At 39.5% G+C, this 288,358-nt stretch overlaps 5 protein-coding genes, 1 long non-coding RNA gene and 1 pseudogene across 14 annotated transcripts; 5 read left to right on the top strand and 2 right to left on the bottom strand.

Moving 5' to 3' along the window:
• Positions 1–3,933: 3,933 nt before the first annotated feature.
• LOC117419371 (transcription factor ETV6-like) lies at positions 3,934–46,522 on the top strand. Of its 3 annotated transcripts, XM_058986397.1 has the most exons (9): positions 3,934–4,330; positions 17,890–18,016; positions 32,522–32,686; positions 34,281–34,415; positions 36,342–36,809; positions 40,106–40,248; positions 40,633–40,733; positions 42,626–42,769; positions 45,849–46,522. In XM_058986397.1, the coding sequence occupies exons 1-8, from the start codon at positions 4,298–4,300 to the stop codon at positions 42,726–42,728; spliced, it is 1,275 nt and encodes a 424-aa protein (XP_058842380.1). In that variant the 5' UTR covers positions 3,934–4,297; the 3' UTR covers positions 42,729–42,769; positions 45,849–46,522. The 3 variants fall into 3 exon arrangements, with proteins under 3 accessions (XP_058842380.1, XP_033887961.1, XP_033887958.1); XM_034032070.3 differs by having other exon boundaries at positions 3,935–4,330; positions 17,893–18,016; positions 42,626–46,522; XM_034032067.3 differs by having other exon boundaries at positions 3,935–4,330; positions 42,626–46,522.
• A 24,069-nt stretch (positions 46,523–70,591) lies between these two features.
• LOC117419339 (apoptosis facilitator Bcl-2-like protein 14) lies at positions 70,592–79,673 on the top strand. Its single transcript, XM_034031995.3, has 6 exons — positions 70,592–70,761; positions 74,466–74,733; positions 75,844–75,960; positions 76,354–76,424; positions 76,869–77,123; positions 77,831–79,673. The coding sequence occupies exons 2-6, from the start codon at positions 74,466–74,468 to the stop codon at positions 77,870–77,872; spliced, it is 753 nt and encodes a 250-aa protein (XP_033887886.1). The 5' UTR covers positions 70,592–70,761; the 3' UTR covers positions 77,873–79,673.
• Positions 79,674–80,579: 906 nt separating this feature from the next.
• On the top strand, positions 80,580–161,862 carry LOC117419333 (ras association domain-containing protein 3-like). 4 transcript variants are annotated; one of them, XM_058986396.1, is made up of 6 exons: positions 80,580–81,119; positions 111,001–111,131; positions 151,696–151,803; positions 153,311–153,566; positions 156,907–157,022; positions 158,475–161,862. In XM_058986396.1, exons 1-6 carry the CDS (start codon positions 80,702–80,704, stop codon positions 158,622–158,624), a joined length of 1,179 nt encoding a protein of 392 aa, XP_058842379.1. In that variant the 5' UTR covers positions 80,580–80,701; the 3' UTR covers positions 158,625–161,862. The 4 variants fall into 4 exon arrangements, with proteins under 4 accessions (XP_058842379.1, XP_033887873.2, XP_033887874.3 ...); XM_034031982.3 differs by lacking the exon at positions 80,580–81,119 and adding an exon at positions 91,920–92,055; XM_034031983.3 differs by lacking the exon at positions 80,580–81,119 and adding an exon at positions 105,837–105,918.
• Positions 161,863–164,183: 2,321 nt separating this feature from the next.
• Positions 164,184–169,380, top strand: LOC117420040 (adipocyte plasma membrane-associated protein-like; annotated as a pseudogene).
• A 111-nt stretch (positions 169,381–169,491) lies between these two features.
• LOC117419996 (N-acetylglucosamine-6-sulfatase-like) lies at positions 169,492–190,897 on the bottom strand. Its single transcript, XM_034033479.3, has 14 exons — positions 190,574–190,897; positions 187,105–187,164; positions 184,714–184,920; positions 184,520–184,585; positions 183,702–183,800; positions 182,970–183,137; positions 182,283–182,365; positions 181,269–181,387; positions 179,418–179,521; positions 178,581–178,682; positions 176,725–176,835; positions 175,541–175,651; positions 173,877–174,037; positions 169,492–172,468 (listed from the first exon to the last, which is right to left on the bottom strand). The coding sequence occupies exons 1-14, from the start codon at positions 190,724–190,726 to the stop codon at positions 172,390–172,392; spliced, it is 1,623 nt and encodes a 540-aa protein (XP_033889370.2). The 5' UTR covers positions 190,727–190,897; the 3' UTR covers positions 169,492–172,389.
• A 1,676-nt stretch (positions 190,898–192,573) lies between these two features.
• Positions 192,574–235,524, top strand: LOC117420098 (TBC1 domain family member 30-like). Of its 4 annotated transcripts, XM_058986394.1 has the most exons (14): positions 192,574–193,233; positions 195,299–195,463; positions 203,894–203,955; positions 204,779–204,844; positions 208,467–208,592; positions 209,983–210,168; positions 210,486–210,654; positions 212,926–213,094; positions 217,548–217,653; positions 227,342–227,433; positions 228,305–228,444; positions 232,246–232,452; positions 233,370–233,438; positions 234,200–235,524. In XM_058986394.1, the coding sequence occupies exons 1-14, from the start codon at positions 192,696–192,698 to the stop codon at positions 234,982–234,984; spliced, it is 2,880 nt and encodes a 959-aa protein (XP_058842377.1). In that variant the 5' UTR covers positions 192,574–192,695; the 3' UTR covers positions 234,985–235,524. The 4 variants fall into 4 exon arrangements, with proteins under 4 accessions (XP_058842377.1, XP_058842378.1, XP_033889509.3 ...); XM_058986395.1 differs by lacking the exon at positions 233,370–233,438; XM_034033618.3 differs by lacking the exons at positions 192,574–193,233; positions 195,299–195,463 and adding an exon at positions 201,628–202,217.
• A 23,415-nt stretch (positions 235,525–258,939) lies between these two features.
• LOC117419747 (uncharacterized) lies at positions 258,940–263,621 on the bottom strand. Its single transcript, XR_004547293.3, has 3 exons — positions 263,519–263,621; positions 259,896–259,920; positions 258,940–259,521 (listed from the first exon to the last, which is right to left on the bottom strand). It is a non-coding gene; the product is annotated as an uncharacterized LOC117419747 (long non-coding RNA).
• Between the last annotated feature and the right edge of the window lie 24,737 nt (positions 263,622–288,358).

Here is a 288,358-nt window from a genome sequence, read left to right as displayed (position 1 = left end):
CAGTCTTTACTGTGAAAATATTGGAAGTGTTGCCTAAACCCCCAAAGTCAGAAAGAAACTGGTGGTGTTCCAGGCAAACAGATGGGAGTAGCTGAGGACTTTATATCTGCTTAATTTCTAAACATGTGCATTTGGAGGAAAACACCTTGTTCAGTGCTCTGAGGAAATGAGGGAAACACTATTATTTGAATTACAAACTCAGGATGTTATAGTGTCTGGTCCTGAAAAACTACAATCACGATTAGAAAGAACACATTAAAAAATGAATACTCATCCAAAATTTCTGTACCTCTTTCAGTGCATCCCTCTCTTTATAACTAAATCATTTTTAATACTCTTGACAGCATGATCTCCTCGTTTATTTGGAATGGGAAACTGCCTCATCTTAGAAAGACCTTCAAAGATCCAGACCACTGTGGGGGACTTGCCCTTCCTAACCTTCAACTATATTATTGGGCAGCTAATATTCTGACATCGTGGCTAAACTCACATTTCCAGCAGTCTGCCCCTGCGTGGCTGACAATTGAAACTGGTTCCTCATTTCCTCCTCTCTAGCCTCTCTTTGTGCTCTTCCCTTCCTCTGACTCGTTTCAGTGCAAATCCTATTGTGCAACACTCATTGAGAATGTGGGCACAGTGTAGATGTCACTTTGGCCTGCAATCTATGTCTTTGCTTGCCCCTTTACATTTAAATCATCTGTCGTCCCCCCCCCCCCCCCCCCCCCCCCCCCTTTACAATATTTGGCCTTTAAAACTTGGCATAGTTGCGGTATTAAAACCCTTAGAAACCTATATATTAATAACACTTTTGCCTCATTTGACCAGCTGTCTAATAAATCTGGCTTACCACACACTCATTTTTTTCATTATTTGCAGGTCAGGGATTTTGCACACATTACAGTTACAGTCTTCCCCTCTGCACCTCCTGAATCCATGATTGAATCCCAACTAAATAATCATCCTACAGATAGAGGTGTACTATCCAAACTTCATAATACTTTACCCCAAACAGCCCCTCCCTGGACCCGCTCAGACTTCGCTGGAGAGAGGATCTCAGAGTCGACCTCTCAGATAACAAGTGGGAATCTGCAATGGAATTCAAAACAAAATCTTGCATCGCATTCATCTTTCCAAACTCAAATTATCTAAAATATATTCAGTGGTGGATCCAGCCTTTGACAAGTGTAAAACCCCAGCGTCTCGTATCCATATGTACTGGACCTGTCCCGGGCTGGCTCCCTTCTGGACTTCTGTTTTTGAGTCCCTGTCTCAAACATTGCACATTCCTTTTGACCCACATCCACTCACTGCTCTGTTCGGTGTAATTCCTGCTGGTGTCTCCTTGTCTAGAGCTCAATCTGACACTGTGGCCTTTGCCACTTTTCTAGCCAGATGGCTAATTCTACTCAATTGGAAGCAATCTTCCCTCCCTCTCATCTCCACTGGCTCAGAGACTTAATGCAAAATCTTAGACTAGAAAAAATAAAGTATACATTACATGGGTCTACTGATGCATTCTACAAAAACTGGCAATCGTTTCTGAGCTATGTTGACAACCTCAAGCCCCCAGAGCCCCCATGATCACTTTGTGCCTTGTATCATGTTAGTATAACTACAGTACCCTTTTTTTAATTATTATTATTTAATTATTTTTTAATTATTTTTTTATTATTATTTGTGCCTTGTACCATGTTAGTATAACATGTACTCTTTTTTTATTAATTATTTATTTTTAATTTTTTTTATTTTTTCTTATGGCACTATTTCATGTTTTTTTGTGTCTTCTTTATATTTACTTGTCTCTAACTTTTTGTGTCTTGTTAATTTGATTTTCATGACATCTCACTTCATTTATGTATGTAATGAAAAACTCAATAAACAGAATTATCAAAAATAAAAAAAGAAACAACACATGAAATCATGTATCAAGTTTGCAGTCTGCGACTGAACATACTGGTTTGCATTCCATTTTAATATCTGACTCAGTGTACGTGTTTTTTAGGCCTTTTGCAATTCCAAGGCCTGCGACCAAGATGAAGACAGGAATGCCCTCTTCTAGATTGACCTTTGCACCAAGATGGTCTTGTATTCTCAGGTCTGGAATAACTCAAATTGTGTGTCATCTGCTTATATATAGTATTGTTTTAAAATGATTTCATTCTTGACGAGCATTCCCTGATATATTATTTTATTTAGTTATATAGGTAGAATGCCCTGGGAAAGGGACAGTTCCCAGTCGTGGGCTTCCGGAGATTTCCTCCTGCTAACAGGGTGTTTTGTCTCCCCCACAGCACTGTGGAACACATTTGTAGTGTTAAAGCAAATCTACATTTTTTATTTACAATTAAAAAATATTTTAAATGTTGATTCATTATGTAAAAATGTATGGTTTTAGCATTTCGCTAACAGTATAAAGGGTGGTGTATTTTCGACAGTGGCGTAACAGTGATACAACCCATATTATTTCCTAATCTGTTTGGGTCCGTTTTATTGAGTTACAATCCTTGGATTCTTCAGAAATGGGTAGTATCTATGCTCCATAGGCAAACGTTGCCTGTTTTGAGCTCCCCGCTCCATACTACATGAAAAAGATTATTTTCTATTCCCCCTATGTCTCTAGTTCCTATTTCACCCCCCTTTTATTGAGTTACAATCCTTACATTTTTCAGAAATGGGCAGTATGTATGCTTCATTAGTCTTTTGTATTTTAAACAGATTTTATTCAGGGAGTTATTTGTGATATATTTATTATTATTATTATTATTATTATTATTATTATTATTATTATTATTATTATTATTATTATTTATTTCTTAGCAGACACCCTTATCCAGGGCGACTTACAATTGTTACAACATATCACATTATACATTATTTCACATATATCACATTATTTTTACATACAATTACCCATTTATACAGTTGGGTTATTACTGGAGCAATCTAGGTAAAGTACCTTGCTCAAGGGTACAACAGCAGTGTCCCCCACTGGGGACTGAACCCACAACCCTCCGGTCAAGAGTCCTAACCACTACTCCACACTGCTGCAATTATTCTGATTATGTTTAAGCAGATGAGAAATTATTAATAAAAAATGTCCATATTATGTTCATATCTATGCTATTTGTATGTATTTTACTGTTTAATGTATGTACAATTGCTCTCCACAAGGGGCTTTTATTCTGAAGTTAATGTGCGCTGCTCCTACCGGAAGTTGCTTATTGTTGCCAGCAACTGTTGCTAGCTTCACACAGCCAGGGAAAGCATAGGAAGTCGCACAGCTAGGAAGCTACATGCATAAGTTCCTTTTTCTGAAACATGGAGATAGATGATGACAGCCTATAAATGTGGAACTATTACAGCACTGAATAGCTGCAGTATATTTAACATTTTAAATGGAGTGTAAATGAAAACAGCTGCTGTGAGACACTGTGTTATTATCCTGTCTTATTAAATACTTCATATGAGAAACAATTATGTTTATTTAGTCTTTGACCATATGTCTCAGAGTATGTGTGTGTGTGTGTGTGTGTGTGCGTGTGCGTGTGCGTGTGCGTGTGTGTGTGTGTGTGTATGTATATATATATATATATATATATATATATATATATATATATATATATATATATATATATATATACATATATATGGGGAAAACTGGGATGTACACAAAATGTTTAAATGATTAAAAATAATGTATTTTAGGAAGGTTGAAACTATTGTTTATTGTGACTTTGACCTCAGATGTCTCAGATCATGTTATGCCTTATATATATATATATATATATATATATATATATATATATATATATATATATATATATATATATATATATATATATATATATGAATAGGTTTAAAGCGCTCTTCAGTTCCCAATTTCCTCCTGCCTGTAACCCGAGAGGTCATTTCCTGGGTAGCCTTCCCCTTTAAGAGAGCGTGCACAGTGGTGGGAATACACGTCAACTCGGCACTTCTACCAGATCAATGAGCGAATCAGTTTGTGTGTCTTCCAGGAAGACGCTGCAAGCAACAACGCGACTGATCGCAAAATGTAACACAATTAGAAAGGGAAACAGCGTAGTCAGGATGGTGCTGCACATTAAAAAGAAACTAATGATCAAAACTTAGTCGTACACCCGTGTTTATATGTGAGCGCCCGTTCTGCAAGCAGTACTGCCACGAAAGACGGATGTAAAGGATTTTCTGGTACATTTCACGGGGGGAAAAAAGGGAAAGGAAGACGAAAGTAGGAGAAAAAAACCGGAGAACTTCCTGAAACTGTGCGTGACGAGACATGTCTAAAGATCCTCTCCAACTAACAATAAAGGTATTTACAGAGTTTTTAAACCTGATGCACCTTTTCTTTTGATTATATATTCTCTTCTTTGGATAAACACTTAGTTTGATTATTGCGCGCTGAAGTGATGATGTTATATTTGTTTTTAGTTTTCATCTGTTGCAGGTTTGGAGATTTAATAATGTACACAACGCTGGATAAGTAGCAAGTAGCATGGTTTTCAATCATGAGAACAAATACTGATCTATTTTTTTTACTTTGACTGAAGAAGTTGCGCACGATTTGTTTCGTTTTGTTTTTACATTACTGTTCTGTGTATTTAACAACAGCCGAGTTTGGTTTGAACTGCGGTAGCGTCACAGGCAGTGTATCATTATATTCTGTAAATGAAGACGAACGAGAAGTTATTTATTTATGTTCTTTAAAAAGAATCGTAATTGTGCATTTTTGTGCAACAACAGCAATTTATTTGGACAGAGTCCATTGTTAGACATTTTGTTATCGTTTTTGTAATTCATTGATTTTACTGACTACTTCTTGTTTCTATCGATAACAAAAACTGGACACTTGATTGAATAAGTACATTCTTTGAATAGGGAAATGCACCACCCTTAAAAAATGACCCGTCTATGCATGATTTCTTTAAACATGTCAAGTTACTAAACGCTTTTAAACGATATTCGATTAAGTAAAAACTGTATTGGATTGTGTAATGTTTTGGAACTCATCAACAGTACTTTAAATATAGAAAACTTCACCTAACAGATACAATTGTAATAAAATCACTTGAACAAACTTATTTGCGCAAGAAAAGCTGATGCCAGTTACAGCTGGTATGCCAAAATTAGGAAATAAACTAGAACTTAATGGGAATTATAAGTACTTCTCATTTTTAAACAAAACTGTACAATACATTCCCTTTGTCCGATTATATTTTCATTAATTCACGGTACAGTTCTAGTGCCTTCGTGTTTTTTAAGGACTGCTGTTATCATTGTGTAGTATAAGTTTTCATTTTAAACGCATTTCTTTGTTTTGAAGCTTAAAGGTACCATACTATACCTCAGCCCTCTGCTGCATGTTGGTCCACATCTATTAGGGTCCCTCGTGCTGTTTTGGCTGGAAACATGAGTTATTTTCCAAATAGAACTCCACTTAACATATGCTGTGCCAAGTTGCTTTTAGGATAATTCCATGTTGCAAAGCCCTTGAAACAAGATTTCAAATGTTACAAATGCTATTTATCTAGGACCCCACCCCACATGGAGAAAACATGTCAAGGTCATCAAAACTTTGACAACTTTGTAATAATTTATTCAAAACCTGGTCCTGAAAACGTTGTGCTCCCTCATGTTAAGCGCAAGTGCTTAATGAAGCATTGAAACGATACAGTTCCCTTGTAAGGATGGGGGGGTATGGGTTAAACAACCACTGTACTGTAATGAGCCTTGGTAGGTTTAGGGTCGTACGCATCATGTGTGTTGTATGAAACTGGAAAATATGCTGGGCTAGTTCATAAGCAGGTAAATAAATGTTACATGAGTGGTGCTGCCCTGCAATCCTGTTTGGAGCCTGTGTTTATACTGGGGATCACAGAGCAGTGAGGCCTGCCCTGCCCTGCAGCTCCTCCCACGGTAAAGACACCTTACACAAGTTTCAAAGGGAGGAGAAATCACTGCCACATACCCCTGGTGGGCTTTTCTCAAACCACCTCTAATGCAGCTTATAGAAGCAGTTTAGGAGGGAACATTGCTACTGGAATAGTTTGTAAATCTGGATTTACTGGGCCCTATAAGACAATGAAGCAGACCCACCCCTCCACTGCTGCAGCCCAACCTAAAGAAAACCCTTTGAAAATACATACATGACCAGCAAAATCTGAATCGGGCAAAAACAGTTGTTTTTTTAAATTTATTTTCCAACAAAACACTCTAACATTATTTGATGACTGTGAACAAGAGAGTAATCAATCAAGTAACAGTATATCCAAACATTGTAATAAATCAATTATGTAACAAGATTAATACATTTAATAACTTGATTTAGTTAATATTGAAACATGTTATAGTCAGCACTCGCATATCTGACCCTATAAAATGTTGACTTCAGTGACAGTTAAACACGTGTGACATAAAAGTATTTCATTTTGTGTCATTTTAATGTCGTCTCGTTCACTTTGTTTTTGCTGCATTTTTGTGACATGAAATTGGAAGAAGCGCTGTCTAAATTAGTCACAAAAACTTATTAATCATAGGCATCAGCTGGATTTTGAAATTAATGTTGTCAAGTACAAAAGTTAGTATGAAAACGTTTCTATAAAAAAACAAGTCTTCATCTCAAAACTCAGCCCATAGTACAGATTCAATCAACTCCTAAGCAAAAAAAATAAATCTATGAACACATTTAAATATCCCAAAAGCATGTAATTTTTGTAAATACAGTACAACGTCGCATATCAGACCCCCTGTGGACTGGGGCACAGGCGGATATGTGAAAAAGTTGGATTTGTGAACATCTATAGAAAAAGCATTTAAACATCCATAAATAGGTTAGTGAACAAAAACAACACGCAAACTGCTTCAAACATGGGGACGTTTTTTGCTTTAAAAGTAAACTAGATTAATTAGGCTATACAGTGTTGCTATGCGGTTTGCTATAAACAATCTCCAAGCAAAGTTTAAAAAAAAAACTAAAAAAAAAAACTGTAAATGTACGGTAACCTGCAACTGATGGCTTCTTTCTTAACTCTAGAAGTCCCTGTCTCCCTGGTTCTGTTTTATCTCTGCCACAGTACTTTGCGCTCTTTCTTGATATTGCCAACAGCCGATAAGCAGCTCGGTTTAAATGTTGCTTCGGCTATTTTAAACAAACGGCCGGTAAGCATTGCGTTTATGAAGCTTGCTTTGTTTAATTCAAATGCATTTAAAAGCTACAACAGCACGCTGTCAATATCTGCAAGTATGCGCTTCATCATATAAACACATTGCACAATAAAAAAGCTTTCTCGACTGGTGTATTGAAACGTCACTGCTACACGCAGCTGACTGACACACGCACACAGCCCGCCTCTCTTAAAGGGCAACGCACCAAAAGGCTGACTGCTGTAATGCTTTATTTCTGTTTCCATCGCAGAAGCTGCATTTGCTGCCAATGCCATTACTCTCGTAGCCTGATTTGCTGATTTGTGTTTTGATTGACAGTCCGCCAGTACTACCTTGCTACGGTTTATTTTTCTAATCCCAGTAGATGATATCTATTTTTTACGTTGAGTCGTTAAAGTGGGCTCAGAAAAAGAAAAAAAAACTCCACTTAACATTTGCTGTGCCAAGTTGCTTTTAGGATAATTCCATGCTGCAAAAGATATCTGAGAATGATAGAAGACACACTTAAAGGGACGTTAAACAGATGAGAAATGAAATGTTGTGAAGATGAAAACATACAGCAGATGCTATTAAGCAGTTCTTCCATGGAAACAAGGCTAACATCTGCAATATACTTAAGAGTAGGGTTGGAACAATAATCGATTATCGTGATATTATCGATAATGTTTTTGCATCGATAATTGTATTGCGTTGAAAAATAATTATCGATAATCATTTTATCGTCCGTTACCCACTATGATATGCTTGTGTGTAACAGTAACTCTGCATTGAAGCAGTAAGACAGGACTTAACTGTGCGTGAGGCGCAACACATGATCTGTGCGCGCTGCGTAGTGGGAAGTTGTAACATGTGACGTAAGATTCACTAAGTAAAGGCAAACGTGTGAGCTAATGGCGATGGCAACTGCAGAAACTACCAAGCCTTCCAAAAAGATTTTAGAAAAAAGAAACAGCATCAGTCCTGTATGGCAGTTTTTTGGAGTGACAGAAAGTGATCCGCAAGGTAATAAGCCCGTCTGTAGGCAGTGTGGAAAAGCTGATATTTTTTTAATCGCAATTTATAATTATTGTTATTATTTTTTTTTAAAACACTTTTTTTAATGAGTAGCCTATATTTCAAAAGTTGAAAAGCTACCAAACAAATATTTGGTTATATTATTTGTGCTTTTTTGTAACCAACCATTGTTTCATAACTTTTATTAAAGATGCTGGTCTTTTTGAAAATTGTCTAGTTTTATTTCTTCTAAACTCGTAGAGGCAGTTGTCATGTTGCTCAAGTATATATAGCTTTAAATTTGATAAATTCCAAGACATTTTACATATGTTATTTTTTCAGCCGATAATCATGATTATCGTGATAATTTACAGCCGATAATTGATAACTGAAAATGTCATTATCGTCCAACCCTACTTAAGAGCCTGTTTTACTGTTTTTAACTCTTATTGAGTGAGCTTTTTGGCTTGCTGCCTGGTTCCTTGTGAACCAAGAATAGGATGCTGGACCGTTCCCTGGGGGTCGCTGTGCAGTCAGCCCTACCCTTGCCCAGGAAAGACAACTTACTCATGATGTGTGATCAAAAATGAATAAATACAGTCAAATGCGGCAAAAAACATAAGGCTGCGATACGGTCACCACAGGACACTGCAGAGGTAGCGTAGTGTGTTTCTTATGAACTTTGCAGGATGTCCTGTTCTGTGACGCTTTCATTCAGTGGCAGAGGGCAAGATTATGCCAAATATCAGTGGAACATTGGTACACCAGAGTGTAATGCGCTGGAGGCGTGGCAGTACCCCACAACGACACACGCCTTTGTGCCACAGTATAGCTTGCTTAATTAACACACAGCTCTCCTCAAGCTGTCTGAAAAGATGATGGAAAGTGTTGCTGTACTTGTGTATTCGGGCTCCTCCCCTGCATCTCTAGATATGCGTCACCCGTAGGAGGCTGTACTACCTGCATGCGTGCTAAACATGCTTTCACTTCTCGGAATACACTTTCTAGTAGTTCTTCTGCTACAGACAACAACAGTACAACAACAAATGAAACCCGTCACTTTCGACAGAGTACTCTTTTAGAAATTTTAGAAAAGTGGATGGCTACCGACTGCAGACCCGTTATCATTGTAGCTTTTGTTTTATTTCAATAACCACATTTATTCTGAACGATATTATTTTGAAGGAAATAACCGTTACTCAGCGACTTTTGTTTTATTTAGGCAATTTCAAGTTATTAATGAAAGAGAATTTAAAATAATAATAATAATAATAATAAAAATAATAATTATTATTATTATTATTATTATTATTATTATTATTATTATTATTATTATTATTATTATTTAAACGGCAATGAAAAACATCAGTTTGAGTAAAGGAAACTGATCATTTTAAATGCAGTAAGGTGAGTAATGAACCGACTCCATTGTGGTTTTCAGCTGTCAGTGTTTGATCGGTTTGCCTGCCTTTGTCTTGTGTTTGCAAGATGCCTGGAAGTATGCGTTATTTGGAGAGTTAACTGCAAGATAACAAGGGCAACACCTTTTAGAAGTGTGATCATCTAATCAAGTCATTTCCTTATTGCACTGTTTCTGTGGTTTGATTTTTTTATTGTAGGTTTTATTTCCCACCACAGCAGGTGTTTATAAAATATATTTCTACCTTATTTTATTTTATTTTGTATTGTATTTTGTTTTGGGACTGTTGACATGGCAGTACGCTTTCCTCTCTCAGTCCTTTAATCCTGACCTGAATATATTCAGTCCTGGGCCTCTCAGTGGGATTGGTGGTCTTAGCCCCTGTAATAAAACCAAGCATTTTCTAGTTGCCATAGCCATGTTTGCAAGTAATTGGTTCGCCTCAGCAGTCTTCATGTTTTGTTGGTCAAGGCGCGCAACGCTCCAAGTTGCATCGGGTTGCCTAGCGACACAGCGTGCACCTCACTTTCTGGTGGCTGTGCGCTGGAAAACATAGGAAAGGCGTGCAACTGTATAATTGAATCCTCACTGACTGAGTGCAAAATCCTAATGGAAAACTAATGAAAAGTTTGTTGATTAATCAATTTTGAGGGCATTCCACAGTATCCCGAGCGTCACGGAGGGGACGTTCAGAGGCAGGTTTTTTTTAACCTAATTTTTTTAATTGTAATTTATTATTCATAATTGTAATAAACATCAGCTTTACTTGAGTATGTGAATAGTAAACAAAAACTCAATTATTATTATTTTTTAAACAAGCAAGTTTTTATTAGTGTCATGGAGGGGACATCAGAAAAAAAAAAGGCTTTTTAAAATTTCAAACTGCAGTTAAAGTCTGTGAACTTATAATAAACATAAAACTTATTTTATTAAGATAATGTATATACTTTTTAATATAATTCATGCAAGTAAATAAGTACAACTATTTAAATAAATCAAAGTATAAATAAGCTAATGCCGTTGTGGAGGGGATGTTGCGGAGGGGACAAACTCGTCCTATCCTGAGTGCTGGTGTTTTTTGTTAATTCTTTGTCCATTTTTTTTTTAAATGTTGTTATTAAGAATCATGGCAAATCAACATGGTAAAGCTTTTCTTCTTGAAGATGCTGGATAATTTCAGTGTTTCTGACTTCTGCTAGGTAACTTTTTTTCTGTCTTATTCACAACATATTTGACTGTGACGAAGTCTCCAGCCTTAATCACCAATGCGGGGGCCTGTTTATGATTTGCTGTTTTTTCTTCTCTCTCGGGCTCGCGTGGAGGCGCAGTTATGCCACTGGCATTAGCGTTACTCTGGAGCTCAAGGAGCTGGTGGTCAGTACAGATATCTTGCAACATAAAACATTAATTTCATGCTACTCGGGTAGTAGTGTTTGTTTTTTGAACAAAGTGCACAGAGTGAGCATGTGGGATGGCCTTTACTCTCTGCCATCTCATTTGCAGCATTTCCATTGTGCTTCTTATCTGAAGTCTGGAATAATAGAGGACATGGGTCTTCTTGCACTCGGCCTGTGCAACCTTTGCAAAATCCTCTGCGTTCTGGACAACCACACGGTTCCGCAAGATGGCTCTCCACACAGAATGCTTGACTTCTCCACCAACACCATCAACTTTCCCATGTGATGTTTTGAAGAAGCTCCATGTAGCTGATGATCCGAAATCTGATTCATGGTATAACATATTACTCCGATTTGTACCGATTTTTAAATTGGGAACCAACCCCCATCACTCCAGTAGTGCACTTTGTTCACAGTAGTTTCTTGCTGTATATTTCTAATAATTGCCTTATTAGACAATTCATCTGAAACAACTGCAAATGACTTGTGCAATAATTCACTATCATTGCTGTAGTAAATTACTGCAGTAAATATGGTTACAGATGCATTTGACCAATGTGCAGACATGATCTCTCGCGGATGTCTCGGTTGGAAGTTTTTATTATTTCTCACGGTTTCAGAACTTCATTTAGGTATCTTAGCTCCTTATGTTGTCTTCTAGCATTAAAAACATGTCGAGCAAAAGGCTCAAGCTGCCCTATGAGGTAATCTTTGGACTCTTCTGTAGTGACATCCACCAGTATCTTCTTTACCCTTCCATCCTCTACTGTCTGCCACTGGTAATAAGATACTGCCTTATCTTCACTCAAATTATATAGAAGATCCACTGCTGCGTCTGCTCCACAGTTTTGACAAGTTCTGTCAACACATGAAGCAGATTCCATGCTGCAGACAGAGAGACGTAGAATTTCTTTGGCTGATTTGCGCAGTGAAGTAATGACCTTTCCAACACCTTCAATGAGCACTCGTGCGTTTTCATGGTATTTGCACAGGCATACTTCATGATCTCTGCTTGTCATAGGTAACACATTAGGTGGCCTCAGTGCACAAAATTTCCATTTCCCAATTTTAATTTTGTCTTTGTATTCACTGAAAAGCTTGTACGCCTCAAGCCGTTTTTGACGATACTCTCATCCTCATTTGTTTAACAGAGATCACATCTTTCTGTCAAGTAAGCATTCTACTGATGTCATCTCTTAAGAAATTAAGCACCAAGTTGATGGCCAATTCACAGTGCACCATTCTACTGTTCACTCTCTAGATTGAGAAGATTTACTTTATTGGACTTTTTCTTTAACAAAACCAAGACCTTATTTTGTCTTTCTGGTGTCCAGTTTCCTACTAAAAATGACAAAACTTTAGCTGCTTTAGTGGGAGTTCTTGGAAGTGTCTTCTTCACCCTAGAAACAGTTTTACCAAGACTTTGAGGTGTAATATAAGGAGATGGCGGTTTAGATGTATGAGCCAGGTTTTCTGTCATGAGTAAGATTTTGCTCTTGTGCTTTTGTCGCTGCTTCCTCTCCTTCTCAGCTTCTTTGGCGCTTCATTTAGTTTTTTGCTCATTGGTTAATCCATCTTTCCTTTTGTCATTCTTTTTATTTCTCTCTTTCTCTTTATATTCTTCCCATTTAGTTGGCTTTTCCTTGAGCGTAGCGCTGTATTTTCTTGACCTTTCCATACGGTTTGACATCTGATAAAGGAGAACAGTAAATATGTGAGTGATAACATATACAAGTTATTTCTGGTTGTTTAATAAATAGGAAAACAGGCTTTAGAAGTTTGAATAGTTTTTCAAAAAATATTTAATTAAAATAAACTAACAGCCTAACTACAGGTGTAAATAATGAATGCTATTAGTTAGTGAGTGTATGACACCTAATTAAGGTATTTTTAATTGTATCTATTAATCAACAGGTCAAATGTCAGTAAAATCTAGCAACTGTTTATTTCATATTATACGTATCGGTTCATTATGGTTTGTGTCTGCTGAGGGATTGCAGTAAGGTACTGAATGTCTAAAAGATAATTGCTCTCATATTTATCACAGCAGAGATTTTCAAAAAATTGTTTAATAAAACCTGATACCTCACAGTCCACAAACACGCACATTCATCAAATATATATATACACTACCAGTCAAAAGTTTTAGAACACCCCCATTTTTCCAGTTTTTATTGAAATTTAAGCAGTTCAAAGTCCAGTGAATAACCTAAAATGGTACAAAGGTAAGCGGTAAACTGCCAGAGGTTAAAAAAAAAAGTTTAGGATACCAAAAACTGAAAAATAATGTACATTTCAGAGTTATACAAAAAGGCCTTTTTCAGGGAACAAGTAATGGGTTAACAACTTACAGCTGTTCTGCAGCAATGGAAGTAAATTAAGCCTTGAAAGTTGATGCTAACAATTCCTACAGGTGTCCCAACTTTTGTTGATTACTTACAAACCCTCTGTCTGTATAAAAGCAGTGTTGGAACAGACTGTGTTACTACACCCTCTTAAGCATTATTTGGACAGTATTGTACTGCAGGAAGTAGTATATTGCTCTCATAATGGCAAGGAAAAGGCAATTAACAAAGGAAGACAGACCATTATAACCCTTAAAAGTGTAGGTCTTTCCTTTAGAGAAATTGCAAAGAAAGCCAAGGTGTCAGTGAGTACAGTTCCCTACACCATCAAAAGGCACTTGGAAACTGGAGGAAACTCTGACAGGAAGAGGTCTGGCAGACCCAAAGCCACAACAGAATCAGAAGACAAGTTTCTGAGAGTCAACAGCTTGTGTGATAGGCGGCTCACAGGACAACAGCTTCAAGCACAGCTTAACACTGGTCGAAGTAAGCAAGTCTCAGTTTCAACTGTGAAGAGAAGACTTCGAGCTGCAGGTTTGACAGGTCGGGTGGCAGTAAGAAAGCCATTGCTAAGATGGCAAAATAAGAAAAAGAGGCTTGCCTGGGCCATGAAGCACCGCCAGTGGACTACTGAAGACTGGAAGAAGGTCTTATCTTATCTTCGGTTCATCACGCAGGGTTTTTGTACACCGTCGAGTAGGCGAAAGGATGGTTCCTCGGTGTGTGACACCAACTGTCAAACATGGAGGAGGAAGCGTGATGGTCTGGGGCTCTTTTGCTGGATCCAGAGTCGGCGACTTGCACAGAGTGAGTGGCACCCTGAACTAAAACTGCTACCACAGCATTTTGCAGCGCCATGCAATACCCTCTGGTATACGCCTAGTTGGTCAGGGGTTCATCCTACAGCAAGATAATGACCCAAAACATACCTCCAGGCTATGCCAGAACTACCTTAGAAGAAAAGAACAAGACGGTAGGCTTCAAGTCATGGAATGGTCAGCACAGTCTCCAGACTTAAACCCCATCGAGCTGGTTTGGGATGAACTGGACAGAAGGGTGAAAGCAAAGCAACCTACAAGTGCAACACATTTGTGGGAACTTCTGCAACAGTGTTGGGAAGAACTTTCCGAACAATATTTGATTTCCATTGTAGAAAGAATGCCACGAGTGTGTTCGGCTGTTATATCTGCAAAAGGTGGCTACTTTGAGTCAAAAATTTAGATTAAATTTTGTTAAACAAAACGATTCCATGATTTATTTTTTATCTCCAATTGTTTATTTGTTCTATGCTTTAATTTCAGAATGAATTGAGACATTAAACTGCGTAAATTTCAATAAAAACTGGAAAAATGGAGGTGTTCTAAAACTTTTGACCGGTAGTGTATATATACAGCTCTGGAAAAAATTAAGAGACCACTGCAAAATTATCAGTTTCTCTGGTTTTACTATTTATAGGTATGTTTGGGTAAAATGAACATTTTTGTTTTATTCTATAAACTACTGACAACATTTCTCCCAAATTCCAAATAAAAATATTGTCATTTAGAGCATTTATTTGCAGAAAATGACAACTGGTCAAAATAACAAAAAAGATGCAGTGTTGTCAGACCTCGAATAATGCAAAGAAAATAAGTTCATATTCATTTTTAAACAACACGATACTAATGTTTTAACTTAGGAAGAGTTCAGAAATCAATATTTGGTGGAATAACCCTGATTTTCCAGCACAGCTTTCATGCGTCTTGGCATGCTCTCCACCAGTCTTTCACATTGATGTTGGGTGACTTTATGCCACTCCTGGCTCAAAAATTCAAGCAGCTCGGCTTTGTTTGATGGCTTGTGACCATCCATCTTCCTCTTGATCACATTCCAGAGGTTTTCAATGGGGTTCAGGTCTGGAGATTGGGCTGGCCATGACAGGGTCTTGATCTGGTGGTCCTCCATCCACACCTTGATTGACCTGGCTGTGTGGCATGGAGCATTGTCCTGCTGGAAAAACCAATCCTCAGAGTTGGGGAACATTGTCAGAGCAGAAGGAAGCAAGTTTTCTTCCAGGACAACCTTCTACTTGGCTTGATTCATGCCAAAGCTGCCTGATTCCAGCCTTGCTGAAGCACCCCCAGATCATCACCGATCCTCCACCACATTTCACAGTGGGTGCAAGACACTGTGGCTTGTAGGCCTCTCCAGGTCTCCGTCTAACCATTAGATGACCAGGTGTTGGGCAAAGCTGAAAATTGGACTCATCTGGGGGTGCTTCAGCAAGACTGGAATCGGGCAGATTTGTCTTTGTGAAGGACGCATGAATCAAGCCAAGTACAAGGTTGTCCTGGAAGAAAACTTGCTTCCTTCTGCTCTGACAATGTTCCCCAACTCTGAGGATTGTTTTTTCCAGCAGGACAATGCTCCATGCCACACAGACAGGTCAATCAAGGTGTGGATGGAGGACCACCAGATCAAGACCCTGTCATGGCCAGCCCAATCTCCAGACCTGAACCCCATTGAAAACCTCTGGAATGTGATCAAGAGGAAGATGGATTGTCACAAGCCATCAAACAAAGCCGAGCTGCTTGAATTTTTGCTCCAGGAGTGGCATAAAGTCACCCAACATCAATTTGAAAGACTGGTGGAGAGCATGCCAAGACGCATGAAAGCTGTGCTGGAAAATCAGGGTTATTCCACCAAATACTGATTTCTGAACTCTTCCTAAGTTAAAACATTAGTATTGTGTTGTTTAAAAATGAATATGAACTTATTTTCTTTGCATTATTCGAGGTCTGACAACACTGCATCTTTTTTGTTATTTTGACCAGTTGTCATTTTCTGCAAATAAATGCTCTAAATGACAATATTTTTATTTGGAATTTGGGAGAAATGTTGTCAGTAGTTTATAGAATAAAACAAAAATGTTCATTTTACCCAAACACATACCTATAAATAGTAAAACCAGAGAAACTGATAATTTTGCAGTGGTCTCTTAATTTTTTCCAGAGCTGTATGTGTGTGTGTGTGTGTGTATATATATATATGTGTGTGTGTCATATATATATATATATATATATATATATGTAAACGTAAACACCTAATTGTTACAATCTTGTCTGAATTATGAATACATCAATGTTGTATTGATAATTCAGACAAGATGGTAACATTTTACAGAATTTAATATTTAATAGAAACAGATTTCAATCAATATAACAAATATTTTGATTCAAGGTAATGCATTTATAACTATTTAACACACACAAATTATCTATGGGACATATTAATTGCACTGCAGAGAAGCTGTGACAGACAGGAAGAGTGCTTGAAGAGTGCTTGAAGCAGGATGGATGCATGCCCTTGGGAGTGCTGTGCGTGCTTACTTTAAATGTGTTGAGGAACATTTTAAAATGAGATTAGTAGAAGAAAAAAGCGCTTTTTAGATTACGATAGAAAAGGTACTACGTCAAACTTTAGATATTAATGCATTGCACATACCGGTCTGTATGTAAAATATGTTACGCTACTCCAACGAAACATGTTTAAAATGTCTAAATTATTTTTGGATGGAAAGGCAGGGTATATTTGTGAACAATTTATTAAAAAAAAGAAAATGATCTTACCTTGTGAAATCGATCGTTGATCATAGACGTATACACTTGCTGCAGTCTGCGGTGTCCCCTCCGTCACAAATGTATTACAGTACATTTTATAAAACAGAGAAAGCCAATACATTTCTTAACAGCTAAACATCTATTATAGTACTGTAAGAGGAAACGGAACTTAATATTTCTATTACATCTGAAACTTTTGTTAAAGCAACATTTAATATGCTAAAATGATGTTTTTAATATGTATTGTATAGTTCATTTGATGGTTTATTTTAAAAGAGTGAAAGTATAATTAGATGTCCCCTCCGCGACACCTTATTACTGCAATAGTTACAGAAATTGCTTTGTTTATAATGTTTATTAACATTTTGTACGTGTATATTCTAAAACAATAAAGTCTTATCTGTACAAATATGTGTTGATTACGGACTTTAAACTGAAAAAATGCAAGAGACTTTGCAACATAAACAGAAATTCAAAAAAAAAAAACAGAAGGCCAAAACCAAAATTGCAACCAGTAAAAAGCAGGGAAAGAGTTGAAACGGTATTTCAGCAAAGCGGCGTACAGTTGTGAATGGATCTGTGGTCTTTAGTTTATTGAATCGCAATTAGTAGCCTATATAATCTGAAAGTTGTTGCATGCCTTGCTAATAAGTCACGGCAAGGCGCACGCCACTGTGGTGCCTTCTTTTTCAAAATCGAGTCCTGCAGTAAGTAGTCCCACTTGTGCAATGGTACTGCAGTTAAGGAGAAACAACGTTCATAGTAAATATTTAATTTTTGGGTGTCACTTGCAGGAATAATTCATCCATTTATAGACCCTTGTCCTTTTACAAGCTCCAAAAATTGAAAACTAAGAAATAATAGCCTATGTACTGTATACATAATAACCTGTGGTCATTTCTTTGCTGTGATTTGGGTATGCTGTTAAGGAGAGCTTGTCTGTTTCTCCACAGCAGGAAAGAAACTCGTACACACCTCCGAGCAGCCCTCTGCCAAGCTCCACTTCCTCTCCTGTACATGTTCCAACGCAGCGGGCCAGCAGGATGGAGGAAGAGCCTGTGAGACTGCCTGACCACCTGCGTGAGTAAAGCACACACACACACACACAGACAGACACAAGCACGCAGACACACACAGGGTCAAAGACACACATAGAGAAGCACAGCCACGCACACGCAGAGCCACACACACGCATGCAGAGACACCGCCATGCACACGCACGCACACAGATGGCTACACACACACACACGGCCACACACACACGCTGCCTCAGCGGGAGGGAAAGGAGGAAGTAGCCATGCAGGACCTGCTTGCCTGCTTTCAGTGAGGAGACAGAAGGTGATTTTAAAGTTATAGGGACACTTCCACACAAACTGCTGTTTGTTTGTTGTTTTTTTTGTTTTATTTATTTAATTTTAGTGTGAGACTCTGATGCACAGGGCCCCTGTTTGTAAAGCTTTTTTCTATATGAATAAACTTCAGTTCGATAGTCATGAAACCTGGTGTTCAGCAACCCGAATCAGACTCAGTGTCATGAAGGGGCTATATTTCATTCAAGAAAAAAAAAGTTAAAATAATTAATCCTTTGAACCTGTAGCTCAGAAAGCAAAACAGAAACATTTAGAGGACTGGTGTTTCAAGTTCTACTGAACAGTTTAGATTTATGATCCAAGTGTAAACACAGGTTAATTGAGCTTAACCACTTCTCATTTATGGAACAGTGTTTACTCACTCCTGTGATAAGCAAGTCCTGGCTATACCAAGGGTTAAAGCCAAGGCATATTCCAATGTATTCTGTAAAGCGACTCGGGCACATTTAGTGATGGGCAATATCTCTTCTGATTAACCTTTAACCAACAATTCTGCACGATCGCCACAACTGACAGGCGTGTAATCTAAAGGCATCTCTGCGCACCCTCAGGATAGTTTAGTTTACCACCACCTTTTTTTTTTTTTGCCACTACACCACTGGGTATACACAGCTTCACCTGGCCGATCTGTCTATTTACATATGGGAGAATATTTAAGCACTAACTTTCGTACTGGTTAAGTGAGCTCTGAAATGAACTGACTTCCGAGTGGATAAACAAGGATTCTGATTGGGTTAAATGGGATATAAAAGCCACACCCCCAGTCATCCGTCATTCTTTCAAAATCGTAATATTTTTGGGTACTACAGCGCTTGTGATGTGACTTGCTCGTTGGCATAATGTACTGCCGTGGTACTTACCAAGGTGAATAAGGGGGACACTTCTGTACAGTAGAATGGGCATTCTTTTTTTAGGGTTTATCTATTTATTTATTTTTATTTATTTATTTATTTGTGGGTCCTCTTCAAGGATGAGCATTTTATCTAAAAGTCTTTTTCAGTGTCTTCTAGTTGAAACGTTTGTCGTTGAATTATTAAGTTTCTTTTAGCATTTCTAAATTCAGCGCTACAGAGTGTGTAATAGTTATAACAGTGTTAGTTTAGATATTCTAATATTTGTCCCTGCACTAATAATTGTGATTCTGGGCAGCTTGGGCAGTTCCACCTTAAGTTTCAGCTGCCCAGTCCCCAGGTCTTCCTTTTGAAGAGTTTTCTCAGGAGTGTGAGAACCACTTAAAGGATGCAGGTGTACAGTCAGGGGTGATAGGGGCAGGACGGCCAGGCTCAATTGGAAATCACTTATGAAGCAAGCCTTGCAGCCAGGCTGTGTTACATTGGCACAGTATTGATTCATCTGAGAATATCTGCCACTCCAAGCACATACACACACGAACGCTACAGGGGGCTTACCTTAAATTGTGCGGTGTGTTGTGTTTTTTTTTTTGTTTTTTTTTTTAAAAGGAGTGCCCAAAAATACAGTAAAGAATCATGATTTCATACAGCACAGTTTACTTCTGCCCACTCTGTGCATTGCAGTGTTTTTTTTTTAAATGAAGACATTCTAGGAAAAAATATTTAATTTGAGAATTAGAGCAAACCTTTTTTTATGTACTGTATGTAAATCAAATACATTTTATATTAAATGAACTGTGTGCTGATGGTGGTCTAGTTATAAGGTATATTCACAGCCATGGCCCGGGGTGTATGTTGTTACAGGTCAGAGTTGGAGAAATAAAACCAAGTTTAAAATGCAGCCCGTTTTATTGAGTTGCTTTGCATGAAGTTTGCTTACAGTAGTTGAGATTTGTCATCCTAAATTCTTCAGGAAGTACAAGTGGCTCTCCCTGTATATTAGATAGGGAACACATAGGGACACAATTAAGTGGAGACTGGGCATACAGTAGGCACACGTTTCAATACATTGTTCTCTCCAAAAGTAACTTCATGACAGTTCACAGGCAAATGAATGTCTTTTTGTTTTGTCCCAAGGCTGGCTTGAAAGCGCTCACTATATTTATAATGCCCTTCATATAAAATACTAATTTGATGATTGAGTGCCTATTCTGCTGTAGGATTGTTCCACAGTTGTAATGTACTGAACAACTGGCCTTTTTAAAACTGGTTCTGTGGGAAAAACAGCAAAACCTCGAGCTCCGATTTTGAAGCTGTCCTAAATGGACAACACGGATACTGTTCCAAGTTCCAAGTCATCTCTGTTGTTCTGCATTATTCATTATCGTCATAGGCCTACCTGGTGTTGTACATTACCTTGAGTAGTAATAGCTGCAGATGGTCAAACAAAGTCTCCTCCCTCCATGAAGCTTTCTGCCTGGGTGTATGACTGCAGGGAGTATGACTGCCTCATGCACTGTGTTTTCAGCTTTAGCTTATGATTGCAAAACAGAAAATTGTAAACCGGAATATTTTCAAAATGGTGTAAAATCCTTTTTAAAAGATGTGCAACATTATATTAAAATCATGTCGCTGCACCTTTTAAATAAAGCCACACGCTTGTTTGATCAGTTAGGAGGATTTGTTGTGTGCTATGCAAAGTTGCAAACCGTAGCTCTGAACTGCACTGAGAAGCCCTGTCTGAGTTCAGAGGCTTAGATTCAGTAATGGGGATTACGGTTTGTTGTTATAAATGGACAGCCGTGTTTTTTGCTCGCCTTTGCCCCGTGTCGTGAGGTCTGGAGAGTGTTCAGTTTTCCAGAGACGCTGCTTTCTGCCGGTGGGAAGCTTCCCAGAAAGAATTTCCTGAGTGAGCAGATGGCAAACTTCCTGCTTGAAGATTTCCTGGAAAGGAAGCTGCTTGTAATCGACATCAATTATTCATGTTTGAGATCAGAGGAATGCTGTTTGGATTTAGCCCTCTGGTTAGCAGGGGCAAATCTTATATGTATAGAACTTTCCCCTGTAGGTTTTACTTGTATTATTATATAAAATAAACTTAACCCATCAAGGCTACTTTGTAATTTTTTGGAGCATTTTTACCTGTTTTAGTCTTACTCTAAACGCAAAAGTTATGTCTAAATATAACTGAATTCTGCAAATATAGCCTTTCAGGTGCTTTTGACGCCTTTATATTGAATAAGAAACTGAAGCCTAAAAATGACAGTTCTTGGGGTTTTTTTTCCACCCCACAGTGATGATAAAGCTCAATTTTCTATGTTGAACCAGCTTGCAGTTTCACTGATCTGATTACGGGCACATCTGACTTGACTGTCTTCAAAACAGGATGCAGCACTTTGTAGCCAAAACAAATTATTTTCAGTGAAGAAATATTTGTTTAGAATGTAGGCCTATCAAATTACATAAAGTAAAATTGAATTTGGTACTTAATGAGTTAAATCCAATGGCAAACATTTCTACTGGAAGTCTTTTTCAACACCTTCAAGTTATATATTTGTCATTGAGTTTATGAAGTTGCTTTTAGTATTTATAAGTTTAGCTCTGGATGTGTTTATTTTCCCCTCTTCTGTGTAGAAATGTTAATTGTTCACATGCTGTGTATTGTACAGTTTTGGGTAATAACTAATCCTTACACCAGAGCAAAGTTTCTTCTGACGTCAATTTTTTTTTTTTACTTTCACACTATACACATCCATTCACTATACAGGTCTCAAAAGAAAACCTGTGTTTTTAGCAAGCATATCATCTTTTTAAAGCCTGATATCTGGTACGACATTAGGTTATAGAAAGCATAAAGAAAGTCTCACATTTCCTTAGTAATTTCACCTGGAGAGTGAAATTGTCCCCGCCGATTTTGAGTGACCAACATGCTTTGCTGCCAATAAGATCCTGTTCTGTGTAAAGATGTGCTTCCAACTCTGTCCTAAGTTTGTCCTAATTGTGCCCTGTGGTCTTGGTTTCTGTGATGCGCTTAAAGTATTGTCAGGATGTGATACCAATAGCAGTGCTAAGAGATATTGACTTCAGTATGAGGTAAAACAGTAAGAAACTAAGCAGTGTTTGCATTGAAGGCACGAGCCAAAACTGTTGTCTTCATGGCTTAGTTTTACGTTAGAATTCTTTTTGAGTGTTTGAGTTGGCATACAACATACTTTTAAGAATATTTAAAACTTGTTTTTTAAGTGCTTAAAATCTGTAACCGATTTATTGCTTTTGCTGAAATTAATGGGTGAAGAATGTTTTTCCTTAATTTCATCATTGACTGGAAAGGGGGCATGAGTCAGGTTTTACTGGGGGACTATCGACCCTTTGTTCTTTGATGCTGTAGGCTAGTTGGAGAACTTTTCTTGCATGATTCTTTAATGTGGCATTTCACAATTCATCTAACTATGAGAGTGCGTGACACAACACTGGAAGTTGAAGGCTAAGAAATATGTGAACGTACAGACTGAGTTTTTAAAATAAATTAAAACCATGCACAGGCTCTTCACAATTAAAAACTTGACTTGCTTTGTCAGCTTGGCGCTTAGGCTAAATGTTTTCCATGTGACATGTGTCAAGTTCTGAGGGCTAACAAAATACTTCCAGTAAATCATTTCGTAAGTCACACGTTTTCTTGTATAAAGACGCATGCGTGATGGTAAACCTGTATTTGTTTTTGTTTAGTGGTGTGTTTTTTTTCCCTCAAAACTATTAACCTTTTCATGCATGGAATATTGAAAATAGCTGAAAGTCATTTTGGACACATAATAAATATTTTTTTCATATCTTTTGTATGGTGGCGGGGGGTGGCATCCTCCTATGAGGTCATCATCCATTTGTGTCTTCCATATAAAGATCAATAGTATTTATCCATCCCCATATGAGGTTGCTGTGCATAAGAGTTAGAACACAATATACTGATCGCTTCTTGAAGATATTGTATTGCCTCCACTGAAGTTGTCGCATTAAAGAATGCAGAGATGTTGCAAGTACGCAAGGGAAAAGCGGCAGTGTTTTAAATCCATTTTTCTCTAAACCTTTACCTGGCTTTGAACTTGCTTCGAGCTTCTCTGAAGAATCTTAAATGCCAGCACTTTGGGTTCTCCAGACAAGCTGGAAGCCAAGTCAAGGCAGATTTTTAATACTGGAGCAATAGAACCCAAAGTTCTTGCAAACTCCAGAATAGCAAAATGAATGTAAAAGGCAATTCAAGTGACTGCTGAGTGTTTCTGGCTGTAAAGGAATGAGTCATCTGTACTATAAAATGTTACTTTCATGAGTGCGTCTTTTCATAACTAGGAACCTTAGACAAGATTAGCAAATGGAATTGGGTTCTGCATTTAACTCTTTACTGTTTTTGTCCTTTTGTAGTTTTGAAATACCCAGTGTGCTGGTGCTATGGCTGGGATCAATTTATCGTGATGTTTCATTTAGTGTCTTTCATTTGTTTAGTCTTGATCAATTATTGTACTGAAACATTTTTACAGATAATTGTGTTAACAGCGTCACTGTTAGCCAGATTTTCTTTTGGATGGTGGTGGGGTTTAAGTGCCAACTAGCCTAATTAAACCGGGCATTGGAACATTAATTCAGTCACCCCTCTATTCTGGAAGACAACACGGGTATGGAATTATTTTGTAATAAGCCAAGAAGTGAAATAATAAAAACAATAATAAAAAAATGAAGTGATTTAAGATGATTTATAGTGGGAAGATTAGTGAGATACTTGAAAATGTTTCTTATTATTGGCGGATATTTTGTCAAGCAATGTTTGTTTGTCCCCACACTCCTTAAGAAATTCATTGAAATGCTGAAACTGTCAAACTGGGGCTGTGAAGTGAGAGTTTTCCCAATTAAGAAGCTTCGCCTGTGCTGTGCTGAGGGTATCGGTCTGGCCCAGTGATCCTGCTCAAAGGAATGTGTTGTGCTCCATGTTTCTGAGGGAAATTTCCTCACCCTGGAAGCTAGCTTTGCTAAAGGAATTTCCTGAGTGGGCAGATGGTGCTGTCTGAATGAACCATTTCTGAAAGGGAAGCTGTTTTCACCCACCACTCGGCAAACAATGTGAAAATTATTATTGCCCCCCCACCCCCCCCCCCCCCCCCCCCCCACATACTCGCTCCCTCTGCGGTTTGTTTATTAAAGAAAATGGAAACGGCATTATTGTGCTGCTGTTTCATGTAGATTGTGGAAGCACAAACTTATTGCTGAAATGGTTAGTTGTTTTCCATATCAAATTGTAAAACCAACTGGGGACCCTTCTGCGGCAATCGCGTCCTTCTGTCACACTCTACACGGTGAACACGATAACTGCCTTGATTTTGCTTCGATATTCACCAAACCTTTATCATACAGCCCTAGCCTCCTTTAGGTGTCCTGGGCTTAGCTTGGTTTTGGTTATAAGCTGATAATCTGTCAAGTTATTTTACAAATATATTCAGCTTCCAGGTACTTTGTGATTTTTACACGATTGAGGTGCCTATGTGCTTTTTATCTTAGTCTGATTTCTACACACTTCAATTACATTTGTCAAGGTTTAGCCCAATTTCATTACAAATCAAAGATTGGTTCTTATAAATTGACAGAACCAATTTTGTAATTCATTTTATTTTCAATATTTAAGTGAAGAAAAAAAAAAACTGCATTTACATTATTTACAAATAAACATTGATATAATCCTACTGTATATCTCAAGATTTTAACTTCCTAACGATATCAAAATGGGACCCAAAACATGGGCAGGTATTTGTTTTTTGTTCCACCATGGTGGTGGGGGGTGGTCTGTGGTCCTGGCTCCTCCTCATCCTCACCCCAGCAAGCTCTGATTTACAGCAGGGATCCAGGATGCAAATGAGCAGCAGGGCACGGTTAGAACTTGCTTACAGCCCACATAAAAGATTTGTTTACAGCCTTCATAAAGGACTCTTTAAGGCATTTGCTGTAGTTTAGTTCTGTCTGTGACTGTAGCATAAAAAACACACTTCAGAGAGTAGGTTATTGATTGATTTGAATGCCAGTTATTTTGCTGCGAGATTGAAATGTCACTAGAATAACAAATTCTTGTTGTTTAATCGCTTCCAATCCCATTGACTTAAAAGGGCCTCTCGAACATGTGTCCTCTCTAAGTTCATCTGGTACACCAGAGTGTAACCATTAACCTGCCCCTCTGTAACACTGCCCCCAGTGGATGTAAAGAAATTCCATATTTGTTCTGTGCTAATGAAACCCTGGACTGGATTAAACCGCTGTGCAGTTGGAGTCTTTGCTGGGTTATATTGTGATTATCTGTTTTTTGTTTTGTATTTTTGTTTAATTGAAAGAACCCATGTTTGGCTAGTATATAGTGATGGCATGGAGTTTAGTGATACTGTACAAGGCATTGTATGTGGCTGGGCTGCAGTAGAGAAATCTATTCCAGGGCAGAGCCAGTGGGGTAGCGAGAGGGACTCTCTGAAGTGCTCACTTTTTATTAATAGTGCTTGAATAATGACATTGAGACTCTCCCATAAATGTGTCGCCACAGTACTAGCTTAGCAATAGGCGTGTGTGGCATTTATTTTATACTTCAATATGATTCCTAGGTAGTGGATTTCCTGATTGTTACAAACTTTTTCAGAAACCATAACCTGTTGGCTGTCCGGTTTGTTTACATTCCCTCAAGTTCTGGCCTATGACGTTACCTGTTCTGTTATCTTATAGCACAGGAAAGCAAACAGAAATTCAATAAAAGTGTTTTTTGTTTGACTGATAACATTGTATGTAGAGGAAGCTTCTGAACGGATTATTTATACTATATAAATAAAAGTAGAACCTCTTTTTTTTTTTTTTTAAATATGTAAAAAAAAAAAAATTAAAACTACATGGGGGAACTTAACAGATTAAACCAGTATTCCAAGTAATGCTTCACTGAACGTCCGAGTTCGACAGTCTTTTGTTTTTTTAAACTTGGTTTATACACCAAGCGTAGATATACAGTATATTGATAGAGGCCAGTCCTCAGCTGTCATGCTTGCCTGTGTGCCTTCTGCTCATGCTCTCAAACGAATGCAGCTTGCTGCGGCAGGCTGATAAAGCAACACCAACGGTCTGTTTGGCTGCGGGAAATTCCATGCTAAGGAAGACTTTGTGGAACTTCCTGCTGAGCGGTGCATTGTGGGAAAGCTGGCTACTGTTCTTTCACACCAGCTGCTTGCCTCATAGAAATCTCACAGTTGGTTACAGCAGAAACCTGCTGGGCAGAGCGCATTATATGAAGTGCTTTCTGTCTGTAAAAAGAGGCAGCCGTTTTAAACTGTCACTGGATAAATACATAAGATGTTAACAAACAAAAAAAAAAAAACACAATCCCCTGGTGTGTTCAATATATCTGCAGAACTGGAAAGAAAGAGTTAATGAAAAGATTCTAAGTACAGAACTATGATTGAGATGCAACTGTGTTGCTGCTATGTGGGCAGTATGTGCTGCTATCTGGGAAAGAATGTTTTTTTATTGCCTGGGAAATGGCCAGTAAAACGGATAGAATTGACCTTATCGGACCTGGTGCAAGTAAGAGTTGTCTGGTAAAAATGTTGCTGACACAGAGATAAGCCAGCAGCAATGCGTTGCACGGAAAGGGGCGTAGAGACAGTATAAAACAGCAGGTACTTGGAGTTGCATTTTTTTGCTTTCAAATTTAGTTTGATTTTGGTTCTATATCAATCTGACGATGAAGCGTACAGTAACTGGAACATGCATTGTTATTGAAGACGGAGAGGGCGGAGGTTTTTTTTTAGTTCAGAGGGTAGAGCTTTGTTACAGTTCCCAGCACTTGTATGCATCAGGGGTTCCCCAAAACTAAACAAAGAGAGCTGTGTTTGCTTGTATTCTCGCAGCCAACCGTGTGTTACAGCATAGCTCACAACACCCATTTAATCCATTGTGAATTTGCAATAATGGGTAAAACAATGTTAATGAATTGACCTAATATTAGTGATTCTGAATGTGGGCTTCAGTTGCTAATATGAAAATGTAAGTTCATAAAAATACTGTATTCTATGGTTTCAAAAGGGTTAATGGAGGAATGCAGTGTCTGGTTCATTCTCCTCTACACTGACTGCCAGGTTCCTCAGCAACAGCTCCGCTCAGATGCTGGTTTGTTTTTGTCTCTTCTGAAGAGGAACTCTGATCACACATCTTGAGAGTGCTGTTCCCCACAGGAAATTTCCTGTGACGGACTTTCTGGGGAGACTTCCAGTCAGGCAGCCCCCTCTGTGGGGAAGATAACAGAAAGTGCAGCACTCTGGCGAGACCGCAGAGCCGAGCTGACTGTCACTGTGGTGTTGTTTACAAGCTACACTCTCCAATGAGCTGCGTGCCTGACTTGTAACTGAGTCAGTGCAGGAACATTGCTGCACGAGGGAGTGCTTTGTTCAGCTGACAAGTCATTCAGTGACATCGGCGCTCCTGTTCTAAAGATTTCTTTTCTGGCCCTCGATTTATCTGAGTGCAACAGGCAAAAATAGAGGGCCCCATCAGCCGAGCTGAGGACGGAAGAGGCAGACAGGCCTATTGATTTCTCTGGAAGTGGAAAAATAAATGCAATTTTGGTTTCTAAATAGATGAGGGTTTTTATTTTCTAAAAAATAAAATGTACAAAAGCTTAAAATAAAGTTAAATTAATGAATTTACTTTTACGTGCACCTTTTTTTTTTTTTGATGGTTCTGTTGGCAGTTTGCTTTTCCTTATACAAAATATTGCTGCAAACTGGGTGAAATGAACGAGAATAATATATTTTTCATTGTACAGGAATGGAAATCAGACACCTATTGTAGAACAGTTTCATCCATTCCAGGTTTTACTAGAAGCTTGATTTAACCCCAGTGTTATAGGTAACAAGCTCAGATGTGTCTTATCAAACTCCTAGTAAAACCAGGACTGGATCAAACTGCAGTGAGAGTCTGTGGCAAAGTGGGTGTACTGTGTACAGGTGCAGGAGTGGTGAAGTGCATAATGAACCAGACAGAGTTATTCCAAGGGGAAAAAACAGAGCTTTTATTTTTAAAGTCCAGGTCTGGTGACCAAAAGAAAAGTCCCTGGCAATACACAATAATGTGTAAAGCGCAGGGTAAATAACACGGGTTGCAGTCCCAAATAATAATAAAAGATATCTCTCCCACAATATACAATCACGGTCACCAGTCCTGGGTGCGCGTTGTAGTGCTCCAAGTGGGTGATACGATTTATCTGGTGACAATCCGTGCAGTGTTGTTCCGGATTTTTGCTGGCCCTCGGAGACAGCTCCGGAACTTAAGTGTCTACTGATAATAATAACTATAATTAGTACAAAAAACAAGTAAACAGTCACGAACAACAATCGCAGGCGTTTTCCGCCCTTCTCGGTTATTTATGTTTTTTAACCAAAGCGAAGGAACAGATTGCGATTCACCGTCCCCTTTTTATGCAGTCACACATAACCCCTTGGTAAACTGCCTCCATTGCGGCTTCCACATCGTTTACCTTTCGGGTCAATACGTTCTTGCAACGGAGTCTCGCCTTCACCCAGACTGGCTGACTTCCCGACCCTGGGGAAAAAACTGTCAGACCAGCCCGTCCAAAGAACTCTGTTCTCGCTGCTTAGCGCCCTCACCGGTCGAAAGGGAGATTTACAACCAAGAATCATCAGTCTTATTTCCATTCCTCTTCTATCCCGCTGGGGGTAAAATCCCCTGCGACTCGGATATAGCCATGACAATGGTGGATATATGTTATTATTTATTATTATTATTATTTATTTCTTAGCAGACGCCCTTATCCAGGGCGACTTACAATTGTTACAAGATATCACATTATACATTATTTCACATTATACAGATAGCACATTATTTTACATACAATTACCCATTTATACAGTTGGGTTTTTACTGGAGCAATCTAGGTAAAGTACCTTGCTCAAGGGTACAACAGCAGTGTTCCCCACTGGGGATTGAACCCACAACCCTCCGGTCAAGAGTCCAGAGCCTTAACCACTACTCCACACTGCTGCCCGTATGTTACCTGCTTGTGTTTCTACTGTAGGTATTAAACCTGTGTTCTGAAATTAGAATAAAGTTGTTCCAACATTAGGATCTGCTGTGCCAGTACCCTCGGTTTGTCTGAGTTTGCTCTTCTGCAGTCACTATAGTTTTTGTGTTTGTTTTCCTCTATTCTAAGCTGGCTGGAGTCGCTACAGTTAAAGGAACTGCTTCACACTCTCATTCAGGGCAGGGGATTCCCGTCCTAGAGTGTTGTTCTTGCAAAACGTTTGACAGAGTGCAGGGGTTGTAGCGCAGGGAAGGGAATAGAGAAGCTTCAGAACTGCCTGCTCTTGGCCAATCAAAATGGCAGAGCATTCCTGTCTCCAGTGTCATCTCGTGCACGATAAACTACCAGCTGAATACGTTCTAAAGACGTGGGTAACAGCATTCAGTTCTGCATTGTATTCTTTGACCACAGTTTTATAATATTGTGTCCAGTTGACCCTGTCTGTCTCCTTTCGCTCAGCCTTGCTTTACAGTCCTCCGTCATGAAGGCACTCTTATACCATAAGAGACTCAACTGAACATATTAACTTACAGTAAAGTTATAAAACACTGAATGCCAGTATTTTGACATTGCTCTTGATGGCATAAGGCATACAAGGCTTATTCTCTGTTCAAAGGTCAGCATGTTTGTGCTGGACACAGATGACATTGGTGTACTAACTTTTTTACAGATAGTTAAATCACATTCAATTTGAGGTGCAACGCTCCCCCTGGCTTTATCAAACATGTGTTGGGGGGAAAATGATAATAAAACAGGGACATATACTATGCAAATTCAGAGTATACAGAACCGATGGAAGACAGATAATGCAGTGATTTGTTATTGCAGCAGACTGAGTGACTGCTGTTTGCATTGTATTGCGGTTAATGGGGATTTTATCACGGCTATTGGCTTTCTAATAGAAGAACGATTCAAACAGAGTGATCTTTATCAGCAATGTTTGGGTTTCACTGCGATAGGACAACGTCTTCCTTGCAGTCTTACAGTACCAGTCAAAAGTTTGAGTACACTTGCTGGAAACTAGGTTTTTTTTCATAATTGACAATGTTTTACGTCGTATACGTTTCTGTAAATACTTGAAAATGAAAACACATGTTACAATGTACAAAACAAAACATAAGGAGTATCAAAGCAATGTTGAAGAAAATTGAAAATTGTCTTTTCCTCAAAATAGCCACCCTTTGCCTTAATAACAGCCTCACAAACACGAGGCATTCGATTAACAAGTTTCAGCAGGAAATCACCTGACATGTCTTCCCAGCTCTTCTGCAGCAATTCCCAGAGATGTAGGGCACTTGTGGGTAGCTTTGCTTTGACTCTTCTGTCCAGTTCGTCCCATACAGGTTCTATGGGATTGAGGTCTGGAGACTGGGCAGGCCAGGTCATTTAGATTGAGTTGTCCTTCACTTTCCTTCTTCGCCAGATAGTTCTTGCACAACTTTGAGGTGTGTTTCGGGTCATTATCTTGCTGAAGAATGAAGGACTGCCCAACTAGCCGTAATCCTGATGGAATGGCATGCCTCTGAAGTATGCTATGATAGCCATGCTGGTTGAGCTTGCCACGGACTTGGTAAAGATCACCAACTCTGTCACCAGCAAACCAACCCCAGACCACGACACTGCCTCCTCCATGCTTGACAGTGGGAACCACACATGCAGAACTCATGCTCTCACCCTCTCTGCGTCTTACAAATACTCAGCGGTTGGACCCAAATATTTCAAATTTTGACTCATCGGTCCATAAGACCGACTTCCACTCCTCAAACGTCCAGTTTCTGTGTTTTTTGATGGTTTTGGCCACAGCAGTTACAGACACTTGCAAAGTTCTTGCGATTTGTCTTAGATTGACCTTCATTTCTTAAAGTAATTACAGACTTTTACTTTGGACTCATGGTAGTCTTTTTCCTTTGCTTAACTGAGCATATTTTGCCATTTTCTGCTCCCTTACATTCAGGAATGACAAACTTGTGCCTATGCTACCTATATTTATAGTAATCATGGACCCTCACCTGTTAACAATAATTGGTGACAAAAGGTTAATTAGGTAACATGCTAGTTAACTCGGAGAACATCTAACAAAGACACTCTTATACTTAGGCCAGTGTTCTAACACCGTGTTATACACATTTCAGACTTTTAACTGACTTGGGCTTCAGACTGAAATCCCCTTGCTTTGGGTGACCATTTCATTGAAATTGACAAGATTTACATTTTCATTTAAAAATAAAATTTTTGAATGCATTTCACTTATGATTATCAGCTTATATAAGTACACGTATCATATAATGAAATATTAAGTGTTTATAGACAAGTTTATACAGTTAAAAGCATAGATAATCATGAACAACCTGGTTTCAAGCAGATGTACTCAAACTTTTGACTGGTACTGTATGCAATCCAGCCATTTCTTAAATATCTGTTCGCATCCAGCCTGTAGCAATACAGAGTCTCAGTCTGCAATGCCTCCTGCATCTACCCTCTGTACTGATAAACGAGGGGCTGAATCAGCAAGTGTGCTTTTAAAGGGATCGGTATGAGCTGAATCATAAACAGACCATTCATAATGCAGGTGGTGCCTCGCTCTGACCCAGTGGATTTAAGAAATGCCACATTTGTTCAATCATCTTCCCAATGTATTTTACATTAAGGGTTAAAACATCCCTATAGACCAAAGAGGGCTCGCAACTCAACTAGAAAGGGCTCTCAGAAATGTCTTCAGTCTGATTACAGCTGGTACACTACAGTGTAACAATTAACCTGTCCCCCTGCAACACAATTACATGAGTAAGAAAGAAGACTTAAAACAAATGTGGCATTTCTTACATCCAGTGGAGGTGTTGTAGGGGGGTGGGTTAATGGTTACACTCTGGTATGCCAGCTGAACTTTAGGTAAGTGTAGCAATGTTTTGAGAGCTCTATAGAGCGCACAGGGATGCTTTTAAAAATCAGCAGGATATAATGATTTGAAGAAAACGGTATACAAAGTTAAACAACACAAATCCATTCTCAACATTAGTGGAGTACTGCAGGTATTCCACTAGTGAAGACGGCCAAGCTGTTGAGAGCTATTCTGTTGAGTGAAATGACCACAGCTCTCTGAGGTGGAGTGTTCTGTTTCTACAGCAAGTACAAGGTATGGAAACAAGAGTATAACCTAGATTAAACAATGACTCCTGGTTGTCTGGGGATCCTCTCCTCGCCTCCTCCTCCTCCTCCTCCCTGGCTGGTGTGTTTGACTGTGGGCACCGTCTCTCCTCCGCAGGCTTGCAGCCGCTATACTGGAGTCGGGAGGATGTGGCGCAGTGGCTGCAATGGGCTGAGAAGGAATTCTCCCTGCACCCCATCGACAGCAACACCTTCGAAATGAACGGCAAGGCTCTCCTGCTCCTCACCAAGGAAGACTTCCGCTACCGGTGCCCTCATTCCGGTAAGTGCTGGCAGGACTACGGCACGATCAGCACACAGACATGACATTTAAACTCTGAATTAGAATATGAAATCCATACGAACTGAATATTCTGCATGTGATCGGCATTGTTCTGGATGCCAGTCGTATGCAGAGTACTACAAGTCCCTTTTGCAGTATGTGCAGTAGCATACTGGTGGAATTCTCTCATAAAAGACAGTGCCACAGACATGCACACTGAACTTCATTGCGCACTGATTACTGATGTCTCGCATTTTCTGTTTCATTCATCACATCCTGGTGACTAAATTTACCCCAGTGGCCTCAGTACAGCTCTGAAACATGTCTTCTCTTCAAGTGCAGCTGGTACACCAGAGTGTAACCATTAACCTGTCCCCCCGCCCCCCCCGCAACACAATTACCTCAGTAAAAAAGAACACTTAAAACAAAAGTATTTCTACACCCACTGGGGGCAGAGAGTTGCAGGGGGAGCAGGTTAATGGTTACACTCTGGTGTTTGAGGGCACGGGGGTAAACAGTCACCCGGATGTGAGGAATGAAACCGAACTGATCTACAGAGGGAATCTAAACAAGAAGAAGCTATTAAGTATAGTTTATGAAAATTCTTACTAAAAGAGGAGTTTGGTTTTGTGTCTTGGACACGGCACCACCTTTAGAATACAAAGGGTTAAATCCAACTTCAGTGTCCAGTCCTTAGAAAGAGGGCCAAAAATAACTTCTCATGTCGAAAGGGAAGTTGGTCTGGGTGTGTCCAGAATAATGGGATGCATTTTCAAGTTATCCTTTCACACAGCATGTGACAAGTGTTTGAGTTTTCACGGAGGAATAAGTGTCCTGCTCCTCAATGATATGCGCGCCTCTTAATCCACTGGGGGCTGGAAACATCTGCCAACTACCATGAGTCCAAAGTAAAAGTGAACAATAATAAAAGATGTGGGCTGGGCTGTGAACAAAGAACCTCAATGTTTTCCAGTCCACCCCACAACATAGTGGTTTGATCCATTCATGGTTTTACTATGAGTTTAAAAGGCACATTTGAGCTTGTTACCTACACACTTTGGCTGATCAAGCTCATGGTAAAACCTGGAATGGGTGAAACCACTGTGCACAGGAGTCTTATTTCCATCCCTGTTTTATATAATAAAAATCAATATTGATTGCATGCTGCGCAAATATTGTTGAAGCAAGTACATTTTTTTTAGCAATAGCTACCAGGCATATTGAGCGTACAGGGCGATGAAAGTCTTCAGAGTGGATTCAATCTGAATTTTTGTACTAGTGAGGAGACAGGAATCTCCAAGATGCATGGTACCTGTAACTGTTAAATGAAAAGTGTTCTGGTGTTTTTATTAAGATCCTGGATTTTAATAAAGACAACAGTCGTGTTTCCGTTCCGAATCGCACTTATAAATTTAGCTGTGCTGTGAAATAATGGCAGCCTTTGCGACCGGTTGTTTATGGAAACTCTACCATGTTTGTAGCAGGATCTGGAATCCCAATGATAGAGAGATTTCATATAATACAGAATAGATGCATGTGATTGTATAGATGCAGAGCGTTCTTACTTGTCGTGTCTTTCTCTGTCGTGATCCAGGGGATGTCCTCTATGAGCTTCTCCAGCACATCCTGAAGCAGAGGAACACAAACACCCTGCTCCCATCCTACTGCTTCCCAGGAAACTCCCTGCAGCCTCCACAAGAGGTAACTCTGCAGCACCACAAGCTGGAAGGTAAGAGCGACTAGCTCCCTCTACTGGTAGAGTCATTTTTCTGTAATGGGTGGAGCATCACCATTGCCCTGGAGAGAGAGCACACGGAGTCAAACTAATTCAAAACTTAACCTGGCACATAAAATATTCTTTAGTCTGCCATAACTTCACACTATTTTCATTTGCAGTACAGTAGCTCTGTTATACGAGTCGCATACATGCGTTGTTTATCTGGGCAGGTCCTGTCTCTATAGTAGGTAATGTAACGTGTACCCTGTAATCGTTTGTTATAATGTGGTTCAGTATCTGAACACTTGTCAAATGTTTTGACATGAGGACAAATGTTAGTTATGCAATGTCCTTTAGGACTTGTATCTAGCATTGATGTGTTCTGAATTCCAACTACTGAGTGGCAACAAATTCCTACATTTCTATTGGAGACTCCTCAGACAGGCAGGATTGTATACGCTTGCAAGATTTAAAATGAGATTGCAATCGGATACAGAGGGTTGTTCTTGCTCGCAGGATTTGAAGCTATATTACAGTTCGACAGGGAGGATTTACTAGCTTGTGGAATTTGAAACGGAATTACAAATCGTGGATGAAATTTTTAAAAATTCCTAGACACACCTAAACCCCCCCCAGAAGAATATGCCCGTGAACATAAGGATTTCGCTGTGGAAGACAGCAAATGAAAAGAAGGCTCTAGTGTGCAAGTACTGCCGAGTTGCTATTCATATTGGGGCCAGGAAAAAAAAAGCCCAAGAATTTTGAGAAGTAACCGAAAAACATGATCTCATACAGTATATGAAAAACGATTTCACGGTATCTACATAAAACTGGAAAATAGCAAAAAACTAAATGAAATTAATAATCACTGAAAAACTGAAGCCCTAGGTGTATTCTGCTATAGTGTTTGTGGGTGAGGAAGCACTATTGATAGGAAACTGGTTCCTCCATGTAAGAAGCCGCTGGTCCTGTTCAACAAGGAAGCATGTCTGCTTTAAAAATAACAATGTAATTTGAAACTCATTATGAGACATTTTGTTTTCTAAACCTTGTCTTATCTGCTGTGTTGTTGTTTTTAAGTACTTGTCATGGTTGTTTTGCAGTCTTTCTCTTTTTTTTGTTCTAGTTTTCTTTCTTTCTTTCTTTCTTTCTTTCTTTCTTTCTTTCTTTCTTTCTTTCTTTCTTTCTTTCTTTCTTTCTTTGTTGTCAATGCAGAAGTACTGCAGATCAGTGCACTTGCTTATTCTGGACGGAAGGCTCTGTAGACTAAACTGACTAGTTAATAATTTATCTAACAGTAAGGGGATTTGTCATATTTCCAAGAGGAAGTCTTGGATCTTTTCATGAAGTAGGTCCCTTAGTTGCTGCCAGCGCTGTGGCTAAAAAATAAACTTGGAAAGGTAGAGATAGATGTTGAAGGGCTTATAGCTAACAAAATCATTCCATTGATCTGCAGGGCACTTTCATTTGCTGTCTAAGTCTCAGATGTGCAGTTTATAGCTGATAGGTTTTACTACCCCAGGTTAAAGATATGTGTTTGCAAAGAAGCTGGGAAATTTCTACTAATTCAAACACTGAATCTGTGCCAGTTGTCACTTCCTTTAACCTTTTCTGAGCTATAAATGGAATGCTGTACATTTTGAAAGGGTTTGCTGTCCCCTTCGATCATGACCTGGGTCACAGAAATGTGATTTTCACCCGTTATTTAGAATAAATAGAGTAAACATGTTAATGTGGGTAGCGGTTTGTGTAACTTTCTTTTTTTAGTAGAATTGCAATTATAAGTGTAATTACTGCAGCGTAATTGTAATTGAACAAAACAGGATTGTAATTGCAGTTACAGTAAAGAATTCTGCTGTAATTGTAATTGCCCCCAGTATTGCCCAGTTCATGCATACAGAACTCAATCCTCATTTTATTTGCGTCTGCTCCTTGCAGAAACAGTCCGAAGAACCGCCAGAGCAGTTGAGAACCAGATCCATCACAACCCCCCCACCATCGAGCTTCGGCATCGCCCTCGCTCCCCCCGACTGAACAACCAGAACCCCTCTCCGGACCCCGAACTGCACAGGCAGCACCCCTCCCTCAACGGCGCCCCCCGCAGGCTTTCCCCGGAGGAGAGACTGCACCCCCGCGGCAACGCCCACCACCACCCTCCTCCAGTCTCCGAGGAGCCCTATCACCTCTCAGTCTCTCCGCCGGTCGAGAACAACCACCGCTGCCCCACGCCCTCTGAAGGCAGCCCCCGCGTCATCCAGCTTCTGCACCCGCTCCTCGTCAACGCCCCCCCACGGGAGGGCCGGCCCAGGAACCTGTCCCAGCGAGAGGAGCTGCTGTACAGGAACCACGGCATCCTACCCGTCTCCCCTCCAGAGGAGCATGGGATGCCCATCGGCAGGATAGCAGGTAGGAGAACCATTCCCATCAGCCCAGGCACCAGGATACGTGTCCTCAAGTAACTTAGGGTGCAAAATGTAAATTGGTTGTTAAGACCTCTGGTAGGTTCAGCTTTCGCTGTATGTATGCAAAGCATGACTGTCGTTGTGGGAAGCAGCTGGTTGGCGAATGACAGGAAAGAAGCAGTTCACCTCCAGGTGAGTTATTGGGGGTCATTTTAATAATGTAATAATAAAAAAAAAGTCTATCAGAAACCATAGTAGTAGTACAGCATTTCATGTTAGATTTCGAAATGTCAAATTTTTCAATTTGTCTGTTTTTTGTTCAGTGCAATTGCCACCTCTTAGAACGGGTGCGTTTGTGTTAACGTGATTCACCCGCAGTAAGCGATGGATGGTATAAACTCCCACACAATAACCTGACATTCAAAATGTCCCCCAATCACCAGTTCAGTAATTAAAACAAACAAGTGTGTATACGGTTAAAAATCTTTATTAAGACACTCATTACACTAATAAAAAAGATGTATTAAAACCTATGATGTAATAAAGTACAGTAATCTGTCGCGTATCCGACTGCGATGGGACCAGAGTAAGGGTGGATATGTAAAAAGGCGGATAAATTAATCCTGTTTTAAATACCATTATACACAGCTGTAACAATCACTGTACTATATTATTATTATTATTATTATTGTTTTGAGATTCATCTTTTGTTAAGGAGCTCCCCTAAACTCCTTGTTTAGAAAGATACAGGGTATTAATGCTTGTGACAGACTAGCTGTCTGCCGCGTGGATGCATGCATTCGCTGATAGGCAGGAGATCGAGATAGAGGTTGAAGTTGATAGCAGGCAAACAGGATTTATTTCCATACTGTAGTGCTGAGCTGCATGGTTTCCAGGATATAATGAGATGGACAACAGTTGCGGTTCAAAGCAGTAGGAAACCGCTGACTAATTTCTTTAGCTTTTAGTGAACAATGGCTCTCATTCCTCTCCTCTCACTCCAGAAACCTTAACCTGTCTTAACTCTCTCTGTTCTCCCGCCTGCCATTATTTGCTCACTGACAGAGTTCCAAGCATGCTTTAGCAAGCGCACAGCATCTAACAGAATTTTCATGATGATGCTCATCGCTTTTCTCTTTCCAGCCAGGCTTGCTTACTGTTGCAGTCGGTGCTGTTTTTTTCAGACTGTAAATAAACCCGACACTGTGTACAGGGATTAAATAGCCAAGCTACAGTACAGGGGTGCAAACAGCTGATTGATCGAGCTGTCAAGCTTTTTTACTACAGTAAAGTGCTGCCTTTTTTTATTTAAATCTTTGTGAATGGCAAGGTAACAAGGTGAAAACAGCTGATTTGTGGATTAGTAAAAGCGATTACTACAGTATAAGCAGTGCGTTTTGTTATTGAAATCTATGTGAATGGCACATAACGAAATCCAAACAGCTGAGTTCTCCCGAAATATACAGCGTGTTTAACAAGATATAAACGGTGCCTTTGTTATTGAAATCAATGGGAATGGCAAACGGCAAACGCTATTTGTCCGATATAAATGGCTGCCTGAAATAACCCTGTACGATGTAAGTGGTGGCGACTGTATATGAAAAACTGGAAGCTGGAATGGAATGTAATTGAACATTCTCAATCAGAAAGAAAAAAAAATGGAAGCTACTCTAAGATTCTTCTTGATTCTTTGTGGTGTTGGTCGTGATAGATCCATATTTTCACACATTCACATAATCCTACGTTGAAACAGTACAGTGAACCACAATATAGTATTTGTGAAACTTTTCTACGCTGTTTTATGAATGTCAGACGTTCTCAACGTGGATGTCGTCTGCACAGCAATGAAACCCCTACAGAAGCAGTTCCTGTTGGAAAGCTGCCTGTTAAGAGGCACGAAACTTCCTTGTTCTTCCACCTCATGCCTCCAGTGCGAGATCACCCAAGTAAGCTGACACAGTGACATTCTTCACAACTGCCCTTGGCAACAAAACTAATTGCAGCTTCCACTGCATTTGAAGTTCCTGACTTGGCAGCTCTTGTACACTACCAGGAAGGCAGAAGAAAAAGATAATTTCCACCCCCCCCCCCCTCTTTGCAAGTAGGCAGCGATTGGTTGAGACCCTCAGACTTACTGGAAATGACGCCAGCGATCGACTTGACGCAAATCCAATCTGGCTGGTGGAATGTAAAACAAAACCACAGGCAAGTTCAAAGCCAGACAAGCACTGCGGTAGAGAGTAGTGAATACGTTGCTGTGCAGTGACTCAGAGTAACCCAGCTCCCCAGGTGGTATACGGTGCTTGGGGATGGGACTCATGGTGCCCCTTCTACCTCCACTCACGCTGCTTGTGGACTGAATGTATTGGTTTCCTCCTGAAGGGAGATAACGATTGGTTCTTGACATGCATTCAAATGATTTTAATAAGCAAGACATCCCATGTGCGGTGGCACAATATTCTGCTTGTGTAAAAAGGTCTTTATCTAGAGAACCGCTTGTGCAATAGTGATGAAACTTGCCAAATGGCACAAATTATTGCATCATAATCTTTTGCTATATGGAGACTCTGTCTGTATTTCACACTTGTATTTTAGCATATATCTACGAAACGGTTTGGCCAGTTATGATGAAACTTAAAAGGGACAAGTGTATCAGAATCCAACGGTACATATGTTACACTTAAGTTTTTACATACATCTAGTGCTACACAGTAACTTGATTTGGACATACTTTAGCACAAGGTGTTGTGAGCCTCAGAATCTGGGGTTAAATATAGGCATCTGTGTGTGTCAAACTTACATTTTTTAATACAGCTGCTTGAGGGCATGGCAATCTACTTCATCTTACAGCTGTTTGTGAGTTTAAACTTGCAGCCGTGGCAATGTGGAATGAATGTCACCGACATGCTGATTACATTATGTATTTTTTTGGTACCCTGGTTCAAGCATAAATGAGTTCATGATTCCCTTACAAAGTCACTTGCAGTTGTGACATTAACTATGGGCAGCATGCTGCTGTGCAGTATGTCTTAAAAAAACAATGCAAAACAAGCATGGTTCTACACAGAAAACTGGGACTCTCATTGTTTTAAGGAGTTTTATAACTAAAAGTCCTTTTTACCCAGATGCTCTTACTGTACATCAAATTTTCACATGTGTAACTCTTAGCAACGATTCAAAGCCCAGTCTCCGTGCTTTATCATTTCAACCCTATTGCGTGGTTGTCACTCCTTTTAAGAGAGGAAGAGTAGAAGTATCTAATAAAAGTGCTGTTTTCAGGAGGATGTTTTCTCTTCTCAGACTGTCGGTTGCTGTGGGATTACGTGTATCAGCTCCTCTCTGACAGCCGGTACGACAACTACATCCGCTGGGAAGACACAGAGACCAAGGTGTTCCGGATAGTGGACCCCAACGGGCTGGCCCGGCTCTGGGGAAACCACAAGGTAAGCAATTCATTTAGAGAGGAGTACAATTTTATTTGAATAGTATAAAAACTACTTCTTACAACAAAATTATTATTTCTCACAAAGTATGATTTAACAAGGTGTGTCAAAATGAAAGCAGTTCAAGATCTGGCCTTGGTTCCTGTGCTTCACAAGGTCCATCTCAATCCACTGTCCTCAGCAGCAATGTGAACGTAGCTGCAACCCAGCACTGTGCATTGCACTCACTGCTCAATGTGTGCGTTCCACTCCAATCCAGCACTGCATTGTACTCACTTCTCAATGTGAGCGTTCCACTGGAATCCAGCACTGTGCATTGTATTCGCTGCTCAATGTGTGTGTTCCTGATCCATTTGTTTCCACGTTGTTTCTTTAAAACTACAGAACAGAACGAACATGACCTATGAGAAGATGTCCCGAGCACTGCGGCACTACTACAAGTTGAACATCATCAGGAAGGAGCCAGGACAGAGACTGCTGTTCAGGTAATGAGAGAGGAGCCAGAGACTGCTGTTCAGGTAATGAGAGAGGAGCCAGAGACTGCTGTTCAGGTAATGAGAGAGGAGCCAGAGACTGCTGTTCAGGTAATGAGAGAGGAGCCAGAGACTGCTGTTCAGGTAATGAGAGAGGAGCCAACACAGAGACTGCTGTTCAGGTAATGAGAGAGGAGATAGCACAGAGACTGCTGTTCAGGTAATGAGAGAGGAGTCAGAGACTGCTGTTCAGGTAATGAGAGAGGAGTCAGAGACTGCTGTTCAGGTAGTGAGAGAGGAGCCAGAGACTGCTGTTCAGGTAATGAGAGAGGAGCCAGAGACTGCTGTTCAGGTAATGAGAGGAGAGACAGCACAGAGACTGCTGTTCAGGTAATGAGAGAGGAGTCAGACTGCTGTTCAGGTAATGAGAGAGGAGTCAGAGACTGCTGATAAGGTACTGAGAGAGGAGACCGCACAGCCGCCTAGTGAGCTTGGACAGACACCTGCAGGGCTTGCCTTTGTCCTCCAGAGGCTGGTAGCTCACTGACATCCGTTCTTGAGTTTCTGAGTGATAGTGAAAGCTGGCATGGTCGTGGGATCGGAGGACACCCACTGAACCTTCGGTTCTCCTGAGCTTTGTGGGGAATTGCTGTGGTGAGGGGAAAAAATTGTTGGACACTCAAAACTGGGGAGAAAACCGGGGGTAAAGTAATTGGGCATGCTAAAAACAAAATGTGTCATTGTACATCGGTAACTTAAAAACATAAGTATAAAGCACCTCCTGTGCTTTTTTAAAAGGCTTCTCAGCTGTCACTCTAGGTTCAGCTGGTACACCAGAGTGTAAATGTTAACCTTATTGACAAGAAGAATACATTAGTTAAGAGAACTGTGATATTTCAGAGCCGTGGCAAACTGCTCATTAAGGCATCCTTTTTTTATTTATTTATTTTTTATTATTTTATTTATTTATTTATTTATTTATTTATTTATTTATTCATTCCTCAAAATTAAGAAAACCCTTGCATTTAGTATCCGGGCCACCAGTAGCAATCTAAACAGGGTTGAGGTCAATTCCTGTTTTTTTTTATTTTTTATTCCAATTATTTTTTTAAATCAATTCCCAAGTTAGTAGGCATGCTGTGCAGGGAATGTTAATGAAATTGAAATATAGCTGATACCGTTGCGGTCATCACAGCTAATTCCTCATAAAACATCCGAGATGCCAGCTTCATATTTTCAGTGTTACAGAAGCTCTTGGCTGGAAAATAGAACCATTCATCTGTGACCTGTAAGTTGAATGACATTTTTTCTTTTTGGTTAGACCTGTCAGCAGTGACAATCGTACTGTTCTTAAGAACCGCACATTCAAAATCATAACAAGTTTTTTTTTAAAGATTACTGTACTAGTGTTACAAGTTTACAATCACGTATTACACATCATATCCCAAGCAGCAGCAGAAAAAGAAATTCAAAGCAACCGCAGGACAAAAGAAAGACTTCACATTTATTTATTTATTGTAGCCTCCTGGATATATTCTCCAGCTACAGACCCGTACAGCCCTCTGCGCAGGCTTGCTCTGCATGATTGAAAATGCGAAATTCTCAAACAGCATGCATTTGTGAGGAAAACATTGTATAAGATTTTTAACTTTTATCCATTAAGCCCCGGCACAAATTAAGCACTGGATTTGAAATATTGATTTCGTATTCGGCACACTATTGTGGGTACAGTACAAGCAAACTTTTAGAGCCAGTAATTTAAAAAAGTTGCAGCTGACACAGTGTCAGAGCCTCATTCAATCCACGTTGTGTGTCGCAGTGTCAGAACCTCATTTCGAGCCACGTGCAGTGCTTCAGCAAGGTTAGGTATAGATTTCTAACATGCTCCTCTCTTGATTGGTCAGGTTTATGAAGACCCCTGATGAGATCATGAGCGGGCGGACTGACCGGCTGGAGCACCTAGAGTCTGAACTGGATGACCCGCTGTATGTAGAGGAGGACTGCTGAGGAGCAGGAGACCGGCAGCAATCTACAGAAAGCACAGAAAGGTGTGGCATGCATCCTTTAGCCATGCAGAACATTAAACAAGCAGGAAGAGGCTGAGGATTTACTGACTGCCTTGGGGAATGTCCGGGTTTTATACAGGATAGTGAAAATCAACTTTCAATTTCCGGATACAGTCTGTCCAAACTTTTAGGATCCTCTTTTTTTTTTTTTTAAATCTTTTTATCAATGTCGTTTTTTAAGGAATAATGTCATGATTCTGTGTTTTATTTCATTTTTTAAATTCCAGGAATTGTGATTGTTTTGAGGAGTTATATTCAGTTAAAAAAAAGAAAAGAACACTTGCTTTTGGGGAACTGGGAATTCTTGAAGATCCCTACATACTTCCACTGGGATTTGGAGGTGCTTATTGGTACACGTCTGCTACAGTCTCGACTACTGTTTCTGTGTCTGAGTAACTTTGGTCTCCTTGTGCCTTGGTCCAGCCTCATCTGTTCTTAGCTGGGCATTGGGTCCATACCCACTTCAAATGAGAATCTTTATTAAATCAGCTTTTTTGATTTTTTTAAATAGAAAATCAGAACAGGACAGCTTGCAATCGCGGTGCAACTACAAGGGAATGTTTAAAAAATAAAAAATATATATAGTATTTGTATCACTTCAAAAACCGTAATTCTAAAGCCTGAGGTAATTTCTCAAGAACTGTGGAGCACTCTTTGAGGTACTGTTGCTGTGAGACTGCTTGGAACAAATGTCAAGGGACTGCGTTTGATATGACACTGAAGAACAACGCTGTGTTTGTATACCTAAGACTTTCTTTTAGTAATACAGTAGCAGGGTCGGAAATAACACATCCTTTGCGTGACAGTTTGGCCCAGTCCAGGTTTGATTACAGTGTTAGATGAAATGGATACACTTTTGTACAGGACCACCACAGTTTATCAGCTGGTGAGCCTGATCTAAATGAATACCTCTTGTGTACACTAGTGTCTCTTTTCCCTCGTTTCCATGCACCACTCTACCCGGGTTCAAAACCCTGCTGATTCTGCGTTTCCATGGTAATTTAGCCGACCCGCATTGGCTGCCAATCCGAACTGCCCCTAATTTTTTTTTCTGACCCTTTCCCAAAGCGAAAGTACCTCACAACACTGACCAATCAAGTGACGAGTGGGCGTTAACCTTGAATCCACATCCGGGGTGAGCAGGCTTCTCCGTGCTTTAATATTCTCGGATCGTTTTTTTAGTAACAAAAAACTCTGAAGAATTGTTAGGATGGTCGGAAGCAAAGCAATAGAGTCCATGCTTTCGGTTTTGTAAACCAATGAAGGCAACCATAGCCGCAAGGCTTGCTGGGAAAGAACCGCCAACATCTGTGAAACTCACATTGCATGGAAAATGAGTCTTTCACTCACCGGGTAGACTAGCAATGGGGGTTCAGGAGGAATGTGGGAGAACCCGGATCGGCTTGGACTGACAGTCAGTCCCTGCTCATGGAGAAGAGGTATCATTGTGTGGGCAAGAGCACTGCAAAGCTGAGTGGTTCTTGCTCTGTGCAAAATGATTTGTTTAATAAGGGACACCTTTCACATGACATTATAAATCGCAACATTTGTACCCATGAACTGCTATTAACTTTCTGCTGTATGTTTTTGTGCATGGGATGGCATCTATAAGCAGGATAATTAGGGCTTCTGATTTTTGGTTTTAACCGATAAAACACCCCCGATTTACAAAAAAAATGAAATCGGTGTATAGCCAAAAAACACCTGAAAAACACTGAAAATGGTTACTCAATTCACGTGGACTTCACCCCTTTCCCATAAAAAAAAGACCTACTACAAAAAAAACTACCTCCTTCCTGACTTGTATCGATCATTGATTAGTTCTGAATACTTTAAATCCACCCCAACCACTGAGTGGCAGCAAATGCCTACATTTCTTGCGAAATTTCAAACAAAATTACAATTGGAAGGCTTGTTTGATGAATTTAAAGCTATTATTATTTGTTTATGTAGCAGACGCCTTTATCCAAGGCGACTTACAGAGACTAGGGTGTGTGAAGTATGTATCAGCTGCAGAGTCATTTACAATTACGTCTCACCCGAAAGACAGAGCACAAGGAGGTTAAGTGACTTGCTCAGGGTCACACAATGAGTCAGTGGCTGAGGTGGGATTTGAACCCGGGGACCTCCTGGTTACAAGCCCTTTTCTTTAACCACTGGACCACACAGCCTCTGTATTCATGGATCATCTGTGTGTCAGTCTGAGGGCTCTGTCCAAGTAATCTGATCAATCTGTAAATATGTTAGTTATAGGGAGAATTTAAAACAGAATTGTAAATTGTGGCGAAATGGAAAACAAAATGTCTAGACATGCAAAAAACCCACAAGAATGTGCCTGTGACCTTAAGGATTTCGTTGTGGAAGACAGCAAAGGAAAGACGGTACATTTTAAGTGTGCAAATACTGTCCAGTTACTATACATACTGATAGGAAAAAAACGCCCAAGCATTTTGGAAAGTAACTGAAAACAATCATTTCATACGGTATATAAAAAACAAAAGCCCCCAAAAAAACTATTTACATAAAACTCGAAATTAGCTAAAAATAAGCACTGAAAATTAACAAAAACTGAAAACAGAAGCCCTAAGGATAAGAGAAGATGTACTGGAATGAGGTGATATTAGGTTATTTCCTGTCCGAGATTTCTAATGTAGCGCATAGAAAACTTGGAATGGCTCAAACTGCAGTGAAACCACCCAATACTGAAGTAGGTGTAACTCAAATATCCACCAAACACAATTTCATTTTCAAACAAAACTACAACGATAGAAACTGACAGAGAGTAACAGGACCGAATTGGAGACTGACCCAGTGTGCTGTATGGCGCTTTGTGTCTGACAACCTCTGCTGAATTTCTGAAGGCTTTTACTAACAGAACTAAGATAAACTGCCAAATGAATGTATTTTGAATGCAAAAACTGGATTTATTTTTGGTGAAGGGCTTTTATTTCTGTTTAGCACACTTCAGCTTAAAGGGATGAGCATGCCAGCTACATACTTCATTTGGTACCTGTTTTCTGTAATGCGTGTTTTTTTATATAATTCTCTATTGCTGTTTCAGCTTGGATCATTATTTTGCAAGGCGCAGTAACTGAAGTTCAACCGCAAGGAGTTCCTTCTGAAGAGACTGAAATTCCAAAAGTGCACTTGTAATTTCTGCTGCTCTGTGAGTTAGACGAGGAGAAATCATAGTTGCACAGGGGACAGAAATTCCCCAGAAATTCACGGCCAGTTCAAAGACAGCTTTGGAAATGCAGCTGCTTTTGGAAGTCTTCAGAAGCAGCCCTCATGGTTGAAAAAGGACATATATTAGTAAGCCTGGTAAACGGTGATCTAAAGTAGAAACAGCAATAGAAAATTCTACAAAAATATAATGGTATGATATTAAATTGGCATGAATTCAAATATTCAGGAAGCCTAGACTGCATTCCTTTTCATTTCCAGTGAGAAGCAAACTTGATTGCAGACTATCCTGTACCGTGAAGATGGGAGCCGTCTGCTGTTCAGTATCGCGTTGTTTTTAAAAGCAATTTGTTGATTTTGTTATTTTTTTGGTATGAGCGCGTGTGTATGAATGTGTGAATGCGTGCAAGCATTCTGGTGATGGGAATGTTAATGTAACAAACAGCCTTTTCTAGGGGCTAAATCATTTGTAAAAAAAATTAAAATAATACAAAAATTGTAAAAATGTCATTGTCATCTCAGTAACAAAAAAATAAAAAAAGCTTAAATACCTCTTTTTTTTTTTCATTTATTTATTTAGACATGGCTTCTGTTTTAATATTTTTTTTGTTGGGGGGTGGGGTTAGAGTGCCTTATTACTTCACCCCCATTATCCCTCACCGCAGCAACCTCAGTGGGCCTCTGTTAATCCCTGAGCCAATTGCCTGGACATCCACAATGGATGTACTACTGCACCCTGCATTAGGGTGCCTAGCCAGCAGGGGTCACTGTAGAGGTGATGTGAGATCAACAGCCCAGCACAACCACCAGCAGAGGTATATGTGGGGTTTCTTTCCATCAGCTGATTCGTAGTACAATATGTGCGACAACTGATACAGCAAAAGTACAGTAAGTGTTGTAAAAATCTGCTGGAGGTTGCATTAGCTGAACCTTTTAACATGGTCTCCCAAAGCTTTAAATACAGTATAGCCTGTAAACTTGCTGTGAACACATGAAGGCACGTGTTAGACCTTGTTTCTTTGGCAAGCATAAGCAATCTGGCTCATGGTGTGTCTCAACAGAAATATGACTAAGCAGAGTAAACAGAAGTGTTCTTTGTGGAAGTGAAACCTTCACGCTGGCGTGGCTGTTTTGTTATTTTGTCAGCTTATAAACAGCCATCATGCATTTTGTATCGCTCCACCCGGGTCAAAGTATGTCAACCCACATCTTGAGGTGGGTTGGTGTCACCCCGGGTATGACCCAGGTACGTGGTCTCACACTACGCAGGGTTGTGACCTGGGTAGGACTACCAGTGTGAAAGGGGCTTATGAAATGCAATAATCATTTATCATACAGCAGGGAACACTTTACCTATAAGTGACCCAGGAGAGCTGCAGATTCCATCTTCCCTTGTTGAAGAAAGAAACATCGCACAAGCACGGCTTCCAGATAGACCACACAAGCAACAGTTATGAACTAATTTCTGGGCTGGAAGTATGGGACCTTTTTTTCATATTGGGGGGGGGGGGGAATAATGGTGGGCTTACATAGACCAATGTGTGTTATTAAAACATAATTGGGATACTGTGTCCAGTTCCGGTCACTACAAACAAAATGGACAGTCTAATCCTTGAACCAAATAGTAGTGGTCATTATCTGTAGTTGGGTGTTCCAAGTCTTTTTACGAAGGTCCGTTATCGCTAAAGACATTTTTTTTTTAAATGGGTTTTGAGGTTATATTTTGGACTGGGTCGCTTAGTCCCCGTGAAATTGATAACACAAAGAGACCACACCAAGTTGGATTACAACTGGATAACAAGTTCTAGCCTATACAATAATCCACAAGGCAAACATTACTCCCAGTAGGGTTTTTACTGGCACTAAAGCAGCTGATTCTACTGCTGCCAATAGCTGTACACAAAACAAATTTCTTAATATAACTACCCATTTCCTTTTCTCTTAAGGCCAATTAAATCTAAATATTTATCTTTGTGGCCCTGATATTACATTTACTGGCAGCAGTCTTTTTAGGGGCTTTTTTTCTGGCAAGCCTAGAATTTGTACTAGTAATAGGAAATCCCAAATAGGCAGCTGTCAGGAGATTTTGCACTAGCTCTAGTCATTCTTATCTCCTGTACACTGTCTTTGAGGTCTGTCACTCAGTGACTTTAACTCCTTAAGGTACACAAGGAGCTGAGCCCTTGTTCAAATGGTTTCTTCTTAAAATGCATTTGAGAATGACTTCAGTATCGCGAGGAGGAAGCTGATCATTGGATGACCAGATCCAGCTTGTCGGTAAATTTTAAACCCTGTTGTGAGCACCTTATTGCAAACCGTTAAGACACAAACCATGTCTGTAAATGATTATGAGACTTGGGTACTGGATTAGTATGTTTTAGGATTGTTTTTTTCTTTACGGAATTGGCCAATAGGATTAAGGACCTGTTTGCTTTTTTTTTTTTTTTTTCATTTCCTGCTGAACTGATCATGAAAATGGCAGCATGTAGGCTTTAAAAATACAACTTGGTGTAGAGAGAAGCTTACAAAATTTTTTAAAACTGGAAGTAATTGCACATTGAGTACAACAGTGCATCGCTATTGTAATTTGTGTTGTACCTATGGCTCAGTTTCTTTAAATACCTTTATAAATATTTACCACAGTAAAAGCATAGCAAAGTGTAATAAAGTATAGTGAAAGTATTGTAAAGTATAGGTAAGCATTGTAAAGAACAGCAAGGTATGATAAAGCATATTAATAAACATGGCAAACCAGGATAAACTATGGGAAATGCTTTGTAAAATAATGGGAAAAGTGCAAAAATACTATTAAAAAATACAGTGGTATTTTTTAATGTAATGTATGTATTGTAGGTATTCTTTAAATGTAATGTATGTATTGCAGAACTGTAAAGCATGTCATGTTACCTAAATGTCTTATAATATAAATGTCTTTAAAATCTTGCCTGAAGTATTTTTAAAACGTGGAAATAATTGGAAACAGATTTTGAGTGGGCAAGACGACCACAAAGTGTGTATGGAACAGCTTTGTAACCTGATGGTACTGGTATTCTACCAGAAGAGACAGGTTCAACTGTGCCAGATTCACAATGCTTAAACTTTATTTAAAAATGTCTCTCTTTTTTTTAAAGCCTATTTTGAGTATTGCATTGTTGTTGGTTTCTTTAATGCTGTCAAGCAGTTTTGAGAATGCCAAATGCCACAAGACCTGTATAAGCGGTTTGAGATTTGTGTGCAACTATTCAGCAACAATCATGGAAAAGGATTTCACAAGAGCCATAATGGAGAGTGCCAGTGCAACCAGCTCGTCCCTCAACACAGTGACTGCAGTGAGCAACCTGTCCATAAAGACAGTCTCCTTGGTGTTCCTGGAATGGCACAACCTTCCATGCATTTTTGGCAAGTTTTTTGTGTCAACCCTAATTTGCTCTACAGAAGGGGTGCACCCATTCTGGACCTCGAGGTGCAGAGCTGGTCAGAACTCATGGCCTGGAGTTCTGCTCTGCTGTGTGAGTCTCATGCTGTAAGTGAATAGAGTGAGGGGTGTTAGGCACGGTTCAGTCTGATTAAACTCGGCCAACATCGCATGATCCAGGTAACCCAGGGTGTGTTGTGAAGCAAAAGGGAGGGTGTGTGTATCCATTGTGATACACCATCGGGTAGTCCTGGGATAAAAGCGTCTCTTGTGTGTTTTGGTGCTGCACTTTATAGATGACATGAAACATTGAATTTGTTAGTCTCCAGTTTAATTGTTTATTTGAAAAAAAGTACAAAACAAAATGAGGTCATAGCATTTTTGTTTCTAGCCCTAACATACTGCCCTTGATTTAGTTTTTTTTTTTTGTTTGTTTCACCATTTACGTTGTAAAAACAAACAAACAAAAAAAACTAGTAATTTTCTTACTGCATCTTATGTTGGATCTTAAAATAGATTTTTACATTAGAATTTTTGCATTCAATTCATGGAACAGGGAAGTGTTTTTTTTTTTATTGTACAGGTTATGTTTTTTGATAATGTAGCAGCCTTGTTTATGTGTATGTAGGAGAGACAGTTACAACTGTATATAAAAGAAAACAGAATCACCTATCAAACATTAATGTAGATCATGTACAATACAGAAGAATAAAGGAAAACACAGATAAATACTGAGTATCACAATGCCTGAAGGTTTAAATAGAAAGGAATAGTAGATTGTTACAATGTGCAGTGAATGACATCACAAACACATTAATAGATTTAAATAGAAATAAGTACCTCCACTGTTTGTTTTCAAAAACACTTCCCCGTGACAATGGTATGCTAAACTAAAAGTAGGCTCTTTTTGAGTAAAAATACTGAGAGAGAACGAGAGAGAGATTTTGATTTTGATCATACAGCTTATCATTTGCAAACTGAATAATTCTCAAAAAGTTACCTGATCTGTGATCCAGTACAAATGAAACACAATGTAAACTATTCCAGGTTAATAATGCCCCCTCAGAATGTTACTGCCACATAGCGAGAGCATTATATCAATTATAACCAGGGTTCTGGATCGTGTGATACTTCCATGAACCAAGTGAAGAACATGCATACCAAAAGGAGAAGCTGAACAGCAGAGAAACAAGAGAAAGAGTCAAAATCCTTAGGAGAAAAAAAGTATTTTAAAACCTTGGGGACTACACATGTACCATTTATGATTTTAAACTTCAATCAAGTCTCCTCTTCCCTTTCTGTGTTCTAGGCTGAAGAGATTTCATTCTTTGTACCTCTCCTCGTAGTTCTTTAAATACACCCACCTTGTCTAATAATCTTGATCAAACTCATTAGATTTTTATGATCAAATAATGTTCAGCGAAAAACATGTAGCTGAAGGCCAGACCGTTGCCAAGAACAACACAGATTGCATAATTGCTTCCTTTGGCTGTTCAGACACCTTTAATTAACTCCAAGTTCCCAAGCTGCTTCCGCTGGGTGGAAATGACTGTACAGGATTTCACATTGCTCAATTAATAAATTGTTTTTTTGACGTGGGCCCCACAAGTATTTGTAGCTTAGCCAATAAAATATCACGACGGACAGATCTGGCTTTGTGTCTTTTAAAGAGAATTAAGGATAACGTCACTAACTGACAGTAGAGGCAACAAGAGGCACCCGCCATAACATTGTCAATAAGATGCAGTACCAGCTAAAGATGGCCAGGATTTGCCGTTATTAGACTACAAAGCTTTTAAGTTATTGAAGCTAACAACACAGTTCCATACATCATACCTGTTGCTTGTATAGGTAGCAAATTTGCAGTTTTGAAAGAACCACATGTTACAGTAAACGTATTGCTGTTTTAAAACCTAATATCTGGCACTGAATTAAAAAAACAAAAACTCTCAGATAGTGTTGCGCTTCTTGGTCATTTCACCTGCATGGTAAAACTGTCCCCACCCTTTCAACGATTTCTTTCCCTGTCATTGGACAATCAGGTGCCTCCCCTGTCAGCTGACACGCTCTCAACCACTAACACCATGTCCTGAGAACTTCCTTTAACTTCGTGGAGTACCAGATATTGTGTTTCAGAATGAAAAAACGTGTGCTATAAAACGTGTTTCTTTCAAAACTGCACATTTGAGAAATATGTAGCTAACGGAAATGCAAAACACTTTAAGAATGCTCTAGGTGTAAGCAGCACAGTTCAGGTTACTCCAGGTCATGTACAGTGTACACATTTACAAAATATTCAAGTGCTGTCTTAACTCTTTCATGCATTAAATTTGTTTTATTTTTTTAAATAGCTGAACAAAGTAGTTTGGGACAAATTATAAATATATTTTTCATTGAAATGTTATCATTTTTCCCCCATTGCTTTATATGGGGGGAAATGGCATCCTCATATGAGGCTATCATGCATGTATGTCTTCTGTATGTCCTCATATAAAGACTAGAAGAGGTTTTTTGTTTCCGTCACCATGTCGCCATGCATGAAAGAGTTAATGTTTTCCCGATATCTTTCTTCATTACTTTTTGGGCATAATTAGGAAACTGTATTTTTTGTGATTGTGTTCGTTTCAAATAGAATTCAATGTTGCTGCTGGTTTTCTGTTTCCTAAAAGGAGATTGCATGAAGTGCAGATATACCTGTGGTGCCATCTGCTGGCAAACACAGGTAGTGGTTTGAAACCCACGGAATATTCTTAAAGGGTAGGTGTGATTGTGATTTGCAAGATCAGGCAGCGCTCTGAAATTGTAATACAGGTACAGTCTTCTACATCGGACGATATTTTATAATAAATGAGTTTAGACTTCGAGGTAAGAAATAAATAAATAATAATAAAACTTTCAATCTGCAGGCCATTGATTTTTGTTTCGACTGTATATCATGTATGATGCAGTTCTCTGTATTTAAAGTATTATGGATGTTCTTGTTGTTACTGCATCTTGTAAAGCGCTTTGTGATGGTGGTCCACTCTGAAAGGCGCAATATAAAATAAAGATTGATTGATTGTTTTGGTATTGACAGTGTTTTGTTGTGTTCGTGTAGTAGTGGTTGTTTGTTTTTTAAAAAAATGTAGGTTAGCAGTTTTATTATCAACCTTATTGTGCACAGACAATCTTATTTTACACGGGTCTCGCACCACCACCGTGTGTAATAAGACCCGTGTAATATCATTCACCGTGAATAATAATAATAATAATAATAATAATAATAATAATAATAATAATAATGTCTTCGGTAACATACATTTCCTGCCACGACTGCAATGGTTAGACCCGTCATGATGAAAAACGTAACTTTACTTGAACAAAAGTTATTGTATTTCTTGCTCTTATTGTATTACTTGTATTGTAACGCTTGAAATGTTTTTGCTTACGATTGTAAGTCGCCCTGGATAAGGGCGTCTGCTAAGAAATAAATAATAATAATAATAATAATAATAATATTAAAGGAGGGGAGCTGACGACAGAGAGACAGACAGACACGCACCTATACCCGAGAATCTGATATTGTCCATAACTTAAATAATGTCCGTACTGAGTTTCATGACAATTATATAAGCAATTCTCCAGATATATGGAAAAAATGTGTCGTGGATAAACAAACAAACTGACCACGTACATCTCCAGAATGTGTTTTATGTGTAGAAATGGGAAGTGTGAGGTACACACAATGAATTCATGGAGAGGGATAACAACATGGCTGTAAATCGCAGTCTATCTTTTAACAAGCAACCAGTTAGACTATTTATAGATGAAACAACCATAAGTAAACACATACAAGCAAAACGTGCTATTGCAAAGTCGGTCTGCATAGTTTCATTCTTGAGCAGGAATGTGATGCTCTATCACAGGGCAGTATTAGACAGCAGTACAGTAGGGTTCAAGCTGTCTTCCCGAGTCAAGAAGGGGAATCAATTTAAATCAGCTTCAAATAAATAAATAAATCATTTATTATGAAAAGAAAAAAAGAAAAAAAAACATACTGTACTGGTTTCTTTCTGTTGGGGCTTTTAACAATGTTGCTATGACAATTATCTATTAGACAGGCTTTGTTATTACAGTGAAAACAGGTTACTGTTATTTAGAAAGGAAGATCACGAGTGTGTGTGACACCTTAACCGGTGCCGCACTGTGCAATACTCAGCGATCACGTGTTGTTTAGTGGAATTCCCACAGCCTCACAGCACCTGACAATAATAAGCAATTCCCATACAGCACCAGCTCCGCTGTGTGCCGCTTTCAAACAGTTGTAACAGTTAATATTCTGGTACCCGATTACTAGTTCAAAATATATGTTTAGTTGTAGCCGCTACGGCACTCCCAAGATGATAATAGGGAGAAGAGGAAGATCCTCGTTAAAGTTATTTTCTTAATTGAGCAAGGACTTGTCCAATTACCAGCACCACTCCCAAACACACAACCGAGACCTCTTAAAAGTTTACAACAGTTTATTAGCACAAAAAGCATTTGTTTAATTTCACAGCGATTGTTTCAATATAGCAGCAATTGTTTCAGTATAGCAACAACTGTTTCAATGTAGCAGCAGTTATTCCAATGTAACAACAATTGTTTCCATATTAGCAGCAATTAAGTTACAAGTAAAAAGGCTCAGCCCTTAGCAGCAGTGTGTACAGTAAAATAGAAGCAAACCAAAAGAAACATCTAATGTGAAACAAACACAAATCAAATAGTATAAGTGAATAAAGAAAAAATAAAAATATCACAAAGCAAAATATATATCAAGTGCACAAATGCTGAAAATTAAATCATTAACTACCACCAAGCAACTGGTACTTTACACTGGTCCAACGATCACATTAACCATCGTCTATATCAGAATTAATGCACAGTAGTAATGCAATCGCGGTAAAATAACGAGTTTAAAATAAGCAATTCATCGTGGTTGCAACAACCTTAAAATCATATAATACCTAAGCAGAAAACACACAAACAATGCACTAACACGGAGCGTGGAGGACAAGGTTGTTCAATAATACTTCCAAATTGGTACTTGATATAGACAAATCGGTTCTACACAGTCACACCTCTAAATTGAATTACTCCATGAAGAGCCCAATGAAGATGTAACTGATATCAATCAGTACAGTGCAGTAGACCCTCAGAGTTACGCACACCTTGGGAATGGAAGTCGCTCGTAAGTCTGACATGTCCAGATACATCACAGTAATGTAATACTCATATTGTTACGGTTCTAAAGTCTTCAAAACGGTACTATAAATGAAAAAAGGCTCAAGTTAAGTTGCCATTGAAATTGCAACTGTAGCAAAAACAAAGATTTAAACGTCCTGGAAAATGTAGTGCTTTTTTTTATTTTATTTTATTTTAAACAAAATGCATTCGTGCACCTTGCTCAGTCATTCAGCCTCTTTTGGCTTTGGGGGGGGGATAGGTCAATGCAGACCCAATCAGGGCGGGGCAGGATTGCCCATTTTATCCCAGTCAGCCCCTTGCTTACTGAATATCTTTAATGAGAAGTGTACCCCAGAACTTGTAGCAAACCCTGATATATACTGCTGCCCCCCCATCCCATTGTAGGAATCAGTGACCTCAATGATTTCTAGGAGCTCATAATGCTAATTGCTTTGTAACCCCCCTTATTAAAGTTTATCACATTTATCAAGTATGCTTTACCATACCTCTCTGGGCTTTACAATGCTCCCCTATGCTTTACCATACCTCTCTGTGCTTTACAATGCTTCCCTATGCTTTACCATACCTCTCTGGGCTTTACAATGCTCACATACGCTTTACCACACCTCTCTGTGCTTTACAATGCTCACATATGCTTTACCATACCTCTCTGTGCTTTACAATGTTTGCCTATGCTTTCACTTCGCTTTATTACACTTTGCTATGCTTTAACTGTTGGAAACTTTTATAAGAGATACCCTGAGATATGCTTTACCATACCTCTGTGCTTTTCAATGCTTGCCTATGCTTTATGATGGCTTCACTGTGCTTTATTACACTTTACTGTGCTTTTACTATGGGAAACTTTTATAAGAGCTAGTTTACCATAGTTTTTTTTTTTTAATATGCTTTACCATACCTCTGTGCTTTTTGGTGCTTCCCCATCCTTTATGATGGTGCTTTATTCCACTTTGCTGTGCTTTTACTATGGGAAACTTTTATAAGGGACTTGCCAGCTCCTGCATGGCACAGCTGTGATTGAAACAGGGAACTTGTTTTGTTACATTGTGGCAGGCTGTGCAGATCTACCAGTACCTTGCCTGCATGTAAACTAATACACTTCATAGATCTATTGCTGACTTTCCAGGAAAGGAAAACTAAATAAATTATTGTCTGCTTTGCTGGTGGTGGGAATGAATCAACAATCACGTGAGAGTAGACTAGATGGGGATTTCATACAAAAAACAAAATAACATGTGACCGCTATTGTGTTACAATTAACTTCCCCTGCAGTGTTCCCAGGTGCCTCCATAGTCCTGATCATCTCATACAGGATTTAGCATTGACATGTATTTATTTAACCAGGATAGAACCATTGAGATACACTGTCATTTTTCAAAGGGGTCCTGGCAGCTGCTATCTGTATCCTGGTCGATTCATGACAAAGGCTTAGATCAGCCAAGGTGTATCAAGTTATTGTATCAAGTTTCCTATTGTATTGCTGGGAATACACAGCTGAGCACTAGATGGCGCTGGCGCTTACTAATACATGTACTGTATATAGACACTTTGGCTGATCTGGCTTACTGGATATAACATGTCTATTGCAGGCAACTCAAAATCAAGGGCAGCTCCTGAACTCAGATAAAAGCCCCTTAACACAATAGTTAGAAAAATTAAACACTAGATCTGAGTAATTGCAATAAGAACCCATAAGAATAACTGCAAGGGGACAGTAAATCAAATAATGAAAATGTAGAAACTTTTAAGAACATGGATTTGGTTGGAAGCGGATGTACCCAAGCAGACCCTCAAATACCTTTTTTGTTCTCTTCCGGGTGTGTGAAATATATATACAGTAGTATCCACATTTATTAGAACACCTGTCTTAGAATATTCTTTATATACCTACTTGCAAAACCTATGGGTGTGATTTCTGTCAGTAATCAGTGATTATTATTATTATTGGTGTATTTAGCTGATGCCTTTATCCAAGGAGACTTACAGAGACTAGGGTGTGTGAACTATGCATCAGCTGCAGAGTCACTTACACAATGTCTCACCCGAAAGACGGAGCAGAAGGAAGTGAAGTGACTTGCTCAAGGTCACACAGTGAGTCAGTGCGTGAGCGGGAATTTGAACCAGGGACCTCCCCTGGTTCAAATTCCAATGCCTTTTCTTTAACCACTGGACCACTGCTTTAATTCAGCATCTTAAAAACAACTTCTAAAAAGTCTCATGCATTTTACCATGTGTGGCTCTGTGTTCCTTTTCTCTTACTATTTCAAATGAATTGCATGTGTGGTCAATTAAAGTCATCAATTAAATGAAACAATCGCTAATTTGCCAATTTTCGAAGATTTTCAGTTACAGTGGTTTGATTTCACAACAAATCAAAACTGCAGAAGCATTGGGATGTTCTAATAAATGTTCACACTGCTGTATATTGAAGTTTTCCAGTGAAACATTGTTAATGTACAAATGTAAAGTAACAGATTATGAATAATAATATAGCTATAGCTAAGTGTGACAATTGTATATTTCACCTTTTATTTAAATAATAAATTAACAGCTTTCCACTATCCTCTTGCAGATGATGTTTGCTTGTGTGAAATAAGGAGGGCAGGAGTTTAGTAGACCTTCAAACACAATTAGAGTTAATTGAACCTAAAGGAATACTTTATACCCACTGACTGCATAATATTTCATCTGTTTATTACCCTGTGATATGTGTTGTTTGTCATAATTGCTTACTTTGTTTCTGCACTCATAAACATAAATATGCACCCGAATATTTAATCTGTGAGCAAGACTGCGCAAGGTGGAATTTCATTAACCAGGCCAGTATAATAATTACTAGGGGTGTGTGTGCCAGTAAATTATTCCCCCCTCAAACACAACTTTTTCGGGGGGGAGGGGGGAGGAGAAATGACTGGTGCACGCCCCTAGTGGTCATGTTTTTACTGGCTTGCTCAGACCAATGGTAAAATGTGCTGGTGACTCATTAAACATGACAAATATCAACGAGCACAGAAACAGAACAAAATACGATGACTAAGAACAGAAATCATGGGATTATGAACACTTGAGTAAACTGAAATATCCTGCAGATTCAGAGTGCATGCCTTTCAGTGCAGAACCTGCCTTTCCTGTCAATGACAGCCAACATTAGAAACAGTATAGGTTTGCCAGTGCATTCAGAAACAAGTTTTTACATGGCGTGATACATGTTGTTGGGAACAGGACTTTGGACTTAGTCATAAAACGTGCTGTTCAGGTAAGAAAACCTGTATTGGAAATTCCCATCTGAGAAAACCCAGAATGAGTTTGAAGCAATTCCTGGAATTTCTTTATCTTCATTTTTGTATTAATTATATTTTTAAATTAACATACATGCAGTCTTATAATACAAAGCATATTCTCAAAGATATAAATCTAAACCCACAACCCATACCTTCAATGACAATTATTACATAACAGGAATAGTATGATTACAAATGTAATAAGACGCTTTAAAAGTTACTATAGTGAGCCGACAGTAATATATATCCTAGATCTATTTTTCGAATTCATTTATAAATGGTTGGATGTAACATCTTGTGGGAGGCCATTTAATACAAATAATGTTAATGTTGTCTTAAGCTATTGCTCTTTGATACTAAAATAAAGCAAATCCTTAAATACTGGAAAGGAGATAATTGTCTTTCAGAGAATGGACACTTTCACAGAATGGAAACATCTAATGCTGTATGTATTGCAACCGGAGAGGCTCTACCAGACTGATAAAGGAATCTTTTTTTTTTCCTCTCATGCAGGCTAAGCAATGTATACATTAATATTGGCCCTCGAGGTATTTGCCCCCATTTGAAATAAACTGGATTTGCTTCTGGCTGACATGACATTGTTAAATCTACTTTGAACGGATTGGATTGAGAGGGGGGGTCAGGGTATCCCCCGGCCTTGAGAATATTTCGGACACAGATTAATCTGACCAAAATGATTAAAATTACATTTTGAATCAATAAAAGAAAAAAGGAAACGACAACATTGATTCATTTCAAATTATATAATTTGCAGCTTGAATTAAGAACCCATCAATGCATGGAGTGTACATACATCCCTTGGTTTAAGGTTGATATCCCACATTTAGCAGGGTGTCAGGGTCCAACATTAACTCACTGACTGTTATCTCGCTGCATGATGTGAACACACTACCCCCAGACCAGAACTGCGCTACCGTCAAAGCATTCCCTCCGGGAAACAATATATCACAAACTCTTATTGATTTTCTTTGAAATATTGTACTTGGTTTCACTTTCAGTTGTTAACAATAAATGTTATTTAAACTTTGTAATTATAACTTCTACCCCTTGATTAACCATTTAAATATAACAGTGTTACATTAACCCCTCCCCTTTGAATAAGGAACGTCCTCATTCCACAATCAAGTGAAGACAAACACTTCTAACGTGAAGTACAGTTTTAACTTGTGACCTATTGATTCAATAAAGTCTCAGGTTTATTTCGATTATTAGTTAAAGTCCAAGTTCAAGTCCTTATTAATGCTTGACAAAGTCTCTGAAATAACTGGGGGCCTTAATCGGACAACCACACCGTGTTGCCTTCTCAGTTACATTAACATCATTATAATTATAATTTGTTTATTTCTTAGCAGACATCATGACAAGAATGCAGGAAGAGCGATTAAAATGTATTTCATTTTTTTAAATAACAAGTGCTCTGGCTTTTCTGTTCCACATCATGGATCGTTATTGCTGTGTTACCTGTTTGACAATGTGGGCATTAATCATTACACTATCAGTGCACTAGAGCAGACATTTTAGAAACAGCTTTGAAAAAAAGTAGTCAGGATCTTAACAATGAAAACAATAATTACAGGAGTGTTATTTAAATAGTTGTAGCAACACGTGGGGACGGGTAATGCTATATTTTTTGGAACTCCGCTACTTACTCTTTAATGAAATCAAGGCTATATTATCACATGCTCATTCGGTGCTCACATCTCCCTCACTTTGTGGAGTCCATGTATGCTGTAATTTTCATTCGCTTTTATTGTGCAGTTCAATCAACTTGCCATTGATAGCCGAGCCAATAACAGCCTGTTTTGCAAAGATGCTCCTTAAAAAGGAAACATATCAGAATTAAACCCATAACAGAAATACACCAAATGCTACATAAACATTTATAGAAATCAATGCTCCAGTTTTTTTTTTGTCCATGCCTTTGAAAAGACAACTTTGCAAAAAATATATTGTCAATGAATAGCAATGCCACTAGTACAACATTGCAACCCATATTAAAGAGAGGAAGAAACATGTTTGATGTATGCTTACTACCAGACTCTACAGTGTAATTTATCAATATTAAAATAAGATTAATTAACAAAATCTTACTGTAGACGGCATCAATCTCAAGTTACTTTTCAGCAAAATATTCATAGGGAATAGATTCACAAGAAGAGTGCGCACAGATGATGTTGTGTGTGTGAATTGTTGGCTAAAGCCCACACAAGTTTATAACAGAACACCCCACTACCTGGATCTATTTCTACCTGTAAAAAAAAGGTGTTTTATATAGTAAGGGAAGTTAGACTTAAAGCTAACATTGCATTTACATTTTCAAAATGTATTACTTTTTACTGTATCTAGTCAGAATCGTGTATAGAGGTTATGCAGTCATTGTTTATTGTGGTATTACTGGTTTATATTTCTACATAGACCAAAAAAAAGTTTACCAACCCAAATGTTTAAAGCTAGGACGCCTTATTCTTATTTAAAATCAAAGAAATATAAGCATTCTCAAGAAACTGGGTTGCTGCTCTGATCTTCAGTGACTTTCCAGATTGTGGTAGAGGTGCCACTTCTAGAAACATTAAAAAATATATATGCTATCTAGCTATCTACTGTCTATCTATCTAAATATGCCTTGGATGCAGTGAAGCTACATCCGTCTACAAAGGATTGAGTTCTCCCATCGGAGATCAGAAAAAATGAGAATTTAAGGCAATGTTTTAACACAGGGGACAAAAACACTTGCTCACATAAACCTCTTAAACTCATATTTGTGTTCAGTGGATGAAACAAAACATCTTTAAAAAGATAGACAACCCCCTTTCCAATGTAATCAAGCGAATCCTTTCTCATGCTGGAAAAAGATGTAAGTATGTTGCATATTTAAATCTAGAGATCATTATGTGAATATACAATTCATATATTAACTGTTTATGTATTCAAATATTGCAGTAAAACAATGTGTAAGGTTCAATTTCTTAAAAATAATAAGTCAGTCGTCTTCCATGAAGTTTTAATCAAAAGAGTTTTATTCAGGAACAAAGCAAATCAAATGTGATGATGTTCTGAGCTGGAATCAGTGTAGATGCAGTTTTCTTGTGCCATCAGAGATGTTCGTTTCTGAGCTCTCATGGTATCAGAAATGTTTGTTTCTGAGCAAAGAAATTACTTCGTACAGCACAGATATACAGCTAGCTTCCATAATTTTCTTGACCAAATTTGGTCTTATTTCCCTTGCGTGACGCATGGTGTGAGACAAAGCACATTAACAGTTTTCTTCTTCCTTCACCAAGGTCAGCAGAAACCCAGATAATAAGAAGTTACACTTAAGAACAACTTGATATGATATGAGATTTGCTCAATTCTCACAGACGGCAAAGTGCCATACTCACTCATCACAAGGTCGAACAACAAGGCTGGTGATTGCAAATGGCTGATGTAAACCAGCTATGTACAGCTTGATTTTAAGACTTCATTGTCCCTGTGTTGATTCAGAGCTTACATTAAACATAGGAAAATCATGTTCAGAGACAGACTTTCAATGATTTCTCACTTCCTTACCATTTAAAGGGGCACATAAAATTATTACAATGTATAGAAAACCTTACAATCCCCACTTTGAACCTTAAACAAACAAACAAACAAAGGTTCACACAATTTTAGAGTAGCAGCGTGTAGGATCTGTCAGATCTTTAAATATCTGATTCTACCCGTCATGGGATCTTTCATTACCTACATTCTGCTCAATCCCAATACTCCTTCCCTGAATACCTAATGCCAATAGAGGTGTTGACATTACCTATCTTGTCAGGTAGTTTTCAACTTCATGAATAATGACTTATTTTCTCATCTTGCCCATAAATGACCTGGAAATCAGTCCTAATACCAACTTCTATCTTAATTTGTTTCTTAATATCTTCAATCTCAGGTAGATGTGCCAGAATCATATTTAATACATAATAATCCTCCAATTATTTCTATTTTAAGTGGGATCCAAATAATTTGCTGATCATCCAGAAACATTGTGTGTTTTATCCCTGTGCAACAAAGAAAATAATTAAATATTATCTTATATTTAATCTTATCATTTGGAACCTATTTATTTAACTATGTTAATACAAAATATATTATAGCCCCATGTTAATTGCATTACCATTCATTTCCCTACATTCATTTCCGACATATTCAACACTACAGAAAATCATTTAAATTTCACATTGTTTACAAAAAATGTCCACAGTAGATGACAGTATTATCCCATTGGCAGGCATTGGTTCCTCAGCAGAACGTCAGTTTTCAGTGGCCCCATTGTCTGAGAGTGAAAAGTTCTGTATGGTCAGCTGACAGTTCCTCTTCAGTTCCATGGTTGTCTCTGCCCAGGTCCTGGTACTTGACTCGCCATCAGAATCAGCCTGCATGAAATCAAGTGCAGTATTCATTCATCTGATTTCACTCGGACCACAATGGGGTCCTTCTCCTTGACTTTTCTTTTCTCACTTGGGAATGCATACTTGTAACAGAAAAAGAACACTCACTGCTCAACTCAACGACCTGTTTCACCGTAAAGGCTATCCATTCACAAGATTGCTGTTGAAGAAGTGTATTATTATTATTATTATTATTATTATTATTATTATTATTATTATTATTTATTTCTTAGCAGACGCCCTTATCCAGGGCGACTTACAATCGTAAGCAAATACATTTCAAGTGTTACAGTACAAGTAATACAATAAGAGCAAGTGTAAGTTCTAATTTTTTCATAACCACAAACAGCTATCTCTGAGCACACCACCCAGACTCGAAAAATAAACTTGTTGCTAAAAGGCTTTTTTTTTTGTTCCTCCCAACAACCACGTTCCAAAAAACCATGTGACCCACTGTATAGACTCACTGAAACCAAGACAGACTCGCCAGACCTTGACGATTTAGTACAATGATAAATTTAAAATATAAAAAACCCCAAAAGACTAAACTCCTTATCTTTCCTTTTTTTTGGCAAGACATACAGAGCACATAAAAATGAAAGCCAAGAAAGTTTAAAAGAAAAAATATTAATTGTACTGTCCCCTCTTTTAATTAAAAAAAATGCAGGCACTGTATATCTATTCTCCAGCTGCTATCGTTGCTTGTCATCTTCTATGGTCGAGATTTTCTCATTTGCACTTAGAGCGCGGATGGACTCAGTGCATCATTCCTTTTACTTTTTCAGAGAAACATTTTCCCTTCTAACACTTCATTATTCCTTTCCAACAACTTCATATGAAACCCGCAAGAGGCTGTCTTTGTTGCATCTTTGTCCTGCCTTTCAACGTTCCTCCTCAATTCATCATATCTATCAGTCAAAACTTTAATTTCTGCGCAGTGCTTGTGCCACCTGTCCCCCAATCCTTCTCAGCACAAAAATGTGCTCTATAGGCACTTTCCTTCTTTCACATTCATTTTCCTTTCTTTAATTCTCTTTTCAACATACTCTTGACAATCAAACGCCTCAACAACAAATATGTTCTTTCCCTATTACAGCGTGGTACCTGGTATAATGGCAAAGTAACTGGTAAGTGTTTTGTTCATGTCAGCTTGTTTTGCTAATAAATCTGTCATGTAGAGAAATAAAAATAAAAGTAATGTTTCTCAGTAGCACACTGTGGCCCGGTAGCATGACAGCCCAGGTGGAATTGGTAGGGAGAGAGACTCAGACACCGAAATCTGCTACACACTGCAGCACAAGAGGTGTGCTGCCTGTAGCTCTTCAGCATCATCACCTGCGTGTACAGTGCTAATACAAAATGGCTACAATAAAGTGAAAGCGAGTTGTGCTTACAATAGAAAGATTTTTTTTTTTTTTTTTTTTTTGTAAGCCTCTGCATTTTGCTACTGTGTAAATGACCTCTAATGTAAATGTCTACAGCACTGTGGCAGGGCAGTGGCATGAAGAGGGTTTTTTTAATATATGTATATTGTAAATGGTGTGTATTTATTGTAATAAATGAATGAAATACCTGACGCTCCTGGGAGAGCCTGTCTGCTGTGTGTGATTACCAGGTGTGGAATCTAATCAGCAGGTAGGTGTGTTCCAGCGGGGCGCCAGTTATAAAATGGTTAAATTTAATAACCTCAGGCTGCAAAACCAAAGCTAACTGGGCTAAAGAAATTTGCCAACATGTTTGTGAGAGTGACTAAGTGAGTGAGTGAGAGAGAGAACCACAACCAGGGCTGGATTCCAAAGAGTGAGTAAGCAAGTGTGGCAAAGTGGTTTGTAGTGTGCAGGTGTAGAGGTGATGCAGTGCTCAAGACAAGGACAAACAAAGTACTGGTGAAATGGTGATTTATTTATAATCCAGTATTTATAAACAGTAAAGAAATGGAGGGCTGGCAATACACAACGATGTGTATTGCACAGTTCAATAAACACGGGGTTCAGTCCCGAAATAATAAACACGATTTTAAACACACACACAAAACACAGACACAGTCGCAAGTCCAGAGTGAGTGCTGTAGTGCTCATGGTGAAACACTATTTACTCATAGAGGAGAATTGTTGTCCGGTTTTGTGCTGTCCTGTAGCGACAGCTCTGGATCGTGTTAACCATCTAACAAATAACAAACAGTACAATTAGACGATACAAATAAACAAAACACTTGCAGTTATTTTACACACATCCTTCGGTTCTCTCTTAACCATTACAAAGTAACAGATCACCTAGCCACATCCCCTTTTGTATCGTCAGTCACGCCTGTGGCAAAGTGGTTAGTGGTAGGTGCAGGCGCATGGGGTAATGCAGTGCAGTAATGAAACACAGAGAGTTATAATCCAGTTTGAAACAGTTTTTAATTGTATCCAGTTCTGGTGACCAAATAATAATCCCTGGCAATACACAACAATGTGTAGAGCACAGAGTAAATAACAACAGGGTTACAGTCCCAAATAATAAACACGAATATCCGTCCCACAATATACTAACATAGTCACCAGTCCTGGGTGCGTGCAGTAGTGCTCGTGGTGGGTGATAACAATTTATACAGTGACTGTGGTGTAGTGTTGTTCCGGGTAGTGCTGGCCCAAGGCGACAGCTCCGGATACATGTTAGCTGTCTAGTGATTTACAAAACAAAAGACAATTACTACTAGCAACAAACAAACAAAACACTCACGAATCCTTTTATATTTTTGGGTTTCTCCCGGTCCTTCCAGTTTCACTCTTGCTCAAAACCAAGGAAAGGAGTAGATTGTGATTCTCCGTCCCCTTTATGCTATCGCATGACCCCTTGGTAATACAGTGCAGCTGTCTCTGCTATCTGGAGCTGCTACGTCGTTTTCCCTTCTGGGTCAATACGTTCCTCTGGAGCGATGACTTGGTGCACCATAGCTCCACTCCCTTTCTAGATGGCCGACTTCCACCTAACCATTCGAATGAACTGTCTGATCATCCAGTCCGGGGCACTCTGTTCCTTTTACGCGGCAACCTCACAGGTCGGGAGGGAGATTTATAACCAAGATTCATTCGTTCTCTGTAACAGCAAGTCAAATCCGCTGACAGTCAGGTGAGTAGCTTCAGCCTCCGTCTCGATCACCTGCCTGTCACTCAGCAGCGAATGCACGCACCCACATGGCAGATGGGCTACCCTGTCACAAGCATTAATACCCTGTATCTGTTTAAACAATTGATTTAGGAGCGCTCCATAATAAAAGCTGAATCTAAAAACAATAATTGTGTAAATATAGTAATTGTTACAGCTGTGTATAATGGTATTTAAAACAGGATTAACTTATAGTTTATAGCTTACTCTGGTCCCACCGCAGTCGTATATGCGACGGATTACTGTATAATTTCTTATTATAGTAAAATCCTAGCACCATCAACAACGGTCCAACAGACTTTAGGGTAATGAGGTGACTCCCACATTAATGCCAACCGTCATTCAGTGCTATTAATAGTATTCAAGACAGGCACATTTCTATCTGCCTGTGTGGTGCTATTGGGGTTACCTTCTCCCAAACCTGCACCTCGTTTTCAGGCTCACCCATGTCATCGCCAGCTGAAAGTTTGAAATTTTCTGCACCAGACCCAAGCAACTCGCAATGCTATAATGTATGCTAATGTCAGCTGTTTATTCTTCTTTAATACTATTGTCCTGATTGAATTCCTGTTTCAACCTAACCCGACATTCCACCAGTGTAGTCCTAATTGAAGACGCTGGAACGCCATGAAAATCTAGATTTTCTTAAACAATAATTATACGATTTCCCATTTTATTTGTGTACTGAACTTCTTGTATCACATATAATAGGTAATGCATTTATCTAATTTCTACAATTATTTCCACAAAGGGTCTTTTTCCATCTTGTCAGAATGCTTTACTTTATTTACGTGTCTGTGTGTCCGTGGCTTTGTGTTTGTAGCCACAGTCGTAGTCAATGCACTGTCTGTTGCTGTGGTCTTCATCAACATTTTTAGCCTTCTTAAAGAAGTAGTTAGTAGAAGTTCCTAATGCTTTTGTCATTGTACCAAGAGGACTACTCACTGAATCAGACAGTTGTGCTGGAGATGTGGGTCATGTGATTAGCTTGCCTATTAGGCTAGTTCTGGCTCAACTACAGCACTGCTGCCAATAGATCCCGGTGTTGTGCCAAAATTCAGTATTATCGGAAGAAGTGTCGCAATTGCAGTCAGCACACATGCAAATTCATTTGCGCATGCCTAGTTTATTTTTTCTGCCATCTTTCAATTGTGTCTCCCAAAAAGTGTTGCATTTCAATGGTTTTACTCCTACTGTGTAGTGTAGAGTGCATCTTTAATTCTTGGATAAGAACCTGTTGCTGAGTATCTCAGCCTTCACATTTATTAACTTTAGGTCTATTATACAAAATATAAATATAGCTTTTTTTTTTTTTTAACTGTTTTTGCATCCTCAGCACATGATTCCACACATTAAAAGGTGAACAGAGACAGCTACAGTAATAAATACATTGTACAATGTTTCCTGATCTTCAAGAACAAAGAATGTAACACAATTAAAATATCAAATCAATACAATTATACAATATGTTGCACATTATTACTTTATTATTACAATTGTGCTGGAGACAGTATTTGGCAAGAGTGCTAAATACTGCTAGAAGATACTATTTGGCACAACACCACAACTCAGATGTTTTACTTGTACATTTTTACATTGAAAAGTTACAGGGAATGAACTCCCCTTTCTTTCCAATAACATGACCACACCCTGTATTCACAACTGAAGAAACACAGGTACGACATTTAAAAAGTGGCCAATCTAAAATACATGTTGCTTTTTTGCATTAAAATATGTAGCTGTGACTATGCAAGGCTAGACCAAAGGAGTCCGGTAGTCTCAGATTACCTGGGAATCCCAATACTTCTAAAGTTCAAATATATGACGATGGTGTATCAATAACAATATATAACAGCTCTGGTAAAGTAAAGCAATTTGTTGAATACAGAACAGCTGGATGAATACAGATGTGATTCGGTTCTGCAGTTCACAAAGTTACAGAATGCCATCAGTCAGAGAAAATAATCAATTTCCAACACAGTATGAAGATGGAATTTGATAATCTCTCCTTCTCTGGTTTTAAAGATTGCATTGTAAGTGTTTTTTTAATTATTGTTTTCCAGGGCCCCTTGTAAAGGAGGCCTCGGTCTCAATGGCTAAATCTCCCGGTTGAATAAATAAAATAAAAATAAAATCAAAGGGGTGAAACGAAAAACAAGCAATCAGTTGAACGTCTCCGAGTCCCTAGGTTATGGTCATGTTAAGTCACTGACATGTTCACCTTGCCCTTGCATTTGTACGGTGTCTGGCAATTGTGGAGTGGTTCTGTGCTCTGTTGATCCAATTGTCTGGCAATTGTTTGTTAGCTTGTCTGGACTTGCAAATTAGACAGAGCAGACTTCCTCACCCCATTCACATCATGTGACCTTTCCACTCTGCCAGCCCCTCCTACTCACCCTCCCTAGGGATGTATAGTAGTTTGGGCTGGCAGCAATGAAAGGTCACATTGCCACCTGGTTTCAATGGAATGAGGACATCTGTTCAGTGCTGGCAGTTAGGATTCTCCAAACAAGCTCAAAGCAAGACAGATAAGAGAAACATGACATTAACTCAATAATGAAGCATCGGAGCTTTGAATCAATGATGGCAAACAGCATCCAATAAAATGACATTGGAGGCAAGTGCCTCTTTAACACGTCCTTATCTTAGCACCGGTTAGTTCTTAAAGTACTGAGGGGACTTGAAAGTCTCATTTACCAAAATATATGTAAAACATATGGCTGTCCTCTTCTCATGTATACTCAATAAAATGGTACCTTTTTGAATTACATAACTTAATTTCGCATTCTTCAGCATGACAAAAATAATTCAGGACTGAAAGGGTTAAGGTTGAAGTGAGAACAACAGTGTAGAAAATGAGTCATACTGATACAGATTCTAGATCCTTGATAAATGCTGCAAGTACAATCAAGTACAACCAAAGATTTCAACAAGATAATACTTTGCGCAGCAGTTCATTTTAAAATATATACAACCAGGCAGAACCTGTTGATGCAGGTTATACAGTATTTATAATAAGCCAGTCAATTCTGAAGAAGTCACAATTAGTCAGTTAGTATGACTGTGTGTCACTCATAACAGGATAGAAAAAACAAAATGTTTGTGGTGCGTATGATTATCATATTGAATGAAACATTTCACATGTAAAAAAACAAACAACCATCAAGTTTAAAAAGGCCCCAAGTTTCCTCAACTGCTGCGGATGACAGACCCATTTTTTTGCATCACCCAAGCAATGATCTTACATATATATATATATATATTATTTTTTTATTTATTTAAATAGATAATTGTGTGTAGAATTGTGTGTTGCTTTAATTAGGCATCTCAACAACTTCTAAAAAGTCTTGTGTATTTTATCATTTGTGCCCATGTGTTCCATTTGTCTTACTACATTAAATGAATTGCATGTGTGGCTTATTCAAGTCACCAATTAAATTAGACAACCACTAATTTGCCATCACTAATTTGCTTATTTTTGCAATTTTCCAAGATTTTCAATTCCACTGGTTTGATTTCATATGCACAACAAAGCAATGGGATCTTCTAATAAATGTGCACACTGCAGTACAATTCGAAACACCAGGTGGCGGTGTCTTTAACACAGTCAGACTCTTTTACTGTCATCTCAAATTGTTACAAGAAGTGAAGTTTGCAATCAGGAGCTCACCAAGAGCCAGGGACAGGAAGCACTAATATAGAAAAGAAGTGCGGTTTGTTTGCTGTGTGCAAAACTGTACTTTCTGTCCCTAATATATAAAAAGATGTGTGGCACATTAAAGAAAACGGGGAAGTCGTGATTTAAATTGGTATGGAATATTAACCACAATGTGGCGTTAGAGTGCCCTAATTAAATTAATTCGAGAAACTGATAAATATGGATATGATTGGGACAAAGTAATTCCACAAAGTACAATAATAAAATTAACCAGTAGGCGGCATAATAGCTTTTTTTTTTCTTCTTCGGTTTGGATGGCAAGGGGATCTCAACAGAAGAGGAGCAGGCGTAACTGATTTTTCTAACTCTGTTTAAAGAACCAGCAACGTTTCATTTATATTTTTGTAAAAATAAATAAATATGTAAAGGTTAGGGGAAACCGCTGTTCCTCTTGGCGTGAGATTATTTTGCTTGCCTGCGTTGAGCGAGTCTCACTTCATGCGATAGAAGGGAAGAAGGGAACTATGAAAAAGACCTAGGAGTTTATGTTGACTCAGAAATGTCTTCATCTAGACAATGTGGGGAAGCTATAAAAAAGGCTAACAAGATGCTTGGATATATTGTGAGAAGTGTTGAATTTAAATCAAGGGAAGTAATGTTAAAACTCTACAATGCATTAGTAAGACCTCACCTAGAATATTGTGTTCAGTTCTTGTCACCTCGTTACAAAAAGGATATTGCTGCTCTAGAAAGAGTGCAAAGAAGAGCGACCAGAATTATCCCGGGTTTAAAAGGCATGTCGTATGCAGACAGGCTAAAAGAATTGAATCTATTCAGTCTTGAACAAAGAAGACTACGCGGCGATCTTATTCAAACATTCAAAATCCTAAAAGGTATAGACAATGTCAACCCGGGGGACTTCTTTGACTTGAAAAAAGAAAAAAGGACCAGGCGTCATAAATGGAGATTAGATAAAGGGGCATTCAGAACAGAAAATAGGAGGCACTTTTTTACACAGAGAATTGTGAGGGTCTGGAACGAACTCCCCAGTAATGTTGTTGAAGCTGACACCCTGGGATCCTTCAAGAAGCTGCTTGATGAGATTCTGGGATCAATAACCTACTAACAACCAAACGAGCAAGATGGGCTGAATGGACTCCTTTCGTTTGTAAACTTTCTTATGTTCTTATGTTCTTATGATATTAAACTGCGGAAAGTAAAAATGTGTGAAGTATTAGTTACTGTTTACTCCCGTTTATTTGCAAGACGCTGCTATTTATCATGCATTATTTATCTACCGAGCATAGAGGAAATAATTTAGTTTGCATTCAAAAAACAACACGATTACATGCATCTTAAACCAAACTTAATGCAACAGACTGCTTCTCTCTCACCTACATAACAAACATATAAACCACGTGTGAGGGAGTTTCTTTAATGACGTCAAAAGCGGGCGGTGTCTTAAGTATTTCAAACACAAAAACTGAATCGGAAGGTGAAACTATTAGTCAGAAGTTTTTGACTCGCTGCAAAAGTTGGTTATTTAGAGTTCCAGAAAAAAAAGATAAGCGAGACACGTAGGACCTTCAGTGCATACATTGCTGCTCGTAGTAATATAAGAAAAGGTATGTAGAGTTTTTATGTTTGTTAGTTGGGTTAGGTATGAAGTGACGTGTCAAGATAATTATTTAAACAGTACTAAAACTGTAACGGCTCACTAATAACCAAAGGAAATAAACAACCAACACTTTCACAAATCTAACGATTTTATGACAGTGTTGTTCTATTATTACACAACCTGTGTCGTCTCGAATAGTAATACTCAGAGTCGTTTAACATGTTCGTTTTATTAGTATTCCATGCTATTAAACCGTGCCTAGACATGTAAATAGCCTATCCTCAACTGTTTGGTTTTCTATTGGAATTAACACACATTAACAGAACTACGAAAGCATTTCAAACTTGTCTTTTTTTTTTCTCTCCTCTGTATAATAAATATTTCTGACAGCATTCAATATTTTATTTTATTTAAAGTATTCTGACCGCTTGTTTTCAATGTATAAATAATGATTTGTTATTAATGGCCTGCGTATGAAAAAAATACTTTCATTTAAACAACATAATTACTGTTTGAATAATTTATTATCGGCCATTCACTGTGTCACAGGTAGGTTCAATTGTGTGTAAATGCATTTTACACGCATCCGGTAAAGGCGCTCCGCGTGGAGTGCAGGGTGCGCCCTATAGCCTGGACATCGTCGGGTTGAGTGCAGGGCACTATTCCCAGGGGGCGGTGCACAATTGGCCGAGGGGCTTAAAAATAATTGGATATCCCAAATTGTTAGGAAATAAAAGATAACTGGCGACTATTATATATATATATATATATATATATATATATATATATATATATATATATATATATATATATAGTTATTCCACAGTTTTAATAAATAAATTGCTTTATTTGGGGAGAAAAAATGGCATGTCGCTCATGAGGCTATCCTCCGTATGTCCCCATATAAAAACTAAAGTTTTTTTGCAAAGCATGAAAGTGTTAATTAAGCATTACAGGCTTTAAATAACAGTCCTTGAAAAACCATTCCTTAAAACAGTCCCTTTTATGAATAGGGTCCAGTACCATTAGAATTAGGCAGCTTGCTGTAACTGGGCCTCAATGCTGAGGTGCATTATTTGACACAATTCAGTTGGACCTCTCTTTTCTGGGGTTTGTTTATTCCCATTAATAGTGAGAAACTTTCAGGTGTTTTGTAGATGGCTTTTGTTTTTGATATCATGTGGGAAGTGAGTGGACCTGTAGTTTCTGGTATTATTGAAGAATGCTCTGAAGTGAGTGGACCTGTAGTTTCTGGTATTATTGAAGAATGCTCTGAAGCGAATGGACCTGTAGTTTCTGGTATTGATGAAGAGTACTCTGGAGTTATGATGTGTTGAGGGATTCTGAGAACTGCTCAGTCAATTAACAGCCCCGATGGGAATTGCAGTGTGTGCTGTACCTCTGTGCTGACACAATGCAGTCAGCTGCACCAGGAACGGGCTAGGTAATAAGTCTTTATCTCTGGCGTCGTTCAAATATGTTATATATATAAAAATAAATTATTAGTGTAGCGTGCACGGGGGGAAGGCAGCAGCAGGGCTGGTATGTGACGTAATTACCGGCTCCTTTGTACAGCGGTATCGGCGCTATGCTTTAGTACGAGAGGTCTCGGGTTCACGCCCGCCCTCCGCCTATGTGTGGATTGCCTCTCACTGTGTGATGCGCCTGCTTGTGTTAACCGAGATCGCTACTATATTATATATATATATATATATATATATATATATATATATATATATATATATATATATATATATATATATATAATATATATAATTTTTTTTACTACAGTAATTTACTACGTTTTGTTTTCCAGCTAAATTCAAAACTAAATAATATTTGAATAATCTGTTAAATGTTGAATGAAATTCGAATAATGAAAGAAAAATAATGAGTGATTAGAACAGGCGGGAAATCTCCTGGCAGCAGTCTTTCTGGGGTTTCCTATTACCAGGACAAATTCTACTGCCAGTAAGAAACCACAAAAAGGCTGCTACCACTGTCTTTCTGTTTTGGGGGGGGGGGGGGGGGTGTTTTACCTGTGAGTATCTGTTAATAAATAAATAAATAAATAAATAAAACATTTAGAAAGCCTACAAATGAGCATATCCCCCCCGTCATGTGCTGTAGTTTGTCAGTGAAATATGGGTGTTGTGATTTACTGCTTTGAAATCACTGTGCCTTGAAGAAACGCACCACATTGATGATATTTCCAGTAAACAAGTTGTCTGGGTAGATGAATTTGATGAAACTGAAACCACGTACTGAGGTGCTATTGGTAAAAACTGCATAGCAACAGTGACAGGCTGGAAGTGGGCATGAGTCATAACTGAAGTACAGCTGTTACCTTCCCTGTTTCAGCAGAATATATAATCTTTTCTGTTCACTATTAGAAATAGTTTGAAAAGTACACTTTGCATGGGCTCCAAATAATGCAGTACAGTCGCCACCACTTACACCATACAGGGTTATTTCGGGCAGCCCTTTATATCAGACAAATAGTGTTTGCCACTCCCATTGATTTAAATAACAAAGGCATAGTTTATACTGTGTTAAGCACGCAGTATATTTCGGGCAAACTCAGCTGTTTGGATCTCATTATGTGCCATTCACATAGATTTAAATAACAAACACACTGCTTATACTGTAGTAATCGCTCGTACTAATCCACCAATCAGCTGTTTTCACCTCATTACCTTGCCATTCACATAGATCTCAATAAAAATAAGCAGCACTTTACTGTAGTAAAAAAGCTTGATAGATCAATCAGCTGTTTGCACCTCATTACTGAGCGATTACCCCTGTACTGCACCTTGGCTGTTTAATCCCTGTACGCATGTCAGGTTTATTTACAGTCTGAAAAAACAGCACTGACTGCAACAGCAAGCAAGCCTGGTTGGAAAGAGAAAAGCGATGAGCATCAGCATGACAATTCAGTGTAAATAAAATGTCTCTGTTAGATGCTGTGCGCTTGCTAAAGCATGCTTGGAACTCTGTCAGTCAGCAAACAATGCAACATTACTTCAAAAAGCTGGGGACAATGCAGGAATGGACTGGGGAAGGGGATGGGTGTACTCTGTAAATAATGTGTGTTTGTAAACTGTGTTATTCTTGTGGAGGTGTGGAGATGACCAGTCAGTGTTGCCAGCTTGGCAATTTCGTCGCTAGATCTAGCAACTTTTACGTTTCCCTAGCGACAAAAAAATGTAAAAGCGACTAGCGCAAAGCTAGTGACTTTCAGTGCCTACAGCAGCGATTTTCATAGAAAGACATCGCCCAACCGAATCATCACAAGCAGCTTAATACACCAGGCTTCTCATGTCCTGAACTGCAGGAAGTAGTATAGCACAGACCATATGTATCATAATAATATATATCATATATAAACACAATTCATATGTGTATACTGTATGTATATATGTATTTCTGGATAAATAATAGTAATTGTTTGTAATTATTATTTTTGTTTTATTGAGTACGGTCAACTTAGGCCTTTCTTTGTATTAGTGCTGCACGGTTGAGATGTACCTGTGCTGGCCCTGCCTGTGGGCACAAAGTCAATAAGCAAACAAAGACTTGCATGTCTAATGCAGAGGTCAGCTGTGGTGTTCATGCAGTAAGGTGTGTGCAGTGTCTGGTATACTTGTATTGATGCATCATTTTATTTATTTATTTATTTATTTATTTATTTATTTATTTATTTATTTTAAGATGTCTCCTACTGGTGCCTCCGAGATGAACGGCACAGAGACGGGCTGCATGGAGTTCCGGATCTTGATGGCCTATGCACAGCGCAGGAGGCCTGAGCTCAAAGCACAGCACAGCCCCGAGGAGGAGAGACCCAGCCCTACAGCTCGGGAACACAAGGCCAGTGAGACGAGCAAGGCGAAGAAGAGGTATGGCTGGAAGAAGCTGATTCCGAAGTGTGTGCATCCTCAGGAGGAAGAGCGCTCGGAGCAGCCACCTACAAGGGACCAAGGTAACTGAACACAACATGGGCTTTGGAAACTCCCTTTGTGATCCCAGTATAGCCCTCTGAAGAAACCCCAGCAGAACCAGCAACGGCAACAGAATGGATTTGCAGCAAATACTGTAGTGACCCTGATACGAAAGAAAGGACACAGCCCAGGGTGTTAAAATAGAATCTGTGTAGTAGTATTGTTCAGCAGCAGGCAGAGTAAAGTCTGTCAGACCTTATTTGAACTGGAGTGTGCTGATATCAAACTGCTAATGAAAGGCTTCCTCACCAGGGTTGTATTGCTTTGCCTCTTCTGCGCACTAGCAGTGTTATCACTGGTCCCCTTTTTTCTTTTGTTCAAGATCTTTCGGTTCTTCGCTTGTATTTTCCACTTGTCTTGTAATGTATGCAGAGATTTCAAACACAACACTAGAGATTAAACCCTGTAGCTGCTTCCTGGTATCTGATGACCTGTGCTGATGACCTGTTCCTATCACCTGTTCTGGCGACTCTAAGAGAAGTTTATTGCAGTTTTATTTGCAATAAAAACTTGGTGAAAGCGTGTATAGCCAGGCTTTAGCAGCAAAGTCATGTATCCTGTATCTGAAGATTTTGTTTAGCCATGTTTTTACGCCACCTGTTCCTATCACCTGTGCTGGTCAGACTCGCTACAATGACACCATGTGGCCTGCAGTTTATCTGTAGTATTTTTATTTTGCTCTGCTAAAATGTGTTTGGCGCTTTGTCTTGAAAGGCGCTATATAAGTGTGATGCTGTTGTGTATTTTGAATAATTGCATATCCTTTAATTAACGTAATTAAAAAACAGAAACATGTGAATAACCAAAAGATTCTGCAGAGTATAAAAAAATAGGGGACCAGTAATACTGTTAATAAAGGTGATGTGTTTTAATTGCATTAGTTAGCACTCCTTTAAGTGAGGACCTACATTCTGGAAAGTAGTGGAATAAGCTTTTCACAGGAGAAAAAGCTTCTGTCCCACTGTCTTAAACGGCTGCCAAATCAGTAATGCTTTTATAGTTAAAGGTCTTTAAATACACTAGTGTATGGGTACTGCTGTTTCATATTCGATATAGAGTTTAGTAATAATTGGATTTGTGATTGGTCTTAGCTGAAGAAAAGGATGTTGAGGAAATCGCAGGGAAACTCCAGGAGATCGTGGATTCAAGACAGAACCTGCCAGGGGTGTTCTGCTTGTCAGACAGCATCGAACCCGATGGCATCGAAGGTAATCTTCAATCCTAATTCAGCAAGTTCAACCATACCCTGTTCACACTACCTATATACTGTGCCACCACCGTGAGTGTGAATGGATGAAGGGAATGGCAATCGCATGGTTTCAATGGGTGTTGATCACACAGTCTTTAGGTAGTGTGGATAGTGTAAAACAGGGATGGTAATAAGAGTCCCGTTGCATAGCAGTTTGATCCATTCCTGGTTTTACTATGAGTTTAATAAGGCATGCCTGAGCTTGTTACCTATACAATCTGGCTAATCAAGCACATATTAAAACCTGGAATGGGTGAAACTGCTTTGCAATAGGAGTCTTTTTCCATCCCTGTTACCTTGGCACATTAATAGCAAACTGGCCAAATGACCTTGTATTTCCTTTGTGTGGCAGATGAAGAGCAGTACACTATTCAGAGGCTGGTGGAGCTATTAAAAGAATCTGGAGACAAGCTGAACCAGGAGGTAAGAGGAGGAAAACCTGCAGCTGAATTCAAGCATTGGGGACTGCGTCACTGAACTGGGCTGTTGATATGGGGTCCCTGAGTGTCTTCCCAGCTAAAGGCATGGCTGCATGGTGTGCAGGGCGAATCATACAGTCAGGGGAGTGCAGATTTGCATTAATTCTCAGGGGATCCTGTTGACCAAGTGCCTGGTGAGCTCAAACTGTGTCCTCTAGGTGGCAGCAGCGAAAACTGGGGTTATTTTTATTTATTTACTATTATTCATTTATAAAAGTCAAGAATCATAAATTTAAAAAAGCATTTGTGGATGGTTCATTAAATTAGTTTGCATGCATTTGAAGAGGGAGGGGATTCTCTATTGGGATACCAAGATGTTGATTTGGGTTTTAGAACGCATGTCTAGTGTAGCACTTGCCTGATAATATATATAATTTTTTTCTTTTAGATTAAGACCGACAAGTACCTTTCCAAATGCTTTAAAGAGGCGTACAGTTACTCACTCTTCAAGAAGGTGACGGACATGTTTCTAGAGAGAGTCTGCTCCTCTGCAGCGCAGGAACCGGCCAGGATCGCTTTCACTGCCGACATCACCGCCAAGCTCACCGCCGTCGACAACCACCCCATGAACCAGAGCATGGGCTTCGGAGCCAAGTACCTGAGAGAGCACTTCAGCACCTGGGCTCAGAGACACGGGGGCTGGGTAAGCAGCTAGCTAGTTAGATGTCTGTTAAAGACTCTTATTACATAGCAGTTTCACCCATTCCAGGTTTTACTGTGAGCTTCATTAGCCACAGTGTAGAGATAACAAGCTCAGGCTTCTCTTATTAAACTTTTTTTTTTAAACTGAATTAAAATATATATAAATATACCCCCACATTCTGATCTATAAAGCTGAGGGAACACGAAGCAGCTTTTCAGGAACAGTGGCTTGAAACCTGGTTCCAGGAGACCAGGAGACCTAGTTTGAGGCAACTTCGCTGTATCGAACCCCAAGTCTCTCCTGGTGTGCCGTGCAGTGGCCTGAAAGCTGCACTGCAAAATGATTGCAGTGAACAATCCAGGGATCTTCAGAAAGACGAGACACTTCACACAATGTGTTAACTAATAAACTAAAAGAATTGAATGTCAAACGGTAGAGTTTGTCTTGTGGAAGGAAGGGGGTCTCCCGTCCTTATCTCCTCTGTTGTCCAGCCTCCATACATTGTCATCAGGCCTAGTTTATGCAAACTGGAAAAGTGTGCCTGTGTAAACATGCTAAATATGCACCTCTCTGAATATGTCAGTTAGGTGATTATTGCAATTTTCTTCATTTTTAGTAAAAAAAAGAAAACACCTAAACATTTCTGTATTATACTAATGCTTATTTTATACAAAATTACAGTAATTATATTTTTATTTTGGTTCCAGGAAAAGGCACTGAACAACGCTGAAGAGGAGGAAGTAGAATAGTGTTTGCTTGAACAAAATGCTGCCAAAGTCTGTCTGGATTTTACACATGTCCGCTTGCTTTGAGCCGATTCTTTAGTAGAGAACTGTTTAAAATGTAAAAACGAGCCACTGTAAAGCTTTGAAATTTCAACTTGCATCTCTGTCCCTAACTGAAGGGCCAATGTATAAAATGTAATTAAAGGGCGCCCGAGTAGCGCATCCAGTAAAGGCGCTCTGGTGGAGTGCATGATGCGCCCTATAGCCTGGACGTTGCCGGTTTGAGTCCAGGCTATTCCTTTGTCGATTGATTGAACGCCGCCTGGGGGGAGAGAGGGCTAGGTCGGCCAGGGTATCGTCAGCTCACCGGGCATCTGCGAGCCCTGCGAGCTTGCCTCTAAGATGCCCAGGATTGCGTTGTCCTCCAACGCTGTAGTTCTGGGTGGCTGCATGGTGAGTCTGCAGTGTGTAAAGAAGTGGGCGCCTGACGGCACACGCTTCGGAGGACAGCATGTGTTTGTCTTCGCCCCTCCTGAGTCAGCACAGGGGTGGTAGCGGTGGGCTGAGCCTAAAAATAATTGGACATTACTAAATTGGGGAGAAAACAATAAAAATAATTGGCGACCACTAAATTAAAAAAAATAAATAAATAAATAAATAAATAAAATGTAATTGAGACACAGGGGTGGGACAGCCAGTAGGAGTGCCTGCCAGCTGTAGCACACACTTCAGTGTTAAGGGTCTCTCTCTCTCTCTCACATGCCTGATTCATTTGTTATGGAAGAGATACTCCTGACATGTCTTCTAGATTATATAGAAGCCGCATCTCCCTTTTGCAAGCCTGTATACGTTCTGTTGGACAAGAGACAAGAGATGTAACAGAGTTTGACGAAGGGTTTATGCCCAGTGCTCGGTTGGCAGGCGCTTCAGTGTCCCAGAGTAACAATCTCGACCGGTCACTCTGAAGGACAGATTGCCTCAAATGCAGCTTCCCAGAAGGAATTCAAGGCATTAACAATGAATGATCTTGCGTCCTTCCAGAACAATTTAAACACCTTGCAGACAGGATGCCTATAGGGCCCCCACACCGTGCACCTACACGTGCTTCTGATACTGCTATTGTCTCTGTAGCTTCCCAGTTATTACATTATATCCGTTGCCTACAAAGTATCAGCCAATCACAGATATAGATTGTATCCCATGTGTAGAACAGCACAAATACATGTTTGTTTTTTTTTAATAGCAAATCCTATCTCTTTTTTTGTGATTTTTATAATACATTAATATGGTTTGGATGAAGGTGTTCTCTTGGGGGAATATAAACCCTAATGTTGCTGTTTGTATCCGGTGGAAATCACGTCATATGATGATTTGTTACACTGTTTTTTTTTTTGTTTATACTTCATTAGAGAGAATTAAAAACAGCGCACGTCTCTATCTAAGGACAATCGAGATAGAACAGGATACCCATCACACTAGAAATACATAATGAGCAATTGTCAGTACTTTAATAGCTAAGATTATTATTTATTTGAATTAAAATAGTGAATGAACAGTTTATCGATTATTGTTCTCATATATAGATATATAGAGATCTTGATAGCATCTATCTGTAATCTTGCACATAAATACATAATCTTTACCCACATTTGCTAAAGAGTGCTCCAACCACAAGTTTTACCACAACTGAATATGCTGTTCTGTAGATGTATGTGTGATTTAGTTGAAATTGGAAAGACAATGGGAGCAATATTGTATTGGTTAAAGATTTACACCTGTGTAATTATGTGAAATTTCAGCAACATCATTAAAAATGTAAAGCATACATGTTTTTTTTCTTTTTATTGCCAAAATGGGGGGGGGGGGGGGGGAGTTATTTGTGTGTGGGTGTATAATTAATTATATAAACACCACAGCTTGTTACTGCATTACAACGTTTATTAATTTGAACAAGAAATGCTATGACGCCCTCTAATGAACACTGGTAATATTACAAGTTTCAGTATCTACAATCATGTTTACAGTTGACATGCTTCCATAGTGTTACATTACCCCAAAGAGCATCTGAGAGACGGGGACACGGTGAAGCGATTATTCCCATTAGCACATTCTTTCCAATCATTACAGCACGGTACTCTGTGAGTCACACAGCCTACTGAAGATTAAGTAACATCAAATGGCATTGCTTAATTGTCCCCTTGCCTTTTTATGTTTGAAATGCAATTACTCACGTGCTGTGTTTTGTTGAAAAAAAAAATTGAATAGGTGTTTTTCCATATAGTGTTTTTCTTATAGTCATAACGTTTTACAGAATCCTGATGCAGATCCCGATGCAGTATTTTTAGTATGCGCAATGTTAACACTCTACTCGTAGCCTTCAATTATTGTGTATATGTATATATAATTATTGTGTATATATATATATATATATATATATATATATATATATATATATATATATATATATATATATAAACAATTCAGTCATTTTTCTTCACCACAGCCTTGACCACACAGCCTAAATGAACACGGGTCGGCACACGTTGTACACTTTAGAGAGAAATGCCTACAGACAGTATCTACTGAGTTAATTTCAATGAAACCCGATATCTCATCCACCTGCTCGGTAGAGGCTTCGGGGGAAATTAGCGAAGGTGCGCGAAGAGGGAGGGCACATTTAACTGTAGCTTCTGTTCTTGACACTGAAGTGTTTTGCTGTAGCTGAGATGCGGACCGGACAAACCAGCTGTACCTGTTGAATAGATTATGTAACTACATACATGACTCGAAAGCGGCGATATGAATCAATGTAGAAGTACTGCGCTGAATTCCATTTAACGGTGATATCCAGCCATGGCGGCGATTACGACTGCTATTAAACAAATACCACAACCCAATTCGATCATAGCAGCGGGGACGGGGAACGTCAGCAAGGTATCTCCTCCTCAAGCGAAGACGCGGCTCCAAAAGAACCCGGTTAAGGTGCTCAAGCTGACGAAGAGCCCAGTCTTCCCGGATCAAGTTGTCTGCGCCCGGGAAGCGCCGGGGGATTCAGTGGAACAGAGTCACGCAGGGGTGGGCGCTGGAGCCCCCCGCTGCAGGAAGAGAGGATACCGCCCCCCCGATGTGAGAACCATCTTTGAGCCGCCCGGGAAAGACCCCCAAGTGAGAGGAGAGAGAGGAGAGGGGCACAGTTTCTGTGTGGGTCCCGCCGGTGCTTGGTGTGACCACTGCTGCCAGTACATTCTGCAAAGCAGCCTTGTATGTTCAGGTATGAGAAAACGGGTCTGTATACAAATAGTACGGTGCGTAGCTACCTCCAAATACACTGACTGTGGGCTGGTTTGTTTTGAAGGGTGTCACCTGTCGAGAGAGGTGATATGTGTAGCGGTGAAACCCTTATCAAAGTTTATTTTTGCAGTTTTACTAAGCTTTTCTTATGGCTATACAATGTATTTACCATAGATTACCCGATTTTCAGTATTTATTATGCTTAATATCTCAAAATGACTTATGCTTGCTCCACGTTTCTCTGTGCTTTATTACGCTTTGCTATGGGCCATACACTTCACGGTAGGAAACTTTTCTAAAGGAAATGCACCATTCTGATGTTTGTAATGATTAATCTTTGCTTGAGAAAAAAAATACGTCAGTATTAAGTTATACCAAAATATTTTTTATTACATTTTTCAGTTAATCAACATTTACTGCAAAAAAAAACAAAAAAAAAAAAAAAAAAACTGTTAATTCCACCTTAGTACAGTATAAGATTGAACGTTGTTGGAGAACAGCCCTGCATATTTAAAACGCTGTGTTTATTTATATTGATCTTGTGTTTTCTGTCACACTTCATATTTTGTTAACAGAAGTTTCCAGAATTTTAAACACAGTTATATAACGTGGTAGTGCGTCCCATTTGTTGTCATTCAACCACACGCGTATAAGCAGGGCGCAGTACATTATTTACCAACAATTTGTTAATTATTTATCCTATCTCCCGTGATCGGTAATCGTGAGTCTCATTAATAGCGGGGACAGACTATGCAAACCCGATGCCTTGCAGTATGTGCAGAGGAACCGATGGAGTTTAAGTCACAATGAGACTGGAGACGCACATTTTGTGTTATTACTGTGCAGCATCTGACCAATTTAGACAATGGGTGCGTTCACGGAGATCATTCTTAGAAGACAGCTGGCTAAATTCTTAGAAGACAGTTGGCTAAATTGGCCAGATTCTGCACAGAATCTGCGCAAAATTATCTCCGAGAACGCACCCTGCATCTAGCCTACAGCATTTCTGTTTGCGGGTCCTCATCCTTCCACATGCTTTACCACGCTTTGACTGTGGCTTTGCTGTGCGTCACTCAAGTTTGCAATGCGTTTTTCATAGTAAACCACAGTATGCTTTTGTAATGTGTATGTCAATCTTAATATACTTCATTTTTATATGCAATCATTTTACTCAGCTGCCCGGCTGCACTGTCAAAGCCATTGAATCACTGAAGTCTTATTGGCGGGGTTATAATATATTGGTCAGTAGATATTAGTGACTACTGAAGGTTGAGTTCACGTGACTACATTAAACGGTCCTTCCTGTTATGCATCAGCGGCGTTTGTCCTGCAGTGGCCCAAATAAATCTCGATTCTGAGGGCTCCTATACCTTATTCTTACCAGTAATACTACACTATGACGCCATGACTTTCAAACAGGACAATACACAAGGTATTAAATTTAATCCATTTTACTACATTAATCGCACAGAGACAGACAGTGCAATTGCATGGCATGCAGGTGCCTAAAACGTGCTAGTGTTTTCATGATGTAAAATATTGTTTCAAACCTTTCAATTCTGAACACATTTCTTCTGTTGTTTTCACAAAAAGCACAGTTGCCCTTCTATAAATATAACAGTACACCTCAAACTGCGCTCTGTACACCTCTATCTTTGTATTTCATGTCGAGGGAATGTTCAGGGTTAGTTTTGCTTCAGTAATCCTGGGGATATGTATTAATTGAGTTTCTACAAACCAGCATCCTAGCGATGGCCCTGGTTCAAGCTGTTCGCAGATCATCCTTCTGCAAAAATATACCCAGTACTGTGTAATATTTGTTAGATGATTGTGCAAAAAAAAAAAAAAAAAGCATGAACGGGACAGTAAGTCTTAACAAAACCAGTGTTTTGGGTGGAAATTCTGTAGACTAAAGATACACTTGTATAGTTATAATTCGGGGGTATCCAATCACGGTCCTGGAGGGCCATTCTGCTCCTGGATTAACAGGTAAAACGATATAATTAACTACTTCAGGGTCTAATTAGTTTAATTAGTTTAATTAGTTCAGTTAAACAATTTAAAACAAGGTTGGAACAAAGACCAGGAGTGGAAGGGCAGACTTTGGCCACCCCTGTTACAATTAATTATTATTATTATTATTATTATTATTATTATTATTATTATTATTATTATTATTGTTGTTGTTGTACTATGTGATGACATTTCTAAACACCCAGTGGGCGTCCTAAACTTCCACCAGTAAGCCAATCACCACCCAGGAGCTTGACTGCGGATGTAGGCGAGATACCGGCTCCTAGAAAATGAAGGCCAGCCCTGTAGGTGTTCACCTGGCACCTGGCCAGTAGGGGCCGCTGTTGCTTGCTGAGGTAACGCGAGCAAACCGAGAATCTAAATTACACCCCAGGGAATTATGCACAAGAAAAAAAAAAAAAAAAACATTGCAAAATTAAGCGGTATCTCTGTACAAGTATGTGCAAAGTAACAAAAGTATTGTGCAGTTGTATTGGGTTCTTCTCTCATACTGGGTATCAAAATAGTAGCATAATAATAATAATAATAATAATAATAAAAAAATAAGTAGAAAAAATGGAATTTTTTTTAACATTAAAGTCTTTCTAAATTCCAAGATTGAAATAAAGAAACACCAGCTCTTTCAGTTTGTCTTCCGAAAGAGAATGCGCTCAGCATCAGTTGTATTTGTTACTGCATTTATGTATCTGAAAGCTAATGTTTTCAAATTAGGAAGATGATCAGCTGTCGATGACCAAAACAAGTCAATGTCAATTCCTGTATTTTGAATGTAACTCTTACAGCCATGATGTCAGCTCCAAGGTACATTTGCAATCTATATTTCCAATTCCCAGGCTAACAGTACTGCATGGGCTACCCCTTTATGATGCTGTAGTTACTGGACTGTGCCATATGTGATCCACATTTAAAAAGAGAATAAAAGCACTAGTGGGATGGTATTATAGGGCAAAGGGGAGCCACAGGCTTTGTGTATAAAGCGGGTGCACTGTATGTACCATTGTAAGAGGGTGATCCTAGGGAGGACAGGTTTTCCCTCACCTATTGATGTCTAACGTCATGAAGGTTTGGGGACACCTGTCTATCACAGCTATGGTCAAACGTTTTGCATCACCTAGATTTTTTGGATTGGGAGAAAAGGTTAAAGAAAAGGGCTTGTAACCAGGAGGTCTACGGTTCAAATCCCACCACAGCCACTGACTCATTGTGTGACCCTGAGCAAGTCACTTAACCTCCTTGTGCTCCATCTTTCGGGTGAGGTGTAATTGTAAGTGACTCTGCAGCTGATGCATAGTTCACACACCCCTAGTCTCTGTACGTCGCCTTGGATAAAGGCGTCTGCTAAATAAATAAATAATATATATATATATATTTTTTTTTTTACCGGATATCATTTTGGAATCTATCTTGCGTTTATTCATTTAACTCCAATGACAGAATGCCAGGGTGAATTTGCTTCCAATTGGCTTTTAAAACACTGCAGAAGTTAATTGCCAGGAACAAAATAGGAATCTGTCTGGTCCTGGTTGAGAGTGATAAACTGTAGGGCATGTAGACACTATCTTTACATCAGTGCTAATGTAACAGGAAGGAACAAGCGTCTTCGCCACTATGCAAAAGAGCTGGGCCCATCTGCATTCATGGTGTTAGAGCTCATAACCTCATCTCACTTTCAAATGACTTACAGACAGCAGTTCTGAAGTTTCAGGCCTCATCTAAACCTTTGGTGGTCAATACTATTGGGAACAGCAATTTATCTTCTGAAAATGAAGGAATTTGTTGGGAAACTGTTTGGGATAATTTAAGCTCTGCCTCCAAAAATCCTAATCATCAGCGGATTCATTACAATTTTCTGCATAGGACATATTTAACTCCTCGTAGATGTTGTCAAATGATTATTATTAATTATTTCTTAGCAGACGCCCTTATCCAGGGCACCTAACAATTGTTACAAGATATCACATTATTTTTACATACAATTACCCATTTATACAGTTGGGTTTTTACTGGAGCAATCTAGGTAAAGTACCTTGCTCAAGGGTACAGCAGCAGTGTCCTCCACCTGGGATTGAACCCACAACTTTCTGGTCCAGAGTCCAAAGCCCTAACCACTACTCCACACTGCTGCCCAAATGAAACTCTTGATCACAAAAACTGTTCTGAAGTCTCTTCTGAGTTTGTATTGAACAGGAGAGATCACAGGCTGCCTTTTTCAAAGAATGAAGTAGCGCAGGGCTGTCTGGAGCCATACACGGCTCGTTGGGCTTCTGTTTACAGCTCTTCTGATGGTTTTAGTGGGTCTGGAAAGGCTGCAAGGTTGAAGCAAGTGCGGTGAAAATGCAGCAGATTGATGTTGTGTTTTAATAAGCAGAGATCTACTGAAGCATTGTCTTGGTCTAGCTGCTTCTGTTGAGTCAGCTGAACTGTTTCTTTTCTACAGTACTCCCTGGTAACTGGTTTGACTCTTTTGCTAAACAGTTGGCTCTGAGTGCTAAAGTTTCCCTAGCAGGCATTTACAGGAAATACATGAAGTTCTTTTTGATGCAGTATGGTAAAGAAAACATCTAAAAATAAATTCCTGTGCATGCCCTTGGATAAATTCCTCCTGAAATTGCATGTAATTCGTTTGCAAATGTGTTTTTCATTTCAGGGCTTTCCCTTGAGGATACCGAGCTAAACACTTTAAACACATTAGTTAAGGAAGCATGCACATGCTTTATTAGATGGTGTGTTGACACACAGGATTCAGGCTGCCTCTACAGTGTGCAAATACACATCCAGCCTGGGATACTGGAGAGTGTCAATGAACACTGAGGTGTGACCTCTCGTGAGTCTTAAATAAACTATACAGGCAAGACCTTAAACATTGATTCGGAATAGGGATCCCGCAACAATACGATATCCTGTTTAATCATGATATCAGCAGTTATAATAATTGTATGTTCTTATATATCTGTGTGACAAGCAGGTTGTAGTGGTGACGTCAGACCCTGAAGAAACACACAGTACTGCGAAGTGAAATGTGAATTGCGCTGTTGTGTGGTTTAATAATGAACAAAATAAAAGGTTTGAAACAAAACAGCACACGGCACTTGCGGCCAAAATAAATAGACAAACAAAACAGACTAACACGTAAACGAACAGTGGACTAACAGACAAACAAACACGGTGAGTCAAAACAAATAACAATTATTCTTTTAGCTTACTTTTTTTAATTCTCTCCTCTCCACACCCATTCTCCACTCACCGAACACACAACCCAGAGTGAATGAAATGTGCATCTATATATACAATTGTGCTGGGATTCAATTACCAATTAATTATTCACTTGAATCCCAGCACGTGCAACCCCGTGCTCACATATTATTAAATACTTTAAATGCACATGAAGTGCAATCCCTGTGCAAATATAAAAAATATAATATAATTATACATTTTAAAAACTCGTGCTCATTACCCACATTATATCCTGTGTACCAACTACAATACACCAACATTAACACACCACACGCAACATATAACACACAAATGCACACAGGGACGGGACACATTGCCACAATCTGGTACACCAGAGTGTAACTGTTAACCTGTCCCCCTACCAACAGCCTTTGGATGTCAGAAACACCCTCACTAAATTCACAAACATGGATAGGGAAATCTAGATAAGAGCTCATATACTGGCACAAGTGTGTCCTGGCACTTAGGACTCTCCAGACAAGCTCAAAGTAAGCTCAAAGCCTGATAAAGGCTTATTTAGAGAAAAATCGTAATTATAAAATATTGGAGCAACACATCCCACCTTTATAAAATAGTAAAATGGCAAGGTGTAATAAAGCAAAGTGAAATCATGCTAAAGCATAGGTAAGCATTGTAAAGAATAGCGAGGTATGGTAAAGCATATTTTTAAAAAAAACATGGGAAACCAGGCTAAACTGTGGTAAATGCATAATATAGCCATGGGAAAAGCATAGTAAAAGTGCAAAACTAGTGTAAAAAAATACTGTGGTAAACTTTAAAAGGGCAGAGCCACTTAAAATGATTGCAAACATAACATAGTAAGGGAAAATAATATAAAAAAATGAATGAAAGTGACAGTCTTCTTTGTCTTTAACGTCAGATTGATATTAATGGATTCTGACCCGTCTGTTCTGCATCCTGGGCAGCTTCTGTGTTTAGCTGTACCAACCCCCCCAGCTTCTCTCTCAGAGACAGCGCTTGGGGGCAGCAGTGTCTATTCTTTACTGACTTCAGTGATGTGACAGAACTGGAATGCATGGCAGTGTCCACACTGCTGCCTCTCATCCAGGGCAACCTCCCATCCTTACAGCCTCAGGGCTAGATTACAAATACAGTGTGGTAAAGCATAGGTCAGCATTGTACAACCCACAGAGGTAATGTAAAGGTCTATTAATATTGTACAGAAGCTGAATTACAATAACTTCTTACAAAAACTTAAGTTGTTGCACGTTGAAATATATCGACATACAGTACAAGGTTGCACATTCTGAGTTTTTTGTTTTTAATTTAATTAAGTACAGTGTTTTGTACATGTATAGTAAACTGCACTGACTGAAATACATTTTATAAATGAACTCGTATGTAATACCTAGTATTTTGTTAAGAGCTCCACAGCTAAACAGTGTGTTGTACCAGCACTAGTATCGCCAGGTTATTGGTGAATTCCTGATAAAGCCAACTCTGCTTGCCATTGTGAAGTGATATTTAAAGGTTTGACTGAATTTGAAATAAAACCTTTAAAAGTGAATGGTTACTCTTTAGATACAGTCATAATGGACCTGAAGGAACAGCTTTATATTACTTAGTGCTGGGACCAGATATATGTTGTTTTGTAATTGAAAATGCATGTTTGCTATAACATGAGCTTCTTTGAAAAGAATGCTCGTAATAAAAGCTGTAGCTGGAGCAATCCTTATAAAAGTTCCCACAGTAAATCCATAGCAAACTGTAATAAAGCACAATGAAAGCATGTTGAAGCATAGGGAAGCACTGTAAAGCACAGGGAGGTATGGCAAAGCACAGGGAAGCACTGTAAAGCACAGGGAGGTATGGTAAAGCACAGGGAAGCACTGTAAAGCACAGGGAGGTATGGTAAAGCACAGGGAAGCACTGTAAAGCACAGGGAGGTATGGTAAAGCACAGGGAAGCACTGTAAAGCACAGGGAGGTATGGTAAAGCATAGGGAAGCACTGTAAAGCACAGGGAGGTATGGTAAAGCACATGGAAGCACTGTAAAGCACAGGGAGGTATGGTAAAGCACAGGGAAGCACTGTAAAGCACAGGGAGGTATGGTAAAGCATAGGGAAGCACTGTAAAGCACAGGGAGGTATGGTAAAGCATAGGGAAGCACTGTAAAGCACAGGGAGGTATGGTAAAGCACATGGAAGCACTGTAACGCACAGGGAGGTATGGTAAAGCACAGGGAAGCACTGTAAAGCACAGGGAGGTATGGTAAAGCACAGGGAAGCACTGTAAAGCACAGGGAGGTATGGTAAAGCACAGGGAAGCACTGTAAAGCACAGGGAGGTATGGTAAAGCATAGGGAAGCACTGTAAAGCACAGGGAAGCACTGTAAAGCACAGGGAGGTATGGTAAAGCACAGGGAAGCACTGTAAAGCACAGGGAGATATGGTAAAGCATAGGGAAGCACTGTAAAGCACAGGGAAGTATGGTAAAGCACAGGGAAGCACTGTAAAGCACAGGGAGGTATGGTAAAGCATAGGGAAGCACTGTAAAGCACAGGGAGGTATGGTAAAGCACAGGGAAGCACTGTAAAGCACAGGGAGGTATGGTAAAGCACAGGGAAGCACTGTAAAGCACGGAGGTATGGTAAAGCATAGGGAAGCACTGTAAAGCACAGGGAGGTATGGTAAAGCACAGGGAAGCACTGTAAAGCACAGGGAGATATGGTAAAGCATAGGGAAGCACTGTAAAGCACAGGGAAGTATGGTAAAGCACAGGGAAGCACTGTAAAGCACAGGGAGGTATGGTATAGTATTATAAAAACAAACCCTTATAAAAGTTCCCCATTGTAAAAACATAGCAAAGTGTAATAAAGCACAGTGAAAACATGGTGAAGCATAGGTAAAGCACAAAGAGATATAGTAAAGTATATTAATAAACATGGCAAACCAGGATAAAGTATGGTATACGGATAGTACAGTATCACTTTGTATTGTGCTGGAACACATATTTGAATATGCTAACAAACAAGCGCTGCTTGAACTGTATTGAGAGGCAAAAGTGACCATGTTCATATTGGTTCCTAAAACCGAATTTATAAAGACCTGTCAAATGTAGAGGAAGACAATGCATGAATGACATCTGAAATTTAATTTTACTCCTGATAAACTTATTTACTGAAATACGGTACTCGTTTTCAACAAATTTGAGATGAAAGAAAATGTGGAAGCTAAATTTGAAAGCTAAATAAGACATGTCTTTATTGCTTAATTATTGCTCTGGGTGTCTCTCAGTCTGCATGTGATTCTTGTCATGCTGAGAAAGAGGAAGATATACAAGTTCAGAAATGATATGATCTTTCAACCATTGGATGCCATAAGGAATTCCTGGAAGGTATAGCTTGATATGAAACAAGACAAGAGATTCAGAACTGCCTGTTTGGTGATACATTTTAATAGAATCAGCTGAACATGTCTATAAAATACACCAGATGAGGTGAAGAAAGCTCCTTTTAAAATGTCAAAGCTGAAAAACACTGTTGTGCCTCTTTAATAAGGACCAGCATGTCTTATCCAATTGTATGCTCATCAATATAAATTCATCATTATATAGAGGTGTGCCACTCTGTTTATTATTATTATTAGTCAATATTTTGCTTGAAAAAAAGAATATACATATACAGTTGATACCGTTCAGTATTTATATAGTCAATATATGGATTAGTAATATAATTGCATCTCAACCTATATGAAAAATAAGTAATAATTGACCGATGTTACTTGTTGTAATCCCAAGCACTGAAAGTGTCTCATTTGGAAATTCCCACACCAGAAGCCAGAGAATCATTCATTGGAGACCAAGAAAACAAAAACACAGCAAAGGTTATAGTCGTGGGATTATATATTATAAACAGTAACAAATGTGGCTGTAGTGGACCCAGAATGCATCAGTTATTGTATCACTGCTGTTGTTTGATTTTTTTTTTTTTCTGGTATTTTTTTAATGTTCTAGAAGGATAAGGATTTTATAAACAATAGAAAAATCTTGTAACATGAGAGCAGGAAGGGAATTTGACCTGATTGAAATCTCTAAGAAAGGGGCTGCTGTGCTCAGTCGATCCACAGAGTGCTTGTTTCATTTCCTAAGATCCCCTTAGCTACTGAAAAGTTACAGAAAACTCTTACATCTCAGACACAGCAATTTAGAGCGCTTTGTTCTACAGACAAACATACTAGCTACTGTATGTTTTTCCAATTATTCTGATTTAGGAGCTCTGTGTCCAAGAGCTACTGCTGAAGGCTTGACAGCCCTGGGGATCTTGTGAATCTAATGAATCCTGACCGCACAATCAGGGGTACTGGGATGAAAGGCTTTTAAATGAGATTGGACGAAAGGCTTAGCAAAGTCACAATTTCAGTACAAACTCTGTTATCCAAAGTAACACAAACAGCCCTCTGGTAACCCTTCCTGTTGTGTGTCCTCTTCCCCGTTGCCATAGGAATTGTGAAGGCCTCAATCTCCCGTATTTAAAGTACAGTGTAGTGCGATGTAATATTATATAGCACTACACTGTACTATTATTATTATTATTAATTACTCATTTAACAGATGCTTTTATCCAAAACAACTTACAAAGACTAGGTGAAATTGAACCAGGAAACTCCTTTCTTCCCTGAACCGCCACTGGACCACCAAGCCTCCATAATATGTATTGAAAATCCAAACTTCCAAACTTGTAGATAACAGTGATAACCCCTTGCTGCTGTTTAGTTCATAGTAACTGATCCTGGGACTGTAGATTTAAAAAGTACAAAATGACAAAATGGACAAAATGTCATAAAGGTAAAGTTTTTGACCGTTTATGATGTGACCCATTATTTAATCAAAACACAGTGTGTTTTTTGTTATTTGGCAGATTTTTACAGCTGATACAAGGATAACAGAAACACAATTAAATAAAACAATCCTAGACCCTAGAAGAGTTCAAGTAGGATTGAGTTTTTTTTTTTTTTGTAGCTCAAACAAACCAACTGGAGATCCAATAAGGTCTGGAGTGCTCAGACTGGGCAAACTATTAAAGAATGGTCCCATATTGAAATGAACATTCCCCAAAGAATGTTTAGATTCAAGCTGACAACGATTTAATGGAAATCATGGCCTGAGAGCGGCTTGCTGTCTGTGGCTATTGTCAAATAAGCAAAACTCACAGACACACATCAGAAAACACAGCACCCTGTGACAAACCTCATCATTCGAAGCATTGCTCCTCAGACGACACGGTCAGGTCAAGAATCTGTCACAGGGATCTCCTGGAGGCTATTAATACTGTCTGGAGGAAAAGAGGAGGGTTTGAAGGAAGGAGGGGCTGTCTGCAAGGAAGGGGTGTGGGCTGAGGGGTAGGGGGTAAAAGCAGGTGGTTCTGAGAACAAGCAAGCCAAGGATCAGTTCACTTCAAACATGCCACACGTCTGTGTCACTGGATCCAGCACCCTGTTCAAGCAGCAATCCCCAGTGTGCTTGGAACTGGCCTCCTAGTGCAGGACCTGCTGTTCCAGCTTTAGTCATGGGCCTGGCGGAGGATTTCAGCAGGACCTTCAGAAGGGTGACCCACTTCTTTTACCGCTTCCCCAAAATGGTGAGCAGCTCCCGACGTCTGAAGCTCCAGCTCCTTTGGAAATCTGCCGGTAGGTTCCTCCCCGAAGCACAGCTTGTTTTGTTGTTAGTTATTTATTTTTGTTTTGCTTCCTGAAAGCTGATCCTGATCTCTTCAGGTCTGTGAGGAGACTGCAACACTCTTCCATTTATAGCACAGAGGCTGAGGCCACCCAGGCACAAGCGCTAACTAGAGAGCACCTGTGCTTATCCAGAGCAGACAGGATATACAATACAATACAATAAACTGTGCTTTTATATAGTGCTCTTGTGGAGCGTCCCGGGTGCTTTACAATAAAAACTCATTGACCAATTAATCCAGCTCAAGAATAAGCCAACGCAAACAAATCTGTTTTTAAATGTGATTTAAAAGACTCGACTGATTCCTGATTCCAGCATTCCTGATTTGACTTGGGACAGAGTTCCAAAGGCAGGGAGCAGAGCAACTAAAGGCCCTCCTGGTTTTAGACGACTTCTTGGAACTACCAAAAGTTCAGCATTTGATGATCTCAAGGTGCGACTAGGAGCATAAGGGACCAACATTTCCTGTAAATATAAAGACCCAAAACAAACCACTACTTCACAGGGCCTGCTGTTGTAATGGAAGAATCTCTAAGACTTCATTAAAATTTGAAAATGGTATTGTACCTCAACCATGGGAATTCTATGTTGTCGTTTTTATTTATTTATTTATTTATTTATTTATTTATTTATTTATTTATGTATGTATTTATGTTTTGGTTTTTGCCAAAGATACTGGAACAACAATGTATCTAGGTGTGTAAGCTTAAAGAAACTACTCTAAAGCTGAGGGAATGCGAAGCCTCATTGTGGCTTGGAACTTGGTTTCAGGAGACTGCACAGCACATCAGGGGAGACTTGGGGTTTGATACAGCAAAGTTGCCTCAAACTAGGTCTCCCGGTCTCCTTGAAACAGGTTTCAAGCCACTGTTCCTGAAAAAGTGGCTTTGTGTTTCCATAGCTTAAGTCAGAGTTTTGGTCTTCTGTAATTAGCTCCTACAAGTGTGATTATAGCTGTTATAACACAGTTTGGGGTTAAATAACGAAGGTAAGGTCCATTCCTGTTTTTAAATTTCCTTTTTAAAATCAATTCTCAAATCCAATTCCAAGTCCTACAAAGGTGTAACCTGACAGCCTCTAAATTTGAGCAGCTCCTGGTGATTTGTTGTAACAGCAAGTTGAATTGATTTGATACATTTGTATTATAATTGTGTAACTGCAGCTGTTGTTGACAAGTTGTTTATATGTTTGCTCAATAAAGCCTGTATCGTAGAATGCATTGGAATTAATTGAAAGGGAATGGGAATTGATTTTAAAAAGGAAATTGAAATGGAATTGGAATTGAAAAACAACAATTGACCCCCAACCCTGTATATAACTGTAGGGTGCAGTTTGTGTCCCAAAACCTTGCCCATTTCAACTCCTCCATAGTTTAGCTTTTTGAATTAAAGAAGCAGGATACAGTTACAGTCAGTGCTTGTACAGTATAGTGGAAATCGTATCCTGTAGTTTCGCAGACCCCGATTAGCACTAATCTTTGTGCTATTGTACTCTTTCCAAATGCGATTTAACTTGGTGAGGACTTTCCTTCGCACAAGTTATTGAGAGTATCAGATTTTGTTTAATAACAGGAAGCATTGTGCGTATGACACTTCCACTTAAACTATTTTCTATTCTGACAACCTTATTTATGACCTAAGGAGATGTGGGATTTGATTTACTGATCATTGTGTTTTTGGACTGGCTCGCACTTAACTCTCCACTATAGAGCTTACTAATTCTTTGCTGTTTGTCTTTGATCTGTTAGCGGTTCGCACCCAGCCCTTGCTTTCCATTCCAATTCAGTCGGCGACGATGCCAATTCATTACAATGGTTATCATGCATACATTTAACATGTACTTAGCATATACAGAGGTGGTGTTGATATACTTTCTGTTTGACTGATAGCTATGAATGGATATTGACAGCAGGAGCAAAGTTATGCATGTAACTGGCATCATTGTATAATAGGCTTTAATGTGTCAAAGACACAGACACTTCTCCAGGGCTCCTAAAGAGCTTTTTAACCACTGGTCAGACATCACGGTTCGATGTTCTGTTTATAATTTAGTGGACGAAGTACAATCCCTCTGTGAATAAATAAATAACACAGGAGCAACTCCAGACTGACACAACTGCCTGCACCTCCTCTTAGCTTCACAAGACTAGGAGAAAGAACAAGTAACACTCCCACTTTCTACTCTAATGCCCTCTGGCAGGTACTCTGTGTCCTGGTTTAAAAATAGTCTTGACCTTGTTATTTTATAAACGCTTGTGGAAAGGTGTTAGCGCGATATGTGTTTCATGTAAAATGTTATCAGAACACAAAAACTCCATTTGGGGGAATAAAAGGTACCTCAAAGTGTTTATTTATTTATGTATACAAGACATGTTGAGAGATCTAGCATTACATAACTTTTTCATAGTGAATGAATTTTTTTTTTTTTGCCTGTTCTCGTTTTTCAGGTGATGGTGCAGGTACATACTTAAGGCATTTGATAATGCATGCTGTACCTGACTGGACCTTGTTAATGCATGCTGTACCTAACTGGACCTTGCTAATGCATGCTGTACCTGACTGGACCTTGCTAATGCATGCTGTACCTGACTGGACCTTGCTAATGCATGCTGTACCTAACTGGACCTTGCTAATGCATGCTGTACCTGTCTGGACCTTGCTAATGCATGCTGTACCTGACTGGACCTTGCTAATGCATGCTGTACCTGACTGGACCTTGCTAATGCATGCTGTACCTGACTGGACCTTGCTAATGCATGCTGTACCTGTCTGGACCTTGCTAATGCATGCTGTACCTGACTGGACCTTGCTAATGCATGCTGTACCTAACTGGACCTTGCTAATGCATGCTGTACCTGACTGGACCTTGCTAATGCATGCTGTACCTGTCTGGACCTTGCTAATGCATGCTGTACCTGACTGGACCTTGTCACTGGTGCATTAAGAGAGGCAGTAGAACACAGAGACCTCTCGTCAAAGCAATTGAAAAGCTTGAGCAATAGTTGTACAGTGGTGACTGTGTGTATAACACACATTGTAAGATGCCCTGGATAAGGGTGTCTGCTAAGAAATAAATAATAATAATAATAATAATATATTGTGAGGCAGCCACTTGGTGCCAGTAGCCCCAGAGTAGACACCACGGCAGACACTCTGGGACCTACACAGCCACATGGTGTCAGTAGAGTGTCTGCCCTGGTAAAGGCGTGGCTGCGTGGTGTGCAAGGGGAGTCATACAGTCAGGGGAGCACAGGGGTTCCTGAGTGTCTGCCCTGGTAAAGGCGTGGCCGCGTGGTGTGCCGGGGGAGTCATGCAGTCGGGGAGCCCAGTAAGCACAAAGCAGACACCTGTCGGGCTTGCCTTTGTCTTTCGGGGCCCAGTGGCTCACCAACATCTGCAGTAGAACTCATGGGTGCAAAGGTTTGGCTTGGTCTTGGGATCGGAGGACCCTACTGACAGTTTTCCCCCGAGCTGTTATGGGAGTTGCTGCGGTGAGCGAACTTCCGTGGGGTAAAGAAATTGGGCACCCTAAATCCCCATGAGTCCCATGGCTGCCTCCACTGTTAGCTATTCATTAATATGAGATTGTTTTCCTGTTCTTCCAAAACAGATTTTGGATTTGCATAACTAGCCCCCAGTTTATGGGTTGCTTAAACACCTGCTCATGCTGAATCTTTCATTTCCTAGTACAGGAATAATTTAATAAATCTAGAAATGACCAGCTGTTAGCCTGTTACATCTGTAGTCACACATCTAACCTGCAAACTCCCATTCGTCTATCAGAACAGAGTCTGTACTTGCATTGTCTGTGCCAATGGGAAAAAAAGCAGGTTCATTGTTGAAATAGCTGTGGAATATCCGGCTGGATCAGGTCTGAAGGAAGCTGATTGATCACAGCTGCTTGTTGTATGTCTCAGTTGTCTGTTTTGGAGAATGTTCACAGTACCCATTGTTCACAGAAGTGTCTTCCTGCTGTCAGTTTTAACGCACTCAATAACATAGCCAAATAGAAACAGTTTTGATTTTACAATCAGCGCATTGCTCTTGTACTATGCACTTTGTATTACATTCCATTTTGAAAGTTTGGAAACCGTTACTGAACTGGTGTTAAAGGGTGCAGGTTGCTGTTTTGTTTTTTTTTACAAGACTGAACCGCAGCCTTTTATACATGTCCGCATCATTTAAACGAAATTAAATCATGAATTAATTGGACCACCAATCATGGCCCATAGTTCTCACCATTGTATCCACATTCTGACATGGAAATTAAGTATTTTAAACAAGGCACAAATGTAACCATTTCCTGGGTTTAGAACACACATTCAACCAAAACTATTGAACATTTACACTATAAATAAAGTGAACAAATATGAAAATAAAGATAGCAATGTTATTGATGTGTGGTTGTATCATACAGTTATTGATGTGTGGTAGTGTCATACTGTTATTGATGTGTGGTGGTATCATATGGTTATTGATGTAGCTGGTGGTGTTACACTGTTATTGATGTGTGGTGGTATCATATGGTTATTGATGTAGCTGGTGGTGTTACACTGTTATTGATGTGTGGTGGTATCATATGGTTATTGATGTAGCTGGTGGTGTTACACTGTTATTGATGTGTGGTGGTATCATATGGTTATTGATGTAGCTGATGGTGTTACACTGTTATTGATGTGTGGTGGTATCATACTGTTATTGATGTGTGGTGGTATCATATGGTTATTGATGTAGCTGGTGGTGTTACACTGTTATTGATGTGTGGTGGTATCATATGGTTATTGATGTAGCTGGTGGTGTTACACTGTTATTGATGTGTGGTGGTATCATATGGTTATTGATGTGTGGTGGTATCATACTGTTTTTGATGTGTGGTGGTATCATATGGTTATTGATGTAGCTGGTGGTGTTACACTGTTATTGATGTGTGGTGGTATCATATGGTTATTGATGTAGCTGGTGGTGTTACACTGTTATTGATGTGTGGTGGTATCATATGGTTATTGATGTGTGGTGGTATCATACTGTTTTTGATGTGTGGTGGTATCATATGGTTATTGATGTAGCTGGTGGTGTTACACTGTTATTGATGTGTGGTGGTGTCATACGGTTATTGATGTAGCTGGTGGTGTTACACTGTTATTGATGTGTGGTGGTATCATACTGTTATTGATGTAGCTGGTGGTGTTACACTGTTATTGATGTGTGGTGGTATCATATGGTTATTGATGTAGCTGGTGGTGTTACACTGTTATTGATGTGTGGTGGTGTCATATGGTTATTGATGTAGCTGGTGGTGTTACACTGTTATTGATGTGTGGTGGTATCATATGGTTATTGATGTAGCTGGTGGTGTTACACTGTTATTGATGTGTGGTGGTGTCATACGGTTATTGATGTAGCTGGTGGTGTTACACTGTTATTGATGTGTGGTGGTATCATATGGTTATTGATGTAGCTGGTGGTGTTACACTGTTATTGATGTGTGGTGGTATCATATGGTTATTGATGTAGCTGGTGGTGTTACACTGTTATTGATGTGTGGTGGTGTCATACGGTTATTGATGTAGCTGGTGGTGTTACACTGTTATTGATGTGTGGTGGTATCATATGGTTATTGATGTAGCTGGTGGTGTTACACTGTTATTGATGTGTGGTGGTGTCATACGGTTATTGATGTAGCTGGTGGTGTTACACTGTTATTGATGTGTGGTGGTATCATATGGTTATTGATGTAGCTGGTGGTGTTACACTGTTATTGATGTGTGGTGGTATCATATGGTTATTGATGTAGCTGGTGGTGTTACACTGTTATTGATGTGTGGCGGTATCATACTGTTATTGATGTAGCTGGTGGTGTTACACTGTTATTGATGTGTGGTGGTATCATATGGTTATTGATGTAGCTGGTGGTGTTACACTGTTATTGATGTGTGGTGGTATCATATGGTTATTGATGTAGCTGGTGGTGTTACACTGTTATTGATGTGTGGCGGTATCATACTGTTATTGATGTAGCTGGTGGTGTTACACTGTTATTGATGTGTGGTGGTATCATATGGTTATTGATGTGTGGTGGTATCATACTGTTATTGATGTAGCTGGTGGTGTTACACTGTTATTGATGTGTGGTGGTATCATACTGTTATTGATATGTGATGGTATCATACTGTTATTGATGTGTGGCGGTATCATACTGTTATTGATGTAGCTGGTGGTGTTACACTGTTATTGATGTGTGGTGGTATCATATGGTTATTGATGTGTGGTGGTATCATACTGTTATTGATGTGTGGCGGTATCATACTGTTATTGATGTAGCTGGTGGTGTTACACTGTTATTGATGTGTGGTGGTATCATATGGTTATTGATGTGTGGTGGTATCCTACAGTTATTGATGTGTGGTGGTATCATATGGTTATTGATGTAGCTGGTGGTGTTACACTGTTATTGATGTGTGGTGGTATCATATGGTTATTGATGTAGCTGGTGGTGTTACACTGTTATTGATGTGTGGTGGTATCATATGGTTATTGATGTAGCTGGTGGTGTTACACTGTTATTGATGTGTGGTGGTATCATATGGTTATTGATGTAGCTGGTGGTGTTACACTGTTATTGATGTGTGGTGGTATCATATGGTTATTGATGTGTGGTGGTATCATACTGTTATTGATGTGTGGCGGTATCATACTGTTATTGATGTAGCTGGTGGTGTTACACTGTTATTGATGTGTGGTGGTATCATACTGTTATTGATGTGTGGTGGTATCATACTGTTATTGATGTAGCTGGTGGTGTTACACTGTTATTGATGTGTGGTGGTATCATATGGTTATTGATGTAGCTGGTGGTGTTACACTGTTATTGATGTGTGGTGGTATCATATGGTTATTGATGTAGCTGGTGGTGTTACACTGTTATTGATGTGTGGTGGTATCATATGGTTATTGATGTAGCTGGTGGTGTTACACTGTTATTGATGTGTGGTGGTATCATATGGTTATTGATGTAGCTGGTGGTGTTACACTGTTATTGATGTGTGGTGGTATCATATGGTTATTGATGTAGCTGGTGGTGTTACACTGTTATTGATGTGTGGTGGTATCATATGGTTATTGATGTAGCTGGTGGTGTTACACTGTTATTGATGTGTGGTGGTATCATATGGTTATTGATGTAGCTGGTGGTGTTACACTGTTATTGATGTGTGGTGGTATCATATGGTTATTGATGTAGCTGGTGGTGTTACACTGTTATTGATGTGTGGTGGTATCATACTGTTATTGATGTGTGGTGGTATCATACGGTTATTGATGTAGCTGGTGGTATTCTGCATATTCTACTGTAAAATATGGAAGTGAAGGAAAACAAGTACAGACACAAAACAAATAAGCTATTTACATGAGTGACAAGAATAAACACTATTTAATGTGAAGCCTTCACCTTGTCATGACAACCAACATAGTTACCAAACCAGCAATGAACACGTTTTCAAAAAAACTATTTATGGACTTGTAAACAGTCTGAGATTGTTTGTGAGTGGTTTTAGTTATTATAACGATTGTTGTCCCTTTCAGAAAAAAATATTGGAGTAAATAGCTTTGATAACCTTGTCCATTGTGCTTAATATACTCATTGGTGTCAACTGAATAATCTGTACAGCTCTGTGGAAGACAAGTTTCAGGGATGCATAGGTAATAGACAATAGAAATACTGTATACTGCAGCAAAGATACAAGAGGTAGTAACACTTCTCACTGCAGATAAGAAGGAAGGCTACAGTCATACCGTTGAACTGGGCTGCCCAGCAGATGGTGCTTGAGCCATATGTGACTATACGAGCTCCCCAATATGGCTGTCTTGATAGAGGTGGTATCCCAGTCGATGCTCTTAATGGGTTTGAAAGCCACATTAAACAGGGCATTCTGGAGCCTTTGGCAGAAGCACGTACAGTCAAAATGCAGGGATGGAAATGAGACTCTCATTGCATAGCACTTTGAGCTACCCCTGGTTTTATTATGAGTTTAACAAGACACCCCTGAACTTGTTACCTATACACTGGGGCTAATCAAGCTTGTATTAAAACCCAGAAGGGGTGACACTGCTGTGCAATAGGAGACTTATTTTCATTCCTGTTACATTTAAACATGTTTACTGAGCACAAACGTTCGTGCAGTTTTGTTAAACCTTTGTCACCTGCAGACAGTTTGGCAATATCAGGACCACTGCGCATATCCATTGTGTTTCCATTGCTGGTGATGCTGTGCTCTGCTAATGGTTTTGTTAAGGATTCTTCAGGGCACTGGGATTATAAAACTTGGCTGTGACAATATACTTTCATCAAGCTTTCATCTATTTTCTATTTTTAATAAATAGTCTTGCTTTGAAAAATCTTATAAAAGTTTTCAACTGCATTTTTGCATGATATTGTTTCGGTTTTCCAATGCTTTTCTCATAGTTTACCCCGGTTTGCCATGTTTATTAATAAGCTTTACCATACCTCCCTATTCTTTACAATGCTTACCTATGCTTTAGCATGCTTTCACTGTGCTTTATCACACTTTGCTATGCTTTTACTATGGGAAATTTTTATTAGGGAAGGCCATTACATAAAATGTCTATTACAGATTTGCAGGAATCTGACCTTGGAACAGAGCACCTGACTTGTACAGCACAGCCAGCACAACAAGCACACACATTGAGCAGGGGTCAGCTGCTGTGTAGTGTAGTGAGGTGTACAACGTCATAAAAATCCTACTTACAGTTCCCCCATAGCCACAGTACAGTAGATTCTTTAGTGTTTGTTTTAATCATTAGGTATAGTAGATCTTTAAAGGTCCCCTACCTGCTATTGCCTCATTTACCATGTTCTCATTTTGGTCTCTTCAGAGTGAAATCTGAGAGCCATGTGTCAAAGTGCTTTAACCCTATTCTCAGATAAACACAGCATTAGCACGGCTCTCACAGCACCATGCTGGGCTGCTCCTCTCATGCACAATGGGCAAGGTTGTCCTGTAGGACTGTGTGGTAGAAGGTGTAATTCAAGATTCTTGTGAAGATATACTGTATAAGATTGTGGGTAACACTTTGTAATGGCTGCAAATTCATACTGAATTTCGTTTGACTACACATGTGTAAGGTCTGCATTCATGCATGAATGAAGACTTCTCACAATCCCCTGGTGTGCGAGTAAGAGGGTATGAATCAGTGAAGAATAAACAGTGAACTCATTAGGAACAGATGGGGGGGAAAGGGGAACTGTAATGTTTTAAATCATGATGAATTAACAGAGCTGAATTCAAAATGAATGACATCAGAACTCACAGGAAGTGCAGAAGATATTCCGGTGTTATTCCTGCGGGGTTCAGCTGGAATTCATTATGAATTTACCAGCTTGGGACCGTGGTTGATTATTACATCATGTGCTGTCCCTAATGCATCATGCCTCTGTAAAATCATGCTTTGGTTAAAGCAGGGAGGCTGTGATTACAGAGATGCTTTGGTTAAAACGGGGAATATTTCTTTAGCTTATTTTGGTCGAGGGTGGATCATTTTCTTCCTGTCTTCCTGAAGGGGCTGCTGTGAATGTTTATAACCACAAGAGGACGCCAGAGTATGGGTTTCAGGTGCTTGGTTTTAGTTCACTCCATGGTTTTAAATTTCCATCAGGGGTGGCCAAAGCTGGCTTTTCCACTCCTGGTCTTTGTTCCAACCCTGTTCTAAATCGTTTAATTGAACCAATCAAACCTCCATCCAGACCCTGGTGTGGAGAAGCCCTCCAGGACTGGGATTGGGCACCCCTGCTTTACAACCCACTCCTATGTATAGATGTTTGAGCTGACTACTGAAATTACAGGCATTCAACATTGTGTCTGCAAGGTTTCTGCTGTCTATTTATTTTACCTTTGGACGAATTACATGTCTGAGTGTAGTTGCTTTCTTTAACCTATTTTGAAAGCATGCTAAACCTGCTCTTTTTTTGCTCCATTTGTACCTAAAGACAGGCTGAATTAATCACCATTGTCACTGGTTCCCAGTGCCTTGTGTTGAAGATCCCTTCATGTTTTTTAACTTTAATTCAGGATGTGCAGGTATTTCACGTAAAATGGTACCGGGAGACCTATTTTGAGGTTGCTGTATCAAACCCCAAGTCTCCCCTGGTGTACCATGCAGTGGCCTGAAACCTAGTCTCCTGAAACCAAGTTACAAGCCACAAAGAGGCTCTGTGTTCCCTCAGCTTAAAGGTCATGTGAGATTCTAATGAGAGGGAGAGAGGGGAGAGAGTTTGGTATAGTTACCGGTGTAGAGATAGTATACCCAACGCATATGTGTGTTTGATACTGCTACAGAAGGGAAGGACAGAAGGATTGATACTGCTACAGAAGGGAGCCGAGTTATGTATAACTCATGAGATATAATACAAGTCTTAAGTTGAATTCCCTGAAACGCTGCGTGTCTTTGTGCTTGGGGCCTCTCATCCAACCTGCAGCTGAACCTCCCACCAAGGACCTCTGGCAGCAAACCCCCTGAGCGGCGATTCATCGCAAGTTCAGGGCATCAGTCAGGCAGTACTGGGATTCAGTGTGTTACCAAGTGGAAATTGGCAATTAGAGCCTGTGAGGGAAGAGCTCTTAGAAAAAAAAAAGAAAAAAAAGAGATTAATTATTAATAAAAGCCTCTCTGCTACAGCCTTTATGACTGTAACCTAGCAACCGTTATTAACATTGTTTGCATTGCGGACGTAATCTCTTTTGTAAACTGATTATGAATTCATTGACTTCCTTCTCAAAAGGCCTCCTTTTCATTGTATTAAATCAATATTTGACTGAAGTCATGGGCTCTCACGCACACAGAGGCTCCTTATAATCCAGAACACCCAAGTCACCCACATGAAACCCACAGACCCACGACAGTCATTGTACAACCTGCAAAATTAAACTTACATGTAAGATCACTGTTTAAGTGATGTAAAAAAAACTGAAGTTTGTCATGATCAGCATATGATTGTATGTACACTCCATTCATTGATGGGTTCTTAATTCAAGTTGCAAATGAAATGAATTTTAAATGAACCAATGTTGTTGTTTTCTTTTTCTTTTATTGATTTGAAATGTAATTTTAATAACTGAAGTCAGATTAATCAGCTATGTAATCATGTAATAATATTTGTATAAAAACCAGAGTTTATCAATAGGAGTGTGTGCTAAAAGTTTGGTGAAGATTGGTGCAAATACAAGGTAGTTATCCTGCTTACCATGTAGAGCAGGGCTGTCCAGTCCTGGTCCTGGAGGGCTATATCACTCCAGGTTTAACAGGTACAATGAGATCATGAATGAATGAATGACAGGGTCTGGATGGAGGTTTCATTGGTTCAATTTAGAACAGGGTTGGAACAAAGACCAGGAGTGGAGGGGACAACTTTGGCCAACCTGGACGCAAACGGCCAGTGCATGGAGCTCCCCATTTTGTGAACGAGGACCCTAAAAATGACAACACAGGGCACATTTTTAGTGCATCTGTTTACTGCTCATGAAAAGGGAAGGACAATAGCGCCCCCTGCAGTATGGCATGGTGATGGCAGGCAGGTGCAAGAGGTGTTTTTCTCACAGCCCTGCCATAAGGAGCCTTTTTGGATTGGAGCAGATTTTGGGAAGAGAGGCGGGGAAACATATCAGCGCTGCACAGGCTTCATTGCACAATGCTTTAGCTATGGACTTCAGTGTACGGTGCAACGCTAATATGCCTCCCCTACCTCACTTCAGAAAATCATTGTTTGAAAGAGAAATCCTAACTGAACTGGGGTTTATGGATTGAGAAGAGAAGGCAGGACTGGAGTGGTGGAATGGAGGCTTTCCTGTAAATCACGTGTGCGTGTGTCGATTTGAACTGTTTCTGGGAAGTGTCAGTGTCTCCTTCAGTTTCATCCTATTGTTAGAGCGATACTGTGACTCGCTTGTTAAGGCTTGGTGTCCTGGGAGTCTCTTTTATGGGTCACAATAACATTGTAACTCAAAGTGCTGGATCCCCGGGGACTTAAGAAATCACACTGATAAAAGCATTAGACACAACGTGTGTCTGCCTGTATACTGTCAGAGATAAGTTTTATCCCATGATTGAGTGTTTAGTGTTTCATATTCGCTACACCTCGTAGAATCATTGAATCTGGCTTTAACACTTGTGTTCCAAGTCTGCAGGCGACTCGCTGCCAAATCCTCTATTTAAGGTATGCACTTCACGTTTGCAAGGTTTTATGAACACTACATGCTCAATGTGAGTCTTTATACTTCGTACACTGCTGTATTCTATGATTCTCTCAGAGGTTCCACTACCGTATTTTACAGCAATAAATAACCGTTTCACTAAAACTTTGTTTTGCTTTCTGGCATACAGACCACAGGCATATCTCTTTCACTTCATAAATCATTGGATCACAGAAGATGTTCTTCTTACATTAAGCCCATGGCTGTGTCTTTGTTTTCCTAGTTGCCTTTTCTTTGTCAGTGTGATTGCGTGCTGCTGCCTTTGTTTTGCCGATGCGTTTGAAAATGCAATGATCACAATGTGTTTGTCACATCATAAAAATATATGTTGTGGTGGTTTTATTAACAATCTCTAAATATTGTACTACATACTGTATATAACGTACTGTTAATCAACCTCAGTATAATAAGCACTTAAAAATCATGACCACTTTTCTCGCAGTTTGGATTCGCTTCTGTTGAAGACAATGTAAAGACAATAGTAAGGCCACCAGGCAGTGTATCAAAGCTGTTAAATTACCTCCCTAATGAGAAACACTGAACCTCTTAATTAGAACAGTTTGCATAAAAGGAAACTAAAATAATTAACATCTGTTTAATAAGGTGTTAACCAGTTAAATATGAATTAAAATAAGTTTATTATGAACTAAATTGATTAAATTAAGAACTTTTTAAATAATCAAAATGAATGTGTTACAAGAACTTCTATATACCTTCAGTAGTAGGGCCACATTTTGTCGGTGTCTAATTGTAGCTAAAAAAACCAATTCCATAAATCTTATGCACTTGCATTTATTACATAGGTCCCAAATGTGAAGTTTTGAAAGAAACACATGTAATTTTTTCAAAAAAGAATATCTGGTATTACACTAGGTTAAATACATTTCTATTTGCAAGAACAAGGCAGGTAGAGAACGTTCGTTAACTTAGTGTAGTGCCAGATGTTTTTAGAATGGAAGCACATGCTTTCTAGTGCATGTGTTTCTTTCAAAACTGCACAATTGTGCAATGGGGGTGCACAACAGGTAAGACATATGCCAATATTTTGTTAATTATTTAACAAGGTTTAACGTTAATACATTTTACACATGCGATTAAGTAACAGTAAGGTGTTTCATGAAATATTTATCAATCGCACATTGTGAGGAAGCGTAGCGTGTGTCTGTAATAGATCTACATGAAAAAGAAAACCACCATCAACGGCTCCTGCACTTTGCTCCATTCCCGACCGCTGCAGAGAAAGCAATTCATTTGACAGTCAAATTTCCCTGCTCAGCACAAACGCATGCGAGTCGCCAGCATCCATGCAAATGAGCTGGGCAGAGAGGGATGGAGTCTCTCTCTGTTCAAACAGTAATCCGTCTACAATCATCCCAGTCATTGTGTGCGTGAGTGTGACTGCGAGTTAACAACTTTAGCCTGTTGAAGCATCAGTCAGAGTCAGATTTGGGTTTTCTTATGAATGAGCCTCGTTGGTTTTCTGGAATGGGAACGGCTTTTTACAAACTATCGGGAAAAATCACATTTCAGGTGAAGAAAAGAGCCAAAGCGGGTAAGAAAGGGAAGGGGGGTTTATTTCCTAGCAGCGTGGATTTCATCAGCATCATAATAATAATATTAATAGTAGTAATATAATTTAACAACATCATACTGTATAGACATGAGATATAATGTTTGAACTGAAGGTCATTCAGAACATGATCTAGAAGCAGTGATGTTTTTTTTAATTATTATATCTGCTTTACTTTCATCAGAATTAAAGGGATGTAACATGACAAATTCTGTTAAATGATTTCCTTTATGTGCTGTTATATTGTGCTGGCAGGTATATAGATAGATAGATAGATAGATAGATAGATAGACAGGGAGATAGATATGGTGTTTACTGTGTTATAATAGGAAACATGATACCATGGCATTGTACGATTTATGACTTCAGCCATTCCATGGAAAACAAATCTGCAAAATCCAGTTTGGTTATATCGCAGAAGCAAAATATAGCAGCAACAGTTTGAGGTTTTGTAACCAGAAAGTCTTTGCAGTGTCAGTTTCTTGCACAGGACCATAATAATACAAAGCTGACGCAAGCACAGGTATTAAGTTGCTGTCCTACACATCAGTTTTCCACTGAAAAATAATTCCTTTGCTTTTAGTACTTTCTTTAACTGTTTATCCTGCTGTGCACTTTTATCAGAAAGCAGACTTTGTTGTCAGTCCAGTTTGTTAATTTTGTTCCGATGTAGTTTCAGCTGCTGTATCGGGTCACACGATTCCTCTGCCTGTGTATACTGAAGCCTGCTCGTTACTACAGCAGTGTGTGTGTCTAATAGGCATTCATTATCCTACCAGTGCTTGTAGAGGTGATAAATATCATCTTGGAACTCCGTTATAGAAAGCAGGAATGAAAAAAGAGGATTGAACACTGAACTTTTAAATTGCCTTTATAAAAGGTGACTGTTGTAAAAAGGCATCAACTTGTTTATTTCAATTTCTGTTTTACTGATAAGGATTTACAGGGAAGTATTTTTAGCATGAGACACACAATACAAATCAACAACAAAACACGACCAGTCCTCTGAACTAACTCCTGTTCCTATACCAGATTTTCTTTTTTCAAATTGTTCATTTGTAACAGATCTTATTGGCTGTAAGAGCCATACCAATGATCAGAGAGACCTTGAAGTGCCATGAAAAGGCTGCTTAACCAGACTAAATGCTGCTTCCTTGTTTTTGTGCTCACTAAGCACGTATCATGGTCCATGGCTGCCTATAATCTCGTTGAGAGTGGCTTCTCGCACACTCCTGTTGAGTCAAACAAGCACAAGAGACAATACTGTTGACGTGATTTGAGATAGCCACAGAACAGATCTAAACATGTTGTTATAAAATCTAAAAAACAGACTGTTACATTGAATGAGAACAAACACTCTCCTCTGCTGAAATGGTTCAGTTGAGGTTAAAGTGGTGCAGTTCCATCAGAAGGTAATTAATCAAGTCAGACTTGACCAGAAAGAGGATGAAACTAATTACCTGTGTCCTTGTTAAAGGATGGTCCCCTCTTGGGCAGTAACAGGTTGAAATAAAAAATAAACAATTTCTGCGGTCACATTTGTTTTAACCTCCAGCCACAGTTCGGATACCATTTCAGATACAGACTTCATATTTGCTGGATTGTGTTTAACCTCCGTTTGGACGAAATGTGTCGTTACTTCACTTTTTTATAACTTACAACTGATTTGAGTTGACACTGTTTATTCGATTAAATGTTTGCTTTGAACGTTTTACATAGTTGGTTCTCTTTAATTGGCCCTGGCTGGAATTAAATTCAAATCTGCTTGAAAGACACATCGATCAATCAAACTTGTTACATTTGTCCTTAGAGGTGGAATGGGCAACATTTCCTGTCTTGTCAGCTGAATGGTGTGCATTGCAAGTAATGGCCCACCTCATACTATCATGCTGCTGAGGGTGAAAATGAAGCAGCAATTGCAATTATTTTAGTACTGGCGCCATTAGTACAATTACTTAATAATGCAGGCTGATTTTATAACTGCAAGACAGTACTGAAGACACACTTCTAATGCCTTCTTCTTTAGGGAGGGGATAGTGTGTTAGTCTGCTTGCAGTGCTGCAAATATAGCAGATTCCATTATCTGATCACATGCAGACAATATCCTTAACAACATTACTTTAGGTGATGCAAACCCTTGGCAGTGGGGGTGGGTGGGTATAGTGGAACAGGCTAGAAACTTGCATTAGGAGAACAGCAATATCCAGTTGTGCAAAAGAATGTCCTGTAAAGTCACTGAGGAGATATTTGGCACCTTTCTATATGTATGTTATATGTACATAGTGTGGATAAAGGTTGTGGTGCATGATACTGGTAGCTTTTAAATGCATCTTATTTTTTTAAGCAGTATTTTGTTTTGGGTGTCAAACTATTTGCACCATTTTAAGTTTGTGGACCTACAGTTACATTTCAGCAACGTTAACAAACTGGTCCATCAACAGGGGCTGCTTTCTTTGAAATTACACAGAAGAGTATGGAAGATTATTACAAATGGGTTTTCTCATAACCCTGAACATGATTGTGAGATTCTGTGGCTTAGAAAAGTATTGCCAGGGTACATGTGCATGAATTATAAATAAGAAAACCAGTCTGAGGATGCAATACTAGTGTGGCTGGCTGTGAAGCATGTATTTCCACTGCAAGGTCAGTCTCTGGTTCCCTAGTAAGTGCTCCATCATACCCAGTACTGCCTGTCCTCATTAAAGGCTTTCTAACTATGCAATAATGCCATATATTTTGCCTGCTGTGGACTTTCATGCACTATATACAACAGGTCTCACATGTGCAGTTTTTTGTGTCTATGTTAAACCAAAACATGTGTTTTTATTTAAAAACATGCCATGGTGGTAACAAACCAGAAGAAAGAAAGCTCTTTGTTAGCAAGCTTTAATCTCAGGTAGTTGAGTTTATACTTCCTAGGTCATTTGACCTCTTTTTAGGGGAAGCAGCTGGTTGGTTAATGGTGGGAAAGGAAGTGTAGAGTATTCCACTCTCCAGGTGAAATCACCTGGAAGGTACAAGACAACAAAGCACGGCATGCAAAGTTTTTTGTAGGGCTTATCTGGAATTCCATTGCAGGTATGATAGCGGTTTTGAAGATACGGATCTTATAGTTTTATAACCACCGTCCCTGCTAAAGCCCTTTATTGCATACTACAAAAGGCCACCTGAAAATGAACAACGCAGCTCAATAATCAATCACAATGAATCAATAACCTTTTATAATTGCAGTCTCGTGATGTGGACATTTGCAATTACACGGCAAGTTTACCTGAAAGGAAAGTTTGTTGTGTTTTAAAAATGAACAACTGGTTCCATAAACCCAGATTAGCACTAATCTTGGACAATCTAATGCTCCCTTAGCTATGGTAGTTCATGATTAGTGTTAATCGGGGTCGGGAAAATGGATGTATGTATTTTGTATCTAAAATACCTGCACTTGTACAGTTTGTAGTCCAAGGATACAATTCCAACACCCAAGGCAATCCTCATCTTAGAAGACTGGCAAGCAGTGCTATAAGAGCTGTTGATTGTTTTATTGGTCAGAATACCGGCACCATGCTGCTTGTTAAGGGGGTATCTGCAAATTGCAAGCACGACTAGCAGCAGGCTTAAGGGATTATCTAAAAATGTCCAATTTAAGAAACAAATAAGTCAATACATTAGTCTCCAGCTAAGCGAACACCCCTCGGGAAGCCAGCGAAGTGTTCTTATAGCCGAAGTGTTCTCAAAGACGTTAGCCACCAGACACAATATGAATCAATAAATAAATAAATACATATGTATTACTTGTCATGACACACGTGCATCAACATATGAAATGAACTATAATAATATATATATAATACTATAATAATAAAGTAACAGACAAACTAATGTTAATAAAACTAAAGAAAAATAACACAGTCAAAAGCTTAAATCACTGTGCACTATGAAATCAGCTGGCAGAGGCAAAAATAATGGCTGTTAACTTAACGTTAATAAACTAACTGTCAAACTAAATGAACACAGCAGCAGCAATATAGAAGACATGCACATTATTTAACAGAATGGTGAACACCAAATTGCTTGGTGACTTGTGTCTGATTCAGGTTTTTTTTCAAGAGCTCGAACAATTTCTAGCTTTGTGTAGCAAGAGAAACAGTGGTGTGTTTCACCATTTGTTTACTGACATTTTGTAGTGATGAGGTGCACTCATGGAAATCAGAATGCAAAATAATTCAATGATATGATGGTGGTTCTGGAAAAATGTAATAAACCAATCAGCGTCCCTCAAGACACTTTTGCGATGACAAGTCGCTTTTTTTACAAAACAGTACTGTATCCGCTGTGAACGAATCACTATCAGTGCCAAGAAGGTGTTCTTTTAAATGAAGTTCCTGTTCCTTTAGCCGGAGCATTTACAATGGGGAAAAATCAGTTTCACCACAAGGGTGTTCCCTTAGGCAAAGTGTTCTCTTAGGATGTGATCCTATACACAGAGACTACTGTACAGATATTGTATATAACTACTTTTTTTTATATATTTCTTGTTAAGTGCAAACAAACACGAACAAATATGCACCTTCAAATGGATACAAGTATTGCAATGGATGACAATGGGTTCAAACGACATTCCTGATTTCCATTCCTGATATGTAGAGGTTACTAACTCTGTAACACTTTACATTGTGTCTTTAATTACTGTGTATTTACATAGTAGTTACTTAATAAACACATGTATACTTACACATCATTACAATGTTATTCTGCATAGTTACAATGTGCTTAATGTGTACATTTGTTTGCATGATATAACCCTAATCCTAACCCTCAACATGTCCCTATCCCTAACTCTAACCCTAACCCAACCCCCCTAACTCTAACCCTAACCCTTTTCTGATACAATTGTTTACTTACATATATCATGAAAAAAGGACCTTGTAACTAGGCATAATAACATTGTAATTATATGTAAGGACACATGGATTTACTATTTAACTGCAATGTAAATACACAGTAATTAGAAAGACATTGTAAAGTGTTACCCTAAATCCTCTCTCTCTTTGTCTCTCTGTCTCTCAGATTGCAAGTACACCTGCCACCCCCATTGCAGAGACCTGCTGACGTTGGACTGTCATCAGAATGGCAAATCAGTGGAGCCCCCCTCCTTGCTTGATATGGGGGATCACACCAACAACAATTACCACCCGCCGGTAAGACCCCGGTATTTTTCAACCTCTTACCAAGTTTCCTGTGGCCACGCAGCAGTGGCATGGTGCTGTGTTCTACTCATGGCCAATGGCAGCACAAAGGGCAGCTGCAATGGGACAAGGCTGCCATTGGTAGACAGAATGGTAACACAGTGGGTACATTTCCATATTTTCTCAACGCTATCACAATGAACACACATTACAGACAATGAACTGGTAGCTCACTGCAATAACCAGACAGACTGTGATAGTGTACCTGTCCCTGCAATGCTGATTCTTTGCAAACCCACTGTGCTGCCCTTGTTGGGCTGGTAATGGTTTTACTAGTTGGGGGCTCTTCAGGATGTGCAGTGCTTTTGGATTACAGTGGAATCCAAGGTATTTTCCTTTTAAGGTTTCAGTAGATTTGTGTCGTTCACACCAGTTTAAGGTTTGCACAGTCAGGTTATGTTTCAGAATTGATAAGTAATAACTACTGTCAGGTGTATGTTTGCGTTCTTTAGTGTTACAGAACCCCCTGCAGTTTTTAAGAAACCCATACTTTACCTTTGCTGAATCCAGTGTGGTTCATATCACAGCAGAATGCTGGTCCAGACTATTTACTATGGATGAGCTCTGACACAGGAAGTGAATTGTGGCAGGGGAAAAAATGGGCTTTTACCTCAAAATAAAAACAATAAGGAAATGTTGTTATGATAAAGTAAACTTTTTTGACATACCACTAAACACACCATGTTATTTATTTTAGGTTTCGAAGTGTTAATATTTCCTTGAACAGCAGTAGTGAGTCCTTTTTGAAATTGTAGAAGACTATCCCTTATAAAAGTTTACCACAGTATTTTTGCACTGTATTTTTGCACTTTTCCCATGCTTTTCCCGTGCTTATATTATGCAGTTACCAGACATTACCGTGGTTTGCCATGTTTTTTTTAAATATGCTTTACCTCAGAGATGGCAACCCTATACACAGATAGTATGTAAGATCAGCCAAAGTGTCTTTATAGAAACAAGAGCCAGCACCATCTAGTGACCTGCGGCTACTTTGGAGCAAGTCTCTGTTTGTTATGCTCACACCAGATGGTGCTGGTGTCTGCTAATATAAAGGTAATAGTGGCTGATCTAGCCTACATTACATATGTCTACGGCAGGCAAGTAGAACTGAAGAGCAGCTCCTGAACTCAAAGCACCTAAATACAACTGAGCCATTGCAATGAGAACCACACAGTATGAATGAATGCAAACATCATTAAAAAGTAAAGAAAATGTGATGCTACTAACTGTTAAACACATCATTGAGAATTCATACAATTAACTAGGACAATGTATTGTTATTATTACAGTTTTTTTAATTTAAAATCATCAATGTAAAAACAAAGGCATCAAAAACAAACTTAGAAATTTATTGGCCAAACACCATCAGGAATGAAGATCTCTGGGAAAGAACACAACAAGAAATCATAGAAACAGAAATCAAGAGAAGAAAGTGGTGCTGGATTGGATATACATGCAAAAAAAAAAAAACAACAAACATAACGAGACAGTCACTGACTTGGCTCCCATAATGCCATTACACTAACGCTAGTATTCTCCTTATGATGGAACACAAACAATATGGTCTCTTAACTATGGCTCCTGACTACAGCGTTATAAAGGGGGAGCACTGTATTATTATTAATATTATTATAATACATGGTGAACAATACTTTTCCTATAAAAATCCTATAAAGCTTGCACTCTCGTGGTTTATATGTCACCAGAAACCCTTGATAGAAATATAGCCTTATTAGGCACAGTTGGGTGTACATTATTCCTTATTATTATTAGTAGTAGTATTAGTGGTAATAGTACTACCAGTAGTGTTAGTATTATTTATATCTAGAGAATGGCTTCAGCTGTTATGAGACTGGGTTCATTTTTATGTATTCTGTAGTCACCCTCACAACGTCTGCTACAGAGCTCCTGGGTGTAAAGAGGCAACTGGCTTGATAATGGGATCGGAGGAAGCCTACTGACCTTCAGTTCCCCTAAGCTGTTGGGGGGAGTTGCTGCAGTCAGGGAGTATGTTAGACATTCTGAGTTCGGGAGAGAAAGAAAGAAAGAGCTTAGTTAAATTAACAAAGTGAAAGAAAGAAAGAAAGAAAGAAAGGTGAAACTAACATTTCAAAAATGGCTGCAAAAATATGCAGTGACCACACAATAGTCACATACAGTGCATGTAGACCTTTACTTTGGAGAAGCCGGTTCTCTATTTTAGCCGTGGCCTGCGGCCTTGAACCGCGTGCTGACAGATTGCTCTTGTCTTTGTGATTTTGCAGCCATCTGCTCGCCGCTTCAGTGTGAAGCACTTCCCAGATCGACGGCACACTTCCCTTTCTCATTCTTCTTGTAGGATGTGAAGATAACAAGCTGGGCTGCTCCCACAGCAGGTTATAAAGACTGCGGTCCTGTTCACTGGTGCACCCAGGACTTCCAGTCAGAATGCTGTGCGTATTAAAGGGAAGTTTAGGAGCAGCAAACAATCTACAATAGGTTCAGCAGGTTGTGAGGAGGGGTGAAATCTGAGCTTGGTCATGCGAGCCTTTTTAAAGGTCTCTTGAACAGCACAGTTTTACAAATATTATTTTTATTCCCTTTAGAGGCTGACAATATCAGGAAGCCATGCAGAGATTTCTTGTGACAGTATCATATTTTATCAGTTTTTCCTCCTTTGGTTACATTTTCATTCTGCTTCCCTGAGCTTCAGAATCATTGACTCTGGTTTGACCTCCAGAGGTGAGAAGCAAGGCTCCCGTCAGACCTTAACTTGGGAGTCAGGCTGTAACGCCAGCTGACTGCTGTGTATGGCGGGTTGATGGCTGAAGTAAACTGCAACATGTGTGAGCTACTGATTTATTTGCAGGAGTCTGACGGGAATTGCTATATTCATGGTTGTAAACTCAGCTGAACCTTGACCAACATTCAATAACAGCTTAAAGTAGATGTAGTTTCTTTAGGTTTTACAATGCATTGCCCTTTCGCCCTTTTAATATCTTCAGCTGCTCCCCTGATAACTGTGCAGTCGAACTTCTCATTTCAAATACATTATTTTTTCTCTGCTGGTACGTTACTGTAGAGCAGCCCTCTCCCATGTTGGTCCGTACCTTTAAGACTTCCCCTGACCGCTTTCCGTCTCTGCTGGCACTGTTTTAAGGGAACTGTCAGACAGCTGGGTATATATGTGCAGACCAACATGGACTAAAATGTTGTACTTTGAAAGATGTATCAAATTCACCCGGACACTACACAAAGGTTAAAGGTCGCCTTAAGGGATAATGTCATTGCTGTGATGTGTTACGACGTGATAAAGGAAGTGGGAGGTCAATTATTTGATCATGGGAGCTCTATTTCTACAGAGGAACACGCCACAGCAATGCCTTTATACCTATTCTACTGTAACTTTTAAAGAGTTATTTATATATACATGTTTCGTCAAAGCAGTGGTTTTGCAACAGATGCCATTAATGAATTGTCATCTCCTCAGCTGTGCTTTATTTGCTGTTCCAGTATTGAGAAATAACAGAACAGCTGGTCTCCATAGAAAACAATGGGAGAGCAGTACAATTCCTGTAATCCTTCACTGTTTCAATGGGAGAGGGAAACCTTGAAGCAACCAAACTTGTTTCACTTGTTGCCTGAGCTGGATTCGAACCCCAGCCTCCAGAGATGTGAAAACATAATGGTTTAGTGAATTTGCCCACTGCACTATCTAGCCACCACACAATTCCATTTTAACATTCATCAGAACGTTGAAACGCTATTGGAACTCCAGAGAGAACCATTGAAGAGCCCAGACACTCGGACACTGTGTTCCAGTCAGGAGTTTAACTAGGGGGTCCACTGACCAGCACAATGAGGCCCTTATCAGAGGCTGGGTTTGGAGTGACCTCGTGGAATGTTGCAGGGACAGTAACGTTTGCATTTTCTTAGAGACGCAAAAGTCAATGTAGCCCCTAACCCTTAGAAAATTTGGAAGAGACAAAAATAAATTCACAGCTTCATAACAAAAACAGACTTCAGAAGCAGACTTTCTTTCAGGAAAGGGTGTCAAAAAAGTCAGAAAACCATATGATTTAGAAATCAATTTATATACAGAGTGGAGAAAAACTATTCAATAGGAACTGAATGAGTTATATTTGTAGACAAAACAGTTCAAAATTGCGTCTGTTTTTTGTATTATGTTTTGGCCAGACTAACAGTGAGTAATGTAAAGTTGTTTCATAAATGTTTTTTTTTATTATTTTTTATTAAACATGAACATTTTATTGTTTGGATCCCAAAGTCTCTTTAAAGCTGCTCCCATGTAAATAATAATAATAATAATAATAATAATAATAATAATAATAATAATAATAATAATAATAATTTGAGACCCATTCTGTGTAGTGTCATGATGCGGCACGAGCCAAAACATTGATTTCTTCTTTCCTTTCTGACTGAGTGTTTGAAGATATGCATGAATAACTCATTCAAATGGCATTCAAAATACAGGTTGAAAAGGTACAAGGTATTTTTGCATGAGGTGCATGAAACAGGGATTCAAATGTACTGACAGGTTGGATCTGGTCATCCAAATTGTCAGCTTCCTCCTCGTGATACTTGAGTTGCTCTCAATTCCTTGTGTACCTTAAGGGGTTAAAAGAATGCATTTGACATTTAAAATGAATTCCAGGAAAGCGTAAATATGCAAATATGCTTGAATACATATTTGAAAAGAAATGTATTACCTGATAAGCTTGCAATGAAAATATCAGCTATCAGTTGTTTCCTCAAAAATGTTACTGTACAGGGATGGAAATAAGACTCCCATTGCATAGCGGTTTGATCCATTCCTGTTTTTACTCTGAGTTTAATAAGACACACTTGAGCCTGTTACCTATACACTGTGGCTAAACAAGCTTGTAGTAAAACCTGGAATGGATGAAACTGCTATGCAATAGAGTCTTATTTCCATCACTGTAATATAAAAAACATTTTTCTTCACTCCAAAGGGTAAATTATGAATTTCAAAAGGAGAAAAACATCTGTAAGAACCTGAAATAAACACAGAAAGTGTCTGAGTTAGCCCCTTAAAAGATAGAAGGAATTGAACGGTTTCTTTTTAAAATACATTTGAGAGTGACTCATGTATCACGGGGAGGAAACTGACAATTTGGACGACCAGATCCAACCTGGCAGTACATTTTAAACTCTGTTCCGTGCACCTCATTGCAAAAATCAAAATGTTAGCATAATTTTTATTTGTGGGGCACATATGTCCCTGGTACCTTAAAGGGTTAAAGCAGTTTGAGCAACTTCTTGGAAGGTTGATTTTAGATAAACAGGTTTGAAAATCAGCCCCCCTTTATTTTAATTTATTTTTTTTTTTACTTTGCTTTGCTGCCTACGCTATATCAGAATGTGTGTCCTGTGTAACCGGGTATACTGCTGCAGAAGGTATATCACTAGCATGCCTGCCTGACTTTCAGAGTGACATACAGTCAAGCAGGTTACAAGGGGGGCTGTGCTTAGGTGTGCTTGTGTCTTTACAGTACAATTCAGAGGAATGTAAACAAAGTGGTGTAGCAACAAAGCCTGTTTCCCATCACATAGAGTGCGCAGACAGCTATTGAAGAATTTAGTGAACATACTGTAATGAAATCTCCCCTGGGTGCAGGTAGCAGGAGAGGGTCCATCACACTTGAGAGCGGGGTCCTTGAAGATAGCAGGCCAGCTAGGGAGGGAGAGAGAATGGCTAGTGGTTGAATAACATCAGCTGGAGGCTGTTACTCTTAATTGAGTGTAGGGCAGAGCTGAAACACATAAACACTTAAAGTGGTGCTACCCAGAATCATGGCAATACCACTGAATTAGTTCCAGTCCAGTCCAATACCACTGAATTAGCTCCCAGTCCAGTCTCTAGTGCAGCAATTCAAGGGGCTCGGCAGGGTGGGCTACCCACCCTTCCCTCTCACCCTGCCCTGAAGGGACCCCCATTCAAACCTCCTCCCATACAATTAGCTCCAGCTGTGAGAATTGAAGAATTCAGACAAAGTACCATATATGCATTTCCCAACCATTTTTGAGATATTCATTTCGGTTCAAAATTGAAGTGCTTGATTGATACAATTTCCCAAGTTTCATTATAGAATCCTATTTACCCCAAATTTTGTATCGACAATAAGGAGCATAACAGCCAGCAGGGGCCGCTGTAGCGCGATGAGGAGAAACAGTCCCTGCTGGCTTTGCCTGCCTATCACGTGGTAGTGCCAGAGCCAATGCGACAGTGCCTCCGAAATCCCCACAGAAGACCAGTGACTTTGCATAGCAAGGACGTGAACCTACGCACCCCTGACTGTATGACTCACCCTGCACACCACACAGCCATGCTTTTACCAGAGGAGATGCTCGGGGGATCTCTAAGATACAGCTTTAATTAAAACCCGTTGGTCAACACTATTCCTTGAGATCTCACATGATTGAAGTGTACTGTGTCTCCAAAAATAAGAAAGAACATGTGGAAAGCAGGCCTTTGCATATAGAGAGCTCCTAAAGACTGGAATCAGAAAGTATAAGAAATGAGCACAAACAAATAGAAATTCAGAACCACTTTATCAGACTATTCAAGACAACGGACTGCGTTTGTAATACTTCAGTGTAAATGCTGATATTTGATTCGCTGCTTTTATATTGGGAGTTTGAGTGTATTTGTAATGTGTATGACCCCCTTACAAACAAGATGGTGCATCTCAAGGGTTATATCAAGGGTTAAATAAATAAATGATTGTCTGCAACAGTCAATGAGGGTTATAATAGAGTTTTCTTGATGAAACTGTGATTAGAGTGCATTAAATTGGTGTTTTCCACTATTTTTCAGGGATGGAAATAAGAGTTCCATTGCATAGCAGTTTGATCCATTCCTGGTTTTACATTGAGTTTAATAAGACTCACCTGAGCTTGTTATCTATACACTGTGGCTAATCAAGCTCATTTTATAACCTGGAATGGGTGAAACTGCGCTGCAAAAAGTCTTATTTTCAACCCTGCTCTTAGCAAATTTCCATTGACCTTGAAGAATAATTTCTCATCAATCAGGATAGACTTGCTTACCCACTCACCTGTCCTCAAGCAGAACTTCCTTCACCTGTTTCATTCACAGAACAATGTTACCGTGATGATCTGTGGTCAGATTGCTCAGGTCTTTGTTAGAGTGTGCTTGCACACAGAGTACACTACACAGTATGTGCGCCTAATAATAGATCGCACATTTCAATCTTTTCTGTAGTTTTCTTCTTTTGAAATACAAATACCATTTTTATCTCTGTTGAAATTCCACATATTCAGAAGGGTTTGGTTGAAATGCATTGAGCGAAAAAATACATACATATTTTGCTGGATAAACTGTTTACTTTATTATTTATTTCTTAGCAGACGCCCTTATCCAGGGCGACTTACAATTGTTACAAGATATCACATTATTTTTACATACAATTACATTATTTTTTACATATTATTTTACATACAATTACCCATTTATACAGTTGAGTTTTTACTGGAGCAATCTAGATAAAGTACCTTGCTCAAGGGTACAGCAGCAGTGTCCCCTACCTGGGATTGAACCCACAACCCTCCAGTCAAGAGTCCAGAGCCCTAACTGCTACTCCACACTGCTGCCCTCACTGCTGTCTTCTAATAATGTAAGGTCCTTTTTATAAAACGGTAAGGAGTGTTTGAAGGAATATCTTTTCAGTGAGTATTTTTTATGTTTATGAAAAGATACCTCTTTGGTTAAACAGCGCTTTGAACTGCAAACTTAATTTCAATATTCAAATTGGGCTTTGGGCTTCATATAACACTCCTTAAGAGTTCTGCAGCAGTGTCAGGAATTAAAAAAAATGACATTTGAATTGTTTGATTAGCCAACGATAATGCAGACCATGCAAAAACAAACAGGATCAGATCTTTTATTGTGTTATTTCATCCCTGCCTCTGTTTTCAGAAATGCAAAGACAACCTGCCCACTAGCCCTCCGATGATGTCACCCTCCAAGGGGAGTGGCTATAACAAGAGTCACTGGGTATAACAAGAGTTCAGGTTATTGCTGAACTTTGTTACACTCAGTATTTAAGTTCAGACCCACTGAAGTGATATTAAATGGGTTTGACCAAGATGTGTCATTTATATCCTTTATATACCTACCTGCATGAAAACCTCTGGGTGTGAGACCACTGTGTGCTTTAATCAGGCATCTTAAACAACTTCTAAAAAGTCTCAGCAACCTCTTTCTTGTGCTGCACTAATTTGAATCAGAGATACTGGACATGACTTATCATTTTCATTCATAAAAAATACATATTCTCAATAAAAAAACATTTGGATTTGAAAAACATCACCTTGTAAATAAAAATGACCCCTCATATATAGAATAAATAACGTCTCCTGATAATATAACATGTATTTTAAAATGTATATCTTATCCTGTTTAAACCAGCATTGTCCTTCAGTCATTCTTATAGTATATCACTCCTGGGTGTCCAGAAGCCCTTAGTGCATTGTATTGAGATCAGCCTGTGCTTGTTTGTTTGTTTGTTTCCCCAAAGGGGAGGTTAAGCTGTTAGGGCACAGCTAATCCTAACTGTCACAGTGCAACACAACCATTCTATGACAGTTTCAGAGAAGGTTGTAACAGGGCTGCCATTTCCAAGACTTGTCAAACTTGAATCTCATTTTCCGACTGTTTATTTTAGTACCGCTGCTGTGCAGCTCAATTTTTAAATCAAGGTTAAAAACCTATTTGTTTGACAAGGCATTTTAGTGTATTGCATTGCATTGTATTGTATTATAATGTATATAATACAGGAATGTAACGATCCCCCACTTACTTATCACATAAGCACGGTATGAGGGGCCACATTTGAGTTCCCTGCTGTACGTGGCACCTTGAATAGGAAGAGGAGCAGTCACTAAAGCCCCCTTCACATTGGGTCTCATACATGGGTCCCGACCCAGGTTCTGGCTGCCTGGGTCACAATCCTGCATAGTGTGAAAGCTGCCTGGGTCACAATCCTGCATAGTGTGAAAGCACGTACTTGGGTCGATCGGGGCATTGCCTAAGCGCATTGTGTACTTGCTTCTGTCACCCAGGTCGACCTTGCTTCTTCAAAAAGCAGTGTGAAATCACGTTGTTGGCCCATATGACACCGGGTCATGTCCCAGGTAGGGTTAAACCCGGGTAGAGCATGCCAGTGTGAAAGTGGCTTAAGCAGTGTTGTTTGACAACAGACAGCTGCTGCCTGGCAATAGCACTTGACGTAACTGTGCACACCCTGATAAAAATTTACCATTGTGTGTTTATTATTATGCTTTAGTATACCTCTCTGGGCTTTACAATGCCCACCTATGCTTTACCATGCTTTCACTGTGCTTTGTTACACTGTGCTATGCTTTTACCATGGGAAACCTTTGTAAGTATATAAAGTTTGTTTTTAGAACAGGGAGGGGAAAACTAGAGAATAATTAACCCTTGCAAAAAAAGCCAGCATAACAGCATTTAAGTAAAATAGACAAGCAAAAAAAAAATCTTCAGCACAAAAAGAAGAATAATACTTGGGTTTGCATTTCCCTGAATATTGCATTTATTGCAGTATATGAAGCGCATCAAATCCAGAACTGGGAACATTAAAAAAAACAACTCGATTCTGTCTTATTGATTTAGTCAGGGTGAATACTGTGCTAGGAAGGGGCGAGGCTTATTCTTATGAGTTATGCATTATTTTGTATATACAGTGCCTATAGTAAGTATTCACCCCCCTTGGAAGTTTGTTGTATAACAACCTGAAATCTTGATGCATTGAAATGGGATTTTTTTTTCCTTTGATTTACACAACCTACTCAACACTTTGAAGAGGCAAGAGAATTTTATTGTGAAACAACTGTTAATGAAAAATAAGAAAACTGAAATGTCTTGGTTAGATAAGTATTCACCCCGCTGAGTCAATACTTGGTAGATCCACCTTTGGCAGCAATTACAGCTGTGAGTCTTTTGGGGTAAGTCTCTACCAGGTTTGCACATCTGGATCGTGCAATATTCGCCCATTCTTCATGGCAAAATTGTTCAAGCTCTGTCAAGTTGGATGGGGATCGTTGGTGGACAGCAATCTTCAAGTCTTGCCACAGATTCTCAATCAGATTCAAGTCCAGGCTTTGACTGGGCCACTCTAGGACAGTCACCGTTTTTAAGCCACTCCAGTGTCACTTTGGCTGTGTGCTTGGGGTCAGTGTCCTGCTGAAAGGTGAATCTCTGTCCCAGTCTTAGGTCTTTTGCAGACTGAAGCAGGTTTCCCTCAAGGATTTGCCTGTATTTAGCTCCATCCATTTTGCCCTCTACCCTGACAAGCTTCCCAGTCCCTGCCGATGAAAAGCATCCCCATAGCATGATGCTGCCACCACCACGCTTCACTGTAGGTATGGTGTTACATGGGTGATGTGCTGTGTTGGGTTTGCGCCAGACATAGCGTTTTGCATTTAGGCCAAATAGTTCAATTTTTGTTTCATCGGACCACAGCACCTTTTGCCACATCTTTTCAGAGTCTCCCACATGCCTTTTTGCAAATTCCAAGCAGGATTTTACATGGGCTTTTTTTTTAAGAAATGGATTCCTTCTTGCCACTCTTCCATACAGGCCAGATTTGTGAAGTAAATGAGCTATTGTTGACACATGGACAGTTTCTTCCATCTCAGCCATGGAACGCTGTAGGTCTTTCAGAGTTGTCATTGGCCTCTTGCTGGCTTCTCTGACCAATGTCCTTCTTACCCAGCTGGGAGGACAGCCTGCTCTAAGCAGATTCTAGGTGGTGCCGTATACCTTCCACTTCTTAATGATCGACTTGACTGTGCTCCAAGGGATATTCAATGTCTTTGAAATCTTTTTATACCCCTCCCCTGATCTGTGCCTTTCCACAACATTATCCCAGAGTTGTTTTGAAAGCTCCTTGGTCTTCATGGTAGTATCTACCCAACTGTGGGACCTTACAGAGACAGGTGTATTTAATCTGAAATCATGTGAACCACTTTTATTGCACACAGATGAACTCCATTTAACTTCTGAAGTGAATTCTGAAGGCAGTTGGTTGCACCTGAGCTTATTTAGGAGTGTCATAGCAAAGGGGGTGAATACTTATCTAATTATTTTTTCACACATTGAAAATGTTAAGTAGGTTGTGTAAATCAAAGGGGAAAAAAATCCCATTTAAATGCATCAAGATTTCAGGTTGTAACACAACAAACTGAAAACGTCCAATGGGGGTGAATACTTACTATAGGCACTGTATATATTGATTTGTTTGTTGGAGGTTTAAGCACCCTTACAATACAATCATGGTATTGTTTTGTTTTAATTCCAGGCCAGTGCGTGTGTCTGTCTGTGTGTTTCTGTGTCTGTCTGTGTGCATGTCTGTGTGTGTTTGGGTGTGTTTCTTGTCTGTGTGTGTGTGTTTCTGTCTGTGTTTCTGTGTCTGTGTGTGTGTGTGTTTATGGGCAGATTTATAGTGCTTGCTAGGTCAAAAAAGTCTCCACAAGGAAGGAAAGTCTGACAAAACCTACCTTATGAGGACACAGGCCAAGTCATTGTAGTGTTTAAACAAATATTAAACAGTCATTATTGTTTTTTAAAACAAACTAAACATGCCCAAATATTTTGTTTGTTGTTGACTTTAACCCTGTGTGGAGTTTTGTTTGACGAGTTAGGAATAGTAAATACAAATATAGTGAGAGTCAATGCAAAGTCCTCATAAACACTATAAACAAACGTACGTGTGTGTTTGTGTGTGTGTGTGTGTGTGTGTCTGTGTGTGTGTGTGTGTGTGTCTGTGTGTGTGAGGAGTTATAGTTTAGTTGAAAACTGAACATTGTTTTATTTAGTTTTTTACATTTATTTAACCAGGAAAACAGCATCTTGAGGCACAGTTCAAAAACGTCTCTACAGTATTTAAACGACTGAAGACATATTCACATTAAAGACGGTTCTGTGATGGCATTAGGAAGGTGATTCAATGGATATCTTCCAAACCACACTGGAACAATCAGCTTAAAGCTAGTGGTTTGATTTTTTCTATTAGGAATGAGCTCGCAATAAATGACATGCATGTCTGTGTTATTACCCTGTGCTCTTTTTCCTCACAAGTCTATTCAAGCCCAGTTTCTCTGGGAGACTTCAAACTATAGACCAAGGTGAAATGTACCTGCTTCTCTGCAAGACTAGACCTGCCTGTACTGTAGCTGTGACAAGTTCATGCTTATCAATAGTATTCAATCTGATCACTCAATTCCTGCTGGGTATCATTTGTTTGACCACATTCAAAGCTAGAGTGCCGTCTAGCTGCAGTTCATGAAAACTTGACATAGATAGTGTCATAGTTTAAGCAGGTTTTAAATGTTAATGTATTGTAGCTATTTTGAATTTAGTGAAAGTCACGTAGCTCTTTCTATCCTATTTACCCTGGTTTGCCATTTTTACTAATATACTTTACCATACCTCTTTGTGCTTTACAATGCTTACCTATGCTTTACCATGCTTTCACTGTGGTTTATTTAACTTTGCTCTGCTTTTACTGCAGGAGATTTTATAAGGGTTAGTTTACCATGGTTTGTTTTTTAATATGCTTTATCATACATCTCTGAGCTTTACAATCCTATCCTATGCTTTACCATGCTTTCACTTTGCTTTATTGCACTCTGCAATGCTTTTACTATGTGAAACACTTAAGGGAATCATGGTTTTTTTTGGTTTCTTATTTTTATTCCTCACATTGTAGACATTTTATTAATATGGATCAGAATCATTGAAGATAATAGAGGTTTCAGAGGTGCAGACATTTTTCAGTCTTGTGAACTCCCTCCATTCCCAATGTGTTTGTAAGTGTGGGGTGTTACTGCAGTGTAAATGTGTACTATAGGGATCTCGTTACAATGGTCTGATTTATGTGTGTGTAGTTTCTATGCCTGTGGATAGCGGAGTCTTTTCAGACTGATCTATTGTTGCAGAAGACAGATGTAATTTTTTAGGTTGAAGATTACGCATGATCTCATCATCCGTTATAAAAACCTGAACAGTCACATGATTATCGGCATTGCTTTTTTTTTTAAAGCTGCAGACCTGGTTCATTATTTAACACTAAACCATAGTTCTCTTGGTGTCTTTGTACTGTTTTATTTCATAGTCTTCTGTGCACCCGACTTTGGAAGGAGGCAGGCTTCGTTTACACGTCAGTTTGTTTAGATTCCTAAAAGGTAGTTGAAAAAGAAGGCTAACCGAAGGTTTATAATCAACTTTCCTACATCATAGTAACATTAGTAATACCCCACTCCCTCCCTCCCCCCTTGGAGAGCTTTTAGTTCTTGGTTTTATACTTTAATATCGCTGTAGATCAAAGGGAATCCTAAGTGATACTACCAGGTATTTATTAACCTCTTAATAGAATCACTGGTTAATTGAATCACCCGCTAATTGTAATCAAATCTTGCATTGTCCTTTACTGTGCAATACAAACGCATTACTGACTCAACAGAATGGGATGAAAGTGTCCCTCTCCTAAAGTACTGTGTTAACACCCAAAAGATAGTTCCCTCTATGATTCAAATGCAGATTTGCTAAACAATACCACAGAAAGAGATCAGTGCATTGAGTACCAAGTGTATCAACTTTAGCAAAAGAACAAGCTGGCCACAGTGAGGGAGTGTGTTCACTCAAAGATACAGAACATCCACATTACGCTTTGGTTTAGTGATAACATCTTCGACTGGAGGAACCCCAAGTGCTGCTGTAGAGAACACTGGTACTTGTACGTGGAGTTGCCTTTTGAGAAGCATTTATCAGCAGGTTTTCAATAAATCCATTCATTGATGTTATGGTTTCAACACCCTCACATGTAGTGTTTATGTTGGTGTTTTTTTGTGTAAATGTATATATTTTGTACTAGTACCTGTCTTTCATTCGTTTCCATATTCTGTAGTTCATACAGTAAATGCTCATATTTATTCCATCAGCTTCTTCCAGCAGCAGCATAATCTTTATTCCTGTTTACCGGTAAATGTTTACTTTGAATGCTTTGTGTAGTTGTGGTTAAAAGGTATAGGGCATGTGTGCTCACAGAACCAGTTTTGAATAAAAGGAAAATGACTTAAAACATTTTTTTTTTGTTCTGATTTAGTAATTATTTAGATGTTTTTCTGTCTGTGTGTATAAAGCCGGTGTGCCTCCTCGTATGAACTGTGCATGTGTTTGCACTTTGTTTAATGTGTTATTCTGTAGCTCATCCTGTAAAGGGTGCCTTCCCTGTGCAATGTCTTGCTGTACGTACATTTCATTACTTCACTTGAACAACTGCACACAACTGAAACAGAGCGACATGCAGTTTTGTGCAGCCGAGTAACCGTTCACTCGCCAAATCATCAGTTTACTGTTAAACACAATTATTCATACATTTAGAAACTCTAAATAAATCACAGGCCTTAGAGACATCGAGACACATGCTCTCTCTGAAAATGTGGTGCCTTCTCAAAATAACCATAACTAAGGCAAGGGTATGCAAAACAACTCGTAAACATTTGAGTTTACTGTCTTTCAGACAAAAAACTCGCTATAGCATGTACCCTGACTTCCTCTCCCCAGGTATCATTACCATGTCCGATAAGTCCCTGCTTCTTATTATATTATTGACTTGCCCCCTATATTAAAGTGGTTATTACAATATTATATTTAACAAAAGACTGGGTTGTGTATATTCCATGCATAATAACTGGGGAATACATATTCATCATCCGCTACTCCTAAATAAAGGAGCGAGACACATTGTGCTTACTGTGTGGATGTTTCCTCAAATACCAGTCTAAGTAACAATAATGCCACATTGTTAGTTAGGGAGGTGTGGTTCCGTGGCTTTAGTTATCAGAATGCGCCTGTGGGAGGCATGGTTCTATGGGGAGCCATGGCTCTATGGAACACAGTTGCTACATCGCAGGGAGAGAGGAGACAGTTGTTACTGAACAGTGGAGGGAGCAGACAGCTGGTGAATAACAAATTGCTGTGTTGCTCATATTTTGTACATTGTGTACAAGAGGTGAAGCAGAGGGACCAGTTCCTTCAAAAACCCATACAACCTATTGTTCCTGAAGGATTCTGCTTGCCCTGGTTCCAATCTCTCACACTCCATTTAACTTAATTATTGGAGTAATATGGGGTTTAACCTCAATTTAAAAAAATACACTTGCTGGGTAGAAATTAAATGTACATACTGTATCAAATAGTTTAAAACAGTACAAACAACAGCATCTTTAATAAATAGAATATGATGTGGATTGAGTTGGAGGTTTTTATTTTGTGAGGAGGAATGTTCTGGTTTGGCTGCCTGACTTGTTTTGGGCAACTATTTCTGTGAGTATCTCTTTTTTCAGTTGTGAGGAAAATGGAATGCAAGCCCTGCCAAAAAAGCCAGAAAACAAGCCAGAAATTCTGCACGTTTGACCCTTTCAGTTGATATATGGTACTGAAAGTGAACCGCTGAAGTCAGTTTGTCATTCTCCATTAATTGTTTCCTGCTATAACTTGAGTCAGTTTTAAAATAACTACTGTGTCAAATGCGGATCGTATTTCCGCTAGTGCTAAAATCATCTCTCTTAACCGTCTTTTTTTTTTTACTACAGGGCAGAGGAGATAAATAAAAATGTGTAATTTTTATTTAAGAAAAACATGCATCCCGTAATATAAGCTGCACCTCCCTGCTTCAAGTCACTTTCAGTTCCGATTGTTAGAGAGCTGATCGTAATGTGTGGTATGTAATGTAATTGTTTTGGCCATGCTGCTGATGTCTGTCATGCCAATAAAGCACCTTTGAATTGAAATGAATTGAATTGATCGTAGGCGCTAGGTTGACAGGTGCTTTTGTATCCAAGACAGATTGCTTCAATTGGGACTCTGTCAGACCTGTTTAAGATTTGCAGGCTGGCAGGACTCAATCTCTCCAATTTATGCTGATGGTGGAAGTTTCCTAATCAGCGAAGCAATGCAAAGGACACAAGAGGCGGGTTTTAAACACTATAGGAAACAAATCTGTAGGCTGTGACTATATTATACTGTCAGGGAAATATTGGAGGTTGGTGAATTCATTTAATAGCAATTATACAAACATGTGATACATACAGGTGATCTTTGACTGCTGAGCAATGCCCAGCTGCAGATCGGATAGCAGACTGCAGGTGGAACGGGCTGCAGCCCCAGTTCGGTACTGGGAACGAGATGAGATTGAGTTCAACTCATGATGCAGAAGGAAATGTTGTGTTACACAACCTGTGAAGTGTAAACTGCACAGTTTAGTTTACTGCAGTTTTTGTATATACAGATAATTGTAAACATGGAAGTGTTACTATTGAAAGTACCACATATAATGCTACTGGAGCTGAAATATTGATAATGATGTACAGCCCTATCCTGACTCCCTCTCCCCCAGGGGCTATCCTTTCCAAAATCAGTGGCGTGTTTCACAGCACTGTACATTCCATCCAGACATTCAGGAGTTAGAAAGGATGGGCCGAAAAAACCCAGATTGTTTCCATCTTAATTACGGCACTTCAAAGCAGTTTGGAACTTGGGAGGGGCGATTTCTAAAGGGATAATGTCGGTTACATTTCCTAGGGCACTTTTCTGAGGTGCAAATGCAAAGTCGAATTTCCTCAGTTCTATAAAACGACTGTAAAAAAAAAAATCTATAACAGTAAAAAAACAGACAAGAGACTTAGTTGTTGGAAGGAGCATGTGCTGTTCCCAGCAGTTTCTTTCTTGTTTTTTATACAGTTAAAGTTATTATTAGCACCTGGGGATTCAGTAGAGATGAGGATCAGTATGTACACAGTCACACTCAGACTTGCATATCTCCGATTGTGGTGAAACTTGCAAAGGACCTTCTTTGCACAAGCTATTGAATGTATCATAATATCGGGGTAGTTTCTTCTCAGTTTTACATTGTATGTTACGATAATGTCTTCGATAACCTGCATCAGCAGGTCTAAAACAAAATATAAACCAATGAAATTAAGTCAGTTTATTCCAAATGGTATTCAAACACTAAAAACCTTTAACACTTTGAGGACCTGATGTATTGAACATTGGCGTATAAGCATTAGTATTTTAGTCGTGATGGTGTTTTTTATGTATGTTGTGGACTAATGTCCATGTAGACAGAGACGGACTGTAACACCATTCACTCAACAGTATGGATATTCAATCAAAAACTTCTGCCCTGCAGACTATTAACACTGCTTCTTATTACTGTAATACATGTATTGTAAAAACACATGTGGTTTTACGTTTGCTTTTAATTTTCTGCTCAGTATTAGACAGTAAAATGCAAAGTTCTCGATTATCATTCATGATTCGTGGTGATATGTTACAGGGATGGAAATAAGACTCCTACTGCATAGCAGTTTCACCCATTCCAGGTTTTACAATGAGCTTGATTAGCCACAGTGTATAGGTAACAAGCTCAGGTGTGTCTTATTAAACTCTTAGTAAAAACAGGAATGGATCAAACCGCTATGCAACGGGAGTCTTATGTCCATCCCTGTATTATCCAGAATGCTGCAAAAAGCATGCCGTCTTTTGTTTTTTGCCAGTGAACTGTTTTCTAGCTACAAGCCTTCATTTAGTTGGTTATATGAGGGGCACAGTGTTCCTTTTCTGGGTGTTTCAGTTGGTACTTGAGGTATTGGCATTCCCTTGACGTGAAAGGCAGATTACAGAGTCCTGCAGTGAAACAGCACTTTGAAGTTCTGGTTAAGATTTTGTCATGCAGGGTTCGACACACCCTATTTCAAGCAGACTGAAAACTAGACTTTAATTTGTTTTGTATTCATTTCATCTTCGGATACCGTAGCTTTTGCTGCCCCAGCTGAACGATCCGTTACTTAAAGAAAAGCTTTTTAAAAAGTATGCAGAACAAAAAGAAATTCCGCAAACTTGCTTTTGTCTGCTGCTTATTTATTGAGGTAAGAAGTATTTTACATTTGCTACACGGTTTAATTCATTCATAACTAACTTTGGTGAATAGGGTTATAAACAGGGTTGTTAAAGTAACTGCTGTTACAGTAAAGAATGACTTGTAATCAGATTACTTTTTTGAGCAACTTATCGCAGTGAGATATTTCTTCTAAGAAAACATAATATTGACAAGTAATCAGACTACTTTTCATAGCCAGAAATAATGGAGATTGCTTTTCGTTACTTCATTATTATTATTATTTGTTTATTTAGCAGACACCTTTATCCAAGGCGACTTACAGAGACTAGGGTGTGTGTGTGAACTATGCATCAGCTGCAGAGTCACTTACAATTACGTCTCGCCCGAAAGACGGAGCACAAGAAGGTTAAGTGACTTGCTCAGGGTCACACAATGAGTCGGGGGTGGGATTTGAACTGGGGAACTCCTGGTTACAAGCCCTTTTCTTTAACCACTGGACCACACAGCTAGCAAAACTCATTGTAGACAGCTTTTTTGGCTTTCACATTATCTGTTATGTGTGTGATTAGTTTTGTTATTATAGGAAAGTAATCAGTAATATATTACTATATTAAAATAATCGGTACTATATAATAGATTACTTTTTGGAGTCAGTAACCACTGGTATATACGTTGTTTGTTTTTTGTACTGTAATATTAACAGCCATACTTACCAATGTATCAAATGACACTTAAAAAAAAAAAAAAACTATATAAAGAAATGCAATGTCATTTGCGTACTACAGTAAACTAAATAGTTTGACTTTTTTTTGGACATATTTTACATACAAAGATACCTTCGGTGTTTGGGGGCTTTTTAAAATGATCCAATTAAAATCTAGCAAGCTGTTTTGTGATTTGCCTGAAGCGGTGTGCCTCGCCTCACTCTTTTTGAAGTTTAATATTTACATACAGAACCAAATAACTGCAGTAATTACATGCCTGTCAGCGGCACGCAGACTCGCGTGGTTGTTAACAATCCCTTATCACCTTGTGATACCTGATTACTGTAGATGGGATAAAGACAAGCCAGCAGTCAGCTGCTGTGTTGTGTTGTGACACCTTTTGTTTTCAGGAAGTAACTTTATCTGTCCAGAGCAGCTGCTGAGAGCAGATTGGGTGAGCGTGTAGAGATGGTGACTTCATCTGTATTCGTGTGGGTGTGCTCTCGCCAGTGTACAGTATAAATCAAACCGATTTGTGTAGGGCTTGCTTAAAGTTTAGACTACTGGAACAGCACCACCTACCTACTTGGTCAAGCAGAAATGGTTAAACTTAATAGTATTAGATTGCTGAATCTACTTTTTAATAGTGAACGGTTTGGTTGTGTTTTATAAAGACCGTGCGGCTGAGGGGTACTTTACGTTAAGTTAACTTTATGTTTGAACTAAAAAGGGACTAAGCACGACATTATAGAAGCCGGTTACTTTGCGGACTGTTTTGAACTTGGGACTAGGGGTATACGGGAAGCAGGGTACCCCGAGTCGCCTGATCGCTGCACGTTTTTGAAGACTTTAGTTTGAATTCATTTCGAGGGGATTTCGGAGAGTTTATTCGGACGGGAGGCCTTATTATTTTGTATCTCGGATGACGTGGACTAGCACGATGAGCAGCGGCTACAGTAGTTTAGAAGATGACTCCGAAGAGTTTTTTTTCACTGCCAGGACATCCTTCTTCAAAAAACCACTGTCCAAACCCAACTTTTGCAGAGTAAGTATAGGCTCACCGGGTCTAAACATTTTCTTACTGTGTTGATTGAGATCAGTGAGGCTAATCAACTGAGGCGTGTGTTATCCGCACTGTTGCTTAACAATTTAGCAACAGCAGCCTTTATTATTGTTGTTATAAATATGAAGTTATTAGTCACGTTTTGATATTATCTTTAAAATATAGCTGCCATTCGGTTGGTTTGTGCTGTCAATGTAAACGGCGTGAATAATTAACTAGCTAGCAGTAATATACTGTAATACCAGTACTCTAGCTAAGTTTGTCCAAATAAAAGAATAAATACGATAGTTTTTTAGTATTTCTTTTGCATACAAATCACTGGGAAGCCTTTTAAAGTTTACTATGCTAATTAAGTCTGTGCTTGGATGCAAATTGAGGCACCATATTGCCTGGATTATTTTTTTGTATCTGTTAATTATCATGTTGATATAAACACGTTAATCGTGGCATTACTCTCACAAACAGTAGCATTCTGCAGTTAAAATCGGCTGGAGCGTTACTGGTTTATTACGTTCATTAGATTTGGGTTTAGCACGAGAATGGTGTTTACAACATGGTGAATTGAACACCGCAGTACTGTATATTGAAAGCAGCACCCATATGTTGTCTTTCTTTGTAGATGGTGGGGAATGAGGGTTGGTACACAGCCTGGAGCAGATTCGCCTTTCTTTTCTTTTCTTTTTTTGACTTGTTGCCAGTTTTTAACTTTATTTGGTGATAAAGTATACTGCATTGCCACCCCACCACGTGCGCTTTTGCAGAGGGGTCATGCTTGTGTAGAAAATTAAACGTACACAAATATAGTTATATGCAAAGCCAGATTAAAATTAGACACAGCGTGCATTTGTGAGGGAATAGGAGGCCCATCCTGTCTAGCAGTAGCAGCCATTCCAGGTTTTACAGCAAGCTTGATTAGTCCCAGTGTATAGGTAACAAGCTTGGGCGTTTCTTATTAGACTTCTAGTAAAACCAGGCATGGATCAAAATGCTATGCATTGGGAGTCTTATTTCCATCCCTGTCTAGCCAGCCATAGCAGCCTGGCGATCTTGTTTACTGTATTTTGCACAAGGAAACTGGAATAGTTTGGAAATATGATGGAAGTGGGGCGTCATTAATAAGGTATTAAGATTTCCATCACCTTGACTATTTAACACACTGACAACCTGTACTGTATATTTGAAGCGGGTGATATCATTTCAATTGAACATGAATGCTGAGGTGGTGATCTGTTTTCTGGGCCAGTATCCTATTCTTAATTGGATTATTGGTGCTAAAAATTGAAGAGGGGGATGGGATCATCAGTCGCATGCATCTTCTCAGCATACAGGAGACTTTAAGTGCAGTTTCCTCAAGGCTCGACCTGTGCAACTCTTGACTCTCAGTTAATATAGGATAATGTGATTTTCTCTGTTTATTTGCTGTCAGTAGACTTGCAGTGTACCGTGGTTGATTTTTTAAAAAGGCAGTGTGCAGACTAAGGACCTTGTGTAAGAAGCCAGGAGATTCTTGCAGGAATTGATTGCAGGTGTTGCTGATTTAATATTGAGTGGGTTGTGCTGACTCCTCTATTTTAACCCCTCTGCTCCAACCATCCTATTTAAGAACAAAAAAAAGTTTACAAATGAGAGGAGGCCGTTCGGCCCATCTTTCTTGTTTGGTTGTTAGTAGTTTATTGATCCCTCATCAAGCAGCTGGTATGAAAAAATAACTAATTTAAAATGTATACTGTATTTCCAGGATGGCAATAAGACTCCCATTGCATAGCAGTTTAACCCAATTCCTGGTTTTACTATGGGTTTAAGACACCTGTGCTTGTTCCCTGTACGCTGTGGCGAATCAAGCTAATAGTAAAACCTAGAATGGGTGAAACTGCTGTGCGACAGGAGTCCCTGTACTGTATGTGGCATTAATAGGTTTAACTAACCAGGTTTAGAAAATTAGTTAAAAACAAAAGAAAAAACTTATATACTAGTGTCGCTGTATTGAATAAGCTGAACATGGTGTAGAAAACCGCACCCTTTTGTGCATTCAGATATTTAGCATTTCATTTGAAGGGCTGAAGATTCTTTGGCTGATGGTATTTGCATGTGAAACCTCTTCACTGACCCAGCCTGCCTCTGTGTACAGTAGCTTGTGGGGATGCAGACATTCCAAACACGCCATGGAAACTGTAAAAAGCTAATGTTCTGTGGTTTTCCTACCCCCTCCAAAAAGTGTAGTGCAGCGATGGTGACAAAGTTAAGTATTATAACGACAGTACAGTAAACCTGTAGGTCAGTACTGTAAAGTCTTTCGTGGTTTCAAAGACTATTGTGTGCATTTAAATGCACAGCAGGGATGGAATAAGACTCCTGTTGCGTAGCAATTTCACCCATTCCAGGTTTTGCTACGAGCTTGATCAACCACCATGTATAGGTAACAAGCTCAGGTGTGTCTTCTCAAATTCCCAGTAAAACCAGGAATGGATCAAACTGCTATGCAATGGAAGTCTTATTTTCATCCCTGTACAGTTAAGTGTAACTTTGTAAGCACAGTTTTCCTAACTTATTCTGTTTAATTCAGACCAATAGATTGGCATTGCACTTTTACTAAGAGCTACAGCATACACAAAGCATAGACCAAATAGATTCAATTACTTCTGTGTATTTAGAAAATAATTCACTTCACACACTGCAAGCCTATTCAACTGTTCCCTACAGTTTGTATTGATAAACTCGGAGTGGCCTGTACTGTAACATTGTTTTGTTGTGTTTTTATAGTGATAAAAGCACTGCCCAGGCGTGGAGTATTTCACACTTTTATTATTATTTTTTTGGTCACAATTCCCATGGGAAGAGCCTTGTTTTTATTCTTAGCTGCAGCGCATGCCACAGCCATCAACAAGGCAAGTGCCAAGCCCTCCTGCACAGTACATGCACAGTGCAGCCCTCCTGCACAGTGCAACTAGAGCAGGAAGATTTTCCTTTACTTTTGCCGTACTGCAAGTTACAGAGCTTTCATATTCCACTGATCCAATAGACAACTCCAGCCCCCGTACTGGATCACAGTGGACATCCCCTTATGTAATCGTGCAGTTTGCACAGGTTTATTTGAGGTCCATTATCACAGACGGCAGCTGTTCTGCCCAAGACCCATTTTCGGATCATCAGCACACAGTAACCTAGTAGGAGTGTAATGATACGATACATATCGCAGCATGCAGGTCGTGATACAATATATGTCGCAGTGCATGTGATGGTCCTAATAAGCTATTAGTATGATGCATAAGATCATTGAATGACAATTTTATTAAAAGACACAACTTCAATGAATACAATAAATGTATTTTTATATAGCGCCTTTCATGCCAAGGCATCCCAGAGCGCTGTACAAAGTTTAAAAACATACAATACACTCCAGTTATAACCAATTATTTAAAAGCACATTAAAAAAAGTATGTTTTTAATTTAGATTTAAAAGAATCCAGTGTTTAATTCTCCCTAATGGTAATCGGTAAGGAGAGTATGTGTCCATACCAACTATGAAACACACTTGTTCTTTATTCAAGAACTATTCGGTGATCTACAATGAGCTGTGCTTTTGGTCTTGTATCACAATACAAACGATACAGGCCTTTATTATGATACACAATGAATTGTTAAATCCTTACTGTACAACTTAGTACGACTGTAGGTATTATGTACATTACTGTTCAGATTTCTTTTCATACAGCCTGCTGTAATGTAGGTCTACATAAAAACATAATTAACCTGTAAACAAGCACACTGCAGTGTACTGAATGCTCTGTTGTATTAACATGCTTTATATCTGGAACCATTCAATACTGTACAGATATTAACCGGAGTGGGTTAATAACCAAAGTGCTATTATGTTAAATATAATGCTAAATTGTTTTTATTTACTCTATAGTTTAAACTTGGAGGCAGTAAGCAGTTAAACGTATGAGGCCGTTGTCATTCTGTTTACTGTAGGTACTGTAATAACCATATCCTAATGCATGGGACTATTATCTAGGAAGATCACACTCCTGGGAACCTAATGAAGTAATCATTACCTAATCTTCTCTGCCATCTTCTGTGGTTTTGCAATGCTGAGTTTGATCCTTGGCTTCAGCTCCCAAAAGCAAACAAACTCGTCCCTTTTCATGCAGCCGCGGCCGGTACAGCGGTTACAAGTTCAAGGTCATTAAGTGCGTAAACTGAACGTCAGAACAGGTCTGTGTACCAGCCACTGCTCCAGACTAGCTGTGTACTGGGGTTTTTATGTATTAAAAGAATACGAGTTCCGCATGATATTTCAATTTAATGCTTAATGAATACACCTAGCAATTTCGCTGCACAGCTTGAGTTTGCATGTTACCAAGCTTCTTGTACTTCGTTGCTCTTACCAGCGTCTCGGTGGTGAACTGTGAACTGCATGCGGTTTTTAGAGAAATTGGAGACAGCTTGTAGCCTGCCTGGGAATTGCCAGAAACACATGAACGATAAGTCTGGATTTTAAATAAAATAAAAAACTCACTGGGTACCAGTGTTTATGAGCACGTGGTGTTGGCTTGTTGCTGTACTCCAGTTGAAGTTTTATTAGATTGCTACAAATATGTTATAAATGTAAACACAATCCATATTAAAATTCCACACGGTGTTCTGTTAGAACCAGTGGCTTGAGACTCTGAACTACCTTCAGTTTAATATTATAGTATATAAATGGACTTGTACAGTAGCTGTATGAAAAACCTTCAAACTCAGGTGAGATTTATTCATGCTGTGATGATACAATCAGTTCTGAACAGGTTTACAGTACCAGGGATCTGATTGTTCAAACTCATAGCCCCTGGCCATTTCAATAATGTACCTGAACAAAGTTCTGAAGCCCAGGACTGGGTGCAGGGCTAGCATGTTCCACGCCCTAGGAACCTACTTTGCTTCTTTCTTCCTGGTCTTGTAATATTGCACGCAGTGCACATTTCCTAAAGAGGAACCCCTATTTTAATTACTTTAATAACTGTGGCTGAGCAGAGACCGCTTTAGGTGCTGTTTCAGCTTTGAATCAGTCTGATTGCAGGTTTTGAATAGGCTTTGACTAGTAATGACAATTTACAGGAAGAAGGGGGTGGAGTACAGTGTTTACCAAACAGTTCAGTTACACAGGAAGATTGTGAAGCATCAGGCAGCTGTTTTCAAAACAGGAGCCCTGTAATTTAGCCTGCCTTTTGATATGCTGGCACTTGCCATTTTTTCAAGTTCTTGGTGTCATCTGGGGTGGGCGTTATTCCAGTACAGTATCTGCTCTGGACAGCTGCAGTGTCCTGCCACAATGGTCAACTTCACACGGCAATACAGACCCCTGGTGGCTGAGTCATTGCTCCAGTGCAATGGCGTAGCCTGCCCTGCAGTTCTCACAAGTTTTAGCTGTAGGGACCCAGGCTTCCTTCCTGCTCCTTTTACTCATGTTCTGCATTTCACATGGGCAAGATCTTGCTTCTTGCTTGTTGTGATTCCTCAAGATCGGAGGACAGCTTTGCTTTCACGGTCCCTCGATCTGAATCTGATTTTAGTCCTCTTTCATTTGCATAGCTTGCACTCTGCTCATGGAATACAGCATGATAAGGATCTTTACCAACATTTCAGATCAAGCTTTTTCTAAGCTGGTCTGTTCGTTGTCACTGTTATTGATTTAATTGCTGCTGCCACTGTAGATGTTTTTTCTCTATGTATCGTATGGAGTGATGTTGCAACAGTGTTTCTTTGATCTATCCAAGACTCTCTTGGAAAGGAGTTGTTGCAACTTGAGTGGCTAGAGAATTTTAAATAAGTAAATTCATTTTTTTGGTGGATAACATTTTATTGTTATTTTCAACATGTGTTTTTTTTAGATGACTCGTTACACTAATGACACTAATATTCCCAATCACAGACTAGGGTCACCTCCTGACTCGTGCCTTGCTAATTTGCAGCCCCCCCTGATTCTATACCAAAGGCTGCATAAAATTAATTGTTTGCATGTGCACGCAATCTGCATTGTGCGACAGCAAAACATGCTTTTGATTGCATCCAGAGGAGACTGTAGAGAAAGTTAATAAAATACTGTAGCACGTTAACAGCAAGGCATCATGGTTTAAAAACAGACCACCAAGGTTCTGTAGAGCAGAGCTGGGGTGTTTTACTGTAAAAAAAAAAAAAAAAAAAAAAAAAAAAAAATGGGACAGTTTCATAAACGTTCACACTAAACTAATGTGAAGACTTGCACAGAAACCAGTTTATTTTTATGGAATAATGTGTGTGTTTTTTATTTAGTAGTCGCCAATTTATTTATTTATAATATACATTTTCTTCCAATTTAGAATAGCCAATTATTTTTAGGCTCAGCTCACCGCTACCACCCCCCACTCTGACTCGGGAGCAGCGAAGACGAACGCACGCTGTCCTCTGAAGTGTGTGCCGTGTGCCGTCAGCCGACCACTTTTTTTTCACACTGCAGATTCACCGTGCAGCCACCTCAGAGCTACAGCGTCGGAGGACAACGTAGCTCTGGGCAGCTTACAGGCAAGCCCGCAGGCACCTGGCCAGACCACAGGGGTCGCTGGTGCGCGGTGAGCTGAGGACACCCTGGCTGGAGCTGAACCACTGGAGCCACTCCTGTTTTTTATGGTTGGTTTCTCAGTTTAGAATTTAGCACTAGTCTCTGGAGCTGGAGCACGGCCAACCCTAGTATGCACGTTTTAAATCCGCCCAGCACAGTAATTCACAAGCATTCACAGAAACTAACATACAAAAAATAATTGTCGGTTTGTCCACTGCAAGCTTGCACAAATAATGCTTGCTGCCTTTAAAATGAATCAAGTGCATTGCACTACAAACACCAAGAGGCAGAGCAAGCCTCAATTAAACATGCGTTGATCGAGTAATCGCCCTGGTGCCTCGTGTATGTTTATTACATTACGATCACATGTTTTGATTGTATTTAAGGGTCGGTTTAGAGTGAACACCTTAATGCATCTTGCTATTGAATAACTAATTTCTTCTGTCAGCTATCTGATGTGAAGTTGGTTGCGAATTGCACCTCTTAACCATAAACTGGAATTTAATTGCTTCTAGCAAGTAATCTGAGATGGCGTTGCCTGCCTTGTCATTCTTGGTCCAGTGTTTTTTTTTTTTTATTTGTATATTTCACTCCTCTCCAGCATGCCCAGTCCTGTGGTCTTTGTCTGGAAACTAGCCATGGACATGTTGGTGTCTTGCAGTGTGGCTGAAACTGTAAGCTCCCACTAGGAGCAACTGTTTGTACATGTTTGACTTCACACTAGAACATCAGCGTGGATCAAATAATACGGCTGCTGCAAATGTGCTCTGAAACAAGATCCCACTGCTGGGTTTGAAAAACTGCAGGGTCTCCTCTCCACGTTTATTTGATCGCTCTATCCTTCTAATGTCAAGTATGAAGGAAACAAGGACACAGATGCAGAGGTCAGGTTTGCTCAAGTCGTTTCACTTCACCTCGATGCCTTTTTTTGTTCAAGGTTCATGCCGTTAAGATTCAGAAGATCGAGTTTCAACTTCGCTTATTTAATCTTGGGTTTCTAGTTCATTACATTTTGGTGGTCTAGCTGCTTAAGAACAGTGTGTCGATCTGTCATAGTAAGAAGTCGGTTTCTATTCAAAAGACTAAACTGATTTACTCATGGAACTTTGCTACCCCATTATTGGACATTTTCCTGTCTTTGTTGTGTTCACTTACTGTTGTCGGAGGTGTGGCTGACCTTTACCAGGGTCGCAGTCTTTTGTAGGTGAGAGAACTTGTTCGACTTGGGCAATCACCAAGCTGCAGCTGGGGATTTTTGTAACCAGTCAAAATAAACATTATGATAAGTTCTCCATTGGGGTGGTACTTTTTCGTGATGTACTGCGACATTAAGCTGAATGAGGCTGCATGTGTACCAGCATGTATTATCAAGAGAAGACTTTTCAATAATTCTAGAAATAACCTTACACTGTACACACACAATGCTGTAAACCACTACAGCAGACCTCTATAGTCGACTGTTTAAAACATCTAATAGTTGGAAAATGTTTAAACTCCAGACTATTAGTATCCCTGCTTTTAGTTTTTATCTGAAGTGCATTGCTTTTAAATAAGTGCTAACCAAAATGTAAAAATCCATTTTCTTTTCATCCTTTAGGCTGTATCACCTGCCTCCCCTTTTTTTTCCTATTGGTTCTCGTACCATACTTTTAAAATTGTAATTTATAGACCGCGCTGTAAAGTGGGGCTTCCTAAAGTAGTAAATGATCTGTTGTAGTTCAGACTTTGTAGTTTATAGCTTTGTATTTGAAATAATGATCATTCATGTTGGCTATTTTTGAGAATGCATGTATCGATGCAAACGGTGATTCACATTTTACTCCCTGCTCAAGAAAGAGTTGGTGGAATACGATGTACAGACAGTAGTCATGAGTAACTATATTATGTACTGTGTTGTGTAAGGATGGGAGCACTATGCATTGATACACAATGAATCATTCCCCTCTTACTGTTAAAGGTGTACAGTGTTACTGTAGTACAGCTCGTCCTCCTTTATCAGATTTACAGCAGTGTTCAAGCTGATTAAAGTTCAACACTGTTCTTGTTCTGTTGCCATGACACACCCTGTCATACAGTACATATTGACTCTGCAGTTTGTTATGGATTCTGTAACGTACAGTAAGGAACGCCTAAGTCTTTAATATAGACGCCTCATTGCAAAAATAAAGTTATCACCATTTTTATTTGTGGGACACATACAGTATGTCCCTTTTATACCTTAATGGGTTAAATGAACTGCACAAATTGGTTTAATTGTTTGTTTTTCCGATTTGGCCCAAATCATAGGTTCATTGTTTTTGTGTTTTCAGCATGAATGCATGAACAGCAAAATAAGTCAAGTTCTTGTCTAAATAAATAGCACACCAGTCAAGGTCAATGTGCAGTGACCTTCGGAGTGTTTTCCACATTCGGTGGGCATTCAAGTTACGAAGAGCACTTGCAGTAAAACAGTACCTCTTTAAAGAGTACCAGCTCTCAGGGATTGCTAGGCTCTAATCAGTTGTGTTTTATACGGCCTTGAGCATTGGAATCTCCCTGTTCTAAAACGAAACCTTTTCAGTCTTTCTGCTCAAGAACAAAGTACAGTCGATGGCGACACATGGCAATGTTGATGTGCAACATTCCTTCATTTTTATGCACTGTGCATTATCACACATTTGAGGGTAGAGAGAGGAGTGGGTCAAAAGTGCAGGCAGTGAGTTCACTCGAGTTTGTTATCCTCGAGTACTGGATACAATCATTTGAAACCATATACAGGGATGGATATAACACTCCCATTGCATAGCAGTGTGATTCATTCCTGGTTTTACTACAAGTTTTAATAAGACACCCCTGAGCTTGTTACCGGTACACTGAGCTAATCAGGCTCGTAGCAATTGGAGTCTAATCTAACAGAAGAAACCCTCCTTGAACAAGCTTTGTTACTATTGAAAGATTGTCCAGCCATATAAATTTACTGCTCGTCTGCATTAGAGTTCTGAATTAATCCCCATTGTGACTGTAGGCTTTCACAGAATTTAGATTATTCAAGCAGTAACTACTGGATGAATCAAATATAGAAGGCTAGAACTGTCTTCCAAATGGATTGAGTCCAAGGTTTTTATATTAGACAGGGAGTTGGCAATCGCAAAATAACTCCATGATTTCACTGTACAGTACATGACAAATGCCTTGGTCCTAAATTATATAATAAGTCAGTTACAATATGTGCTGCTTCTCTGCGGTGAATGGGAGACTTTGTGACAGTGCATCATCCAAACTGTACTGTGTACTGTATTATTGCATGGAACATGATTTGGATTGCCAATGCAGTGAATGGCAGAGATTCCACCTCGTGACTTAATATTACCTGGGTTCATTCCTGTTAAAGTTTACACTGTGTGATGTAATTGTAAAAAGAGTTCCGCACAGCATAGTCTAGTGTGTATTCATGACACATCTGCTATTTTAAACTCCCACACAATTCCCTTTTAATGCATGTTTTACTGTTTAAAGTGCTTGCAGTGTACATGTATTACTGCAAGTAGACTTATATTGAATAGCTGATTCATGGTCAATACAATGGTTGCTGGGAAGAAGCAGTTTATTGAGCTTCCCAGCCTTTGCAATTGCAGGTGGAAATAACCATTGATTTAATCATCGCACAGGAATTGAGTTGTGCTGTACAGTGTTTTAGGCTTTACTCTTGAGCACCCTGTTATCCAATTATGATGGTAGCTTTTAGCTCAACTTCTGTAATTTAATTATGACAGGAATGGAAATAAGGCTCCCATTACATGGCAGTTTGATCCAATCCTGGTTTAATAAAGCCTCTTTCACACTGGCACTCTTACCCGGGTCACATTCCAGCGTAGTGTGAAACCACGTACCTGGGTCTGACCCACCTCAGGATGTGGGTTGACACACTTTAACCCAGGTTGAGCAAGATCAAGTCCTTGACGGCCGTTTGTTATTGTGTCGGCTCACAAACAGCCACGCCTGCGTGAAAGTTTCACTTCCGCAAGGAATGTTTGTTTATTCTGTTTAGCCATATTTTTGTTGATTTTGAAACACGGCATGAGTCAGATTGCAGCAGGGATGTAGAAACATTTGCTCTAATTACAAATTTGGCCGACGGTTCAGACCAGAGAAGTTTGGATGGAAGCATCAGTAACAAGCTGCTTCCTAGACATTGATACACGCATTGTGTACTTGCGTCTGTCACCCATGTCAACCCTGCTTTATCAAAAGCCGTGTGAAATCGTACCCGACCCGCATGACACCGGGTCCTGACCTGGGTAGGTTCTGACTTGGGTAGAGCATGCCAGTGTGAAAGAGGCTTAAGACACACCTGAGCTTGTTGTCTATACACTGTGGCTAATCAAGCTCCAAGAAAAACCTGAAATGGGTGAAAGTGCTATGCAGTAAGAGTCTTATTTCCATCCCAGTATTGTACACATTATCTTTAATCAAGTTAGTAGTTCTTCCTTTCTCACACTTTTTTTTTTTCTTGGTCTGCTTTGCACCTGTTGGCTTTTTTAAAAAAAAAAAAAAGCCAATTTTACTTGCATGGCAAAAAGTTACAGTAGTAGGTTCTTTCTTGCATTCTGTAGTTGAATTAGCTATAGAAGGAAAAACTACACCCCCATAAAAGAATGAATGTGAAATGGCCAGAAACTGCGCTTCATCGTGGAGGTGTGTGTGGCTTGAATAATGAACCAAGCCTCTGAATGTGAAGGCACGCTGGGTGCAGACAGCACACGTGCAGGTGTGGTGTTGATGAGACGTTCCCAGACTTAACCTTTCTACTGGAAAAATATAAACCCCAATTACTAAGGACTGATTCAGATCAGTTTCCAGACTGGACTGCATATATAATATTAATCAAGTCCATCAGTGGCTTGAGCAGTAAGGCGTCAATACAATGACGTTCTGTATTGTACACAGAACAGGCACCAGTTTATAAGAATGCCCTCCTCGAGAACCAAGTGGTAGAGCAGAGCTGCACAAACCGATGTATTCGATTTACGGATCAAGCTCTCCACAGAAATTGGACACTGACAATCAGGTGAGGGTCACTGGTGTTGATTTGGCTGATTCACCATTCAGAGTGAAACTGGTGAAGAAACAGCTGCTTGAGTTTGATTGCTGCTTTTCTTAAACTCTGTAAAGAACAGCAATCCACACAAATCCAAACAGCTGTTTCTTCACTTCTTTCACTTTTGAATGATAAATTAGCCAAATCAACACCAGTGACCCTCACCTGTGGAGAGATCAATCCAACTAATAATCGGTTCGTGCAGCTCAAAGGTGGAGATCAAAAAATTTAGTTTTTGGTGGCTCTTGACAATTTTATTTGCTTATTTATTTTTATTTTTTTAAAGATGCACTACCGCTGCAGTACCAAAACTGTGTTTTTGTTTATTTTCTAGATTTAATGCTGCAAAGACCTGTGTTATTTCAGATTGCTGTACAGTAAGCAGCCGTACAGCATTAACCAGGCTGCAATGCAATCCCGTTGCTGGATGGCTTGACTCTGAACAACAGCATTCGTATTATTGAATAGCTTCAGACACATGACGTCTTTTTCAGCTTTCAGTGGGAGACGGTCGACTACCCTGATTTTACGCTCGTCGGCTGTGACGATCCTATCTGCCTGCCCTCCTGTTTGCACTCTGCTTCCATGCTGCTGAATATTGCACCGACTCTGGGAATAGTCTGTCCTTTATGTTTTCTAGTTTATGCAGAGTGGTTGTGTGAACTTGTAGACGGGCCAACTGTTTAGCTTTTAATAGCTTTAAATTATTCAAAACAAATTACATTGCCATACAAAAGTGTTTGTAATGTACCACATTTGTGCATAATTCATTTCTTTTCTTCTCCATCTCTTTTTGTGTTGCATCCCGTTGGCAGCATTACTACAGTTTTTTCACATTGTTTTGAATCACCCTTCCCTATGATCAGGTGTTTCATTAACTAGGACCAACTTATCTGAGAACTGCTTATGCGATTGTGAAGAAACTTAGTTAAGATATTTGCGGTTCTTGCTTGCATGCAGCTTGAACTGATCATTCATGTCGGCTGTTTTTGAGAGAGCATGTGATGCAAACAGTGATTCACATTTTACTCCCTGCTCAAGAAAGATTTGGTGGAATACGATGTACAGACAGTAGTCATGAGTAACTATTATGTATATTATGTAAAGATGGCACAGTTCCATGCCATCTTTACCCACAGATGGCATGGAAGGTCAAAACCAGATGGCCTGACTCTTGGATCTTTCACGAAATAGGCATTGAAACTTGTACTTGCCACTTGGAGGTGACATCGAGGTTCCTTGGAGGAATTATCCAAACTGGGTGCCTTGAGCCAAGACGGTGGCTCGGTGGATGAAACATGCAAATACTGTACGCTTCCTCTAGTATGTTTACAGTGGGCTTCGGAAAGGTGCGGCCGCACTGCCTAATGGCTCTGGAGTTCCTGTGTGTCTATAAAGGAAACTGCCCTTTACAGTAGCAGGCAAGGGATCGTTTGAACTTTCAGTGCTGAGAAACTGAGCTGTATCGGCAAGAACCTGGAGTTTACAGGGATGGAAAAGACTATTGCATAGCAGTTTCACCCATTCCAGGCTTCACTATGAGCTTGATTAGCCACAGCGGATAGATAACAAGCACAGGTGTGTCTTATTAAACTCTTAGTAAAAGCAGGAATAGATTAAACTGCTCCCCAGTTTATTGCTGAGATATTTGTTTATCCCAGGAACTGGATTGATTTCTGTTCAACAAAATACACGCCATGCATAAACAACCGTTTTTGTGTACGGATCGTGGTTTATTAAATGTTCTTTGTGTACGCTATGTTATTGTATCGCACACACAATACTTGGCTCCCAGCAGTACTTTACATTCAAACAAAAGATGGATTTCTTGTAAACATGGAAGAAAGGGCGGTGGCGTTCTGTTAGTGTAATCAGTTTTGGAAAGTTGTTGAAAGATTTGTTTTGAAAGGCTAGTGTCTTTATGTAGGTTAGATCACGGAAATCTCAAAACATGCAGCCTAATATGAAACTGCAATACAAAATTCAGCTTTGTTTTGGATTTTTTCCATCTTTTTAAGTAAAAGATTAAAATTAAAGGGAACTTCCAAAACCTGTTTAATTGCACGTGATGAGGAGTGAAACCTGAAAGCTGTGGGTTCAAAGGATTTCCTCCTTGCACCCCCTAAAGCTCTAATGTAAATGAATTAAGCCTTAAATTCACCATTGAAAAAAATAAGAATGGGTTCTGTGTTTTTTGCTCTGGCCAGAGCTGGTGATTGTAAAATGTATTAAATCCTTGCTCCTCCAAACCTCAAGATACAAATGCTTTTGTTATGCGGACAGCCCCCCTGATACCCTGTCCTGTGGTGTGGTGTGCAGTGCAGTGCTCTTCTGCCTCATTTTCATTGAGAACGTGCTTATCCAGTGGTCCTCGTACTGCAGCAGTGCCTCTGGGCACATTAGTGCTCGCAAGACCAGCATGCTGTGCTCATGATGGTAGCTATCTGGAACGCTGCAATGCTGGTGTATTGCTGGGGGATCTGAAGTCATTGCACTCAATCTCTGCCTTTGTGTCGTTTTTGATAAATCTGTATTTGTGTCCTTTTATTACACATTGTGGAATGAGTAGTAAAATGTCATCCGAGAGAAATGATCGAGCTCTCAGCCTTATGACCTACTGAAATGTGCCTGTAGCCAAAACACCTTCAGGATCACTGTGCAGTGAGATTGCAACACTGGCTTCTGACTGTAGTTCATGTGCACTGTAATGCAAAGGTACAGGGGTTTATAATATTTCAAGTACAGTATCTGGAGCAGGCCTGGCCCACGCATGGCCTTTGGATATTTGGCTCGTTTAGCTCCACAGTGTCACATGTCTGATTTGGAGGAGAAAGCTGGGAAAAAAGCTTTTTACTGTAAAGCCAGTCAGAATGCAAAAAAAACAAGTGTGTCTGTGGAAACCTGATTTATAAAGTGGTTTGTACAGTAATTTGATTTTTTTTTAGTTGTGTTTATCACTAATGTGACCTTTTTCACCGTAAAAGGTTATCCTGCATTGATCTACTGTAGAGGTTTCCTTTTTTGGAATAAAAGTGGCCTCCATGAAAACTGCTTTCACTCTGATCACACTGTAGCAGGGGGCAGCACAAGCCTGCCCCTCCGTCTCTACGATCTGTGTCTTTTACAGTGCAAAAACCCTCATACAGTAATGCAAGCAGTAAATAATAACCCCTCCCTACTGTCACCACTAGGCTGGAACAGGTGTGAAGAGTCAGGAGCAGGGGCTGCTTTTAGTTCAGCAGACTCTGCAGAGCAGCTGGCTCCAAATAATCCCTGTACTGTAAAGCCTGCTGCAGTATCCACATTGCAGGCTGTGCTCATACTCTGTCTTGGAGTTGCCTTATATTTATCGGCAGGTGTTCAATAAGTCCATTCATTTAATGTGGTGATTTCAAAACAAGAAAAATTCTCCTTCCCTCACCTTTACAATTGTGTAACAAGCCGGCCCTTGGTCGAAGTCTCCTTGCCAGCTGCTGTTACCCCACCCCATGTGCCTGGTTTTGAAGGACCTTCTTTAAACCTGTCTTAAAAACCGAGATGCCATTGTTTTGATAACCCTTCCTATCTGGTTTGAGAAAAAAATATACTGTATTTGTCAGTACCTTCTTTGGAATCCTTAACTGGACCTACGTGATTACAGAAATTAAACATTCATAACCACTTACTGCTGAAAGAGGAGAACACATTTGTTTCAAGAATGACCTTCGAAATAGCCAGTGTATCTAGAGCTAAAATGTAGTTTGGGCAATGTAAACAAACTGGTATTTAAACAAGGTTTGCTTTCTGTCTACACATAGTAAATATAAGTGTAAACTACAGTATGGCAGTACAGTATCTAGTTAGCAGACAGCAAAAAATCCAAATTAAATTGTGTAATAGATGGATACTTAATGTACTGTACGCCAGTGAAATGCATGAGAATATATAACGTTCAGTTTTAGACAAAGTCTGAAACGAGCACGCGTGAAACACTGTAGTGTTGCTAAGGTCTTGCAGGGGTTTTGCCCTTTTATTAAGCCCAGAAACCACAATAATTCTAACAAGGAGCTCTCCTTTAAAAAGACCTGTACAGTATGTAGCGCAAGGGGGAAATGACTGCGAAACTGAATCATCGTTCCCATTCATTGCAGTTCCTGTGTACGAGTTTAAACAGTAACTTCAACAAGTATTTGAAGAGACAAGAAAAAGCAGGCAGGTTTAGCGAGCTGTGCTGTTTGTGGTTTATTACCTCATCGCTGGTGTTTTTGTTTTGTGATTCTCACACGCTGTTCCACATCCTCTCTTAACCCTTGCATTGACCAGCACAAGCGATTGCTTTATCTGTCGAGGTTGCAAGGTCATTCATGCACTGGATAGAGCAGGCAATCCAGCCAAAATGAAAATGAGTAGCTTTTTATTTATTTAATGAAACGTAAAACCTCAAATACAAACTTTTTTATATATATAATATAATTCTTCTAAAACACTCAGATTGGATGGGTTATCCAAACAAGGACATCTCAGTTTTAAAAAATAAATAATAAATTGAGATGTCCTTGTTTGGATAACCAATCCAATCTGAGTGTTTAGAAGAAGAAGAAAAAAAAAAAAAAAAAGGTTGACGTCTTTTATGCTGTATCGGTATTTGGTAATACCTTTTTTAGGAACCCTTCTGTTGCCGTGGTGCCAAGCATCACAAATATTTTATTGTATGAGTCTGAATATTTGTATTTGAGCTCTGTGACGTTAAGGGTGGGCTCCATCTAGTTTTTAAAATAGAATAAAAATATTTAACCTTTATGAGCCCATGTTGAAAATGAGAACAGTCGTACTTCCAGTTTTTAGTTGTCATCCATACAGCCTCCTGGCACCCATGTGACTTGCTTTTTGAAAAAGTGTTAACCAGCATTCCATCTCTGGTGTTTCTAAATCTGTAGATCGTGCACATCACGTGTCTTTACCTTAAAAACCACTGCATCTGTAGTTTTAAAATGTTGATAGCACAGGGGTATCCCATCATGGTCCTGGAGGGCCATTCCACTCCAGGTTTAACAAGTTCAATGAGATAATGAAGTACTTCAGGGTCTTGGTGTAGGTTTAATTGGTTTAATTAAACAATTTAGAACAGGGTTGGAACAAAGACCAGGAGTGGAAGTGCCAGCTTTGGACACTCCTGTAATAGGGCCCAGTCCTATAGCTTTCTACAATTAGAGAGGAGGCCATTCGACCCCTCCATGTTCATCCGGTTCCTAGTAGCTGATTGATTTCAAAACTGTCAGGTTGGGTCTTTTTAAAGGGTCCAGGAGATTTCAGGATCCTCCACATAGCTAGGGGACCCATTCCATTCCCTCGCCACACTCTTCTACTCTCAAACCTAAATCTGTCTCTATTGTTCAGCTGTGTTGTCAGGTCCTGGTTTCTGTGCTGTGCCTAAAGCTGGCTAGAGAGTTAACTTTGCCACCTCCTTTTAAGATTTTAAAGACTTCGTTCAAGTCAGTTCTCCTTTTAATGCTGTTTCAACAGCAGAAAACCTCCCCTGTCCTGATTCTTTCTGGCCACACTCGGTCACTGTGTGAACTGAACAGGCTTCATCCTGACTAGACATGTGCTTTTATATTTTGGAGGTCATCAGTTTCTAGATTTTGCTTCTTTTCATGCACAGATCTCTGTGTTTTCTGTTTGCTTTGCTGTACTCTTGAGTTATTTTTAAAATGCCTGGCCTTTTTTAAATTGCAATCGAATGCTGTGCTGATTTAACTGCGGGCTGGAAAGCCAGCTTTGAGGGTGACCATATAAGGCGTGACACGGCTTCCAGTCCCAGCCATTGAAGCTGAGAGGTCATCTGGGTGCTTTTACTCTGTGCCGTTCTTTTAAAAGCCACTGCACATTAGATGTAGTGTTTATTAACCCTTAAACGTTTAAAAGCAAAAAATAAAAAGTACAATATGTTTTTCTTCATTAACTTGCTTGTTCAGGCCAGTGAGACTGTAAAATTGCTGTTATACATTTAATCAAGTAGACCTCAAATACTGTGCAATACAGTATTTGGGAGCAGTAAAGTTGGGAGGGTACTTTAGATACAGTAGTAGGGGTGTTCAAAAACGCAGCCTCGGAAATGTAAGAAGTATTTAATGTCACCTCCCCGGATAACAGGATTCTGCCTATCAATGCGGAACTTAATTGTAAACGTGAGGGAAGGACAGTTTTTCTGGCTTTTAAATTAACACATTAATCTGTGGATTTATTTCACTGACTTTTATTTTTGTATTCTTCTTAGACAATTCAGAGTACACACAATTTGTTTTTTGTACACCCCAAATAGATAGTAGATGTGACACCCACCGCTTCTCTCTGCTTAACTAACTTAAACCTTTTGCTACTTTTTTTAAAGCTTTCTGTAGGTTTGCTGGCATGAGCATCACTGTTTCGTGCTTTCTGTTCTGGGGTAATGTGTTTGTCTTAAGCTCTGCTGTCGGTACGTTTCTTTGAGCTGCCCTTTTTATTTATTGCGGCCTTCGGTGCTGTAATGCTGCAGTGTAATCCAGTGTTGCACATTGAGAGTATGAACAGCAGCTAGATTTCCACTAATTGAGTCGTTTTGTCTGTACTTCAATTGTGCAGTGTGCTTTGTAATATTGGGCGGAAAGGAAAGAGAATGTGTATTCCCAGTAGCTGTACGTGTTTACTGTTGTAGTGTAGAATTAACTAAAGAAAACTCAGAAGGGCTACAGTAGCACATTCACTCGCCACACTTAAAATTGTTTGCATTTTCATTGCGTTGGAATTCCAAACGCCTGGGTCTCGGTGCACATACTGTAGAGCTGGGAGGTGTGTGTGTGTGTGTGACTATGACTACACAGTTTGCAGAAAGAAACAAAAGCAAACCAATACATGTCTACGGCTGCAAAGACCTATACAATATATCTGATATCAAAACAGTCTCTTCGTTGTTTCTGCAGTGGTTTGAAGAAAAACACAAGCAGTAAAACAGAGCTCTGGTTGCTAGCGGCTCATTTTGGATCAAGCAACAGACTCCAGTGTGGTCCTGTTCTACTAAGATCTCTGGTTTGTTGGCCAGTCAGTATCTGGTGATTTTTCCGTACAGTACATATATCATCCATAACTATTAAACACAAATGTGTGAAATTAAATAAAAAATATTAACACCTGTAATAAATTCAGTGACACACGTTTCAGCTCGTACATTGAAGACATTGAGAAACACTTCCAATGGAAACGTTTGCCATTGAATTTAATACATTTCTGTTGGTATTTATTTACTTAGGGGGAAAAGTCTACATTTTAATGACAGTTAAAACACAAGATCTTTTTGTTGTTTTTCAATACCCATGTGAATCAGATTAAGTATACTGTACCATGGAATTGGTGATAAGGCAGCATGCTCGTGGCTCCCATTTGTTGCATAATCCCATTCCAGCAGCACTTTCATTTTTCTTAAGGAAGAACATTAATAGCATGGCTACACAGTCGTGTTAAAGGGGAGCACAGTACCGATTTTGCCAGGGAGTTCCTATAGAGCTGTACAGTACAGAAATATTGGTTTAAAAAGCTGAATAAATAGTATGCAGCTTCAGACACTGCATCAGTAGTCCTGTCCTTGCGTACTTTAAAACACAACACCATTTCACTGCATTTTGACGTCATCCAAGACTACAGATTGTCCTTTTACAAACCCGTTAAAAAAACTTGCATGGAGCTCAGTGAGTCGTACAGTATCTAGCTCAAGAGCCATTCTTTCCAGTTTGTTTACATTCCCCAGTGGTAATCATACTGATAACATTTTACAAGAAACTACAGTACATACTGGAGCTGATATTTGTAACAAGAACCTTCAGAAAGGAATGTTCCTCGTCATTATACTGTATGCCATGCTTACTAATCAGTCCAGCAAAAACTGCTTTTGAAACTCAAATACATACATAAATTATTAATTTAGTTGCAGAAGCTCTCTTTTTTTTTTTCTAGGGTTTTTTTTTCCTTCTCAAAGAACACTAGCTGCATTATTTTAATAAGCGATATGCCTGCAGCACTGCAGCTCCTGATTCGAAGTCAGGAAATATTTGACCTTGAGGGGGAGGAAATGGGCTTGAGCTTTGTTTGAGTAATGTGGTGCTGCAGAAATCTGAGTTTTAGTAAAATAAGAGCCTTGAAGAGACTACTGTAGTTCTCTTTTACAGAGTCTGCAATGACTATGCAGTACATACTTTCTAGCTTGTCTAATTGTGATTAAACTTGACAAGGACTGACTTGAGCACAAGCTGTTTTAATGTAACGTACATTTATTGTAATCTACGGTCATACTAGGGATGTCTTTCTGCAAGTCATTTTAGAGGTTTGCATATATCTAGAGAATCTCTTGTCCAGTTGTGATGAAACTTGCTAGTGGACATTCTTTAGCACACGCTAATTACAGTATTATCCAGGGTACATTGATACTATCTGTCTGTCCAGATGCTGTCACGCTTACATTTCTAAATATCTTGGTGTCTCTAAATGGAGATCCTGTACACCAGTAATGCTAGACTATCCTCAACTATTTTTGCATATAAATCACAAGTGCAGGAACAATAGTTCGCTTTTGAGAAGGAGATGGATTTTGTGGAAAAGATGTTTGCTGGCAGAAAAATTATTGTTGCACAAGTCATGGTACCTAGTTGACTCCTATCAAAATGTATTGTATACTAATCATTATATAAACTTCAAATGTCTCTTGTTTCTCCACTAAAAAAGTAAGACATATCAAGTTGTAGCACCGTGGCTTCAAATGACCCAGTGGGAAACATTCAAAATGATGAGCAGGGTACCTTTCCAAATTATAACTTTAGAAGCTACAGTACAAACTTAGACAGAGCCCTGCATTGTGATTGTGTCGTTCTCCTGTATCCTCTCTGATGGCCATCTACAGTACCCCAGGAGTTTATGTCTGTACCTTCCTCGGGGCAATCAACGCTGTCCGCTCTGCGGAACACTGGTGTGGGAACACTGTGCTGAGCCTTCTAGAGCCAAGTCTTTTCTACAGTGAGTAGAACTGGGCAGCACAGTGGGTTTAGAAATCTTCTTATTGATCCTCATCACTGTATACTTGTTTGAGATTTCTCATTTTAATGGTTTTTTAAACAGGATGTGGAGAAAGAGCGGGAGCTGCGCACACACCTCAGCAAAGAAGAAATCCGACAGAAGATTGAGCTTTACAACTCCTCAGTTACAGACCACCTGAAAATGACCCTGGTGAGTGCTTGCGTGTGCGTGTTTTCTAGAAAAGGTGAATGCAGCACTGTAGAGATGTTTGCGTTCTTTTGAAGTAAAGTGGATGTGTTTCAACTAGAGTTGTCCAATATGAATAAAAACATGCATTTTTTTTGTTGTCTTCTATCTTTTTGTTAGACAGCTGATGGTTCACAAAAGTGGCTAACGCAATAATAATCTGAGTGACAGAAGAAGTTAGTCCTCCCTAATTATTGTGATTTATTTGTTGTCGTTAACCATGCCAGAACCATTGTGGTTTTTATTCTACTTGAATTAACAGATTTTCTATTGGAGGGTTTTTCTTACTCCTTCACTGGAGGGTACTAGCCGACAGGCTGTAATGTTTTAATTATATTTGTTCCTTGAAACAGGTGACGCTCTGCTTGCCTCAAGCCAACCTTTTTAAATATGGGAAAAATCAATGCACTTTGGAACAGCCCGGTGGGGGGGAAGTAAGCAGAAGGAGTGTAAATCAAGTTTGATAGACAAAACAATCCTGTTAGGTGTATATCTTTTGTCTGAGCACTGAAACTCAGCGGCTTGGTATTTCAAACAAGAAGCCCCGTGTCTTTAGCAACAGCATGACTCTATTCCAAACAGTGGTTCTGCATGCTTTAGTGCATTGCAGGGCTGGGAATAAGACTCCTGTTGCACAGCACAGCAGTTTCATCCATTCCTAGTTTTACTATGTGCTTGATGAGACCCGGTGTATAGGTAACAAGCTGGCGTGTGTTCTTAAATTCCTAGTAAAACCATGGGACTGCAATGGGAGTCCTGCAATTCATATATCTGAATGGTTGCACATCTGTAAGAGCATTGTCTAATAAAGCTGAGTTTTGACTGTTGGGAGTTGTTCATGCAACTGTAAAGGAAAGGAACAATATGTTTAACAGGGGCTGCTCAAACTCCTGGCTACTAAATTAATTTTAGTTCTTTACTTTAATTGATGGTAGTTTGGAAACTCAGGACTCGGTGCAGGGCTGTTGTGAGTTACTAACCCTGAGTAAGGTCAATTTTATTTCACATTGAATATTTCTTCAGTCTTTTCCATATACAACTCAATACTCAATTCTTTTATACACAGTGTTTTAAACATGAGTAATACTAAAGTTTAAACATTTACTTTCTTCAATTAGGTTGCAGATGCAACCTCTGTGATTGACACACATTTTCAAAGGGGGGTGAAAGTACGTAAGAGAAAGAAGGCTGACTTGTGTCTTCATGCTTGACAATCTGCAGGCCTTGGCTTCTCAAAGGGTTCATTGCAAAAGGACTCCTCCTTTTTGCATGCATTTTGCTATTTAACCTGACAGTGATTTATAGAAATATTGATTTACTTAAGAGCTTAATGTGCACAAACTAAGCAAAACATGTTCAAAACAATACATGCTTGATGTAACCACTGATTTAACGCAACAGCTAAAAGGAGCTTTACAGAATGCTGTTCAGCCGAGTCCTCATCTTTTTGTGTTTTTTTTTACCCCTGCAGAATCCCGTTGGCTCCTACACGGGTTTCATTAAAGTCCAGATGGAGCTGCGGCGACCCATCACAGTGCGTGGCCCCGCGGGCCCAGCACACAGCAGCGAGGACGCCTTCTATCTGCCCAAGGGCTCCATCAACACCCTACACATCAGCAGCAGCAACACCGCGAGGGAGGTCATTGAGGCGCTGCTCAGCAAGTTCATGGTGGTGGACAACCCCGCCAAGTTTGCATTGTACAAGCGCTTCTGCAGGGAAGACCAAGGTAAGAGCCGGCTAAGCTTGGGGCTTGAACTAAGATTTCTTTTTTGCAGAAGTATCTGCATGGGAATAGTATGACATTAAATGGCTAGTTTCACAGTCCCTGATTTACCAGAAGTCTTGGACTGCCTAATGGTAAATTGGGTAAGGTAGTCTAAGATTAGTGCTAATCAGGGTTGGTGAAACCAGTCCAAAGTCTTAGAAACACACTAGCTCAAGACTGGGAGTAGAACGGGTGTGAGTTCCTTACCATAAAGTTTAGGGCCTAAACTAACAACATATGAGGTTGGGTTTACGTTCTGGACGTTTTAAATCAAAGTTCTGTCCTGTGTGTTAAAATTTGTAGTTGAACCCTGCAATAGAACAAGATTTAAATGGTGTCACGTATATAATGTGTCTAGCCAATGATAGTAACAAATTAGGTTCCAAACTTCTTGCACAGTGTTGGCTCACTCATCTGAAAAGCTTATGACATGTGCATGGTCAACTATCATGCACCGGCATCTATATAGCTTAAGCGAGTGCACAAGTATGTAGCTTTGCGAACACAAATATGCACTCTTTACAAGGGATTATATAAAGACATCCCTGGGATGTGCAGATTGGGCGTGGATTTGAAACTGGCCCATCTAGATATGCAGCTGTGAATTGCAGGGAGGCACCGGCCTTGTGGAGCTGAGTGGACACAGAAGTGTGGAGCTGAGTGGGCAGGTTGGCACTAACTCAAGAACAGCCACTGGCGGTCTCTGTGGGGACAAATGTTGGAGAACCCCTTTACCATAGACTGATTAGATGAGCAGACCACTTGCGGTTTTAAAATGGCAATATACCAGGGTTACTATAATGCATCACAGCCGCACCCTGCAATTACTTATATAAACCACCCCTGGAACGGGAGAACCTTGTGGTTATCTGTGGCAAATTAACCTTTAAGCCTCTTGCCTCCAGAACAGTCAATTTCCAATACCTGCCTCTGTATCACAGGGATTTCAGAATCTGTATAAAACTTTGTGAGGTAGATCTAAAGGAGATTTGCAGATTGACTTTGCTGCATCTTGGGATGTCTAACTACATAAACTGATCCCTGACATTTTACAACACTCTTATATGTAGCACTTTGCCTGTTTCCAAGTTGATTATTGGCCCATTATTTTAGAGGAAGCACAAAAGGCAAGGCAACCTTTCAGTAGCTCCACTTGAAGGATGGAATAGCTGGCATGTTTGAGAAGACTCTGTGTTTATTTTTAGAGAGGGTGGTTTCAAGATGTTATCCAGTCGGACCGTTTTGAGATCATTGGGTTCATAACTGATACACTTTTGCAAAACATCACACATCCACTCATTGCAAAGGGTATCGCTGTTACTAAAGGAGTTTGTACGTCCTGTGCTGGGGACTGCTTATTGAATAAAAAGTCATCTCGTGCAGTTTGAGGGTTCTGTGAAGAGGTGACCTTTTTTTTTTTTTTTTGTATTCCATATTAAAAAAAACCAAAACACCGGCCTTGCACATAATTCTGACATTCTGTAATTCCAGAAGATCGGCTGTGATGTTTGCTCTTTCTATCTTAAATAATGTAGTTGTAATATCTAAATGATTTGCCTTCTTTAGATGGCATGGGCCACAGTATTTAATTCACTCCTGTTTTTTGAAAGAGGTGAAACACCTGTGTAATTTTACAGCACGAAAACAAAACCAAGTTTTATGTATAATTCAAGTTCTCTTAAACACTCTCAATGTTTTTATTTATTTATTTTTTTTTTGTTTTTCCATTTTTTAACATTAACATGGAATTTTTTTTTTTTTTTTTTCCCCAGTCCAAAAAATAGGCGTTAATTAGACTGAAGGAAACACTTTGAATTTAAGGGCACTAGTGTCTTGCTATCTGTTATTACTTTTCAAATAGCTATGCACAGTTCATTGCTGGATGTTTTGACTGAGATATTGGAACTACAGTATCTGTGCAATACTGGTCACTGAATTTTGTACAAAACAAGTTCTCTCTTGTTTTAAGATCCCCCTTTTTTTTTTTTTTTTTTTTTGAAATGTGTCATAGGAGGTTAGCCATCCAGGGGTGGGAAGTACTGTGGCCAATTATCAATTGAGTGGTTTTTAAAAAGATTAATTAATTTCATTAAAATGGAGAAGCTCTTCATTCAATCCAGTATTTAAAAAATAACAAAATTGTACTGTACAGTAAATCTCCCTGGTTAATCGACAGCAGAGTGTGTTGAAATATACTTTTGTGGTCTAAAGAAATGTAACCTGTGAAGGGTGTTTTAACCTTTTTGGGATTTGCCTTCAATTACAACAGCAGAGACGCATCCGGAAGGGTGTGTGTGTGTGTGCGCCCGCATGTGGAAGCTCAAATTGCAAAAACAATAGTCTTCCAGGACAGCCTTGGAAATGATTCAGAAAACTCAATGTTTCATCTTTATTTCAACCAATCCATTTTGCTATTCTAATGCGAGTTACAGTACTGTTTCTTGTAGGTTTGCTGTCCATCCTGTACTGCAGGTAATAAGATTGTAAACACACAGTTCTCTTGAGGGTTACATCTGGAATCAATGGCGTCTATTTTAATAATCTATTCATTAACATACCACCATACAGCCACCTGAAATATTAACCTGATTCCACTGTATTTTATAGTGTTCAGTCATAATAGGTTAAATGCTCCTAGGATAGAAAACACCAGTGTAGTTACTGTATTGTTAGAGCGACCAGTATTTTAGATCAATCGGAAGCTTTATTTAATGTGTTAACTCTGAGGTTCTCAAACCATTTTTTGTTTTCTGGGACCTAGCCACAGTGTATATGTAACAAGCTCAGGTCTTACTCTTATTCTCGGGTCAGAGTCTTACTAAACTTGTAGTGAAACCAGGAATGGGAGTCTTATTTCCATCCCTGGGTGTCCCCTACAGTAAAAGCTAACTGCAAAAAAGCTGTCCTGCAGTGAATGTTTATTGTGTAGTTACTGTATGGCCTGTCCCTCACCACAACGGTGAAATACCTCCTGTTTTGTTGCTTTTAGAGAAGTTTCTAGAATTTCCTTGGCAACCTTTGCAGACATACAGCTTGAGGTCCATTGTATTGAGGTCCGCTGTATTAACTGACCGCTAAAATGATTTGAATGTGTTCTGCTGGACACTGCATCACTTCTGTGCTTTGTTGTGGAAGATAATTTGGCAGGGGCACATGGTTTAATGTGAACTGATTTGCCGAATATTTGATTTGTTTTTAAACACATGCCCTTTTTAAAGCAGGGTGACACAGTGAGTATTCAGAGGTGCCGATTTCAGTTGTTGATTTATCTTTTTATTATTTTTTATTTTTTCCCCCTCAGTGTATGTGTGTAAGTTGTCGGATGGGGAGCACCCACTCTACCTACGATTGCTGGCGGGACCTGACACAGACACTCTGAGCTTTGTACTGCGAGAGCAGCAGACAGGAGAGGTGATGGTAAGATACTGCACCATTATCACTGCATAACATCCGCAGTCATTTCTTGTACAGGCGACTCTGCCTCGGCATGTCTTTCCTTGTTTACCTCATGATGCTGAACTCTTCACTGGCATCCCTGTCTTTAATCTCTCAATCGGTGCCCTATAACCAGTGACATTTCAAATGTTCCGTTGGGGGTTTTAGCTTCTTCCTCCCCTCGTTTTTGGATCACCTGCAGTCTTTTGGCATCGAAAACCTAGAAATTGATCCGAGAGACTTCAAAAAGAATTCAATTTAACAGCGAAAAGACTGAGTTTATGTAGGGGGTTTTAGGGTTAAATCTGGGAAACAAACTTATGAAATGGAAAATTATGTCAACAACAATTATACACCTGACAGTCCCTTTTAATTATATTGTGAGATCTGATAGTTGGGTATACCGCTATGGCAAATGTTTTGCATCACCCTGTAGAATGAACTAATTTTGCTTCATAAAGTCAAATGAAACCTGCTGAATAGTGTTATGTTAACATATTGAATTATATACCGCTTTGTAGTTTTTCCATATACTAACTGTCAAATTGTCTCCATCCTAAAATTAAGTGAAGCAAAACTTTTGACCATAGCTGTAGGTAACCTGATGAACATAGGACTAATGTTAAAACCTTTTTTGACGACAAAAATCTAAAGAAACTTTATACTGTGTGCAGATATATTTACTTTAGCCTCAACTTGTATTCTGTTGATTCCCAGTCCCCTCGAGTTCAGAATAGGAAATCTGCACTATATGGGAGTCCAAAGTCCTCAAACTAAATAAAACCATAAAATCAGAATTCCTATCAAATTATAACCTCAAAGAAAGAATAAAGGGACATGTTCTTTTGACCCCCTGTGTGAGTGTGTGTGTGTCTCTCTCTCTCTCTCTCTCTCTCTCTCTCTCTCTCTCTCTCTCTCTCTCTCTCTCTCTCTCTCTCTCTCTCTCTCTCTCTCTCTCTCTCTCTCTCTCTCTCTCTCTCTCTCTCTCTCTCTCTCTCTCTCTCTCTCTCTCTCTCTCTCGCGACTTGCTGGTTTAGGTTGGAGACTATCTGTCCCTAAATTGCATGTGTAAACTAGACACGTGAAGAATGCGGTTAGGCAAAAAAAAAGACTAGTTTAATTTAACAAAAGAAAAAATCTACATCTAAAGCCCATTTTTTGTTTTCAGTATGACACTTTCTGTAAAGTTACTTGGTTCTGAATAGGCAGAGCAGCAGTACAGATATGCACATTGGCATGACTCTTGGTAATTTTCATGTTGTCCTGTATTCTGGAATAATATTTGTTTGTGGGTGTTGACTCTTTGTAGATAGCTGCTTTGGACATGAGCCTTGCAATATAAGCTGAATAATGCCTTGGCTGTGCACTTCATAAGCTCACTGTAGACCCTGATCTCTCCTGCTGTCTTTCTAACATGCCCTCTCCCACCCGCAGTGGGATGCCTTTTCTATTCCAGAGCTCCAGAACTTCGTGCGGATTCTGGACAAAGAGGAATCCGACCACCTGAGCTCCCTGACGATGCGCTATGCCACCTACAAGCAGAAACTGGAGGAGGCGATGCAAGGACAGAGGAAGCCAGGCTAACAGGGAGCCAAACAAAGTCTAGAGGCCACAGTGGCATGCATTTAGCAGGGACTGGCATGTGACTGCAGGACTGGCTGCTTTACAAAAATAAATGGAGTGCTTTTATTTGGTGCACGAGCTACCATAAAAACTGGAACTTTTGGATCTGTGCAGTTGGTTGCATTTAACGGCTTGCACGCTACAAATATTTATTGACGTCTGCAAGCGTGTTGATGTTACTCGTCATCTAGCACTGCCTGTCTGTCTGGGCAGGTTACCTCTGCAGCCTGTGAATCGGAAAGACAATCAATTGTTTTTATTTTATTGTATATGATATTTTGTGAACTGTAAATATTTTTTTTTATTGTCACTTTTAATTTATAAGGCAGGAGTGGAGAAAAGAAAATGTGCATATAATATGATTTAACTGAGTAGAGTAAAAAGAAATTATCAAGAAGCAAGTTCACTGGACGCATTCGGCACTGTGGGTTGTTCCAATTGGAATGGCGAAGTGTCAGAGATGCGTGGTTGGTGTGTTCCAGTAAGGGCAGCATTGGAGAGATGTTGATAGGAAGGATCTGAGCAAGGTGAGGGAGTGTGGCGAGATGAGGAGGGGGAAGAATGGGCGATGGGGAGTTGTGGGTTGAAGAGAAGGGTTGGAGCAAGTGAGGTAAGCTGGTCTGAGGGAAGATGGCTAGGGAGAGAAGGAATGGGAAAAAGTAAGTAGGACATGGCATGAGGGATTAGGCAGGCAACAAGCCTGCGACTGAATTTGAAACATTTGCTTAATTATTTGTGAAATAGGGTAGGTTAGAAACCAGTTTGTTTGTACATTCTCACTACAGTAAGAATGTTTTAAGTAGGGGGCTTTAATCTCAGGAGTGAAACATGGCCTGGCAGGTGGAGTTTAATCTGAAAGTAGAGGAAGGTAAACCAGCCTTTTTTAAAACATGCGTTCTGATGCCATGCAGAGAGAGGACGGTTAAAACCAGCATTTTTAAACGTGTCTTCTAATATTACCACGCAGAGAGTGTGCAATGACAGACTATACTGAGGAATTTTAAAGGAGGCCAGGGATTGAGGTGAATTCATTTATTTTTCCTTTAGCACCGCCTTTGACAATCAAATGAAACCCAGAGCAAAACCTCATGTTGGTGGCAGCAGCATTTCAGTTCATCAGCTGACCTCCTGGTGTCCAAAGACACATAGGGCTGTACAGTATGTATGATGAAGCTTCATGATTTTGATTGCCTAACAAGGGTTTTTGCAGACAAGACCTCAGTCTGACTTCATATTACATTGATGCACAATCACTGTAATTTTTTTTCCCCCCAATTATATATATAGTGGAAAGCTTGAAGCCTTAATCTCACTTCTACAAGCTGTGAACACAGGACTGTGATCTACAGCAGTCTTAATAGTTGTAAATACTAGTTTCATCACAGACTTGCATGTATATCTGTCACAGTTTTCACCTTATTTCCTAGACTACCCGGTCCTTTTAAACTCTGAGGCGGCTGATCGCATGCAAGCCTCTGTCTTTCTATATTTCACGTCTTTTTCAATTAGTACTGTATGACGAGTCTCTTGAGTGGTACTGATTCACAATGCAAGCACTGGCACTGATCCGCAGATATACTGTAGGAGGGAGACCAACCTGTCAAAGGCTTGTTTTGTTACACGCTGAGGGGACATCTAGTGGGCAACTGCTGTACTGCACATTTACCGGTTATTGAATTTGTACGTATAATATGCCCGAGGTTTGTAACTTTGTTAGGGTGATCAAATACTGTTATTTATTTTGTTTTAACCAAAGACTTCTGATACTTTTAAAGAGCAGAGGGCCTGATGTTTAGTGGAATCAATCAATTAAAAAATTGCTAACCAAGACTTCTACAATCCATTGTCTTGCCCTATAACTGGCAGCATAACACTGGCCCCCCTTTCCTTGTTAGTTTTTACTTTTATGCACAAAACAAGATTGTTGTAGCTTTCTGGAATGTTCTGTGTTGTAGGTCTGGTTTAATGAACTGAAAAATCTACACATCCTGAAAAATGCTAGTAAAGAACCAAAATACTATTGCCAATAGATAAGGGGTGGGGGGTTTGCAATACTATCAAGAGGGAAGAATATGGGTTTTTAAGCATTGGTTAGCCCTTTTATTTAAGTCTCATTTTTAGGCACTTTTTTCACAGGCGTTTCTTAAGCCATTTATGACAATCTGTTTCAGCGCCTATGGAGAAGTTCTGTATGAGTGCCGCGTGGGTGCACCTTACTGTAGCACACTTGTGAGCTGTATTTTTGAAAACTTTAATCAGCAAGTGAATTTGGGGCACTTTACCACACCTTTTCAGGGATTCTCTTTGTGTGTTTTTTTGTTTTTATAATTAATGCTGCGTCTGCTGTAAGTGATTGACTGTTTAAGCAAGACAATTCATTTATGAATTCCTGTTTTGTAGTTTTTAGAAAAGCTATTTAACCTAGCAATGGTTGTGGTGTGTTTCTTTTTTTTTTTTTTTTTTACTGTGAAATTGTTAAACTACAGTTTGTTGTAAAGAAATGGTATCTTGTAAAAGAGAAAGTTTGGACTCCCGTTTGTCCCCCTCAATTGGCTATAAATTGGATTTCGGTCAAAACCAGGATGGGGTTGATACTAAAGCAGGCTTTAATTGGGTCCAAGTTGCTGGGGCTGTAGTAAGAACACTGTCTATTGATACAATTATTTGGGGATATGTTTAGGTAAGTATTGTTGAGGAAGGGAATACAGTTTCTTTCAGTAAGGCAGTCTATTGTTATGCACTACAGTTTCCTATGCATGGAAATAATACACCCCTCTGATTTAGGGCAATACACAAATATGAGGCAGTGGGTGCTTGTTTTAATAGTTTCACACTGGTTTAAAAAAAAAAAAAAAAAAATGTATATATGAAAAAATATTACATTTAATAAAGTCCTATACTGTATGGCCTTGGTCTAAGTGTTCATTTCAGGAAATAATAATTAAAAAATGGTTTCTGGTAAACATTTAAAATATTGATGGTACAAAAAAAAGATATGCAAAATTTGTTAGCTTGCAAGAAAGGTTTGAGCAATTTTTGAAAGTCTAAGGTTTTGTGATTTCTGTTTATGTGTTTGATGCAAGTCAAGATTTATTTTTATAGGTAACTTAATGTTTCTTCAGATTTGTTGCCAAATGTGGCTTTTTTTGTTTTTACAAGAGAGGCGCTGTTCATTTATTAAAATTTGCAATTGGCAAAACCAATGTAGAGTGTGATTTTGTATTTCACAATTCCTTAATGATCTTTTGCAATTCTAGCTACAAAATAATTACATTGTCTTACCTGTCATGCATTTCCATGTTATTGGGTTATTTCACCTCCGCTGGTGTCTTCTGAGTCCAAGCGTGTCCCTGCGGTCAACAGGGGAAGCAGCTGGTTGGTTGATGACAGGAAAGAAGCAAATGAAGATATGGTGCAAATTGATTCTCCAGATAAAATGAAAGTGCAAGAATACATAAAAACAGGCTTGCAAACCAGTTATTTAACCTAGTGTATTACTGGATGTATTTTAAAATGAACACCGAGTCCATGGTTCAAAACTGCACATGTGAGACCTGTACAACTAATGACCGTGCATGACAGAGTCAAGTCATTATTTGTTTGGTAGTGTCACTTTAAACCACCTCTGCATACATTACCAGTTGTTTCTGAAACAGAGCTGTCAAGGAGGGCGAGAAGAGACTCCCCTGACTTGTGCAAACATCTTGTCTGTACTGTCCTGCCCGAGGCATAGGAGCAGTGTTTGCAGTTATTGTTGCTTCTTGTTGACTTTCTGCAGCCACTCCTTTTTGAAGAGGAGGAAATCCGGAAACATGCATTATTATAGAATGAGACAAAGAAAGCATGTACCTGCTAAAGTACTGTATCCTTAAAAAAAACACTAAAGAAACCACTTTGTGGCTTAACTTTGGAAGGTTTCAGGAGACTAGGATTCAGGCCACTGCATGGCACACCAGGGGAGACTTGAGGTTTGATACAGCAAAGTTGCCTCAAACTTGGTTTCCTGGAAACAGGTTTCAAGCCACTGTTCCTGAAAAAGTGACACTGTTTCCTTGGCTTTAGGACTCGATTTGATCAGCTTTTACCCCGCACAGGTAAGACACAGATAGGTTTCTTAAGAGCATTTCACAACACAGGGAACAATTACCCTGCAGTGTATCCATCTGTTTTGCAGAGTGTTTATTAGTGGTTCTCATTCTTCAAAGCACCTAGTGTTAATAAACACGCTTCAAAAAAAAAAACAACGTTTAGGCCTTATTGACCTACCAGTTTGTTTACTGCCCCCTTACCGTTTTATGATGTGTATCATTCAGAGTACAGCTATAGGAACGTCATTTAGATCCGATGAGAACATGTAATCGAAGAAACTACAAAAATGTTATTGCAAAAGTGTATTGGAAGCTTTTTCATGTTCGATTTAGACTGTCACATTTTTCAGTTTGTTAGTTTTTTGTGAAGTATATGGGAAAACTACAAAGCGCTATGTAATTCAGTATGTTAACATAACATTATTCAGCAGGTTTCATTCGACTTCATGAAGCAAAATTAGTTAATTTTATATAGGGTGATGCAAAACATTAGGCAATAGCTGTAGTTTTTATTGCAACAAAAATAAATGTTGTGGTGTGTGTGTTATATATGCGCGTTGCGTGCTTTGACTGAGTTTAGGAGCTGTCTTCCACAGATGTAGGCTAGATCAGCTGAATTGTCTTCATATCAGTAAGTTCTAGCACCATCTAGTGCATAGTAAGTATATTGCCAGAAAAAAAAGGAAATGTATTCAAAAGGGTGAGATCACTTCTACAGACACTTTGGTTGGAAGCATCTTAACTAAATTGAACCTTGTTCTTTCTCTATTTCCCCTCTGCTCTGGGAGTATGTGTACAGAAAGATTAAACTTTTTTTTTTTTTAAATAATGAAACCCCTTGTAGCAGTGTGCTCCCTTGCTCTGGCAATTTCCTGGCCTCCCTCTGATCTTCAACCCCCTGTTGCAGGGTAATCTTGCATGCTTGAATGTTGCACTGGTGCCACTTATCATTCATCAGTCATTATCTTGTAATTCGATTTTCTTTTTTTTCTTTCCAAGCTGCCCCCTGCTGTGAGATTCTGCATCGCATACACAAGCTCCTACAAGAGCCTGTATGTTTCATCTTGATGCAAGTCAAAGCGTAATTGCAGCATATGCACAGATAAATACACATCAAGCTAAATGTGTTGATGGATTTGACTTGGCTTCTGACCAGAATATGTCAGCCAAACCACAAACGGAACACTTTGTCTGAGCTGCTGTATTAATACCTTGTACACGAGAGACCTAACTAGCAAATAGAAGTGCACAGCAGGTGAGATGCGTGTCGGTTTATTAGCTGTGGCTGCTTTTGAATAAGTCCTTTTGAATAGAAGTACACAATGGAGCTGTGCCTTCCAGTGGTGGTTTTCTGCAACTGTTGCTGTTCATTATAATGAGAGATACCTAAACAATAAGCTAATAAATAATGTAACTGTAACACACGTGAAAAATGGGCAAATACTGTATGCTGCAGGGCATGCGGTAACATTCACAAATTCCATACTGCACCAGTACAGAAGTAACTACTGGATTGCTAAACAAATGGCACAAGCAAACCAAAAGATTACATAAACAAGTGACTTGCTTTTGTTATTAAATACAGTAACGTGGCCTGTAGACAGCCAGTTCAACCCAGGAAAGTAATAATCAGAGGCATGTTGAAATGGGGAGTCAACTCCAGTACTGCAATATAACTGAATCACAGTATAGTGAGGAGTTTTATATTGTTTCTGAGGGGCAGGTGTAGTAGCACGGAGCTCTCGTATGCATCTTACAGAGGTCTAGTGAATCGCACTGGCACGTCACATGACCTCAAACATGTAACAGGGCTTCTCAAACTCAGTCCTGGGGACCCCCTGTGTGCTGGTTTTCATTCCAACTGAGCTCTTAATTACTTAACTAGACCCTTTAATTGAACTGATAATTTGCTTAATTAGACCTTTTTACTTGTTTTCAGCTCTTAAACAGTTGCAGATTTCAAGTTAGCTATAACATTTTATAGGTTTGAGAAGCCCTGGTATAGAAGGAAAGGCTAAGCACTGTGGATGAAGGGTGCGGGTTGGACTGCTTGATGAGTCTGTCCAGTGTAGAGCTGTCATCTGAAACTGTCACTGAGTGCTCCCTCCCTCTGTAATCAGGGAGACCATGAAGGAAGTTCTGTGTTCTAAACGCTGTTCATCAGTCCTTGTGTGCTGTTGCCCCAGTTTGACACAGCTGTGCAACTCTTTATCTTGATCTCATTGGAGCAGAACAGGACTCCACATCTGGGACTTCAAACTTTAAGGGAGTGCATCCCATTCAAGCACAATGGAAAGGCACTGCTAGTCGGTAGTCCTTATAAAAATGTTGGTGTCTTGCTTTACTGGTAAGAATTTGTCCCACTGTACATTGTGAGAATTATATATAGTCCAGCGGCTTTGCAGAATGAAGCTTTCTTACCTAATGCTGAGACTCCATTGGATCTAGAAATACAGTGAATCTAATATAACAGTAAAAAAAATAAGTGTATAGGCTAGGCCCAGGGGTTGAAAAGCACTTATATTGGCATACAGATATTAAAATAACCATGTATTACTTGCTCCGTAGACATCTTAATTAGCCAAACTATTCCCCTAAGCGGTGATTATTCTCAACTGAAGACAGGAGGAAGACACATGCGACCTGACATGCGACCAATTTCAGAACTGTACAATTACAATTGTTTTTCAATTTATTTTTTAAGAATGTATCCACTGGCAGTCCTGAACAAAAAAAGAGGTTCTGGTACTGTACATTTTGAGAAAAAAACAAGCAAACCAGATCAATAAATACATAGTTTATAACATTACAGACCGGACAGCGAGCCGCTGTGTGGGAGACCTCATGGGGTGAGACTGGACAGTGGCAGATTCCTATTTCGGGCTTTTCAAAGGTCATCCACAGACTGGGGAGAAGACCCTGCTTGTGTCCAGCGAGGAAGGTGAGGGACCAGGGATTGCGTAGCAGTTTCACCCATTCTAGGTTTTACTATGAGCTTGATTAGCCACGTGTAGGTAACAAGTTGAGGTGTGTCTTATTAAACTCATTGTAAAATAACAATTAAAAAAAAAAAAAAAAAAAAAGAAAGAAAAGCCATTCAATGACAATGACAGGCCAAATACCAAATCTCCCACTTCCTAATTACTCCATCTGTGAATAACTGCAGCACTCCATTCATGTACATTGAGTATTATTTGCTTCAATTCCTAGATGTACAGTATTACTATCATCTGCAGCTAATCCAAATATACTTGCATCCACACATACTTACAATCTGTGCATCTTAAATTAAACTGCTCAATTTGGGCTATTCTTTTCACCTGGCCGATCTTCCCTTTTTTACGCTGTATAAGTTCTAACAAAATTATACAGTTCAATCAAACGATTTACTGGCGAACAGGGTTGGAACAAAGACCAGGGATGGAAAGACCAACTTTATAGATCAGCACAGTGATGAAAGTGCTTCCTTCAGGTCATCGAGACAAATCATCTTGGCTGTCTCCTGTCCTTCGATCTCGGGAGATTGAGGACCCTGCTGGACGGGCTGTGCATGGCCAAGGGAATCGCCTTCTCCCCAGAAGAAGAGTATCTGCTGATAGCCAAGACCAGCATTGGATAAATACTTCGGTGGGTGGAGTACTCAGATTGACATCAGATTCAGTGGTCAACAGTTGCGATGCATAGTGAAGAACTTATCTGAAGCAGCAGAGAGGAGCAGCAACAGGCTCTGGTTGAGAGGAAAAGATTCTGGTTGGAGATCTCAAGCACAGTAGAAAGAAAGCAATGTCGATGTAAAGGAAGGTAAGTAAGCTGGGCTTAGCTGAGTGGGGGACGGAGGGGGGTGTTGCTGGGATGCCAGAATCACTGTCGAGCCTTCTTAAGGTGTTGTGGGCTAGTCGATGAAACACCAAGGATGGAAGGTGCCCACTTGAAGACCCCAGAGAAGTAACCTACTCAGCTTATTCTAGACGGTTGTCATGCTGATGCACTAGAGAGGCCGCACTGTGGTTGATCCCTGGAACCAGCATTGTAGCCGTTGTGTGTGCTGATGCGCCAGGGAGGCAAAATAGGCTGATCTCTGGAGCCAGTATTACACTTCAGGCAGAAGGATATCTACATCATAAGATGGAAGGAAACACAGATGGAGCACATTAGTTTACAGTACAAGAAGCTATGCCTTAGTTCGTGCTTATCTTGGCGAGAGCTGAGTCCAATATCAACATGAAGTTTTATACATATATATATAATTTTAAAGTTTTTATTCTTTCGAATTTAAGACGCAGCCCAAATTTCCCATGCTCAATTTGAGGAAAAAATAAAACATCAAATAAATATGCATTTACAAAGATACAACCACAATTACACATATGGAGGCAGTTTGCGGCCGTCTGCTATCACACAGAGCATTAGTTATGTGCTGCTTCTCATTTCCAGTCATGATTACTCACACCTGTTTTTCTCCATTTTTGTGAAGTGTGGTATTGCTTGACATGTCGAAAAATACGGGGGGGTCTGATCAGCATTTCTGATCTGTCCAAGCTGGTACTGTTTGTTAGACCGGTGAAATTGTAAAAGCTTCTCTTCGAATTCCTCAGGAAGCTAAAGTCACATCCCCATTGGAACCTGTAAGCAGCACCTACACCTATAATGTCTCTGAGGGTGATCTCTTGCAGTTTTTGTATGACAGCCTGACACAGTAAAGACTGTACGAGAAATACCTTCTCAGCTTGATTAGAGACAGCCACCGCACACTTAGACACATACATTCTCAGCAAATATAAAATAAAGAAAGAAAGAAAGAACCGAGGCCCCCCTGGAATCTTTCTTCGACCCCACCAGATCCCGACTCCTAGTTTGAGAACTCCTGATCTAGAGAACCGCTTGTCCACTTTATGAAACTTGGTTAGGACATTATTTGACACCAGTTTGAGTATCGGAATGTTGGGATTTCTGGAACATGTCAGTATGTTTTATCACACATTTTTTCATGTGGTGTACTTTATCACAACACTGATGCCTCTGTTACTGCATTTCCAGCTGTGGCGGTACATGTTATTTATTTTTTCTTTTTCCTGCTTTTGGTTGAAAGGCCCTCAAGGCTGGCATGAAGGAAGTCTTCATTGATAACATGCCTGACTATCCAGACAACATCCAGCTGGCCAGCAAAGGGACTTACAGGGTTGGCATGTCCACCACTCGATTCCCAGGCTTTTTCAGGCCCTTTCTCAAACGTTTCATTGCCAAGGCAAAGACACAGCATTCCAATAACAATTTAGTATTTTTGTTTTGTTTTACGTTTAAGATTTAATAACCAAGATCTGAATTTCAATGAGACGGTGTACCAGGTGTATTGAAGTATAGACATGATTCTGGGAGCTGCTTTAAGTGTATTTTGAATACCACGGGCCTTTAAATCCAGTGTGACTGCCTGCACTGAACCAGAGGATACCCTTTTACACTTTGAAAGATAAAATCTTAAACGTTTGTGATTTACAGTGGCATTTAAGAGCAGCTGTTTTTGGGGACTGCAGTCATTGTGCAGTATTTTCCAAGACCACCACCTCGTTTTATATGGCTCTTCAGTTTAATTTGTGCCATTATATTTTATTGGTAACTATTATGCCTTTTAATTAAATTCACTTTGTTAAAATCATCGCTGCTTTTACTTTTATGAATCACTATCACTCATGTTCTTAATTGGGACGGGGCTAAGTACGGAGCATGTTACCCTGCAATGAACTGTCTGCTGTATGGTGGACATTTAACCTTTCCAGGAAGTACACCGTACAGTGTGGAGAGTGTAGCCATCTAATGAACAAAGGGGCACATTAGAACAAGAATTGCTTTTTGTAATCTGGTTTTGATCTCAATCGAGGCAGGATTCTCTGCAACATAATCGCTGGCAAATTGCTTTGTCCAACACTTATAATACGGTAATTTGCAATGATGGGAGATTTTGAAGATCCTTTTTTACATGATCTTGCTTCGCAGGGCATCAATACAGGAAGTACAGATTTACTTATTTGTTATACAAAGTTGAAGCGTCCCTTTAAGTAGGTGCTGTAAACAATGTAAGTGAATGGACTATTATTTGGAGTTGTTTTTATTTTATTTTCCTCACAATTTTTCACCGCAATGATGTTACCTCACCACAGCAATCAGTGAGCATCCCCCAATCCCATGACTAGCCGGTTTCCTTTTTACACCTAGGAGCTTGAAAATGGATGTCCGTAATGGCCCCTGGAGGTCAACAGCCAGCTCAACTGACCAATAAGCTTGCTGAAGTGTGATCAGCCTGACGATTTTGCCTCTAACTTGCTGGAGTGCCAGTGCTAATGCAACATTGCCTCTTGAATTAAATACCCATCAAACAGCAGTTACTTAGCCAGGATGCAAACCTGTGCTCCCCTGTATTACTGACCCTGCACCCTACACGCTCCTGCTTTTACCAAATGAGACACTGTGCAATCCCAAAGTATTATTTCAAAACTCCCTCTACCTTTCAATCAGTGCATCGCTCGCAACAGAACTATGTCATTAGGTCTGATTGTGTGTGGCTTGTGCTTGGACTGTTATTATTATTTGTTTATTTAGCAGACGCCTTTATCCAAGGCGACTTACAGAGACTAGGGTGCAGAGTTACTTACAATTACGTCTCACCCGAGACTAATGGATTTTTTCTCTTTCTTGCTTCAACATTCCTCTGGTGATTTACAAGGAATGAAATAAAAACAAAAAGATGCCAGGCCAGAATTTTTTTTATTGCAGTCAAGCCAAAAAATAACCAGTGTGTTCTAGGATACAAACTCACCATAAACCATGAAAACAAAGTGTACTTTTATTGTGTTGGTTATAATGAGACATTTCATTTTTTTGTGAAATTAAAAGTGCAGCAGAGAACAAACAAGTGATGGACACTTTCTAAACTTCTTTAGTATAGGAGGGATATACAGCACAGAATCATCACACATTATTCAGACAGATACCTTACCTTTTGATTTCTACATTTTACAGTATATTATATTCAAGGTGTTTCTGCTTGATGCAGTGAACTATATTTTGTTTCTTGGCTAAAGTACTTGTACACCCCTGAAACTTATAAATAGCCAAAAAAATGTGCACAACATACCCTTTACCAGCAGTTTAGGTATCCCATCTAATCTATTGGTCACATGGAATTGAAAGCAAGGATCTTGGCTTTACTTTTTACACAATTCAGCCTAATCCTAATATACAGAACAATGGATACTTAAAGGTAGAGTAAATGTCTGAATGAACAGTTTCAGATGCTACTGTATTAATGATTTATGTACGTAGATTCAGATAACCAGGATCTTTAATGTAACCCAGAAGGCTTTGCCCAAATCAATAACAAAAAAATAACAAGAGTAGCAATTTCTGTTCACAGTTTTGGCAGAGCTAGTACCAAGAATCTAGTTCAAGAGAAATAAATCACTGGTAATCTTGCCTGTAAGCTCCAAGACAGACAATGCCATACAAATCATTATAAAACTGCAGGTAAAGCAATGCTAATTCTAGAGTGGCACCTTTACTCAGCAAGCTGGCCCGACTTCCCATCTGAAAACAGCACCTTATCCCTTTCTTAGTTCAATATTAAGGCGTTTCTGTTGTAAGAGACAGAGACCCTCTGGATGCAAGTATAATGGGTATTCCTCACCTCTATGTTGTTAGATGTGGTTTTAGCTGTGCGGTCTATCAATGCTTTGCATCTTTTAAAGCAAAGGGTTAACACTGTGTAGTGCATGACAGTAAAAGAAAAATGTCATTAAACAATATGGAGGAACAGCAGAAGCAGAAAACACCTACAGTAGTTTGTGTGTATGCACATAGTGCATAATAGAGAAGCAAAGAGAGTATTTATCTATCAATAGAGCTGCTGTGACGCACGCCTGCCCTGCTGTAAATAATAGCATTGAATTCAGTTATGGTAGGAGCTGGTTTGAACTGCTGTGATAGCTACAGAGCTCTGCAAAAAACGTGTCCCTTTCTGCCCATTTCCGTTTATGTATTACTGGCTTTTTGGCATTTCTTGTTTTGGCAGAACCAACACAAAATGTCTGCACAAGTTCCTCTATTTTATTGCTGTGGAGAGGGGGATGAGCTATGATTGGGAACCGATTTTCGGTCCTAGCACATCAGTAAGCACAGTGATATGTTTTTTTTTTTTTTTTTATCTCGTTCTTGATATGTTTCTTGCTGGTGGTGCAACAGCACAGCAGTGCACTTTGGACACTGGAAGAATATATTTAAAAAATAAAACTACATTTTAACTGTGGTGCATTTATCAATGAAAGTGATAACAAATAAGCAGGGTAATGCTTTTAGATCTGATTCTGCAACCCCATGAAACAACTCCACCCAATCAGAGGCCGCACTGGGATTGAGAGAGCCAATGAAACCCAGGCTGATCGGGCAGAGGTGGAGGAAAAAGAAAGAACTTAAAGTAATACTTTTATACCACAGACATGTTCCTACTATTTCATTCCTTACCTGTTTAATATCCTATTAAGAGTGATCTGCATGGTTTCCATTGTTGTTTCTGCTTAGATCTTTACTTGATGTGCTTACTAACTATTCCAGAAAAAATGCTTCTGAAAAGACTCCTCAAGAACAATTGTGGGGGAAGCATATCAGTGTTGTGCAGGCTTCAGTGAACAATGCCTTGCCTTTGGGTTGTGTTGCCTAGCACAACGCTAATGTGCTTCCCCACCATCAGTTTGGGGAGTCTTTTTCGAAGCAGCAATAGAGTATCATGCAGAATCCGGGTATTAAACATATAATATACTGTAGATTATATAACATGATCCCTTTAAACACCATGTATCCCTTGGGAGATACAGGATTGGCAACAAAGAATATCGTCTAAGTTTACTACGCCGAGAATTAAGTACAAAACACTAAACAACTTGTTTTAGTAGCAATTAAATAAGGTTATCCATTTTTTAAATCTCTTTGAAGTTTAAAGAAAAACAGATGGTGTGGTAGGATGGCTTGGGTAAACTAACATTGAAATCCTCTGATCTGCTTCAGATTTGATCTAACCAGACAAGGATTTGACTTCTGTTTTCAAACAACTGATATGGGAAACAAAGGAAATGATTATTCTCATTAAAAATCTCGTCTTGTAAATCTACTTGAAATAATAAAAGTTACTATACAAACAAAAAAAAATTAAGTCATGCAGTACCATCAATGTAGAAGACCAATCAGAAATGACTAAAATTAAAAAAAAACAACTGTAACAATTTAGGTATATGGAGATTATGGAGCTGCTGCATGATTATTAACTTTTAGTTTAACAAGACTGTATCTGCAGAATTAACAACAAGCTAGATTATCTTGCAGTCTGTGTAATTCTGCAAAAATATATCGTTAATGTATGACCCTGCATAACACCAGAGTTTTAAGATCATTTGCAGTTCAAGACCTAAACAAAACAAAACAAACAAAAAAAAAAAAATCAAAAGGCAACTGGTTACAATTAGGTTACAAAGAACCTCCCTCTTGGGAGATGAGAACGGCAGCCGTTCTCATTGCTCAGTGGAAGCGACACAGGGTAGCTCCTTGAAGCACAAGGTAACAGGATACGGCTGTCATTCTTCACAGCACACTCGCTGTTAATGCAGGGTCTGTCGCAGTAGTTTGTCGAACCTGGGGCCGTGGTGACTGAACATTAAACGTGGATCAAATTTATACCTGGGGAAAAAAAAAAAAAAAAAAAACACAAGGTCACATTCGTAGGCAGTTTCCTCAACCAACTGATCACAAATCTGTGTTTCATCAGCTTAAATTGTGTAAAAGGCCGTTCAGCATTTAAAATCTCACACACTTTTTAAATGAAAAAGTAGACTTGATTTATTTCAAGGTACATTGGTTTACACACAAAGTATTCAGTAACAGTGGTTTACAATGCATCATCACACTGAAAAAGATTAAACACTATGACCCGAAAGACGGAGCACAAGGAGGTTAAGCGACTTGCTCAGGGTCACACAATGAGTCAGTGGCTGAGGTGGGATTTGAACAAGGGACCTCCTGGTTACAAGCCCTTTCCTTCAACCACTGGACCACACAGAGGAGCGTGCTGCACATGCCCTGAATGAGGTGTGCTGCACAGGCCCTGAATGAGGTGTGCTGCACAGGCCCTGAATGAGGTGTGCTGCACAGGCCCTGAATGAGGTGTGCTGCACAGGCCCTGAATGAGGTGTGCTGCACAGGCCCTGAATGAGGTGTGCTGCACAGGCCCTGAATGAGAGGAGCGTGCTGCACAGGCCCTGAATGAGAGGAGCGTGCTGCACATGTCCTGAATGAGAGGAGCGTGCTGCACATGTCCTGAATGAGAGGAGCGTGCTGCACATGTCCTGAATGAGAGGAGCGTGCTGCACATGTCCTGAATGAGAGGAGCGTGCTGCACATGTCCTGAATGAGAGGAGCGTGCTGCACATGTCCTGAATGAGAGGAGCGTGCTGCACATGTCCTGAATGAGAGGAGCGTGCTGCACATGTCCTGAATGAGAGGAGCGTGCTGCACATGTCCTGAATGAGAGGAGCGTGCTGCACATGTCCTGAATGAGAGGAGCGTGCTGCACATGTCCTGAATGAGAGGAGCGTGCTGCACATGTCCTGAATGAGAGGAGCGTGCTGCACATGTCCTGAATGAGAGGAGCGTGCTGCACATGTCCTGAATGAGAGGAGCGTGCTGCACATGTCCTGAATGAGAGGAGCGTGCTGCACATGTCCTGAATGAGAGGAGCGTGCTGCACATGTCCTGAATGAGAGGAGCGTGCTGCACATGTCCTGAATGAGAGGAGCGTGCTGCACATGTCCTGAATGAGAGGAGCGTGCTGCACATGTCCTGAATGAGAGGAGCGTGCTGCACATGTCCTGAATGAGAGGAGCGTGCTGCACATGTCCTGAATGAGAGGAGCGTGCTGCACATGTCCTGAATGAGAGGAGCGTGCTGCACATGTCCTGAATGAGAGGAGCGTGCTGCACATGTCCTGAATGAGAGGAGCGTGCTGCACATGCCCTGAATGAGAGGAGCGTGCTGCACATGCCCTGAATGAGGAGTGTCACATGCCCTGAATGAGAGAAGCTGCACATACCCTGAGTCGAAGACCCCGGCGGAGCGGCAGGACGGCCCCCAGCAGGACTGCAGCATCATGAGCCGGTGGTTCATCTTCGCCAGCACCTCCTGGTCGATGGTCTTGGCTATGTTGGTCAGCTGGAAGGGGTCGCCGGTCATGTTGTACACCTCCACAAACACCTGCAAAGAGGAGCTCACAAATCAGCAGAGTAGAAGACGAGTCCAGCCAGAGGCACATTGTTAAGCACTGCCCTTGCAGAGGAGTGCTAACCAAGGATTTAAAATACATGGTCTTACCTCTAGTGAAGCCATGTAACACCAGGCAATTTTACAAGCAACTTGTTGTAGAAGCCATTTTCACGGAGTGGCTCTAATCAAAATTGTTTCTAATTGTTGGATTGAACTATGAATTATATGGTAAAAATCATATATATATATATATATATGTGAACCAGCCGTATCCACTCTCGGTTCTAGCCCCTTTAAAAACACGACCCAACACACTGGAATGGATTTTAAGCGCTGGTGCGCTATTTTTAATAAACACAAAAATCAAACAAAATAAAACACCTAGCTCGTTACGAGCACTAACTAGACAGGCAGGTCCCTGACTCATTAGCAGGACGGCTAAACCGTTTACCTGCCAAACACCTTAAACAAAAACCACACAGGTTTAATGCAGCGTACTTTTTACCTCACGACTGCCAGGAAGCAGAGCACTCCGTCTCCTCAGCAGCCGTGCGCAAACTGACTGCCTGCTTTAAATACCCTGCACCTGGTTCTAATTTAACAATAATTACCAGGTGCAGGGGATAATTAATAATAAAACAATTAATAAATTAAATAAAACAATAAAGCAAAACAATTAAACAATTAAATTAAACAAATGTGCATTCCGCACATGTTTTTTCTTCAGGGAGGCTTTAACCCCCTCCCTGCTGTCTTACTATATATATATATATAATATATATATATATATAATATATATATATATATATATATATATATATATATATATATATATATATAAATAAAAGGTCACCTGGTGTTTCATGGACATTAATTATTAAACATGGTCACTCAAGGTTGTCTTCATTGACACTATATTCTGACACTCGGGACGTTTCAATGTGATGTTAAACTGAGGGTTCTAATAGCAGTGATATCAGGCAGGTTTGTCTGCATTTAAGTTCAATAAATCTGCAGATAAATAACAATCGCCTTTCACCCTTTGAATCCAGTCTGTCTCCGGGATGATGAGATCATTAAATTTGTGGAATCTCAGTCTGAGTCTGCATGGACATTAGTAATCCACACCACTAAAGCCACCGTGAAAATTGCCATTGAAATACAAACTGCGCATTAGACCGCTGCAGATAATGGATGCTGTGCTTGCCTACTGTAGACTAATTAACTAATAAAATATGGATTTAGTGATAGTCCAACCGATTCTTTTAGGGAGAAATATTTTGCTCATTTCCAGTTAAAAAAAGATAAAAAATAGTGCAGTTAACAAAATAGTTAAATAATATTAAAATAACAGGTTGATGTCAGTTAAAAATGCTCCAAAAAATACAAAGTAGCCTGTCCTCAAATTACTTAATGGGTTAGGTTCCTTGGAGAATGAACACAAGCACACTGCTCTGCAATGCATTACACAAGCAGGTAGGAGAACAGCCTTACCTCACTGTCATCAAACTCACAATACTGCAAGTCTGAAGAGACTGAAATCGTCCTTACACACGCGTACGTGTTGTTGAACGCATCTTCACAGACACAATCTGGGAAACACTCCTGAACAAAAAGAAATAGAGGATTAAAAAAAAAGTAATTGAATGACCACAACCAACATTCTAGACACATTCGAAAATAAAAGTAGTTATATGGTGCCATCTGCTGGATGATTGTAGACAATGTAAACAAGGCAAGGCCTTCTTGAGGAACTAATATTATTATTTTAATCCAAGCTATACGAATTGAAAGCAGAAAACCTAAATGTTTAATATACCAGAGATATTTCTTCAGTTTTGTTTTATTTTTATTTTTTTACTTGGGTAAAATAGATAAAGAAAATGAATGCATCTTATTTTGAAAATCCTTCATGTAGCTGTTCTACATCAGTTTAGTGTTTAAACTCTTTTAGAGATATCAAAACACTGAGTTTCAGATCATCCTGAAGTTTACTCCAAGACACCCCCCCACCCTCTCCCCAATCCCATTAAAACTTTAGGAAGTGAGAAACTTAGAACCTTGTGGGATCAAAGATTATACGTACTACTAGAAGGAATTAACAATTTATTAAGATAATCTGGATTTTGCTAAGGATAGCCTCATAAACAATGATGTTTCAATCTTCGTGAAGATAATGAAGTCAATAAAGGAGGGACTGAAGTAATACTGTATACTTTGTTGATGCTTAGTTTAATTAAGTGGCAGTTAAAAACCCCTCAAGCATCTCTTTATGGACAAATTTGTCATCTACAAGAAGAGAGAGAAACATCTAGGCGGCAGATCCCACAGATGGAAATAAGACTCCTACTGCAAAGCAGTTTCATCCATTGCAGGTTTACTATGAGCTTGAGTATACTCAGCATACAGGTAACAAGCTCAGGTGTGTCTTATTACACTCATAGTAAAACCAGGAATGGATCAAACTGCTGTGCAATGAGAGTCTTATTTCCATCCCTGGATCCATAGCTATAGATGACTGGATGAAACAGGATTATTGCCCGTTTTACAAGTTAATTGATAATAACTTTTTCAGTACAATAAATAATAAAAATCGTTAATGATTTTTGTTTTTTTACCACTTGGGTGCAGAAGCTGGAAGCCCCCTCCCTGCAGCCCCTGTATTTCCTGGTACTTACTGCCACTCCCGGTCCCAGGGCCGGGCAGGACGGGTCACTCTGGTTGTGTCCTTCCCCCTCGTACTCCACTAGGAAGTCAGTGCGCCACGTCACATTCTTCCCTTTGCTGTTCTGAAAGAACAGGATGCTTTTATTGACAAGCTGCCGTGCCCCTGTGACAGGTGCACTGGATGTAGGAAGCTGCAGTGTATATATGTGTGGGGGTATCTCTCAGAAAGGGGTTCATGTGGGCAGGCTAATTGATTTAATAATAAATTAATTGCCTAATTCTATTTAGTCTGGCCACCTGGGTATATAAGGGCAGCAGTGTGGAGTAGTGGTTAGGGCTCTGGACTCCTGACCGGAGGGTCATGGGTTCAATCCCAGTGGGGGGGGACACTGCTGTTGTACCCCTGAGCAAGGTACTTTACCTAGATTGCTCCAGTAAAAACCCAACTGTATAAATGGGTAATTGTATGTAAAAATAATGTGATATCTTGTAATAATTGTAAGTCGCCCTGGATAAGGGCGTCTGCTAAGAAATGTAATTATAATAACTCAGGCACCATGTTTAGGAGGCTGTGTTGTCCAGTGGTTAAAGAAACGGGCTTGTAACCAGGAGGTCCCCGGTTCAAGTCCCACCACAGGCACTGACTCATTGTGTGACCCTGAGCAAGTCACTTAACCTCCTTGTGCTCCGTCTTTCGGGTGAGATGTAATTGTAAGTGACTCTGCAGCTGACGCATCGTTCACACACCCTAGTCATTGTAAGTCGCCTTGGATAGCGTCTGCTAAATAAACAAATAATAAATAAGCCTTGTCACATACACACTCAGGTTCTCAGTGCTGGGTCTCCCTGTGAAGTACTGGGACACAGGTAGTTAAGGGCTGTCTGTGTGTCGGTTTCATATAGGAACTTTTGTTGCTGGACCCCGTGCTAGGTGGATGACACATTGGTCTTTGATGGCCACCTATACTTTGTGTGCTGCTTCTTTTTGGTTATATAAATGAGCACTTTGGTGCTTGGACCACACTTTCTGTTATTAGTGGATTGTTTTTTGTGTTGTGTTCCTGTCACAGACCTGCAGTCATATTAAATTTGATTACACACACAGTATAATTCCTTGGGTGTCTGTTTTCAACATTCTTCCAGACTTTTCTGTGCACCGAATTCTCAGAAAGAAACGGGCACTGTTGGTGGTCTAGGTGGTTTGCATTGAAGTTGTCGGTGCACATTGAAATTTGCTTTGCCGAAAAGCTTTATTTATTTATTTTTTTAAACATTTTGTCTGCTGCATTATAAGTGTGTATAAACCTTGGTCACAGATACCAGCTGGCTAGGATAAATGTTTTTATTTTTATAATCTAAGCTGAAAAGCGCTCACATACCCTGACATAGCAACCCAGAGGCTTGCTGAATTGCTGTGACATGAGAAACACACATGGAGACAAGCGTGCTAGTGTTGAGGTCTGGGACAGCTTTGAGAATGGGATTCGTTTCAGACTGACCTGGCTCATTAAATGTAGTCCGCCAACCTCTGTCATAAACTGTGTATGTGCTGTAGATGCCTTCACATTGACACACAGCAGAATAAATCGATATTATTCCTAACAATTCTGGCTGTAAAGGCTTAAAAGAGTAAAAGAAAATCTAAACGGCATAGTATTTTACAAAGTGCTTGACCGAAAATGTCCTGTTTTATCAGTTATTTGACATTTCTTCAAAAAAAGCTAAACTAAAATTCATACACTGACATTTGCTTAAAGAGTTAGTAAGCAAATAAACGACTCAAGTAACAGCAAATCAAACCAAATCTGGAATGGATCGGAGGGCTATGCAACAGGAGTCTTGTCTCGATAACATAACACTAACTTACCATTAGTGGTAGAAAAGACATGCCATCCATTTGAGTCTTCTTAATGTCGTATCCAGCGATATCCATGATCGTAGGTCCCAGATCAACATTTGCAACCAGCATCTGCAAGAAAATACAGTGGATTTAGTGCAACTCAATCTCCCTTCTTACAGAGACACTACCTGCAAACGGGCCCGTTGGTACTGGGTGCAATGTGAAAACTAGCCCACTAGGAAATGGACTGAGACCAACAGAACATCTTTCATACAAGCCCCTCCAATAGCCACATACAGTACAGTCATGGACAAAGGTATTGCATCACCTAGAACTTTAGGATTGAGACAATTAAAAACAAATAAACTATATGAACATAATTCTGAACTTCTATTTAACATCATGTAATCAAAGAAACTACAAAATGATATCACAAAAGTCTACAGGAAACCATAATAGTAATACAGTATTTCATGTTAGATTTCGAAATGTCACGTTTCCATTTTTGTCAGTTTTTCGTTAAATACATGGAAAACTACAAAGTGATGCAATTCAATATGTTAACGTAACACTGTTCAGCAGCTTTCATTCGACTTTATTAAGCAAAATGTGTTAATTATATAGGGTGATGCAAAACGTTTGGCCATAGCTGTATAGTCATAGTGTAAATAATCATAATAAATTTCTGAGCAATTATATTTTTTTTGAGCAACATGGGATTACAATAATTATGTTCCTATAATCTAAAGTTACCTGTGTCTTCTGAGCTGTTTTTAAACTTTATATGATGGGATTCACAGAAGCTGCTCAGCTCCCTGCAATAGCTGCTGCTTGCAAACCCAGCGTCCTGCACACAGCACCTACCTTGTTTGTCTGATTCGGTTTGATTCCGGGTCCTCTTACAAGCAAAGGGATCTTGATATCAAACTCATAAAGCTGCCGCTTGTCCACGGGCAAGGAAAACTGACCTAGGAGCACAATCAGTTTTAATGTTGTGTGTTATAGAAAAAAACTTTCAGTTTCAGTTTGATGACATCACAACCGATGCAGCTGAATCTATCTGCAGTCAGGGTTTGGGTCAATTCCTGTTTTTCAATTTCAATTCTATTAGGAATTTAAATTGACATTTTAGAGGCATAATTGTTCAACTGCTTTCATCTACCTGTCTGTCTGCTATTTCCTCCTGGATGCACTCGCATCACCTCAAACTCAACCTCTCTAAATCTGACCTCCTTTTCTTTCCCTCCTCCTCCCCCTCCTCTGATCTCTCTATCTCTGTTCCTCTGGAATCTACCACACTCTCTCCCTCTTCCTCCGCTAAGAACCTTGGAGTCACCCTGGACCCCTGCCTCTCTTATTCCCAGCACATCTCCACTCTGGCACGCACTTGCCGATTCTTCCTGAGCAACATCCGAAGAATCCGACCCTTCCTCACCATCTATGCTACCCAGCTCCTGGTCCAGGCCCTGGCACTCTCCCGCCTAGACTACTGCAACTCCCTCCTGGCTGGCCTCCCTGCATCCGCCACCCGTCCGCTCCAGCTCATCCAGAACTCTGCTGCCCGCCTGGTGTTCTCTCTGCCTCGCTTCGCCCACGCTACTCCACTACTCCGCTCGCTCCACTGGCTCCCGATCACCGCTCGCATCCAGTTCAAGACTCTTGTACTAGCCTACAGATGCCTTGACCAGACTGCACCCAGCTACCTCCAGACCCTCATCTCTCCCTACACCCCCACTCGACCTCTCCGCTCCGCCTGCACTAGAAGACTGGCTCTACCTCCGCTACGCTCCCCCGCCTCCCGAGCCCACTCCTTCTCCACCCTTGCTCCGCAGTGGTGGAACGACCTTCCTACAGATGTCAGGACTGCCCAGTCCCTGACCACATTCCGGCGCCTCCTTAAGACTCACCTCTTCAAACAGCACCTGTAGAACTCCTCTGTTTGTATCCTGGGACACTATCACCCTTCATTTAAATGTGCTTTATTTTGCTCTTATCTGCCCCCCATTTTACTGCATTTAATTCCTGTACTTCAGAATACTGTAATCTGCCAAGTGTTTAACCTGTAGTACTTTGTATTTAATCATATCCTGATGTAACTATCACTATTTAATCATATCCTGATGTAACTATCACTATTACCTGCTGTATTATTGAATTGTGGTTTGTCACACTTGAACAAAAATTATTGTATTTCTTGCTCTTATTGTATTACTTGTATTGTAACACTTGAATGTATTTGTATTTGCTTGCGATTGTAAGTCGCCCTGGATAAGGGCGTCTGCTAAGAAATAAATAATAATAAATAATAATAATAATTTGAAGCCAATTTAATTGACTAACAGGGACTTCAATTTAAGTAATTTGTTACTAGTGTGAGAAACTCATTTTAACAGAATACTGCTAATTGCAATGTCGATCAATGGTGTGTTGGAATTGATTAAAAGGGAAATTGAATTGGAAAAGAAATTGAAGAACAAGAATGGACCTCAATCCTGTTGGCAGTCAAACTGTCAATTTAAAATGAACATGAACATGAATGTATACAGACAACAGCTACCACCACCACAAAGGCACATTCTGTAAGTGTATGCTCAAGCATACACGAGCACCCGACTATTGTGCCTTTGCCTCGGGAGCCGCTCAGGGATCCCCTGCGCCAGCGTCTCCGTGGGACTCTGTTTTATCAATGGTAGTGCTTGATGTCTTTGCCGGTACCTGTGTGATAACCATTGTCCGAGGTGAAAAAGATGTAGGTGTTGTCAAGCTCTCCTCGGGTTTCCAGTTTCTTCACCACATTCTCCACAAGATCGTCCACCGAGAGCAGGGTGCGCCACCTGAAACCAAAAAACAAGAGACATGCATTTAATAAATAAAAGGGTTAGTCAAGAATTTTTTTTGAAAAGGACAAGGGTCAATAATATGGGAATTTTACCTACAATTTATGGACAATATGTAATATTTACTATGGAAGTTGTTTAACCTTTAATGGAACTAGCATATGGTATAGTTGCAGAAATTACCTGGTCTACTGACACATTCTTACTGATTCCTACTGATGGTAGTTCCATTAAAGGTGAAACAACTTCCATTGTAAATATTTCATTTTCACTTGACCTTTATCCTGATGAAATTCAATCTACAGTTCTGGGTACAATCTGCCAAAGCAAAGAAAGGTATGCAGCGTGCAAGCCAAAATAATTACAAAAACCTTCAAAACAAGGCGTTTTGCTTGGATTAAGTTGCAGGTTGGTTACCGGCAATAAAATATTTAATTTGGCCGAAACAAAGTGCTTCTTCTAACAACCAGGGCAATAAAGCATGAAAATGAGAACTGTTAAATTAGCTGTGCAGGTTTTTAATTTTGAACAGAGTTTCACAACTAAACAACAAAAAGCAACACTATAAAAACATTGTAGTGCCACGCAACGCTAAGTCAGCTTTTATATTATCTTTGAATTTATACAGTACATTATATTAACGGTTGTGGCAAAACAGAGTTTATTTAGCACAATACTAGCCCAATAATCCTACCTACAGGAGCACACACTGCGAATACTAAACCCTGAACAAAAGACCTGAAACTGAAAATCCAGCATGTCAAGTACGTGTCTGTGACTCAGTTTTCTATACTGATCCACAAAACAAGATTACTGCAGCATTATCAGACATGGCTTGTAGCCGTCTAAGACTTGCTATCATGGTCAGCAGTCACCATGAAGAGACCTTTACCTTTTTCTATAGGCATCGTCTAGGAATTGAACAGAGGAGTTTGTCATTGGAGTCTTGGCTTGTCTGATCAACCAGTGCTTATCCTAGAAAGAGGGGAGAGCAACAGGAAAGAATGAATACACTAACACCAGTGTGTTACAGCCAAATCTGTACAAAGGAAGGGATACAGACACATTCCTTCTTCTGACAATCTTTTTAGAAGACCTGCAATTGGAGGCTGTGTGGTCCAGTGGTTAAAGAAAATGGCTTGTAACCAGAATGTCCCCGGTTCAAATCCCACCTCAGCCACTGACTCATTGTGTGACCCTGAGCAAGTCACTTAACCTCCTTGTGCTCCGTCTTTCGGGTGAGACGTAGTTGTAAGTGACTCTGCAGCTGATGCATAGTTCACACACCCTAGTCTCTGTAAGTCGTCTTGGATAAAGGAGTCTGCTAAATAAGCAAATAATAATAAAATAATAATTGCCAGAAGCAACTGCACTGTGCTTTGTCTCAAAAATAGATTTTTAGTGAATTTTTACAGGAAGAGAATCAACTACAGCCAAAAAACACCTGGTCCTCGAGGAGCATCCCACTGAAAAATGCTTGGTCCTGAAAGGGTTAACACACTGTCATAACGCAGGCTTAAGATTTTAAAATGCCCCTCTTTCAGCAGCCTTTGAAAGCCCTGTTTAGTTTAGTCTTCACCTTCCCGTGCACGTTGAAGCTGGGGTCCCGCGGCGCCTTGACATTAGGGAAGCTCTTCTCATACTGGGGAGCGGAGGTCCAGGGGGAGTGGGGAGCAGGGGTGGAGATCATCATGAAGAACGGCTGGTAATTCCGCTTGTACTCCAAGAAATCCATGGAGAAATTTGCCTGCCAGCAACAACAGAAAGAGAACGCTTGCTTTAACCAACGACTCAAAACCTGAAAGAACTATAACGTTTTACATCCAAAGCAAGGGGCAACCTAAATCATTTCAAGCCTAGCAAACTTCACTAAGTAATAAAGTACTATTTTCACAGCTGTTTTCACATACCCCAATTAGCAGTGACCTTATCTAAGGTAAGATTAGGCAGTCCAGGATTAGTGCTAATCAGGGTCAGTGAAGCCCGCTGTTAGACCCTTAAGGGTTCCTATGAATACGGACTGCCACCATCAATTAATTAACAGTTTCCATCTTGGATTCTTGGGAACACAATTATGATCTTATTTTTTCTTTTTCAACTCAGTGGTTTCCCCCAGCAAATGGTTTTAATGACAATCCTTGTTTTGTTTGATTTTATTTGTTAGAGTTGCGAATCATACAAATTATGCTTCATTAAACTCCTAGTAAAATCAGGGAAATGGTTCCTGGATTGTTGCTTATTACTGTAAGCTATACAACAGCCACCACAAGCTAATAAACGGAAATTGTGCCCCGTCGCTGACTCTCCTTACCAGCACATCAGTCAGGTAATCCTGGTGGTAGTTCTGACCATGCTTCTCTGCTTTTCCATTCACTGACAGCGTGTAGTTATAATATTTGGAGTTCTTCTCCTAACAAAGAAAACATGACTGCATGCTCAGTTTACATCACAGCAGAAATTGTATACAATATAATATATTTACACAGTACAGCAAGTACAGAAACACATTTCTAAAGAATTACATACAATGGCACCAACAACTAATCAGGTACCCAAAGTTTCAATGTCCTCCCTCTCTGTTTCCCTCTCTCTCTGTGCTCTCCCAACTAATGGTAGTTTCAGGTCCGTTCTATATTATGGCTGGTGTACACAATGGGCCAGAGAGCGAGATGGCACAGACACCAGGATTGATCCACTCCTGACACAGCCAGTCTGAGCTACACCAAGACAATGTGTGCACTGGCAGGCTTGAGATCTCCCCTTCCTGTAATATTCAGCATGTGCTTTATTATTAACAAGTAGTTTGTTCTCATGCATCTGTTTTTCTTGAATACAGGATACAGCAAAGGTCTGTGGTGTCTGCTGTAAATACAGCAGGATGTTCTGTAACCCCTCTTCAACATTACTAATACTTCCACCCCCCTGGCTGGACTCTACTTCTGTATCTGGAGCTACACAGCATTTCAGTGTATTATTAATGCATGCTTTTTATCTGACTGTCAAGGTTGCCGCTCTATTCCAGCGTGTCTACAGAACGTGGATAATGTTTAACGTGGAAGTATTTGCTTGGGTTGCTTCTAATGAAGCTCAGACAGGGGTGTTGATTGAGCCGTTGAATAATTCTCTTACCAGAGCGTACCAGTAATCCCAGCCGGGCGGGACATGCTCGATGCCTCCAGCTTCCTTCGTTCCGTACTGAAAACAACAAGCACAGAGCATGAGTATTGGATTGCAGGAGGCACATTCTCCGATTAACTGATTTAAAGGAATGCGCTAGACTTGGAACACCTCAGTTGTTATTGCACACCTTTAATTCCCGTTACCTGATTTAAATACTTCCCTGCGAAGAAGGTCTGGTATCCGCAGTACTGGCGCAGCAGGGCTGGGAAGGTGACGGGCTCCTGTGTTTTTTGCCAGGCTGTGCTGCTGCAATTCCCTTCCAGGGTGTTGTTGACCACGCGGTGATTGTGAGGGTACTTCCCAGTCAGGATGCTGGCTCTGCTGGGGCAGCACAGTGGACTGGCCACGTACTGCGGAGAGTGGAAGCACATGAGAGAGTTAAAGGAGTGATCACCAAGGCTTTACACCCCTGCAGTGTTTACAAGAAACCCACTACTCTCATTTGTATTTTTTAACACACATCATTTTGAATGACCTTTGCTGCTGCAACAGTGTTTGCCACTCCTCCTATTTTTGTGTCATCTGCAAATTTAACAAGTTTGCTAACTATACCAGAATCTAAATCATTAACGTAGATTAGGAATAGCAGAGGACCTAATACCCTGTGGTACACCACTGGATACCTCGTTCCATTTTGAGGTTTCTCCTCTAACCAGTACTTTCTGTTTTCTACATGTTGACCACTCCCTCATCCATGTGCATGCATTTCCTTGTAAGATAGAATATACAATTGCTCCCCCTTTATAACGCTGTAATTGCAAGCCATAAGTAAGAGTGTGTTCTGCCTTATAGCGAGAAGCTCTAGCGTGATGGCATTGTGGGGCAACTGGGAGTCATGACCATACCACCTTATTAAGAGGCTCTGTAATCAAAATGGCCTTCATATTTTACAAAAATCAACTGGGCCTGTACTCATAAAAGTTCTTATTTTAATAAAAACTCTCTCTCTCCGTATAACTCTCCTTTCCATGTCCAAAATCATCTGCACACCTATCATTAATGAAGCCATGCTGATGGATCTTCAGCTGTAGGCTACTTAAGATACCTCTTTTGGTGTCTTAACTTTAAGTGGAGAATTAAGAACTCCACTTAAGTTAAGGTTTTATGAATGCCATATTATTTACGTACCCCACTTAAGTGTCCCAAATATGTACCCCACTTGAATTATACTTTTATGAATACGGGCCCTGGAGAACACATTTCTTCACTTTTACTCTGGAGCGTTTGCCAGGAAAAAGAGAATTTCTCTCAATAACATTGCAGTGTATCTAGATCAGGCTCTCTCCTGCAACATGCCTATTTTCTGTTCTCACAACACGCCACCCATTTCAATCCGAGCACCAGCATTGCTGCAGAAGGGAGACATCATCCTCCTGCTCACATATGTAATTGAGATGGATTTACCAGTGAGCATAAGGATGATGGGAAATGTAGTTCTGAGAGATCCATGTGGGTAAATGGGAAGCCATCTTGAAGCAGGGAATGCAATGTAAAAGTTTAAAAGAGGTCAAAATGTTAAAAAAAAATGAAAATAAAACAATATACACACCTTACGTAAACACCCTTTAAGTTTTGTCTTTTAACAAAATTATCATTAATGATCATTTCATTTTACAAATTACCATATAAAAGTAGACCATCTGGACCATATAGCATATTGATACATACTGTATTGTCTAATGACCTCAGTGTATCGTTACACTCTAGTTATATCCCAGTTACAATTGCACTTTTTAATACTTTGTAGTACATTGCTTCTTTGTACCTAATCACTTCTTGTGTTATAGGACAGATTTTCTCCAATAGCCTAACTGCAATAAGATCATGTGACCTACAGTACATAGTGATTAGGTACCAGGAATTTACATCACATTCCAGAAATAAAAAAAACCCTGCAGGTTAGAAAAAAGCAAGTGAAGAACCAGATGATGTTAGCTGAAAAATCTCACAATGCTAAGAGTTTAGAACTTTTTGTTCCTTCTTCACTTGTTTTAACTTACAATTAAAGATATGCATATTTGTAAAATACAACACAAATGATTTAGTAATTTAAAGTTCTGCTTCTTGTGCTGTAGGTCAACCTTGCTGTCACTTTCGGGTCTCACTTAGGCAGACCATGGAAGTGAGGCTGTGCTGCATCACAGGAAGTGACACAGGAGGATACAAGGAAGCAAAACCTTTAAAATTGATAGTGCTGAACTATATTTGAAAACATAACTCAACTAAATTAAAAAAAAGAACTTTGGCACATCTAAGCATATGGTAAGTCAACTAAATGATGCCACATCTAACATTGCCAAAGTAATTGATATACAAGGTGTCTTATAAATCAGGTGTCATAGGAAATATCACATATTCTGCCTGTTAGGATGCTTTCTGGTTAATGGGGCAGTCACACCCAGTTGACTATCTGTACCGCACATCAAAGTGATCTGAATTAGTAAAGCAATAGAGAGATAAGCAACATTAACAATTATGCCTGTGATGCCTGACTTAGACAGGTAAAGTTTTATCACATGCTGCAAAAAACTTACTGTATTTGTGAAGGTTACTCCTGCATCACCAATAAGCTTTCTGGTCTTGTTCAGTGGATTCTGCAATAGATTAAAAAAAAAAAAAACCTGGTTGGTTGTGCTGTAGGCATGTCAAGTTGACATTACTGTGTGGAGTTTTACAGTAAATTGTGCAATAGTGTGGCTTTATTTCAGGCTTTGGTTCATAGGTAGCACCTTCTACTAGACAAAACTTAATGCCCTGCGCGATGTTGTGTTCTAACCAAATTGAATATACAGTAGTAATAATAATAATAATAATAATAATAATAATACTACACTAGATGGCGCTGTGAACCTGACTGGTGCCTTTTAAGCTTGCACATTCATTATTACTAGATGAAGTCTGCTGCCAACTGTTTATCGACGTAGTGTGCACATTAGTAAGCACTGGTCACAAACAGTAAACTATTATTTGCAGTGTTAAGTTTGCTCTTATTATGATGGAGAGGTGGCTGGTTCATGCAAAAACAAAACAAAAAAACACAACAGCAGTGACATATAGAGAAGCCACTGAAACCAATTCTTGTAAAGTGGTGGGGGAGGGGGGTGTCAAGTACCACAGACAAGAGGGGGGGGAAGGGTCTAAAAAGTTTGAGCAACACTGCCTTAAACAATCCACTGCTGACACCAGTTAAAGAACCCCTGTCTTACCCTCCGACAAGGGTGGGAGCAAAGCTGGCCTTTCCACCCCTGGTCTTTGTTTCAATCCTGTTCTCCAGTAAATCATTTGATTGAACCAATTAAACCTGCACCCAGGCCCTGAAGTAGTTCATTATATAATTTTACCAGTTAAATCTGGAGTGGAATGGCTCTCCAGGACCGTGATTGCACACCCCTGCCCTACAGGATGTACACCTTTTAGGGGTGCCTCAGTATTTATGGAGAATGCTACTAAACCCCCCATTTTCCAGATGACTATAACAGGTGATACACTTTCAGGAAATCGGTCAGCTGTGCCCTGCTTTTACTTTCAGTTCCTGAAACCAGTGTTAGTAGTATTTAATAATTATTTTTAAAACTTCTGTTTTGCTTCCTAGTCTACAGCAGAACTTTACATATTGTTTAGGTTATAACTTTATTTCTTAAAGATGAAGTAAGGATTTATAAAAAAAAAATACAGATAACTTGGATTACCCTGGATACAGGCAGGAAGGAGATGGGGATTGATTTTCCCAACAGGAAAAAATGAAAATGAGGGAGGGGCAAATAAAGTGGACTGTCAACAAGGCCTGCTTACCGACACAGTAGTGTGAACCGAATGCTATTCTAGATAGAGGAATGTTGTAAACAGGCACCAAGGAAATTGTAGGATAGTGTCATTTTTAACAGGACTTCGAGATATTGAAGCTTTGCTGCAAATCATATTAATATGCGAATAGGTCTTAACTGTACTAAACAATTAACATCGACTGAATTTAATTATTAAACAACATACATTCGTGAAGTTCAACAGTATTACATTATATATATATATTTGCATTCTAAATCGGAAATCAGAAAACGACTTTTTTTTTCTATTTCGGTTTTTCATAAAAACAAAAATCGACCCGTTTTTCATTTTCCAATTTCTGAGTTTAAAGTACAAAAACTGATTTAGACTTGTTTCCCATTTTTCATATTGCTTTTTGTAACAAAGTATTAAAAATGGAATAATCTAATACAAAAATAAATAATAGACCATTAAAAAAAAAAGTACTGATGCGTGCTCTACTCGTATCGAATGTGTCTAGTTGTTATGACAGCAGTGTGGAGTAGTGGTTAGGGCTCTGGACTCTTGACCGGAGGGTCGTGGGTTCAGTCTCAGGTGGGGGACACTGCTACTGTACCCTTGTGCAAAGTACTTTACCTCGATTGCTCCAGTAAAAACCCAACTGTATAAATGGGTAATTGTATGTAAAAATAATGTGGTATCTTGTAACAAGTGTAAGTCGCCCTGGATAAGAGCGTCTGCTAAGAAATAAATAATAATGATGTTTTCTGCATCAATACATTGATATCTATATCTATGGAGATGCACCCCCCAAGTGAAACAAACTGGGTACCCATGAAAGGGGAGCTCTAAACAAACGTGAGCGTCCTGGGCAAATGTGCTATGATAATATAATCCAGTTAAGTTTATAAAGTTAATTTATAAAACCGGATATAAATATTAAGAACCGTACCTGGATTTTTTTTCCCTTTATGTGAAGGCTTATTCTTTTTAGTATTATTATAATGCACTGTACCTGAGTGATACAAGGATGATTATTATATTAACTTAACTTACAGTACTTTGTAACAACTGCTAAATTAATTAATAAACAATGTTGGTAAACAGACAGAACACTTCCACGACAATAAGCACAGGCCCGAAATTATTGCATTCTCATAACAGCGGGACACAGAGAGCTGGCCGTGTCTGACCCTTTTTTTAAAGGTTTGAAGGAGCTAAATAATTGTCGTGCTGCAGTGGGGGGTTCTTTTGTAACAGAATATGGTGAAGGGTGGGGGTGAATTCTGTTTACAGTTTCGCACTGTATCGCAGTTCCTTCTTTTCTAAGAGCTGCAGACCGCAGGGAGAAGAAATGTTTGCATCTTACAGAGCTTGCCATAGGATCATTAAAGGGGGCTAGCACGCTTGGTTGAATAGGTCTGTACCTCTTCCGACACATTAGTATAGCTATCATTGTTTAAGTGTGTACCTGTTAAAGAAGCATTAACAGATTTTTTGTGAAGTGCTGTCTCTGTCTGAATAAAGACTATTATTATTATTATTATTATTATTATTATTATTATTATTATTATTATTATTATTATTTATCAGCAGACGTCCTTATCCAGGGCGACTTACAAGATATCACATTATTTTTACATACAATTACATTATTTTTTACTGGCGCAATCTAGGTAAAGTACCTTGCTCAAACTAGGTACAGCAGCAGTGTCCCCCACCTGGGATTGAACCCACGATCCTCCGGTCAAGAGTCCAGAGCCCTAACCACTACTCCACACTGCTGCCCTACACTACCTCACTCCACAATGTTTTTGTATTACAGATTGTTCAATTTCGAATATTTTGTTGCAAAAACCAATATGAAAATGGGAAACAAGCCTAAATCAGTTTTTGTACTTTAAACTCAGAAATTGGAAAATGAAAAACCGGTCGATTTTAGTTTTTATGAAAAACCGAAATAGAAAAAAACAAGTCGTTTTCTGGTTTTCTGATTTCCAATTTAGAATGCAAAAACGATTGGCCGGAATGTACACGGACCCTTGACGTCCACTGTTCTTGCATTATTTAAAGCAGTTCATAATTCAAATCTAAACCGGTTCCTAGAATTTAAACTTTTCAAATACAAAAAATGTAAAGCACTCGGTACATGTTTTGTTCGGTACAAAATTATCTGTGGTTTCGTATGTATGCAAAGACAAAAAAGCACACATTTTTAGCAAATTAAAAGTCACTTACCATGCCACCTATTACAACATCGAGGTCGTCTGTCAGAAGCAAAACTATGTTGGGTTTTCTCGACCTACCCCCAAATACCTTGTTATTAAAAAACACAGAAACTAATATTGAACAAACCAATAAAGAGTTAAAACAGAATTTGATTGAGGCCATCTTAAGCGCCGCCGTTGTTGAACGACTTCTATATGACAGTGTAATTTAATTTTCGCCCCCAGACAATGCGCACTTGTATTTTTTAGTGCTCACTGTCTTGTTTTCTGTGCTTCCTTACTTCAGATCACGTGATAAAACACGTGGGTAAAAATGAGTCAGCTGATAGTGACGGAGCCGCTGCTGTAAATGAATGGTGGTCACTCGATAAGATTGATGTATTTATTTATTTATTTATTTATTTATTTATTTATTTATTTGTAAATACCGTGCGTCCATATTTTTAGCATTTATTTTATTTTTTATACGCAACAAATAAACATTCTTTGATATTATCTGTTTTATTTTATTTTTTAAAATGTCAGTGTTTTTTGCCATCACAAGCTCAAAATATTTTTCACAAGCTAAAAATTCGACAGCATTATGCCAGTACTAACGACTGAAGTTGAAGCTAATACTGGAAATATGACAGACTATTGAGAGTGACCATTAGCCCGTTTGTGAGCAATAAAACAGGTTTTAATATGCATATATAAAGAAGAATTTGACCCCAAATGACACCCAACAATAGTTTTTAGAATATTCAGGACAGCTGATTCAAATTGAGTATCGCTGAACTCTCGTCAGTTTGAATTGTAACGAGTTCTAACAGAACAGTGTAACTGATCATCACAGCAGCGTCTTCGGTTAAGGGTTAAATGCGTTAACTTCAGCAAAATTAACGGGTCTTAGAACAAACAGCTAGGGTGTGCAAAATCATTTATTTCCACCCAACACGCATCATTCTTGGTATTCGGTTGCAATTATTATTTTATTTAGTTTTGTTTCAATTTTTCATCACGTTTGAAACCTCTTTTTAAAATGTGTGAGTTCAGAGATGCTTACATTAAGAGGCTTCTAGTTAGTTCACCACGAAGGCTTATTGCATCAATAATGCGGGACTAGATTTAAGCGAGTGAGACAGTCTCATCTTCATCTGTTTGAGCTTCCCTGCTGACAGTTGCGTTGTGATGGACAGTTGAGTTAATTGCTGCTGCTAGCGAGATGCTATGAATCTGTTTGTGTTACAGGTGCTGAGGGGGAGAGTCAAATTAGTATGACTGTCTTGCCTTTAGTCTCCTGCTGATAATGAAAAACCCACTTGTGGGAAACAAAGTAGAAAGAGTTTGTCTTTAGTAGAGACAGTATTACTATTATAAATAGGGTGTGTGGTGCGGTGATTAAAGAAAACAGTTTATTACCAGGCGGTCTCCGGTTCAAATCACTGTGGATCCGAATAAAATCAAAAGAAGGCCTTGTCGTTGTATGTGCTTGGCTTGAGGGACCATGTTGAAAACTTTATTATTATTATTATTATTTTAGCAAGATGGTTTTAGGTACCACGCACAGCTCAAGTACACAAATATTCTCTACTAACTGAGACTGACGCCCGATGGTTCGCCATGCCAAAGGATTAATTTATTTAAAGAACGCTACAGTTAGGTGTTTAGTGTGACACCAACTGAAAATTTAGGAAACAGCAATGCATGTAAATGATTAATCTATTGCCGCCCCCTGTATTTGAACAGGCATACAGTTACGCATTTTATTTAATTCTCTGTGCTGCTGTTTTATTTACCTGCACAGGTGTATACCACGGTGCCTGCCCCTTTCCAGTTATCCACCTGTAACTAAACAGGTCGGTGCAGCGAGGGATTAACGGGCTGTACTACTAGAACTGGAGGGGCGTCCGCGCTGTTTTCAATCACAGGAAGGAAACAGGAATACAAACAGAGCAAGAATTCAACCCTTCCCAAAAGTGGAATGGGTTACACCCGGAACTGTGCAGTCTCCCCCAGGCACTTTGAAACTAGAGCTGGCTAAAAAAAAGTTACAGTGCGTGTGCTATACTAGCCGGTGTACCTTCTGCTGTCGCTTATTGTTTCGTTCATCGCTGTGTGAGGTGTAAACCCAATGGGACACCGTGGGAAAAATGGCGTCGCATGGACACCTCAGCCAGAATGAACTTTTGGAGGTCGACATTTCTTGCGATGACAACTATTCGGATGGGGAAAACGAAGTCTTTGTCAACTCGGGTGCATCTTACGACGGGTTCCCTGCGTTTCAGCACTGGGTACCTGCCGCTGCTCCAACTACTGAGTTTGGACAGTCGGAGGGGGGCGCCAGTCTGTTCGGCCAGAGCGCCCCATCAACCAGGCATCCGAGCCAGAACCACGGTTCGGAGGATACAGTTCGATTTAGCAGCGACAGTGACGATTTTTGTGACACTAGACACGGGGGTGCGGGAGACACCCTTGCCCCAAGATCATCTATTGTGGATTATCTTCTGATCGAGCTGTATGACACCTATACCTGTAACAGCAGGAAGAGCGTTGACAGCGTGGATAGCTCCACTGAGGCGTCCGGTTCAGATGCTTTCCTTGGCCGGAGCAATACAGAGTCAAACTTTCTGCAAGAGCTACAAGATAAGCAGACCAAACGACACCAGGTGCAGTATCTGTCTCAAAAAGGTAGGGGAATTCACATTTTATTGGAAATGCATTGAGAAGACGTAACAAATAAAACACTTTAATTTAAAAATTATTTTTGTGGTTTGCCTTGTATAAGTTTAGTAGTAAAGTGTGTATACAGCATTGTGAGGGATAATGCATTGTAAAGCTCAGAGTTGTAAAGGATATTAGCAAACCATGGAAAAAAGCATGGAAAGAAATCACGGGAATACTGCTAAATTACCGTGCACATTTACCGTGGTAAACTTTTTCAAATGCGTTTTTTTATTAGGTATTTTTACATTTTTATTTGTGTTTGTAGTCCGTCGACATTTTACAGTACTTTGCTGTTTATGAATGCAGAGAGCAAGTAGCAATTTAGTAAAGAAGGCAAAATACAGTTGTAAAAGTTCAACATAAAAACATTGGGGTTTACGATTCATAGTAGTGTATGTCTACGTGTACAGCCTTAAATTCAAGCTAATACATTGATTTGTATTCTTTCCTTCAGTAGGGGACCCGTATGAATCATTTTAGTGATACTGAATTCCATTTGCTCTGACAACATCGGATCGTCCAATAATGGTCAGGGAACACAACATTCCATTGTTAGGTTAGGCAAGGTTTGCATACCATAGCCTTTTGGAACAGTCCAGTCTTTAAGCGTTAATATAGACACATATGTTAATATACATTTTAATAGACAAGCGGGGTAAGTTGTTGGACAGTTCCACTATGACGTGACATCTAAGTAAAAACGTGCTTCTATACTGGTGTAGGGCCAGAAAGTGGTACATTGTCAGAATGTGGTACACCTACCAAAACTTGACCTGTGTAAGGTCAGAAAGCGGTACACTGTCAGATTTAGGTACATGTGCAATCCATTGCTATAGTCATAAGGTTTGTAGGAACATTTTAATCAAATGCTAAAGTTAATTGTACATTTATATTTTGCAAACCTAAATTGGAAACAGACAACCAATTTTTTAAAAGAAAAAAACAATTCACGGTGAACAAGACAAAACGAGAAGTCACTGCAAAGTAAACATATTTACAAGACCCAAGGTATTACATATTATACATATTTTGCATGCTTTTTTCCTAATGGTGGAAATATATGATAAATTACATTAAAAAAGACTGAAAACAACATAATGTACCGGATCTGAGTGCGCATTTCCCTGCTTCCTTAGCAGATGTTGTTTAGGCAGCACAAGCAAGCGCAGTGCGCTGCGTACCACGTTTTAACACATACCTGAAAATAACACATGGGTCTTCCTTTGTTTGAATGTGTCATGTGAAAAACAGAATATGCCGGTGGACGCTTGAGTCACGTTTACCTCTTCCCTGCTCTTTTGGAATGTCTACTGTGCAGAAACTTTGTGGGACAAATACATCTATTGTGCAATGCACAAGAGGCATTGAAGACCCACCCCCACAAACATTATTCACAGGCTAGAACAAAGCTGTGAAAATGTAAACATTAGTGATCCACCACTTTAATTGTGTTTTCATATAGTGACCTTTTCATGTCATCACTTTGCATGTAACCTTTTGAAACTATGAGAAATGGCAACCACAATAGAAATGTACAGCTATGGCCAAAAGTGTTGCATCACCCTATAAAATTCTATCAAATTTTGCTTCATGAAGTGGAATGAAACCTGCTGAATAATGTTACGTTATATTGAATTAAATACCGGTTTGTAGTTTTCCGTACACTTGTGACATTTAGAAATTTAACATGTAATACTGTACTACTATTATGGCTTCCGGTAGCCTTTTGTAGTATCATTTTGTAGTTTCTTTGATTACATGATGTTAAACAAATTATGTTCATATAGTTTAAAAAAAAAAAAAAAAGATGTCTCAATTTGAGTTGATGCAAAACTCTGCACTACTGTAGTTACCTATAATAATATTGGCAAATATTCTTTTTACACTCCTAGTCTTGCCCATTCAGTGTCTTGAAACAGTATATTTAATATCCAATTCAGGCCTGCCCTTGCACCTCCACCCGCGGCAAACACCTTACAAAATGAAAAGATTTCAAACCTTTTTTTGTTGTCGTTCTTAATACCAACAGATATTGACGAGCTGAAGAGGATTATACAGGAAGTGAACTATCGGATCGGGGTGCAGTCTGCAAAGCTGGTCCGCCAGGTGAAGAGGAAGGACCGGCTAACCAACAAAGTGCAGAAGAACAATGACATCATAACCGCCTGCTTGCAAGCTGTGTCACAGAAAAGACGTGAGTATCCTTCGCTGATTAACTCCACCCACTACACCCCTGCAGCCTCAACAGAGCTCTCCGAATCACGTCTAACGGGCAGCTGGTAAACCAGAGTGTAACCATGAGCCTGTCCCCCTGCACACTTCCCCTAGTGGATGTAACACATTGAGCAGAAAGAAATGTGTCTCACTCATGAGTTCAAGAACACTCCATTAGTGCAGAGTGTTGCATGGGGACAGGTTAGTGGTTGCACCAATGGTGTACCAGTTGTACTTAGAGGTTTTAAAATGACACAAAGTGATTCTAAACAATAATGCATTAGGTAAGAGAACTCTGATACAGAGTTTTCTCCTCTTTAAACATTTCTTTACCCACACTAACTACTGTGGTTATTTAATACATTAGAAGTCATGTCCCCATTAGAACCTATTAGGAGCAACTCCACTTAGAATTTCACCAAGAATGTAGATCTCACACTCAGAATGTCAATGGCAAAGCATTCAAAACCTTTTAAACAACTAAAGTAAGTTAATATCAGGGTTTCGTCTCTTTTATTAATTACTTCTAATGTCTTTATAAGTGTTCAGTTCAGTGGCTCCCTCTAATCAAGTTCAGAGTGTACTTTCTCTTGCACTCTTTGTATGACAGACCAGACTCGTGGGCCTAACACAGCAAAGAGTGCATGAGAAATACACTCCACTTGATTAGAGGAAGCCACTGAAAACTTTGAAACATACATGGAAATAGATTGCTTTAGGCAGCAGATACTATTGCATTTCCTCAGATCACTTGTCAATTTATACCAAAGCACCCATAATGGTAATGTCCCCATTTCACTTCATCCCTTTGAAGTTATATGAAAAGGGTTGGACTGTACGTCCTGAGTGGCATAGCGTACACTCTAATGACTAGATTATGAATATGATATTTTAGGGTTATAGGGTCTCTCTCTCTCTCTCTCTCTCTCTCTCTCTCTCTCTCTCTCTCTCTCTCTCTCTCTCTCTCTCTCTCTCTCGCTCTCTCTCTGCCCTACTCTGTTTTCATTGACTGGCTCTCCAGATGTTCTTTCTGAAAACAGGGTGAAGATCTGAAATATTTAACTTGTGTTTCCTTTTTCATCACCATGCAGCCAGGGCAGCACTGTGTAAAACCAGGTACAGTACAGTAAGCAGCAGTTTCATCCAGAAAGCATGCCTCCTCTAATAAATGTGCACACTGCTGTATGTGCATGGCGTGAAGCAGTATTTTCTGTCCCGACAGCAGTTGGTTTGATACTTGGCATGCAAGAAAAATATCTTCCCTTTTCAAGGGATGCTTTCTATCATCTACGTCATCCTTGTATTCAAAGTGGTTGTAGCTACAAAAACATTCCTTCCATTCTTCACACCATGCACATACAGCGGGGTGCACATTTATGAGAACACCCCATTGCTTCTGTTGTTTTGATTGGTTATGCATATGAAATCAAACCACTGCCTATTTTGACAAGCTTCTCAATTAAATTAGTGACTGTCTCATTTAATTGATGACTTTAATAAGCCACACATGCAATGAATTAAATATAGTAAGAGAGAAGGAACACATAGCCACACATGGTAAAATGCATGAAAAGCTGTTTTAAGATGCCTAAGTAAAGCACAAAGTGGTCTAACATTTTCACACGAGTGCCTATTGTTTCTATATCACTGATTACAGACCGAAAATTCTCACACCCTGAGGTTTGTATGCAGGTAGGTATATAAAGGGCATAAATGACCTAGAAAGTGAAAGCGTGTAAAATTTCCTGGAAGGCAAACTGAGACCTTTATTTAACCGACCTGTTTCTTTCAAAACTGCATTTTTGAGACTTGAGCAGTAGAGCTGTACAAAGCGATTATTCGATTATTCAGATCAATCTCTCCACAGTGGAAGGTCACTGGTGTTCATCGGGCTAAATTAACATTCAGACTGAAACGAGTGAAGAAACAGCTGCTTGGGCAATCATCACACATCCAAGCAGCTGTTTCTTCACTTGTTTCACTGTGAATGGTGAATCAGCCCGATCAACACCAGTGACCCTCACCTGATTGTCAGCACCTGATTTCTGTGGAGAGCTTGATCTGCTATGCAGTGCATAGATGTGGACAACAGGGAGGAAGTACTTTTAATCGCGACTGCTTTCATTTCTTACCTATTTAATATCTTGTTTATAATAATAGAATAATAATAATAATAATCTTGTTATGTGTATCCTGTATGTGTCACTGTTGTTTTCCTGCTTCAGTCATGGCAAAATCATAGCAAATATATTAAATGATTACTTTTCACAGGTTTTTACAAATGAGGACACAGACAACATGCCCCACATGTCAACCTGTTCCTATCCAGTTTTAAATAACTTTAGCATAACAGAGGCAGAAGTGTTAAAGGGACTAGGAGCTCTTAAAATAAACAAATTGTAAATAAACACACAAATGGATGATATCCTCCCAATAGTACTCAAAGAAATGAAAGAAGTTATTTACAAACCGCTAACCAAGATCATGCAACAGTCTCTTGACACAGGGGTTGTACTGACAGACTGGAAAATTGCAAACGTAATACCGATCCACAAAAAGGGAGACAAAATCGAACCAGGTAACTACAGACCAATAAGCCTGACTTCTATTATATGTAAACTTATGGAAACTATAATAAGATCCAAAATGGAAAATTACCTATATGGTAACAATATCCTGGGAGACAGTCAGCATGGTTTTAGGAAAGGGAGATTGTGTCTAACGAACCTACTTGATTTTTTTGAGGATGCAACATCGACAATGGATAATTGCAAAGCATACGACATGGTTTATTTAGATTTCCAGAAAGCTTTTGACAAAGTACCGCATAAAAGATTAATTCTCAAACTGAACGCAGTAGGGATTCAAGGAAATGCATGCACATGGATTAGGGAGTGGTTAACATGTAGAAAACAGAAAGTAACAGCATTCAGAACTGGGCATACACATGACAAATGACATTTAATAGAGAAAAGTGTAAAGTACTGCACGCAGGCAATAAAAATGTGCATTATAAATATCATATGGGAGATACTGAAATTGAAGAAGGAATCTATGAAAAAGACCAAGGAGTTTATGTTGACTCAGAAATGTCTTCATCTAGACAATGTGGGGAAGCTATAAAAAAGGCCAACAGATGCTCGGATATATTGTGAGAAGTGTTGAATTTAAATCAAGGGAAGTAATGTTAAAAGTTTACAATGCATTAGTAAGACCTCACCTAGAATATTGTGTTCAGTTCTGGTCACCTCGTTACAAAAAGGATATTGCTGCTCTAGAAAGAGTGCAAAGAAGAGCAACCAGAATTATCCCGGGTTTAAAAGGCATGTCGTATGCAGACAGGCTAAAATAAATGAATCTATTCAGTCTTGAACAAAGAAGACTATGCAGTGATATGATTCAAGCATTAAAAATCCTAAAAGGTATAGACAATGTCGACCCAGGGGACTTTTTTGACCTGAAAAAAGAAACAAGGACCAGGGGGCACAAATGGAGATTAGATAAAGGGGCATTCAGAACAGAAGATAGGAGGCACTTTTTTACACAGAGAATTGTGTGGGTCTGGAACCAACTCCCCAGTAATGTTGTTGAAGCTGACACCCTGGGGTCCTTCAAGAAGCTGCTTGATGAGATTCTGGGATCATTACGCTACTAACAACCAAACGAGCAAGATGGGCCGAATGGCCTCCTCTCGTTTGTAAACTTTCTTATGTTCTTACGTCCAGAAAACGAAACTGGTCCTGAAAAGACTTTGTTTTCTGAAGTGAGGTGGGGAATCATATCACTGGTGCACAGTACAACACAATTAAGCTTCCCCACCTCACTTCCTCACAACCGGCCTTGGCTTTTGTGAAGTTTCTTCAGAAACAATAGCCAGTGAGCCTGACCAATAGTAGTCTAAGCTGATACATCAGTGTGTGTTTTCTTAGAATGTTCAAGTTAAATGAAATTAAATATTTGATCTAATTGGGGCGCTCTGTCCAGACCAGACCTGGGGTCAGTTACAATTACAATTTCAATTACAATTACAGCATAATCCAATTATAATGATGTTTTGTTCAATTACAATTATGCTGCAGTAATTACAATTATAATTACAATTACACTAACAGTAACATTAAACAACTACTCACATTAACATACATACTCTATTTATTCTAAATAACCCAGCAATAATTACAGGTACAAGTATAGAAACATACCATGTAACCTTTATTTTGGTTGCAAATACAAGAATAATGATCAAAAGACAAATCAATGTGTAATTGAACAGTAATTAATCAAGTATATGGTACAAGTACAATTACGCAGGTGTGCCAGGGTTCCAGTACAATTACATGTAATTGACCCCAGGCGTGGTGCAGACTTGTACAAGACCAGGGAGGAGGCCCTCTCTTTAGTGTTGTACCCTCACAGGCTTTCAAAGTTTCCTAATTTGTAATCTAAAATAGGAAACTGAACAATGACTGCACACCATGATTCCTTTTAAGTGTGATCACAAGAAACGCAGCTCCCCGCGCACTGTTCAAGCTAAAAAAACCGTCCAGTGCTGAAGGGTCTGTTTGTCATCTCGTGTTGCACATGAGGGGTTACCAGGCGTCCCAGTCAGAAAAAGTTATATTGCTAAATCCGCCTAGTTTTGCTATATCGGATTCCATTTTTTTTATAAGTACAAAATGGTAGCAGTGTGCTCAGGAAGTTGACAGCACAGTCATTTTATTATACAAAAATAAAATAGACACTTATGGATTACTTGATTAGTAATGCATTGGCGCTTGTCATGCCCCTTGTGAAGTCACTGATATCCTTCTCCTTTCCCATGATTGTTGTTGAATAGTACCACACACATTGGCATTCACAGCCGATAATTTTACTTGCATTCTCAAATTGTTTGTTTATGTATTTCAGGGATGTAAATAAGACTCCCATTGCATAGCATTTTGATCCATTCCTGGTTTTACTATGAGTTTAATAAGACTCACGTGAGCTTGTTACCTATACACTGTGGCTAATCAAGCTTGTGTTAAAACCTGGAATAGGTGAAACTGCTGTGTAGCAGGAGTCTGATTTCCATCCCTGTAAATGTATTTCACAGCGATTCAATATAGGAAAAGTGCGGTGAGGTATTGTGTGGTCAGCACTCTAGGGTTTTAAACCACTAAATACAAAATGCTGGGAAAGAGCAACAGATTTCGTTTTTCCTTGTGGTTGATAATGGGAAAGTGGATTGTCATTTTGAGAGGGAGTGTTTTAAAAAGCTATACCCATTTTACAGAGTGCCCGGTGGAGTGTAAAACCATTAGATCTGCATAGCTGTTCTGTTTGAGAAGAATTAACAGTGGGCAAAAAGCCTTGTCCGCTGCTGTACTGACCTGCAGCAACTTGTAGTAACTACTTGAGATGGTTAGAGGTTCAGATTTCTAAACATTTTTATTTATTTATTTTTAAATTAGGGTTTAACTGGATTTCACATAAAAGATTGTGTAAAAAAAAATATATATATTTTCCCCCTTTTTTCAGGGATGGAAATAAAGCACATATTGCACAGCAGCTTCCCTCATTCCAGGTTTTACTACCACCTTGATTAGCCTCTGTGTATACATAACAAGCTCAGGTGTGTCTTATTAAACTCATAGTAAAACCAGGAATGGATCAAACTTCTATGCAATGGCAGTCTTATTCCCGTCCCTGCAATTTGAAATGCCCAAGTTACAGTAGTTATAATTGCATATATAACTAAAAAAGCTGATTAATACTATAGTAGCGGGAGCGTCAGAGGCGGAGACAGCTGTCCCGGGTTAGACGTGGACTGTACAACCGACTGGGCAACACCTCGACACGTTTGTATATTGATATTACAGTATTGTTAGTATTGTGATTGCTATTATTAGTAGTATTATTGTTGGTATTATTGTTATGATATATGAACAAGCATTTAATATCATACATCTATAGATTTTAGTATTGATTCCATTGGTTTTATGAATGCCAATATATTCTCACGACGAACGGATCATTATAACACGCAAGGTCAGCGTAAAAAAAAAAGTTTTTGGAAAATGAAAGTTAGGAAATTAGTAGGTTTTTAAAAAGATCCACCACGTTGTCACTGAGTTTAGTAAAATGGGACGGTGAATTAGTGGTGGTGGCGAGAACAGACGATTCCAGTCCACAGGGCTATGTGTTTGTCTTTCTCTCCAATTCGATGACGCTGTAGATAAAAGTGGGTGTATACGAACTGTTTCTATGAGGTTCTTTTCTGCTGCTGCACTGCAGATGCTATTGGGAAAGACTGATCTGGGAAATATCTCACTTTTAGCTTGTGAAGTTCGTTTTTTGTTTTCTTTGAGCCATACACAGTTCGACGGGTTTTTTTTTCTTTCAAGTGTGAAAAAAAGTCGATTAGGTAAATCGAATGCAAATATATTAATGCATTGATCATTTGGAATAACGTTGTTCTTTTTGGGCTGGTTTGACGTGCCGAGAACGGGATAATACTGTACTCTGTTACTAACTATTGGCCTTCAGTACTAAATATATATCTGGAGGAAACCTTATCTGCCCGCCGATCCTCACCTCGATGAAGCAGGGCAGGTTACCCTCTTGCAAACGGTCAAGGAGTTGTTTGAAAAGGCAGAATGCAGGTGGGGTTAGTAATATCATCAGCAATGTGCTTAAGAAAAGGAGCTGCATTTCCAGGTCTGCGCCACGCCTGCTGTGCACTTTAGAACCAGGTGATGTGTTTTCTTATGTCGTAAAATATTCGTTGTGTGTTTTATATGTGTGTTGCGAATGCCTATGTGCCACTTTACAAACTACAGCGTCTTAAATAGATCACATACGCGTCGATTTTCCCAGTAAATAGCAGTAAAACCGTTTTATATACACATTTATGACACAGGCAGTTATTATATCAATGCTCTGACGAAGTCGTTGTTTATTTTATTCTTCTTAAAAACGTCCTAGTTTTATTAATCTCTTCAGTGTGTTAAATTAGTATTTTCTGTATGTTCAGAAAGTGTGCACAACCCCGTACAACGAACAAATAGATATAAGTACACTAATCCTATAAACAAGGAGGTGTAATCCTTCTTGTGCATTGGGAAGGGAATTATTGAATTCAACAAAAACAGGCAGGAAACGTGAATGTAATCTGCTTCGATGTTTGTGCTCGGTGAACAACCAAATATCAACTGCCATGGAAGCAGGTAATACCCTGTTTCTCAATTGTGAGGTTCATGATGTTTAACTTTTGATTAAACACTCGCCAGGTGCTGATACAGCACGGCAGGATATTGAGAAAAGACAACAGTGGCTGCCCCGGGGACAAGAGCCCTTTGCTTGAAAACAAACCAGACCCGCGCTTAATGTTTAATGATACACTGGTTCTGCACAGATAATACGCTAAAACCCAACATTAAAAAAAGCAGCTTTTTGTTTGCTATGGGCGCATTTTAACCAGGTTGCTCCTGTTTGTCGTCGTTTTCCCTTTGTACACTATACCGGGTATCAGCGTTAGAAGGAAAAAAATCAGCACTGCTGTTTTGGACAGCGACTTCAACACAACACAGTACCTTGTATGTTAACCGCGACGTCAAGGCTGCAGTACAACGATGTATTGTTCTGCTATGGAGATGTAGGTAAGCTAATTGTTGTTGTTAAGGTTTTTCTGAAGACGCAGTTTAAACTAAAATTAGCTCTGTTGCAGTAATGGCGGATGGCCTGACGTGTGCAAGCACTGTGGTGTTTATTCGGTATCATGTTGCTGTGTGTCTCCAATGCAATATTACGGCAGTAAACCAAAGGTAGCTTGTGATTCTTTTAATATTCCCGACAAGGGATGGTAAAATAAATTATACATACTTGCCCTAACACCGTTCACAGTCAAAAAGGCACTGATTTGACATCTTAAGTTGGCAAGGTTTTACATTTTTATGAAGAGATTCGTTGTTCAGTGTCATCAATTATAAGCCTCTTGTGAATAATCCGTAATTTTGTACAAACTTGGACGCAGAAGCACCTGCCAGCCGAACACAGCACAACAGCCCCTATCAGAGTCTTGAGTTATGTTTCCAGTGCCTATGTTGCCGTTCTTTGGTGCGCGCTGAGATGCGTTCATGTTGAGCATGGGTTCTTGAGACAAGGAAGCATTTCACCGACAGGAAGGCACAAAATCCGCGCTATGTAGGTTTTTCAAAGTATTGTTAATGCTATCGGAATTGTTAAGTTTACTTAAACATATCATCCTTTAATATACCTGTCATTTAAAATGAATATAGAATGTGAGGAAAGCCCATTTAAAACCAAAGTGTGTGGTGTATATGTAAGGTGTTTTAATTTTCTTGTCCACCACCTGCCTTTTCAGTTTGATTCCCTATTTATATTAGTTTCGTGATATTTGTATTCCCAGGAGTTGATACTAGACTGAAGTTTACTATTGAACCTTCACTGGGCAAAAATGGATTCCAGCAGGTAAATTCACCCGTTCTTTCATTAGGTTAATAGATGGTCTTCTCTTAGATAAATAACAATAATAATTATAGTTTCTGTTAATATACATTACTCTCTGAGTATTGGGACAGAGGAATGAACTAGTGCAATCACTAGTTAATTGCTCACTGTACCACACACACACACACCCTTTGCTCACTAAATAGCTTCGTGTCCCTGCATAGATAATCTGAAAATACATGCAGAGGGTAAAACTCCCAGAGACAACCCCGCACCGCAGTAACCACTCGCTGCTTTTCCATTGGCCGGCATTTCAGTGTCTCTGTCTTCTTGGTATCTCTTGAGGAAGAATGCAGGACGCAGTGAAAGTGTGGCATTGGAAGGAGTGATTGGGAAACTTAGTTCATTAATAACTTTTGAAAAAAACCTAGGCAACAATAAGAAATTTTTATACAAATAATAATACCTGTTTACCACAATGTGTGTGTCTATCTATCCATCCGCACACATACACACACACACACACACACACACATACTGTATATATATATATATATATATATATATATATATATATATATATATATATATATATATATATACACACACACACAGTGTGTGTGTGTGTGGGTGTGTATGTGTGCGGATGGATAGGTAGACATACAAAATAAACATGAGTTCATACTTGGTAATGTTTACTGGAAATATTTGGCAAGTTTTTCAAGAAAAAAATAGTGTTTGTCATAAAAAATATCTACAATATATATTTTTTTGCATAAATGCCATCTTTGTGTAAATAACCGCTCAGTGTTCAGACATCTCAATCACCTCTTGTGTTCTGCAGTGGTATGACGCGCTCAAAGCTGTGGCCAGGCTACCCACTGGAATCCCAAAAGAGTGGAGGAAAAGGGTGAGTTCCTTCTTCATATACAGTAGTTCACCTCTTTCATTTATGGGGTGAGGAGGGAGGAGTTCAGTCTCCATGCCTCAAGCCTGCCTTGGACTGGAGGGAGCACCTTTCTCTTAGGCGGTGAGGGAGGGAGCAGTTCAGTCTCTATGTCTCAAGCCTACCCTGGACTGGAGGGAGCACTGTTTCTCTTAGGGGGCAAGGAGGAAGCAGTTTAGTCTCTGCCTCAAGCCTGCTTTGGACTGGCGGGAGCACCCTTTCTCTTAGGGGTTGAGGGGAAGCAGTTTTGTCTCTAAGCCTCAAGCCTGCATTATCTGAGCCTGTAGAAATCTAATTACACATATGAATACTTCCTGATTCTAAAAAAAAATCATATGATTCAGTGACCTTTCAACTCTACTGGCTGCCTCTGGTTTAAATAGTCATAAGCAGGTGGGACCAGGAGAGTGTATGATGACAGGAAGTACTCAAAAGGAGCTGGCAACTCCTACAGGTTTTAAACCACTCACACTTTAAAAGATAAATATTACTGAACAGGCTGTTGAGTTTAAATTACATCGCTTTACTTTCCCTGGCATTTTTATCTTGAAAGTGCCACCAGCCAATTTAGCCTTTTAAGTTAGTCCCTATTGTGTTTTGATTAACACACAGTCATTTTCATAACTGATTAATATATCTGTCTATCTGTGATATACACATATATATATATATATATATATATATATATATATATATATATATATATATATATATACTTTTTTCTCTACCAACCTACAGTTGAATGACCGTATATCCTCAGTAATGCGCTTTCTTACTGTCTTGCAGAGCTCAATCTATTCAATCTTTGACTTCAGAGCTGCTGTTTGTTTCATTTCCCTTCTTTTCTTCATAAGGTCTTTTGTCTCTTGCGTGATTTTCTGGTCGCATTTTGTACTTTGTGCTCCAGCTATGATTTTTGCTGTTTCTGCAATTACTTGCGTCCTTATAGATTTTGTTTACCTCGATTTGCTTCATCTTTTTGCATATCTTGAAGAGTGCTGAATCTATTCTTCAGTTCCATTGTTTAATACTGAGACATCTTGTACAGTGTACTACTTGTTGGTGAGTATGTAGTCAATTTTATTCTTCACTCTGTTGGGTCCTCTTCATGTCCATTTCCTGATGGGTTTCTTCTGGAAGGTGTTCATGATGAATAAGTTCTTGTTCTCTGCAATTTCGACTGTCACCCCTCTCATTCCTGTCGCCATGTCCAAATTTTCCAACTGAATTCTCATCTTCTTGCTGGGCTGCTATATTGGCGTTGAAGTCACCGATGATGAACATATAGTGGCTTTTCCCAATTTCGTGTAGTTATTGTAGTTCTTCATAAAAATCTTCGACTTCTTCATCCGAATAGCTTGTTGTTGGTGCATATACCTGTACTTGGATGACCTGAAGTTCATACTTCCTTGAAACTTTCACTATCAGTCTTGCAGACCCTCTGACGCGCTATCAATCTCTACTATGTTATTCTTGATTCTCTTCTAGACAGTGAATCTAATGCCTCCTGCTCGTCCATCTGTAGTGCCTCGGTAGAAGAGAAGATGTCCACTCTTGAGTTCTAGTAGTCCTTTGTCTTTTCGCCGTACTTCGCTTAGTCTTACGATGTCCCATTTGATTCTTCCAAGTTCTTCTTCCACTCCTGAAGTCTTGCTTCACTTGAAATAGATCTGCAGTTGTACGTGGCCAGGGTCAGTATTCTGTGGCAGCCTAAAATCGTAACCCGATGATTCTTGGCACCCTCTGCCTTTATGCCTAACCGGCTGCTGCCGTGGTAGGTGGCAATCCAGCCTCCTTGGGATGAGGGCCATGTTTTTGTCCGTACTTTCATCATGGGGTGGTTGGCCATAACTCACCATGCTGGCCAGGCAGGTTGGTTAGTATCCTGCTGTACTTCGTCTAGAGAACCCGTTGTCACCCTCCTGCCACTTTGAGGCAGTGGAAGTTGGACTTTAGGAGGGATATATATATATATATATATATATATATATATATATATATATATATATATATATATATATATATATACACACACAGAATGTACAAAACATCAGGAACACCTTCCTAATATTGAGTTGCACCCCCTTTTGCCCTCAGAACAGCCTCAGTTCATTGGGGCATGGACTCTACAAGGTGTTGAAAGTGTACCACTGGCCTGCTGTTGGCTGGATGTCCTTTGGGTGGTGGACCATCCTTGATACACACGGGAAACTGTTGAGCGTGAGAAACCCAGCAGTGTTGCAGTTCTTGACACACTCAAACCGGCGCGCCTGGCACCTACTATCATACCCCGTTCAAAGGCACTTACTGTAAATCTTTTGTCTTGCCCATTTACCCTCTGAATGGCACACATGCACAATCCATGTCTCAATTGTGTAAAGGCTTTAAAATCCTTCTTTAACCTGTCTCCCCTTCATCTACACTGATTGAAGTGGATTTAACAGGTTACATCAATAAGGGATCATAGCTTTCACCTGGATTCACCTCGTCAGTCTATTTCATGGAAAGAGCAGGTGTTCCTAATGTTTTGTACACTCAGTGTGTGTATATATATATATATATATATATATATATATATATATATATATGTATATATATACACACACACATACATACCTACATACTCACAATGTTTATTTTTTTAATCATGATTGTTATTATATTCATATTTTAACTGCCTTAGAGTTGCTACAGCTTCAATGAATTGAAAAAAAAACAAAAAAACAGGTTTTTCACTTTGGAAATCTGGTAACCCGAGCTCTATTTTAGAGATCCGAACAGTGGCAGAATTCAGATCTTTAACTCAATATTAATCAGGGGTTCTTTTGTGGTGGATCTCAGCGGATCCCAGATCCGCTACCTGTTTGTCTGACAAGTGAGGATTATACAGATTGCAAATGATGAGCCGTGTGGGGAAAAAAACAACACATATTTGTTGTTGCAAAAAAACCCTCACCTCTCTATACATAACATGTACAATAAAAATGCGCTTTCCTGTTCCATGAATTGACTGAAGAAAATGTTCTGTAACGATATATTTTAGCCTGTTGTGTGTGTTTGTTTTTTTTTTTTTCACAACCGAAATGGCAAAATGTCAAAAAACGAATGTTTGTCGCTTCTGTTTATCAGATTAGTCGGCCTGCAGCTGGTATTGTTCGAACCTGAAATTTATGTTAAAAGACAGCAGGCAAAGGTTGGCATGCAGCTACCAACACCAACAATAAGGCAGAAAACCCATGAGCAGATAAGAACCTGAAGTATATATGGGAGCTGCTGTAAATCAATGTCGGCAGGCCTACATTAGGTCTGGAAGCAAAAATGCTTGATCCAGTACCGATGATATTAATCCTGTTGGGATTTCGCCCAGGATAGATTACTGAACCACTTATTCACATTACTGCATACAATGCAAATACACAGAAATGAGATTTGTAACAAATCATATTTATACATTTTAGGGCAGCGGAATACAGATCTGCCACTGTTTAGATGCCTAACGGTGCCTAAACCAACTCACTGTGGCTTGGGTTCAGAGGGGCGGGAGCAGGCTTATGAATATAGTAGTGACTTGTTTTCTCTCTCTCAGGTTTGGTTGACACTAGCGGATCAGTATCTCCACACCATCTCCATAGACTGGGACAAGACCATGCGCTTTGCCTTCAACGACCGCAGCAATCCTGATGATGACACCATGGGAATACAGATAGTCAAGGTGAACACTGGAAGAAAGTCATGTTGACAAAGGCTTGAAACTGCTTGTGAAACACTCCTGAAACTGTTCTTTACTGCTGTTAAATAATCCATTTCAGGAATATCAAGCTTGATTTTTTATGCATTTTGAAGCAGGCTGAAGAATACTATTGTAAAACCTGTGAATACGTAGGCCATGTCCCCACTACATGAGCGATCTTGAGGCTCTGTGGACATGCCATACACGTGCATTTTATTCTACAAAGTGTGCTTGTTTGGGGTGTGTTCCATTTAGTCTCTTTGTATACAGTGCAGCTGTATTGATAGTCGTTCTCATCTCATTCAGGTTCCCGTATTTGCAATGTCCATGCGCCAAGCAGAACAGGCCCAGTGGTTCATGTTTGTTAATTAAGATGGAACATTTCAGACTCTAATTCAGTGCTTGGAATCAAAAGACACGACTGCTCCTCTCTGCTGCCATGGATACAGTGGAGCTAATAATAGAATGCTTAGTTTCCTGTACCGCAGTTGCACTTCAGTGCAAATACAGAACATTGCATTAGCAAATGTAAAACGAAGACTAATGCAATCAACATAAAACCTGTGCCATTGATCGGATTATCTAATTCTCACTGTACAGTTGTCCTAACCTAGGCTTTTAAGTACTTCTAGGTAGCTCCAAATGCCATTTGCATTTGTTATCCCTCACTTAGAACCATGTTATTGATTACAAACATCATATAAAGCCGAGCTGCTCCAGTACAGTTTTAAGATTTCTGTAATTTTTCTCAATTACTTAATCTAACTGACTGCTATCTTCATGCACTGGTCTCAGTTTATTCCAGTAAATATTGTTCTACTAGAGCACAGCAGAGTGTAATAAAGTGAACGCATAGGTAAGCATTGTAAAGCACAGAGGGGTGTGGTAAAACATATTCATATAAAAAAGGCAAAAGCATGGGAAAACTGCAGAATTACCATGCAAAAGAACTGCAAACTGAAACTTAATATAGATTTAAGAGAGGGGTTCCCAAGCTGGGGCTGGGATGGTTTCAGGGTGGCTGCAGCACATACAGAAATGTTCTCTCCCAAATGACCCTGACAGAGCGATGTTCCCCAGACGAGGGGAGCAATTGCTTTACACGTACGCTGCTGTTAGGTGCTTGGGGTTATTTCAGATGTAACCCTGATGCCAGTATATATTAGAAGGCAGGAAGCACTTTTTTACACAGAAAATTATAAATGCATGGAATAGCCTACCAGGTGAAGTAGTACGATTGAAAACACTGGAGGGGGGGAGTCTAGATTCTGTTCTTTTAAATTAGCTCCCCCCAGTAGGGGAGACTGGTGTGCTAACAAGGGACAAGGCTTGATGGGCCTGTTCTTGTGTTCTTGTGTTGTGGCTGCTCCAGGACCTGCACCGGACAGGCTGCAGCTCATACTGCGGGCAGGAGGCTGAGCAGGACCGCGTGGGGCTCAAGAGGGTGCTGCTGGCCTACGCTCGCTGGAACAAGGCAGTGGGATACTGCCAGGGCTTCAATGTGCTTGCCGCGCTCATCCTGGAGGTCGTGGAGGGCAACGAGGGAGAGGCGCTCAAGGTCTGTGTGTTTTTTGTTGCCGAGGCCAATCAAAACTGATATTGGGCCATATTTTCAAAGCGTTTTCTCCAGTCTTTACTGAACTCCTATTTTTTTTTTTTTTAGAGTAAAATACCTGTTCATTTTACAAAACTAGAACAGCTAAGTTATATATTTCAAGTCCTCTTAAGCACGCTCAAGGTGTTTTGTTTTTCATCATGTAACACTGAGTTAATTCAAGAATGGGGAGAAAAATATTATAAAATCAGAAACAAACCCATTATAGCCCTTTATCTTCTCTTGTTGCCTGCTTGAGAAATTTCTTGATGTAATTCCAGGTTATGATCTACCTGATTGACAAAGTGCTACCTGACAGCTACTTTGCCAATAACCTGCGCGCTTTATCAGTGGACATGGCTGTGTTCAGAGACCTGCTGAGGATCAAGCTCCCTGAACTCTCCCAGCATCTGGATCATCTGCAGAGAGCAGCCAACAGAGAGAGTGGAGGTGCAGTCTATCCCACAATCCACTGCCTGCTTTTTATATTCTAGAGCAGCCCAAGGACATGAATACTTACAGCTTATCCAATTGTGATGAAACTTGCTAAGAGTATTTGATAGCCCACGCTCTTGTAGGTACAGACGTGCTCAAATTTGTTGGTACCCCTCCACAAAAAACGAAGAATGCACAATTTTCTCTGAAATAACTTGGAACTGACAAAAGTAATTGGCATCCACCATTGTTTATTCCATATTTAATAGAAATCAGACTTTGCTTTTGATTTTTTATTCAACATAATATTGTAAATAAGAAAACAAATGAAAATGGCATGGACAAAAATGATGGGACCGCTAACCTAATATTTTGTTGCACAACCTTTAGAGGCAATCACTGCAATCAAACGTTTTCTGTAGCTCTCAATGAGACTTCTGCACCTGATAACAGGTAGTCTGGCCCACTCTTCCTGAGCAAACTGCTCCAGCTGTCTCAGGTTTGATGGGTGCCTTCTCCAGACGGCAAGTTTCAGCTCTTTCCATAGATGTTCGATAGGATTCAGATCAGGACTCATAGAAGACCACTTCAGAATAGTCCAATGTTTTGTTCTTATCAATTCTTGGGTGCTTTTAGCTGTGTGTTTTGGGTCATTATCCTGTTGGAGGACCCATGACCTGCGACTGAGACAGAGCTTTCTGACACTGGGGAGTACGTTTTGCTCCAGAATGCCTTGATAGTCTTGAGATTTCATTGTGCCCTGCACAGATTCAAGGCACCCTGTGCCAGGCGCAGCAAAGCAGCCCCAAAACATAACCGAGCCTCCTCCATGTTTCACTGTAGGTATGGTGTTCTTTTCTTTGAAAGCTTCATTTTTTCGTCTGTGAACATAGAGCTGATGTGACTTGCCAAAAAGCTCCAGTTTTGACTCATCTGTCCAAAGGACATTCTCCCAGAAGGATTGTGGCTTGTCAATATGCATTTTAGCAAATTCCAGTCTGGCTTTTTTATGTTTTTCTGTCAAAAGTGGAGTCCTCCTGGGTCTTCTTCCATGGAGCCCACTTTCGCTCAAAAAGCGACGGATGGTGCGATCAGAAACTGACGTACCTTCACCTTGGAGTTCAGCTTGTATCTCTTTGGCAGTTATCCTTGGTTCTTTTTCTACCATTCGCACTATCCTTCTGTTCAATCTGGGGTCGATGTTCCTCTTGCGGCCGCGCCCAGGGAGGTTGGCTACAGTTCCATGGACCTTAAACTTCTTAATAATATTTGCAACTGTTGTCACAGGAACATCAAGCTGCTTGGAGATGGTCTTGTAGCCTTTACCTTTACCATGCTTGTCTATTATTTTCTTTCTGATCTCCTCAGACAACTCTCTCCTTTGCTTTCTCTGGTCCATGTTCAGTGTGGTGCACACAATGATAGCAAACAGCACAGTGACTACTTTTCTCCATTTAAATAGGCTGAATGACTGATTACAAGATTGGAGACATGTGTGATACTAATTAAAGAAACTAATTAGTTTGAAATATCACTATAATCCAATTATTTATTATCTTTTCTAAGGGGTGCCAACAAATGTGTCCAGGCCATTTTAGAATATCTTTGTAGAATAAGCAATAATTCACCTGTTTTCACAGCTTCTTTGCTTTATTCTATGACATACCAAAGGCATGCAAGTATACATGATAAAATAGCTTTTAATTTCATCACTTTTCAGGAGGAATGAAGCATTATTTCAATGAGTTGTAAGGGTACCAACAAATTTGAGCACGTCTGTATGTGGAATGGATTCCTGTGTGTCCATCAGTATATCACACCTTTTTACATTGCAATGTACTTTTCATGAGACAGATGGTTCATTTACATCCGGTTCATTTTATGGAATGGGTTACCTAGTCATGTTGATGCTGAATCACAGGAATCCTTAGGACCTGACTTAACATAGTTTTTGAGATCAGTCAGCTACTAGGAACTGGACAAGCACTAATGAGATGAATGGCTTCCTGTTTTTTTGTAAATTATGTTATCTCCCCTCTCTCATTTACTCTCCATTCTCTGTCTCTTTCCTCACCCTTCTCACCCCTTGACCCTCTCCCTCCTCTCACCCCTTCCTCCTCTCCCCTTTTCCCATCCCCCTCTCTGTCATCACCCCTATCCCTCATTTCTCTCTCTCCCCTCTTCTCTCCTCTCCTCTTCCTCCTCTCTCCCCTCTTCCTCCTCTCTCTCTCCCCTATGGCTGCTCACTTTCCACTCTCCCCTCTCCCTCTTCCTCTTCCTCTCCAGGCAGCTATGAGCCGCCTCTCACCAATGTCTTCACCATGCAGTGGTTCCTTACCATGTTTGCCACCTGTCTCCCGAACCACACCGTGCTGCAGATCTGGGACTCTGTGTTCTTCGAAGGGTCGGAGGTGCTGCTGAGGGTCGCCCTGGCCATCTGGGCAAAGCTGGGAGAGTAAGTCCACTGAAAAGTGTGTTTATTTTCCACCTTATTCTATTTCTCCTTGCGATTTCAGTTCTTGCATTTGTTCAGGGTAAGCACCAGCCCTGCACCCAGCTATGGGTTTCCGATCTCCACTCATTTAATTCTATTACAAGATTCACAAATATGTTCAACTTCGCAGCTGCTAGTAGAGGTATAACAGTACACCCAATGTCATGATACGATGTGTATCATGATATGCAGGTCGCAATGTGATATGTATCACGATACATGTGATTGTCCTGATGTGCTACTTGTATGCTGCACAATAAAATGAAATGGTCATTTACTGGTGGTGTTAAAAGAAAGGGAAGGCATGTATTTATACCAACTAACACACGTATTCTTCACTCAAGAACCACTTGTTGAACTACAGTGAGCTATGTTGTGCATTTGGTCTTGTATGATGATACAAATGATTCAGACCTCTATTACGATATGATGTATTATGTTAAAGTGTCATAATTCATGATATGCACTGAATCATTACACCCCTAGCTGCTTGGTCTATCTGTTTTATGAAACAATATTTCGGTATAACCGTATGGTTTTGTAGAGACCAGCTCAACTAAAAAACAAATTGATTCTTCTTCTTCTTCTTCTTCTTCTTCTTCTTCTTCTTCTTCTTTGGCACGTGACGTAACTCGTGAACACATTTTGTCTGTGGGTAGGGGGGCAAAGTGCTCCTGACTGCTAATGGTATTGGTCTCAGTGGCGGAGGAATACAATTCTGTTTTTATTCTCCCTCGTTTCATCAGGTACTGCTATTCTCTTAATTATGTTTTTTTAAATGGTTGTATTAAAATTAGCTTCCTAATTTTTTTTATTTTTCTTCCCTCATAACTGTCTTTGCATGTAGGCTGGTATGAGGCACTGTTTTATGTTTCGTTAGCGTCTCTTTTTTGAACTCTGCGACCACTTGTACTTAGATCTCAGTATTGCATATTGAACACTAGACTTGGCATGTTTTATGCTTTATAAAAGTATTACATAAAGGTCGGGGCCCACTATAAGGTCCTGCACCCATCTTTCATTTCCTCCGCCACAGATTGGAGTTTACAGGGGAACAAACAATTACATCAATGTTCTAGATACAGCAATACATTAGCATGCGAGTAGGTGGTTAGTATGTATTACCTACTCGTGCTGAACTGACAGGTTAGTCGAGTCCTTGCTGAATTCTGAACAGCAGTAAATCAATGCAACAGCAGCAGTGCCGCTCTGCAGCTTTCAGGGCTTATCAGCAGGACTCAAAAATCCCACCGGGCCCTTCGAGCGATGCGGCTCCGATCAGTTGTTCACACTGAACATACTCTCCTAACAAATCCAAACTCTCTCCCTCCCTCCCTCTCATACCTTGTGAAGTCTTTGTAACCTCCTTTTATAATACTGCAATGTTTTATTTTATTTTGTGGTTTGGGCTCTGTGGTCTGTATAGGGACTTGCAGATGCACTGCAGATTAATCTTGTATTGCCCTCCATTGATATTTTACAGAGACAGGCTTTTTAAAGTGTTTGAGAAAAGGAAGCCACTCATGGGTTTTATTTATTCATCTACAGTATCTATTGTATTGTAGCCTGCAGCTGCTTGTCCCCTAGTTTTAAATAGATATGTTTAAACTGCAGTGCAGACAACTGTCCGGTTACTAAAATATTCCTCTTCCCGCGGACTCCATCGTCCATTCTAATGCACACCATCTGGACTGTGAGCTCTGTGCCACTGAGCCGGGAGGAGGGCTCCGTGCTGTACACTGGAGCCCCCTGATGAATATTCAGGCAGGGAGCAGAGGCACAGCAGGGCTGATAGAATGCTGCACAGCAGACCACAATGCAGCCTTGACTCTCTGTCCCTAGAAGGAGCAGCGCCCAATGTGCATTTTATACTCTGCATGCTGATGCTTATGCACATAGTCATTTATTTTTTACAAAAGTACAGGCAAAAGGTGCTAGACAAACAGTGCAGGAGTGAAAAAGTGCAAACGTTTCAGTCAATTCAAGTCTGAAAAAATGATGACTTAATGAAATCTATCATGACAAGTAAATGGTTACGAACAAGGGGAATACGGTTCCTTAGTAAAGACATCAGCCTACCTGGGTTCAATTACAATTACAATGCTATTTTTGTTCAGTTAAAGTACAATTGTACTGCAGTAATTAGAATTCTATTAAAAAGTAGAATAAATAACTACACACATTAACATGTTGACTGTATTTATTCTAAATAACCAAGCAATAACCACAGGTTCAAATATAGAAACATACTATCTAACTTTTTTTCAAATAATGATGGCTCAGTGTGAAACACAACATGCAACTGTGAATGACTGAGCTTGGAAAGGTGTCTAATTGAACTGGAATTGATCAATTATATGGTATAAATACAAACAATTAAAACTACAGTTATGCAGGTTTCCTTAGTAAAAGCACAGCAAAGTGTAATAAACGCATATTGAAAGCATGGTAAAGCAGAGGCAAGCATTGTACAGCTCAGAGAGGTGTAGTAGGGGGCTCCTGAGGGGCGCACCTGGTAAAGGTACTCTGCCCGGAGTACATGATGTGCCCTATAACTTGGAGATTGCCAGTTCGAATCCAAACTATGCCACTGCCGACCATTAGGACATTAGGCAGCAGAGAGGCAGTGCTGTGAATGTTTACTGGTCAAGACTTTGTGTTAGTGGCAAAGACCTGTCAGTTCCAGGCATACTGAGAAGTACATTCTTTCACCTCTGCTTCTGCAGTGTGCCCTGACATGTCAGTGAACTCAAGAGGCCAGTTTAAAGAAAAGGATTGCAATACATGCTGTACTGAGTTGTATTATAAAGCAAGTATTTTGAAATAAGTCAATAAATTTGAGAAACAATGTAGTTTCCCTTATAAAAGTTAACACATTTTGCACGGTATTTTTACACTTTTCCCATGCTGTTCCCATTATTATACTACCTGGTTTTACCCTGCATTTACCCTGGTTTGCCATTTTTTAATATGCTTTATTTGCTGCTCTTTTACATTAAAATTAGTAGTGTAAAAAATACCCATTGTTGTAGAAGTGTTAGAAAATGAAAAATAGAAACTGAGTTAGTCAGTTGTAGTTTGGTCCTATGGTAAGATGACATGTTAAGTCTGGGGGTTACACAGGTAATATGGTAACTATGTGCAATGTGGGCCTACGCCCTATTGACTACTGTTTTATTATTTCTTTTTAAATGTGTCTAAATAAATCATAGATGCTATGTCTCTCCTCGCTGTCGTTTTGAGTCTAATACAGTCTAATACTGTGACCATAGCAACTGCAGTTTCAGTTCTGAGGACAGTAAATTGATAGGCCTTGCTGAGTATCTTTCCAAACAGTGACTACAGCATCATTTATTGTCTGGACACCAGAGCTGGGCCTAGAGCTCTCTTTTGTTTTTTTGTTTTTTTTTTCCTTATCACACTTATGTGGCTTGTGTGTTGAAAAGTATGTTTCTCATTTCCTGTTCCTGTTTAATACAACAGTGTGACCTCGGTTTCTGTGGCTGAATTCTTACACCACAGAACTCTGTGAAGCTTACATTCATATTTGGCTGCAGTCACAAACCCCAGTTAAACTCCAGATAAGAAAATACTGAGAATGATAAGAGGCCGTTTATCCCATTGAGGCTCGTCCCTTACTAGCACACCATTTATCTAAACAAAGAGGATCTAATTTAATAGAGCAGAACCCAATCTTGGACTACCTTACCCAATGTACCATAAAATACTGTTGTCCAAGATTAGCGCCAATCCGGGTCTGTGAGCCAGCCCATTGCATGCAGTTTGTTTTGAGAAGTGGTCATGTGTCGGTTTACCAGAAGTCCCAGGAAAACAGGGATAGTCCCAGTTTTCAGTCTTCTTTTTTGTCCCAGTCAGAAACAGTAATTTTCTTAAATCGTCCCGGTTTTGCAAATTTGTACAAAATGGTAGCAAGTGTGCTCAGCAAGTTGACAGCACAGTAATTTATTCTACAAAAATAAAATTCAGAAACTTCTGGATAACTTGTTTAATAATTCTGATTATGTGTTTAATAATTAATATTCTGTTTAATTTACTGGACCAGAAACACTCACTGCATCTCCTAGACCAGTCACCCCCCGCAATATGCATTTTTTGTTTTTAATAAACCCTGATCAAAATTTGCTGTGCTTTTTGTTGATTGCATACAACCTGCACTAGAGCTTTGTATTTTATTTCAACCTCAGGCCATACTAATGATGCAGGTCACTCGCAGAATGCAGCATATTCTATGATCCTCAGTAATAAACCATTGGCTGTAGGTACCTGTTTGAGCTTGTCAAGGGGCCCCAGCTCCAAAATGTGTTTTCTTTCGTACGTTTTCGTCCCAGCACCTGTGTGTGGTGTGTCAGTTCATTTCTGTCTCATGGAAGTTTTCCATTAATTTCTTTTCCAGACGGATAGAGAATTGCCAGAGTGCGGATGAGTTCTACAGCATGATGGGGTGTCTGGCCCAGGAGATGCTAGAACACAACCTGATCGACTCCAATGATCTCATGCAGGTCAGTGAAGCGATTCTTCGTTATCATTGAAAGCTCCCATTTCTTTATTTTTACCATTTATTCAGGTGTTAATTTGTGAATAAAAAAGGCACCTGGTTATTTTACCAGCCAGTAATGGGTTTAGATCTAATTTACCGTAACAGATTGTTACCGAGGTCAGAGGTTATTTAAGACGTCAATGGCACACACCGTCTGTTTACACCGTCACGTTATGGCTATGGAACATGCCTGGAGACGGGCAGGTTGTCTGAAATATTGCAATATCAGTTTTAAAAATAATAATAATTGCACACACAGGTACTGGACACGAGTGAGAGGTTAGGGCAGGTACAGTATACAAGTTTTGATTAAAAACATTTTTTTTACTTTTTTCTATAGCTTATATGCACATGCCCTCTTGAAAAAGAACTGTAACCACCAGAAATGTAATGTGTTGTCACAGCTCATGATATCTGACTTTTGGTTGAGAAAAAAGGATCCTCTGATGTTAGCACACGTTTCCTTTGCAGCACACAAGAAAGTACAGAAGGCACTGGATTGTCAACAAGCGGCGGTTATTTTTTCATACTATTACATTTAAAACTTTCGTTTGAATGACAAACGGCACAGAACGACCGCACTGCAGTTAAATTAAAATACAATTAATTGTTAAATGGCAGAAAAATCACCTATGCTTTTATTTGTTACTGTATTCCTGTTTGCAAATACCTGCACACTCCATTCAAATACAATACATATACAGTGCACTTTTATAAGTTTTATAAGAATCACTAATATAAGAGTCACCACATATAGTGATCAAAACCACTGGGACAAAATCATTCCTATACTAACCATGCTAAAATACTCCTCTTGTAAGAATCAAGCAATCCGCTTAATCATTTAGGGGCAAACGGACTACATGTAATACGGTACTTTATCAAGTGCAATGAGGTGTACAATCAATAAAGCTGTTTTTGAATTTGATCACATCTCACGTGATTAGGCATGTACGCTGCATGGATCGTGCAGTGATGCAGGAAACACTGCATTGTTTGTAATCAGACAGTAAGTGTGCTACTGCATTGTGCAGGTATGTTTTTTGTGTTCTGTAAGTAAAAATCTGTTTCAGTAAAGTGAATGCACTTTCATTGAATACATACTGAGTACAGCACTGTTATTGTGTGGCGGTGTGGTGAGGGGGGGGGGGGCATTGCAGAGTTTTGCATCTCCGCTTAGTGAAAAACTGTGAGATTTGCATCGCAACTGAAAATAAGTAAGCCACAGATGCTTAAATGCAATGGTAGTCCTGACAGTAAAATACTGTACTGTAATATCATTTTAATTCAAAGGCCATTACACGTAACACTGCACAGAAATTAAACTAGGCACCATCACGAGACGATTGGTTCTCAAGTACGCTGTAGTAAAATATGATTCTGCAGAGTAAACATTATCGTGATCATATAAGATGCTGCTTACCCACGAGGACTTGTTTTGATTGTTTTGATGTATTGTTCTCTGACTGAGCACCATTGACATTTGTATACTGTATTTAAACTGCTGATGTGCAGAGGCCCGCTTTTGCTAATTGTAATGTGACATGGCCGAGCACAGTGTAAATGATCAGGCTGGAGTCTTGATTTACAGTTTAAAACTAGTGCTGATTTTATTTTTCTTACAGTGCGGTGGGGAAATAACCCCTAATAAAACAAAATGTAACATGTTTGTTTCCAAGCCTAGCAAGGTTAAAAACCGCAGGGGTGTACTTTATTAATTCTGCCACAAGGTGGCACTGCGCTGCTGGTTCACTCTAATACCATCAATGGTAAAAGAGGAGCAGAAAATGAATGCACACACACACAGGTGCATCAAAATAATAATACAAACAAAAGGTGAAAGCAAAACGTTAAATAAAACACAGTAACAAAACTACAAATAAAAGTTGCTACTTTTGCAGCGTCCCCCATCGTCGCTACTCATACGGCTTGGGTCTTCAGCCTGCGCTCTGCTATTTCTCTGCTATACTTTGTGGGGTTGCGCAGGGTTTCCCCGCTAACTACCCATGTCCACCTCGGGTCTGTAGCTGATTACTTTAAATCTTATTGTCTTTTGTTCACGGTTGTCTTCCTCAGCCTGGCTTGCCTGTCTGTCGCTTCTCCTCGCTCCAGACACTGGCATTTTATTATGGTCTGAACCGCAGTTTCCGACCAGAGCTCCCGCTGTTATTCTTCCTAAAGGGGCAGACCTGAGGAATAGCAGAGCATTATTTTTATAGGTCGAGCACCCCTCAAGGCCCGCCTCCCGACCACTCAGAGAGAGAGAGAGAGGGATAGCGAGCCCTCACCCAACCTCTCCGTGTCACTGCCATGATTGACAGGCGGACCCTTCACGGCTCCCAAGCTCCTCCTGCAGGATCATATATGCATCAGACAGCCAGCACAGATCTCGTCCTGTTACACCAAGCAAGCAAAAATACAAAGAAAATACAGAAACAGAATAAGGGGTTTTAAGAAAAAAACTGTTTACAGCACATTTATAAAGTCATTTGACTTAATAGTGTGAAAATTGTGGCAGAAAACAAAGTTTGGGGAATGACTAGAAAATGTAAATTTGTGAAGAGAATTGTCTCTTACGTCTCACTCCTACACACTCTGCGCCTCATCAACAAACATATACCGCTGCCTATTTATCCCTGTAGTTAAACTCTGCTGCACTGATGTACATGACAGATATCCCTGCGCATGGTAGAACCTAAACAAACATGATAACTGGACATTTTTAGCTCCCAATATTAACTGTGATATCTTGTAACAATTGTAAGTCCCCCTGGATAAGGGCGTCTGCTAAGAAAAAAATAATAATAATAATAACTTAGAATCTAACGCAGCTTCCTTTGTTTTTCTTAAATTCGAGTTCTTAGTGGGGGGTAGGGTGACCACCTTTTCAAAATGCAAAAAGGGGTGGGGTTGGGTGTTGTATGTTTACACATCAGTGCTGTCACTTCAACTTTTAGAGTCAGCCATTTTGTATAAACAAAGACAAATCTGTCTTACCTTGAAATTAAAATAATATTCTACTATTTTTTTTTTTTTTGCTGTCGCCAAAGCAGATCAGTGTCAGGCCGTTGGGGAACTGTGATGTGGGAGTGTAACAAGTCACATGATAGTGGGACTATAGGTTCAGGGTTTTCAATTAGTTTTGAAGCATGTGACACTTACAAGGTAGTAGGGGGCACCAATGTCATCGAGGCGCATCGCAGTGAGGGGGGTGTCCTCCCTCCCACTGGGAACATTTTGAAAAAGGGATCAAATTTGTGCATTCTAGCACATTTTTGCATGGTTTAAACATGTGCTAGACTAGTAGTGGTCTGCTTGTAGTGTCTGACAAAGTACTCCATTAGTGCAACGAAGGAGCTTTATTTCAGCACTGCTCACAGCAAGGCAAGATCAACAAGAAGAAAATGGACTTTAGGATGGTTAAGTCCCCTGCAATACAAGACTGGTTGAAAAAATGAATGATTTGCCAAAAAAAATTGATTAAATACTCTGGTGCAAAATATTCACTTTCATGCAACTTTAAATCACACAAGTTATACAGAGAATTGTGCAAAAATAAATCAAAAGCAATATTTGTACAATTTGTAGCAGTTTAACTCTTCAGTACATGTTAGTTCTCCAAAAAAGTGAATAACTGTGCTCCTGTTAAATGGATACCTCAAATCACATCATCAGAGCAATACGGAGCTAGTCGCAGCTCAAATCTGCAGGGTCTTCTCACACTTCTGGGAGGATCTGGTTCCAGGATATCTCCCACCTCTTGTGTACAGTGCACACAAGCCTGGCATTTTCTTAGAGCAACGAATTTATGTTTTCCAACCAGTAAGTAGCCTGTCCTGTTCAGATGAGTTAACAATCCAATTTAATGTATGCGTAACAAATTAAAAAAATCCTTAAATTACATAATTATTTAATAATTAAACTAGACTTTTTTATTATTACTATTGGCTTAAAACATGTTCCTAATGCAAAAATGATGCTAGGAAATGATCCACCGTTAAGACGCATCTCATTCTCCGCCTGGTCTGAGGCACGTGTTAATTATGATGACGCTAAGGGTCAATTAATGGCACAGTACAGATTAATGAACCAGACATATAATATGCTAATGAGAAAATTGGTCTCTAAGGGCATGTTATTCTACGTGTGACGGTAAATGTCGTTTACACATCACCTGATGAAATACTGTCATGTTAAACCCTGTTACTGGCATGATAAAGGAGTCAGTTTTATGAATACGGGCCCTAATGTACGGATCTTAATTTACAGCAGCTCCCATACAGTATATGCTTCAAGTTCTCATCTGCTTGTACCCCTTGGGGGGGGGGGGTTCGTGCCTTATTGTTGCCGTCGGTAGCTGCATGCCGGCCTTTGCCTAGCTGTGTTTTTAATATAATATTCAGGTCTGAACAATACCAGCAGCGGGTTGATTGTGACACTGTTGTTGTTGTTGTTGTTGTTGTTGTTGTTGTTGTTGTTGTTGTTAAGAGCCCTAGTTTTTTTGTTGTTTCGCCGTTTGGGTTGTAAAAAAATAATAAGTCACTTTCTTACTCATAGGCGTTGCATCCTAAAATGTATGTATTTGCTTGCAATTGTAAGTCGCCCTGGATAAGAGCGTCTGCTAAGAAATAAATAATAATAATAATAATAATAATAATAATAATAATAAAATATGTATCACTACAGAGCACTTTTGTCATTCAATTCATGGAACAGGAAAGATTTTTTCACACAGTTCATCATTTGAAAACTATCAGTCGCTTCTTTTTCTATGACTCAGGTTTTAACGTCTCTGCTTCCTATTAGAGTCGTAGTAAATATGGTTCATTAATCGATTTGACAAAAATACCATTAAAAAATAAAATACAAGATTCCCATAATCTGTTATAACCGATAATTCATGTTTTATATTTGTTATATAAGTATGTATTTATATAAGTACTGCCTTTAACTTTAAGGACATCCAAAAAAGGACATATAAAAGTTTACCATAGTAAAAGCATAGCAAAGTGTAGTAAAGCACATTGAAGGCATGGTAAACCACAGAGCGGTATGGTAAAGCAAATTGAAAAACAAACCATGGTAAACTAACCTTTATAAAAGTTTCCCATAGTAAAAGTGCAGCAGAGTGTAGTGAAGCACAGTGAAAGCATGGTAAAGTATATTATATCATGGTAAAGCATATTAATAAACTTGGCAAACCAGGGTAAACAATGATAAATGCAGAGTATAATCATGGGCAAAACTGCAAAAATACTGGTAAACTTTTATAAGGGAAAGCTTGCAGATGATTAAAAAATGTAACCGGGGCTTTAACAGATGCACATCCTGTAGTGTCAACCAGTCACTGCTGTTAAACACTCATTTACTTGCCATGTGGTTTTAATTGTAAAATTACAAAAACTAAGATGAAAAACTAGTTTGTAGAAACAGAACGGAACAACCCCCTTTGTAGGGTCCCCCTTTTCTATGTGACGTTTTCTAATCTGTGCATTTCGAGGGCAGAGTCATATTGCTGCAGGAATGTGCCCCCACCAAAGGAACTTGGTGCCCCAAGCCAGATTTTACTATCCTACCACAAGCCATGTCTGTGCATTGGGACAAGATCTTACAATTTCCTTTGTAAAAGACCCACACATGTAGCTGGTTTCACAAACCCAGATTAGCACTGGTCTTGGACTGCCTCATGTTAATTTAGGTAAGGGAGTCCAAGACTAGTGGTAATTGGAGTATGTGAAACCAGCTGATTATGGTAAAAGTGTATTTCACTTAAGAAAATATATTTCAACGCTGTTAAAAAAACAAAATGTACTGATCGCTCCTTGAGGAAATTAATAAAGTGAAAGAAAAATGCAATCTAGTATTACACCGATTTAATATATTTTTTACTGAAGCCGATTTTATAGCTAGATGATTTCAATTTACAGAATTGTATTGCAACTGAGTCCTAACACAGTTGTTATTATTAATAATATTATTATTATACCAAAGTTCTTCTGAAAAAGGACACATACTATTGTTTAATTATGGGTTGGTTTGATTGACCTGTACCCTTGGAATCGCCCTGGATTGTGTTTTAACTTCATTCAAATATCTGCATATTCCAAATCAAAGTATAAAATACAAGCTAAGCACCAAAAGCGTTAAGCAGGATTTTTAAACCATTTCCTTCAAAAGGTTTCCCAGTGGACTCTCCATGTCCTCTACCCTGTGTTCCTGTCAGCTTTGGTTTCTGCACTGTCATTGTGCTCCAGTGAATCTGAGGTCTGGGAAATTTATAGCTTATAATTTTTGTTTTCTTCTGCTTGTCCTACAATTGCTCATTGATTCCAGGCCAGTCAAAGGACTGTGTTGCAGTGCCAGCGATGCGCCTCTGTGCATATTGCAGCTAAACAGCGTGGCTACTGGGTATCGGGTGTTCATTAATTCTTTCAGCACTAAAGGGTTGTGACAGATTCAGTGACGGGGTCTGTGTAAGCCTGTCTGCAGAGGGCAGTCTGCCCTTTACTTAACGGAAACACTCCTGTCCATAATGCAGCCGGTGTCAGAGAATATATGCCCCCCCGGAATATTGGTTCCCCTTTCTGAATATTTGTACCCCATTGTTTTTTTAGTAACAAAGCCATCTTTCTTTCCATACTCGTCTATATCCATGCACTTTCAACTAAAACCATGATCCGAACCCAAAATGGTGCCACTCTTAACTGGATTCCATTTTGTGTCTTCTGGGTAAAAGCATGTTACTGGCTGAAGCCAGTGAAGGGGTGGGTAGAATCTCACTGTCCACGTGAAATTACCCCAGAAGTACTAGACAGTCAAAAAGCAAACAGAGTTTTCTTTAACCTAGTGTAGGCCCAGTTATCAGGCCATATTTTAAAAGCCTTCACTCCAGTTTTTAGTTAATTATTTTTTGATAAATGAAAATTCAACAGTGATGTACAAAACTGAGAAACCAGCAAGCAGAGAGTGCTGAAGAGACCTTCAATTGCATGACTTGCATGTTTGATACTAGTTTTGTAGTCAATAGATGTGTTTTCTCATCTAAAAAAATAAAAAGGAGTTCATTAAAGACTGGAGTAAACTCTTTAGAAAATATGACCCACCATGTTTTTAAATTAAAATACATGTTCGTTTCTTTCAAAACTGCACATTTCAGACAAATGCAATACATGTGCATGGCAGAGAAATGTTATGGGACCATTTTGTTAGTGTTACTGTTAGGAGTGAGGGATGGCCGAAGAAGTGTAGTGTGAGGACAGTGTGTCCATACAGTAGATTGCCTTTATCAGTAATACACATTTGTACATCCACTTGTCTGATATTTGCACATTCGTATCACTCTGCACATTATCTTTGTGTTCGTTATTTCCACACAACGCATTCCCATATGCATTAAGCTTTCTTTAACATCCGTCAGCGTATCGGCGTAACTGTAGATGGAAGATAACGTTGCTTCTCCTTTCCATCAGTGTTATTTTTTTCAGTATCTACTACGTGTAGTACGCTTGGAACCGACTTCCTGGTGTTCTCTCTCCCTCTCAGACTAGCGCAGCTCCATTTAAAATTACCTGCAACTTTCCCAGCTGTCAGTTCTCCTGTCTGCACTTGTGGGAGATGTAGTCTTTTCCCCCATACACTTGGAGCAACATTCTTTTTAACCCTTTTTATGCCAAACACAAATGTCTGCATTTGTTTATGTATAATACCGTTTCATACAACTGTGGCAAATTATTGTAATCCTTTTACAGGCAGCAACACTAGAAATACCCCACTGTTTCTAGTGTTCTTCTCTGTTTACAAACCTCTATTTGCCACATTAGCTACAATTACTTTAAGGGGAAACCACTGGCAAATTTCCCCCTTCATAGTTAATGGGCAATTTGCCTGCAGTGGAACATACATACGACAGCCTCCTCTCTATTTCAGTCAACCGGGGTCTCAGTCGCTACTGGGTGTAATACATGCTAGCACTGTAACTACTACTACTACTACTACTACTGTGCACGTTTTTATTAGTAAACAAACCTAGAATCACTGTATTGCAGAATTTGGAGCACTTCCATAGATGCATGTATCTGGACTGGTATTGACATTTAGATTTAAAATCGCAAACAGCAGGCTGAGTGTTTTTTAAGCACAATGTATTTCCATTTTCCGTTTGAAGAATAAAACAGCCAGAGCTTTCCCTTCCCTAATGACCTGCGGAGAGCTATCCCTGGGCAGACGCGCTTTGTTTTTCCACATCTTATTGTTTGCATTGGAGCGTCTCACCTGCTTATTTCCTTGTTGTACTCGCAACAGATCTGTAATAAATCTATTTGCCTGACAGTATTCACACATTAACCTGGTACCAGACTGCCACTGTAAACAGACCCTTCAGTATCGCATTTACCATCGACTGAACTATAACGGGAAACCTCTGTAATGCATGGAAAGGTTAGTGAGCTTAAAAGAAGTGCTCGCCAAAGATTAACTCTTAGGCTTCAGGAATGTTATCACTGGCAGTATGCAGACTTTTGTTCTTCACTTGTGTTTTTTTTTTTTAATTTTGCAGGGATGTACTGATTTTTCCACAATTCTAAATTATGGAAATTGAAGCCCCTGCTTCCTGCTACCTGATTATTTCCTGTATTGTAGGTCACATTATGTGATCGCAGCTAGGCCATTGGAGTAATACTTCCCTACACCCCAAGTAATAACAACAGAATCCTCAAAGCTGATTGGACTGAACACTGAAGCCCATAGTGAAGAATAGACCTTTTCATAGATCAGGGTAAATCTTCAATCAAAACCTTTATTTATCCAGATGAGTGAACGGAGAACAAATTCTCATTTACAATGATGACCTGACAAGAGGCTCACAGCACCACAGCAAACAACATCAAACTCAATAAGGAGAACACAAATACATAATCAAACATAAAACATAAAACTCAGCAGCAACTTAGCAGGCACAGAAGTCAGCAGTGAGTCAACCCTACAGCTAAAAACAACCTCAGATATGAGTCGTTGTAATTTGAACTTTTGTTGCTGCAAACTGAAATGAATGACGACCAAAAACTGTTGATACCCTGAGTACTGGTTCAAAGAAGCCGTGGAGTAATTACAGAAATTCGAGAGATCAAAAATCATAATCAAGTGACTGTTTAGTTCTGTGATGTAACAACTGAATTAACGGTCGACCGAAGGAGACACAAGTGTGTGATTCATGTGTTTTAAACAAGATCCTGCCTGGCAGCCCTCCAAATAAGCTTCATCAAACGTTCTTTCAAACTAAAATGTACAGTAATTATCCCTGTTCCCTTTCAAAGCAGGTAAAGTACTGCAGTATTGCAGTCACTGCTCCAGATAAGCTGTGTACTGGGTGTTTTACACATTGAAAAAATCGGAATTACTTCTGATATCTCAATTTAATGTGTAACGAATACGCAGAGCAAGCTTGAGTTTGCAACATCAAAATCAGCACGCACAGCTTCCCACAGTAAAAGCACAGCACAGTGAAAGCATGAGGTATAGTACAGCATGCAGGTAAACTATGGCAAATGCATGGTATAACCATGGGAACAGCATGGGAAAACGGCACAGATACCTTGATTACCTTGTATAAGGGTGTGTGCTTTGTTAACATCTCTAATGGTTTCCCCTGTCAGACTGTGTACTCCATGGCTGAGTTCCCATTCCCTCACCTGGCCGAGCTGCGAGAGAAGTACACCTACAACATCACCCCCTTCCCAGCCCCTGGGTGAGTCTTCCTGCACCAGGGACTGCTGACCGGAGATCCACACCTACATACAGTTACCTGCTTTGAAAACAGACTGATAGGGAACTTCAGTTATTCAAATTATGTAATGATTTACCACTTATTTAATATTTCGGATTGAGCTCGTCACAGAAATCAGGTGGGGATCATGGGTGTTGATTGGGCTGATTCACCATTCAGAATGAAACGAGTGAAGAAACAGCTGCACAATCCACACAAATCCGCTGCAGCTGTTCCTTCACTAGTTTCACTCTGAATGGTAAATTAGCCCGATCAACACCAATGACCCTCACCTGTGGAGAGCTCCACCCAAATAATCAAATAATCAGTTTGTACCACTTAAAAATGTCTAATTAAACAAAATATGAATTCAAAATGTCACTGCCAAATTACCATTTCACCTGTCTATCAGTTAAACTATGTTCATATACACATAATGATGACTTTCAGGTAGAAAAGCAAGCAATTTATTACAGTGGATTTGTTGACTGCTTTTCTTTAAAAAATACAGTTTTGAGATAGAAAATGAATCCGTACAAGGCGAATGGATGAGGTCATGGAAAGGTTTTAAGGGATATTTCGTGGTATTGTGTCGCATCCAGAATTAGAGGCTACGAGCTTGCTACCTGTACACTGAGGCTAATCAAGCACATATTCAAACCTGGAATGGGTGAAACTGCTGTGCAATAGGAGTCTTATTTCATCCCTGTAATGTTTAGAATGGATTTGCCCGTCAACCTGTACTTCTCTTGTTGTATTAAACTGTGCTATGCTTTTGGGACACTTTTATGAAGGTTGCCGTCCTCTCTGTAGACCAGAGCGCACGGCTGATGCTGTGCTGCTGTTCTTGTAGGAAGCTGGGTAAGAGCCGAGACAGTGACGAGGAGATCGATATCGACGATGAGGATTCGCTGGTCAGCGCAGTGGGGTGTCTCGGGCCCTTCAGTGGCCTGCTGGCCACGGAGCTGCAGAGATACCAGAAGCATCTGACAGGTATGTGTGCTGAGGATCTACTTTAGAAATAGCAAGGTGGAGCCATCTAGTGGCTATAAGGGAAATATATACATTCTGTAAATGGTTGTAACCTGCTGCTTTCCGACAGCAAAGCGCTTGGATTGTGGTAGTGAGAGTGGAAAGATAAAGCAAGGCAGTTGTTATGCACTGTGGCAAACTGATCGCTCATGGATTGTACTTACCTGATTATTAGGGGTTAACCGTGGAGCCACTAGCCATGTCCCAGACAACAATTGTAAGTCGCCCTGGATAAGGGCGTCTGCTAAGAAATAAATAATAAGGAAGCAATAACACACAACAGGGTGTTCAAATGTGGTCCAATATTGGCAAACCTAGGGGTGTTACACAGCGTAGGCTTGCAGATATTGGGCCATATTTGAACACCCTGGAGTGTGTTATTGCACTTCTATTATTATTATTATTATTATTATTATTATTATTATTATTATTATTATTATTATTATTATTATTATTTATTTCTTAGCAGACGCCCTTATCCAGGGTGACTTACAATTGTAAGCAAATACATTTCAAGTGTTACAGTACAAGTAATAATACAATAAGAGCAAGATAAATACAATGACTTTTGTTCAAGCAAGTACAAGTGTGACAGTACAATTCAATAATACAGCAGATAACAGTGACAGTGATAGTTACATCAGGATATGATTAACTACAAAATACTGCAGATTAAACACTTGGCAAATTACAGTACTCTGAAGTACAGGATTAAATGCAGTAAAATAGGGGGCAGATAAGAGCAAATAAAGCGCATTTAGGGAAGGGTGATAGTGTCCCAGGGGAAAAACAGAGGAGTTCTACAGGTGCTGTCTGAAGAGGTGAGTCTTAAGGAGGCGCCGGAATGTGGTCAGGGACTGGGCGGTCCTGACATCTGTAGGAAGCTCATTCCACCACTGCGGAGCGAGGGTGGAGAAGGAGCGGGCTCTGGAGGCAGGGGAGCGTAGAGGAGGTAGAGCCAGTCTTCTAGTGCAGGCGGAGTGGAGAGGTCGAGTGGGGGTGTAGGGAGATATGAGGTTCTGGAGGTAGCTGGGTGCAGTCTGGTCAAGGCATCTGTAGGCTAGTACAAGAGTCTTGAACTTCTAGAATGGCAACCCAATCAGGCAGAGTGGTTCTGAAAGTTCTAAGCTGTGCTGCTATGGTAACACATCTGCACAGGTTGGAACACTTGTTTCCCAATGAGATTACTCCCTCTATTCTTGCCATTTTATAATTTTATGATTCTGAAATGCTAAAACTGCTAAAAATACCATGTGCTAAAAACATTATGTGCGCGTGCTGCTGCACCAGCTCTCTGTTATCACAGCTGTTAGTCTGTATTGATATTTGGTGCCACTTTCTGGACTGCAGCGCCATCATTTAAACTAAATCCACTATTTAAGTTAAAAGGAAAATGCTGACTTTGTAAAACATTATAGATTATTGTACTTTTGTTTATTGTTTTTAAGTCATTGTACAGCTTTGGCCAAACTTTTAGCATCACCCTACAGAGTTAATGAATTTTGCTTCATAAAGTCGAATGCAACCTGCGGAGTAATGTTACGTTAACACATTGAATTACACACTGTTTTGTAGTTTTCTATATACTTAACGAAAAAATGACAATTTGAAAAATATGACATTTTCGAAATCTAACATGAAATACTGTACAAATTATATTCCTCTGGCTTTACATTGACTTTTCTTTTAATAATGTCTCAATCCTTAAATTCTAGGTGATGCAAAACCTTTGTCCATAGCTGTACATTATAGGTTTCTACAGTACTGGCCCACTTCAGCTACAATGCTTTAGAGAGCCACCCCTGGCAGGTTCAATGATAATGCCACATGACTTTAAGTGACATCAACATTAAAGTATTTCTCCAGGATTATTACCTAACAAGTTACTTTCCAAACAGCAGTTCAGATTTTTTGTACATCATGTTTATTGCATACATTTAGAGTGGACTATGATTTGAAGAAACAAAACACAAAAACAACAGCTGGATATTTGTAAAAATGAAAGCGTGAAGTGCAGTTGGAAAGACAGAGAGACGCTGTGTACCCCTCAATAACTGTGCTGAAGAATATCGTCAGCAAGTTTCAACACTATGTGTTTTCTGTTAAACTGTAGTGTGATGTACAGCAGTATACAAATTATTTACTGCAAGACTAGGGGTGAGGGGTTGTATTGCTCATTTAAATACCCAGGCATCTCTGAATAGATAATAGTCTCCTCTTTTAAAAAATATGCCGAATATTTTAATGAGCCAGAGTAGAATGTGAGTAGAACATCTCACAAGTAGAATGGTGCCCCGAAATGTTCTCCTTTCTCTAGAAAAGCAGTACAACTGGGGATGGGGAGTTTGCTGCCAGATAACTTCACACAAACTACTTGCTCAATATGCTAGGATTTTAATGAGCAATCCTTCTCACAAATATGATTCAGTTACCAACAATGCTGAATGACTGGGTGGAGCATTTGTTCTCTATTTTACCCAGAAAAGTGGTGCCTACCAAGACTAGTACAATATTCATTGTAGTGCTGTCCTTGGTAGTCCTTAGCCAGAAACCTATTTTTGAAGAGAAAATGTCATACCCAGTCATTCTGCATTTGTATTAAGTGAATCATATTTGGGGTACAACAGCTCTTATAGGAGGGACTGCTCATTAAAATCTCTTGTATATTTTTACAGAGATGGTTTTCTATTCAGGGATATCAAGATATTTAGTGAGCAAGTAGTCTGAGTGAAGTTATCCGGAAACAAACTCCCCATTCACAGTTTTACTGCTTTTCTAGAAAAAGGAGAACATTTCAGGGTACCATTCTACTTGTGAGAGGTCTCGCACATTAATATATATATATATATATTAAGATGATTATATTTTCAGAGGTATCAGTATTTAGTAAGTAAGGGGTCTGGGTGAGAAAAAATGGTCAACCGTAGTCTTGCTGTAAATCATTTGCTGTTTCCAAACTTTTGAACACTACTGTACCTGCATTTGCCCACTATATCCTTGTTTTTTGGTTTACAAAAACACATACTGCATATACACATTTTTAAAAACCTAAGAACTACTGTATGGTCACAACATCTCATTGCCGTTAGACTAATTCAGATAAGTTTCCTTGGCAGAACAGGCAATGCAGTGGCACAGCTCTGAAACACACAAAGCGTTCTGCAGCTTGCAAACCCTATCTGATGATGCATGTTGTGCAACATACTGAAATGATAACAGAAGCTAAACAGAACAATTGCAAGTGCTCGAGCATGATAATTCGTTTGAACAGAGAATGCGTCTTGCTGATTGATAGCCTTGCTTTGCTGAGGCACAGCGACTCTGATGTGCACCGTCTGCCTTGGCAACCCCAGCAACCAAGAGCCCCTCAGCAGAGCGAAGAACAAGGGCTTTTAAAAGAGTTTAACACAAGGGCAGCGGCAGAGGGGGTAGAGGCTTAAGGGATTTTATTATGGAAGAGGCTGATGTGTTCACCATGACTCACACACTGCACAGTGCCAAAGTAACCGAATCCAGTGACCCGTTCGCTCTGGATGAAGCAACATGGTAACACTGCTCTGAGCAGGTCTGTGTTATCAGGCCCTGGAACAGAAACAGCTGCCAAGGCAACTGGAACTTCTGGCTCCAATGAAAATCTTCCATTTGCCTTCGGGGGTCGTGGCTCAGACACACTTAGGATATTTCTGGGTGTGCTTCTTAATCCATGTCATTCCCTGTGACCTGATCCGACGCCTTCCTATTCTCTCTCGCTCTGGTCTCCAGATCACAAGGATGTACAGAGCCTGCGCTCCAGTAACATTGCAGAGCTGAGCCCCGGAGCCATTGATTCGAGCCGCAGTGAATACCAAGCCACCTTCAACAGCATGATGATGGAGAGGATGACCACAGACATCAGCGCTCTCAAGAGACAGTACTCCCGGATCAAACGAAGGCAGCAGCAGCAGGCTAACCTCATCTATATCAAAGCAGGTAAGTGCAGGGGAGAACAAAAGAGCGAGGGTGTTTCAGACAAAAGCCCTTAGAAAGAAAAGTAAGTGCAGTAAACTTGTTGGATTTCTTGAAAAGTAACAAGTGCACTGCACCGTGTTTAATTTTCTTTCTGCACAGCGGCTTTGTCCAACACTTTTTTAAACCTTTTGTGTACATCCCAAAAAAAGCCTTAATTTTGTATGAATATTTAACAGACAAATGTTTTGACTTTTTCCCCCTCAGATTGTATGATTGTTTTAAAAGTTATTTATGGTTTTATTCATTGTATTATTATTATTATTATTATTATTATTATTATTATTATTATTATTATTATTATTTATTTCTTAGCAGACGCCCTTATCCAGGGCGACTTACAGTCAAAAACAAAAAATACTGAGTTGTTGTTGTTGTTATTATTTATATTTATATATTTTTTTAAAGAAGGATTTAACACTTCAAAAGAGAAGTATTTTAATTGCATTGTAGCTACAGTGTACTTTTGTATTATTATTCAACAGATGTTCTTCCAAGACAATGATGTGATCGGGACAATAATTGTGTTAATGTATGTAATTATGTTAGTCATAAGCAATTTTTAAAATTATATTTCACCTAATATAAGTGTCTGGTTCACAGAGCCAGATTAGCACTAATCCTGGACTACACAATGTTATTTTAGGTAAAGTAATCCAAGATTGGTACTAATCAGTGTCTGTGAAACCAGCCCGAAGTTCTGAAATACAAGCATACCCCTGTCTAACAGAACTCTCCTGATTTCCAGGACTGATGATGATCTGCTAGTTACGGGCGATCCTCTATGGGACAAATGGCCTGTTAACGTTCCTAACATGTCTTGTTTTATGCGTGCGGCCATTGGCTTCACTTTTTTGTGTTTTTTTTCCCCCCCGAATCAGGTACAGAGGAGGAGCCTAACCCTGGGATTGTGAGTGATCCCAGGAGCCAGTCCCGGAACGGCACGGAAAGTTAGTGTTCAAGGTTTTCATATTGGGATCTGGGAGTCAGAATCATATGACGGTGGTTAAAGCGATGACAGCGAAAGAAATGTACAAGGACAGTCTTTACTAACTTAAAGACTTTACATGAGGGTATAACCATGAAGCTTGGTTTTGGCTTATTGTTTTAACATCAGTGGGCGGACCCAGAATAGTACCAGCGTTCCCCACATTTTCCAAAAGATCTGAGAAACCTCAGAATTGATCTCCCCCTCCCCCTCTGCAATTCCTCTGTTTGTTTGGTTAATTTGGGATTTTGCCTTTGATTTTCAGTATCACTGTGCCTTTTGCAGGTACGTCAAATTGTGTCATTGAAACTGCTATTTGCAGTTGAGTCAATTATATGGCCCTTCAATTTATGTAAATATTTAAACTTTATGACACCAACTATGGACCAAAACCAGGTATTCTAGTTTATTGTCCTTTTTAAAAACATATTTAATGGTTCACTTGTAGAAGCTGTTAAGATTTTGATCCTTTCTTGGTTGGAAATATAATTCCCATTGAACAGCACTTTGAGCCATTCCAGGTTCTTGTGAGAGCTTAATTACACTATGTGGGTCTGAATAAAACCTGGAATGACATCAAGCCTGTTTGCACTGGGAGTCTCTCTTGTACTTCAGAAACACTTCATGAACTTGGTGAAAGATCTCCTGGTGGTAGCAGTGGTGGTGGATTTTGTCCTTATGCTGGGACATTTAAGTGATTGATTTTCTTTCTGGGTTTCACAGACCAGGGACCCACCACCAGCCTCCTGCCATCTCAGAGCCATCATTTCCCGGTCATGAACCACCTCCTCCTGGGCAAAAAGCTGAAGCAGACCCAGAGGGGCTCCCAGAACAACATTGTGCACATCCAAGCAGCCAAACCAGCCCCTCTGCCCCACGAAGACATGAAGACCAAGCTTAACTCCCCCTGGCGCACACATGTCCGAGTCCATCGCAAAAACCTGGCCAGAGCCCGGGGCCAGCTGAGCTACGGGGACACCATAGGACTGATCAAGGAGCCAGGGGACCAGAGCCCCAAACCGGGAGGGGATTTAACACAGGGGGGCTCTGAGAAGTGTGGGGACGAAAAAGAACTGGCAGGGGGTATAGAGAAGGAGGAGGATGAGCAACTGAAGCAGGAGGAGGAGGAGGAGGAGAAGCAGAAGGAGAGGCCGGTTGAGAAAGCTGATGGTCAGTCCCCGGTGCCAGCTTACCCGGACGACAGCATCACAGAGGTTCAGCACCAGCTGGAAGCTCTGGAGCTCAGCCCTACCGCCGCTGATCCAGAGCCGCCCCGGTGCCAAAGGAAAGCGTCCGATTCCTCTAGCTCTGAGAGCGGGGGGTCCAGCGTCCCCAAGACCCAGCCCTTCTGCCCTTTCCCCAGCGTCAAGCCGCTCAGGAAGTCGGCCGCGGCCAGGAACTTAGGACTGTACGGGCCCACATCCCGGACTCCCACCGTGCACTTCCCTCACATGAGCAAAAACGTCAACCGGCTCTCCAATGGAGGCAGCGGCACCAAGAAGCGGTGATGAAACGGCAGTGTGTTAAAGACTGAGGCTTTGAAATCCATTCCGAACACTGTTTCAGCACCGTTTCAGCAAAAATGTTTAATGAAACTCTACTTTGAACCAAAAGGTATCAAGAACTGCAAACTTGATGTAATTAAGCAAAATGGGCTTCAAACAATCTCCCAAACAAAACACTCTTTAACAGTCCTTTTTTGTGGAAAGGTCCAGATTATCACTTAATGAGGAAGATCTCTGTGTTCCGTAACTTTTTTTTTTTTAATTATATATTTTTCAATGTATTAACAGGGCGTAGTGCTATATTTAGAAGTAAGGGGTCACTATTATCTACCCCCCCCCCCCCCTGCTATCTCAACCCTACCATGCTGCCTGTAGTCCCCGTTTCCCCATACACTCAGGAACGCAGTTTATCACTAGTAGTTACGGTATTTGAAAGGGCTAACAAGTGTATCAATTGATTACAAATTCAGACAATCGGGTATTGAGGTATTATTGTAAAGCAACTAGACTTACAGCTATTTATATTAAAGATAAATAAATAAACAAATACTGTACATATTTTCACAACCAGTTTTATACACTAATACACATATGATTAAAACACAATCATTATTATTATTAATCCTATGCGTAACACTCCTGTAAGGCCACAGGTACCCTTTATTTGTTTGTTGCAATTGAGTTTTATCTTCTAAGTAAATGTTTACCTTATTTTATCTACATTATTTCTTATATATGGGTCTAAAAATAAAATTACTTCTAACTGTAAAACGCTGACACCTCAGCACAGCGTTGATACAGATTCCCTTCACCTCTCTGCATTATTCACACCTGTTGTTCCAGACCAGGCACACTATATTCAAACTTTTTCATCTCTCAAGGGTTTCTTACAGTTATTGTATTCTTTGCTTATTTGTATGGGTTATACACATGTATATCTCCATATATTAATAGGAGCAAAACAGTTCAATATTCTGCACGTGAAGTACGGAAGCAGTGCTCTCCCTGCCTTAGAGAAGTGGGGGGGCGGCGCTCCCCCCCGACCCCCCAGCACTACACCCCTGTGTATTAATTAATTTAATTGGCTATAGTCACTATGTATCTTTAGAAAGCTTAAAGTATACAAACTAAATGACTCCCTTAAATCTTCCCTAATGCATTACCATCACTTCTTAGTTCAGTTTCCTGTGTAAAAGACGCACACACTTTATGGTAAATGTGATTTTTATTTTTTTAAAGGGATTTTTTTTTGTTTGTTTGTTTACAAAGCTATGAACAAGATGTCTGCTTGGAGTGATCAGTACATTTTGTGCATCTTTTAAAAAAAGCAAATGTATAAATTAAGTGATGACAAAAACATTAGGAAGGATTTACAGTCAGCACTCAGATATCCGTTACCCATACACTTCAGATGCGTTTTACTGCCCTTGTATTAAGAATAAAATCAATCCCCATTTTATATATATATATATATATATATATATATATATATATATATATATATATATATATATATATGATACAAGCCCATCTCTTCAATGTTACAATTTATCTGAATATCCGTCACAATTTTCACCTGACAAAAATGTAGCCAAAGCAAAGTGAACAAGACAAGCTAGGGTAATGTAACAGTTAATTATTAAACAGTTTTAGATGCTGTGATGTATTTTTTTATCTGTGATCTTTAGTTGTTTTTGTGCATTTTCATTTACAAGTGAACTGTGACATTAGGGCCTTATCGAGCACTATATTCTGCAGTTTTGAATACTTACTTGGAAAACTGTGTTTTTTTGTTTTTTTTATCTCTTGGTTTTACTAAATTGCATTGACTTACAGTTTACACAGTTCTGTGCATGGATAACATTTAGATTTCATTGTTGTTAGGTCGTTAATGGGAAATTTGACAAATCTCTACAATACCGGATTTAAAAGTATGTACTGCATTACAGTTAATGTGTAATCTCTTTAGTTTTGGCAAGTGATATTTTCAGAATCATATCGTTCTGAATTAAAATACTACTTCTGTTGAAAATATAGTACTGTACCAACAAAATCAATATAGTACATCTAAATGGCAGCCTACTTATTTTAAAACAATGTCCTTTCAGATATGTATTTTTGATATTGTATCGTTTTTCTGCTCCCTGAAAAACAGACAGGGTTGAAACGGGCCAAAATGAAATAATCAGATATTCGTCACATGCGTTTAACCGTCGCTGAAGTCAAAATTTTATAGGGTCGGATATGTGAGTGCTGACTGTATTGGAATTTGTTAACGCTGTGTACTTGAAACTGCTCTTCCTGGTATCTTATTACTTCCTGTGGCCATCTGACATTTAGCACAGGAAGTGTTAGGGTTCCAGGAAGAAGGAAGTGTAAATGCTCCAAGGCTACAGTGTTCAGCTTGTAATATCAGCCCAATTCAGCACAGTGATGAGGGGGGTAGTGATGATGTTGCTGATGCTTATAACAGGTAACAAACTTGTTGTTTAAAGCCTTGGTTCTTGCTCCTTTCTACACTAAAGGGCCTTATTGTCGTCTTAACAACTTCACAACTGACCACAGCTGTTTGTACAATAACATTGTACAACTATTGCATCTGTATGAAATCAGCATACTAAATTACAGTACATTGCCCCCAAAGCCAAATTTAGCATGGATGTTTGGATTTGTTTGTTTACACTTTCATACTGAAAGCATGTCAAAGACAGTTGTGCAGTTTACTCAGATTTTATGATCGAGTGTTTGAAGTACTGGCTTGACAGTATTTGAACTTTGCTGTTCTTCATATATATTATTTCAGCATTGTACAGATGCACTGTCCTTCTTCTGTCGTGTTTTATTTATATATCATAGCTAGCAGGCCTCTCTTGTGCATGGTATTGCATTGACTGCACTACTGAGGATATCTGCAGAATTCTCAAGAACAGCAAAACTGTCTTTGTGCTTGGGGGTTGATTCTATACAAACCACCTGACCTTAAAATGTCCTGTAAATCTTTTTTTAAAAGGCTTCGGTTTAGCCTTTTAACAACTTTCCAAAATCTTCTTTATAAAGGGGACACTGTCGGCCCATCTAACACTGTAGTGATCTCTGTCCAGAAACCTCAGTCAAATCGGCAGTATTTTGTAAAGTACAAGCATCTATGAGATGGGAATTTTACCTACAAGTGACGGCCAAAAATGCAGTATTTCCGGAGGAAGTTGGTTCACCATTAAACGAGCTACCACAGCAGGTATATCTGCAGGAATGACCTTGTCTATTCACCCATTCTAAATTCTTCCATGTTTCTCGGTTCTTCAGCACTGTGATCTTTTAAAATGTATCACCTTTCATAATGCCAAACACAGTGAAGATGTTTAAAGATGGATTGAAAAATAGATGCAAAATAGAAGAAAAAAATGACCTTAAAATTAGCTAAATTGACAAAGTGTGGCTACACAGGATTCGATACACAAGAAAAAACAAGAATGTGGCAACAGACAAGATCTGCCAATATACTCGATGAAGCAACATGCACAGCAAATGTTTACTCCATCTTATCCATTTTGCATTGCTGTTTATTTGTGGGCTGTGTCAGTATATCCTACATGTTTCCATGTTTATAGCTTTTTGAAGAAAAAAGTCCTATGCTGCCAAAGTTTAAGGTTAGATGGTCCACAAAAGCCTTGTCATTCCAATTTAAATAACCACAGTTTCAGAACTGATACAAATTGCAAACTGTTTAATGACTACAGCCTCTTACTCACAAAGCTGCATTAAAAGCTGCTGTTGATAAATAATATACTGATGCTTTCAATGTTCCAGTTCTGTGAATATCTTGTCACTGAATGTAAAGTGCTGAAGAGGCACGATATACAATTGACCTTAAAATGAAGGGAAAAAAAAAAGTGAAAGGGGAAAAAAGTCATTTTGTGCAATTCTGCATCGTGGTTCTAAATAAATGGTGTTGCCTGTGAAAGTGTGGTCTCTCATTGACAAGAAATGACAGAGTTTCTTTAATGGAACTGAACACACTCAAGCAACCCACACATTGCATGTTTTATGTCTCCTGCAATTTAAAGATGTCTCATGTTTGTTTGTTTTTTAAAATAGTTTTAACAAACCACAGTTGCACTGCGGAATCACACTAGAATGTATCGACCATGTACTGAATTTGTGGTTACCCCAGGATTATCACTAAAAATAAGTGGACGATGCAATCCAGGGGGATTCTATGGTGCTGTTAAATACTCTTTTTACATAAAGTTAAAACTAAGATGATAAATCTCCATGCGTGCTGCTAAAACATGTCTGCTTGACTACTCTGCAAATGCATCCTTATAAACTTTTGTAAAGGTGTGTTATCACAGTCAGAGAAATCGTATCCAAGTTGAACACATTTATTGGAAGTTCTGTTCTCATGGTAAAAAGAAAAAAAAATCATGGATTTGAATTCTTTTTTTTCAAGAGCAATGCTTTTGATATATTAACCCTTTACTGCCCAGAATTTATTCCCATACCTATTTAATGCATGTTTTCTGAATGTGAAATATACTGTGAAACAAGTGGTTAACAGAAAATGGTTAAAAGATCACCGCTTACATCAACAAGAAGCTGTGCAAGCCTGTCAACCAATCAGAGCGGACTTGAGCTTGACGTTTCAGTGACGTTTCTTCAAAGAAACTGGAGGAGTTTCAGCAAGAAAGAATCCGGGGCCTGAATACTGCTTCCACGGTCACATTTGCCTCAGGGAAATTGGATTCACTTTCTTTGACTGTGAAACACACACCTTACATGACATTTACATGTGAATAATCTTTTTGTTTTATACAAAGCAGGGTCAAAATGCATTCTAGCTATCAAATTCATTTTCAATATAGTTCAGATGTATTGTACTATACAAGATCTTGCTGCATTTGATTGTGGTGTGCTTATTTCAACAGCAGAGGGCAGTAGTGTGCTTTAAAAAATAAATAAATAAATAATCTGGCCCAGCAAAGTCAGCCCAGTACAGTATTGGCACCTACAGTAGCTGTGAATTCCTGTGCCAAAACAGAAAGTCCAACCAGTGATTGAGCCTAAGGGAGACAATGTTTCAAGTATTGTAGGACTAATTACTGGAATGCATTTAAATCATATTGCAAATGCATTGCATTCAAGTCAATGGACATTTCACTATATCATATGTACCATGTGTTAGAAAGTAAGAGTTCATTTAGGGGATTGTGAGAAGTGTTAATTCATGCACGAATGCATGCCTTATAAATGTGATCAACATAATTTGTTACAATGGAACATGGAATGAATATGGGTAGTTAAATCCACATGAATTAACTGGGCTTAATTCACAGTCAGAGAATGTGCAGAAGATATTCTGGTGTTATTCCTTTGTTATTCAGTCAGAATTTATTATGAATTTTCGGCCACTATTTGAAAGTGTTATCAATTAAATACAGTAAGCTTTTCTAGATTGTTGCTGGCTTCTAGGATACACAATCTGTACGTAGTACAGCCCACACCTCTTTCTGAATGCTTCTTGTAATGATGTATTCTCAATCTCTTCAGACATCAATTAAAAAGGCGTTGACGCGTGAGAGAGGGTTTAACGAGCCTGTTCTTAGCTTGTCCAGTGTCTTGAGGCGGAATCAAATTTTACACTGTTTGTATTTGCACGGTTACCATGGAAACCTTCAAAACTGTCGTTTTATGTAAAGTTGTTTTATGAGAACTGCCCCAGGGGGGAAAAAACAGGTGTTAATTTCTACAGTACAAAAAAAATGTAAATATTTGCTACTATTCGTTCCCACTTCTCTTCGGGGGGCAGTTATTTGTCTTATCAAATCACATTTTGTAAGAGCCACATTTATTGAGACTGTTGAATAGCTGACTGTCACTGGCTCAGTACTCTCGAAGGACACCCTAACTTTGACCTACTGAATTGCCGCAATGTCCTACAGTTGTATTTATTTTAAGTTAACACTGCCTGGCCACTTTATTAGAACGCGTACCTAATATTTACTTGGGCCACCTCTTGCCCTGATCTGATTTGCCTTGACAGGATGTGGCATCGACTCCTCAAGCTATTGGTGCAGAAACTCGTGATAATGAATGCTTCCTTCAAGTTCATCCCAAACATGCTCAATTTGATTGAGATCTGGGAATACCACGGTCACCCTTTATATTTTTGGAGTTAATTGTTAACAAATTGCTTACTAACACGTTAACACAATTTGTTTTAAACAGTTATTCATTTTATATTGCCCATTTTATAATCTAATAAAAAATGTAAAATACAATAAAATCTTCTCAGATGATAAACATGACTACAGTACCATCTTTAAAAGTGCCTTTAAACAAATGTTCAAATGTACAGCTACCCCCATTTTAATGACTTGATAATCCCGAAGTAGGGATATACTTTTGTTATTCTTTTAGAAATATCTTACAACATGGTAACCAACCAGACTTCATGCTTTAAAATGAAAATACATGTCCACTGTAACATGTGTTTCTTTCAAAACTGCACATTTGAGACCTATATAATGAATGGAGGTGCACAGCAGGTCAGATTTATGTACAATAGTTATTTTCTTAACTATAACCCCTTTAACAGTTAAAGTACAAACAATACCTCCTAAAATAAAGCCAGAATGTTTTACATGAAAATAAAAATGAAAACATAATACAAGAATCTCTAATCATGATATTTCTGACATCACTGTTGCATAGCTGGGTGCTTGCTGACACACCACTTCAGCAATGATACCGTACCAGGAACACAGCGCAGAGTTGTCAAGTTGTGTAAGTCAACTCCTGAGCACTTAAGAAGAAATCAGTGTTTTAATTTGCTGTTGATTGGCTCATGGATCCATACTTTTATCTTGAACATTGCTGGTATAGTCAGAAATTAGTAACCCTTTACCTGTCTCCAGTATTCCAGGGGACCCTTTATCGTGGCAGGGGACTGGAGTGTCTGTGATTTTGCCAGAGACAACAATTGCAACAACAGACAAATAGAGCTCCAGACACCTAGTTAGAAAAGGAAAATGAATTCTCCCTGATTTGTTATTGTTTCTGATTTGGAAAATCAACCCACTTCGTTGGGAACATTGAGTGCCTCATTGTGACGGAGAGCCCCACCCGCTATGAATATGTGTGCGTTGTTGTTGTTGTTGTTTATTTACGAACAACGAAAAAACGGTTTATTTATACAGGGCGGACGAAAAGCTGTCTGCCATTATCTGTTATTGTTTGTGTTTGTATTTTGTATTTATAGCCTGATCTTGTGAGAATGCATGACTGATCAGCTACTAATTATTAAATATTTAAACACGTGCAAAACGAGGGCCGAGGGGTGGATAATTGATAGCTAGTTAACCCCTCGGCTTAAGACATAAAAGACCTACTGTTTGTCAGTGCAGGTTGGAGTGTCAAGAGGCGGAAAGACATGAGTGTTTATTTGTTTTGGCCCTTGTGCCTTTTGTTTTGTGTGTTTCAAAGTCTGTTTTCGCCCCATATTCACTGTGTGTTTCATTCAATTCCTGGTCTGATGTCACCCTTTCAGTTATCTTCCACACTCATTCATATACACACAGCACAACGCAACACATTGTATCCACTTCATATACACACAGCACAACGCAACGCATTGTATCCACTTCATATACACACAGCACAACGCAACGCATTGTATCCACTTCATATACACACAGCACAACGCAACGCATTGTATCCACTTCATATACACACAACGCAACCCATTGTATCCACTTCATATTCACACAGCACAACACATTGTATCCACTTCATATTCACACAGCACAACACATTGTATCCACTTCATATACACACAGCACAACCCATTGTATCCACTTCATATTCACACAGCACAACACATTGTATCCACTTCATATACACACAGCACAACACATTGTATCCACTTCATATACACACAGCACAACGCAACGCATTGTATCCACTTCATATACACACAGCACAACACATTGTATCCACTTCATATACACACAGCACAACACAACACATTGTATCCACTTCATATACACACAGCACAACACATTGTATCCACTTCATATACACACAGCACAACACAACCCATTGTATCCACTTCATATTCACACAGCACAACACATTGTATCCACTTCATATACACACAGCACAACACATTGTATCCACTTCATATACACACAGCACAACACAACCCATTGTATCCACTTCATATTCACACAGCACAACACATTGTATCCACTTCATATACACACAGCACAACACATTGTATCCACTTCATATACACACAGCACAACACATTGTATCCACTTCATATACACACAGCACAACACAACCCATTGTATCCACTTCATATACACACAGCACAACGCAACGCATTGTATCCACTTCATATACACACAACACAACACATTGTATCCACTTCATATACACACAGCACAACACAACCCATTGTATCCACTTCATATACACACAGCACAACGCAACACATTGTATCCACTTCATATACACACAACACAACACATTGTATCCACTTCATATACACACAGCACAACGCAACGCATTGTATCCACTTCATATACACACAACGCAACACATTGTATCAATTTCATATACACACAGCACAACGCATTGTATCCACTTCATATACACACAGCACAACACATTGTATCCACTTCATATACACACAGCACAACGCATTGTATACACTTCATATACACACAGCACAACACAACCCATTGTATCCACTTCATATACACACAGCACAACGCATTGTATCCACTTCATATACACACAGCACAACGCATTGTATCCACTTCATATACACACAGCACAACGCATTGTATCTACTTCATATACACACAGCACAACACATTGTATCCACTTCATATACACACAGCACAACGCAACCCATTGTATCCACTTCATATACACACAACGCAACGCATTGTATCCACTTCATATACACACAGCACAACACAACCCATTGTATCCACTTCATATACACACAGCACAACGCAACACATTGTATCCACTTCATATACACACAGCACAACGCAACGCATTGTATCCACTTCATATACACACAACACAACACATTGTATCCACTTCATATACACACAGCACAACACATTGTATCCACTTCATATACACACAGCACAACACAACCCATTGTATCCACTTCATATTCACACAGCACAACACATTGTATCCACTTCATATACACACAGCACAACACATTGTATCCACTTCATATACACACAGCACAACACAACCCATTGTATCCACTTCATATACACACAGCACAACGCAACGCATTGTATCCACTTCATATACACACAACACAACACATTGTATCCACTTCATATACACACAGCACAACGCAACCCATTGTATCCACTTCATATACACACAGCACAACACATTGTATCCACTTCATATACACACAACACAACACATTGTATCCACTTCATATACACACAGCACAACGCAACGCATTGTATCCACTTCATATACACACAACGCAACGCATTGTATCCACTTCATATACACACAGCACAACACATTGTATCCACTTCATATACACACAGCACAACGCAACACATTGTATCCACTTCATATACACACAACGCAACGCATTGTATCCACTTCATATACACACAGCACAACACGTTGTATCCACTTCATATACACACAGCACAACACAATATTTTAAATTCTTGTAATTCTTGTACTTGAGCTGCATGACAATCGCCAGTCTTAAGTCTGAGTTTAGAAGACAAGAAAAGACAGTGTATGTGCCGAGTTTTTACATTTCTGGTGGGTGCCCAGAACAAACGTGAGTATAAAAATACACTTATTGTAATTTGTATATTAATAAATTATGTAGTTTTCCTGTAAAATAATACATATTTTTTTTTATTATTAACATGTATGTTAATGCGATAATGTTTACTTTCATAAAAAAGTGCCACCAAATGTATTAATATAATGATAAAAATTGCTAAAGTTACCTGGAAGCATTTGTTTTCTTTACTTGTGAGGCGAATCTGCCATTAAGAGAATCAAATTGTGTGTGTGTGTGTATAGAGTTGTATACTATTAGGAACATACTGCTTGCATGCAGACAGTTCAATAAAATAAACTGCCTACCCTTCCATTAACAGTTAACTCTCTTCTATTTATGCTACTACCCTTTTTTACAACAGCAACGCCATGGGAACAGATGTATATATTATATATATATATATATTCTTCCCCATGTGATGTATAGGCTGCAGTGTAGTACTCATGTCTTTACTGTAGTTTAAAATAAAGAAGCAACACGTTGTTTAGGCCATATTAAATGTTTGCCATATGGTTGTGCCTTTTTTGTTTTCTTTTGTTTTCAATTTACATGAAAAATTATTTACGATAATTATGATTATCAATAATAATTTTTGCAATAAAATTCTCAGCAAAAAAAAATATTGTGATTATCGATATTGACGATTATTGTTCCAACCCTACAGTAGAGAACAAAATACTTTCACCGTTTGATAAACAAGCTGGATCCAATGCGAGCTTCTGTAGTACACAGCCTGTTTGTTCTCAAACTGACGTCACCGGCAGCAGTTGCCAGATCGCGTTGTTTTTTGGTTGGGCTGCTCGGGAGAGACTTCTAATCCATTTTTATACGTCTTTATATGTTGTCAACAAAAAATGTATTTTACATGCTACTTACACTTTAAAGAAGCAATGAACAACTGCTGTGATGTCGGCGAGACAGAGTATGATGCATCCGTTCATGCAGGCATGCTTACTGGACTGGTAGCGCATTTTGAAAAACGGTTTTCATCACTTAGTGAGATGAAGCCATGCATGTCATTGCTTACAAACCCAGTTCGGATTTGACTTTATTAACAATGGAACTGTGTCAGAGGCTTGGGCTTGACAAGACAAACTTTGTTACTCCTAACTTCAAAAAGCTGGTGGAAAATATGATCAGCCAGAAGTTGCATTAAAAATGCTTTTTTTTTTTTGTATTGATGTGTTCAATCCTTTATTACATTCTTAATATTTATATAATGTAATTATAGTTCTTAAAATGTACAATTTTGGCTTGTAATTGCGGTAAAGAGGGTCTTGCGGTCCTTGGAGTTATTTGAGGGCCAGACCTGCGGATCTCTGATTAGCTTAGGTTGCCGACCACTGGCCTAAGGGAACACCCTTGTGGCGAAACAGATTTTCCCCACTGTAAATGCTCCGGATAAAGGAACAGGAACTTCGCTTAAAAGAACACCTTCTTGGCACTGATAATGATTTGTTCACAGTGGATACAGTACTGTTTTATAATAAAGCGACTTGTCATCGCGAGTGTCTTGAGGGACACTGATTGGTTTATTAAATCCTACCCAGAACTGCCGTCATATCATTGAATTGTTTTGTATTCTGATTTCCATGAGTGCACCTCATCGCTACAGAATGGAATGTAAACAAACGGCAAAATGCACCACTGTTTCTCTTTCTACACAACGCTGGAAATTGTTCAAACTCTTGAAAAAAATCTGATTCAGACACAAGTTGCCGAGCAATTTGGTGTTTCCCATTCTGGTGAGTTACTTCACCATTCTGCTAAATGATGTGCATGTCTTGCATATTGCTGTTGCAATTTGTAACATGTGTAGGGGTGCTGTGTTCATTTAGTTTGACAGTTATTTTTGCCTCTGCCATTGTGATAGACCGAAAAAACACCAGCCAGCTAATTTCATAGTACATAGCAATTTAAGCTTTTTGACTGTGTTGTTTTGCTTTAGTTTTATTAAGGAGTGGAAGGTCCCCAGCGATCGGACAGAAGTCTCCCAATTTCTTGGCTTTGCTGGGTGCTACCGCAAGTTCATAAATAACTATTCCAAACTGGCAGCCCCACTCTTCCGTCTCACTGCAGGAGGCCCAATGAAAGGAAAGGAGCAATTGTTAAACCACCGTCCTTCATCTGGACCAGTGACTGTGACCAAGCTTTTGCTGCATTAAAAGAAAAACTGACTACTGCGCCAGTGCTTGATTGTGCAGACTACACCTTGCCATTCCTACTGATGATCGATCTGCTGATTTTTTGTTGGCCGTATTAGCTCAGATTCAGCTGGGGAAAGAGAGGGTGATAGCGTACCCCAGCCAGTCAGAAAAAAGTACCCTGTGCACAATCTGGAGTTTTTGGCCTTGAAATGGGCGGTAGTAGATACATTGCGAGACTACCTGCTGGAACATCAATTCACAGTAATAACTGATAGCAACCCACTACTGTGTGTTAAAACTACAGCACAGCTAGATGTTACTGGCCAAAGGTGGATGACAAAATTAGCATAATTTAACTTTGAAGTTAAGTATTGTCCCGGTAAAAACAACACCATGCCGACGGTCCCTCCCACATGTCCTTGGAGGAGGCCACCAGCTCTCTTCAAGTGTGTTGTGAGGCTACATCAGCTTCACAGGGCCAGGAAACAGAGGTCATTCCCAGGCTGCTGTGAGAAGAGCATCAGGAAAAGGACTTCGCAATTGCCCGGGTTCTGTACTTCTGGAACAGCACCAACCACTTGCAAAAGAAGAATGAGGACCCAGCTACTTGCTGCTTGGGACCGGCTGGCCATGGAAGAGGGCGTATTGTACCCTAGGACCAGGAACATAGCAGGGGAAGCTGTTTTGCAGGTGGTGCTACCAGACTGTCTACAGAGGGAAGTGTTTATGATGCTGCATACTGATATGGGACACATGGGAGTTGATAGGACGGTCGAACTCATTCATGCCCGCTTCTACTGGCCCAACATGTATTCCGCCATCAAAAGGTGGTGTGAGACCTGCGAAAGATGTTGTCTCAGGAAGTTCCCTGACCCTCACACTATAGCCACCCTTGATATATAGTGTGAGGCCATTGGAGTTAGTCTCTCTGGATTTCTTGACCCTTGAATGGTCCCAAGGTGGCATTAAGAACATATTGGTGGTGACTGACCACTACACTAGGTATGCCCAGGCCTATCCAACAAAAGATCACAGCCATAGCCAGAGTGTTTTGGAAGAACTTCATATGTCACTATGGAATCCTTGAAATAAATCACACAGAACAAAGGAACATTTCAAAAGCAATCTGTTACTGCAGCTGTGGAAGATGATAGGCATTACAGTGAGCCGAACCACTCCCTATCATCCCCAAGGGAATGGAGCCATGGAGAGGTTCAACGGAACCCTCATGAACCTGCTGAGCACCCTGAAGCCGGCAAATAAGTTAAATTGGAAGGAGTATCTGGAACCAATGACACATGCATACAACTGTACCAGACATAAGTCCACGAGATTTTCTCCATTTCTACTAATGCTTGGCTGACATCCGAGGCTGCCGGTGGACCTAGCCTTGGGGCTCCCTAGCATGGAAGCTGGGGTTCCGGAACTTGAAGAGTATGTGGAGAAACTCAAAGACCACCTTGAACTAGCATACAAGAGAGCTTCAGACCTGGCAAAGAAGGCCAAAAGTAAACGGAAGCAGTACCATGACCGTAGAGCTGTGGATGTCCTGCTTGTTCCGGGTGATAGAGTACTAGTGGTAAATATAAGCCAGCGAGGAAAACAGAAATTGGGTGATAAATGGGAAAGAAACCCAAATGTAGTCCTTAGAAAGCAAGGCAACCTGTCCATGTTGTACGTCCAGAAATGGGGGCAGGGGAAAGGGTTTTGCACAGGAACGAACTTACCCCTTGCATGTTCATTCCTATAGACGCGGCTAATACAGAAGGAACAGATAAAATACCTTTAGAGCATGAAGGGAGTTCAGATGTACACAAGCTCTGCTTTACAAAAGCTACGAGCCAGTGTGCCAAAAGACTGTCTGCAAGAAGAACTATTGCCTAATAAATAAAATAAATACAATGCAACTCTCTCTCTCTGAAATAATAAGCAGGTTATAGAACTCAGAGGCCCTAGCATTAGTTTGTGGTGGAGATCAAATTGCTCAATAGTTATTCACAAGTAGAAAAATAAAGCAGACAAAAGAACATTCCAAAATCCACCCCATTTCCCGTCCCACCTGCCTTAAATTAATCTCCATCAATCACAATCTGCTTTGTTATGCCTATTTTAAAAGGGACAGTTTTCCATACAGTTTTCAAAAAGTGTACATAGTTTGTATAGTAGCACTTTACATGAATCTCTTTAATTACAGTAATCCGTCGTGTATCCACCCATCACGTATCCGCCCAAACCTGTGCATTTTGCTACTATGTAAATTACCCGACACTAATGTAATTGTATACAACACTGTGGCAGGACAGTGAAGAGGATTTTTTTGTGTAAATTATATTATAAATAGTGTGTATTTATTGTAATTATTTAACACTAGAACCGCCATGTGGGTCAGTTTGACCCATTTTGCATTTAAAATGTTAATTACTCTTCCGTTGTAAATCATATGTGTATGTCCGTTTATACTGTATATATCCTTTTATTTATTTAATCTTTAAATGTTTTAGGAATTTTTTCACCAGTGGAATTAAAACTGTTCTAGTTTCAGACCAGGAACTACGGTACTGTACAACTCCAATAGGTAAAACACTGCATTTTAACACTTGATACACAGCTATGGCCAAAAGTTTTGCATCACTCAGAAGGATTGAGACATAATAAAAAAATTTAAAACTATATGAACATAATTTAGATATTTTATTTAACATCATGTAATCAAAGAAACTATAGTTTTTCATGAAGTACATGGAAAACTAAAAAGTGGTATGTAATTCAATATGCTAACATAACATTATTCAGCAGGTTTTTATTCGACTTTATGAAGCAAAATAAGTTAATTCTGTAGGGTGATGTAAACTTTTGGCCATAGCTGTAGATGCTGACAGGTAAGCAAAAATAAAACCAGTGGAGCACATCGGGATCACAAGCAGACTCAGAACTAAGGCCCCAGCAGCCTCAGAGACCGGCACAGCCGACTGCTACTACAGCCAGAGGGAGTTTTCGTAACCAGCCTGCGGCTGTGCACCGTGGCAACTTTACAAGTTCCGCCGCCAGCCGCAGAAGCAAAGACCTCAGGCTAAGCCACAAGCCCAGCAGCAGCCCTTGGCCCTTGCTGCCACAAGCCCAGGGTTCCTTTTCAGGTAGCCACCTGGAGTATTGGCGTCAGTGCACCACGGACATCTGGATGCTGTCTACTGTACAGACTGGCTATTCTCTCCAATTCAAGCACGGTCCCCCTCCCTTTCGTAGCGTGACTACAACATTAGTCACAGACCCACGAGATGCTGCAGTACTGTCTCAGGAGGCGACAGCTCTGCTACAAAAGCGAGCTATTTGCATGGTACAACCCCTCCACTTGATGGAAGGGTTCTACTCCAGGCACTTCCTGGTGCCCAAGCAGAATGGTGGCCTCAGACCAATCATCGACCTCAATCTGTATTCAAGGCATTAGAGGCATCAGAATGCTCAATTACCTGGGCAACTGACTTAAATGTCATGGATCACCAAAACCCTGGCTTTGGAATTAGAGTGTTGAGGGTGACTTCAGGGTCAACCCTTACAACATAGCATAAAGGTGAGTTTTCCCTCAATTTTTAGCTACTTGTTTCTGGGGTTCCGAATGGTAATGTACAAGACGCAGTAGCAGTTTGGTCATTCTGCAGTATTGCCTTGTGACGACTTTGGTACACTCACCTATTCGGTAATGGCTACATTTCGTACTTGATAGGGAACGTTGGGTTATTATCAATCAATCAACCTTTATTCAATATAGCGCCTTTCACAAAAGCAATGCCTCAAAGCACTTTACATGACTAAAACAGAAAACACAAGCAGGAAATACAATAATCACAGTAAATGAAAATACATGAGCCTTCCATCCCCCTCCCTTTGATTGAAACCATGGTTCCCTGAAATAAAAATGTAACCATTAACCTTCAAGGTCGCTGCATCCATGATTGCAGCATGTTTGAAGGAAAATGATACTAGTACCTGTGCCTGTAGCCCTGTTATGCTCTTGGGGGCGAACATGGCTATGTCACCAGTGCTCTCGCACAGCTTTGGTATTCTATTTAGTTTACAGGTAAACACCCATCCGGTAATGGTTACATTTTTATTTCAGGGAACCATGGTTATGATTATAACCCAATGTTCTGGTCACCTCGCTACAAAAAAGATATGGCTGTTCTAGAAAGCGTGCAAAGAAGAGCAAACAGAATTATTCCTGGTTTAAAAGGCACATCATATGCAGACAGGCTAAAATAATTGAATATATATATATATATATATATACAGTGCCTTGCAAAAGTATTCAGACCCCTGACCAATTCTCTCATATTACTGAATTACAAATGGTACATTGAAATTTCGTTCTGTTTGATATTTTATTTTAAAACACTGAAACTCAAAATCAGTTATTGTAAGGTGACATTGGTTTTATGTTGGGAAATATTTTTAAGAAAAATAAAAAACTGAAATATCTTGCTTGCATAAGTATTCAACCCCTGTGCTGTGGAAGCTCCCAGTTTACACCGATGAAAGAAATTGCCCTAACAAGGACACAGTTACCTTACCATTGGCCTCCACCTGTGAACCATTAAAGTTGCTGTCACATCTTCTGGATAAAAACCCCACTGTTGAAGGATCATTGGTCAGGCTGTGAATCTGAAGGAAAATGATTCACAGCCTGACCAATGATCCTTCAACAGTGGGGTTGTTTATTGGTCAGGCTGTGAATCTGAAGGAAAATGATTCACAGCCTGACCAATGATCCTTCAACAGTGGGGTTGTTTATCCAGAAAATGTGACAGCAACTTTAATGGTTCACAGGTTGAGGCCAATGGTAAGGTAATTGTGTCCTCGTTAGGGCAATTTCTTTCATCAGTGTAAACTTGTGGCATTTTTTCTACAATGGAAATCAAATATTGTTCGGAAAGTTCTTCCCAACACTGTTGCAGAAGTTCCCACAAATGTGTTGCACTTGTAGGTTGCTTTGCTTTCACCCTTCTGTCCAGTTCATCCCAAACCAGCTCGATGGGGTTTAAGTCTGGAGGCTGTGCTGGCCATTCCATGATTTGAAGCCTATCGTCTTGTTCTTTTCTTCTAAGGTAGTTCTGACATAGCCTGGAGGTATGTTTTGGGTCATTATCTTGCTGTAGGATACAATAATGCAGTACAATACTGTCCAAATAATGCTTAAGAGGGTGTAGTAACACAGTCTGTTCCAACACTGCTTTTATACAGACAGAGGGTTTGTAAGTAATCAACAAAAGTTGGGACACCTGTAGGAATTGTTAGCATCAACTTTCAAGGCTTAATTTACTTCCATTGCTGCAGAACAGCTGTAAGTTGTTAACCCATTACTTGTTCCCTGAAAAAGGCCTTTTTATATAACTCTGAAATGTACATTATTTTTCAGTTTTTGGTAACCTAAACTTTTTTTTTTAACCTCTGGCAGTTTACCGCTTACCTTTGTACCATTTCAGGTTATTCACTGGACTTGAACTGCTTAAATTTCAATAAAAACTGGAAAAATGGGGGTGTTCTAAAACTTTTGACCGATAATGTGTATGTATATATGTATATATATATATATATATATATATATATATATATATATATATATATATATATATATATATATATATAATAGAATTTTAGTTGTTGCCAATGTTTTACCCAGGTTTTCTCCGTAATTTGGAATGCCTAATTGTTATTTGTATCCCGGTTCACTGGTGCAACCCCCTGGCTACTTGGGAAACGTGCTCCTGCCAATCCGTCATTTTTCGCACGGCGGATCCACAGTGAGGCCACCAGACCTATAGTGCCGGAGGACTACACAGATATGATGGCTCCACTGCAGAACTGCAGGCGCCCTATCAGCCACAGGGGTCGCTGGTGCGCGGTGAACCATGGATTCCCCTGCTGACCTAAGCCCTCCAATCCCAGGCGGCTCTCGGCCAATTGTGCGCCACCCCCTAGGAACCCCCGGTCACAGTCGGCAGTGACATAGCCTGGATTCAAACCTGTGATCTCCAGGTGCCTTTACTGGATGCGCCACTCGGGAGCCCCCCCGAATTGATTCAGTCTTGAGCAAAGTATACGGCAATCGGATTAAAGCATTACAAATTCTAAAAGGTAATGACAATGTCGACCCAGGGGACTTTTTTGACATGAAAAAAAAACAATGAGCAGGGGTCACAAATGGAGATTAGATAAGGGGCATTCAGAACAGAAAATAGGAGGCACTTTTTTACACAGAAAATTGTGGGAGTCTGAAACCAACTCCCCATTAATGTTGACACCCTGGGATCCTTCAAGAAGCTGCTTGATGAGATTCTGGGATCAATAATCTACTAACAACCAAACGAGCAAGATGAGCCGAATGGCCTCCTCTCATTTGTAACCTTTTTTTATGTTCTTATCTTCCTACTACAGTAGCAGGCACAATTTACAGTGCCTCTGGGTTTCTGATCGCATCATCAATCAATTATTTTTTATTTCCATTGACGGAAATGTCTGGTCTACTTTTAATGTTTGCAAGCAAATTGGCATCATATGCCATTCTCATATCCACTTTGATATCTGACACTTTATTTCCCTTGTCCAGCGCTCCTTTAATCTGTTTTGTATACCACTCTGATAGAGGGCGGGATCGCTACAAGTACTGTATGCAACCCTATGATTGGTGGAAGTATTATTGGCGATCCAATCAATAAACAGCCAATAAAGCCCAAATAAATTATCTGCCTATTATACGGTATAGCCTAGGTTAAGATGTGCGCTGTAATGAAAGAAAAAATAAATACAAAAATCCTGAAACCTTCTAACGCCCCCCCCCCACCCCCCCCAGGATAGAGTCCGTGCCCCCCAGTTTGAGAACTACTGCATTAGCAGATACCAATTATGACTAGTACTGCATCTCCACTTTAAACGCATTTTTGATACCTGACAAATGTAAGCATAATTAAAATCAGGAGAATGGGGATGGAGGAGTGTGTGTGTGTGTCAGTGTGTTTGTGTGTAACCGCATTTCATTGACAGCTAAGTGAACAAGCACTTTTGAAAGATGTTTTTACCCCGATGGCAAAGTTTTCTGTTTGATGAAAGATTCATGCAAACACATGCCACAGGAATGTGAACTATGCCCCTAGGAGAATACCTAGGCTAAGGTTAATGTCAGAATTCCCAGAAGTAACACACAAACAAAAGGTTAAAGTTAACACAGTGTTTTTTTTCTGTTTTATTTCAAAACAAGCATTGGACATTTAACGGGTGGTCAAATTTCCTGACCCTACGAGACACACATCAAAATTTTCATATGGCCAAGAGCCGCAAGACGCATACTGTAAAACATGAAATGTTTGCAAACAAGACATTTTAAATACCAGCACTGTTGTGCAGTACAGTAGTTGTTAGGTTATCTCTTGATGGCAGCACAATACACAAGAACAAGGGATTAAACGTTGTAGAGCCTACATAGTTTCTGTGTAATTTGTATTTGTAATGTTTTAAACTTAAATAAGTAAATACTCTTTACCTATGTGTTATGAAAATGCTTAAATGGCACAGCAATCTCTTTTCCTTGTTGTGTCAATAATAAGCCGCGGGGAAATCAAATATTTTTTTTCTGCGCCTTCAAGCAGTGTTGCCAATTTAGCGAATTTCTCACCAAATCTAGTGACTTTAAGGACTGACTTGGCCAGATTTGTTGTCAAAAGCAACTAGCGATTTCCAGGACAGTCATTGGAAAATTTCAGAGATATGAAATTGGTATAACGTTTCGATTATCCAGTATTAGCAATGTCCTTTTATAAGAATCATTGTCAGGGTAATTAAATGAAATCCAATAATGCCCCGCCCCATTTGAATACGTAAGGAACTTCAATGCGTCCTTTGCTTAGCAACGGGCTCAACAACCACGAGCCTGTTCCCAGGGAGACATATTTCTCGTGACACTGCGGCCCCCCCAGCGTTCCTGTACTACCACATTTAGGACTACACCACTGCTCATGATATGGTTCCGTAACATCAGCAATAAGTGTTGCAGAACAAGAAACAGTGATCTAAGATGTTGAACATTTTACGATTAAAGAAATGCGAAGTAGAAAAAGTAATTATGTACTGTTTTTGCTGCCCCCTTCAGTTTGCTGCCCTAGGCTCTTCAGCCACAGAAGCAGGCACAGTAATTGCACTGTTACCATTATTAGTAGTAAAACAGTATATAGCGTGAGTTTTGAACTAAACCAGGGTCAGCTGTTGCAGGGAAAGCAAAGTTTATTTCTCAAACTGACCATTTAAAAAATGTGAAAATGAATAAAGTTTTATTCTGAAAAAAAAAATGTGAAAGCAGAACACACAGAAATACTTGGGACTGCAATTAGGAAGTATGCGATATACTGCAGCTTACTTCACTGCAATAAACAAAAACTAAAAAACACCATTTACTAAATTTAGCGCTCAGATTGTGCTGATGAAAATATATGACAATGTGCTTGCTGTGGTGTATTTAATATCGTAAATATAGCAGAACGAACTCACTGCAATTTAAACTTGTTTTTACTGAAGAATAAACGGTAAATCATATAAGAGCTGTCTGTGTTACTGTCAGATCAGGACTTCACTAGCAATGAGCATGGGAGCTGCAGCATGCTGTCTCCATGTTACAACTGGACACAGTTAAAAGTGCGGTCACTGATTATATACACAACACTTGTAAAATATAAAAATATAAACATGCTGAGTTCATTGAAGTCATCAGCTGCATAGATTAACCATTCAGCAAAATGAGGCAACAAACAAGCGAGTCCAGACACAACAAACCTGGTTGTAATGGGGTAGGTCTCATGATTGCACATTGTTACTGGTACACTTGGTGGTCCCTGCTGGAAACATTGGTACTTGAGATAAAAAGGTTGAAAACCACTACAATAGAGTATGTTTTTTTTTTTCTTGAAGAAAGTAGGATTAAGGGTTGGACTGAGCCCTGCCACAGTTTCCAAACAATAGTATAAAGCAGCGTCATGCCAAAACTTGAGCGCTGCAAGAAAATAAATACATAAATAAACAGGTGTTGGTAATTAAAGTCGAAACAAGGGATAAACATTCCTACTCCATTAAAACAGCCAGTGTAATGGTGCTTGATGCACTGCCCAGTGCTGTGTGCTATTCCTATAAAAAGCATTAGATAGATTTTATTTATAGTTTACTGTAATAGACGTAATGGTCTAGTGGCTGGGACCTCTAATGCAAAAGCTGCTTCCTGCCAGCAAAGCAGATGGCATAAATACGTATTTAATTAATATGCAATTAACCATTTGCTGAAATTTAGTTCCATGTTAATAAACAGTCACTAGGTATGCCACTAGGTGTGCATCTATCATTAGACTGCTACTGGAGCTCATGTTTCATGTGTATGTTGAGCATGTGTTTTGAGACCTGGTAGTTTCCTGCTCTCGTAAATAAAGACATGCACTGGTATGTAAAGCTCCAATACCCTATTGATGTGATCATCTCAATTTGAAAACATGATCGTGAATAGCAATCATGTGGTTTAAATGTGCATTATTTAGGTAGTGTGGATAGCTTATAGAATAATATCAGTAACACTCTGGACTGATTAATCAACTAAAGAGTTGATCGCAGATTCTTTTTTATTTATTTTTTTACAATTGAATCGTGCAGAGTTAAATATTTTTATATAAAATAAAATCAACTAATAGATCTGCATTTTTTCCGCGGCAGTCAAATCATAAGTGAGCAGAGGCGGGACATAAACAGTTGAAGATATTCTCGTCTGAAGGTCTTGAGTAAGTTTAACCAATGGAAGAGTCAAAGATCTCCCCCTTGTTATACTAATGTCCAGTCAGGATCGAGCAGAGGCGGGACATAAACCTGAGGGTATTCTCCATTTCAGTTGAAGGTCTTGGGAGTTTAACCAATGGGAATGTCAAAGATCTGCCCTGGTTTTGCATCTGTCCAATCATTAGTGAGCAGAGGCGGGACATAAATATGCTAGGATAAGCGGTGTAAGAATTTCTGAATTTTGTGCGATATTGCTTATTATAGAGCGTTACTAAGAATTAAATTGAGAACGTCGAAGTAATATTTTGAATGATTTTTTACAAATAAAAAAAAATATATATTATTATTATTAAAGGTATCCATGGCTTACCGGTAACTGTCAATTAAAAAAATAATACTGGTAGAACTGTCTTTTGTTCAGTACAGAATAGGTGATATGGAACAGCACTGGCTACAGCAATCTAAGAGCCACTGCAACACTCAAAACTTTTGGACAAATCCGGATTGATGTTCAAATGGATAAGCAGAAGTGTAGGGATACAATACATCACAATGAGCAAGCAAGATCTGGCTTTCAGAGGCACGATGAAGCAACTAGTCCTCAAATCGAGGTAATTATGTTGAATTACTTTCTCTGATACTTTCTACGACAGCATGTTAAGCAATCACTTGTCAATAGGCACAATATTTTTGGGTACCTCTAACAAGATTCAGAACACCTTAATCTCTTCAGTGTCTCAGGTTTTGCTAGATGCAATAAAAAGATGAAGTACAAGAAGCCAAGTAAGTAGCTGTAATGGTAAACGCAGCTCAGCTGTCTTGTGTTTTCAGGAATGTGACTGACAGTGGCCCGAATGAACGGTTGTCTGTGAAAATGTGTTACATTTACTAAAAAATAAAAAAAATTAAAATGCTTTTAAAATGCTTTTAAAAAGACCAAATTCCATCGTTGATTTAGAAATATTACTATGCAGGACAGCCGCGATAAGATCGTTACCTTTATTAAAAATGGGGCAGCAGTGTGGAGTAGTGGTTAGGGCTCTGGACTCTTGACCAGAGGGTTGTGGGTTCAATCCCCAGTGGGGGACACTGCTGTTGTACCCTTGAGCAAGGTGCTTTACCTAGATTGCTCCAGTAAAAACCCAACTGTATAAATGGGTAATTGTATGTAAAAATAACGTAACAATTGTAAGTCACCCTGGATAAGGGCGTCTGCTAAGAAATAAATAATAATAATAATAATAATAATAATAATAATAATAATAATAATAATTAATCTACTGATTAATCAACTAATGCCATAAATTAACCGATCAAAAATTGTAATCGAGTGGCAGCCCTAAATGAAATACTTATTTATGACACTTAAAATAAAGCGTTACCAACTTAAGAAAAACAGTCCTCCCTCTCTCCCGGTGAGCTTCAGTCAGGAGCAAGTCACTTCAGAATTAATATTTGTTTTAATGTTCCTTCAGCATTTTATGAGTCTGTTCAGTTGCTGCTCTTCAGTTCGGGTTGCCTGCCAGACATATATGGATAACACTTTACATTAAGGGGCAGATGTAAGTATAGACACAGTGCAAATAATTGCGGATGCAAAATTCAAACTGCCTAGCGGCCAGGCAATTATTTTGCACTGTGCCCTACTCAACACGCACAAACAATGAGCTGCAATCATGATAATGAGGGTCGCAGTGAGCGCATCGTTCTATTTAGCGGCTGCACTTGTAGCCCAGAGGTGATGGAGTTAGGAGTACAGAGAGCAGTATGTATGACATTTGTAGAGCACGAAAATACAAACCAAAAAGAATAATAATTTTGTCACAGGAAGGGCAGCAAAGTCCTCTTGGCACACAGAAAAATTTTCTGAGAAGGAGCCGAGAGTCTTTATGGCTGAGTAGGATAGCGGGTGCAGAACGCCAGGTGAACACCATTCTTTACATACACTGCATTTTTAGCGGCCGCTAAACACGATTTACGGCAGGATTATGGGGGTTTTGCCCCTGCAAATCACTTTGCGTGCATTCTTACATCTACTATCTCTGATTTCTGTGTATTTACATAGTAGTACTTAGTAAATACATGTGTCTATTATTATTATTATTATTATTATTTATTTTTAGCAGACGCCCTTATCCAGGGCGACTTACAATCGCAAGCAAATACAAATACATTCAAGTGTTACAATACAGGTCATACAATAAGAGCAAGAAATACAATTTTTTTTTTTCAAGTGTGACAAAAAACAATTCAATAATACAGCAGATAATAGTGAAAGTTACATCAGGATATGATTAAATAGTGATAGTTACATCAGGATATGATTAAATACAAAGTACTACAGGTTAAACACTTGGCAGATTACAGTATTCTGAAGTACAGGATTAAATGTAGTAAAATAGGGGGCAGATAAGAGCAAAATAAAACATATTTAAATGAAGGGTGATAGTGTCCCAAGATACAACAGAGGAGTTCTACAGGTGCTGTTTGAAGAGGTGAGTCTTAAGGAGGCGCCGGAATGTGGTCAGGGACTGGGCAGTCCTGACATCTGTAGGAAGGTCGTTCCACCACTGCGGAGCAAGGGTGGAGAAGGAGCGGGCTCGGGAGGCAGGGAGTGTAGCGGAGGTAGAGCCAGTCTTCTAGTGCAGGCGGAGCGGAGAGGTCGAGTGGGGGTGTAGGGAGAGATGAGGGTCTGGAGGTAGCTGGGTGCAGTCTGGTCAAGGCAGTCATCCATCGCATATCCACCTGCAGTCGGTCCAGAGTGAAGACGGATATGTAAAAAGACGGATAAATGAATCCTGTTTTAAATACCATTATACACAGCTGTAACCATCATTATTGTAGCGACCTGACAACTTGGGGCTCAGAAGAGCCGCTGCTGTGGTTGTTATGTGTTGTACACGTTGTGTGTATTGTTAAGCTGGTATGCATGCGAGTGTGTATGCGCAGCCGGGAGTGAATGGGGTTAGTTAGATTGCACGGCTCCGTGTGTGAATGGTGGAGGAGGAGCCGTTAAAAAAGCGTGTGACAGTTTTTTGAGTGAGAAACCGTACCTGCCTACAGTGTGAGATCGGAAGCCAGCTACAGTTGTTTGTGGTTAATAAATAAAAGACACTCACCTTGTCAGCGACTTCGTTGCTGGCGCTGCAAAGAAAAGGGACGGCGGTACATTATATTCACACAATTATTGTTTTGAGATTCAGCTTTTATAAGGGAACTCCCCTAAATCCCTTGTTTAGAAAGATGCAGGTATTAATGCTTGTGACAGAGTAGCTGTCTGCAGTGTGGGTGCGTGCATTTGCTGCTGAGTGAGAGGCAGGAGAGCAAGACGGAGGTTGAAGTTGATACGCCCCCTGCAGGAGAACAGGATTTATTTACATATCAAGTCAACACACTGAACAGCTCACGTGACACTTCCAGCAATGGTTGCGCACGGAGCACATACAACACAGTGTACAAAAACTCTGGTGGATCTACAATCTCTGAACTAATCTTCTCTGTTCAATAATAAACTAACGTTGCTGAAGGGATTGATCATGGCGGATAAACTGGAGGGGCGGATATGCATAGTTACAATGTATTTAAATGTGTACATCTTTTTGCACAATATAACTCTATCCCTAATCCTAATGCTAAACCTAGTCTCAACCCCCTTAACACTAACCCTCATCCCTAACCCTTTTCTGATACAATTGTGTACTTTCACATATCGTCTTAAAAAGATTGATTGTGACACTCGAATACCACGTGGCCGTGCTTTTACCGAGTGAGCCACTCGGGGACCCCTGTCTGTGCACCGTTTTAATACTTTAGTTTGAGTAATGTTGCAAGAATCTTCAGTGTTGAGGAGTAGCTATGAGTTGCTAAGCAACCTGTTTTAAATAGCTTTTATATGCGGCTAAAGTATAAGCATGCTGAAGTGATCAGAAAAGCCTGGTTAGATGTCATGTTTACATCCCATTTGTGTCTCCTAGTTAATTCCTGGAAGAATTTACAAAGGAGATTAGAGCTGGAAAAGAAGAGAATTCTGCCAACTTCAAGAGATTCGACAATCAGGACCACTCTGTTTTATGTTTTGCTTGCCATTTATCATTTCGTACGCCGTTTAATTCTTGCACATGGATTTCATTTTCAGGATTTTAGCCACAATAAAACCTTTTGTATTTCACGAATTGAACTGTGTGCTTGCGTACAATCTACATCGCCAATGAATATCCTACAGCTTTGGTTGCATTTTTTTTTTTTGTAATTGTATACTATTTCTTTGAACTGAGTCTGTCTGCAAATGTCTCCTAGTCTGGTACTCAGTTTCCCAGTATTAAAGCCCGCAACCCTGTCTAGTTTTACACAAAAACATGATTCTGTGGTGTTTGTTTGCTACATTACTCCATAGTTGTGCCTTCTCTGCGCTGTACTTTATCAGGGAAAAGGATCGTTCACATACCAGTTTGTTTACATCCCCAGAAGATAGTTATTGATGGAAGCAAGCTCCCCCCACCTTGAAACTGACATCCCGCAGACAGGGGTTATAGACGATATCTTTCCTCTTAATGTTTGGCCTCTCTAGAGCGGAGCCGCATTGTGTTTACTTTTTGATGTGACTTACACTGAAGTCCACTTGGAGCTGGGTTAGGACCAGTGAACGTGCTTTACTTGTGATCTGGGCTGTATTCAAACCCAGGGTCCCAGAGGTGAGAGGCTTAGTGAACTAGCTTGCTGCATCACTTAGGCCCCTCAAATTAATTATTGATTTTTTAAAAAAATTTAGAGTGCCCAATTATTTTACCCCCAATTTTCTCCCCAATTTAGAATGCCCAACAATTTTTTCCTCACTGCAGCATTTTCCTACACAGCTCAGGAGAACCGAAGGTTCAGTGGGTGTCCTTCGATCCCATGACCAAGCTAGTTTCTTATTTTACACCCAGGAACTCGAGAGTAGATGTCAACGAGCTACCACCCTCTAGAAGACAAAGACCAGCCCTGCAGGTGTCTGTTTTTGAGCTCACTAGGTGCCTGGCCAGTAGGGTCTGCTGTAGCACGATGAGGAGAAACACTTTGCCTCCATAACCAACAAGAGCGCCAAAGCCAATGCATCGCTCCCTCTGGAATCCCCAGTGAAGACCGGCGACTTCACGCAGCCAGGACGCAAACCTGCGCTCTCCTGACTGTATGACCTGCCCTGCACACCACACAGCCATGCCTTTAACAGGTGAGCCACTTTGGGACCCCCTAGTCCCTCCCATTAAATTGTACCCCACTACCGACATAAATCACATAAATCTATTTATTTCACTGATCTAAACAGTGGCAGATCTTTAAACAGCCACCCACATTGTAATTGAATGTGCCAGTGTTCGAGAAAAATTACCTTCAGATTTCAATTACTTCTTATTGCAATTACTCAAATACAAAAAGCCAAGAGCTGCTTTTCAGTTGTAGCTCTCTGTCGTAGATGCATGTGTATTATACACTAGATCAGCGATCTGCCACTTTGGATCATGTTTGCTTTTGTGGCAATATAGATGGTGCATACTAATATAAAGGCACTGGCTGATCCAGCCTGCATTACATTGATGGCAGGCCATTAGAACTGAAGAGCAGCTCCTGAACATATAATCAAAGCACCTTAACACTGAATTATAATAAATACAAAAGAAAATGCAGCAGTGTGCACATGTATTACAACACCACATTGCTTTTGTAGTTTGGAATTGTTGTGCATATGAAATCAAACCACTGTAACTGAAAATCTTGGAAAATTGTCAAAATAAGCTAATTAATTTAATTGATGACTTTAATAGATCACACATGCAAGTCATTTAAAATAGTAAGAGAAAAGGAACACATAGCCACACATGGTAAAATGCATGAGCCTTTTTAGAAGTTGTTTAAGATGCCTAATTAAAGCACAAAGTGGTCTAGCATTTTCACACATGAGTGCCTATTGTTTCTATATCACTGATTACTGAGTGGAAATTGAAATTCTCACACCCTGAGGTTTTCATGCAGGTTATAAATGACACATCTTGAGGTGTTCCAATACATTTGCACACTGCTGTAATTAATTGCAACTATCATAACAATCCATTGACAGATTTACTACGATACTGTAAATGCGTTTTCCCTTCTATCTGTCCAGTGCTTGTGTGCTTAGTTTGTTTGCACCAAGACATGATCAATGACAAATCGCATCTGTATTTTCCCGTGCGGCTGAATCAACACGTATGAGTAATACTTCGAAGGCAGTAACGAGAAGCCGTCACAGTCATTTGCTGTATTTGGAATAAACTCAAAGAATTGGCTCAGCCCTGCTCCATGGCTGTGCACCCAACCCAAGCAGATCTCACTGTTCTGTGTATGTGTTTAATTCTGTTTTAGTTTAGCTCAAATGTAGTCAAAACCGTGGGAGAGTTCCCGCCACCGTTATTTATGTTGAGAATGAAGATGAATTGCTATGAGATAATTGTGCAATCCCCAATTATTGTGCAGTCCCCAATGCAAACGATGGAAAAAATATTTTTCATTCTCAATAGGAAAAAATAACTGATTATGGGTATTATACTTAGCTTGTAAGAAAGTTTGTGATAGAGAGGCCCCAACTAAGCAACGCACTCAATCACTGATCACGTTACCTTACCTGGTTACTAAAAGACACTTGAATAAAGATGGATTGATACATTTGATAAAACCGTTTAAGTTAGAAATAACAAGGGTTTTTACAAGAATTAAATGTTAAACTTACCTGATGGGGGAGGTGCCTGATCGCTTTTCTGACGGTACTGTGTGCCTGTAAAGAAAAAACAAAGTTTTGAACCGTGGTAACTATTTGTGTGTATTGTAAGAAATAGGTGCACATGTTCCTTACAATGGCATGAAGACGTTGCCAGCGTGTTGATTGCTGTAAGCGCTCTGAAATTGTTTGCTAAATACTTGAGATTGGTATAACACTGGGATTATAATGGCATCCCTGGGGATTTTTGTTTCTCACTCCAGTAAGGGCAGTTCCATAAAGGAAATGGTTCTTGCTTTCCCCGCCGTGCCCATTGAGGAGTGAAGGAGTCTGCTGCAAGACTAAATGCTAAATGCGGTTCTTTCCTGCTGAATGAGTTCATTTCCTCAGGTGGGCGAACCTGATCTGTGCACCATGGGCAACATTCAAAAAACACTCCAGCCCCGAAACTCTGCTAATGTTGCACACCAAGAAAGAAACAGCTGAAGAGCATGCTGGGGCTCTGAAATAAACCTTTGAATCTTTTTAATTTCAATGTTTTTAGAAAATAATTACAGACTATGCAGAGAAAGGGGGTCCAAATTGTCCACCCTCCATACCTGCCCTATTTTTGGAATATTTCATTTTATAGTTTATTTGAGGCTGTTTTCTACCTAATTGTACACTTTGTATGCTATAACCCTAATCCTAACCCTAACCCTTTTCTGATACAATTGTGTACTTACATATGTCCCTGTAGTGAATGGAAGAGCTCAACTCATATCATTAAGTGGTATTTACCCATTTTATATATTGTTGGTACTGTTTAAACAGCCAGCCGAATGCCCCCCACAGTTGAGCTGGAACTCGCAAAATAGGCAACTAAGTCACATGACTCACATCTCCCACACAACTGTCTGATTCAGTCAATTATTAGGAACGTACATGACAAACTACTTCTTTAAGAAGGCTACAAATTCTTACGAAGAAGACAGTAACTCTGCATAAAGTACGACTGTGGACACGAACACAAAAGAAACCGACACACAGACAGACACGTCCACAAAGTAAAGCATTCTGACAAGATGGAGAGAGACACTGTGAAAATAATTGTAACCCTTGGTTATATCAAAAATCATAGAGGACAGGTCAGAGATTATAAAAGGCAAACACAGGTTTTATTTATTGCATAAAAAAACGAACATCAATTCCCTTGTCATGAAGCATTAATATTACTAAAATTGTTACAGAGAAATTGTATAAAAAGCAGACGTCAGTTCCTTATAATGAATGTGTAGTACTACTGGAAGCTGATCTTGAGCCGAGCAGAGTCAGTGTAACACACTGTGTCTAGTATAAAATTAACGAACAAGTGAATTGACATAACAAAGAAACAATAATAATAAAATCAAACGATCCAACACAACACTTTAAGTGCTCAAAAATAAATAAAATAATTCAGTGACAAAAACTGTGGCAACCCCCCACCACAAATAAGCTGAAATGCATAGGATGGTAAGACTGTTTACCTGGCCACATACTTATAGAAATTAGATAAATACATTACCTATTACTAGAAGTTCAGTATAAAAATAAAATGTGAATCTGTACAATAATTCTTGTTTAAGAAAATCTATATTTTAGTGGTGTTCCGTACCTTCAGATTCAGGACCACACCACTGTATAACATTCCTTCCAAAAAGCATGCTCTTATTTATCAATTTAGGAGGTCTGGAACTCATTTCAAAGACCAGAACATTTGTCATGAGCTGCAAGTTTATATCTTCCTGTGATTGCTTAAGTGGAGGATTATTATTTTAAACAGTCTCCCACAATGGGAAGGATGGTGGATAATGACAGAGGGTTAGAACTGGTTTGGAGTGCAACTCAGTCCTATAATTCAATCAAGGTGATGTTTGGTGAAGTTTTCCCATGAAGACAGAATTCAAGATCAATAAAACGCAACAGAAACCAGATATTCTTCTTTGTAAACTTGGATCGCAGAGTCTACACCAGGTTTAAGAGAGGGCTGAGTTAAACTCTCAAATAACAATTAATGAACTGATAGGAGAGGCTTAATCTTCTCGCATTTATCACAGTGCAAAGCTGTTCATAGGAACAAAGAGTGTGATTGGAGCGGAGAGCACCAATTTTATGTGGAGCCAGGGAGTGGAGTGGAATCGGACATTTCCGGTCCGCTCTTTCAAAGCACAGTTCTATTTTTCATAAATATATGTTCGGCCATGGAGTTAAAAACCTGTTCTTTGCAAGATATTTCCTGACTTTATTTTCAATGTAAGCATATTTTCAGTACCAATAATAATGAGGAAACGTCTTCGAATTGAATTAGATAACTTCTCTGAGCACTTTATGTAGGCTTTTTTCTCTGCCGCTAATTTTACTTGGGTCAAGCTATACGATTATAATAAGGAAGATTAAATAATATTCCTTTTTGAATGTACATTAAATCTTTTCATCTGCACTCGACAACAAAGGTGAGGTGAAAAAAACGGCAATTTCTTTTTAAAATTATTATTTATTTATTTTTTAATACCATGTGACCGGAGCGGAGCATGCCTGTTTTGTCTGGAGCGGGGGAGCGGAGTGGGAATCGCAAGCAGTGAAGGGAATGGAAGAAAGAGCGGAGTGGAGCAGAGGGGAGCGGAGGATATTATGAGCGGTGAGCAGAATTTTGTCACCACTCTGCTCCGCTCACATTCTCTGCATAGGAGTTATTAATGCAGCACTTGGAAAGGAATACATACACACACACACACACATATATATATATATATATATATATATATATATATATATATATATACAAGACCGTGCTATTTGTGTTCTACCTTATAATGACTCTTTGCTCTTATCTGCCCCCTATTTTACTGCATTTAATCCTGTACTTCAGAATACTGTAATCTGCCAAGTGTTTAACCTGTAGTACTTTGTATTTAATCATATCCTGATGTAACTATCACTATTTAATCATATCCTGATGTAACTATCACTATTATCTGCTGTATTATTGAATTGTGGTTTGTCACACTTGTACTTTGCTTGAACAAAAGTTATTGTATTTCTTGCTCTTATTGTATTACTTGTATTGTAACACTTGAAATGTATTTGCTTACGATTGTAAGTTGCCCTGGATAAGGGTGTCTGCTAAGAAATAAATAATAATAATAATAATAATAATGAGTATAACAGGGCTACTGTAATGGCATTATGGAGCAAATGGGAGCCACAAACCTACTGTGTTATAAGCGATTCCACACTATAACGAGGCGCGTTATAACGGGTGAGCACTGTATATTATATATATATATATATATATATATATATATATATATATATATATATATATATATATACACTACCGGTCAAAAGTTTTAGAACACCCCCATTTTTCCAGTTTTTATTGAAATTTAAGCAGTTCAAGTCCAGTGAATAACCTGAAATGGTACAAAGGTAAGCGGTAAACTGCCAGAGGTTAAAAAAAAAAAGTTTAGGTTACCAAAAACTGAAAAATAATGTACATTTCAGAGTTATACAAAAAGGCCTTTTTCAGGGAACAAGTAATGGGTTAACAACTTACAGCTGTTCTGCAGCAATGGAAGTAAATTAAGCCTTGAAAGTTGATGCTAACAATTCCTACAGGTGTCCCAACTTGTTGATTACTTACAAACCCTCTGTCTGTATAAAAGCAGTGTTGGAACAGACTGTGTTACTACACCCTCTTAAGCATTATTTGGACAGTATTGTACTGCAGGAAGTAGTATATTGCTCTCATAATGGCGAGAAAAAGGCAATTAACAAAGGAAGACAGATAGACCATTATAACCCTTAAAAGTGTAGGTCTTTCCTTTAGAGAAATTGCAAAGAAAGCCAAGGTGTCAGTGAGTACAGTTTCCTACACCATCAAAAGGCACTTGGAAACTGGAGGAAACTCTGACAGGAAGAGGTCTGGCAGACCCAAAGCCACAACAGAATCAGAAGACAAGTTTCTGAGAGTCAACAGCTTGCGTGATAGGCGGCTCACAGGACAACAGCTTCAAGCACAGCTTAACACTGGTCGAAGTAAGCAAGTCTCAGTTTCAACTGTGAAGAGAAGACTTCGAGCTGCAGGTTTGACAGGTCGAGTGTCAGTAAGAATGCCATTGCTAAGATGGCAAAATAAGAAAAAGAGGCTTGCCTGGGCCATGAAGCACCGCCAGTGGACTACTGAAGACTGGAAGAAGGTCTTATGGACCGATGAATCAAAATTTGAAATCTTCGGTCTAAGATTGTTAAAGTCTAAGATTGTTGTTAATGTTTTTCTATAATAAAATAAGGTAACCATGTGGAATAACAAGGATCAGGAAGAGAAGGATAATTTGAAATGCCAAATTCAAAACGTCATCTCACCATGGCAACCCACTTACTAATCAACAGGCGACCTCTGTTCCTGCTGTTGAGCCAATAGCCTCTACCAAAAACTGACAAGTCGCCATTACCAGGATTCGAACCCCACTTACATGACTCGCCCTGCACTGTAAGAAAGAGAGCTTTTACAAGAGAGCCAATGGAGGCCAGAAAATAAAACAATAGACATAAACTACAAGCAATACTATTTAAAAATAGAAAAGCACACATGATCTAGTATGACCATGCATCTTGTATGGCAAGGCTATGCAGCTCCTTGGTGACTTCCAGTTTCCCCATTTTAAAAGCACCAGTATTAAGCCTTTAATTGGGGATTCCTTTACACCCACTCCTCCCATATACTGCATGTTTTTCTATCACTAGCCTGTAAGGTGAGCACGTGTGAAAGGAAATGCTGAAGTCTGGACTTGCAGGAAAGCTTTCCCAGCTGAAGCATTTAACCTTCAGCAAAGCTGCTAAGGTTATGGAACAGGTTAAAACTCCCACCAACGTCTTTAGTTTTACATGTGTGGAAGGGGGAAATAATAAAGGGCAGACACAGCACCAAGTTTAGTAAAAGTACCAAAAATTGCAGTATTTTCAAGAGATATGTTTCTGAAACAATATACGCGGTTGAATAACTATAGGCTTTTGTACACTGTATTTAAGCAAGCTGAATTGCCATAAAGTAGAAAAACACTTTACATTAATCTCTAATTTACTGTGTCTCTAATTTACATAGTACAGTACACCCTTGCTATAATGGCCTTTATTTTAAGGAACCTTCGACTATAACAAACCTGGTCCCTGGACACCAAATAATAAAAAAAAGATAAGGTCTGTGAAGTGCAGCAACGCTTGGAGTAGGAGGGGCTGTGTTTCACATCAGTTGAACAGCATATAGGCGACAGGCACAGACCACAGGAGCTGCTGGTGATTGGCCGTGGAGTGGGATGAGGCAGGACTAACTGGGGCTAAAGACCAGTGACAGGTGTTGTTGTTCTGAAGCAGGGAGAGAAGCGATTAAACACAATAGTTCCACCCTGAGATTCCTTTTAAAAATGAATTAGTTTTAGCGGGGCAGCTCATAGCACACAGCAACCTGTTATTTGTTAGTTAACAATTGACAGATTGTCTTTGATCATTTATTAGTGTAATAAATATTGAGTTTGGCTCGGAATCGACTGAAGACTCATTCTTATGGCGTTAAGGATTTTTATTACAGTATACACACACTGTCAACATACTGGTCTGTACGCACCAGTGCAGTCAACTTGGAGGCAGATCATTTTGCAGCATCTTTGTGATGTCAATTGTTAATCATCACAATAAAAAGTCACTGCTCCTGCTCTAAAACAGAGTTTGTCATTTTTCGATCACATCTAGTGAATTTTATCCAAATATAAGTGATATGTTTCTTTTGCTGCTCAAATATAAATACGTTTCTTTTGATGCTCAGTATATACTGTATATATATATATATATATATATATATATATATATATATATATATATACTGAGCATCAAAATAAACTTTATATATTACATCAGTTATATAAATAGCTGTGCTAATCAAAAACACAATAGGGACTGACTTAACAGGCTAAGTAGGTTGGTGGCACTTCAAAAGATACAAAAAGAAAAGAAAATATTCCAGGAAGTTAAACAGAATATGAATAATTAAACCGGCCATCCATACCTTTCTTTATTTTATTTTTGTATAATAAATTACTGTGCTGTCAACTTGCTCAGTACGCTGCTACAGTTTTGTGAAAAAATGTGAATACGAAATAGCAAAACCGGGACGATTTAACAATTTTACTGTTTCTGAAAACTGGGACAGTCCCGTCTGGTAACCCTATGCATCATTTATAAGGCATTTAATTATATCATATTAAACTGGCTCTTCTAACTATTGTTTCTTCGTTTTTTGAAGGTTAAACAGCCAAAGCATAACTGTGTCAAACAATTGGGCTAAAGTGATACAGTGGCTTGAAACAACTTATCTGAAATGCTTATCATCGAGTCCATTGTTCCAGGCACCTCCCACAGATCACACTATCTCCAAATCCTCCAGCATTAAGAACCGATGCGATGACTTCACTGCCCTTGTTCTAGTTGCCATGGGCAGGGGAAACTCCCCTCCTTCAGGGGCACTGGCCTGTTCGTCAATGTCACTTTAAACCCTTGCTTCGACAATGAAAACAGGAAATCTCTGGGAAGCAGGCAGTTCCTACAATTTTAAAATCCAGACGGGAGTTTAATAACAAAAAAATAAGCTTTGGCGCGAGAGATCAAATTAATTTGTTGTCATTCAGGCCAGCGAGAGGAGAAGGTGGGGTGGGAAATAAATGCTTGTTTGTTTGTTTTTTTATTTCTTGTTGGGAGAGTTTTTAATTGAGATAAGTCACAGGGTGAGGGAAAAGATGTTTTTATTTGTTTTTTTAAAGACACTGCTCAATTAACTAAGAGATGTACAGAGATATGTATCAACACTGAGCATGTGAATGCAGGCACCCATCCAGAATCATTGCCAGGGCGGTGTTATTGCCCATGGTGATCAAGCACCATACTGGCTCAATACGGAGGGTGCGCACTAGTGCAGGGAGGGAGGGTTAGCAATTAGGACCCAGCTTCTCAGCATGTATTATAATGTTGGATATTCGTGTAACAAGGTGGAGGCTGGGCACGAGCAGGCGACCCCACGCACTGCAAGCCAGCGTCTTAACCACTATGCAAAAGAGCCAGGCTTGTCTGTATTTATGGTTTTTGATACATTACAAGATCCCAGTTTCATAGAGTAAGAGAAGTGTTTATTGTAATGCAGGGGTTAGGGTTTCTAAAACCTACATCATTAGGATTGGACAATTCCAATGAAACCATTCTATTTTATACATGCTGCCTACGTTAAAATGACAGTAAGCTGGAAAAAAGGTTTTAAAATGTATATTTGAGCTACCTCTGTGACTATTATTTTAATACTTACATTTTCACATTCTCTTTTTATGAGTGTAATTTAACAGTGATGACAAAGCCTTTAGTCAGTATGCTTGATTTAAGAGTGCATAGGAGCCAACTGGCATGATAAAATGTTTATTGTCTAAACTGTGCTATATCACCACAGTAACGTCTCACACACAGTCTAGTAACAGGGACTTTGCTAAGTTAAGAAGCATGTTTAAAACTGTAGCGGTTAGCTAGAAAAACAAAGAAGTAGTGTTACAGTGCTCTACTTGTTTTATGTTATGGTATTTGTGTAAAATCTGAATATAAATGTGGATGCTGTAATTACATTACAGTATCGTAACTGCAGGCTGTTTAAGTTAAGAAAACTTAAGTTAGGAAACTTTCTTAACCGAAGCCAGCAAGCAGCTTAAACTGTACTGCTTTGAAGATGGCAGATAAGGACTGACTTCATTGCAAAATATTATACAAAATATTTTTGTTTATACAGATGTGTTTGTGTTGGACTGAGCCAAATTATATAAGATATATTGAGTGATTACTGGATTCCGACTACCAATTCAAGCTGAACTTACTGTTTTGTTTTGTATTTTTTGTGAAACATACCTGTATGCATATATTTAATCCAGGCCTGAAAACAATATGATTGTTGCACGTGTGTGAAGTACAGTGTGTGCATTGAAATAATTGTGCAGCATAAAACAACTGATGACACTGCACTGGTGCGTTCTGTGATGTTTTAATCTAGAACTTTATTGAAACAAAGAACAGTAAAATGACACTGAAGCCCTGAACTGATTTTTTAATTTTTTTTATAATAAATTTCCATTTAGAAGTACTGGTTTATGGTAACTTAGGGGACACAGCAGTGATCCAAGGAGCTACCTTCTTGTTTCTGAAGTTTCACAGATTTTGAAGTTGAAACTGAAGTAAAACAATATTGAAAAAAGAAAGTTGAAATAAAAACGCACAAACAGAACAATCCAGAAAACAAATGATTATCGCCATTAACAAGACAGGAAGTAAAAAGTGCTAGTATAAGTGAAACCATACATGCACTGACGGCACTATGGGCAAAGAGCCTATTGTATCAGAAAAGGGTTAGCGTAAAAGGATTTGGTTTAGGGTTAGAGTTAGTGTTATGGTTAGGGTTAGGATTATATCATACAGAAAATGTACACATTAAGTATAACGATGCATAAGACAATGTAATTATGTGCACATGTGTTTACTATGTAACTACGCAGTAATCAGAGAGACTCTTAATGTAAAGTGTAACCCTAACATGATACTGTAGAGTAAATTACTTATACTGAAGCCTTCTGATGTTTTGCTTTTGTCCCTTTCAATGTGGTGACTGTATTTGTAAATGGTGAAGCCCTCACTGTGGGACAATGCACTTTTAAGAAGGTTTTTTTTCATGGCCCTTGAACCCCATCGATTATTATTATTAGCAGCAGTGTACCTCACCTGGGATTGAACCCACAACCCTCCGGTCAAGAGTCCAGAGCCCTAACCACTACTCCACACTGCTGCTTGATCTGATCTCTTATCTCAAGATCAGATGTACAACAAACAGATGGAGGTCTCATGCTTTTAATGGCTAGATGCTTTAGGGAGGAGGGTGGAAAGGGTAAAGCATCTTTCGGCATTATAGCCCTCTGTCGGTAACAATAGTCTTCCATCGGGTCAATATGGGCGCGTTGTTTTATTCACCGCTGCAAATTTATCGGTGAGCCAGAAAGTACATCCACCGGTGACTGGATTAAAACAACAGTTTAGTGACATTAAATATGGCGACTAGTACTAGAATTATATTTATTGTAAATATTATGTACAATATTTAGTTATGTGAAGGGCTCTGAGATGTTTTACATGAAATGCACTATATAATAATACATTTCTTACACTACAGTACCGGTATCTGCTGAAAAAATAAACAAAGCTTGGAATTCATAGTCGTGTGTGTGTGTGTGTGTGTGCGCGCGCACATTTTTGTTTTTAAATATGAATGAACTTAATCGTTTTGACATTGTATTACATTAGATCATAAAAATAGCATCAACTTAAAATCTTTGCTTTATAATTTGAATACTTAATTTAAAGGTTGAAAAGTTCCTAAATTAATTGTATTTGGTAGGACTTTTATTACTTAGCGATTTACAGTATCCAAGTCCACTATATATTTAATTTAGTCTGCCCACAGTCCACATTGACAGATTCCATGGGGGCGTCCATGTTGTCTACATTGTTTACGGGGAATCTCATCAGCTTTTTTTCTTGGTGAGTCTAGTGGCTCATAGAGAACTTGAAAAAGACGACTGGGCGAAACCCGTTTTTTCAAGTTTTCACTGAATTTCGGGGCTAGCCCAGACAAGTCTAGTTTCGTCCAAAGCTTCAACATGTATGCTGGGCCAACCTAGTTTTGCCTATGCAAATTATTTGGGCGAGTCTAGTTTTGCATTTCTACACTCTCCTCTGCCAGCTCCAAGTGCGTGCCAGGGTACCTGCCTTGTCTCCACTTCTGAGAACAATGTAGCGACTGTGTGCTGGGTTTCCAGTGGCAGTGCAGAAAAGGCAGGACACCAGGGCTGGTTTTAATAGTGATTAAAACCACTCTTTTTATTAGCTCTCTCTCCCAAAAAGTTAACAGTCAAAAAGTCTCGCTCCTCCATACGCGGGGCCGAGGGCCGAAAAAAGTGGTAACTTCGGGATTCACCCAGAAGCCTTTGGCAAACCTAGATTGGCCCAGGCAAAACTAGACTTGCCAGACCACCAGGTTTTGCCCTTAACATATATATATATATATATATATATATATATATATATATATATATATATATATATATATATATATATATATCAGACTTGTAGGACTCGCGTCACAGCCGTAAAACACCCCCCCCACACACAAAACTTAACTGCAGCTATCGCATTTTGCATTAAGTTATAAATAAATAAATGATGTCAGCATGGTAAACAAGTAAGTACTTATTTTCTCTTTACTACTTTAAACCGTGTTCTAAGTTTTTTAAGCACTTTAGAAATACATTTCTAAAAGTGCATTCTTGAAAAATACTTAATTTAATTTTGAGTTTACTGGAAACAAAAACAAATGAAAAATTATAGTCATATAAGTTATAATCATACTTTTAGAGCTTCTTAATTCATATCAGAAAGTCGCAATTAAATATTCTGTGTTTTGCTTCTAATCTCCACTCGTTCCCAGCACACACTGTTTGCAAGCAACGTCAATGAATTCACCTGGCAAATTCTGTCGAAAATTGCCTACCGTCAAACAGGCAGATATAAACACACTGACAGGACAGGACTGATTGACAGCAACAAAAAAAAAAATAACGACAGAATAACTTAATACCACTTAATTTACTAAAATGACAATGATTTATTATGGATGTGGGAAAACACATTAACAATACGCTGTGAAGCGTCAACCTAGAAATCTGAACTTCATTTTTTGTTCCATTATGAACCTGCACAAAAGGGAAATACCAGGGGTGGCCGGTAATGAATTGCACTTCCCTTCTTCTGGGTGAGGTGCGTTTTCATTTCCCCTTCTCACGTGACACTGGCACATCAACAATGCCGTTCATCCCATCTGTTTAATGGGCTGAAGCCAGGCTGCCCAAATCCGCCGTGCACATGTGCAGTAGCAGCCAGCCGTCAGCCAGGACTGGCTATGATTGGCTTAAAAACGTCTGGCTGGAGCGCGGCCGATTGGTGATCAGGTGATCAGGCGATCAGGGCGCATGTGCCAAGACAACAAAGGCTATAAATATGAGGGGGTTGGCCCCCTGGACTGCACCCCCTCACCTGTATCTGAGGTTTGAACACCCAAAAACTCTGCAACTGGGAAATACATAAACATAATGTTTTTTGTGTAAAAGAGAAAAGATAAAAAAAGACATGATCTGAAATCAAATGAACTGAAGCATAATCTCGTAAACAGACATTACAGACATGTTAGCAACTAGCGAGATTCGGGGGGGGGGGGGGGGGGGGGGGGAGTTGGGGCCCACTAATTAATCCTTTGCGACATTGCAATTTTCCCTTTCCGGTCCGATGTCGGATGTCATCAAAAAGTTGCAAAAAACAGATCTCTAGTCGTTTTTTCTCCGGAAAAAGCTGAGAAAACCATTCAATGGCCAAGTGAGATCGATAGGAGCCGAGAGAAGCCGAAAAAAAGGGGGGGTATCTGAGAGATACAGATAGCCCCGGCACCACAGAGATAACACGGACATAAACAAACAAGATAGCTGCTTCTGCATCCAGCGCTCAAAGAATATCACAGACATTTGCAGAGCTTTTTTTTAGATGTTATAAAAATAAAATAATGACTTGGATCGCATTATTGAGGAGTATGGTGATAAAACGAGTGATCAGGAGTAGATTTATCAGTATGCACTACTATCAAGATGTATGTGAAAAAAACAGCGAACGAGGGGCGGGGCGGGGCTGGAAATGCAGTACTGAGTGTCCTGTTGATATGCAGTGTGTTTTAAACCTGTTTTACTGTGACTAAAGTAAGCGTGTCTTTTAGCGTGTCTAAAATAAACTGCGCGTGTGAAAATAAATTGGACCTGACGCGCCTGAGACGCGCTGAATAAATGTACTGCAAAGGGTTAATGTCTATCATTACTAATTGTCTATTTAAGCCACAATCTTACACACTTCCCCTGTCTAGTGTTTTCGCTTTGTAGCTAACGTATAGACTCTTTAATCGCGTCTTATTTTCTTTCGAGAAAGATGCCAAAACCTTGTCGCTTTTTTCTCTCGTCCAACTCGGACGACTCTGAGCAAGAAATGACTTTTCCTACCTGCTCTCGAGATACGTCTCATCCTGCAGCTTCTTTCTCTTTCACTGCAGCGGCTCCATTACCTGCGGTCTCTACAAACATGCAGTCTCCAGCTCAGCAACCACGCCGTTCAAAACAACGGTCCACTACTCAACCTCCATTACAGCTTCATTATAAAGACTGGCCAATTGCCAAACTCCTGAGAGCTTTATTCGATAAAGGAATTAATATTCCTGTCAGCCACGATTGGCTTTCTCTGTTCAACCTTTACTGCAATGCTGGATCCGCCGAGCCTAACTTACTGTTAGCTCCACACCCATAATCATTCCAGCTTTAGCAGAAGTGCTGCATCTTCATCCAGAGGATTCTCCACTGACCTTAACACTTCAAGACCAATATCAACGCCCTATCAAAAATTCCAGGCAGCAAACAATTGTGCAGCAGTCGCTAACTAGGAGGTGCTAACTATCCAAGGTATTCTCGAGAACCCCCCCCCCACCTTGCGCCTACTATTATCAATTTACATCTTATATTCCTTAATATCAACACTCCAGAAAGGCTGTTTTTCCCCCTTCAAGGACCTGGTTATGGAAGCCATGTGTTTAACAGCCTTCTTTGGCTTTCTCAGATGTTCCGAGTTCACCGCATCATCATTTTCCAGCTTCCCTGCATCAGGCATTTGTTCCTGCGACCTCTCCCTGTTCCCGGACTCACACTTCCTCATCTGGCTCTGCACCTCTAAAACTGATCAAATTCATCAAGGACATTTCATTCAGCTCTCAAAAATCGACTCGCCAGTATGCCCCTACTCATCCATGTCAAAGGACATCTCCGCTAAGAAACCATTTCTCCCATCAGACCCACTGTTCATCAACTCCTCCCGCACAATTATATCCCGCCACTGGTTCTCCTCTCATCTTGCTTCCCTTGTCGTCCAAGCAGGCCTGCCTCCGCAATTCTACATCCCTCATTCATTCAGAATCGGAGCAGCCACTTCCGCAGCCAAAGCCATCAATATTCACACAATCAAAAATATGGGGCACTGAGCTTCCTTAGCGGTCGATATATATATATTCGTTCATCACCTACTGACATTGCCAAAGCCCATCAAAAAACCGTTGGCATGAACGGCAAACTTGTTTGTTAAAGTTTGTGAATAGAGCTGCAGTCACGTACTTTCAGAATGTATATAGGCAGATCTTTTACTCCGGTCTGTAAAATTGATTGCAACAGTAATTCCAGCCAGTGATGTAATCCTAAATCTGAAGGTACCGGAACGCCACTAAAATATAGATTTTCTTAAACAAGAATTATTATACAAATTCACATTTTATTTGTATACTGAACTTCTAGTAACATACATAATAGGTAATGTATTTATCTAATTTCTACAAGTATTTCCACAATGTGTCTTTCTCCATCTTGTCAGAATGCTTTATTTTATTTACGTGTCTGTGTGTCAGTGGCTTTATATGTGCTTGTGTCCGCAGTCGTAGTTGATGCGCTGTCTGTTGCTGTCGTCTTTGTCAGCATGTTTAGCCTTCTTAAAGAAGTCGTTTGTAATAGAAGAAGTTCCTAACGCTCTTTATATTGCATCAAGTTGTGCGGGAGATGTGAGACATGTGACTTAACTTGCCAGTTATGCAAGTTCTGGCTTGACTCCACCATTGCTCCCTGTAGAAAATAGTTTAATGGCAGAGGATCTATACTGAAGCTGTTTTAAACAACTGAATAGTGATTTCACAAACGATATACAGCGGCACCAATAACTTTTATTTTATTTTTTATTTTATTATTTAAATTTAATGCCCTATTATTTTACCCCCGATTTTCTCCCCAATTTAAAATGTCCAATTATTTCCCCCCCTCACCACAGCTCAGGAATACTGAAGGTTTAGTAAGCGTCCTCAGTTCCCATGACCAAGCAGCTGTCAGCGAGCTAACAGGTGTCCTTCAGGTGTCTGCCTTTGTGAGCTCCAATTTTCTCCCTGTTTAGAATGTCAAATTATGTTCCCTCTCACTCCCCACTCCAGTATCACCCTGGTGTTGCCCACGTGTCACCTGTGGTGTGAAATATACTGGGGCAGCAGTGTGGAGTAGTGGTTAGGGCTTTGGACTCTTGACTGGAGGGTCGTGGGTTCAATCCCTGGTAGGGGACACTGCTGCTGTACCCTTGAGCAAGGTACTTTACCTAGATTGCTCCAGTAAAAACCCAACTGTATAAATGGGTAATTGTTTGTAAAATAATGTGATATCTTGTAAAAATTGTAAGTCGCCCTGGATAAGGGCGTCTGCTAAGAAATAAATAATAATAATAATAATATACTTATCAAAAGTATGTGTTCTATTCATTTTGTCGCATCACTGCACATTTTTGACTGTCGCATTGTGTCTGGTGTGTAGCAGCCTTTAGGGTTAGGGTTATGGTTAGGGTTAGAGTTAGGATTAGGGTTATATCATGCAAAAAATGTACACATTAAGTACATTGTAACTATGCATAATAACATTGTAATTATGTGTACGTATCAGTGCTTGAGTCCTGCCGGAATGCACGGGCATAAAGTTCTGAAAAATGTTTTTTTTTTTTTTTTAAGTTACAGTATTTGCCCTACAGCATGGAAGATACTGTGCAAACTCAGATATGTAGAATAGGATCCAGACATTTCCTGTACTCTCTGGTTTACTTTTTGCCAAGCGTTCCAGCTGCAGCAGCCCTAATAGGTTGCATAATGTTTAAACCGTGTTCTTTTACCGCACCTTTCTCTACTAAAGGCTATACAAACTGTAGCAGTGAACCACCCTGACCTCATGATATCAGAGGAGTCATGTCACTACAAGATCTTCATCTGCATGAATGGTCTCAATGGCCTACAGCTACGACCACAGAATGTGTGACAGTAATGTATGTCTCAGGCTTGCTTTGGCAGGGATTCACATGTACACTGTGCACTGCTGTGCGCTGGAGAATGGTTCATAAGGATGTTTAATTATAGAGTAATAATAAAAACGAATACCTGCTGGTTAATGTGATCCACTGTCTAGTGTCAATGCTTTCAAATACCAACAATATTTACAGTACTGCTATGCAAATCATTCTGGGCGTGTCTGGCATTGTTTAGACATATAATAGATCATTACAGTGCCTGCAGGCTTAGTTGTCTATTGTAAAACTGAACCCACATTTCCCAGAAAAGTGTAATGTTTCGTTTTTTTGCATATTACTGTTACCTCCCATCTGTCTTTCCTACACTACTAGAGCGCTCTGCAGTGTTGAGTGGAGTTCTCTTTCCTATACTATTAGAGCACTCTGCAATGTTGAGTGGAGTTCTCTTTCCTACACTACTAGAGCGCTCTGCAGTGTTGAGTGGAGTTCTCTTTCCTATACTATTAGAGCACTCTGCAATGTTGAGTGGAGTTCTCTTTCCTATACTACTAGAGAGCTCTGCAGTGTTGAGTGGTGTTCCCTTTCCTACACTACTAGAGCGCTCTGCAGTGTTGAGTGGAGATCTCTTTCCTTTACTACTAGAGCACTCTGCAGTGTTGAGTGGAGTTCTCTTTCCTATACTACTAGAGCGCTCTGCAGTGTTGAGTGGAGTTCTCTTTCCTATACTACTAGAGCGCTCTGCAGTGTTGAGTGGAGTTCTCTTTCCTACACTACTAGAGAGCTCTGCAGTGTTGAGTGGAGTTCCCTTTCCTATACTACTAGAGCGCTCTGCAGTGTTGAGTGGAGTTCTCTTTCCTATACTACTAGAGCGCTCTGCAGTGTTGAGGGGAGTTCTCTTTCCTACACTACTAGAGCGCTCTGCAGTGTTGAGTGGAGTTCTGTTTCCTAGACCTGTGTAATGCCAGCAGTGTTGAAATAGTTAAAGTAGACAAACACAGTGTCTGGTTGAGCACTGCCAGTGAGGTTGCTCCACCATCTCGCAGGTCGGTAGATTAATTGTACATGCATCATTGATTGATATAAAATAAAAGCCGGATTGCCCATACAAATAGAGATTTGTTTAAAAGCCGGGTAGCAATGATCAGCAAGGAGATCAGTTTAAATAAACCACACACCCAGAGTTTATGAATTTAAGTTACACTCTAGATTCTCCAAATCTTCTCCAAATTGTTATTGGTGCAATTTTTATCTGAAAGGAAAAAAAAACACCATTACAAATAAGGAACCACTTAAGACTACTCACACGTTCCAAAGTTAAAACTCAAATGAACGCAGAAGCGTTTATTTTAAATTGCATAAAAGAGCTGCTGCACTTATTCAAGGGTGGCGTTCATTCGATGTATGGGTTGCATACAGCTATCATCTAACCAGTGACGTCTGCACAACCTTGAAGCAGGCAAAACAAAAAAGGCTTGCATTCCTGGTGGCTGCACCAAGTTGATCCAGCCAGCTGATGATTGTTGAAATGCTCCATTTAACTCTATAGGGGCCGCCTAATAGACCTAACAAACCTTACTTGGTACAAAAAAAAAAAAAAAAAAAAACATTTTCACACAAAATCTTTACAAAATAAGAGAAATGGCGACATCGAAGGCACAAGGACCTATTTTCCGATAAATATATGTTTGATTTTCGTGTTTGTGGATCAGATGCACGAGGCAAGAGCTGTTACAGTTAGGTTGCCATGGTTACCACCTTGCTGGCAATTCAAGCCACAGTGAATAACTCCATCTTGTGCCACATGATCAGGTCCCTGGGACGAACAATTTAAATGCGTTTTTTTTGTTTTCTTTTGCACATTTTTGAATTGTTACATTTTTTTTTGGTTGCTTTGGTCTCTTTTCTATATATGTCCGTAATTCCTTTATTTATTATCCAATTTGTTAAAAGAATAAAAAATAATAAATTATACAAACAATAAATAATGTTTTTTTTTCTAAAAAGTCTTTTTTTCTGTGGTTTGTGTTATCTGTATTGAACAGGGTGAGTCTCAGACTACTGAACTTTTTTTTGTTATGGAAGCCTAGCGTGTGCACATTCATTTCATGTATGACATGTAACTGTAACCTTTATAGTTAAAGAGTTATAGGCACAAATCTAACAACAGCTAAAAAACAGGCAAAAATACCTCAGACCCTAAAGTACCGTGAATTCTACAAGGAGTGGCTGCAACTCCCTGAACGAGCTCAGGATTGAGCAGCACACGGAGACCCTTGAGCCCCTACTCCACTTCAGAGGATGGAGTGGATAAAGAAAGCATGGGAAACACTGAGCAGGGGGACCACAATGAGATCATCTAAAACATGTGGATTAACAACAGCGGATCCACAATTCATCCATTGCACAGAGAGGAGAAGTAGCACAATGTGTTCAATATGGTACATTTGTATCCTGTTTATTTGTTTCTTGTTGAGTGGGGTATTTATTCAAGGGTGCAATCTATTACAAATCTGGTAACTGAGTGCAGCGTTTATTCAAAGCGGTGTTTATTCAACAGTGTTGTTTATTCAATAGCTGTGTTTATTCAACACTGTTATTTATTCAACAGCAGCGTTCATTTATTATTATTATTATTATTATTAGTTTATTTAGCAGACGCCTTTATCCAAGGCGACTTACAGAGACTAGGGTGTGTGAACTATGCATCAGCTGCAGAGTCACTTACAACTACGTCTCACCCGAAAGACGGAGCACAAGGAGGTTAAGTGACTTGCTCAGGGTCACACAGTGAGTCAGTGGCTGAGGTGGGATTTGAGGTGGGGACCTCCTGGTTACAAGCCCATTTCTTTAACCACTGGACCACACAGCCTCGTCAATTTAGCTTTGACAATTTAGCCCAATGTGATTTTCCTATTCAAGTCGCTGTGCTATACTTGTGTGACAGTCTATTATTTTTTTAGATAAGGTTATTACACTGGTATGTGTTTTTGCTTGCCTTAGGCTACAGAGCAAGTTAAACAACACTGTTAAATTGTAAGATATGTTGGTAACACTTTATTTTAAAGCACTACATATTAGGCATTTTTTATGTACTTATTTGTGGCTAATTATCACATAATACATCATGTATAGCCTCCTAATAAGGCTTTATTAGGTACTTATTATGCTTATTCTCAAACATGCCTTACTAATAGGTTACGGGACATTAATAAAGGATTTAAGTGAAGACGGTTCTTGGCCATATTAGGTCCTACTAGCTGCTCGTATATGATTAATACCTTGGTAATAAAGCATCAAAACAAAGTGGACCATGCATGGATAACACTCTATATCAGAGTTGGACTTTGTTTCCAATAAAGGGCTTATTAGGAGGATGTTGGTCACTAGTAAAGAGTTTTGCAGCTCCTATTCTGAAGTAAAGGCTTCTTTTACATTACTTAAGAACTTATTAGTAGCATATGTCATTAATACAGTTTTGGTCTAACAAATAATGCACAAAGAAGCAATTATCACCAGGGCATCTTCAACCTGTTCAACCTGTATCCTGAAGTGAAGACTCCAGGCACCCCATGAAGCTCTCACTCACATTAATATATATATTGTAACAAACGGTCAGCGATGAGCACACAAGGAAGTTATCGGAAATGTGAGGATTCTGATGTCTTTCCCCTGTGCTCAAAAAAAGAAAGATGTTTGTTCCTGTTATAATACTGGCTGCGTCATGATATGCAGACTTTGCTAAGTCTGAGCAGATTCTGCGGAAAACCTGTCCAAATTCATCGTCTGCATGAACTCAGCCGGAAAAGACGTCACCAGGTCACGCATCCACACATATGTGTATATATATATATATATATATATATATATATATATATATATATTACTTAAAATATTTCTTTTTTTTTGTCAGGTTCATTAATGTGAGTGAGAGCTTCATGGGGTGCCTGGAGTCTTCACTTCAGGATACAGGTTGAACAGGTTGAAGATGCCCTGGTGATAATTGCTTCTTTGTGCATTATTTGTTAGATGAAAACTGTATTAATGACATATGCTGCTAATAAGTTCTTAAGTGTTTGTTTTATTTTGGCCAAATTGCCCTTTTCTTTTGTGTGTTTTTGTTTAAATTATTTTTCTTTAAAATATTTAATAAATATTCTGCTGCGGCAGATTCGCCCCTTAGTACCTGTGTTTTGGTTTAATTTCCTTGGTCTGACGTCACCACTACAGCCATCTCGGCCACAGCCTATGATTCAAAGTTGAAAAAAATACCTTAAAATAACCACAATTGCACAAGTGGGGCAACATGTGGTAATAGACACGTTACATTCTGTAGATATACTCTATGGAACTTTCACCGGAAATATTTCATTTTTGGCCTTGTCAGAAATGAAACCACGGCATACCACAGTGAGTTTAATTACATGCAACTGAGACCAATATAAAGCAGTGGTTTCTAATTGAGGAAAGTGTACTTTGTGATGTGTCGCTCGCTATGATTTATTTTACAGACACCAGCACACTGCATGGTAATGCAGTGCAGATGAGCTTTCTTTCTTTCTTTCTTTCTTTCTTTCTTTCTTTCTTTCTTTGATTTCACGTTCGTGATGAAGGCTGCTTTCACATGGTTTCTTCTTGCAGTATATTAGCCCTTCTTTTGACATTTCATTCAAATTTAAGGAGCTGTATACAACTATACTGTGGGTTATGTCAACGGTGGGTTAAGATAATTGTCAGTTATTGTTGCAGGTCTAAACTTGTTCTTCAATAATACCTAAGGACACACTCCAGAACTGCCAGACTGCATTTGTAGAGTGACAGATGAGGATACTTTAATGTATTAAAAATCCTCTATCAGCCTCATTTCCCATTTCCTGGAACACATCCCAGCAGATAATGATGTTTTTTAAAGTAATTGTAGCAACAACAAAAAAAAAACAATTTCATAAACAGTACCTGGTGTACACTTCCATTCTCTGTACAGTACAATACAGTTTGACTTTATTTAGCACTCTTCATGCAAAGCATCCCAGGTCACTTTATATTAAAAGCTCTAATGAAAAAGCTATTGGCCAGCATTCCTGATATGACTTGGGATGAAATTCCAAAGGTAAGGATTATAACAACTACAGCTCACAAATGCTGACAGATCTTAAGCAAACGTGTATTTTCATTTGGAAACAAACAAAGTTCTCTGTTTGCTTGCCTTACTATCAGGGATCTGTTGCTATTTCACTTCACTTTGGGTCATGTTACTGGCTGCAAAGGCATGTCAGTCAATAGGGGAAGCAGCTGGTTGTTTAAACAGGAAATACTGTCTTGAAACCTGTTTCTGGGGGACCGGGAGACCTAGTTACTTTGCTGTATCAAACCCCAAGTCTCCCCTGGTGGGTTATATTTGTTGGTTGCTTTAAGTAGGGTCACTTCAGCCTTTATTTTACCCAAGTCTCACGTGGGCTGTGTGTGTTAGCTTGGTTAGAGTAAATACAAAAGATTGCCAGAAAGCCTGTATTATGTTTAAGGAATGAAACTGAAGATGTTGAACTGCATCAAGCTACAAGTCATCTGCATTTCATGGGTGTGGTCACTTTCTGAATGAAAATCAGGGCCAGAATAGATTGTCTATTATTTCTGGGGGTTAGCCCCACCCACTTCCAGTGACATCATCTGAGTAAAATCCAAGTGCGAGTATTCGTAGGAGTCTTAGTTTCAGAATACTAGTATGAGTGATGTGATCTCAGCACACTCTGGCAGGCTGCAATAATTTGTCTACAGTGCCGAGAAAAAGTTTGTGAACCCCTTAGGATTTTCACATATTTCACATATTTCAAAACTAATAATAGATAATAGATAAAGATAACCTGATTAAACAAATGACACAAAACATGATACTTTTTCAACATTTATTTATCCACAAATGATTCAACATTCAATGTATTCAGTAACTGGTGGCACCCCCTTGAGCAGCAATTCCTGTAACTGTTGGTCAGTCTCTCACATGGGTTTTAAGGAATTTTGGCCCATTTCTCCTTACGTAACTGCTTCAACTCGGTGACATTTGAGGGCTTCCTTGCATGGACATCTCTTTTCAGGTCCTGCCACAACATTTCGATGGGGCCATTCTAAACTCAGAATTTCTTCTTCTGCAGCCATTCTTTTGTAGATCTGCTTGTATCTTTAGGATCATTGTCTTGCGGCATGACCCACTTTTGGTTCAGCTTAAGCTCATGAACAGATGGCCTGACATTTTCCTCTAGAATCTTCTGATACAATGCAGAATTCATGGTTGTGTCAATGATGGCAAGCTGTCCAGGTCCTGAGGCAGCAAAGCAGCCCCAAACCATCACACTCCCACCACCATGCTTGACGGTTGGGATGAGGTTCTTGTGTTCGAACGCAACGTTTGGTTTTTGCCAAACATAACGTTTCTCATTGAGGCCAAAAAGTTCTACCTTTGACTCGTCTGTCCAGAGAACATTGTTCCAGAAGTCTTGTGGATCATCTGTGTGCTCTTTGGCGAACTTCAGATGGGCAGCCATGTTCTTTTTTGAGAGCAGTGGTTTCCTCCTGGCTATCGTTCTGTGAACACCATTATTTGAACACCATTCAAATTTTCTGATAGTTGAGTCATGAACACTCACATTAGCCTAGACTGATGAGCATCAATAACTGTTTTTCTGAGGTCCTCAGAGATTTCTTTTGATCGTGGTATGACATGTTCCCACACACCTGTATGGTGAAGACCAAACTCACAAGTTTCTAATCTTTAAATAGGGTGGGGCCTCCCAAACTCACCCCTGAAGATCTACCTAATTATTTAAACACCTGATTCTAATTATCCTCTTAATTGAGCTGATAAAACCAGGGGTTCACTTACTTTTTCACATACCCTGAATCTTAATTACTCATTGTTTGTCTAATTCATATATCATTTTGTTTCAAAAGACATGGAATTGGTTAATATAAACCCTATTGTATATTTAAGAAAAGACTGGTTTTGATTCAAGAAGGCTATCATGGTAAAACTATGGAATTTCCATAATTATCATTGGGGTTCACAAACTTTTTCTCGGCACTGTATATATGTGTCTATTTAGTTTCTCCCATAGTGGTTTTAAGAGAAACATCTGAGACATATATCAGATTCCAAGAGAAGGGAACAAGATTCACAGGCATTTCTTGGGAAAGCGAAAGAGGCATAAATGAACAGTGCATTACAGGGATGGAAATAACGCCCTAATGCACAGCAGTTTGATCCATTCCTGGTTTTTACTGAGCTTGTTACCTGTACATTATGGATAACCAGGCTCATTTTAAATCCTGGAATCGGTGAAACTGCTGTGCAACAAGAGTCATATTTCCACTCCTACATTATACCTGTGGGTAGCCAATGCTTTTTACTTTTTACTGGTTAAAAGAAAATAAATCTTTGGCTCACATTTTTAGTTGTACTGCACAGGGATCAGATCCAGCCATATGCAGACCATTAATTTACACAAATAGCCACACCTACCTACAGCACATTTTTAATGATGGCCCAAATGTGTATGACTCAGCTGTGGAGGCGCTTGTCTGGTTCCACAGTCCTTTCTTTAGGGTTTGCAGTCATTTTTACCCTCGATATGATGCTTCCCACACCAGGACCCCCCAGCCACTGAGACCCTTGTTTAACGCAGAGCTCTCCATTACTATCCCAGTGTCACCTGATCTCCCTCAAAGTGAAACGTAAACTTACTATACACAAATCCCAAGTCTGAGTCTTTGGCCAGAACTCAAACCCCCTAAAGAGCAGACGACTCATGCACTACACTAAGTAAAATCAAACTCCATGGCCTTGCCTCAAGTAATTAACTTTAGCATCAATGACATGAACAATATTTAACGCAAATGAGAAGGGAATTTGCTGACAGACAAAGACTTCAAGGTCTACTCAAATTAAAAATGGGGAAAGGCAATGGTTTCTTGATTGGAGTTTGGCAATTTAGTTTTTTCCCCCGCCTAAAGCAGCTGCTTTTTCAGCCCCTCTGTGGTAGGTCTGGTGTCTTGCTGTTATTTCGCTGCCAGTCTCTTAGTCAAAGAGAAAATGTGAAGTCTGGCATAGATGGATTGGCATGATCAGACTGTTAAGTGTTCCTGGAAAAAGTAACAGTTTTATTCATGTGAAATTTAGTAATATTGTGCCAGTCTTGGCAGTCCCCTTCGAAGAAGCTTTTTGTTTTGTAAAATGTATAAATGCACTCTGGTAGTAAATGGATTTGGATATTGCGTGCATGTATTTGCAGTAGAAATGTATATATTCAAAGAAGGTATTTAACATAGGGATGCACCGAATCCAGGACTCTGTTTTTTGGATTCGGTCTGAATACCTACTTTTTGAGCAGGGTTTGGATTCGGCCGAATACTTAGGATTTGATGAAACGAATCCAAATCCAATATCTTCCCAGATGCACATCTATTTTACTACATCCCCCCAATGTGTACAGTTCTTTAAATAAAAGACATGAGTCCGGTATTGAACGCAACTGTTGTATTTAATAACAAGAACACGTTTGATGAACTCTGTCGCAGCTCTCAACTCCCTAAATTACTGGTGGCGCACTCAGCTGCTGAATGCAAACATACCCCCGTATGCAACAGCACAGTCACATCACACTTTTCATGGAGTAAAGTTATACTATAGATTGTGTGCGTCCCTTGTAAGTAGCTGCCAGTCTCTTTTTCATTCAACAGTTTCCTTCAATTTTCTTGACAGTTTTTGTAGATTCAGTATTCGGTTTAGTATTCGGACGAATCTTTTGTGATGGATTCGGTATTTGGCCGAATCCCAAAAACCTGGATTCGGTGCATCCCTAATTTAACTACTATCCACAGGTCCTGTGGAGCAACAGTTCTTTTAAAATGCCCACTGCTCTTTTGCTATGCACAGCTGTTCACTGTACCCTCTAGTAGTTTCATGTCAAGTCAGCAGCAGTTGCAGGCTGGCTACTCTGACTGGTTTCTGCACAGCTGGGTATTTGGATCCAGGAGACTGGCAAAGTGGTGATTGATTACAGGTGCGTGCAGTGCAGAGTGGATACAAAACAAACAGACAATGATTTTCAGGTGTGAGGGTGTTTATTAATTTATTTAACAATGTCCAGAGCCTTATGGCAAACACCTGTAAATAATAATGATGGAGTGATACAGCAGCGTGTATTACTCGGTAATTGTAATCCCCGGGTTTGACCCGTAACCAAAAAGTCCAGTACTATTACACCCACACGAAACACAAAACACAAACACAGTTAACAATTAGTGCTCGTGGTGCAAGACAGTTCTCCGTGAACAAAGGGAAAGTGTTGGTGTCCGGGTTTGATGCTGGCAGAATAGCGACAGCTCCGGATCTTTAGTAGCAGTCTAAAATAACAAAAAAAAACAGTTTTTACTTAGACAAACTTAAAACACAACACTCACATTTTGGCAACACATGATTCTCCTTCTAGGTTTGATCTAACCATTCACAAAGGAACAGATCACTTACACTATGTCCCCTATTTATACCCTCGCTCATGACCCCTAGGTTAACGAGCACATCCGATCCTCGGATGCCACACCGTTTACCGTCTGGGTCATTGAGTTTGGGTACTGTAGCTCCGTCCCTTTCCTAAATGACCGACTTCCACCTAACCTATGGAATAAATTGTCGTGCCATTTAGTCAAGGGTACTCTGTTCCTTTTACACAATGCCCTCACAGGTCGAGAGGGAGATCTAACACCAAGAATCATTCAATCTCTGTCACAGAGACCCATGGAAAGTACTTGCGAGAC

This window comes from Acipenser ruthenus, chromosome 14, assembly GCF_902713425.1.
Source record: "Acipenser ruthenus chromosome 14, fAciRut3.2 maternal haplotype, whole genome shotgun sequence".
In the NCBI taxonomy this organism is placed as follows: Eukaryota; Metazoa; Chordata; class Actinopteri; order Acipenseriformes; family Acipenseridae; genus Acipenser; species Acipenser ruthenus.
Note: the sequence above shows the minus strand (reverse complement) of the source record. Positions and strands in the feature narration are given on the sequence as shown.

Bases quoted from the DNA above. Each gene is read 5' to 3' on its own strand.
- LOC117420098 (XM_058986394.1), top strand. From the start codon at position 192,696: ATGGCGTCGCATGGACACCTCAGCCAGAATGAACTTTTGGAGGTCGAC. The intron at 208,593-209,982 runs GTGAACACTGGA...TGGCTGCTCCAG, and splicing joins TGGGAATACAGATAGTCAAG to GACCTGCACCGGACAGGCTG. The intron at 227,434-228,304 runs GTGAGTCTTCCT...CTGTTCTTGTAG, and splicing joins ACCCCCTTCCCAGCCCCTGG to GAAGCTGGGTAAGAGCCGAG.
- LOC117419339 (XM_034031995.3), top strand. From the start codon at position 74,466: ATGTCTCCTACTGGTGCCTCCGAGATGAACGGCACAGAGACGGGCTGC. The intron at 74,734-75,843 runs GTAACTGAACAC...GATTGGTCTTAG, and splicing joins GCCACCTACAAGGGACCAAG to CTGAAGAAAAGGATGTTGAG. The intron at 76,425-76,868 runs GTAAGAGGAGGA...TTTTTCTTTTAG, and splicing joins GAGACAAGCTGAACCAGGAG to ATTAAGACCGACAAGTACCT.
- LOC117419996 (XM_034033479.3), bottom strand. From the start codon at position 190,726: ATGGCCTCAATCAAATTCTGTTTTAACTCTTTATTGGTTTGTTCAATA. The intron at 182,366-182,969 runs GTGAAGACTAAA...CCCTCTTTCTAG, and splicing joins GCTTCAACGTGCACGGGAAG to GATAAGCACTGGTTGATCAG. The intron at 179,522-181,268 runs GTACCGGCAAAG...TTGTGCTCCTAG, and splicing joins GGACAATGGTTATCACACAG to GTCAGTTTTCCTTGCCCGTG.
- LOC117419371 (XM_058986397.1), top strand. From the start codon at position 4,298: ATGTCTAAAGATCCTCTCCAACTAACAATAAAG. The intron at 18,017-32,521 runs GTGAGTAAAGCA...TCTCCTCCGCAG, and splicing joins GAGACTGCCTGACCACCTGC to GCTTGCAGCCGCTATACTGG. The intron at 36,810-40,105 runs GTAGGAGAACCA...TTCTCTTCTCAG, and splicing joins GCCCATCGGCAGGATAGCAG to ACTGTCGGTTGCTGTGGGAT.
- LOC117419333 (XM_058986396.1), top strand. From the start codon at position 80,702: ATGGCGGCGATTACGACTGCTATTAAACAAATACCACAACCCAATTCG. The intron at 153,567-156,906 runs GTAAGAGCCGGC...TTTCCCCCTCAG, and splicing joins CTTCTGCAGGGAAGACCAAG to TGTATGTGTGTAAGTTGTCG. The intron at 157,023-158,474 runs GTAAGATACTGC...TCCCACCCGCAG, and splicing joins AGCAGACAGGAGAGGTGATG to TGGGATGCCTTTTCTATTCC.